Consider the following 284,927-nt stretch of genomic DNA (forward strand, 5'->3'; position numbering starts at 1 on the left):
AGTTGCATCCAAAGAACACCATACGTACTGTGAAGCATGGGGGTGGAAACATCATGCTTTGGGGCTGTTTTTCTGCAAAGGGACCAGGAAGACTGATCCATGTAAAGGAAAGAATGAATGGGGCCATGTATCGTGAGATTTTGAGTGAAAACCTCCTTCCATCAGCAAGGGCATTGAAGATGAAACGTGGCTGGGTCTTTCAGCATGACAATGATCCCAAACACACCGCCCGGGCAACGAAGGAGTGGCTTCGTAAGAAGCATTTCAAGGTCCTGGAGTGGCCTAGCCAGTCTCCAGATCTCAACCCCATAGAAAATCTTTGGAGGGAGTTGAAAGTCTGTGTTGCCCAGCGACAGCCCCAAAACATCACTGCTCTAGAGGAGATCTGCATGGAGGAATGGGCCAAAATTCCAGCAACAGTGTGTGAAAACCTTGTGAAGACTTACAGAAACCGTTTGACCTGTGTCATTGCCAACAAAGGGTATATAACAAAGTATTGAGAAACTTTTGTTATTGACCAAATATTTATTTTCCACCATAATTTGCAAATAAATTCATAAAAAATCCTACAATGTGATTTTCTGGAGAAAAAAATCTCATTTTGTCTGTCATAGTTGACGTGTACCTATGATGAAAATTACAGGCTTCTCTCATCTTTTTAAGTGGGAGAACTTGCACAATTGGTGGCTGACTAAATACTTTTTTTCCCCACTGTATGTTATGAAATACAATTCGTATTATATGTTACGAATTAGTAAAACATACAATATGTTACAAATTTGTTAAACTAATTATATGTTACGAATTCTGTCTAGGTGCCTAACGGCGCATGTGGCAAATAAGATTTGATTTGATTTGATATCATTCTAAATGGTGTGTCTCGGGTTTACGTACAGAATAACACGAAATGCTCTGAGACCAGGTTGGCTGAAAGGCCAACATACAAAGCCTTCGACAGAGACATCAGAGAAAGTTCTACACAGAGTTCAACAACTCAAAGTGAGATTTAGAATTGTAATGGGTACCATACTATTTCCATCACTCTCCCAGCCAATATAATCTGGCCATTTCTTATTGAAATTGTAGTTATAGTTACACCATCAGGTTGTCTGCCTGCCAAAGGAAGAACTCTCTTCAACGGTTTCATATCCAGTGGGCCATCACAGCAGTAGAATCCAATTAGCAAATATCCTGGGGAAAAGAAACCGCGCTCTGTGTTTTCAGACACAGAGACGGGGAGATTCAGACGCAGAGCCAAAGAGCTGGGAGTGGGAATGCTCCCTCCATCCGCTTTGCTCTCTTCAAGCCCGTACTTGGTTTGCCCAAGAGACCCAGATGTAGACATTGTTGTGTGAGTGTGAGCACATAATGTGATGGAGTGCAGAGTGCTCTAGCTAGCTAATAACTTCATTCTCACTTGGATTCAGTCCTTGGCATTGTGTTGTGAGGCGATTTTAGCCCCTCCACTCCTCTCCTCCTCTCTCCACTCCAGCCACCTTGTCTCTGCTCATTTTCTTTCCAACAGTTACAGCAAGCAGAACGTTTGTGTTGTAGTAAACTTTAGTTTGGAGGCTGTTTGCTTGCCTCACTCTTTGACTATAATTATACTTTTTTTTTCATTAGGCCTGTAAAGGTCAAATTGGCATTATCTTTTAATATCTCTTGAAATAGAGTTTAAATGTTTCTCTCTATATTTCTTCAACATTTCTCTGTATTATGTATGTGTGTATGTGTGTGCTTGTGTTATTCTGTCTGGGCTGGGGAGGTATCTCTTCTAACACTTGCTGGCCACGACTGTTCTATTCTATGAGATTAACAGACAGGCCATGAATTCAGGTCGGACGGGACTGTGATGTATTTCACTGAGACACAGGAGCTGAATTTAAATAAAGGCCACCACCTGCATGCTAAGTCACACCAGCAGTCTGACAGGAGACGTTTCCAAGCCTTGGTGTTGTTTACAGCATTACTGTAATTGTTTTTTAAATATGCTCCTTACAATCAGATTGAGGCTCCGGATGCATCACAGGATGACATGTTGTGCTGCGATGCTGTCCTGGCAATTTGCAAGATGTCATCACAGGAATATGTTTTTGTAATGGACCATCCAACAAAAAATTGGCCGGTGACTCTTTAATCTTCAGAAACTAGATTATTGCTTGTATAGTGTAACTGGGAAAAATGTGTGTTTATCAATGCATTTACATGCAAAGGTTAAACTCAAAACCTATGAATACAAATTGTTTACAACAAGATAGTTTGACTAGAAAAGTAAGTAAACTGCAATCACCTAAACTGCCAGTCTACTTACAGTAAATGTACAACAAAAAAACTGTGCTGTTAGCCTCACCTACTGGAGCAACTCTTCTCAGTACAATATAGTGTAGTAATCTATCTCTATCTGTATTCTCCTCAGAATATGCCAGGACTTCATAATGAGCTCCAACAGCACAGACCCTGGCCTCTACCTGACCGTCAGCTCCCCAGGAATGGGCATCGACTACCCAGACACCAACGTTCTCCACATGGACAGCTGGCCAGAGCTAACCAGCCCAGATGACAATGACTCCTTCCTCAGTGGCCTCTTCAACTTTACAGGCTCGCTCAATGAGACGAGGACCTCTCTGACCTATGACCCTCTTGGGGGTCACACAGTGTGGCAGGTGGTCCTTATCGTCTTTTTCACCGGCCTCCTGTCCCTGGTCACCATCATTGGCAACATCCTGGTGGTTGTATCCTTCAAGGTCAACCGCCAGCTCAAGACTGTCAACAACTACTTCCTGCTCAGCCTAGCCGTGGCTGACCTCATCATCGGGGTCATCTCCATGAACCTCTACACCACCTACATCATCATGGGCCAGTGGGCCCTAGGCAACTGGGCCTGTGATCTGTGGCTGGCTATTGACTATGTGGCCAGTAACGCATCCGTCATGAACCTGTTGGTCATCAGCTTTGACCGCTACTTCTCCATCACCCGGCCCCTCACCTACCGTGCCAAGCGGACCACACAGCGGGCTGGCCTGATGATCGGCCTGGCCTGGTTCGTGTCCCTGGTCCTGTGGGCCCCAGCCATCCTGTTCTGGCAGTACTTTGTGGGGGAGCGCACAGTGCCCCCTGATAAGTGCTACATCCAGTTCCTCTCAGAGCCCATCATTACATTCTGCACGGCTATTGCTGCCTTTTACCTGCCTGTCACTATTATGAGTGTGCTCTACTGGCGTATCTACAGGGAGACGCAGATCCGTGCACGGGAGCTGGCGGGCCTGCAGGGCTCAGGGAGCCGAGGCAGGGGAGGGGAAAGGGCTCACTTCGTCCACCACCAGGCTGGGAGCGCCAGGAGCTGTAACAGCTATGAGCTGAGCCTGTCCTCCCAGAAGAAGAGCCCCAGCCAGGCGCTGGCCGCACGCTTCCACTGCTGGCCCATGATGCGCTCCTGGAGGCCTGGCAACGCCCGGCCCGTAGAGGGGGATGCCGACCACAGCAGCAGCGACAGCTGGAACAACAACAACGCCAGGCTGTCAGTGGACCACTCGGGCTCCTCTGAGGATGAGGAGGGAAACGGTAGAGGGATGATGCCCCAGGGCCACGCCATCTTCTCCATAGTGCTCAACCTGCCGGGGATGAAGGCAGCCGTCAACTCCCACCTCACCTCCTGCGAGGACCTGGACATAGCCTCAGAAGAGGACCTCCTGAGGGGGGAGGAGGACAGCCGGGACAGCCTCTCTACCATCACCACCACCACCACCACCACCACTACTACCACCCCTGATGGGGCCAACACAGACACCAACAGCCACCACCAACGCTTCCCCTCCCGGATCTCCAGAGTCCAGTCCATGCCTGCCATCCAGGCCACCAGAGTGGGGCCGATCTCTGGCTCCCCTGCCACCACCACCAAATCACCCTCGATGCCGATCTCCTTCAGAGAGGCAGCTCTAGCCAAGAGATTTGCCTCCAGGGCACGGACGCAGATCACCAAGCGCAAGCGCATGTCTCTGGTAAAGGAGAAGAAGGCGGCACAGACCCTCAGCGCCATTCTGTTTGCCTTCATCATCACATGGACACCCTACAACATCATGGTGCTGGTCAACACCTTCTGTAATGGCTGCATCCCTGAGGCTCTGTGGGCACTGGGCTACTGGCTATGCTACGTCAACAGCACCGTCAACCCCATGTGCTACGCCTTGTGCAACAAGACCTTCCGCACCACCTTCAAGATGATACTGCTCTGCCACTGGGACCAGCGCAAGCGGCGGCGGAAGCAGCAGTTCCAGGCACGGCAGTCAGTTGTGTTCCACAGGAGAATTCCTAAAGACTGAACGTAGCGAGATACAGACCCAGTGAGAATCTGGTGGTGATGATGATGAGTCTAGAATCTGAGAATTCACAGGGAGTTGTTGCTGTGATGTCTGATGTTTTCTGTGGAGCCACAACCTCCCCAGTGACATATTCCTCGGTTACTTCAGGAGAGCTCCTGTGGGGAAAGGTTCCTCTAGATCATTGCAAAGAAGTGCAGCTGAAAAGACTGAAAGTAAAAACCAATAGAGCAAGGGCTTTAAATGCATTGGGGGGCCAATTCAAAGTGCAATTGATACCAAGGGAGATTATATGATATAACATTTGTTATGGATTTGGGTTTTCCATTTCTTACCATTTCTTTCATGGTCGTCAGATCTGTAACGTACAGAGCAGTTTGGGTTTTCAAAGTAAACTGTGCATCTGTACTGTAATATAGTATATAAAGCAAAGGCCAAAACATGTTGTGTCAATAGACTGCATTGTATTGATTTTGAGCTCCCTTTTGGCTAACTGAACTTGATTTCTTTGTTATTTTTTAATTTTTTTACTCTGACTTCTTTACATTGCCTTCCACTTTGATATAGCTTTCTTGTGTCTTATAAAATGAGAGATTTAAAACAAAACAGTGTCCTGTTTGTGACGACCAGTGTTTCAAAGTTTTTTAGACTTTCCTCTATAGATTCTGAGCCAGTCTGAAAATAAATAATGAATTTTGACTATTCTACGGCACCTCAAAGAGCTGCTCTTGTGTTCAGTGTGAGTTGTTGTTTACATGGTCGAGACTTATTCAATTGTTGTTTATATTGAGAGTAATGGTATATTGCTATTTCTAACTACCTAATGATTGACTGTACTCTAAAGAGATCAGTCACTATGAATTGTAATGTTTTGATTATTAGATTATATTTGAAAAGGTTTCTCAATTTCTTCTCACTGGCTGCCCAAATGTAATTCCCTAACTAAGATATTGGTCTGTGGTCCCTAGATGAACCCTCTCTCTCTCTCCTAGAGGATTTAGCAGTGCCACAGCAGCATCTGCTGGATGAATAGAATTCTACACTCTAGTAACTTCCAGTTTACTTCCATCAGGGAAAAGCTGTTGTGGGGCCATAAGTAAGTGGGAGATTCTCAATTGGGTCAAAGTCTGTACTCTCCTTGACTCCTCCATGCTCGTCTCCTCCGTGACCTGGAAACCGAAAAGTGGTAGCCATATGTTGGAGAGTTTCAATTTGTTAATAGGCAAACGGAGGAGTTTGTTCTTCTCCTCTGGCCAGAAATCCAATTTGAGATTCTCCCATAAAATCCCATGGCTGATAGCTGAGAATAGATACAAAACTTAAAAGAGACTGGTTAGACTAGCTTAGACCTGCTACATATGACATATGGAGCTGAAAAGTGGTGCTTTTCATTTCAGTGATTTCCAAAATTTAACATTTCTATCAATTGTACATCAAGTTATTTGGCTGTGCAAACAGTGCAATTTAAGGTGATTTCTCTACATGTTTTAATAACACCCATTGCTAAAATAATGTAATAGCTAAATTTTAAAATGTACTTTTATTATGTGATGCACAATGCTTCAGGCCTGAATGTGATGAATACTGTTCGATATTTTAAAAAAATAACAACATGGTTTTGCTGTTTATTGTATGTATTACACTTCAGTTTGTAAAGACATAGTGAAAGCAAATACCATACATTTACAGTACGACAGGCATGTTGAGTATGTGATATCGAGAAGAATGGCAGAATGCTACCATGTGGTGTAACACTTTATAATACCGTTCAGACAGGAACGTTATTATAAAGTGTTACCCAATGGGGTATGTAAGCCAGATAAAGATGAAAGAACAGAGAAATTATTCAGTGTTTGAATTGCCAATGGATATTTCTGCTGCTTTCAACAGCATGTGCCACAGTGTTATTATACTCCTGATCAAGTACAGTTTTTATGTTTGAGATGTGAACTACCTGAAGTCAGATCAAATTAATAGCAAAATATAACTTTTATTGTTTTTTGTTACATTTCAAGTATGCTAATCGTATCCATGTTTTAAGTCAATAAACAAAAATATTTGTATTGACAGAAGATGTTCTGTATCATATTTACTGCCCAACAAAACATTTTAATTTGAATGTTTATAAAATTGTATTCCTCCAGTGTCTGAGTCATATTTGCAATCACAGAATAATGAGGAAGATGACAGTGCAGTACAGTCCTGTAGGTCTACAGTACACTTTGTACAGATGATGATCGAATTGTTCGGGAACAAGAATCTCTAATGTCTTAGCAGATTTCAGTTACCACTCCTTCCCCGTGGGCCTAAAAGCAAAGAAAGTATCAAAAGTCTAAATAAATATATATAATTAGTTTTGTATGTGCAATGCGCACGGCCTTCAGGAGAGGCTTATGGGAGGACATCACGACGGAACTCGCATGTCGGGACAACGAGATGGACCTTGATACCCTCTATCCTCATCGCCACGTCCAATCATCTTGACGACATGTTGAGAGACCGACGGCATTCCCAACACCACCCGGAGCATCGACGCTCACCCCATCTGAGCTATTGAAGCCATCCTGCCTCTGAGTCCTCACCCATGGAGGTGGGCAGCATCCCCTACACCACCATGGACCACAGATCTCCTGGCGGTTCCCTATCTAGGCGGTATAACTCCCGTCGCCGCTCCGTGAGTGTTCTGTCATCACCTGTCACCAAACCATTGATTTTAGTTCCACTAACGGTGAATGGTTCTTCCTTCTCTTCGCTTTCCACGGCAATGATAGATTCCGGATCAGCGGGGAACCTTATCGATAGGGAGCTGGTCTCTGAATGGGGGTTGCCCACCGTGCCACTGCCTTCTCCGCTACACGTCACCTTGCTGGACAATAAACCACTTGGATCAGGCACCATTACGCACGTCACTCTCCCCATCATCATCACCATTCCCACACTACCGGACCACCACGAGGAGATGTCCTTCCACATCGTCACGTTACCCCTTCACCGAATCGTCTTGGGATTGCCCTGGCTCAGACTATACAACCCCAATCCGGGAAGGAGTCTGGGAAGGAGACGAGTGTAAGACGGCATTCAGCACTACCTCAGGCAACTATGAATACTGCGTCATGCCCTACAGCCTCGCCAACTCACCTTCCTTGTTCCAGTCCTTCGTCAATGACGTGTTCCGAGACATGCTGAGTAGACAGGTGGTGTACATCGATGATATCCTGATCTACTCAGCTACATTCGAGTAGCCCGTCAGGGATGTCCGAGCGGTCCTACTCCGCCTCCGGGAACACAGCCTGTTGGTGAAGGGGGAGAAATTAGAATTCCACCAACAACAATCTCCTTCCTGGGATACAGGATCAGTCCTCACGGGGTGTTCTTGGAAAGAGCGAAGACGGACGCCGTCAGGTCATGGCCAGTCCCCACCACCATCAAGGGCCTACAGTGCTTCCTGGGATTCGCACATTTCTACCGGCGTTTCATCAGGTCCTTCAGCTCCATAGCCGCACTGCTCACCTCTCTTCTTAAGGGTGGGCCTCAGAAGCTGGCCTGGAAGCCTGAGGCTGACGCTGCCTTCAAGAGGCTGAAGGAGAGGTTCACCACAGATCCCCTCCTAAAGCTCGTCCTTTCATCAAATGTAACACTTTCCGTAGGGCATACACTCAACAAACATTTAGTTGTAGTATAAAAAGTATGCCTAATGCGTTTTGCTTCTAAACATCCTTGCATTGCATTTTGTTATGCAGAAATTCTTCATTCGTCTTAATGGGAACCATGTACGCTCATCCGTAAGGACCCCCATACCGGGCAATTTTCCTGTGAACACTTTCTGTCACAGCACACTCAACCACCGTAAGCGTCTGCAGGACATAAGCATCTGCAGGAGGCTGAGAAGACCATCAAGGGGGATGAATACTTTTGCAAGGCACTGTATCTAGCTGTAGCCACAGAAAAACGATATGACAACATCCTGCTAACTAATGTTAGACCAAGTGCTTAGCACCTCTCCGTTTTGGACTGTTTCGTTATGGAACCTATTTGGCAATATCCGGTACCTCTCTGTGGCATGAAAAATAATTCTCTATTTTTGCAATGTAAAAATTATAATAAAAGCGATCAAAGTTCATTGAGTTGCATCTTCGTTAATTGTCCTAAGAGTTGATTCGGGTTGGGTCAGCCCGGGCTTATGGTTTGCGTAACTTTGAAACCTATGTTTAAGATCAATGCATGGCCACGGCTGTGTGAGTAGCTCGCCTGTATCTCAAAGTACACCTCTGGAGAAGACCAAGCAGAGGCTTCAGGGAGAGGTGGAGGACCTCATTATTGACGTGGAGAGGGACAACGACTTGCCCGCAAACCTCGACAAGAAACAGAGGAACCTTTTTATTTTATAGTATTATTTGTCTTTTCATTTTTTTTTTTTTTTTTTTTAGGGGGTAGTTCAGCTTTAATATTGCAGATAGATTGAACTTCCATCAATGTAATTGTCTGCATCACTTTCAATCCCCCATATGTTTTTTTTTTTGCAAATATATACACTGCTCAAAAAAATTAAGGGAACACTAAAATAACACATCCTAGATCTGAATGAATGAAATAATCTTATTAAATACTTTTTTCTTTACATAGTTGAATGTGCTGACAACAAAATCACACAAAAATTATCAATGGAAATCAAATTTATCAACCCATGGAGGTCTGGATTTGGAGTCACCCTCAAAATTAAAGTGGAAAACCACACTACAGGCTGATCCAACTTTGATGTAATGTCCTTAAAACAAGTCAAAATGAGGCTCAGTAGTGTGTGTGGCCTCCACGTGCCTGTATGACCTCCCTACAACGCCTGGGCATGCTCCTGATGAGGTGGCGGATGGTCTCCTGAGGGATCTCCTCCCAGACCTGGACTAAAGCATCCGCCAACTCCTGGACAGTCTGTGGTGCAACGTGGCGTTGGTGGATGGAGCGAGACATGATGTCCCAGATGTGCTCAATTGGATTCAGGTCTGGGGAACGGGCGGGCCAGTCCATAGCATCAATGCCTTCCTCTTGCAGGAACTGCGGACACACTCCAGCCACATGAGCTCTAGCATTGTCTTGTATTAGGAGGAACCCAGGGCCAACCGCACCAGCATATGGTCTCACAAGGGGTCTGAGGATCTCATCTCGGTACCTAATGGCAGTCAGGCTACCTCTGGCGAGCACATGGAGGGCTGTGCGGCCCCCCAAAGAAATGCCACCCCACACCATGACTGACCCACCGCCAAACCGGTCATGCTGGAGGATGTTGCAGGCAGCAGAACGTTCTCCACGGCGTCTCGAGACTCTGTCACGTCTGTCACATGTGCTCAGTGTGAACCTGCTTTCATCTGTGAAGAGCACAGGGCGCCAGTGGCGAATTTGCCAATCTTGGTGTTTTCTGGCAAATGCCAAACGTCCTGCACGGTGTTGGGCTGTAAGCACAACCCCCACCTGTGGAGGTTGGGCCCTCATACCACCCTCATGGAGTCTGTTTCTGACCGTTTGAGCAGACACATGCATATTTGTGGCCTGCTGGAGGTCATTTTCCAGGGCTCTGGCAGTGCTCCTCCTGCTCCTCCTTGCACAAAGGCAGAGGTAGCAGTCCTGCCGCTGGGTTGTTGCCCTCCTACGGCCTCCTCCACGTCTCCTGATGTACTGGCCTGTCTCCTGGTAGCTCCTCCATGCTCTGGACACTACGCTGACAGACACAGCAAACTATCTATGCTAAAATATGGAATTGTTTATGATGGTCATACCAAGGATTATTTTACTTAACATAAGGAATTTTGTTTTAAGGAATTTTAAATGATTTATACTTTTACTTTTGATTCTTAAGTATATTTTAGCAATTACATTTACTTTTGATACTTAAGTATATTTAAAACCAAATACTTTTAGACTTTTACTCAAGTAGTATTTTACTGGGTGACTTTCATTTTTACTTGAGTCATTTTCTATTAAGAAATCTTTACTTATTTCTTTCCTACTCCAATCACTACATAATTATTTCTTAATGACTACTGTGTAACTACTGAGCGTTTGGGTACTACTACTTAAAATCTACACATTCCTACACAATTCCTACATGTTCACTATTGAATTACTACACATTGCCTACACATTACAGCTGCATGCCTACTCAATCCCTATTGAATTACTACTGCCATCTGTGTAGTAAACCAGTACTGATTTATGTAGAAATGTAAAGTGGAACTGACAGTGTTGTAGCGATATGAAATCTTATTCAAATCTGTTCATATACACCCCCAGGAAGAATATGGCATCTTTGTTTTACACCTTTGTCTGACAAGCGAGCACTTAGATATGGTCATTTTTACATATTCATACATTCATAGAATATAGAGTGGGAAAGCTGCCATGCTTTTGAACAATTAATAGATATTGCAGTAAATAAAACCTAATAACCTTTTATTGGAAAAAGATTCTAGCAACAAATTCAACTACTTACATGGGCCTGCCTTAGTTAACTTTGTACTGGACTGTGTGTTTACAGGCAGTAGCAACATCGCGACTTAATATCATTAGAAAGCATTGGCCAAAAGCCACAAAATATACCTGAATGGATTTCTGCAAATATGTAAATACCACGGGAGTCTTACATTTGGGAACTTTACAGTCCTATTGATCAAACAACCATGAAAACATAGGCTATCTCTGCATCAGTTGCCTTTGCACATCAACAACAACAAGATCAACTGCTAATGTTAGCCAGAGTGAGATTAACTAAAATCTAATGAGGGAACTGTACAGAAACCCTCTCAAACTTTTTCAGCTTCTGGTTGGCCATCAAAATTGCATTGATAAACGATCAGGAATAGTAGCCTGCTCACCATTCTGCAGCTTGCCTGCCAATGCATGCTTGACCCAACCCACGTTTCGACAACTGAATGGGAACTTGCCTGCCTGCCCACCCATTTGATCGATGCCAAATACATTTGATTGACAACTAGGAGATATGTTAACTGTGGATAACTGTCGTTCAAGTTCAGCATAGCTTGCTAGCAAAGTGATTGACATTTCTTGCTAGCTAACCAATTGACACCTGCATACTGTGGCTTGCGAAACTATTCACCCCCTTGGCATCCTATTTTGTTGCCTTACAACCTGGAATTAAAATAGATTTTTTGGGGGTTTGTATCATTTGATTTACACAACATGCCTACCACTTTGAAGATGCAATTTTTTTTTTCTTGTGAAACAAACAAGAAATAAGACAAAAAAACAGAAAACTTGAGCGTGCATAACTATTCACCCCATCCAAAGTCAATACTTTGTAGAGCCACCTTTTGCAGTAATTACAGCTGCAAGTCTCTTGGGGTATGTCTCTATAAGCTTGGCACATCTAGCCACTGGTATTTTTGCCCATTCTTCAAGGCAAAACTGCTCCAGCTCCTTCAAGATGGATGGGTTCTGCTGGTGTACAGCAATCTTTAAGTTATACCACAGATTCTCAATTGGATTGAGGTCTGGGCTTTGACTAGGCCATTCCAAGACATTTAAATGTTTCCCCTTAAACCACTCGAGTGTTGCTTTAGCAGTATGCTTAGGGTCATTGTCCTGCTGGAAGGTGAACCTCCGTCCCAGTCTCAAATCTCTGGAAGACTGAAACAGGTTTCCCTCAAGAATTTCCCTGTATTTAGTGCCATCCATCATTCCTTCAATTTTGACCAGTTTCCCAGTCCTTGCCGATGAAAAACATCCCCACAGCATGATACTGCCACCACCATGCTTCACTGTGGGGATGGTGTTCTCGGGTGATGAGAGGTGTTGGGTTTGCGCCAGACATAGCATTTTCCTTGATGGCCAAAAAGCTCAATTTTAGTCTTATCTGACCAGAGTACCTTCTTCCATATATCTGGGGAGTCTCCCACATTCCTTTTGGCGAACACCAAACGTGTTTGCTTATTTTTTGAGATCGCCAGGGCATCGGAGCACAGAGGCCGCTTGAGGGTGACCGCTAGAATGATGGCGGCTGAAGCGGGCATGGGTGCTTCTGCGACTGTGCTTCACGCGGATTCAGGGGGGCGGACTGAAGGGGTGACATCAACGCTGCGTGACGAGGAGGCTGGGGCTCAGGACGTAAACAAACACAGTGGCGCCCAGTTCCTGATTGCATCTGTATCTGTTAAGACCCCGAAGTACTCTGGTAAGGCAGATTGGGAAGCTTTTCATGCTCAGTTTGAACTGTTAGCTCATTCTGTGGGGTGGTCGAATGAAGATAGGGCACTGCAGTTGGCTTTGTGCCTCACGGATGATGCTCTGTCCTGTTTGATATTGATTAGCACTGAGGAGGCGCTTTGGACAGTGTGTACAGCCCGGGTTGCTGCGCTCCGAACTAAGTAATAGACGCAGGCAGCCTGGAGAGACGGAAAAGCCTGCAAGGGTGGCTGAAATGACTGAAGTCATTAGTGGTGTGTCGCTACAGGTCGCACGCAACACACGCCCTGGTCCCATGGTCTGCTGGGGGTGTGGCCAGCCAGGCCTTCTGCGCCGGAATTGCCCCATGTCCCCAAGAGATCTGGGAAACGGCTCGGGGTCCACATAGACGGGGCAGTGCGGACCCCTGGCTCTCTTTCCCAACCACCACCATCGCCAGGAGGAGCAAGGCTCCTCGTCCCCCAGAAGCAGACCAGTGCAAGCAAATGGAGCCTGTTGTTGTGGTGGGGACTTTTGTCATGTTCCTGTCACCGCGGAGGGGGTGCTCTGCCCTGGTGGACACTGGGTCCACAGTAACCCTGGTGAGGCCGGATATTGTGCCAGATTGGACTCAGTTTGAGCCCACAACTGTGCAGCTCCGCACAGTCACAGGTGAGCTGGCACCCAGGGAATAATGACTCTGACAGTAGGGGGCAGAACTGTGCGTCATCCTGTGTGGGTGGCGGCTGTGCAGAACACTTGTATCCTGGGGTTGGACTTTCTTAGGAGCACAGGCTGCCAGTTAGACCTAAATGGGGGCACACTAAGCTTCCAGGGAGGGCCAGCAGTCACCATGGCCCTAATATCACATTCACACAACCCAACAACCCCCTTACTCCAACAGTTAAAGCAGCAGAGACTCATGGCTACCCCCCTCCCCCACGTCTGTGTGTGACATTCCCCCAGCTACCTCCACGACACATCCCATCCCAGCTACCCCTGATGGGAGAGGAGAGGACACTGTCTGCAGTGAGGGAGATATGGGAGACCAACTGTGTTGGTCTTGACCCCGAGATGCAGGAACGATTGTGGCAGTTGCTGTTTGAATTCAGAGACAGCTTTGCGCTGAGTGAGGAATAGGTGGGTCAGACTCATCTGGTGCAGCATGAGATCGACACAGGTGATGCTTGGCCCATCAAGATGCGTCCCCGCCGTATCCCACTGGCACGCCAGGAGGCAGTAGACAAGGCTATGTTGGAGATGCATCGAGCCCTAAGACAGCCCCTGGGTGGCACCAGTCATCATGGTTCCTAAGAAGGGGTGAAAGCTGAGGTTCTGTGCGGACTACAGGCGGCTGAAGGAGGTAACCAGGAAGGACTCATACCCCATATCACGCATCGATGAGTCACTGGACCTGGTTAGTGGGTCCTCCTGGTTCTCCTCACTAGACCTCTGCAGTGGATACCGGCAGGTGCTCCTCTAACCAGAGGCCAGATTCCAAAACTGTGTTTTCCACTAACAGAGGACACTGGCAGTTCAAGGTACTGTGCTTCGGCCTGTGCAACGCTCCAGCTACTTTTGAGCGTTTGATGGACAGGGTGCTGGATGGCATCCTCCGACAGGAGTGTCTGGTATACCTCGACGACATCCTGGGACATGGCAGCTCCTTCCAGTCAGCCCTGGGGGCGCTACGGCGTGTGCTGGAGAGGGTGGCTGCCGCAGGCCTGAAGCTCCACCCCGAGAAGTGCCACTTCATGAGGAGACAGGTGTCCTTCTTGTGCCACCAAGTGGGGGAGGAGGGTATCAGCAACATGGAGGACAAAGTGGGGGCTGTCCGAGACTGGCCCACACCCACCGACCAGCATCAGCTGAAGAGCTTCCTGGGCCTGGCCTCGTACTACAGGAGGTTTGCTGCTTAGGACTTCACTTGGACAGTGGAGTGCGAGGAGGCCTTCAACACCCTCAAACGTGCACTGATCGAGGTCCCCGTGCTCACCCCCCCTGACCTCACCTTGCCCTTTATCCTGGACACAGACGCGAGCAATGTGGGCATGGGTGGGGTGCTGGCCCAGGTGGGGCCAGAGGGGGAGAGAGTGATGGCGTACTTCAGCAAAACATTCAACAGACATGAGCGCCGCTACTGTGTCACCCGGTGGGAGCTCTTCGCTGTTGTGGCTTCCATCAAACACTTCAAGTACTACCTGGGTGGCCTACCCTTTACTGTAAGGACTGACCACTCTGCTCTCCATTGGCTCATGTCTTTTAAAGAGCCAGAGGGGCAGGTTGCACGCTGGTTGGAAGAGCTTCAGCCGTACGACTTCACAGTGGTGCACAGGGCAGGGGCACGCCACTCCAACGCCGATGCCATGTCCCGTCGGCCCTGTACTGCCGCCATTGTGAGCGGAGAGAGGGCCGTGAGATAGAGCTGTGTGTGGTGCAGGGGGTCTCTGCCACAGTGTGTTGGGCGAGCAGGCCTGTCTGCTGTGAGCTGCAGACTGTCGACGTGGCTTAATGGGCGCAGCAGCAGGGACGGGATACAGACCTACAGCCAGTGCTCCAGTGGGTAGAGGCGCAGCTGAGGCCACCGTGGGAAGAGGTGGCAGCGCTCTCACCCGCGACCAAAGGGTTGTGGTTAAAGTTTGAGAGACTGCGAATGGCTGATGGCATGCTACAGTGGGCAAGGAAGGAGCCAGCTACGTGAGAGGAGAGTGGGCACTGTGGGAGACTGTGCTCCAGAGTACTCATGGGGGGGTGGGGACTGGACACTTTGGGGTCACAAAAACCCTCCGCCGCCTCCGCCAGGGCTTTTACTGGGGGCAGCACAAGAGGGACGTGGAGGACTTTTGCCACCGCTGTGACAACTGCACAGCGAGAAAGGGCCCTCCAGGCCGTTCTCATGCTCAGCACCAACAGTTCTCAGTTAGGGCTCCCATGGAGAGGGTGGGAGTGGATGTAGTTGGATGTAGTTGGGCCGTTCCCCACCACAGACAGTGGAAACTGTTGGGTGCTCACGGCCATGGACTATTTCTCAAAATGGCCTGAGACCTTTGCTCTGCCTGACCAGGAGGCAGAGACCATTGTCGACGTCCTGACAGAGGGGATGTTCAGCAAGTTTGGAGCTGCGGAGTCCATCCACAGCGACCAAGGCAGAAACTTTGAGTCCCGTGTTTTTGCCACCATGTATGAGAGGCTGGGTATGCACAAGACCTCCACTACTCCTCTCCATCCTCAAAATGGCATGCTGCTCCGCTGTCGAAGGCTCCACCTCCTGCACGCCTGCCCTCCTCATGCTGGTGAGAGAGATCCGCACACCTGCAGAGATGGCGTTTGGTCGGCCCCTGGATAGCCCTCCTGTTCTCCCAGGGCCAGAGTATGCCCGGAGTCTCCAGGACCGCCTGGAGACAGCCCACACCTTCTCCAGAGAGCAGCTGGTGAATGAAGGTGTGAGGCAGAAGAGGGACTATGACATGCACACCCGGGGAAGGCACTTTGTGGCTGGGGAGCTGGTCTGGGTCTACAGCCTCCTGAGAAAGAAAGGCACATGCCCAAGTTGGACAGCCACTGGGTGGGGCCCTGCAGCATCCTGAGAGGGTAGGGGAGGTTGTGTACTGGGTGCAGCTTTCTCCCAGGGGGAGAAAGGTGGCACTGCACCGGGACAGGTTAGTCACATACAGAGGGGCCTCTTCTCCCAAACCCCAGGGACCCCCACAATTCCCCTCTCTGGCAATGACATTCCCCAAACACCCACCCCCAGGCGCCGCAGACAAGGCTCCAGACAGCCCACTCACCCACTCCCTCCCTGTGTCACTGTGTGGTTCCCCTGAGCCACGGACTGTATTCCCCGCTTCCTCATCCTTGTCCCCCATGTCCCTGCCTTCATCCCCTGGGCCCCATAGGGGCAGCCCCCTGCCACGGACTGAGCCCCCTGTTCCACGTCTGGAAACTCTGCGACCATCACGGCCACGCAGGCAAAGGAGACCTCCGGGTTGCTTCAGAGACTTTGTTTGTTCCCTCGGGGACAAGGGACTTTGTGGTGGGGGGGGCTGTGTAGCAACCCGCACAGACAGTGGTGTGTTATTTACATTTACATTTACATAATTTAGCAGACGCTCTTATCCAGAGCGACTTACAAATTGGGCTTCAATTTATGATAGCAAGTGAATGCACCAATGATTATTTTTTATGGGGGGTGGGGGAAGAAGGATTACTATTATACTATTCCAGGTATTCCTTAAAGAGGTAGGGTTTCAAGTGTCTCCGGAAGGTGGTCAGTGACTCCGCTGTCCTGGCGTCGTGGGGGAGCTTGTTCCACCAATGGGGTGCCAGAGCAGCGAATAGCTTTGACTGGGCTGAGCGGCAACTGTGCTTCCGTAGAGGTAGGGGAGCTAGCAGGCCAGAGGTGGATGAACGTAGTGCCCTCGTTTGGGTGTAGGGTGGGAATTGTCTTGATCAGTAGTAAAGAATTACTTACTTGACCTAAATCCTTTTGATCTGCGAGGAGCATAAGTCCACATCCACAAATTATCTCCAATGCACTCTGTTTTGGGCCAGTTGCACTCCCAGGTAATAAGAGTCAAATGACATTCCCAGTTCCTATCATGTGACTTGTACATTATTGTCCCCCACAATGAAATTGGGGATGGAACTGTGGATCGGTCTCCATCCGTTTGTTCAACCGTTTGTCAGTTCGTTAGTCACTCGCGATATCTCAGACAGCACTGGCCCAATTTTGATGAAACTTGGGTGAATGATGGATCTTGCAATAGAAATCCGGCATTTACAAAATTAAACTGAATGGCCCAAGGTGGGAGCTATAGTAATTACCTGAATTTTGTGAGTCACACCAGAGAGGAAGAGGCGAAGCAAGAGGGATAACTGGGCTTAAAATCTGTCTTCTCCAGCAGGTTGCTTTTTTATTTTATTTTCTGCTCACCAAGCGAGGAGTTTTTGAATGGCGGTCAATGGGAGAGTGTCGAATTTGGTTAACAAAACATTTAATGGCTTATTGGCAGACTAGTTACGTCTGGACAAATAAGCGGGTCGGGAGCTTCAAGTTCCTCGGTGTCCAAATCATTAAGGACTTAAAATGGTCCACACATACTCGCACAGTTGTGAAAAAAGCACAACAGCGGCTCTTCCCCCTCAGGAGAAAAGGTTTGGCATGGGCCCTCAAATCCTCATAAAGTTATACAGCTGTGCCTTTGAGAGGATCTTGACTGGCTGCATCACTGCTTGGTATGGCAATAGCACCACTCTCGATCACATGGCGCTACGCAGGGTGGTGCGGACAGCCCAATACATCACTGGGGCCGAGCTCCCTACTATACAGGACCTCTATATCAGGCGGTGTGAAAGAAAGGCCCGGAAAATCATTGAAGACTCCAGCCACCCAAGCCATAGACTGTTCTCTCTCCTTCCACGGTGCATAAAGTCTGACACCAACAGGCTCCTGAACAGCTTCTATCCCCAAGCCGTAAGACTGCTAAATAGCTAACTAAATAGTTGAGTTGACCCTTGTTTTTTGTTCTATATATTTTTTGGCACTGTCTCTATGCTCACAGGGCCCTACATACATCTGTCTCACGCACACTGACACTTCAACACACACACACAAACACTCACTTCATCATTTTCCCACACACACATAATATGCACATACATTTATACTGACTCTACACACGCACAGCCACTCACATACTGTACAGTCATCATATACACTGCTGCTACTCTGTTTATCACATATCCTGATGCCTATTCACCTTACCCCTATACATACAGTGTCTACCTCTATCACTCCAGTATCCCTTCACATTGTAAATATGGTACTGGAACTGACTGACCCTGTACATAGTATGCTTAATTATTTTCTTGTGTTCTTCTTATTTCTTATTTTTTGTTCTACCTTATGTTATTTTTAGTATCACGTTGTTATTGATTACTGCATTGTTGGGTTTAGAGCTTGCAAGAAAGGCATTTCACTGTACTTGTGCACATGACATAAAAACTTGAAACTTGAAATAATGTGGCTTGTAGAGTAGACTACAAAACCCAGGCAAACATCTGAAAGGACTCCCTTCTTGAGAATGTCATAGAGAGAGATTTGTTCACCATGTATGATCCTAGTCAAATACACAATACAACTTAATTGTCCAATTTGCATCAGAAATTATATTTTTGTATTCCCCAACCTCCAGGATAATCTTCTGAACTGTGTGCTACCTACTGTTCCAGGCGGCCATGATGGCTGAGGAACTGAAGAATGAGCTGGAGAGGCTGAAGAACCTGGAGCTCACAGTCAAGGACCTGCAGCACCGTCTGGATGAGGCTGAGAGCCTGACCATGAAGGGTGGCAAGCATTAGCTCCAGAAACCGGAGGGTGAGTTAGCAGTGACATTGGCATTCTGAGTTTTATGGTGAATTGTAGCACATTATAAGGAAGAATATAGAACCTCATCAGTAGGCTAACACTTGATGGTTCAGTGTACTCAGGGGTCAATATTGACCTAATGGCCTTTTAGGAGCACAAAAAAAGTAGAGACATGTACTAAGTCTTAGCAGGTATTGATAGAGTTTCTAATGTTAAAGAATATAAGATTGATGAATTGATACTCTAAATTGAAATGAAAGCTGAGCACAGTGCCATACAAAAGAGTACCCTATCACATCAATTGTATTTGTTCAAGTGTTCATGTGTTTTGAGTGAAATGATGATGTTGATCCCATCTTTTCTCTTCCTTCTCACGGGCTAAAGCAGCTGAAGCTAAATAAACAAGACTATCATTTGTGCCGAACATTTTCTATCTCCATGTTTATTTGTTTCATAAAATATGATTTTTTAATGGGGAAATTGATGACCTTTAGCAGCAATTACAGCTGTGAGTCTTTCTGGGTAAATCTCTAAGAGCTTTGCATACCTGGATTGTGCAATATTTGCTCATTATTCTTAAAACCATCCTTCAAGCTCTGTCAAGTTGGTTGTTGATCATTGCTGGACAGCCATAGATTTTCAAGCCAATATAAGTCAAAACTGTAACTAGGCCACTCAGGAACATTCAATGTTGTCTTGGTAAGCAACTCCAGTGTATATTTAGCCTTATGTTTTAGCTTATTGCCCTGCTGAAAGGATAACTTTTCTCCCAGTGTCTGCTGATAAGCAGACTGAACCAGGTTTTCCTCTAGAATTTTGCCTGTGCTTAGCTCTGTTACGTTTCTTTTTATCCCCCCAAAACTTCCTTGCCAATGACAAGCATACCCATAACATAATGCAGCCACCACCATGCTTGAAATATGGTACTCAGTGATGTGTTGTGTTGGATTTGCCCAAAACATAACACTTTGTATTCAAGAAAAAAAAGTGAATTGCTTTGCAAAATTTTTTGCAGTTTTACTTTAATGCCATATTGCAAACAGGAATATTTGTATTCTGAACAGGCTTTGAACATCTTTTCACTCTGTCATTTAGGTTAGTATTGTGGCGTAACTACAATGTTGTTGATCCATCCTCAGTTTTCTCCTATCACAGCCATTAAACTCGGTAAATGTTTTAAAGTCACCATTGGCCTCATGGTGAAATCCCTGAGCGGTTTCCTTCCTCTCTGGCAACTGAATTAGGAAGGATGCCTGTATCTTTGTAGTGACTGGATATATTGATACACCATCCAAAGTGTAATTGATAACTTCAGCATGCTCAAAGGGATATTCAATGTCTGCTTTCTTTTTTTTTTTACTACCAATAGGTGCCCTTCTTTGTGAGGCATTTGAAAACCTCCTTGGTCTTTGTGGTTGAATCTGTGTTTGATATTCACTGCTCGATTGAGGTACCTTCCAGATAATTGTATGTGTGGTGTACAGAAATTAGGTAGTCATTTAAAAATCATGTTAAACACTATTATTGAGTCCATGCAACTTATTATGTGAATGGTTAAGCAAATTTTTACTCCTGAACTTATTTAGGCTTGCCATAATAAAGGGGTTGAATATATATATTGACTCAAGACATTTCATTTTTTATTAAATTGTAAACATTTAGAAAAACATATTTCCACTTTGACAATATGGGGTATTGTGAGTAGGCCAGTGACACAAAAATCTACATTAAATTCAGGCTTTAACACAACAAACTGTGGTAAATGTCAAGGGTGTGAATACTTTCTGGAGGCACTGTATGTTGCCCTAAATGTTGTGCAAGGTTGGTAGAATCTTAATCAAAATTATTCACAGCTGTAATGGCTGCCAATGGTGCTTCCATCAAGTATTAACTCTGAGTTGGGAAGACATACGGAATCAATACATTCTCATTTAGTATTTTTTTGTAATTTGGAACATTTTTAGAATTTTCTTTCACTTTGAATCAGAATCAGAACATGTGATGATGAACACCACTTCTTCATGTGTAGTCCCCTGTAGCTCAGTTGGTAGAGCATGGCGCTTGCAACGCCAGGGTTGTGGGTTCGTTTCCCACGGGGGGCCAGTATGAAAATGTATGCACTCACTAACTGTAAGTCGCTCTGGATAAGAGCGTCTGCTAAATGACTTAAATGAAAATGAAGGAAGAGGAGCAGCCCAGTGGAGATCACAAACACTTGATTGTGTTCCACTCAATACTGGAGAGAACAGCTCAGGCAAGGACTGACTTTCTCTTCTCTATTCATGTAAACTGTGTTGTAGATTTTCCTTTTGGCCCATTGTGAAAATGTATAACAGATAAACAGTAGCCTACTACAGACGGTTGCTTGGCGATAAATTGCCATAACCATTTACTGGGCAAGTATGTAATTGGTTGGACTATTGTCACGATCGTTGAGAGACGGGTCAGACCAAGGTGCAGCGTGGTATGCGAACATGTTTATTAAACTGGATACACACTGACAAAACAACAAAAGGCAACGAAACGTGACGTCGGAAGGCTATACACAAACAAGCCAAACTCACCGAAACACAAACAAGATCCCACAACCCAGTATGATCCACAATCAGAGACAACGAGCGACAGCTGCCTCTGATTGGGAACCACACCCGGCCAAACTTAGAAATACAAAACCTAGACTTTCACACCCTGACCAACCTACCTAGAGAATAACAGTCTCTCCAGGTCAGGGCGTGACAACTATACTGGATGAACAGTATACAGTAGACCTAATGTAGTTGTTTTGTTTTATTACTATGCAGAGAACAATTAAAATTAATTATCAGGAAAGTGAAACTTCAAGTAGTGAAGTTACATTTAATTAATTTCATAATCATGTCACTGTGGTATGTGTTAGTTTAGGATCAAAGTAATATCAAGCTCACTGGGTTTGTACTAGAGCACAGACAGGCAGGCCGGACTAAACACCACAGCTATTAATCGATATGTAGGCTGTAGAAATTGGAACGAATTACCTGAATCATATTCCCACTCGGATGACGCAAACAACTGCTGACATCTTTGTAACAGTACAGGGAATACCCAGGAGAATAAAACATGAGAATTAACAAGGCAGGGTTAAATACCGAGTTAATAACCACAATGGATATTTGAAATGTTTATAATGCTGTTGTAGCACAAACCAGAGTCTTTTTTCTAGACGATGGATTAATGATAATGGCAATAGCAGACACTTTGAAAGCATACATTATGGTCCGACTATATTATGTGACAAAAAGTGATAGGGAGTTTGAATAGGAATTTTGCCTAGAGATTTTTTTTTTCTTCTGTCTTACCTATAGGCTCCATTGAAAACAAAGTGCATTTCATCTGATTGTAAAGATTATGTTTAAATATAAACTGAATGAATGGCTACTGAATACTTCCACTCTCTCTGTTGTTAATTTAGACTGTCCAGCTTGTACCCTCCTGCAGTCAGGATGCAGACCATACAGACCATAGAGACCCAGGTACCTTTCCTGAAGGAGATCTTCTTCACCACAACCTTTAAAGACAGGAGGAAGAGTAGTGTGACCAACCTGTTCCGCAGACAGCAGCAACAGCAACATCATCCTCACCAGACGCTTCCGCCTTCTCTGGACGGGGATGAGCCTCGCATTAAACATGCTTGGCTGGGTCGCTCATCCAGCAGCCCATTCTGCAACAAGCAGATAGGAGGAGGGAGGGGAAGGGAGAGAGTGAGCCTGTCAGCCTTTTCTCAGCAGCAGAATCTCACAGCTGCTCGCAACACCGGCGAGCAGGCAGGGATTAGTGCTGAGCTCCCAGAGAGCCAGTTCAACAACCCAGGAGCAGCAGCCCCAGCCCCAGTAGCATGGCCTGATTGCCAAGGGGGTCTGCCTGTTTAGGAAGATGGGGAACCAGGAGGCCAAGCAGAGGAAGGTAGCAGGGGAAGATGCCCCCTGTGATGGGGGAGTCGAGGATAGGGAACCTGAGAGCTCCAAGAAAGTCAAGTCCAAAGGGGGAGATGGTGACAAGAAGAAATCTCAATCGGAATCCAAAAGCTCTGTGTTTTCCAGCATGCAGATCAGGAAGAGTCTGTCTAAGGCAAAGGGGCTGTCCAAGGAGGTTATCCTGGACGGCAAGAGGTCCCAGCTGGAGGAGGCTGATGGGGTCAACAGCAGCCTCTCTGCAGACGAGCTGGGAATGATGTCGGATGGTGACCCAGAGCATGGCCGCTTGACAACGTCGGAGGCAGAGGACGAGGGCCGGAGGACCAGTTCAGGATCAGACGGGGACCTCTACAGCTTCCACTCTGCTATGGCTGAGCATGAGGATCTGCTCTCTGACATCCAGCAGGCTATCAGGGAGAATCATGGGAACATTGATGTGGTCCTGGATAGAGTCTCTGTCCTTTTGGCTGAGGGGATCACCTCCTCCACCTCAGATGGTGATTTTAAACCCTTAGCCCCTGACCCCTCTGACCCACAAGAGGTAGGCTCCACTCTGGGGCCAGACCTGGACAAGGGACAGGTTGATGAGACACCTGTTGGTACTGATACTGCAGGACCAGACCAAAGTGCTGAGCGTAGACAATCAGAGGCAGAGGGAGGTGTTGCATCTGGCGCATCTGGGGGGGAGTCAGATTTAGGTTCACCAAGCGACAGTGGCCCCTCGGCGGACCAGGACACAGAGAGGAGCAGCGGCAGCCCCCTGCCCAAAACCACCAGCACCTACAGCTTCCCAGACACCAACTCCACTACCATGTCCTATGAGAGCGCTTAGGAGACTCAGGACGACCTGGAGAGCCCGGTGCTGACCTCCCAGCTGACTCAGAGCCAGAGCTTTGATGGGGAGGGTAGCACCATCGAGGTGGTCAGGTGCATCAGGTTGGGACCGGACTCAGGTTCATCCAGAAGTGTGAGTAACATGGAACTGACTGTGGAGAGGGAGGAGGAGGGGGACAGGGGGAGAGACTTCCGGTCCCTGAGCAGGAGAAAGAGTAGCTATTCTGTCTCTCTGCTGACGAGTTACAGTTCCAAAAGATCTCTTTCCAGAAGGATGTCCTCCACTACCTCCACTGTCAAGCCCTGTCCTCCCATCCACCCTTCCTACATGAAGACCACCACCAGGCAGCTGACCTCACCCATAGGCTCTCCAAGCCAGAGCCCCCATATCCCCCGTAGGATGGAGCCAGGCTCTGGGGCAGGGTATGGGGGCCACAAGGCCCAGAGATGGAGAACCACCAGGCAGAGGTCCTGCAGTATCGCCGGGCCTTTCAGTCATTCAGCAGACTGGACCAAGGTTCTGGAAGGCCTCAGATTGAGGCATGAGTCCGCCACTGACCTCCAGGAACATGGGGGGTCAGAAAGAGGCTTTCCAGGGGCGAGTCTGACCCTAGGCACCAGACGAGGTGTCCAGACCACCACCACAGAGCCCTATCAAGATGTCTTTTCTGGTAAGTGACTGAGCATAGAGGTGCTTCATGACTTATAGAGTAACATTGGTAGAAAGGAGGTAAATAATGTGGTTAGATGCCTTTTTTCCCAACAGGGATTTGACCTGTCAAGCTTGATGATGAGTTCATCACTCCATCCGGTCAGCCAGACCATCTTGTTATCCAGTCTGGCCCTGGTTTAGCTATTTGAGTAATCAGTCATGTGACATGGATCTGTTTCAGAGAACATCAACAGCAGAGTTTAAATTGGGACAGAGGTCACTAGCATGTAAACTGTTTCGCTGGTGCTGCTGTTGTTGTTTGTTCATGTGTGTGACTTTAAAGGCAAAAAAAATCACTTTCCTTTGGATAAGGTTGTTCATCATAATACTGTATGTGTATCTAAAGAGTGTTGGTTATTGCATGAAATAGGAGCAACATCGCATTTTAGCAATGTTCTTTTAATCACACTGCTAGATAGCTAAAATAGCTTTGAATTATTATTACCTGTCCAAAAACCATCCATTGTGTCACGACTTCCTCCGAAGCTGTCACCTCTCCTTGTTTGGGCAGGCTTCGGCGTTCGTCGCCACTGCCGCTACGCATCTCATCATTCCATTTGTTTTGTCTTGTTTATTACACACACCTGGTTCATCTCCCCTCATCAGTACCTGTATAAATATTCCCTCTGCCCCCTTGTCTTTGTGTGTGATTGTTTATTTTGGAGGATAGTGAAGCTCGGTGGAGCTCTGTGTATTTTGTATCACCGGGATATTTCCCTGTGTGCCGTGTATTTCCAGTGCGCCTGTTATGCGCACTAGAGTGTTTTGACGCATTTCTGCGTAACTCTATAATTGCGGAATAAAGCCTGTTATTCTGTGATTTACCCTCCTGCGCCTGACTCCTTCGACATCACCTCATCACAGAATCACACACCAGACATGGAGTCAGCAGGAGAGGAGCACATGCCTGGAGTCGTGGCACGGGTCAGGAAGCATTCAACAATTCTAGCCAGCTTAGGAGAAGCGATGGATCGGGAACAGCTGAGGGACCGGATCCAGCCACCCACACCCCAGCACCCAGAGGGATCCATATATCCCGACCACGGGATTTCAACGGGACAGCTACCCTCTGCCAGGGATTCCTCCTACAACTGGAGTTATACTATTCGAACATCAGCCCGGCTCTATCGGAGCGGGAGAAGGTGTCCACCCTCATCTCCTGCCTCTCGGGGAAAGCTCTGGAGTGAAGGAGGAGCCGCTTTGGACAACTACGGGGAGTTCACTCGCCTCTTTCGGGCAGTCTTCGATCACCTGCCCGAAGGTAGAGAGGCGGGCGAGTGGCTGGCCCATCTGAGGCAGGGGACGAGGACCGCGCAGGACTTCGCTCTGGAATTTCAGACTCTAGAGGATGGGTCCTCTGCTGCGCACTGTACCCTACACATCCACATTCCTGATTACACAGTGTAAGGCGCTGGTCAAATCATGCGCAGCTGGGAACTTTATGGACAGGTCATTTGCACATAGTCTAGGCATTACATTGGTTCCCCTATCCATTCCACTCCCCATCAGAGCACTTGACAGTCGACCATTAGGGTCCGGGTTTGTTAGGGACAATACGTTATAGTTATCCTCTATCCCTTATTCCATCTGTGATCGAGTCAATGCATGGGGCGCGCTTCTTCACAAAATTAGATCTCCGGAGTGCGTACAACCTGGTGCGTGTCCGAGAGGGGGACGAGTGGAAGACAGCATTCAGCACAACAACGGGGCATTACGAATATCTGGTGATGCCCTACGGTTTGATGAATGCTTCCAGTCCTTTATGAACGAGGTGTTTCAGGACATGCTTGGTCGCGGTGTAGTGGTATACATCAATGACATTCTGGCGTATTACGCTACGCGCGCCGAGCACGTGTCCCTGGTTAGCAAAGTGCTGCCCCGACTGTTGGAACATGACCTTTATGCCAAGGCAGAAAAGTGTCTGTTTTTCCAACAGTCCATCTTCTTCCTCGGATACCGCATTACCACCTCAGGTGTGGAGATGGAGGGAGATCGCATTTCAGCCGTGCATAATTGGCCAACTCCAACCACGGTCAAGGAGGTGCAGCGCTTTATTGGCTTTGCCAACTACTATCGGAGGTTTATCCGGAGCTTTGGCAAGGTCGCAGCTCCCATCACATCTCTGTTGAAGGATGGGCCTTCCCGGCTTTGCTGGTCTGCTGAGGCTGACAGGGCCTTCAGAAACCTGAGGGTTCTGTTCACCTCAGCCCCAGTACTGGCCCATCCCGATCCATTACTACCGTTTGTAGTGGAGGTGGATGCATCCGAGGTAGGGATAGGCGCTGTCCTATCTAAACGCTCGGGCACGCCACCCAAGCTCCGCCCCTGTGCCCTCTTCTCCAAGAAGCTCAGCCCGGTGGAGCAGATCTACGACGTTGGTGATCGGGAGCTGTTGGCTGTTGTCCGAGCCCTGACCGTGTAGAGGCACTGGCTCGAGGGTGCGAAACACCCTTTCCTCGTCTGGACAGACCACCGTAACCTGGAGTACATCCGGGCAGCGAGGAGGCTGAAACCTCGCCAGGCCTGGTGGGCCCTATTCTTCACCCGGTTAGATTTGACTCTGTCTTACATCCCAGGTACGAAGAGCGTGAAGGTAGATGCACTCTCACGGCTGTACGACACAGAGCAGAGGCCCATAGACAACACCCCCATACTCCCGGCCTCCTGCATTGTGGCGCTGGTAGTGTGGGCGATGGACGTGGACATAGAGCGGGCGCCAACTCCACCTCAGTGTCCAGCTGGGCTGCAGTACGTGCCGTCTATTGTCCGTGGCCGTCTGATCTATTGGGCACACAATTCCCCCTCCTCTGGTCACCCAAGTATCGGTCGTACAGTGCACTGCCTGACCGGAAAGTACTGGTGGCCTACCTTGGCTAAGGACGTGAGGGTGTATGTCTCCTCCTGCTCGGTGTGCGCCCAGAGTAAGGCACCTAGGCACCTCCCAGTGGGTAAGTTACAGCCCTTACCAGTTCCACAACGGCCATGGTCCCACTTGTGTATTGACTTCCTTACTGATCTTCCCCTCTCTCAAGGTAACACCACAATCCTGGTCGTTATGGACCGCTTTTCCAAAGCCTGCCGCATCCTTCCTCTTCCCGGTCTCCCCACGTCCCTGCAGACTGCAGAGGCCCTGTTTACACACATCTTCCGGCACTACGGGGTACCAGAGGACATAGTGTCTGACCGGGGTCCCCAGTTCACAGCCAGGGTCAGGAAGGCGTTCATGGAACATCTGAGGATCTCGGTCAACCTGACCTCTAGTTTCCACCCTGAGTCTAATGGGCAGGTGGAATGAGTGAATCAGGATGTGGGTAGGTTCCTGCGTTCCTACTGCCACGACCGGCCGGGGGAGTGGTCGGTGTTCTTGCCATGGGCCGAATATGCCCAGAACTCTCTCCGACAATCCTCCATTAACCTAACGCCATTTCTTCCACCGAGGCTCCTGCGGTGGATGACTTGTTTCGGCATGCAGAGGAGATGTGGAACGCTGCTCACGTCCAGCTCCAACGCGCCGTGCATCGCCAGAAGGCCAACGCTGACTGCCACCGCAGTGAGGCCCCGTCTTTGTACCGGGTGATCGGGTCTGGCTCTCAACCCAGAATCTGCCCCTCCGCCTGCCCTGCCGGAAGCTGAGCCCGCGGTTTGTGGGGCAATTCAAAGTCCTGAGGAGAATAAACAAGGTTACTTACAGGTTACTACTCCCTCCTGATTACCGCATTAACCCCTCGTTCCATGTGTCTCTCCTCAGGCCGGTGGTGGCTTGTCCGCTCCAGGAGTCTGAAGTGCGGGAGTTCCCTCCGCCCCCTCTGGACATCGAGGGGGCCGTGGCGTACTCTGTCTGTTCCATCCTGGATTCGAGGCGTCAGGTGGAGGGCCTTCAGTACCTCGTGGAGTGGGAGGGGTACAGTCCGGAGGAGCGGTGCTGGGTCCCGGAGAGGGATATCCTCGATCCCTCCCTGTTGCGGGATTTCCACCGTCGCCATCCGGCTCGCCCTGCTCCGCGTCCTCCTGGCCGTCCCCGAGGCCGGTGTCGGCGCGCTGCTGGAGCTGCGCATCAAGGGGGTGAATTACCCTCCTGCGCCTGATTCCTTCGACATCACCTCATCACACGTTGCAAGGACGAGAATACATTTTATATTGCTAAATGTATTTTTGCTACCTGGCGAACAAGAGCCAATCGTAATCACAACGTGGTAAAAACTACTTTGCAGCGTCACGAGGGATTACATTTTTTTTCCCTTCTGGATTTTTATTCCTTCGTTGTTAATGGTATGTAATTGACATTTGCCTCTATTTGCATTAGGAAATGTGACATTTAAACAAACTTTTTTTCTGTGGCTCACGTTTTCTAATTGAAGTTATAACATGTTTATAATAGCATTATAGATTATTTATAGTATGACTGTTTTAATTGAATCACCGGCCAGTAGAACATGGATCAGTAGGGGAGTACTTCGCCTCACCAAAAGCTCCTCTGGTCACAATGCCATGATTGTGAGCTCTCTGGATTAGAACATCAGGCCTTCCCTGTCTCTGTCTAGGCCTGTTCACAGATTTTCAGAATATCACAGTGATTTCTATAATAATTCCACCATCTATGACTCTATAATAATCCCATAATCTACGACTTCTCCATCACTTTCATACCACAAAAAGCTGAGCAATGTGGTATGATTATTCCTCCCCTCCTCCTAAGACTGATTGACCAGGATGGTCCTGATAAATACTGTTATTTTGATGGTTTATACAGTACTGTTTAAATGCCAGCTGTTAATGTGAAGGTTAAACCGTGGCATTTGCAGAAATACATTTTCATCATGTGATTTCTAAGTAGGTGCCCTCTTTTGTCCTCCTCAGGACCAATAGATGTTGTACAGAGCAGCTGAAAACACTGTATTTATAAAATAATAGTACTAACACAATACTGTTTTACAGTACCATATTTAAGTGATAATACCAGAGAAGCCGGTGTTTGGAGGATATATTGGCACGGGTGTTGTTAGGCCCGAGATGAAATAACACACAGTGATACATTAACTATTTGGCCCTGTGTTGCTCAGTTTGTAGAGCATGGCGTTTGCAATGGCAAGATTAGGGGTTCGATTCCCACGGGGGGCCAGTATGAAAATGTATGCACTAACTGTAAGTCGCTCTGGATAAGAGCGTCTGCTAAAATGACTAAAATGTGGGAGCTAAAACTATCCATACAAACTGTTTCTAGTTTTGTTTCAGCGTTTTGTAGGCTAATTAGCACGTCTTCCTCTCTCCCCATGTAATGATGTACTGTAGATCAAAAGCTCAAGGCTGAATCTGAATCTGCATCGGTTATCTAACATCTCACCCTAGATAAAGCCTCTGCTCTCATCAATATTCATGTCTTTATCTGCAGTATCTATATCTTCATAACAGTGCGTGTCATCCCTAGATATCTGTTGTCTGAATCTCTCTCTATCTCTTTCTCTTTCTCTCTCTCTCTCTCTCTCTCCCTCTCTCTCTCTCTCTCTCTCTCTCTCTCGCTCTCTCTCTCTCTCTCTCTCTCTCTCTCTCTCTCTCTCTCTCTCTCTCTCTCTCTCTCTCTCTCTCTCTCTCTCTCTCTCTCTCTCTCTCTCTCTCTCTCTCTCTCTCTCTCTCTCTCTCTCTCCCCCAGGTCACGCCTTGTTGGAGCGTCTATGTCTGCAGGAGGGGGAGGGAGCAATGGATGAGGCTGAGAGGTTGTGTTGTTGTATGATGGGCATGGGGCTGCTGCAGCCCCTCAGTGATTGTTTCAGAGAGCAGCATGAAGACATTGTCACTCCAGTCACAGCCACATTTAATGTGAGAACCAACTCTTTACTTACTAACATTGTTTCACTGCTGCCATTTCAACAAATATTACACTGATCATAGGCTGATAGCCTGAACTGGCTAGTATTGCTCACTGGATGAGAGTATAATTAATGTTAACAAATGTATTCTGGGTTATGTATCAACTACAGTATCTACCTACCTATCTACTCTATCTCCATATCTGGATGTTTGAATCTTTAAGCATTTAATTATGTTGAGAACCGTTCCTATGGTCAGCCTTACCATATGAAAGCTGATTTCATAAATGTTTAAATAATTTTCCCAGTAACGCTTCACAGATGTAATCTCATGTGTGTGATTATAATATTTCCAGCATAGTTCATCAGGAACGCACGCTGTCAGTGCCATTTTTATCACATGTCCCTTGCAGCTGAATCCACTCAGCTGTAACGTTCTTAGGCTGAGGATTCAAATATAGATTTTGCGGGTTAGTATTTTTTCATAACTAGAAATAGATGTCTTATATTTTCTGTTAGCATGTGTGTGTGTGTATGCATGCGTGTATAAGTGTGTACGGGTGTGTGTGTGCTTCCTGTTGCAGTATCTTCATAGGGACTGAACATTGTGTCGTGAGGCAATGGGTTGTCATGTTTCCTTTCTTGGTGTGCCATGTGATCAAAGTATGCTTTTCTTTTACTCAGTCACCAAAGCAGAATTTGTGTCTGAACAGATGAGCATTCGTCTCTGGCTGCACTGTGCACCTTCCCCCTTAGATACACTCACATACATAAACACATTGTCACAAACACTCAGTCATAACATGCACACAAACTCACATAGAAAAACAGAACATCCCTGGGCACACACAAATATAGTACCGTACAAACAGGCACACACAAATTCACACATGCTTTCAGTCAGTACACACACACACACACATGCATGCCTTACAGACAGTCATTCTGTGACACACACACACACACTGCTTGCGTAGAACATCTGCTGACCGCGTTGCATAAGAGCCCCACGTGCCCAGGGCTCAGGCTGCTCTTACCCAGCAGAAGGCTAACCGTGCCTGGGTTGGTTAGAGCATTTTGTCCCCTCTCACTGTCTCTAACTGTTCCTGGGATTGGACCCGCAGCTGCATTATTCAGCTTGAAAAGAATCAACCTCTCCCTGTGTCTTTTGACAATGCTGCTCTCTCTCACCGGTTGTTCTCCCTTCTCTCTCATTTTCTCTCTCTCTCGCTCTCTCTCGCTCTCTCTCTCTCCCTCTCTCTCTCCCTCTCACTCCCTCTCTCGCTCTCTCTCTCTCCCTTTCTGTCTCTCCCTATCTTTCTCTGTCCTCACTGTCCTCACCCCTGTAAAAATAGTCAGCCTTGTTTGACTCCCTGAGATATAATCCCTCCCTAGTGAATCTGCATTGTCTCTAGAGGGAAAATATTGATACATTTTATTAAGGTTGATGTGATAGAGTAGGAGGCTATGACAGGTTTTGATCATGTTTTACTCTCTGTCTGTACTGTAGTTGTGATTCTGGCTTCAGCAAAAGCCGTGGTTCTGGTTAATGTTTTGTTCTGGCATTGACTGCACAGAGAAAGCAATACCTAAGGTCAGCTCTCAGACTGGAACAAATTGCATATTTGCTCCCTAAAGTGTAGACACACACTCATACATACTCAAACACACACTCTTGACATGCACAGTGTTGGAATGGCTTGAGATTCTTACATAAATGGATAGTCATTATGTAATGGTCTCTGAATTATCAGATTGATTTACAATATGTTCAGATTCATACTAAATTGGGCCCTTAGAATTGCCCAATTGTATGTGGTTATGTAGTCAATTGCAAGGGTTGGTGTGAGGTGTGACCCAGGTGCGGTGCAGGATTGACAGTAGGCAGTAGGCAGAGATGGTGAAACAATGATCTTTACTGGTGGTCCCAATACCAGGATACAAAATAATGGACTTGTCACAATAAAATAAAGGAGGAGCAAATTGGTCTCCAAAAACAGGCTGACAGCAAAAATACAAAATACTAACTACGACTGAAACAACAATGAAACAGGGAGAACACTTCTCAAGTACCTGTACATACGTCTCGCGATCAGACACTGATTCGTACTGCTTGGCATCGAGAAACTAGCAGACAAAACTGAGCAAGGGAATACAGGGAGGTGAGGGAATAAATACACAGGTGAACAGGTAGACACAGGTGACACCAATAGGATACAGATTAGTCCAGACTGTGAGTGAGGAGGTGCCTAAGGTTGTTGGAGGAGGACACCGAGTGGGTCGTTCCGGAACTGCGACCCCCTCCTATAACAGTCAATATCATATTACTGTGCCGTGCTGAAACTGCTTGCTGCACTGGAACCATTTCCCAGGAAAATAATTTGTTCAGTTGTTAAGGAATACGCTCTCATGCACTAAGCGGAACTAATAAAATATACACATTAACAAGAATACTTTTCATACCTCAGATTAATGAGATTGGCTTTGAAGGCAGTGTTTACTTTTAGCCTCTTGCAATTTGCCACAGGTTCCATTCTACAATAGGTAGTATTGTGCTTAGCAAGCACAGTACCTTACCTCACTTTTGAAAAGTAGACATTTGAATTGGTTCAAATCGTAAAGTGAAAGCCCTCTCTATTTGGCATTGTTGGTGGATGTCATCTGAACTGGAATCAACAGACATAGGTTGTCTGGGTTGCTTTATTGATGTATTCCTTGAAGATAAGTAAAAAGTGATTAAATATGAATGGATTTCCTGTTTGTCTGTCAGGTAATGACTGTACGTTAAATAGATATCTGCCCTTTTGTCTGTGCGCTGTGCTGTTCTCGCCTATTTTTCTTTATTTGTGTGAATAATTAAACCAAATCAATTTAAATGATGTACACTACCAGTCAAAAGTTTGGTCACACCTACTCATTTGAGGGTTTTTCTTTATTTTTACTATTTTCTACATTGTAGAATAATAGTGAAGACATCATAACTATGAAATACCACATATTGAATAATGTAGTAAACAAAAAAGTGTTAAACAAATCAAAATATATTTTAGATTCTTCAAATAGCCACCCTTTGCCTTGATAACATCTATGCACACTCTTGGTATTCTCTCAACCAGCTTCATGAGGTAGTCAACTGGAATGCATTTCAATTAACAGGTGTGCCTTCTTAAAAGTTAATTTGTGGAATTCCTTTCCTTCTTTATGTGTTTGAGCCAATCAGTTGTGTTGTGACAAGATAGTGGGGGTATACAGAAGATAGCCCTATTTGGTAAAAGACAAAGTCCATATTATGGCAAGAACAGCTCAAATAAGCAAAGAGAAACGACAGTCCATCATTACTTTAAGACATAAAGGTCAGTCAATACGGAACATTTCAAGAACTTTGAAAGTTTCTTCAAGTGCAGTCGCAAAACCCGTCAAGCGCTATGATGAAACTGGCTCTCATGAGGACCGCCACAGGAACGGAATTTTGTTGTGTCCATACTTTTGACTGGTTCTGTAAGTAAAATGATATATGTAAAATGTTCCAGTTATGATCGCTTGTAGTATTCACCTGGTTATTATATGGTGTTACTATATGGTACTGTGTTACTGTGAATAAAATGTAGATCTAAAAGTACATACTGAAAAATGCATGTTCATTGCCTTCTCTCCCCCAGGACGACCAGCTGTATACCTGGGCTACCTTCGGCCTGCCCTCCCACATCTGGGAGTCCCATGAAGGGCATACCCCAGGCCACATCCAGGTCCTGTGGCCCCCTCCACAGCCAGCTCGGGTATGTTATCAACTCTGTTTATGTAGTGTACCACCACAAGCAGAGCTACAGAGAAGAACATTTGTTCAAACAGTGTGACATTGAAAATGTTGCGCCACTTTCAACCGAATGGAAAATTACTGTGAGTGCCTCAGGAGGATAACAGATCTTTGTGGTCTTTTATTTGCTCTTACAACTGTAACTGTACAGGCCTCCTGTAGCTCAGTTGGTAGAGCATGGCGCTTGCAACGCCAGGGTTGTGGGTTCGATTCCCACGGGGGGCCAGTATGAAAAATGTATGCACTCACTAACTGTAAGTCGCTCTGAATAAGAGCGTCTGCTAAATGACTAAAATGTAAAAATGTAAGTGAATGAATACCCAGGCCCAGACAGGTTTTGATACAATACTGTCCTCTTGTGGTTATATTTTGTATATTGACAGAGCATGTAGATGTTACTACCGTTCTTCCAACAGAGGTCAGGCTTATCCTATAGTAACTATACAGGTATCAAACATATTCACCCCCCTTGGATTTTTTCACATTTTTGTTGAATTACAAAATGGGATTGATATGGATTTAATTATTGTTGTTTTTTGTTATTGTTCTACACAAAATACTCCATAATGTCAAAGTAAAAAGAAAATTCTACAAATGTTTACAAATTAATACAAATTAAATTACTAAAATATTGTTGTTGCATAAGTATTCACCCCCTTTTTTTAGGCAAGCCTAAATTAGTACAGGAGTAAAATGTATCTTAACAAATCACATAATAAGTTACATGGACTCACTCTGTGTGAAATAATAGAAATTGACATGATTTTTCAATGACAACCCCTTCCTCTGTCCCACATATGTACAACATCTGTAAGGTCCCTCAGTCAAGTATTGAATTTCAAGCACAGATTCAACTACAAAGTACAGGGAGATTTTTGAAAGCCTCATAAAGAAGGGCAGTGATTGGTAGATGGGTAATAATAACAAATCAGACATTGAATATCTCTTTAAAATACAGGGCCTTCGGAAAGTATTCAGACCCCTTGACTTTTTTCCACATTTTGTTAAGTTATAGCCTTATTCTAAAATATATTAAATAAAAAAGATTCCTCATCAATCTACACACAATACTCCATAATTATAAAACAAAAACAGGCTTTTATACATTTTTGCAAATTTATTTAAAAAAAAACAGGAAATACCATATTTACATTGCTATGAGACTCGAAATTGAGATCAGGTGCATCCTTTTTCCATCGATCATCCTTGAGATGTTTCTACAACTTCATTGGAGTCCACCTGTGGTAAATTCAATTGATTGGACATGATTTGGAAAGGCACACACCTGTCTATATAAGGTCCCACAGTTGACAGTGCATGTCAGAGCAACAACCAAGCCATGAGGTCGAAGGAATTGTCCGTAGAGCTCCGAGACAGGATTGTGTCGAGGCACAGATCTGGGGAAGGGTACAAAAAAATGTCTGCAGCATTGAAGGTCCCCAAGAACACATTGGCCTCCATCATTCTTAAATGGAAGAAGTATGGAATCACCAAGACTCTTCCTTGAGCTGGCCTCCCGGCCAAACTGAGCAATCAGGGGAGAAGGGCCTTGGTCAGGGAGGTGACCAAGAACCCGATGGTCACACTGATAGCACTCCATAGTTCCTCTGTGGAGATGGGAGAACCTTCCAGAAGTACAACCGTCTCTGCCACCAATCAGCACGCCACCAATCAGTCCTTTATGGTAGAGTGAGCAGACGGAAGCCACTCCTCAGTAAAAGGCACATGACAGCTCGCTTGGACTTTGCCAAAAGGCACCTAAAGACTCTCAGACCATGAGAAACAAGATTCTCTGGTCTGATGAAACAAAGATTGAACTCTTTGGCCTGAATGCCAAGCGCCACGTCTGTAGAAAACCTGGCACCATCCCTACTGTGAAGCATGGTGGTGGCAGCATCATGCTATGGGGATGTTCTTCAGCGGCAGGGTCTGGGAGACTAGTCAGGACTGAGAGAAAGATGAACAGAGCAAAGTACAGAGAGATTCTTGATGAAAACCTGCTCCAGAGCGCTCAGGACCTCAGACTGGGGTGAAGGTTCACCTTCCAACAGGTCAACGACCCTAAGCACACAGCCAAGACAACGCAGGAGTGGCTTCAGGACAAGTCTCTGAATGTCCTTGAGTGGCCCAGCCAGAGCCCGGACTTGAACCCAATCTAACATCTCTGGAGAGACCTGAAAATAGCTGTGCAGCAACGCTCCCCATCCAACCTGACAGAGCTTGACAGGATCTGCAGAGAAGAATGGGAGAAACTCCCCAAATACAGGTGTGCCAAGCTTGTAGCGTTATACCCAAGAAGACTTGAGGCTGTAATCGCTGCCAAAGGTGCTTCAACAAAGTACTGAGTAAATCATCTGAAAACGTATGTAAATGTGATATTTCCATTTTTTATTCATAATAAATTTGATACCATTTCTAAAAACCAGTTTTTGCTTTGTTATGATGGGGTGTTGTGTGTGGATTGATGAGGGGAAAAAACAATGTTATCCATTTTAGAATAAGGCTGTAACGTAACAAAATGTGGAAGATGTCAAGGGGTCTGAATACGTTCCGAATGCACTGTACACGGTCAAGTTAGAAATTATGCTATGGATGATATATTAAACCACCCAGACACAACAAAGATACAGTCGTCCTTGTGAACTGAGCTGCAGGACAGGAAGGAAACTGATCAGGGATGTCACCATGAGGCCATTGTGACAGAGTTCAATGGCTGTGATGGGAGAAAACTGAGAATGGATCAACAACATTTTAGTTACTCCACAATAATGACCGAAATGACAGAGTGAAAAGAATAATACAAATATACAAAATAAAAATAGGCACTAAAGTTATACTGCAAGAAAACACTGCAAAAGAATACAGTTTATGTCCTAAATGCAAAGCCTTATGTTTGGGGCAATCCAACACAACACATCACCTCCTTATTTCCAAGCATGGTGGTGGCTGCATCTTGTTATAGGTATGCTTGACATTGGCAAAGACTGAGGAGTTTTTCAGGATAAAAAGAAATGGGATGGAGTTAAGCACAGGCAAAATCCTAGAGGAAAACCTGCTTCAGTCTGCTTTACACCAGACACTGGGAGAGGAATTCACCTTTCAGCAGGACAATAACCTACAACACAAGGACAAATCTACACTGGAGTTGCTTACAAAGAAGACAGTGAATGTTCCTTAGTGGCCAAGTTACCATTTTGACTTCAATCTGCTTGAAAATCTATTGCCAGACTTGAAAATTGCTGTCTAGCCATGAACCCCAACACATTGACAGAGCTTAAAGAATTTGGAAAGAATACGACTATCTAATCAACCGATATTAGTGTTCCATTTTTTAGATTTGTTTTCACTTTGACATTACATAGTATATTGTGTAGACCTTTGACAAAAAAAAGACAAATAAATCCATTTTAATCCCACTTAGTAACACAATAAAATGTGAAGAAATCCAAGGGGGTACTTATGATACCCACTGTAGGTCATTGTCAGAAGAAGGTAAATTCTTCATATCCTGCTGAGCTTTTTAGCTTGTAATGGTCTCCTGAACTTCACTTAAAAATACTTGAACTGTAAACTCAACACAAACTGTAGAGTAACTATAGACATGGCTGGAATATGTTAATCTAACTCTGGGTTCTGCGCTCTTCACATTGCCTCTTTGAAGCTCATTGAGACTTTGATCGTCTCGTGGGTTAAATCTTCGAAGAGTCTCCCCATCTCTGTTCTATCTACCCATGAACTACAAGCCTGGAGTCTAGACATGTGGCCTTCCCTGACCCTGACCTTACTCTCAACTTACCATGGTCCATAACCCTGCAACCAAACGCGCCCAGTTGTGTGTGTTTATCCTTTTCACTCAGGGTGTGGCATGTCACATCCACTAGGTTTTAACTCTGAGAAATTATTCAAAATATAGATTTTTTTGTAAGCATGTGGTATACTAGGACTAGAAAGCACATTCCTTGAAAAGTGTTAATGTAATCCTGCTTGACTGTTTACATCCTTCAAGAAGGGCTTCGAAACATCACTTTATGTTATATTAATATGTACAATGTTTTGTATTTTTTATTGCTGCTGCTTGAAGAGTGGGTCTGAAATTCTTTTTTCCTGACAGAATTCGTCAAAGTCAGGGAATCTGTGACAAAAGGATAATGGCAGTGATATTCCAGGGCTGGAGCAGACCATCAATGACTTGAGGATAAAGATTGCAGCACTGGAAATCCAGCATGCATCTCTGGAGATGGCATTCCACTCTAAGGAGAGTGGGGATAGGGACAATACTGTGGCCTTGGGGGGTGTCAACCACACATGGAAGAAGAGGATGGAGATTTCCGTACAGACATCACCTGTGAAGGAGGGCTTTAGATTTGAAGTGCCTTTCAAGGGAGGGTCAATCCCCTCCTCAGCCTCTGTCCCACCAATCTCCTCCTCCTCCCTCCCCAACCCTGGCTTTGTCTGTACCTGCCAACAGCAGCAGCAGAGTGGTACCCAGCCCCCACCTCCTCCCACCCCAGGTGTATCCCCTCCTCCAGCTCATCCTCCTCCTCCTCCTCCTCCTCCTCTACCTCAGCTCTCTGGAGGGGCCCCACCACCTCCACCCCCACCCCCTCTCCCTGGTGGGGCTGGTCCTCCTACTCCTCCACCCCCTCCTCCTCCTTTACCAGGTATGGGTGGACCTTGTCCCCCACCTCCACCCCCTCCCCTGCCAAGCTTTGGACCTCCACCCCCACCCCCTCCACCAGGTATGGGCCCCCCTCCTCCGCCCCCACCCCCCGGCAGTGGACCTCCTTCTACCCCAGGCTTTGGCCCTCCTCCCCCTCCCGGTGGTTTCATGGCCTCCATGGCCCAGGTTGCTGGCCCCCAGAAGGCACCCACCGAGCCCCCCAAGCCCATGAAGCCTCTCTACTGGACCAGGATCCAGCTGCATGCTAAAAAGTAATTAGCAGTCCACTTTAGTCCAATTACTGTACATATACAAACATTACATTTGCCTTCAGAATAGTCTCAATTATTCGGGGAATGGCATTCCACAGGGATGCTTGCTCATGTTGACTCCAATGCTTCCCACAGTTGTGTCTAGTGGATTGGATGTCCTTTGGGTGGTGGGCCATTCTTGATACACACGGGAAACTGTTGAGCGTCAAAAACCCAGCAACTTTACAGTTCTTGACACAAACCAGTGCGCCTGGCACCTACTACCATAGCCCGTTCAAAGGCACTTAAATCATTTGTCTTTCCCTTTCACCCTCTGAATGGCACAGATACACAATCCATGTCTCAATTGTCTCAAGGCTTAAAAATCCTTCTTTAACCTTCTCCTCCCCTTCATCTACACTGATTGAAGTGGATTTAACAAGTGACATCAATAAGGGATAATAGCTTTCACCTAGATTCACCTGGTCATGGAAAGAGAAGGTGTTCTTAATGTTTGTACACCCAGTGTACAGTATATGTTTATCCATAGCTTCCTATTTAGCTATATGATATAACCATTAACATAACGCATGAATGAGAACGTATGCAAAAGATAGAGATGGATCATTGATATTTATGGAGGCTTTCCTAACCAAACTCTAGAATGGGTTTTCTACTGAAGATAAAGATCAGCCATATTATAGAGATGGGAACCCAGTGTAAAATTTGAGAAAGATGTGGGAAAGGAGTGCGTTGAGATGTTGTTTGAGTTGAAACAGGTGTTGTGATGTGCTTTGGTACTGATGTACTTGGTCCGACTCCACACATAAAGAAGTCATGCTATAATACTGCAGTACTGTGACATGTCAGAAAATAAGTCCACCTTATAATAACCAGTGGACACAGTGGTGGGTTATATAAAGTTATTAGAAATGTAATGTACTGTACAGTAGTTGTCTGAAGAGGTACTGTAGTAATTCTCTCTGCATTCTGGGGCTCGGTAAAGCACAACATGCCAGACACTTTGAATTGTAAGTTTGAGGTACACTCTTAGAAAAAAGGGTTCCAAAATGATTATTCAGCTGTCCCCATTGGAGAACCCATTTTGGTTCCAGGTAGAACCCTCTGTGGAAAGGGTTTTATATGGAACCCAAAAGGGTTCAACCTGGAACCAAAAGTGTTCTACCTGGAACCAAACAGGGTTCTTCAAAGGGTTGTCCTATGGGGACAGCCGAAGAAACCTTTTAGGTTCTAGATAGCAAATTTTTTCTAAGAATGTATTACATCAACAGGATAAAGATCCAATGATAGAGATGTAATACAGATCTTTCTGTCTTCTACTTGAGGGATGTGAGTGGTTCTCTGGTTTGGGAGAAGATCGAGGAGCCATCAGTGGATTTTTATGAGTTTGTCGAGTTGTTCTCCAAAAGTGCTGTGAAGGAGAAGAAGAAGCCAATATCAGACACCATCACCAAGCCCAAGGCCAAACAGGTACTGTACATTGTGTATGCGTGCGTGCGTTTGTCTGTCTGTCTGCCCTTGCCTGTCTTTGGTCCCATCCCTGTCTCTGTCTCTTGCTGTCTTCTCTCCGTCACTCTAATCACTTGCCTGGGAATGACATGAGGAAGTGATGTACTGTAGCCAGACAGTGATTATGTGATGTGAGGTCTGGCTCCCCCTGGCTCCCCCTGGCTTCCAGGCCCAGTGAGGCGCAGAGCCAGTGAGTGGCGTGTCGTGAATAAACCCACACCGATGACTGGGAGACACTGTGGCAGACCAGACTGCTGCTCTGTGGCTCTGACCCAATAGTCTTACATAGCTTCCCTTCCTAAGTTTCTACTGTCCTTTTCTGTCAGCCACTGATCTAAAAGGATTTGATAGATTGAAATACCATGGTAGAGCACTAGCCAGGCACTTCAGCTCTAAGTGGTCACAGGGGAAGGGAAGATATAAAATAGGGTTTAGTAGAGTATTGGGACAGAGCCTTGTGTGTGCTCTTCCCGCTAGTGTGAGAGGGACTACCTCTGTGTATTCAGTACAGACAAATTTGATGATTGATGAAGAGCAGAACCCCAGGCTGATTCACTTTTCATACTCTCTCTCAGTCAGAGCTGCAGTGAAGAACATACACTATATATACAATAGTATGTGGACACCCCTTCAAATTAGTAGATTTGGCTATTTCAGCCACACCCGTTCCTGACAGGTGTATAAAATTGAACACACAGCCATGCAATCTCCATAGACAAACATTGGCAGTAGAATGGCTTTACTGAAGAGGTCAGTGACTTTCAACGTGGCACCGTCATAGGATGCCACCTTTCCAACAAGTCAGTTCTAATTTTTTTTTGCCCTGCTAGAGCTGCCCCGGTCAACTGTAAGTGGTGTTATTGTGAAGTGGAATGTCTAGGAGCAACAATGCGAAGTAGTAAGCCACACAAGCTCACAGAACGGGACCGCCGAGTGCTGAAGTGCGTAGCGCGTTACAATCTTCTGTCCTCTGTTGCAACACTCACTATTGAGTTCCAAACTGCCTCTGGAAGCAACGTCAGCATAAGAACTGTTCATCTGGAGCTTCATGAAATGGGTTTCCATGGCCGAACGGCCGCACACAAGCCTAAGATGACCATGCGCAATGCCAAACGTCGGCTGGAGTGGTGTAAAGCTCACCGTCATAGTACTCTGGAGCAGTGGAAACGCGTTCTCTGGAGTGATGAATCACGCTTCACCATCTGGCTGTCCGATGGACGAATCTGAGTTTGGCGGAAGCCAGGATAGCGCTACCTGCCCGAATGCATAGTGCCAACTGTAATGTTTGGTGGAGGAGGAATAATGGTCTGGGGCTGTTTTTCATGGTTCGGGCTAGGCCCCTTAGTTCCAGTGAATGGAAATCTTAACACTACAGCATACAATGACATTCTAGACGATTCTGTGCTTCCATCTTTGTGCCAACAGTTTGGGGAAGGCCCTTTCCTGTTTCAGCATGACAATGCCCCCTTGCACAAAGCGAAGTCCATACAGAAATGGTTTGTCGAGATCGTTGTGGAAGAACTTGACTGGCCTGCACAGAGCCCTGACCTTAACCCCATCGAACACCTTTGGAATTAATTGGAACACTGACTGCAAGCCAGACCTAATCGCCAAACATCAGCGCCCGACCTCACTAATGCTCTCATGGCTGAATGGAAGCAAGCAATGTTCTAACATCTAGTTATAGCAGCAAAGAGGGGACCAACTCCATATTAATGCCCATGATTTTGGAATGAGATGTTCGACGAGCAGGTGTCCACATACTTTTGGTCATGTAGTGTATGTCTGGATTCAATCAACCAACCGACCAAACAACATTTGTCACTTGGATATGAACAATAACTTTTATGGTAATAATGTAATAACATTTGTAAAGCAATTTGTATGCATTACATCGAAAGTGCTAGACATGTCTCTTACAGTATATCTTCTCATGTAATTTATTCTCTTTTATGGTCTAATGGAGACCAAATTTGCCCTCTGGTATGTGATGCAGAGGTTTGTGGGTTTCTAGAAATCCGTGTTGGCCAACGTTGAAAACACCGTATTATTGGAATGATTGACTCATGACATAGGAAAGAAACAAATAAAATATAAAGGGATGGTTGACGTAAATTAAAGATCTTTTAAAATCGGAGATTCAAATTCTGCATGTGGTATGTATGAAAACGGAAATTATTTATATTTTTTTTAATGGATCATTTACTGTCAATTAATAAAACAGTTTATGATAGAATTGTTATGATATACTGCAGGAGAAGAGTTCTTCTGTATATCCTGTAAAAATGATATACAATGTGCTATAATGATCTTCACTATGAACAGACAATATTATACTGCTGTGTAGTACCACCATTATGCACCCATAATAGCTGTGTGTCTTTTAGCATTGAAATTAAATTATATTATGTCTACAGTGTGTTTGGAAACCATTTAGCTAGATATGTAGACGTGATAGACTGTCTCTGTTTTGGCTATGGCAGGAGGCAGAGGCAGCAGTTCAGTGATGTAACTGACTCCACGTTCTATTATTATAATTTTTTATCTCCACCTTAATACCCAGCAGCCACTCTGCATACTCAGCCTGACTGTGGTCACAGAGAGAGTCTACTGTAAACCATACAGGTGTACTATCTTAATTTAATCACTCTGTTGTCGCAGACAATTGTCCTGCATAGCAGGAAATGCTAACTTGTAGTGTATTCTAGGTTATAAAGGCTTCAAAAGTTTGTAATTTCCACTTTAAAATGTAAGACTTGATTTGCCCTAACTAAAAATGTATCAACCCTACAGAAATGTCAATTAATTATAATCCACATATTAAATCAGATGCACATGTTGTCACGCCCTGGCTCTAGGGACTCTTTTAAGTTGAGCCAGGGTGTGTAGAGTTTATGTTTTGTGCTCGTTGTGTCTAGTCTAGTTTTGTATATCTATGTTGGCCGGAGTGGTTCTCAATCAGAGGCAACGAGTATCAGCTGTTGCTGGTTGTCTCTGATTGGGAACCATATTTAGTCAGGTGGTTTTCCCACAGTGTTTGTGGGATCTTGTTCCGTGTTGGTTTGTGGTTTGCACCTGTGGACGTCACGTATCGATTTGTTGTTTTGTTCGTGTATCATTTAATAAATAAGTATGTTCACCTTCCACGCTGCGCCTTGGTCCTCTATATCCGACGATCGTGACACATGTCCTGTTGCTGCAGGATTATTTTCATGTTGTAATAAACTGGTCAAATGATGATAGAACATATGTACATGATACTGTCCATGGCTGTTGGTTTATCAATATATATTACAATATATATTTAAACTTCATCAGCAGTTGTAAATGTATGTATGATTTACTTGGCACAATATAAAAGAGATTGGTGATGGATAATTATTGTACAAGATAAACAATATTTTTTGACTCCACAATCTTAAGCAGTTAACTAAATATATTTGTGATCTGCCAATCTATTCTCACATTGTTGTTGTGACATTTGACTTTTAAATAGTGGCGTCTTGCCATTGATACACAGCCTTTAATGCCTTTTGTGGTTTGTGTAATGCCTTTTGTGGTTTGATAAACATATAATCACAGAGAAAAGAGCACAATGAACGTATACTACGGTATATTTAGTGGGCCATATTTGAAAATGCTTTCCTACTTATCTCCATATGAACTGCATTATCAGCGTGACAGGTTCAAGTGATAAATAAGTCGAGATGTCTCTAAGATCTACAAATTCTAGATCCCCTCATCGAAAATATGATGTATGTGGAGAACTGATCTAGAAGGGAAAACTGTAGTTTATAAATTTGCATAATGTTTGTGGGAGAAGTGGCAACAGTTCATTTCCCATAAAAGGAAAAGATAAAGGGAGATTGAGGTTCAGTTTCGACCTGTTTTGGACTTGATCCTCTTTCCCTTCACTGTTCTCTCTCTCTCTCTATCTTTCTTTCTCTCTCTCTCGCTCTCTTCCCATCTCTCGCTCTCTTACCATCTCTCGCTCTCTTCCCCTCTCTCGATCTCTTCCCATCTCTCTCTCTCTCTCTCTCTCTCTCGCTCTCTCTCTCTTGCGCTCTCTCTCGCACTCGCTCTCTCTCAGCTGGTGAAGCTGTTGAACACCAAGCGATCTCAGAACGTGGGGATCCTCATGTCTAGCATCCACTTGGACATGAAGGACATCCAGAATGGTGAGTGGTGATGCTCCACCTCAACCCACCTCACTCAACATAGCATAATGACGTCATTGCAACCAGTTTTGCCCAGGTCGTTTCCTCAATTCATGTTCCTCGGACAAAGCATTGAACTCTCTAGACTTTTGATTCATACAGTGCATTCGGAAAGTATTCAGACTCCTTGACTTTTTCCACATTTTGTTACGTTACACCCTTACTCTAACATGGATTAAATACACATTTTCTTCATCAATCTACACACAATACCTCATAATGACAAAGCGAACACAGCTTTTTAGAAATGTTAGCAAAAGTATTCAGACCCTTTGCTATGAGACTCGAAACTGAGCTCAGGTGCATCCTGTTTCCAATGGTATTGATGAGTATACCACCTCAGTCACCGGGTTCATCAATAAGTGCAAACTATTACAGACTACAAAGGGAAACCCAGCTGCGAGCTGTCCAGTGACGCGATAAATGCCTTTTATGCTCACTTCGAGGCAAGCAACACTTAAGCATGCATGAGAGCACCAGCTGTTCTGGACGACTGTGTGATCACGCTCTCCATAATCAATGTGAGCAAGACCTTTAAACAGGTCAACATTCACAAGGACGCGGGGCCAGACATATTACCAAGACGTGTACTCAGAGCAAGCGCGGACCAACTGGCAAGTGTCTACATTTACATTTTCTACCTCTCCCTGACCGAGTCTGTAATACTAACATGTTTCAAGCAGACCACCATAGTTCCTGTGGCCAAGAAAGCGAAGGTAACCTGCCTAAATGACTACTGCCCCGTAGCACTCAAGTCAGTAGCCATGAAGTGCTTTGAAAGGCTGGTAATGGCACACATTTTACATTACATTTTAGTCATTTAGCAGACGCTCTTATCCAGAGCGACTTACAGTTAGTGAATACATATTTTTTTATACTGGCCCCCCATGGGAATCACACCCACAACCCTGGCGTTGCAAACGCCATGCTCTATCAACTGAGCTACATCCCTGCCGGCCATTCCCTCCCCTACCCTGGACGACGCTGGGCCAATTGTGCGCCGCCCATGAGTCTCCCGGTCGCGGCCGGCTGCGACAGAGCCTGGATTCAAACCAGGATCTCTAGTGGCACAGTTAGCACTGCGATGCAGTGCCTTAGACCACTGCGCCACTCAGGAGTACACATCAACACCATCATCACAGAAACCCTAGACCAACTCCAATTTGCATACCGCCCCAACAGATCCACAGATGACGCAATCTCAATCGCACTCCACACTGCCCTTTCCCACCTGGACAAAAGGAACACCAATGTGAGAATGCTGTTCATTGACTACAGCTCAGCGTTCAACACCGTAGTGCCCACAAAGCTCATCACTAAGCTAAGGACCCTAGGACTAAACACCTCCCTCTGCAACTGAATCCTGGACTTCCTGACGGGCCGCACCCAGTTGGTAAGGGTATGCAACAACACATCTGCCACGCTGATCCTCAACACGGGGGCCCCTCAGGGGTGCGTGCTCAGTCCCCTCCTGTACTCCCTGTTCACCTACGACTGCGTGGCCAAGCACGACTCCAACACCATCATTAAGTTTGCTGACGACACAACGGTGGTAGGCCTGATCACCAACAACGATGATACAGCCTATAGGGAGGAGGTCAGAGACCTGGCATTTTGTGGTGCCAGGACAACAACCTCTCCCTCAACGTGAGCAGGAAAAGGAGATGATTATGGAATACAGGAAAAGGAGGGCAGAACACGCCCCCATTCACATCGGCGGAGCTGTAGTGGAACGGGTAGAGAGTTTCAAGTTCCTTGGTGTCCACATCACCAACAAACTCTCATGGGCCAAACACACCAAGAAAGTAATGAAGAGGGCACGACAACGCTTTTTCCCCCTCAGGAGACTGAAAAGATTTGGCATGGGTCCCCAGATCCTCAAAAAGTTATACAGCTGCACCATCGAGAGCATCCTGACCTGTTGCACCACCGCCATGTATGGCAACTGATCGGCATCCGACCGTAAGGCGCTACAGAGGGTAGTGAGTACAGCCCATCCAGGACCTACAGTGCCTTCGGAAAGTATTCAGACCCCTTGACTTTTTCCACATTTTGTTACGTTACAGCCTAATTCTAAAATTGATTAAATATTTGTTTTATTCTCTACACACAATACCCCATAATGACAAAGTGAAAATTGGTTTTTAGAAATTTTAGCAAAAAAAACTAAAACTAAAATACCTTATTTACATAAGTATTCAGACACTTTGCTATGAGACTCGAAATTGAGCTCAGGTGCATCCTGTTTCCATTGATCATCCTTGAGATGTTTCTACAACTTGATTGGAGTCCACCTGTGGTAAATTCAATTGATTGGACATGATTTGGAATGGCACACACCTGTCTATATAAGGTCCCACAGTTGACAGTTCAAATCAGAGCAAAAATCAAGCCATGAGGTCGAAGGAATTGTCTGTAGAGTTCCGAGATAGGATTGTGTCGAGGCACAGATCTGGGGAAGGGTACCAAAACATTTCTGCAGCATTGAAGGTCCCCAAGAACACAGTGGACTCCATCATTCTTAAATGGAAGAAGTTTGGAACCAGCAAGGTTCTTCCTAGAGCTGGCCACCCAGCCAAACAGAGCAATCGGGGGAGAAGGATCTTGGTCAGGGAGGTGACCAAGAACCCGATGGTCACAATGAGAGAGCTCCAGAGTTCCTATGTGGAGGTGGGAGAACCTTCCAGAAGGACAACTGTCTCTGCAGCATGCCACCAATCAGTCCTTTATGGTAGAGTGAGCAGACGGAAGCCACTCCTCAGTAAAAGGCACATGACAGCCCGCTTGGACTTTGCCAAAAGGCACCTAAAGACTCTCAGACCATGAGAAACAAGATTCTCTGGTCTGATGAAACCAAGATTGAACTCTTTGGCCTGAATGCCAAACGTCACGTCTGGAGGAAACCTGGCACTATCCCTACGGTGAAGCATGGTGGTGGCAGCATCATGCTGTGGGGATGTTTTTCAGCGGCAGGGACTGGGAGACTAATCAGGATCCAGGGAAAGGTGAATGGAGCAAAGTACGGAGAGATCCTTGATGAAAACCTTCTCCCGAGCGCTCAGGACCTAAGAATGGGGCGAAGGTTCACCTTCCAACAGGACAACAACCCTAAGCACACAGCCAAGACAACGCAGGAGTGGCTTTGGGACAAGCCTCTGAATGTCCTTGAGTGGCCCAGCCAGAGCCCGGACTTGAACCCGATCAAACATCTCTGGAGAGACCTGAAAGTAGCTGTGCAGCGACGCTCCCCATCCAACCTGACAGAGCTTGAGAGGATCTGCAGAGAAGAATGGGAGAAACTCCCCAAATACAGGTGTGCCAAGCTTGTAGCGTTATACCCAAGAAGACTTGAGGCTGTTATCACTGCCAAAGGTGCTTCAACAAAGTACTGAGTAAAGGGTCTGAATACTTATGTAGGTGTGATATTTCTGTTTTACATTTTTTATAATTTAGCAAACATTTATTAAAACCTGTTTCTGCATTGTCATTATGGGGTATTGTGTGTAGATTGATGAGGAAATAAAACAATTTATAATCATTTTTAGAACAAGGCTGTAACGTAACAAAATGTGGAAAAAATCAAGGGGTCTGAATACTTTCCGAATGCACTGTATGTGTTAAAAGGTTATTATAGTAAACTTAAAAACCAGAGTGGCGCAGTGGTCTAAGGCACTGCATCGCAGAGCTAGCTGTGCCACTAGAGATCCTGGTTCGTGTCCAGGCTCTGTTGCAGCCGGCCGCAACTGGGAGACCCATGGGCGGCGCACAATTGGTCCAGCATCGTCCAAGGTAGGGGAGGGTTTGGCCGGCAGGGATGTGGGTTTGTTTCCCACAGGGGGCCAGTATGAAAAAAACATGTATGCATTCACTAACTGTAAGTCGCTCTGGATAAGAGCATCTGCTATATGACGTAAATGTAAAATGAAATTAAAACTAATCATGACATTTTTTTTGATTAAACTGAAATTAAATAATTAACATGAAAAAATACAAGTATACTGAAACTAATGTACAATAAAAACCATCATGAATTATGGTCTTTTTATTTTGTTATTTTTTGCCTTACAACCTGGAATTAAAATGGATTTTTGGGGGGTTTGTATAATTTGATTTACACAGCATGCCTACCACTTTGAGGATGCAAAATATTTTTTTATTGTGAAACAAACAAGAAATAAGACAAAAAAACAGAAAAATTGAGCGTGCATAACTATCCCCCAATTATAGCTGGAAGTCTCTTGGGGTATGTCTCCATAAGCTTGACACATCTAGCCACTGGGATTTTTGCCCATTCTTCAAGGCAAAACTGCACCAGCTCCTTCAAGTTGGATGGGTTCCGCTGGTGTACAGCAATCTTTAAGTCAAACCACAGATTCTCAATTGGATTGAGGTCTGGGCTTTGACTAGGCCATTCCAAGACATTTAAATGTTTCCCCTTATACCACTCGAGTGTTGCTTTAGCAGTATGCTCAGGGTCATTGTCCTGCTGGAAGGTGAACCTCCGTCCAAGTCTCAAATCTCTGGAAGACTGAAACAGGTTTCCCTCAAGAATGTCCCTGTATTTAGCGCCATCCATTATTCCTTCAATTCTGACCAGTTTCCCAGTCCCTGCCAATGAAAAACATCCCCACAGCCTGATGCTGCCACCACCATGCTTTACTGTGGGGATGGTGTTCTCTGGGTGATGAGAGGAGTTGGGTTTGCGCCAGACATAGTGTTTTCCTTGATGGCCAAAAAGCTCAATTTTAGTCTCATCTGACCAGAGTACCTTCTTCCATATGTTTGGGGAGTTTCCACATTCCTTTTGGCGAACACCAAACGTGTTTGCTAATTTTTTTCTTTAAGCAATGGCTTTTTTCTGTCCACTCTTCCGTAAAGCCCAGCTCTGTGGAGTGTACGGCTTAAAGTGGTCCTATGGACAGATACTCCAATCTCTGCTGTGGAGCTTTGCAGCTCCTTCAGAGTTATCTTTGGTCTCTTTGTTGCCTCTCTGATTAATGCCCTCCTTGCCTGGTCCATGAGTTTTGGTGGGCAGCCCTCTGTTGGCAGGTTTGTTGTGGTGCCATATTCTTTCAATTATTTAAAAATGGATTTAATGGTGCTCTGTGGGATGTTCAAAGTTTCTGATATTTTTTTATAACCCAACCCTGATCTATACTTCTCCACAACTTTGTCCCTGGCCAATATTTATCCCCATAATGCAACACACTTTGAAAGGTGGTGACCAATAATGGTCACCGACTTCACAAAAGTGATCAGCTCGAAACCGCCCATTGACTTTCTATATTTTATAGACTCACAAGATTACATTGCCACAAGCAGTACAGGATATATTGGGCACATTTGATCAGAAACATTTTTAACTTTACAAAAACCATGTGATCAAAGGTCATGCAGTTTTTGATTAAGTTGCCTTCAAGTCACTGCAGTTGCTTCTCACCAACTGCACCATACAGCCAATGCCTGGCTAGTGGGAGGCACTATTTGTCAACAAATCATTAGGGACTTTTTGGTGGGGACAGGTATCCCCTGTAGCTCAGTTGGTAGAGCATGGCGCTTGCAATGTCAGGGTTGTGGGTTCGTTTCCCACGGGGGGCCAGTATGAAAATGTATGCACTCACTAACTGTAAAATGTAAAAATGTGTACCAATACGAACGTGACCAAAGACGTGACTAAAACAGGAACCAATTCTAAAGCTACAGGCAGAACAAAATGAAAGTGAAAAAAACCCCATTAAATCCCCACTTATCTCAAGCAGACAGATTTTGGGCGAGGTAAAACCTCTCGCTTTGCCTCTTCCTCTCTGACTTTGCTTTCACACAGTCACACAGAATATCTGCGCATGTGCACCGGTGCATTTCACGCTGCTACAACGTGGTAGCTACAGACCAAAACAGCTGAGAAGTTTAGCCTCGCAGTTCAAAGCTCCTGGTTGTTGCGTAAATTGACCCACTACTACTGTTTATTTTGTGCATCTGGGTAACAAATAAGTACATTACTGTGATTGTTTTCAATTAAAATTGTCAAAAAGGAACAAAAATAGCTTCTTAGCAAAGTGCAATTTCTGAAGCAAGAATTTCGCTAAGACTCTCGGGGAGTGGTTTGAGTGGGGAAGGGAAAACTGAAAACGATCTGTTATTGGCAGGTTTGGAACTCTCTTTTTACTATTGGTCTATTAACTCATTTACTGCCTGGTGATGACTCCAGACAGTCTAATACTCCATCCCACCAAAACAGGTTGAAATTCCAGCTCTTACATTAAAAGGGCATTATCATAATTTTTCATAATTTCACAGTATTTTAGTGTGGAAATATATATAAATCACGTTTTTGACTGCTATCGGCCTTTAAACCTAACCTAACCTATGACCTGATCCATCACCTTATGCATTGTGGCAAGAAGGGACATCACAAAAAATACACAACACATAAATGGCTCCTAGCCTCCCACTCACAGGCTACATTCTGTCCCTAAAACTGAAATTAAATAGAAACCTAAAATAAAATATATATTTTTTTATAAAACTTAAATTTAAAAAACAAATAGTAAATCAGATCTGAAAACTAACTGAAACTAAACTGAATAAAAACGAATAATAATCTTAAAACGTATAAAAATAAAAAATAATATTAAAGCACAAAATTGATTAACTTTGATGTGTTACCCTCAAATGAGAGGCCTCATTACCGGGTTATCACTAGACTTTGAAGTATAAAGGATGTATGATTCTCTTTCTCTCTGTGTGTATCCATCTTTCATTTAGTTTACCATATTCACTTTTATCCTGCTCTTTCTCTTTCTCTTTCTCTCTCTCGTTCTCTAATCTATTGTCACTGCTCCTTAGTCTAAACGGCTTTGTTAAAACAGAACTACTCCAGAATGGATTCTCCTCCTGTTATAGTCCTCTGATTGCCTTGCCATTCATCCCTCATCCATGTGTCTAAACATTGCTTACAAGATCGACGCTGGGGACGGTCTGTCTATCCTATAAGTCCTCTCTATAGGCTTATCTCAACAGGAGGAGGTACTGAAATACATTTTGGGGATGTAGAAACGCTTTCAGTGTAAACTTAAATGACTAAAATCAAATAGAAACTATTTAGAAAATATAATGGACCTATATATTTTTTAATAATAGCCTATAAACTTTGAGAACAAACAGTGCCTATAGGAAGTCTACATCACCTTGAACTTTTTTCAAATTTGTTGGGTTACAAAGTGGGGTTTAAATAGATTTAAATGTAATTTTTTGTCATTGATCTACCAAAAATACTCCATAATGTCAAAGTGAAAAGAAATTCAACACATTTTTACAAATGAATAAAAATATTTTTTATGTGTTTAAAGTCGTTGAATAGGGGGTGAATTAGTTGTTAGTTCAGAAGTAAAATTTGGCTTAACAAATCACATAAGTTATATGGACTCACTCTGTTTGAAATAATAGGGGTTTGCATGATTTTTGAATGACAACCCCTTCCTCTGTCCCCCATACATACAACATCTGTAAGGTACCTCAGTCAAGTATTGAATTTCAAGCACAGAATCAACTACAAAGACCAGGGAGCTTTTCGAAAGCCTCATAAAGAACGTCAGTGATTGGTAGATGGGTAACAATACAAAATCTGACATTGAGTATATTTGTAAGCATTGTCAAGTTAATAATTATGCTGTGGATGATGTACTAAACAACCCAGAAGCATTAAACGTGCAGTCGTCCTTCTCAACTGAGCTGCAGGACAGGAAGGAAACTGCTTAGGGATGTCACCAAGGGCGCAAAACAGCTACAGAGTTCAATGGCTGTGATGGGAGAAAACTGAGGATGGATCAACAACGTTGTAGCGACTCTACAATAATGATCTAAATGACAGAGTGAAAAGAAGAATAAAAATACACAGAATAATGATTTTCCAAAACATGCAACAGGGCACTAAACTAATACTGCAAAAAATTAAGAAACTTTTTGGCCTAAATGCAAAGCCTTATATTTGGGGAAAATCCAACACAACACATCACTGAGTAACTGCCTCCTTATTTTCAAGCGTGGTGGTGGCTGCATCATGGTATGGGTATGCTTGACATCGGCAAAGACTAGGGAGTTTTTCAGGATGAAAAGAAACGGGATTGAGCTAAGCACAGGTAGAATCCTAGATGAAAACCTGCTTCAGTCTGCTTTACACCAGACACTGGGAGAGGAATTCACCTTTCAGCAAGACAATAACCTACAACACAAAGCCAAATCTACACAGGAGTTGATTACCAAGAAGACAGTGAATGTTATTGAGTGGCCAAGTTACAGTTTTGACTTGAATCTGCTTGGAAATCTATAGCAAGACCAGAAAATTAAAATGTGAAGAAATCCAAGTGGTGTGTAGACAATAGGCACTGTACAATAACCAAAATAAAAGACAATCAGGCCACATTGATTTTGTTATAATGTTTGAGCATAAGAACACAGCATTAGTCAGGTCTAGAATTGTAGGAAACTAGTTTTAAAATGGCAATATTTTCTCTCAGCTCCATGGCTAAATGTATAGAATTGCAGGATATTGGCTTTAAAGGTCCCACACAGTCAAAACCATGTTTTTAATCAAATTTTATGATATTTGGATGAAACCAGATCAAAATAGGATGACCAAAGTGTGAAAAATTACTGTTGCTGGTACATTGATAAAGTTTTATCATAAAGTTACTGGCCCCCTCCCCTGTGTCAAAAAACTTGAATTCAAGAGGCGGGATAGATGTCAGTTAGACATCATTGATAGTCATGATTTATGAAAATGGTCTGGCAGTCAATATATACAGTACCTTCGGAAAGTATTCAGACCCCTTGACCTTTTCCACATTTTGTTACGTTACAGCCTTCTCAAAAATTGATTAAATTGTTTTGTGTTTCTCATTAATTTACACAAAATTCCACATAATGATGAAGCAAAAACTGGTTTTTAGAGATTTCTGCTCATTTATAAAAAAACAAAAACGGAAATATTACATTTACATAAGTATTCAGACCTTTTACTCAGAGATGTTAGATCGGGTTCAAGTCCAGGCTCTGGCTGTGCCACTCAAGGACATTCAGAGACTTGTCCCGAAGCCACTCCTGCATTGTCTTGGCTGTGTGCTTAGGGTTGTTGTCCTGTTGGAAGGTGAACCTTCGCCCCAGTCTGAGATCCTGAGCGCTCTGGAGCAGGTTTTCATTAAGAATCTCTCCAGTGGTGGTTATTTAGTCTTCTATTTGGCTGAAACTTTCATAAAACACTTCTGTGCGATGTAGCCTTCCTGTAATACTTTAGAGTGCTAGTGATCGTGCTTGGCGCAAGAGTTGGCGCCTGGCTCAGTGTGGTATGGAGGATGCTGGCAGATGGTGCTGGGTTTGGTCATGAATGGGACGTCTGATAGAGATGATATGGGCCTTTTCTACTCAACCCTGTTTGAGTCAGTAACTAGAACCAAATTAGTGAGAGTGAGAGAGCAGGCAGAGAGAAATAGAGAGCATGCGCAGAGAGGCTGGCCCTGTGGTGACTATGGAGGGAGTAAGAGTGTGAAGGGGTTGAGGGTGAAGCAATAAGCAGAGCGAGAGAAACTGGCAGACACAGTGTAGGGTGTGAGAGACAGATACAGTTGAAGTCGGAAGTTTACATACACTTAGGTTGGAGTCATTAAAACTTGTTTTTCAACCACTCCACAAATGTCGTGTTAACAAACTATAGTTTTGGCAAGTCGGTTAGGACATCTACTTTGTGCATGACACAAGTAATTTTTCCAACAATTGTTTACAGACAGATTATTTCACTTATAATTCACTGTATCACAATTCCAGTGGGTCAGAAGTTTACATACACTAAGTTGACTGTGCCTTTAAACAGCTTGGACAATTCCAGAAAATGATGTCATGCTTTAGAAGTTTCTGATAGGCTAATTCCATTTACATTTTAGTCATTTAGCAGACGCTATCCAGAGCGAATTACAGCATACATTTTTCATACTGGCCCCCTGTGGGAATTGAACCCACAACCCTGGCGTTGCAAGCGCCATGCTCTACCAATTGAGCTACAGGAGACATCATTCGAGTCAATTGGAGGTGTACCTGTGGATGTATTTCAAGGCCTACCTTCAAACTCAGTGCCTCTTTGCTTGACATCATGGGAAAATCAAAAGAAATCAGCCAAGACCTCAGACATTTTTTTATAGACCTCCACAAGTCTGGTTCATCATTGGGAGCAATTTCCAAACGCCTGAAGGTACCACGTTCATCTGTACAAACAATAGTACGCAAGTATAAACACCATGGGACCACGCAGACGTCATACCGCTCAGGAAGGAGATGTCTCCTAGAGATGAACGTACTTTGGTGCGAAAAGTGCAAATCAATCCCAGAACAACAGCAAAGGACCTTGTGAAGATGCTGGAGGAAACAGGTACAAAAGTATCTACATCCACAGTAAAACGAGTCCTATATCAACATAACCTGAAAGGCCGCTCAGCAAGGAAGAAGCCACTGTTTGGCCATAATGACCATCGTTATGTTTGGAGGATAAAGGGGGATGCTTGCAAGCCGAAGAACACCATCCCAACCGTGAAGCACGGGGGTGGCAGCATCATGCTTTGCTGCAGGAGGGACTGATGCACTTCACAAAATAGATGGCATCATGAGGAAGGGAAATTATGTGGATATATTAAAGCAACATCTCAAGACATCAGTCAGGAAGTTAAAGCTTGGTCGCAAATGGGTCTTCCAAATGGACAGTGACCCCAAGCATACTTCCAAAGTTGTGGCAAAATGGCTTAAGGACAACAAAGTCATAGTCCCATGTAGCTCAGTTGGTAGCCAGGGTTGTGGGTTCGTTTCCCACAGGGGACCAGTATGAAGAAAATAAAATGTATGCACTCACTAACTGTAAGTCGCTCTGGATAAGAGCGTATGCTAAATTACTAAAAATATTTAAAAAACTAGTGGCCATTACGAAGCCCTGACCTCAATCCTATAGAAAATGTGTGGGCAGAACTTAAAAAGCATGTGCGAGCAAGGAGGCCTACAAACCTGACTCAGTTACACCAGCAATGTCTGGAGGAATGGGCCAAAATTCTCCCAACTAATTTTTTTATTTAACCAGGTAAGCCAGTTGAGAACAAGTTCTCATTTACAACTGCGACCTGGCCAAGATAAAGCAAAGCAGTGCGATAAAAACAACAACACAGAGTTACATATGGGGTAAAACAAAACAAAGTCAAAAATACAACAGAAAAATATATACAGTGTGTGTAAATGTAGCAAGTTATGGAGGTAAGGCAATAAATAGGCTATAGTGCAAAATAATTACAATTAGTATTAACACTGGAATGATAGATGTGCAAGAGATGATGTGCAAATAGAGATACTGGGGTACAAATGAGCAAAATAAATAACAATATAGGGATGAGGTAGTTGGGCGGGCTAATTTCAGATGGGCTGTGTACAGGTGCAGTGAACGGTAAGGTGCTCTGACAACTGATGCTTAAAGTTAGTGAGGGAGATAAGTGTCTCCAGCTTCAGAGATTTTTGCAATTTGTTCCAGTCATTGGCAGCAGAGAACTGGAAGGAATGGCGGCCAAAGGAGGTGTTGGCTTTGGGGATGACCAGTGAGATATACCTGCTGGAGCGCAGACTACGGGTGGGTGTTGCTATGGTGACCAATGAGCTAAAATAAGGCGGGATTTGCCTAGCAGTGATTTATAGATGGCCTGGAGCCAGTGGGTTTGGCGACGAATATGTAGTGAGGACCAGCCAACAAGAGCGTACAGGTCACAGTGGTGGGTAGTATATGGGGCTTTGGTGACAAAACGGATGGCACTGTGATAGACTACATCCAATTTGCTGAGTAGAGTGTTGGAGGCTATTTTGTAAATGACATCGCCGAAGTCAAGGATCGGTAGGATAGTCAGTTTTACGAGGGCATGTTTGGCAGCATGAGTGAAGGAGGCTTTGTTGCGAAATAGGAAACCGATTCTAGATTTAACTTTGGATTGGAGATTTTTTATGTGAGTCTGGAAGGAGAGTTTACAGTCTAACCAGACACCTAGGTATTTGTAGTTGTCCACATACTCTAGGTCAGACCCGTCGAGAGTAGTGATTCTAGTCGGGTGGGCGGGTGCAAGCAGCGTTCGGTTGAAGAGCATGCATTTAGTTTTACTAGTGTTTAAGAGCAGTTGGAGGCTACTGAAGGAGTGTTGTATGGCATTGAAGCTCGTTTGGAGGTTTGTTAACACAGTGTCCAATGAAGGGCCAGATGTATACAAAATGGTGTCGTCTGCGTAGAGGTGGATCTGAGAGTCACCAGCAGCAAGAGCGACATCATTGATATACACAGAGAAAAGAGTCGGCCCAAGAATTGAACCCTGTGGCACCCCCATAGAGACTGCCATAGGTCCAGACAACAGGCCCTCCGATTTGACACATTGAACTCTATCTGAGAAGTAGTTGGTGAACCAGGCGAGGCAGTCATTTGAGAAACCAAGGCTATTTAGTCTGCCAATAAGAATGCGGTGGTTGACAGAGTCGAAAGCCTTGGCCAGGTCAATGAAAACGGCTGCACAGTACTGTCTATTATCGATCGCGGTTATAATATCGTTTAGGACCTTGAGCGTGGCTGAAGTGCACCCATGACCAGCTCGGAAACCGGATTGCATAGCGGAGAAGGTACGGTGGGATTCGAAAAGGTTGGTGATCTGTTTGTTAACTTGGCTTTCAAAAACTTTTGAAAGGCAGGGCAGGATGGATATGGGTCTGTAACAGTTTGGATCTAGAGTGTCACCCCCTTTGAAGAGGGGGATGACCGCGGCAGCTTTCCAATCTCTGGGGATCTCAGACGTTACGAAAGAGAGGTTGAACAGGCTAGTAATAGGGGATGCGACAATTTCGGCGGCTAGTTTTAGAAAGAAAGGGTCCAGATTGTCTAGCCCAGATGATTTGTAGGGGTCCAGATTTTGCAGCTCTTTCAGAACATCAGCTGTCTGGATTTGTGTGAAGGAGAAGCGGGGGGGGCATGGGCAAGTTGCAGCGGAGTGTGCAGAGCCGGTGGCCGGGGTAATGGTAGCCAGGTGGAAAGCATGGCCAGCCGTAGCAAAATGCTTGTTGAAATTCTCCATTATTGTAGATTTATCGGTGGTGATAGTGTTTCCTAGCCTCAGTGCAGTGGGCAGCTGGGAGGAAGTGCTCTTATTCTCCATGGACTTTACAGTGTCCCAAAACTTTTTGGAGTTTGTGCTACAGGATGCAAATTTCTGTTTGAAAAAGTTAGCCTTTGCTTTCCTAATTGGTTCCTAACTTCCCTGAAAAGTTGCATATCGCGGGGGCTATTTGATGCTAATGCAGTACGCCACAGGATGTTTTTGTGCTGGTCAAGGGCAGTCAAGTCTGAGGAGAACCAGGGGCTATATCTGTTCTTAGTTCTGTATTTTTTGAATGGGGCATGTTTATTTAAGATTGAGAGGAAATTACTTTTAAAGAACAACCAGGCATCCTCTACTGACGGAATGAGATCTATATCCATCCAGGATACCTGGGCCAGGTCAATTAGGAAAGCCTGCTCGCTGAAGTGTTTTTGGGAGCGTTTGACAGTGATGAGGGGTGGTCGTTTGACCGCGGACCCGTTACGGACGCAGGCAATAAGGCAGTGATCGCTGAGATCCTGGTTGAAGACAGCGGAGGTGTATTTAGAGGGTAAGTTAGTCAGGATGACATCTATGAGGGTACCCATGTTTACGGATTTAGGGTTGTACCTGGTAGGTTCGTTGATAATTTGTGTGAGATTGAGGGCATCTAGTTTAGATTGTAGGATGGCCGGGGTGTTAAGCATATCCCAATTTAGGTCACCAAGCAGTACGAACTCTGAGGATAGATGGGGGGCAATCAATTCACATATGGTGTCCAGGGCACAGCTGGGGCTGAGGGGGTCTGTAGCAAGCGGCAACAGTGAGAGATTTATTTCTGGAAAGGTGGATTTTTAGAAGTAGAAGCTCAAACTGTTTGGGCACAGACCTGGATAGTATGATAGAGCTCTGCAGGCTATCTCTACAGTAGATTGCAACTCCACCCCCCTTTGGCAGTTCTATCTAGACGGAAAATGTTATAGTTGGGGATGGAAATTTCAGAATTTTTGGTGGCCTTCCTAAGCCAGGATTCAGACACTGCTAGAACATCAGGGTTGGCGGAGTGTGCTAACGCAGTGAATAACTCAAACTTAGGAAGGAGGCTTCTGATATTTACGTGCAGAAAACCAAGGCTTTTACGGTTACAGAAGTCAACAAATGATAGCTCCTGGGGAGTAGGAGTGATACTGGGGGCTGGAACAGAGGAGGACTAGAATAAGGATACGACTAAAGGCTTTAAGAACTGGTCTTCTAGTGCGTTGGGTACATAGAATAAAGGGGGCAGTTCTCCGGGCGTTGTAGAAAAGATTCAGGGCATTATGTACAGAAAAGGATATGGAAGGATATGAGTACAGTTGAGGTAAACCTAAGCGTTGGGTAACAATGAAAGAGATAGCATCACTGGAGGCACCGATTGAGCCGGTCTCGGCGTGTATGGGGGGTGGAACAAAGGAACTATTTGAGGCAGTTTGAGAGGGACTAGGGGTTCTACAGTGAAATTGTATAATAATAACTAACCCAAACAGCAATAGGCAAGGCATATTGAGAAGGGAGAGAGGCATAAAGCAATCACAGGTGTTATTAGAGAGAGCTAAGACAACAACTGGTAATAGCGATAAAGTTTGGGCTGAGGCTAAACAGAATAAACAGGACAGGGTACCGTGTAAAGGAACAGTCCAGCAGGCATCAGCTGTGCAGCTGAGTGATCATAAGGTCCAGTGAACAGCAATATGTGAGTCCGAGAGCAGTTCGAATTGGTGCTTCAGCACAGCTAGCAGGGAGCACAGTTGTAGTTTGCGTGTGCTAGCGGGCCGGGGCTAGCAGATGGATCTTCGTGGTCGTCGCAACGGGAAGCCTGTTGAAACCACATCAGACGATTTCGTCGGCAAACCAGTCGTGTTGGATCGGCGGGGCTCAGTGTCAACACTAGGAGGTCCCGTCCGGTTGACAGAGAGGTAGATAGCCGGGAGATGGGCCTGAGGCTAGCTCAAGGCTAACTGGTGCTTGCTATGGGGCAATGGTAATTAGCCAACAACAGGTTGCAGCTAGCTAGCTGGTTGCGATGATCCGGCGCTAGGGTCCAGTGATTCCGGCAGAAAGTCCGATAAGCTCTGGGTCGATTGCACGCTGTGCAGACTGGCCGACGAATTGTCCAGGCTAGAGCTAGAGCTGGCTGGTGGATAGTGTAGGCCACGGACAATGGTGAAGACGCTAACAGTGACTAATAGCAAGTAGCCATTCAGTTGCAGCTACACTAGTTTCAGCTTAAGGCTCTTGATGAAAGTTATGAAGAAATAATAGAATCCTTTCCACGTTGGGTGAGGCGGGTTGCAGGAAAGTATATTTAGTTAAAGAATGAAAAGTAAAATTGAGAAATATATACAAAATAGACAACAAAAAAAAAAGAAACGGGATATTTACACTAGGACAATGAATAAAACCACGACCGCACTGCTACGCCATCTTTTTATTTTATTTTTTTCATATTGTGGGAAGCTTGTGGAACGCTACCTGAAACGTTTGACCCAAGTTAAACAATTTAAAGGCAATGCTACCAAATACTAATTGAGTGTACATGTATGTACACTTCTGACCCACTGGGAATGTATGAAAGAAATAAAAGCTGAAATAAATCATTCTCTCTACAATTATTCTGACATTTCACATTCTTAAAATAAAGTGGTGATCCTAACTGACCTAAGACAGGGAATTTTACTAGGATAAAATGTCAGGGATTGTGAAAAACTGAGTTTAAATGTATTTGGCTATGGTGTATGTTAACTTCCGACTTCAACTGTATAAATGGAGTATGTGATGGAGTCACAGGGGGACTGTGAAGAAGAGAAAGGTGGGTGAAAATTATAGAAGAAGACAGCTTTCTTGAGGATTGTTAATCTTCTCTCACAGCAATATTCTGTTGACAGACAGACATGGGAAAGCAGATTGAAATAAATAACTGACAGTTTTACTTTTTTCGCCAGGCTGACCACGGTATAGAAATAACTAAAGGCCTTTACATTTACATTTTAGTCATTTAGCAGACGCTCTTATCCAGAGCGACTTACAGGAGCAATTAGGGTTAAGTGCCTTGCTTAAGGGCACATCGACAGATTTTTCACCTAGTCGGCTCGGGGATTAGAACCAGCGACCTTTCGGTTACTGGCACAACGCTCTTACCCACTAAGCTACCTGCCGACCCCTTTACACAGCAGAAATCCTACATGATTTCCTGCAGATTAAGGCCAGCCATATGAAGCTTGGAAGATGATCACAGGGTTGATGCTGACTGAGTTCGTCGAACGTATCTGTTCTTCACACAAAGATGTACGCATTGGGTAAGGGGTAAGGTAGTGAACAGTAGCTGAAAATAATTTCACAGAACACTCATTCAACTGATTTATCTACAGGTATATTCCAGAGATGGTTAGTTTGTTTCTATTTCATAGGCGGTTGTGTGCAAAAGTTTCAGTTAGGCATGCATGTGGCGCAGTGGTCTAAGGCACTGCATCGCAGTGCTAGCTGTGCCACTAGAGATCCTGGTTCATATCCAGGCTCTGCTGTAGCCGGCCGCAACCGGGAGAACAATGGGGCGGCGCACAATTGGCCCAGCGTCGTCCAGGGTAGGGGAGGGAATGGCCGGCAGGGAGGTAGCTCAGTTGGTAGAGCATGGCATTTGCAACGCCAGGGTTGTGGGTTCGATTCCCACGGGGGGCCAGTATGAAAATAAAAAAGAATAATGTATGCACTAACTGTAAGTCGCTCTGGATAAGAGCGTCTGCTAAATAATGTAAATGTAATGTGTCATGCAAGTTCATTGGCCCTTCACAATCAGAAGTACTGCAGGAGAATATGAATATGTCATGTTTATTATATCCTGTACCTTTGAGATGAGCTTTGTTACCGTACTTCAACATAGGTCAGAACAGTGTGAAAAGCAGGTATACGTACATGGTCTCACTGTGCACAATTCCTGTGCATAACTCAACACCTCAGATTAAACAAGGTAGACTCACAGGGTCTGTTCGTCTTTAAAAGTGTATTTTCAAAGTATTACACTTACGGGCACCATGTCCTTGCGTCGACAAAAAGATGACATCAGGAATTCAAACACTGAAATTCAAACACAGCGCTTTGTACCTTGACAGAACCCATATTTATGTTTTAGTTTATGACTTCCAGTGTTAAAGGGGAGTGCTGAAAACTTGGAGACTCAGAGCCAATAGTACCTGTGGTGTGAGAAAGTTGTCTGTATTGCAGTGTGTGAGACAGTGACGTGCGGTAGGCACTGGCTATTATCAAAGCCAGATTTACTCACAAGTAAACCTTGATGAAGCCAAAGTGCACCATACAACGGATAGCTCCAAAACCAGAGTGACATAGGCTATTAACCGATATGACAAACAATTTTGACCTAAACAACAATGTAGCCAAGATACACAAACGATAGCCTCCGATGGCCACATATTCATATCATCCGACAAAATTATGTAGCATCCACAGTTACAACCAATAGGTGGCAATAGAAGACCAATATATGTACACATTTCATCCGAATAGTTTGCAATGCAAACTCCATAGCCTTTCACAATGGATTTACAATTCTTCCAATTCACCGCACAAACAGATACATACACACAAACACGCACACAATAATATTATTATGTGAAATATTATTACACATACATACAGTGGGGAAAAAAAGTATTTAGTCAGCCACCAATTGTGCAAGTTCTCCCACTTAAAAAGATGAGAGAGGCCTGTAATTTTCATCATAGGTACACGTCAACTATGACAGACAAAATGAGATTTTTTTTCTCCAGAAAATCACATTGTAGGATTTTTTATGAATTTATTTGCAAATTATGGTGGAAAATAAGTATTTGGTCAATAACAAAAGTTTCTCAATACTTTGTTATATACCCTTTGTTGGCAATGACACAGGTCAAACGTTTTCTGTAAGTCTTCACAAGGTTTTCACACACTGTTGCTGGTATTTTGGCCCATTCCTCCATGCAGATCTCCTCTAGAGCAGTGATGTTTTGGGGCTGTCGCTGGGCAACACAGACTTTCAACTCCCTCCAAATATTTTCTATGGGGTTGAGATCTGGAGACTGGCTAGGCCACTCCAGGACCTTGAAATGCTTCTTACGAAGCCACTCCTTCGTTGCCCGGGCGGTGTGTTTGGGATCATTGTCATGCTGAAAGACCCAGCCACGTTTCATCTTCAATGCCCTGGCTGATTGAAGGAGGTTTTCACTCAAAATCTCACGATACATGGCCCCATTCATTCTTTCCTTTACACGGATCAGTCGTCCTGGTCCCTTTGCAGAAAAATAGCCCCAAAGCATGATGTTTCCACCCCCATGCTTCACAGTAGGTATGGTGTTCTTTGGATGCAACTCAGCATTCTTTGTCCTCCAAACACGACGAGTTGAGTTTTTACCAAAAAGTTATATTTTGGTTTCATCTGACCATATGACATTCTCCCAATCCTCTTCTGGATCATCCAAATGCACTCTAGCAAACTTCAAACGGGCCTGGACATGTACTGGCTTAAGCAGGGGGACACATCTGGCACTGCAGGATTTGAGTCCCTGGCGGCGTAGTGTGTTACTGATGGTAGGCTTTGTTACTTTGGTCCCAGCTCTCTGCAGGTCATTAACTAGATTCCCCCGTGTGGTTCTGGGATTTTTGCTCACCGTTCTTGTGATCATTTTGACCCCACGGGGTGAGATCTTGCGTGGAGCCCCAGATCGAGGGAGATTATCAGTGGTCTTGTATGTCTTCCATTTCCTAATAATTGCTCCCACAGTTGATTTATTCAAACCAAGCTGCTTACCTATTGCAGATTCAGTCTTCCCAGCCTCGTGCAGGTCTACAATTTTGTTTCTGGTGTCCTTTGACAGCTCTTTGGTCTTGGCCATAGTGGAGTTTGGAGTGTGACTGTTTGAGGTTGTGGACAGGTGTCTTTTATACTGATAACAAGTTCAAACAGGTGCCATTAATACAGGTAACGAGTGGAGGACTGTACAGGTCTGTGAGAGCCAAAAATCTTGCTTGTTTGTAGGTGACCAAATACTTATTTTCCACCATAATTTGCAAATAAATTCATTAAAAATCCTACAATGTGATTTTCAGGATTTATTTTCTCTCAATTTGTCTGTCATAGTTGACGTGTACCTATGATGAAAATTACAGGCCTCTCTCATCTTTTTAAGTGGGAGAACTTGCACAATTGGTGACTGACTAAATACTTTTTTTCCCCACTGTATATAATAAATAAGGTTCTAACGAAATGTCCATATCAACAATCAAAATGACTGAAAATGCAGTTCAAAACGTCAAAAAAGTATCTCATCAAAACTAAATTCTAGCTTGATAAATCAAACGCATCAAAGGGATGTTGTCTATTCTCATGTTCATTGAATAGTAGCCTTACCTGCAAATTGCAAAGTAAAATGCATTTAGGCCTACCTATGTCATCCACAACTTTCATTGGGTCACTGATACTGTATGTGCACAGCAGAACCCCATGTCCATTATTTTTATTCTGCATAACACGAAAGTGCAAATGTGCAGAGCTTACCCCAGACTTACCCACACAACATGTTTAGGCAATATGCATGCGCAAAATATGAAATTGGCTCAACGCAACGAATGAAGCTAGGCAAAGCAGTGAGGCCTGTGCTGACCCTGTCCATCAACAGTGACTGGAGTCAGTAACACACGTGTCAATGATTTTAATGGATGGGAAGGAAGGTGCCTGTCCTGAGGTTTTGAATGCAGTTTTAGTAAATATATTTGGAGAATAAAAACCACCAGAATCATTGAGAAAAAACATTAGATAACAAAAAAGAATGACCATTCTACTGTACTGTAGATATGAGTATTTGTTTTTGTACTGTAGATTATTAATGTGTTGAAGTCACTGTCTTACCAGCAACAGGCCAGAATCTGTTTCTTATATTTGGAATGGAGAAAATCCAGGATCAATTTCTCCACTTATTTTAATATCAGTATTTAGTAGGGAAATGGGACTGTAATCAGTCCAGATATCTTGGCATGAGTTATCTTTCAGTCCAGCATGAATGATAACTCAGGGGGCTAAAGGTATGAGTGTATGGCAGATCTGCCAAGGTTGAAATACATTTAGTTGTTTTACTTGTCATGTCTGGTTAAGAGTTTTTCGTGAGATGGGACCAAAATAATTCATCCAATAGGAACTTGGTATAGATTATCATTAAACACTATATATTCTTTCCCTTCCTTTACAGCCATTCTGAACATGGACAACACTGTGGTGGACCTTGAGACCTTGCAATCCCTGTATGACAATGTAAGTTGTTTGGAATGTATTCATGATTATATACTATGCTTTTTTGTTGTAAATGTTTAATGACAAGAACTTTCACTGAGTGAAAATAGTTTTGGGCAGTGTTTAGGGCATGTGGAATATTACCACAAGTCTGGTAAGATACACCAATTCCATGTATGCACAACAATATCAACTTGATCAAACAATCATTGTTTAAATGTTTGCTCATGATTCATGATTTTAAGTTTCATACCATATACAGTGGGGTCTGAAATTATTTTTTGTAAATAAGAATATAATATGTTTCTAAACACTTTTACATTAATGTGGATGCTACCATGATTACAGGTAGTACTGAATGAATAGTGAATAATGATGAGTGAGAAGATTACAGACACACAAATATCCCCCCCAAACAAATGCTAACCTCCCCTGTTATTGTAATGGTGAGAGGTTAGCATGTCTTGGGGGTTTGATATGTGTGCGTCTGTAATTATGTCACTCATCATTATTCACGATTCATTCAGGACTATTACTGAGTACCACTCTCCATATTTTCAAGCAAAGTGGTGGCTGCATCATGTTATGGGTATACTTGTAATCATTAAAGAATGGGGAGTTTTTCAAGATAAAATATAAACCTAATGGAGCTAAGCACAGGCAAAATCCTAGAGGAAAACCTGGTTCAGTCTGCTTTCCACCAGACATTGGGAAATGAATTCACCTTTCAGCAGGACAATAACCTAAAACACAAGGCTAAATCTACACTGGAGTTGCTTACCAAGAAGACATTGAATGTTCCTGAATGGCCGAGTTACAGTTTTGACTTAAATCTGCTTGAAATTCTATGGCAAGACCTGAAAATTATTGTTTAGCTCAACAACCAATTTGACAGAGCTTGAAGAATTTTGAAAATAATAATGGTCAAATGTTGCACAATCCAGGTGTGGAAAGCTCTTAGAGACTTACCAAGAAAGACTCACAACTGTAATCGCTGCCAAAGGTGATTCTAACATGTATTGATTCAGGGGGTTGAATACTTATCTAATTAAGATATATTAGTGTTTTATTTTTCATATATTTTTTTTTAATGTTAGAATTTTTCTTCCACTTTGACATTACAGAGTATTTTGTGTAGATCGTGTAGAAAGTCAAGGGGTATGAATACTTTCTGAAGGCACTGTACTGTATGTATCTGTCTTTCGACGCCATACTCACCACTGGTGTGTATGGCCAAAGAGCTATATGTTCATGTCATCTGGCCATAGCAGCGGTTCCAATCCAAGTGCCAATTAGCAAACTCCAGACGTTTACATTTGTTGGTTGCTCTCAATAAAGGCTTTTTTTCTGGCAACCCTTCCCGTAGAGCCTATTGGCATGGTGGTGGCGTCTAATTGTAGATTTGTAGATTTGGTGACCCGAAGATGCCACCAGGTTATGTAATTCTCCAACTTTGGCCCTTCTCCTCACTGTGTGTTGGGACAATATACGCATGTGACCAGTACCAGGCAAGTTTACCACTGTTCCAGTGGTTTTAATCTTCTTAGTTGTTGCCATAATATATTTCATTTCTTTGATTTTTTTTCCCTCAATTTCCTGATTTATGAAGTTCAACAACCATTTGTCCCTTTTCGTTTGTGAGTGCTTTGCCTTTTCCCATGGTGATGGATGACATAGGTATTTGACATGCGTGTCACCTCATGAAACAGGAATCCATGGAAGGCCACAATGCAATTCCTTAAGATTGCCAACGTGAGTAAGACATTTAAGCGTGTTAACCCTCACAGGGCTGCCAGACCAGACGGCATCCCAAGCCGCATCCTCAGAGCATGTGCAGACCAGCTGGCTGGAGTGTTAATTGACATATTCAATCTCTCCCTATCCCAGTCTGTTGTCCCCACTTGCTTCAAGATGTCCACCATTGTTCCTGTACCCAAGAAAGCTAAGGTAACTGAACTAAATGACCATCACCCTGTAGCATTCACTTCTGTCATCATGAAGTGCTTTGAGAGGCTAGTTAAGGATCACATCACCTCCACCTTACCCAACACCCTAGACCCACTACAATTTGCATACTGCCCCAACAGATCCACGGATGACGCAATCGCAATTGCACTGCACACTGCCCTATCCCATCTGGACTTCGAGGGCATTATCACTTTTATACAACGGGTTACCAACATATTCAAATAACGATTGACATATTTTCATTAAAAACATTATTTTAATGAATTTATTCATACTTTTTCATCCTTCCACAAGACATAGTCCCGACACAAATCTAGGGTTGCTACCCAAGCCGGCTGGTCGTTCGTTCTATCGGTTCGGTTGCCAGAGACGCGACTCAGTCGTTCAGTCTTTTTGTTCTGCATCTATGGACGCGACCCAGTTGTTCTAAATGTTCCATTCCCACACTGGCTGGCAATGTTCTTATCTCTTGCTTTCTAGCTAGCCAACTACGGCTAACTTACAGTCATGTCAAACAGTGCAGCCAGAATAACAACAAAGTAGCTGCATTTGCATTTGTTTAAGCTGTTTTCTAGTGACATTTATTTGAATACATCCATAACAATGAGCTAATGATGCACGATTTCACCAGGCATAGAAAATGTGCTCTCTTGTCAGGACACTGTTGTTCGAGAGCTAGCCAACAACACCGCTAACACAATCACTTTCAAACTGAAGCTGGAAAGACTGCACTCTAGCTGCACTTCATTTCATTTGACCTGTTTTCTATTGATAGTTCTTTGTATTTATCCATAGAAATGATGATGATTCATGATTTCGAATGGCTGAGAAAAGCTGCGTACCTGTCAGTCTCATCCTGACTCCCTACACGTTCATTACTATGGGACAGCTGGAGATCGAATTTGAATATTGAAACAATGTTGCAAATGTCGTAGAGACAGACAGCAAGGTTTATACAAATCTCCGCTGTTCAAAACGGAATGTTAGTCTAAAGGAAATGTGAGATAATGTCTAGATGCTTTTTATAGTGAAGAACAAGTTTATAAATTGCCTGGCTGGGCTGATGAGACAGCGGGTTGTGCAGTCAGATGGAACACACCTTTTCTATTCGTATTGTCTATACACTTGTCTATATACTGTCTATACACACCATTGTATACATATATATATATTTTTTATTATTTGTATTCTGGACACTGACATTGCTCGATCTGATATTTCTTCATTTCTTTCTTTGTATTTTTGGGAGTTGTGTGTATTGTTTTGTATTGTTCGGTATTACTGCACTGTTGGAGCTAGAAACATAAGCATTTCACTGCACCTGCGATAACATCTGCAAAATATTTGTACACGACCAGTCAAATTTTATTTAATGTAATTTGATTAATTAAAAAAAGTAGAATGCTAATGCGGATTTTATTTTGTTTGTTTTTATTTATAAGAATCTTTAAGGGTGCCAATCACTTTGACACATATCTTTAAAAATGTATATAAATTACTTATTATATCTCTTTCTCTGAGCAATTGAATTAGTATAATAGAATATAATTTTCAAAAAAAATTGGGAGCATACAATATAGCTCAGTATTTTTATTATTTATTTTATACAGTTTTTTTCTGCTCATCTTTATCAAGGGTGCCTGGACCTGACTGTAGTTACAGAAAGCTATTATTTGATTATATAATGAAATAATGAAATATATAATAGTCAAGCCACAGTATTAGCAACTAGTTAAAAATTAATTCATTTTCTTTTATTTGGACTACAAAAACAAAAGAAAAAATCCCATCAATTAAGTGCTCCTTCCTTGGAACATGTGGGAAGGTGGCCTTTTCATAAACAGTCTTTTAATATTTAGTTATTAACAGTTTCATGATTTTGTTGTGGATTTCAGTTCCACAGCGTCTGCTCTGAACATTACTCTGTATCTGGAGTTCATGTTCCATCTGGTCCACTTGAAAGGCAAACTAAAGGAAATGTGCATTAAATACCAAAACAAACATGGAAACCACAAGCCCTACTGGTATGCGTGGTGTTTGGCCACAGAGTCAACCCCAGTGAACAGTATGTCTGCTGGAAGGGGATATACTTTTTCTCTAGTAAACATCTATTCTTGTTTAAAGACATGCATCATCATACAAGGTGAGTAGAGACATATCATCTATATCGGATTTTAATGTACCCCTCTCCACTGTATAATGGGCACTTTTATTAAAGTACAATGGGATGTCATAAAGTTTGTTATTATTTAATTGCTTTAGAATAAGACTCCCTAGTACACCCTGCTGGTTGTGAAGGTTCCAATAGTTACAGCCAAGCATTGTCATCATTAGCCCTGCATGACGTTAAACCTGTCTCTTTCAGCAGAACATTCAGAGCCCCATGCATTGTTATGTCAATAAAGAGAGGAGCATGAAAAGGGACATGTTTTTTCAATTTCAACCGTGATACAGTTTTAAGATGCTATGACATTCCTGAGAAGCTTTTGGCTGGACAACACAAGAGGCCCGTCCTTTGACTGCTAGAGCCACATTAATAATATTGATCATGTTAAAATGACTGTGACTTGAGACATGGTGTATTTCTTACGAAATGTGTCATAACGGAGGATCAAATGAGTATTTTTGCTGCTTAACCCACCCTCATCTCTCGCACCCCGCTCCCCACACCCTTCTCTCCCTTGCCTGAGGCTGTGTTATTGAGTTGTGTAGCCAAATTGTTTCTCTTTTGTATTGCGAGACTCCATCCTGTCTCCCGGTCTCTAACCCCTAACCACAGTTGGCAGTGTAGCCACCCTGACTTAGGAATGAAGGGTTCTAATGGTTACACCCTCACAGTTCTAGAACACACACACAAACACAGAGCCATTGAGAAGTTCACTCCTCACTTCACAGTAAGAAATGGAGTCACCCTGTCTGTGGGCTTTTAAAATAAAACCACTACTGCTCTCACAACACAAACCCACAGGCAGGAAGGGATCACTGTGAGGTACCCCTCCCCGCAAATATCAGGAGTCGGAACCTCATGACACAACTCTTAGAAGTTCAGGGAACCCTTCCCAACACCACATTACTTTGCACATGATAAACAAACCACAACACTTACACTCATGAAATATACTCATAGGCTGTGACTGCAGAGGTTGAGGGACATTATAACAACACTGTCACTTTGTATGGATAAACACAGAATTGTGACAGTGACATAGGTCAGTGGTACAATAATAGCACCTCAGGCTGCGTTTTCATTAAACTCAGTCATCAGAAAACAACATTGACTTGAAGTTTAGTGCCATACATGGGAAGTTTCGTAAATACTGAGTTGACCAGAAATGTGGGGGTTGCAGTGACATTTGGTCCAAGTCATTTTCCAAAAGTGCACCTTTCTCTGTATTCGAAATGCCACATACAACTTTCTTTCATACTGTCACAGCCAAAAAGAAAGGCACCAACTCATAGATCTCACCATCATATCTTCTTGTCCCCAAATTACTCCTCACGTTGGTATACCCACATGTTGAAAAAGGATATGTTTTGTGTTAAATGTATTGAAACATGTCGTAAACCAGAACCAGAGCTTGCCCTCGCGGACCCAAGGCTGAGTGTGTTGAATACTAATTTGCTGTGTTTGATGCCCATATTTGATGTGCTGCTGCTGAGTTATGCCTGGGCCAGGCCCCGGAGTCAACGTCGGCTCCCCTAGCCTGAGAGACATACAGAGTTTACATTTCTCTTTGTCGGACGCTTTATGGTTTTGCCAGCCTGAGTCAGGCCTGTCAACCTCTATTGTCTTTGTCTTTGTGAAATGAGAGGGCATCTCTGGCCTGGTTACATTTTTTCGACCCACTTGTATAAAACTGTGGTTTTGTGTCTGGGAAAGTGGAAAATATGTTGGAAATCGAAACAATACTATAGTGTTTCACCTTATAGTGTTTATAAAGTATCTACAATGGCTGTATTTGCCAACATTCAGTTCCCCTGAAAGTGAAAGAACAGGGTTTGTGTGCATGTACGGTATATCTCAAGTACAAGGTATATTTTGTGTGCCACTTACTGTTTACCCAATATCACACTCCTTACTTATTTCAGGGAGCCCAGCAAGATGAGATGGAGAAGATTGAGAAGCACATCAAGTCATCCAAAGGCAAGGATGACGCAAAGCCATTGGACAAGCCTGAACAGTAAGAGCAAATGTATCCTCTGTGCCAAGTCTGTCCTGTTTCTGTTTCTCTCTCAATTGTTGGTGATAGGAAAGGTCAGGAAAATGGCAATTTCAAAATAGGCCCTGTTTAAGTATTTTAACACTTTCGTTTTGTTCTTGTTCTTTCCTAAGGTTTCTCTTCCAGTTGTCCCAAATCCCCAATTTCTCAGGAAGGGTGTTTTGCATCCTCTTTCAATCAACCTTTGTTGAATGTATCTCCTCCATCCTCCGGAAAGTAGAAATCCTTCAGAGAATGTGTACGGTAAGTCTCCTCTCATCTACAGCTTTCTGAGAACAGCACGTAGTGGACAATGTAATGTACAGCCATGCATCCAGAGTGTTGAGTACATAAGGAATGAGAGCCATTATCTCTGCACAGGGCAAATATACAGTATGCCTCATTTATACCAGAGGCACTGAACTGAACTCTCTCTCTCTTCTTCTTCTGTTTGTCTGTTTACCCCTCTGTCTCTTTCCTCTTTCCTCTTTTATTCTCTTTGCTCCCTCTTCTCTATCCCTCTCTTACCGTATTTTCCGCACTATAAGGCGCACTTAAAAGCCTTTAATTTTCTCAAAAAACGACAGTGCGCCTTATAATCCGGAGCGCCTTATATATGGATCAATTGGTTAATTGGTTGATCCATACTGGTTGTACACGGCGCTCAAGGTGCTCTGTCAAAATGTTTCAGTATGAAAAACCAATAAAAACAATTTAATAATAATGAAATGTTTCAGTACGACTGGTAAACTACAAAGCCGCACCACTTGCAGCATTACGGTAGCCAGTACACACCGGTATTGTGCTTACTCACAGTCCCACACCACTTGTGTGTGTATAAAGACCCCAAAATGGCACCTTTCAAGAGACACGCTTACGACGCAGAGTTCAAGCTCAAGGCTGTCGGTCATGCAGTAGAATATGGGAATAGAGCAGCAGCGAGAGTATTCAACATTAATGAATCAATGGTACGGAAGTGGAGGAAGCAAGAAGATGACCTGCGCCAAGTAAAGAAGACTAAACAGAGTTTCCGCGGGAACAAAGCGAGATGGCCACAGTTAGAGGACAAACTCGAACAGTGGGTTGTTGAACAGAGAGCAGCAAGTAGAAGCGTCTCTACAGTCACTATTCGAATGAAGGCAACAGCGCTAGCACGGGACATGACAATCGATGAATTTCGAGGCGGTCCTTCTTGGTGCTTTCGTTTTATGAAAAGACGTAATCTCTCCATCCGCACACAAACTACCGTCTCGCAGCAACTGCCAAAAGATTACCAAGAAAAGCTGGTCACTTTCCGCGCATACTGCAAAAAGAAGATCACTGAAAAGAAGATCCGGCCAGAGCACATCACCAACATGGACGAGGTTCCACTCACCTTTGATATTCCCGTGAACCGCACTGTGGAGAAAACGGGGACCAGTACGGTGTCTGTACGTACCACAGGGAATGAGAAGTCATCCTTCACTGTAGTTCTCGCCTGCCAGGCTAATGGCCAGAAACTTCCACCCATGATTATTTTCAAGAGGAAGACCTTGCCAAAGAGAACTTTCCAGCCGGCGTCGTCATCAAAGCTAGCCCGAAGGGATGGATGGATGAGGGAAAAAATGAGTGAGTGGCTGAGAGAAATTTACGTCAAGAGACCGGGTGGCTTTTTCCACACAGCTCCGTCCCTATTGATCTACGACTCAATGCGCGCCCATATCACCGATGCTGTCAAAAAATAAGTGAAGCAAACTAATTCGGAGCTTGCCGTCATTCCGGGTGGATTAACTAAAGAACTCCAGCCGCTAGATATTGGTGTCAACAGGGCGTTCAAAGCTAGACTGCGAGCTGCGTGGGAGCAGTGGATGACAGAAGGCGAACACACGTTCACCAAGACGGGGAGACAGCGCCGGGCGACTTACGCCACTATCTGCCAATGGATCGTGGATGCCTGGGCTGATATATCGGTCTCAACTGTGGTCAAAGCTTTCACGAAGGCAGGAATAATCTCTGAACTGCCAGGCAACAGCAGCGACACTGACTCTGATAATGACGAGAGGGAGCCGGGCAGGTTGGATGCCGTAGTCGCCCAACTGTTCAATTCGGACACTGAAGAAGAAGAATTCGAGGGGTTCGTGGATGGGGAATGAACTGAAAAAGTGAGCTTTACGTGTTATATGTAACTGAACAATGTTGAGTTATGCACTAACGTTTGATTTAGTGGTATCAGACTGTTTCTTTTACTACGTGTTTACTGAATCAGGGAAAGGTTCCCCTCCACGTTTGGGAGAAGAGTGAGCAAGGCTGGGAGATATTGTTAATATGCACATTAACGTTTGAACAACATTACCATGGGAGTGAACGGAGTTGTCAGAACGCTTAATAAAGTTTGACTTTATCTGACTGTTTTGTTGACATTCCTTTTAGCACAGCTCCATCTAGTGGATGCATAACGCAACCCCAGTCAATTCGTTTGACTACAGTATCTTCTATTCTATGCGCCTTATAATCCGGTGCGCCCTATATATGAAAACAGTTCTAAAATAGGCCATTCATTGAAGGTGCGCCTTATAATCCGGTGCGCCTTATAGTGCGGAAAATACGGTATATATTCTGTCCCTCATTTATCTGTATCTTTCTCCTTTCCTTTCTTCTTCTCTTCCCTCTCTCCCTCCACTTCTTTCCCCATGCTGTGTATCAGACTCTGCAGAGTGGTCAGTTTGTGATGCAAACCTACGTCTTAGCTTTTGGGAACTTCATGAACGGAGGGAACCGATCGCGTGGGCAGGCTGACAGCTTCACTCTGGACATCCTGCCCAAACTCAAGGACGTCAAGAGCAGTGTGAGTGTGTGTTGAGCTCTGACCATAACTGCCCTATTATGGTGCTTAAGCAATTATTTGTCCCCAAATGAGTGACTGACTGATTGTTTGTTAGATTTTTGTGTACCACCTGTGCTGTCATGTAAGAACATAGTGCAGTGTTTTCAATATTGGAATCCTAGAGAGGTGTCCATAAAGAATATAAGACAAGTTACTAGCTCTAAGTAATGACAGTCTCCCCAGCAGAGATTTCACTTGTGTTTGATCCATTGCTTTGAGGTGCTGAACTTCTAAATCCTCTTTAGATGTGTTCTCCATACCAATCGAAACATTCTGCTCTAAAATGATTAGATTAATGACAAAAATGATGTATTTATTTTTATCTTTTTCCCCCTCTCTCTTTCAGGATAACTCTCAGAGTCTTTTGTCATACATCGTTGCTTACTATCTAAAGAACTTTGATAAGGTATGTTTTGGTTCCTGTTTATTTGAATCCCTTTCTGATTTACTTAGATATCTATCCAGCCACCTTTTCATCTTCTCTCTCGCCCGAGGATAGCATGGCTTTTCTTATCAAATTATTTATTTTCCTTTCCCTCATTTACAAAAGAAGCTAATGTCTCCCTCTCAGTTCGCCTGGATCTGTACAACGTTAGCTTCCACAGGATCCAAAGGAAGCCTATTGTAAATAATTAGGTTAGCCAGATGAGATGAATTCAGCCAAATGTATGTTGCCAAAATCAACATACACAACATGGTTCTGGGCTCCTAATGGCTCCCTAGTAATACTGATGGACATGACGAACGTATACTTTGATTACAATGGCTCCACTCTAGCTGATGGCCATTACCACCATGCAACCTTATCTTATTGGGAATGTTTGGACTACTGATAAGAATGGCAGAGACATCCATCCCAATCTTACCTGAGATGTATGCTGGAGAGGGCTGCTCTGGTCTTTGATGATGATTGCCTTTGACTGTGTGTGTGTGTGTGTGTGTGTGTGTGCGTGTGTGTGTGTGTGTGTGTGTGTGTGTGTGTGTGTGTGTGTGTGTGTGTGTGTGTGTGTGTGTGTGTGTGTGTGTGTGTGTGTGTGTGTGTGTGTGTGTGTGTGTGTGTGTGTGTGTGTGTGTGTGTGCTCAGGACGCCGTTAGAGAGACCTGTGTCTACCCTCTCCCTGAACCCCAGGACCTCTTCCAGGCCTCTCAGATTAAGTTTGAGGACTTTCAGAGAGACCTACGCAAGCTAAGAAAAGACCTTAACGGTGAGACTGGCTCCCACAAATGTATTTTGGTCCATTTGTAGCTCCATTTATAAACCTTGGACTATATATTTTTCACACTAGGTAGTAAACCTGAATCAACGTTGATTATGACAGGTGTTACATAATGTTTGTGATACCATTGTGTAGGATTTATGAGTGTCATGTGAAATGGATTCCTGTATCTTTATAATAGAAAATTCTTCAAAGTTTGCCCACGAAACAGGGTCAATAGATAGCATCTGATTGTCGTACAAAGCCCCAAACTAGAACCAGATGGAGAGTCAGGAGCAGACTCCTCTAGAATCCGCTAGGCACCCTTTTACTGTCCTCACAACACAGAGCTCCAAAAAAATCCAGGTTCAGGGGGCTTTTCCTACCTGTGCTCCAGCTCATGTCCCTCAGAGTGAGTCAAAGGCCTGGAGAGGCCGCCTTATTTATGCAGCACCCGCACATTACAAACCATAAGATCTGAAGATCCCATATTAAAAACCATCAGTGTACTGTATGGGTAGCAATAATGTTTGACTGCCATCTAGTTGAACAAGAACAGAATATTGCAAACCAAATACTAGGTCACGAGTCCAGGTAGCACTTATAAACATGTTAGAGGTTTACAGGGAATTACCTCGATCAGACTAGGGTTAAGCTGAAAGTCTTACGTTTTTTCCCAGGTTAACATGAGTCAAATAGTAGGAATTAGGGAACAACAAAAATCCCTGATGAAGTGTGGAAATCAGATTAAACATTTAAAGCCAAGCTCATGGTTAAACAAAATCCCTGTGCAACCGATTGAAAGACTGAATGGGGAAATACTTACATTAATTACTCAGTCTTAACTCATTTAACACTTTCAACATGTTATAGGGGTCAGGTGGGGAAATATTAATACTAACAGAGTACAACTTTTTTGTATGTGTCGATCAAGAATAATCACCCAAATCTCCTGTTCTCTATCATGTACAGCGCCTTCGGAAAGTATTCAGAACCCTTTACTTTTTCCACATTTTGTTACGTTACAGCCTTACTCTAAAATGGATAAAATAAAATAAAATCATCAGCAATCTACACACAATACCCTATAATGACAAAGCAAAAACTGGTTTTTAGAAATGTCTGCAAATGTATTAAAAATAAAACATACCTTATTTACATAAGTATTCGAAATTGAGCTCAGGTGCATCCTGTTTCCATTAATCATCCTTGAGATGTTTCTACAACTTGATTGGAGTCCACCTGTGGAAAATTCAATTGATTAGACAGGCACACACCTGTCTATATAAGATCCCACATTTGACAGTGCATGTCAAAGCAAAAACCAAGCCATGAGGTTGAAGGAATTGTCCATAGAGCTCAGAGACAGGATTGTGTCGAGGCACAGATCTGGGGAAGGGTACCAAAAAATGTCTGCAGCATTGAAGTTCCCCAAGAACACAGTGGCCTCCATCATTCTTAAATGGAAGAAGTTTGGAACCACCAAGACTCTTCCTAGAGCTGGCCCCCCGGCCAAACTGAGCAGTCGGGGGAGAAGGGCCTTGGTCAGGGAGGTTACCAAGAACCTGATGGTCACTCTGGCAGAGCTCAAGAGTTCCTCTGTGGAGATGGGAGAACCTTCCAGAAGGACAACCATCTCTGCAGCACGCCACCAATCAGGCCTTTATGGTAGAGTGGAAGCCACTCCTCATTAAAAGGCACATGACAGCCCGCTTGGAGTTTGGCAAAAGGCCCCTAAAGTCTCTCAGACCATGAGAAACAAGATTCTCTGGTCTGATGAAACCAAGATTGAACTCTTTGGCCTGAATGCCAAGCGTCACGTCTGGAGGAAACCTGGCACCATCCCTACTGTGAAGCATGGTGGTGGCAGCATCATGCTGTGGGGATGTTTTTCAGCAGCAGGGACTGGGAGACTAGTCAGGATCGAGGCAAAGATGAACAGAGCAAAGTACAGAGAGATCCTTGATGAAAATCTGCTCCAGAGCGCTCAGGACCTCAGACAGGACAACGACCCTAAGCACACAGCCAAGACAATGCAGGAGTGGCTTTGGGACAAGTCTCTGAATGTCCTTGAGTGGCCCAGCCAGAGCCCGGACTTGAACCAGATCGAACATCTCTGAAGAGACCTGAAAATAGCTGTTCAGCAACGCTCCCCATCCAACCTGACAGAGCTTGAGAGGATCTGCAGAGAAGAAACTCCCCAAATACAGGGGTGCCAAGCTTGTACCAAAGAAGACTCAAGGCTGTAATCGCTGCCAAAGGTGGTTCAACAAAGTACTGAGTAAAGGGTCTGAATACTTAGGTAATTGTGATATTTCAGTTTCTAAAAACCTGTTTTTTTTCCCTTTGTCATTATGGGTTATTGTGTGTAGATTGATGAGGGGAAAAAACTATTTAATACATTATAGAATAAGGCTGTAACCTACCAACATGTGGAAAACGTCTTGGGATCAAAATACTTTCCGAAGGCACTCTATCTTACTGTTAAACCAATCAAGGCTTGTATTATTTTGCCAATTATTGTTTTTTACTGAGCTGCAATCAATCTTGTGAAGCTTCTTATTATTTGGAGTGCGTGAAGATCGAGTTGACCAGGTCCATTGGGATACTGACTTGCTTACTCATTCCCAATAGCAGAGGCTGGTTGACATTTATTGTCATGAATCTTGTCCTGGAGGCAGAACTGAGCAATTTCTCCTTAGATAGGCAAGCTGCAAAGTCAAAATGGGCAGTATTGTAAAAACTAATGAAAACAAAAAATAGCTTTTTGGTCTTAATTTAAAGGTTAGGCATTAGAGTTGGCAGTGTGGTTAAGGTTACGTTTCAAATCGAATTTGATGACTTTGTGCTGTGCCAGCTAGTGACCACTCTACAGAGCTGCCTCCAGAACAAGATTCATGACGAAAAACACTAACCTGCATGGCAGAGTACCATGATGGCGTACATAAATGCTTCATCAGATACTGTAGGGTTCTCTTCACAGGGACCAGCTGAGTGCTGTAACAGATGTGGGCTTGGTTGAGTAGGCGTCCCATAGCAATGGGCTTGGATGGCTCTCAGGACAACAGCTAGCTAGCTACCTCCACAGAGTGGGCCATGTGGTCAAACAATTAGCTTCCGAGAACTCTGGCATGCACTTTTTGGATTCATCATGGGCGCTGATGGACCATGACTCTGGGGTGCTCCAAGGGATGCTTAAGGGGTCTGCAGGTTCCAAGGGCATCACTCATTGTTTGGAGAAAAGCAGTAGGGTGAATGGGAATGCAACATTACTGGTTAGCGTAGCCCAATCCATTATGTATGGTAATTAGCCCTAATTACATAAACAGGTAGAGTGTAATACTGCAATGTCAAAAATGGTCTTATGATTTACAAGCTCATTCTTCTTTGGACAGAAAAACTAATTAAAACATGTTTTTCTTCTTTCTTCCTCTTCCACTCCAGCATGCTTGGCCGAGACAGAGATGGTCAACCAGGTCTCTTCTGAAGAGCACTTGCAACCCTTTAAGGAGAAGATGGAGGGGTTTCTGAGCCAAGGTGAGTTTGCGAACACAGAGTACATGTCAGTTGTTCCGATGTGGATGTGGTGAAGGAGTCAGGCGCAGGACACAGAGGATACGTCCAAAAGACTTTAATAGTCCAAAGAGCAACAACCAAAACACGACCTCGAAAACAGACGGAGGCGAGGCAATTACGCAAACAAGCGTAAACAATAATCCCAAACATAGACAGAGTGCAGACACGCAGCTCTGCACGACAGGCAGAAAATAACAACACACAATCAGACTAATGCAAAACAAGGAACTTATAAGCCAAGTAATCAACACACAAATGGACACAGGTGTAAAAGACAGACAAAAGCAATCACACTACGAAACATAGAGCGGTGGCAGCTAGTACTCCGGGGACGGCAAACGCCGAAGCCTGCCCGAACCAGGAGGAGGAGCAGTCTCGGCAGAATCCGTGACAGTACAGACAGGCAAGAGGTGAAGGTGTCCCAGTTGTGGTTACTTGACAAATGACTCAATCACGGAGACCATTTTGGGTTGTGGGTGAGGCAAATGGACCATTGATCAATGACAAGGGAAGCCATTTTGGTTTGTCAACTGAGAGTCAAGCTTCAAGACGGGTCAGTGATCCCCCTTATCCTTGGTTCAACTAAACTATAGCTGCCCCAAAGACGACGGCCAATGACTAATGCCTCATATCACCCTAGATAATGTTCAGTGTCAGAATACCTGACATGAGGAAGGCATCTTGGCTCTGTATATAGAATAGAACGTAGAGATGGGCCGTTGATCATCATGCTAACCCTTGGTTAGACTGCACTGCATCTGTCCTGCCAAGACTGATGTCTCAGTTGCTCTCCTGGTTAATGTACAGTGTTTGGAAGGAAGATGTGTACAGACCATCATTCAACGCAGTTTCCATGGGGACCTCTGCTTATCCCAGACTGTATTGAATAAGTCAAGGCTATTGTTTCAACATTTTCCATCTGTTATGATGGGTTGCAGCAGCACTTGGTAGTTGAGCCTTTGATCTCTGTCTGAATGATATTTAAAGAGCAGACGTACATGTTAGTCATTTATCAGACACTCTTATCCAGAGCAACTTACATTAGTGCATTCATCGTTAGACAACAACGTATCACAATCGTAGCAAGTACATTTTCCCAGCCAACAGAGAATTGCATAGTCTAGACGGGAGATGACAAGTGCCTGGATTAGTACCTGCAGCGCTTCCTGTGTGGGGAAAGGTCGTACTCTACATATGTCACTGCTTTGATGTTTGCAGAGAATGACGGTGTTGTCCAGGGTCACGCCAAGTTTCTTTGCACTCTGGGAGGGGGACACCATGGAGTTGTCAGCCATGATGGAGAAGTCTTGGAGCAGGCAGGCCTTCCCCAGGAGGAAGAGCAGCTACGTCTTGTCGAGGTTGAGCTTGAGGTGGAGGGCCGACATCCAAGATGAGATGTCTGCCAGGCACGCAGAGATGTGTGTCGCCACCTTGGTGTCAGAAGGGGGGAGGAGAAAAGTAGTTGAGTGTCATCCGCATAGCAATGATAGGAGAGACAATGTGAGGATATGGTGGAGCTGAGTGACTTGGTGTAAAGAACTGAGCCCTGAAGGACACCAGTAGTTAGAAGCACTTGGTGCAGACACAGATCCTCTCCACGCCACCTGGTAGGAGCAACCTGCCAGGTAGGACGCAATGCAGAAGTGTGCTGAGCCGGAGATGCCCAGCCCTGAGAGGGTGGAGAGGAGGATCTAATGGTTCACAATGTCAAAGGCAGCGGATAGATCTTGGAGGATGACAACAGAGGAGAGAGAGTCAGCTTTGGCAGAGTGGAGAGCCTCCGTGTCACAGGGGAGAGCGGTCTGTTGAGTGAGCCACCTTGAAGCCTGACTGGTTAGAGTCAAGAAGATCATTCTGAGAGCGATAATGAGAGAGTTGGTCATAGACAGCATACTCAAGTGTTTTGGAACTAAAAGACAGAAGGGATACCGGTCTGTAGTTTGACTTCAGAGGGGTCAAGTGTTGGTTTCTTGAGGATGGGGGCGACTCTGGCCATCTTGAAGTCAGAGATGATGCAACAAGTGGTCAGGGATGAGTTGAGGGAAGTGAGGAATGGCAGGTCTTCAGAGATGGTCTAGAGAAGGGAGGAGGGGATGGGGTTAAGTCGGCCGGTTGTCGGGCGGCCGGACATCACTAGTCGCAGGATTTTATCTGGAGAGAGGGGAGAAAGAGGTCAAGGTGTAGGGTAGTTCTGTGTGAGTGGGACCAGTGGACTCAGTAGGCTAAGTGAACGAGGAGCAGATGTCGTCAACCTTTTTTTCAAATTGGTTGACGAAGTCATCCGCAGAGAGGGAGGAGGAAGGGGGAGGATGTAGTAGGTGAACAGCTTCTAGTAAAGATTTGGTCAAACGTATTGCCTGCCTTGTGAGTGGGAGGGGACTGGGAAAGGAAGGGTGAGGTCAAAAGAGGAAATCTGAGGAAAGAAATAGGTGGAAAGAAATGAAGTAGTTTATCAAGGTGTCAAGCTCATTGAGGAACTCTCCAAGGGCACCTGTTGGGCGATAGATGACAATGTTAAGCTTGAGTGGACAAGTAACAGCATGGAATTCAAATGAGGAGATCGACAGGTGAGAGAGGGGGGAAAGAAACAATCTCCACTTAGGAGAAATAAGTAGCCCTGTGCCACCACCGCGACGACCAGATGCTCTCGGACTATGAGAGAACACATAGTCAGATGGTCAGAGAGCAGCAGTGTTCTCTAGGGTAATCCATGTCTCCGTCTGGGCCAAAAGGTGTAGTGACTGAAGGGCAACATAGGCTGAGATGAATTCCACATGGACTGTGTGCGCAGGGAACACTAAATTAGAATGGTTGCAGCCAAAGGGTGGGGAGCGTCTGTAAAACCTACAGGGAGAGAAGCGAACAGGGATAGGAAACACACACATACTTGACAAAACTACAAAAGAGCAAAATTAGATCATCAGAAGATAACTGCTAAGATACTCAAGTGAGAGAGTGGTGTGGAGCCCTCCTCTCTTTCCTTCCTCGAACAACTCGGCAGAAAGTCTTTGTTTCAGTGACAAGACTGCCAGCTGCCTCTGAAAAAACAGGGGAGACTGAAGCACTAACACTAATCCCTTATTGCCTAGCAGAGGTGAAGAAAACACCCCCTACAACACAACAAACCTACGAATTAGCAAGACGATTACTCAAATAGGCCTGAAACTAAGTCCACAGCAACAGTCACAAGTACTGAGGAATCAGACAGTTCAAACAGCAATGATTAAGTAGGCTACTAGGTAGAGACAGCACTTAAATTAAATTGCCCTAGCAAGACAATACCAACAGCTACTTATTGAATCAAAAACCGATACTTGCTACTCTTGTAGGAGCTGATGTCCTTCCGAACTATAGATGAGGCATTAAGACTTGGGTCAAGTGAGGCTCCTTAAATAGTCAGGGAAGACAGGTAAGTACACTCCGCCTTCAAACACCCAACTGTTACCAATACTATGACACAAATAGGCCTGAAAATAATCTACTTATTGAATCAAAAACAGATACTTTCTTCTCTTGTAGGAGCTGATATCCTTCCAAACTATAGATGAGGTACATCCAGGCCAAATATGGACACATAATGAGGGCTATAGGCAGAATTGGACCCTGACAAGGTAGATAGCGTAACCATAATGGCAACCTGGTTTGTCTTTGTTTTCCTCCTCCTGTTCGTTCTTCACCTCTTTCCCCCCTCTGCTTTAACTATTCCCTGTCCGGTCCTTGACCTCTAAACCAGTTTCACCTCTTCTTTATCCTCCTTCCTCACCACTATCCATCTCTCTCTATCTACCATCTGAAGAAGCCCCTTTTCCCCTGCCCCCACCCTTGCTTTACTGTATTGCCTTTGGGAGAGCCTCCTCTCTCACGTCACTCTCTCTTTCTCTCCATTCCTCCCTCCGTCATATCAGGAAATCAAATAAACATTTGGAGGGAGCTGTTTACCCTGGGAGCAGTTAAAACAGGGATGATGAATTAGCAGTGGAACAAGGGTTGATGATGAATCCACCTAGCGCCTTCCCTCTGCGATCGGCCATGTTTGTTTTAATTTGACCACAATGTGTTTGTTATCACCTTCAAACCAAGACCCTTTCAACAACCAAATAATGGAACTATGATCATCATAACAGACAAAGTATTATGTATAGCCAAGATTAAAATGTTTATTGATGAATGTTTCACAACTCTTAAGTGTAAGGTTTGGTTGTCATGTCTATTAAAACATGTGGAATGTCTTTCTAGGCAGTTTTATATAGGCTTTGCGGCAGGCTATTTCTGGCTAACTGTTCCCATTCTTGTTGTAAGACTGAGCTCACTGGCCCCTTCTCAAGTGCTTTTGTATTCAAATGAGAGTTGGTAATCTGTAACACATGTTCTTCCGCTATGTCGCTCTCTGTCCTTGAGTCCGAGTTTAAAGGAAGCCTGGATGAAAGTGTCTCTTCGAAAGAAATATTGGGTTTTCCCTTGACGCAAATGACGAGGTTGTCCTCAGAGAGAAGACTATTCGATGTAACACTGACATGTGATTTGGAAGGCTCCAGACGAAATTCACTGGGTGCCTCCACTGCAAAAATAAATAAAAAGCAACAACAGCAATGTCTTATTTGTGTTATTTCTATAATTTCAGACCCCGGGGTTAAACAGTTTCTGGCTCCACAGTTTCGGCCACTCTTGTTTATTTTCTGACCATGAAACTAACCACAGAATAACAGTCGAAGCGGATTTGTAGGAACGGCACTGTTTGGTCTAGCTCGATTTTCCCCACTCGTTTCACAGATTCTCATGCGTGCGATGCCTTTGATGGAGCCTCTATGCCTCCGAACAGAACATTGGCCATGTGATAATCTGTTTCTGATGTAAATAACGATTAGTTATACTGGCTGCATGCTCTTTTCAGGGGACTGACTACTGCCTTGGCTAGTAGAGATGTCTCCAGGAGTAGGCCTAATCTACACGTGACATCATGTCAGATAAGATCTATTCATTGTTGTCCAAAATGTATTTTGAAACCTCTAGACTATTATTGTAAAACTAAAATGGGTCACTATATCAGGCTGGTATTGATTCACTACAAACAGTACATGTTGTATGAAATTCTGTATTCATCATGGATTCCATACTCTTTTGCTGACTGTTGTGCTGTTGCATTGATCTGATGACATCCCTGTCCTGATTTCTGATTGGTTATTGATGAGCAATAGAAAGCAGATGTAAAAGTGAGGATCAGTTATAGGATGATTTAGTATGGGGAGCCATGGACAAAAGTAATCGTCCCATTGGACATGTCAGGGTTCCTTAGATGTGGCTCTGGCTTCAATTACACACAGCGATTTGATATTCCCTGAATAAAGGCAGACCAGAGATCCATGCCAGGAAAGATTCCTGACCGTCTGCTTTAGTGGATGTCTTGGAAAGCTATGAAGAGGTTATGGTGTAATTTCAGACCAATAAACGCTTTTAGGCTGCTATGGATTTGGAACATGCTCTTGAAAGCTACTAAGACATTTCTTAGAATTGTGTGTGAAAGCAAAAACAATATAACTGGTGAGACACACAGATGCGATAGGCTGGGTTTGAACCTGGGTAGTCTGCACACCACAATACTGTGTTGTTAGCCCAAGCGCCGTTGTGGTTCACTGAACCAACTCTCTTACACTTCACATTTGCTTAAACATTTTCCTCTGCTCATCTGCACACTACAAGACTGTGTTAGCCCACTAAACTAAAACCTTGGTCTATAGGCATTATCTCGGGGAGGTAATGCAAGTCAGGTCTCAGACAAAAATTGGTTCACCGGACCACCTTGGTTACAGTAACACAAACTTCCTCGATATCTCTGTGAAGTTAGCTGGAAGGAGAGAGAATTATGAAAAAATTCCTCCGAAGGCTAAGGATATCCTCTGGAATTCCTGTGCCTGTTTGAGGCTTTGCATTTTTTTTTTGCTGTATTTGTGGACATTTCACAATAATTTACTGAACTCAATAGTACTAAATGTACACAAAAAACTGTTGCCCAGAAAACCATGGTGTTCAAATCAAATCAAATTTTATTGGTCACATACACATGTTTAGCAGATGTTATTGCGGGTGTAGCGAAATGCTTGTATTTCTAGCTCTAACAGTGCAGTAATATCAATAATTCACAACAATACACACAATCTAAAAGTAAAATAATGGAATTAAGAAATATGTAAATATTAGGACGAGCGATGTCGGAGATGCATAGACTAAAATACAGTAGAATAGAATACAGTGTATACATATGAGATGAGTAAAGCAAAAATATGTAAACATTATTAAAGTGACTAGTGTTCCATTATTAAAGTGGCCAGTGATTTCAAGTCTATGTATATAGGGCAGCAGCCTCTAAGGTGCAGGGTTAAGTAACCGGGTGGAAGCCGCCTAGTGATGGCTATTTAACAGTCTGATGGCCTTGAGATAGAAGCAGTTTTTCAGTCTCTCGGTCCCAGTTTTGATGCACCTGTACTGACCTCGCCTTCTGGATGATAGCGGGGTGAACAGGCAGTGGCTCGGGTGGTTGTTGTCCTTGATGATCTTTTTGGCCTTCCTGTGACATCGGGTGCTGTAGGTGTCCTGGAGGGCAGGTAGTTTGCCCCCGGTGATGCGTTGGATAGACTGCACCACCCTCTGGAGAGCCCTGCGGTTGCGGGCGGTGCAGTTGCCGTACCAGGCGGTGATACAGCCTGACAGGACGCTCTCAATTGTGCAGCTGTAAAAGTTTGTGAGGGTTTTAGGTGCCAAGCCAAATTTCTTCAGCCTCCTGAGGTTGAAGAGGCGCTGTTGCGCCTTCTTCACCACACTGTCTGTGTGGGTGGACCATTTCAGATTGTCAGTGACGTGTACCGAGGAACTTGAAGCTTGCCACCTTCTCCGCTGCGGTCCAGCCGATGTGAATAGGGGCGTTCTCCCTCTGCTGTTTCCTGAAGTACACGATCAGCTCCTTTGTTTTGTTGACGTTGAATGAGAGATTATTTTCCTGGCACCACACTCCCAGGGCCCTCACCTCCTCCCTGTAGGCTGTCTTGTCATTGTTGGTAATTAGGCCTACTACTGTTGTGTCGTCTGCAAACTTGATGATTGAGTTGGAGGTGTGCGTGGCCACTCAGTCATGGGTGAACAGGGAGTACAGGAGGGGGCTGAGCACGCACCCTTGTGGGGCCCCTGTGTTGAGGATTAGTGAAGTGGAGGTGTTGTTTCCTACCTTCACCACCTGGGGGCGGCCTGTCAGCCAGCTGGTCTGCGCATGCTCTGAGGACGCAGCTAGGGATGCCATCTGTGCAAGCAGCCTTGCGAGGGTTAATTTATCAGTGGTGCGACCTCAATCAGTTCAACACTCAATTACATGAACTAACCCTGAAAATGACAGCAAGTGTTATTAATGTTGATGTGTGAAATCCTGTGTAAACTGTCTGTACAGGCAAAACCGAATTATTCTGCCTTCATTAGAAATTGTTTAATCTATTCAGTACTGATAATAAAACCTTGCTCTATGGCTTATGTGTAACCACATTGTTATCATCACCGCAATGTAGCTTTATGTTTCCCATAATGACTTAACTAGTAAGTTCCACATGTTTCTATAATGATCCATTACTACTGAACTTGTCTTTACATAGCCTGCAACTTAACTTTCTGATGTTGTCCTGTTGAGTGGCTTGTTATATGTACAGTATGCATATATTCTGACTATGTTTTCTCTTACAGCAAAAACTGATCTGGAGGCACAAGAAACACAACTAGAGAACACTCATAAGATGTAAGAATAAACCTGATATGAATTTTTAAAAAGATGTTAGAGCTACAGTATGATAACATTGGGTAAAATGATAATGTTGTGTCAGAACAGGTTTCAATACAGTGAGCTGAGTTCACTCACTTTTACTCTCTACTACTGCATGCCAGTACGTACCGGTCCTGTGTCAATGTTTAGATCCCGAGGCTACATGGAACATCTACCTCTACCTCTAGATGGCCTTTACTGCGGGTCCTATGATAGACTGAAGGCCTCCAGTGTCTGTATTGTTTATCTAAGCAAAGCCAGAGCAGACAGCGTTGGCTCCAGGCTTCTGTTAACACTAGGCAGGAATGTGTTCCCTCCAAACTCCAAACAAAGGGTCCCCAACCTGTCCAGAGTATTGATCAAGCACAAAATCAGGGCATTTGTCACTTTCACGTGTGCTCTCTCTTCCTCTATTTATCTTTCTCTCCTTTCTGTCTCTCTCTCTCCCTTTCTTTATGTGTTTGTCCCTCTTGAGACTTGAGCATAGCGAGATTCATTTCCTTTAAAGGGTTTATAACCTGTTCGCATAGAATTGTATCTGTGGAGGGAAAATATTTATGTTATCGATTTAGGAAAGAATGCAATTGTGGCAGCTAATACATTCTAATATTTTTTTGTGTTTTATTACGAAATGGCCAGTCACGTTTGCTTAGTATACTTCCATATCAAGTTTAATGTATGAAATGGTTTTAAGACTAACTTTCACATCTATCTATCTATCTATCTATCTATCTATCTATCTATCTATCTATCTATCTATCTATCTATCTATCTATCTATCTATCTATCTATCTATCTATCTATCTATCTATCTATCTATCTATCTATCTATCTATCTATCTATCTATCTATCTATCTATCTATCTATCTATCTATCTATCTATCTATCTATCTATCTAGGAGTTGAGCGTGTTCTTTTCAGTCAAGGCCAAGGCGGGTGAGAAGGAAGTGTCTCCCAACACGCTGTTCTCGGTGTGGCATGAGTTCTCAACTGATTTCAAAGACCTTTGGAAGAAGGAAAACAAACTGATGTTACAGGAACGGTAAGGATTGATGTAAAATGTGTTTTGCAGTCCTTTCATGTGTGTTGAGTCTATCCTATTCAATGAAAGCCACTCTTTCTTTGGGGATAGTTGTACAATGTATGTTCTGACCTTCTACAGACCTACCACAGACCTACCACAGAACAACTGTACTGTACATGTCAAAATTACATGTCTACTGCACTACTATATCTCCCTGCGCTTGAACACAATGAACATACTGTTTCACATTCACCTTCAAGCACATTACCTTGACAAGCCAAGTGAAGTCATCTGTCAGCTTAATGTGTAGAATAAAGCACCTTGACTGAGGTCAAATGTAGTACACCTTGAGCTCTTCGACTCCCCTTGAAACAATAGAGAAGGCTGTGTGTTGTAACGACCAAGGATGCTGTAGCAACCAAACACCATTAATCCCAGTATGCAGTAGATGTTTTATGTAATCATTTCGTAGCAGGGAGATGGATAAGACAAACTAACATTTTGCTTCCTATAGAAGTTAAAGATGGAATCTGCAGTAGGGGAAACAGCACCACTGTCCGCCCCACCGCCATTGTTATTGTTTTTATGTTGTTGACGAAGTGGAGGTGTACTGCAACAAAAAATTGCAGTACATATTCTGCTGTTCTATCGCGTGTGCAAAGATGTCCGAGGGAAGAAAACAGTGTTCGTTGTTTGCAGTAACCTCTTTGTTGTAATATCGCAAACGGATGTGGCAGTTTCACCATTAATGATTCCAGCTTTAAGATATATTCATATTTATGAAAAGTGAAACCCACCCTGTTAGGTCAATATCAAGCAGAAAGTCAGGAGTTGTCATAGATGAGTGTTGAATCTTCAGTGTTGGAATGATCCCCAAACATGAGTTTCCAATAGCATGCATCACATGTTCACTATTAAATCCTATCAGTCATTCAAATTCATAGACAAGATGAGAGAGAGAGAAGGGTTGAAATGACCCAGATCGGTTTCTTAACCCCACTAATACAAATAACACAAGTGATTCCGTTAGCTTCCAGTGGTTTGATGGGTTTAGAGATAGCATTTGAAAAGTCAACAAATGCTAATTGTTTTGTTCTGCTGGATGAAGATTAGATTGCGATATGTATTTGCTCATTTGCTGGATAAGTAATGAAAACATTTTTGTAATGATTAACTATTTGGCCTACCACCATCTATAAAATTGAGAGCCCCCCCCTGCGACTTACTACAAAGGCATACCAAATTTGGACGAACACGCACACACATTTGAATTTACTGGTCTAGAACTGGGATGGGCAACTGGCGGCCCGCGGACCCCCTTTTATAGGCCCGTGGATACATTTCGAAGACAAAAAAATATATAAGTATATTGAGAGATAGAATAGCGGAATACACAAGATGCAATTTCGAAACAACATCAGCAGTTGTTCTCTTGTTATGTCAGTCACTAACAATCACTTAATTAGCACGTCAGTGATTTTCTTTTGGATTGGTATGTTAGTCTGGCGGCCAGCTATCTAAACTTGGAATTACCGACAGGGGGGGCCCCCATTGATTTTGTTAGTCACTCTCAGTCAGATATCATATTAAAAACGCAAAACCGTTCTCTCCACCCTATGGCAAAATGTGTAGAATTGCAGAAAATTTGCTGTAAAACGGTTTGTTTTTTATCTCTGCCCCATGGCAAAATGTGTAGAATGGATTGGGGAGCGGGAAAACAGAATTTCGCTTAGGGCTCCCAAAAGGCTAGGGCCGGCACTAACTGTATGTGTGGGTTTGGATGTGGGTACACAGACCTGCGAGCCACTGCGGCCCCCCATGATGAGTTCAGATTTTGTATGGCCCCCACCCCCATCAAAGTTGCCCATCCCTGGTCTAGAATGTATATTTTACCTTGTGTGGTGTTGAAAGTCGTGCCATGGAATGGTTTAGAGCTTGCACTATTGGTACAGTAGATCAGAAAGGGGCTCTTTCTTGTGTGTAAACAGCACAGACCCAAACCTTGCCTGGAGAACCTCACTGCTGAATTGCCTGACCTTTTACTACTGCAAACATACCCTATCTCCATTTCTAGGAGAAGGTACATTTTAAATGGCTGAATCTATTGGTGTCTTTTCAGACTGAAAATGGCAGAGGAGGTCTTCAAACAAGCCAGAGAGAAGGCCTCATACACCATCAAACCCAAACAGTCCTATGGAATAGTGAGTTCTCTTTTTGTCTCTTTTCCCTTTGTCCTAACCCCTGTCTGTCTTTCTTTCGTCTTCTTATTCCTCGTATATTTCCCACCTTCTCACTCGTTTTGAAAATCTCTGTTTAAATTTCCCCCCACCCGTGCACCATTGTAATGTCGGTAACTCACTTTCATCTGTTTTGTGTTCCACAGAAAGCCAAACTGGGTCAGAAGATCTGAGCCAATGGACTGGTTAAGTCTTACCCAGGAGAGGTATGCACAAGTGAGATAAACACAATCTGAAATTGCTTTTTAGCTATTGTATTGTATTTAAATATATATTTATTATGTTATTTTCTTTTGTTTCTTTCGGTCAGCCAACTGGGTATAAGTATGCCCGACAGGTTGTTACCTTGTTGGAAAGTGTGATATAAACACAGTACCATGCTTTGGCTTAATCTGTCAATGAGACATTTCCCCCAGGTCCAAATAGCGTATTCTGCTGTCCAAAGTAAGTATTGTAGATTGAATTAAACTGCTAATAATGTCTGGCCATTGTAAAGAGAAATACATTGTTTTACAGTGAGACACATGTATTGTGGTATCAGCCTATCTCCTGTAGCTATAGATAGAAGACACCAGTTCAGACAATCATGTTTTACAGAGAAAATAAGCTGTTTATATCAATCTCTGCACTGCCTTCCAGTATAAAGAGGAGCACAAGAGTGGGCTTGTATATATTTGCCTACCAGACAGCAAGTGCCTTATAGCACACTGAGCTACAGTAGTTAAGGACAAATGAGCCAATGAAATTCAACTAGATTACTCTGACTTTACAACCTGTATGGAAACCAGTCCTGCTTAGTGAAAACCTGTATTGCGACAATCATCAGTTTATCATACAGCGTAGTTCCATAGAAGAATGATACGTGATGTACAGTTGTAGTTTATGCAATAAATCATGAAATGAACCATGACTTGAGCTTAGTGGCTAAGGTATTTAGTATGTCATCAGGACTTCTCATCATCCTTTATTTTTTTTATTAGCTACAGTGCCTTCTGAAAGTATTTACACCCCTTGACTTTTTCTACATTTTGTTGTGTTACAGAGTGGCATTAAAATGGATTTAACTGCCATTTTTTGTCAATGATCTACACAAAATACTCTAATGTCAAAGTAGATTTTTTGTTGTTGACATTTGTAAAAGATGAATGAAAAATAAAACACTAATATATCTTGATTAGATTAGTATTCACCCCCATGAGTCAATACATGTTAGAAACACCTTTGGCAGCGATTACAGCTGTGAGTCTTTCTGGGTAAGTTCCTAAGAGCTTTTCAAACCTGGATTGTGCAACATTTGCCCATTATTCTTTTTTAATTATTCAAGCTCTGTCAAATTGGTTGTTGATCATTGCTAGACAACCATTTTCAGGTCTTGCCATAGATTTTCAAGCAGATTTAAGTCAAAACTGTAACTCGGCCACTCAGGAACATTCACGTCCTCCTGGTAAGCAACTCCAGTGTAGATTTGGCCTTGTGTTTTAGGTTATTGTCCTGCTGAAAGGTGAATTAGTCTCCCAGTGTCTGGTGGAAAGCAGACTGAACCAGGTTGCATGTTCTCTTCACTCTGTCAATTAGGTTAGTATTGTGTAGTAACTACAATGTTGTTGATCCATCCTCAGTTTTCTCCTATCACAGCCATTAAACTGTAACTGTTTTAAAGTCACCATTGGCCTCAAGGTGAAATCCCTGAGCGTTTTTCTTCCTCTACGGGAACTAAGTTAGGAAGGACGCCTGTATCTTTGTAGTGACTGGGTGTATTGATACACCATCCAAAGTGTAATTAATAACTTCACCATGCTCAAAGGGATATTCAATGTCTTTTTTTTCTTTTTTTTAACCTGTCTAACACATAAGATTGGTGGCTTAATTGGGGAGAACAGGCTCGTGGTAATGACTGGAGTGGAATCAGTGGAATGGTATCAAATACATCAATCACATGGTTTCCAGGTGTTCGATGCCATTCCATTTGCTCCCTTCCGGCCATTATTATGAGCCATTCCCCCCTCAGCAGCCTCCACTGCGGCGTCTACCAATAAGTGCCCTTCTTTGCGAGGCATTAGAAAATCTCCATGGTCTTTCTGGTTGAATCTGTGGTTGAAATTCACTTCTCGACTGAGGGACCTTACAGATAATTGTATGCGTGGGGTACAGAGATGAGCTAGTCATTCAAAAATCATGTTTAACACTGTTATTGCACACAGAGTGAGTCCATGCAACTTAGTATGTGACTTGTTAAGCACATTTTTACTTCTGAACTTATTTAGGCTTGCCATGACAAAGGGGTTGATTACTTATTGACTCAATACATTTAAGCTTTTCATTTTTAATTATTTAGTAAAAACATAATTCCACTTTGACATTATGCGGTATTGTGTAGGCCAGTGACAAAAAATCTCAATGCAATCAATTTTAAATTAAGGCTGTAACACAACAAAATGTGGAAAAAGTCAAGGGTTGTAAATACTTTCTGAAGGCACTATACATATTGAAATAATATTATACAGTGAGTAATACTGATGTAAAATAATTTTGCAATTTTTTGTATCTACGTTACATGTAAAATGATATGCAATCTGTATGTGACATATCCTGTTTGATTTGTATGTTTGAATTGCTCTCCTGATCTATGTTTTGTTGGAGCCTTGTAGAGCTGTCGGTGACTGTCCCCATGTCCAATAACTCCTTTGTTCCTGATAAAACACTATTTATTTAATATAAATCAGTTTGAAAGTCTTTATCTGAATAGTTCTTGAGCCTGTTCTTATCAACCATCGTTAGTCAACCATTTCCTTCAACGCCACAACATTGTTTGCATTCAGATCACACAGATGTTTCACATGAAATAGATTTTATGTATATTTATAGTGTCTTATCTTTTGACATATACTTATATATATATATATAGTACCACAGTTATACATAATAATATAATTTATTTAATGGCTAGCTTGATGTTTGTGTGAATTATTTTACAGACGGCTCTTGAATCCAAAGGCAGATACTTAGACAGGCTAGGGGGCTTTCTCTCAGTCTGTACCCTTGTTGGCTGGATAGTTCCCCCAGGTAAACACAGTACAACATGACAGCTTAAGAGCTCCACTTTCAGTCTAGAACTTGGTGCTGTGTTTATGGTTTTATATGTATGTCCCTTCTAGAGCCAACGGCCAGCTGAAAGGGGCCATCAGTCCATGGCCCTAGGTAAGGTAATATCACAACCTGTATGACCTTCTAGAGAGTCGAAGGACCCAGTTGTTTTATATGATTGACTGTGTTGAACTGAAACGTCCGTGCTTCAGTTGGTGTTGTGCTACGCATCCATTTATGTCTGCACATTGTAGTTTCACCATAGCTGTCCATATAATCAAAGGTCTTATAGCTGGGCCACTCTGTACTATCAGTACCTGTATGGTTCATTTTGTGTGACCAATCAAAGTGATGATGCAGAATAATCCAATATAAGGGAGAAGTATTAGCTTGTCCCCTGTCATGTCTACGCTATTCATGTTCATGTTAACTTTCATTGTCACATTAGTGTCCATGGTGACTGTCATGGTATGGTTCCAAAGAACTCCTCACAGTTTCCCGTTACCACTCACGTCCACCGACATACAGCGACACTGTTTGACACGCTGTACTTTGCGATGGCGGAAGGTGGGTTGCAGACCCGGACAGTCCAGCTGAACAGTGAGCTGGGTAACGCGGTGCGGCCTGCAGAAGGAACAGGACTGGAAGGGCTCCTGGGCCTTATTGTGGTTTTTCCGGCCGGACCCTGGGCCTCGATTTGAGCTAGGGCCCATGAGGCGGGGGATGTAGAAGGAGTTACACTGGCCGTAGCAGAAGCGGTTGACCACCGTACGACTTTGGCAGCCATCTTCGCTCACCGTCTGGCGGAGGGGTTGCGTCTTGCACCAGTCACGTCGGAGGTACCGGCGCTCTGTGACCACCAGGGCCTCCCGACTTGACGAAAGGACTTCGGGTTTCCGCGGCAACAGGCGCTGACGATCTGACAGGTTTCCTTTGGTCTTGAAAGGTGAGGGGATGGAGCCTTGGGGGCGGGGCTTCCTTGTTTCTGTGGCTACGCAGAGCACCCCAGCCAGTAGGACCGGGAGAGTGATTCTCCAAAACATTCTGGGAAAGAGAAGACAGAAAGGTTAGTAACAATGCTACTAAACCAGGATTGAGCCTTGTACCTTTACAGTATAAGCAGTGAATGTACCGTGAGTAGTATCTATTGGTTTAAGAATGTAGCGAGGTTAGGTCTACCAGGTATCTATCAATCCATAAACTATTCCTGTATAATAGCACTCCGTCAGTGTGTGTATGCTTTGGTGTTTAGCCTATGTATGTGTGTGAACGTGCCCTTTTCAGTCTGGCCTTTCAGGCATCATTGAGGAAATCAATCTATCATTTACATCTGCAACTCCATTTGTCAATGGCTCTGTCATTACTTCTATTTGCTTTCTTCTCAGCTACAGAACTCCAAAAATAAACACAGGGTAAAATAATTAGGCTTTATTAATAAACTAATTAGGTGTTGCTTACTCTAGTCATGAACTATGCCGCAGATATGTAAACATGCATTAGCAGGCCCATCTTAATGTTATTAGGGGAGGAGAACAGTACCCTGTGGGTCCCCATCCCCACTCTGTGACCAAGCCCTATAGAGCACAATGAACTGAGTGACCTAGCAAGCCTCTGTCTCTCTCCACAATGCCAACTGACAGATGTGAGACTGAGATGAAACCCTCCGTAAACACACGCACACACACACACAATTCACAATGTCATCCGAAAAGTTCTTTAGAATTTGTCGTTCTGATTTGTGCTGAGAAAAGTATGCTTTAAGTTGAATACCTTTGTTGGGACTCAGAGGATTACTGGTATGTTTGTATCTGTACATAATTGTGAATGTTAATGCAAGTACAATTTGTCAATCACTCAAGAATCTTTGCAACAGATGTTGTTCTTGAATTGCGTATAAAGTAAGAATTCTGAATGTGGACCAAAACGCCCCAAGGTCATTGGCCCCTTCTATTCCCTATAAGACTTTTACATCCCTTCTCCATTTCCTGGACTTGAACACGTTTTGACGGGGGACAATGACTTTATCATAATCCACTTTGGGTTTCTGTCTCTGTTTAGTTTCTGCACTTGACCCTGGGTCATGGCGCTCTGCCCTGTTAATCTCTCTCAGTCTCAATGTCCTAATGTTCACAGTAATCTATTGAGCAGATGTGTCTACTGGGTCTCTGACCAGAGAGTAATTAAGTATGGAACAGTATAGCCAGTAACCATGAGGCTGGTGGAGGGCTAGGTACAGTATCAGGAAATGCATACCATAACATACCAAATGCCTCTGAAGCGAACAAATTTTGAGCATAGGCCTATTTATTTCTGCAACAACACTCTCACTCATCATCACAAATTGTAAGCAAGCTAGTTACAGTGCCTCCTAAATCAATTATTCACATCGGGAAAAGAGGGTGGGCTATCAGCTAAGCAATGATGTTGATGATTGATGTAAATCTGTTAGATAGCTAGCTCGATTTATTTTACTGATTTGTGATTTGTAATCAGACCGAATATTGATGATGATGTAGTGTCACGTCCACTCCCGCTCCGGCGTTCGACATCACCAGTCTACTAACCACCGGTCCTGGCAACCCATCTTTACGCATAAAGATGCTTAAACTTCCAGATCCTACGCTACCCTTCGTGGTGGAGGTGGATGCTTCAGAAGTAGGTGTGGGGGCTGTCCTGTCCTAACATCAAGGTAATCCACAGAAATTGTATCCATGTGCATATTACTAAACAAAGCTGTCTCCTGCAGAGAGGAACTATGATGTTGGCGATCGGGAGCTCCTGGCGGTGAAGTTGGCATTAGAGGAGTGGAGACACTGGCTGGAGGGCGCCCAGGACCCATTTCTGACCATCGGAACCTGGACTACATTCGGACAGCGAGGCGACTGAACCCGCGCCAAGCCAGGTGGGAACTTTTCTTCACCAGATTCAATTTCACGCTGACATATCGCCCAGGTAAAAAAAAACATCAAAGCCAATGCCCTGTCCCGTCTCTACGATTCGGGAGAGGTTCCTGTCTTGAGTGCACCCACAAATACCGCCCTCTCGAGTCATAGCCCCTGTGCTCTTGGACATAGATGTGGACATTCGCCAGGCCCTGGAGAGGGAACCCGCACCTGCGACCTGTCCTCCTGAGCACACCTACGTTCCCACGGGGATAAGGGATCGGCTATTGAACTGGGCGCGCACAGCTGTCATCACTGGACATCCAGGTATCACCAGCACCATTCAGTCCATCTGTGGAAAGTATTGGTTTCCTACCTTGGTGCAGAACGTCACTTGTTATGTCAACTCCTGTTTCGTGTGTGCCCAATCCAAATCCCCCCAGAACGCTCCAACAGGGAAACTCCTTCCCCTTCCCGTGCCTCAGCATCCCTGGTCTCATCTGTCCATTGACTTTGTCACTGATCTCCCCTCTTCTGATGGTTTTACCACATTTTGGTGAAAGTGGACAGATTCTTTAAATCATGCCGTTTCATCCTTCTCTCTGGTCTCCCTAGCGCTATCCAGGTCACTGAGGCACTGTTCCAGCAAGTCTTCCAGCACTATGGCTTTTCGGAGGATATCGTCTCCGATCGTGGGACCCAATTCACATCATGTTTATGGAAGGCTTTCATGGAGAAGCTGGGGGTCACGGTCAGTCTCACTTCCGGGTACCAGCCTCAGTCTAACGGGCAGGTGGAGAGGATGAACCAGGAGCTGAGGAGGTTCCTGAGGAGCCACTGCCAGGACCGGCAGGGGGAGTGGGCCCGATTCCTTCCTTGGGCTGAATACGCCTAGAATTCATTGTGACACTCCTCCACCATGCTGACTCCGGTGTGTTCTGGGTTATCAGCCAGCCATTGTTCCGTGGACTCCGAGCCAGACTGAAGCTCCTGCGGTGGACGAGTGGTTCAGGCGCGCAGAAGAGGTATGGAACGATGCCCACGTGAGACTCCAGCACGCCGTCCGCCGCCAGAAAGAGCAGGCTCCCGTGTTCCATCCTGGTGATCGCGTCTGGCTCTCCACCAGGAACCTCCCGCTCCATCTGCCCTGTAAGAAGCTGAGTCCCCGGTTTATGGGGCCGTTCAAGGTCCTCCGGAGGGTCAACGAGGTAATTTACAGATTACAACTCCCCACCAACTATCGGATCTCACCATCTTTTCATGTTTCCCTCCTCAGGCCGGTGGTTGCTGGTCCCCTGGCTGATGCCGTCCCCCACGACACCCCTCCACCTCCCTTGGACATCAAGGTGAGCCCCGCCTGTACAGTCAGATCACTCCTGGACTCCCGACGTCGTGGGGGTTGGCTCCAGTACCTGGTGGACTGGGAGGGGTACGGTCCAGAGGAGCGGTGTTTGGTTCCGGTGGACTACATTCTAGAACCCAACATCATCCGAGATTTCCACCTTCGTTGTCCTCACTCCCGGGGCCATTCTACTGGCCGTTGTCGTCCTGCGGCTGGAGTGAGCACGTCGGGGGGTGTACTGTCATGTCCTCCCCCGCTCCGGTGCTCGACGTCACCGGTCTACTAACCACCGGTCCTGGCAACCATCATTACGCACACATGGGTCTCATCATCAGTCACACCTGGACTTCATTACTCCCTTGATTACATACCCTTTATATAGCACTCTTTTGTTATCAGTCATCAGGTAGAATTGTTTTTTTCTATGTCAGATACTTCTCTAGTTTTGTATCGTCCCATGTTCGTTGTTATTAAACTCACTAACTGCACCTGCTTCCTGACTCCCTGCATCTACGTTACATGTAGGCTAAATCAAGTGTTAATAAATTGTTATGCTGCTGTCCCACATGACAAAATACTACAGTTTACTGTAGTATACTACAGTACTTACTATAGAAAACTGTAATATACTATACTACACACTGTAGTATCCCCTGATCATGTGTAGTACTTACTATAAAATGTTGTAGAATACTATAGTAAATAAAAAGCAATGTAGTAAAGACTACACTAATGTTCGCAAAAAGACTACACTTTTCTAACTATAATAAATACTACAGTATAATTTGCATATACCCTGCCCATTCCCCTCCCCCATATCACAATTTGTGCCACCCATAAGTGAGAAACCTACATGCCAAGTATAGACCATATATTGTGTTCCATACAGATTGTAGAAAAGAGCAGAAGCACCAGACAGAAGTTCAGACCTACCTACAGGTTATGGAAAATGTGCATGTTTAGTATTTCTCCAGTAGGTTTCCTGGAGGACAAAGGCTCCACTTCTATGTGAAAGATAATCAAACAAAAACACTATAATAAATTCTACAGTGATGTCCGCAAAAACACCACAGTATACTACAGTCCGCAAAAACACTACAGTAATTACTACAGTATACTACAATCTGCAAAAACCCTACATTAAATACTATAGTATATACTACAGTTTTCTTTTACTGCAGTATGTATACTATAGTTAACTGTAAAGTCAGCAAAAAACACTACAGTGAATACTATAGTATTTATACCATACTATAAACTGGGTGGTTCAAGCCCTGAATGCTGATTGGCTGGAAGCCATATACCACGGGTATGACAACTTTTATTTGTACTGTTCTAATTACGTTTGTAACCAGTTTATAATAGCAGTAAGGCACCTCTGGGTTTGTGGTATATGGCCAATATACCACGGCTAAGGGCTGTATCCAGGCACTCTGCATTGCGTCGTGCCATATACCACACCCCCTTGTGCCTTATTGCTTAAGTATACTGAAGTATTTATTCATGTGGGGTGGCAGTACTGTGTTGATATTTATTCTAGGTAGCTTGCTACACACACTCGACCGGTGACCGCATCTCTCAAGCTATGCATGTTAGGATACTTCATGACGATTTGCTGGCAGTGGGTTCCGAACAACAATGACAAAAACAATTATACAAAACAATTATTTGGGGAAATTATACCACCAACAAAAAGGGCACTTTGGACACTGGCAGGGCAAAGGGGCATGTGCTCTGCACAGTTACAGTATACCCAGGAACCATGAGGCTGGTGGAGGGCTAGGTACAGCATACCCAGGAACCAGGATGGTAGTGGCGGGTTTAGAGAAGACTGAATGAAAGGTGTACTGTGGATGACGGTGGTCATGAAAAGGACAAGGGAAGTCGAACCTCACCTCTTCAGTGTCATCCAGAGAAGAACGCTTTTTTAAACGTAATTTGTGCATTGATGTCATAAGAGATTTCTGGCTCAACTCTAGCATGAAAACAAACCTCCTACATACACACTCGACCACACAGTGTCAAACCTAATCATGATGTTTCCTTCTGTCCCCACTGCATCTCATTGTCATGACCCCCATCCATCATTCAATCATTTATTTACCAGTTAAACAAATGCAATTTGTCCCTAAAAATATCCGGTGAATACTGATCATATAATGTATGAACTCAGTCCAACACAGTGTTGTCTCTCTATATCCCCTTCATTAATTAAGACTATCCCAGGTCTGGTGAGTTACAAGGCCCTGGGGGTTGGAGGGATATCCTGACTGTGTACACAGCAGATGACATATGTTATACAGTCACTGCTTCAGTCCCTCTCCCACTTCCAAACTTTGGCTATGTATGATACAGCCGACCCTGCCAGCTATCGTCTTCATTCTCCCAGCAAGACAAATTGTGGTTTGGAAGTTGGGGTGGAAGTAGGGGGGTTAATGATAGTGTACAGAGAGACTGTTGGAAAACAAAACACACTATTTAGCCCTGACTTTAGTACTTGCAACCTCCCTCATCAACCCCCCTGACTCTCTCTCTCTCTCTCTCTCTCACTAATCATCATGGAGACTGAGCCGGAGGGAGACTGTTGCTTTTGTATTATCAGTGAGACAGAGCTGAACTGGACCACGCTATCTGTCCACAAACAGGGCCACTGCATCTTATATCACAATTACAAATACCAGGGTCTATACGCTTGAATGAACCGTCTCAGTCCACGGGTCTACAAATACTGGACTCCAAAAACAAAACTGGGATAGCCATCTCCCAGAGTAAGAATTGCCAATGGCAACTTGAGCTTTATTGACTCCAGTGGGCAGCTACACTTGGATGGACATTCCGTCTGCACCACAGTACCCAGTTCCTTTATTGGAGCAGATCAACCATGTCAGGTCAAGGGTCCTTCAATAATCCAATCCGCTAACTATTCTGTCAATAAATTCAAAGCAGTACCTTACACATGGGCCCTGAACTAAACTGCTACCAATGACAAGAACAGGCCTAAAAAGACAGGCCAAAACAAAGCCTGTGCCAGACAATAATTATAGCTAGGTGCACCAGGAAGTTTCATAGACAGATAACTGTATTGTATTCAATTCAACAGGCCAAAGCTCACACACAGAAAACAATTACATTAGGGGCAAGCATGTCATAATCTTCATTTGTGCCTTGTATTTCCACAAACTGGCCTCTTCCGGTTCATTAACAGTGAAAACGTCCATTTTGAGGAACTTGTGGTGAATGTGTCGAATGCCAACATGCCACAAGGGGGCCCTGAGCTGTTTGGACAGCCATTTGTCACCACAATCCGTCTTCATAATTTCTACCAGCTGAGAGATGCTCTACTGGTCTACTACAGTTAGGAGAGGCACTTTGGTCTCCACCCCCCTCAGTATTGGTGGAAATATTTACCCTGCACTGTACAGTACACTCACACAAACACACAGAATGAGAGCAACATATTGTAGTGAATGGCGGGGCAGAGAAGTGAACCCGGGGCGCTGGCGTGAAAAAAAAAAACACCCAACGCGTCACACCAATAGGTTTTAACCCACTTTGTGGGAATTGTAATGTAGCTCATATAGCGAGGATCGCTACAATATCATTGACAGGGTGTTCCCCACCTAGAGGGAGTTAATCACGGCATAACATAACCAACCCTAAACTGGAGCTGAACACATAACGACAGGCCTGTACAGTCCCTACCAGTGTCTGTTTGGATAACTTAAATCTGTCAAGGGAGCACAGGAGGTTGGTGGCACCTTAATTGGGGAGGATGGGCTCATGGTAATGGCTGGAGTGGAATCTGTGGAATGGTATCAAATACATCTCAAACACGTTTTGATGCCATTCCATTTGCTCCGTTCCAGACATTATTATGAGCCGTCCTCCCTTAAGCAGCCTCCACTGCATGTGAGAAAAACATATACTGATTACTAGTCTACAGAGGGTGGTATTTGAATAAATTAAACTTGGGAGATTCAGTGAGAATCATTTGCTCTACTCCAGGAAGGCAATGCATTGTTTAAATATTACAAACACACAGTTTGGAAATTAATATTTAATATGCATTTTACATTTTAGTCATTTAGCAGACGCTCTTATCCAGAGCGACTTACAGTTAGTGAATACATTTTTATTTTTTTCATACTGGCCCCCCGTGGGAATCGAACCCACAACCCTGGCGTTGCAAACACCATGCTCTACCAACTGAGCTACATCCCTGCCGGCCATTCCCTCCCCTACCCTGGACGACGCTGGGCCAATTGTGCGCCGCCCCATGGATCTCCCGGTCGCGGCCGGCTACGACAGAGCCTGGATTCAAACCAGGATCTCTAGTGGCACAGCTAGCACTGCGATGCAGTGCCTTAGACCACTGCGCCACTCGGGCAGTGGATCCTGGAAACTGATTGGACAAGCAGCGTTCCAAACCATGCTGTATTGGCCGTCACAGGCACACTATGGCTGCTAACAGTTCCATCTGAAAAGTATCACTGCTCCTTCATAAGAATATCATGTTCACGTTGCCATCCGAATCATTTCTTGAATGTATCTCAACTCGCACATTATTTCACCTTGCCTGCATCGTAGCATTTAGTTTGGTACAGCGGGGTTAATACAATACTTGCTGTCTGCCTGTCCAACCTCGGAAACAATATTTCTCTATTGAATTTCGATCTCTGTAACTACAATACATAGAGTGAACAGTGCCCAGACTAGACGAGACAACTTCTTCTGAGCCAGGTGAAATCACGCATCAATGTCATTATCATGGACATATCCAAGTAAATGTCAATAGAAAAAATGCTCAAACAAACAAAATGAAGCTAACATTAGTGTACTATCACTCCAGGTTCAATGTTTGACGTGACTGAGTTAGGTGAAGTTGGCTCGCTGCTAACACGTGACAAGAACGTTTCCAGCCTGCATAGCAACCATTTTGTTTAGAACTGATGACCGGCCCTTTTGCATAGCAACTATGCAAAAATCATTTGTAGCAACATGACCAAAATAACTAACAACAAGATACAACTATATCTTCTGGTGGAAGAATGAAATTGTATGGATTTACTTATCCAAATAATGTTTTAATGAAAATATGTAATTCATTGTTATTTTTATATACGTAAACATGTATGCGCACATGACTGTAAATCGCTTTGGATAAAAGCGTCTGCTAAATGGCATATTATTATATTATTATATGTTGGTAACAGTTGTATAAAAGCAATAAGGCACGCCAGGCAGTGCTGTATCATGAATGAATTAAGCAATAAGGCACAATAGGCAGTGCTGTATCATGAATATCGCGTCAGGCAGAACAACGCCATTTACCTGTGACTGCATTCATGTTACAGCACTGCCTCTTGTGCATTATTGCTTAATTAACAAAGAGCTTGTTGGATTAAATTGAAAATAATAAGAGCGTGGGGAAGAGTTTATATCAGGACAAAGATGTGTGTCCTGTCTAAAAATCGTCTTTGGAATTTATATTTTAGTCATTTAGCAGACTTACAGTAATTCGTACATACATTTTCATACTTTGTGGTACTGGTCCCCCGTGGGAATCAAACCCACTACCCTGGCATTTCAAGCGCCATGCTCTACCAAGCGTGCCACACAGGAATCCGAGCCATCAGTGCAAGGTGGAGCAGTCAGTGAGTCAGATCAGAAGCCATGCTCGCTGCTCACACAACGTTCACCACCTCACACATGTAATTAATATGTCTCTCATATATTCACAGTCTCTCTAATAAGCACATGCACACTGATGGATTTACACTCTGACACAAAGTTACATTCTCATCTTAATGCTCCCACACCTCTCACACCTACCCACATCAAATCATTGCTCACTAATAGTCTTTCATTTGTTAGCCAAATCAGCAATCACCCTCACTCCCATTAACTCTCAGGAAAATGCTTCCTGTGATTGAATCTCACCCTCTATACTTGTCTCTTTCCAGCCTGAATAACTGATTAGCCACCGAGAACCACTGCATGACCTGAAGGAGGAAGACAGTGACAGTACCTCTTGCCAGAGTGTCCCGGGACAGTGGGGTAATCCTGTCTCTGTTAGGGGTAGCTGTCCACCCTTACCGGTCCTGGAGAGTGAATCCTGGTGTTGGTTTCCATGGGAACAACCGTGGTTGCTGAGGTGGACTGTCAGTTGAGTGTCCCAAGGTCTGTGGTCCTGTTTCTCTCCACTGAGTCTGTATTTTTGAGTTTATTAATAATCCATGTCCATTTCATATCTATCTCAAATATATATTATCTAATAATATATGTAATAATATATTTTTCCTTTCTCTGTAATCTTTCTTTCGATGCCAATGGGTTTCTGTGTCTGTGTATCCTAGTTCTGTGTCTGTGCGTCTGTGTGTCTCCCGCTGGGTTTGGACTCTCACTTCTGCTTCCTCCTAGACATAGACGGGGGCTTTCTATTGGCTCTGATCACAACATGAATCAAACCAAGCCTCACCTCTCTCCCTTCCCTTCCTCTTTTTCTCAATACTTATCCTCCCTCCTCTTTCCACAAACGTACTCACTCTCCAGTCTTGGAATCCCCTGTCAGTCTTTTGCTCTCTCCCTCCCACTTCCTTTCTTTACTCTATTACTCCCTCTCTTAGTGTGATACCCCAAATCCCTCTTGCTCTCCCACTATCGCCCCCTTCACGCAATTTCCTCCCTGGCTTATCCTTTGTCTCCACGTCACTTTCATACTTATCTCTCTCTCTCTCTTTCAATCTATCGACCTTTCTTCTCACCTGAACATGAGGTGGGTTCAATGATTAGGGGTGTTCCAGTGCCACTTTGAGACGCATGACCACAACACATTGGTCCTTTTTCCAAAATATGGGTGTGTGAAATCACATCAATCATTCTTACTCCTGCCTACTCATATGTCGACAGGACCCTTTGAAATTGCCATTCCCATTCCTTTGGTTTAGACATACAGAAGTAAGACAATTATGCTTTTGTGTGTGGTTCTGATTTCTGACCACTGGAACTGAGACAAAAAACACTGTCTGTCATTCACCATCAAAGATCTGAACCGTCAACAAAGAAACTAACAAATTCAGACTTTCCAAACAATAACTATTTCATCATACCAGTAGAGAATGGCATGACACTACAGCAGCGGAATTCAGGCCTCAGTCTTTGTCCATACTTTGACTAATGTCTTTAGTCATGGTTTCTCATGGCTTAAATATACTGAGTGGCCTAAAGGTAATGGTTTGTGAAACTCTGATAGTGGTATTAGAATTAAGCCTTACCTTTTGTGGTACTTTTTGTACAGCATAAGACATTTCTAAATTGGTGACAAATAACACATTTGAACAAATTAACAAGCAAAGCATTATTTGTTGTAAACATGAAACGTATTCCCTTAAGTTATGGTAAAAGAATAGAAAACGAGCTACTGCTCTGTTAAATCTACCACCATCTAGCTGCAACAACTAAAACTGCAGATGACAGTCTGTCCCCTCAGCAGACAGAGCAGAGTGAGAATAATCATGATCTATTACAATGACCCCAGATCAGTATGTCCATCTACTCCTTGCTGGCCAGTACAAAATGTATTGATTCATTTCCAGGACAGTAAAAACAGATAAAGGGACAACTTTAATACATTTTTAAGTGTCTTTAAATATGGTATAAAAATAAATGCAGGAGAGAGTAACAAATAATTAAGTTTTACATAAGACAGAAAACACCTTTTCTTACAGCTCGAATATGACTTTACAAGTGTAATGAAAACTGTGCTAATTATTGTAGTGCAATAAATCAATGCAAAATGAACATAATAATTTATATGTATGCATACCCCACAACACTTCCCTTAGAGTGACCAAAGTATCTGTGATTACAGATCGAGTACTGTATAATGATGATATTTTGAATAGATTGTACAGTTAAGCAAATGTTTTATTTCGGACATTATTAGCTCAGCTAGAGAGGGACATGCTTGTCCATCAGATATGGTGGAAGTAACTGGACACTGACTTTCTGTAAAGGCATTATCCGGCCTCAATATCTGTAAAAGTCCCCATATGCCTCTCCTTTCCAATAGTAGACATAGATCAGGTAAAAGAAATAACAAGTATTCTCCTTGGACATGCAACATCTGATGTATTGTCCAGCTCATCGTCTGAGTGGAAAGCAGACGGCGATGACGTAGAAATTATATGGTCCTCCTCTATATCCGAGAGTGGCTATGTTTTAGCATGATGGCACAAGACTGGTCAGCCTCTTTGATGTAAGGGATTTCCCCTGTCAGTAGAAGAGGAGAATAGGGATGTAGAAAGATAAAGAGAATGAGAGAGAATAAGATACATTGTCTACTGTAATCTTATATCCATCCTAACACCATCCTGTAATCTAGCGTGTGGAAAAGTCATACTGTATGTAAGCAGAGGGTGTGAGAATTCTACCAGTATGGAATATGGAAGTGTGTGTGAGGTAATGTCTGGGTTATACTGACATCCTATGGGCGTCAAGTGTACAACTTGATATTGCATCATACTGTGTTATTGTGTGATATGTCAGACATGCTGTATGTTCCTGAATCTGAGTAAAGTTAATTCAATTAATACAGTTTACATCAAGAGCTATCAAGAGCTTTCTTAATGCACTAATGTGAGGGAAAACACAGGATGACAGTCAGTGAGGTGAGCAACCACATGCAATTTACTGTAACACTCAGCACTGAGCTTTGGCATTATTACCTGGAAGCAAAATCCTTCAAAACAAGTTCTTACTTTTCTGTGGGGACAAGGAGAGAACACAGAATGAGGGAGGACATTTTGGCAGGTTGGTTTCAGTGGCCAAAATGTGAGACATGCAGGAGAGGTCACATGGCTCTGTCCTGTAACAGCTCAGCTGACTTATCTAACTCTCAGAGGAGTTAACTCATCAAATGCAGCATTCTGTAGCAAACTACACTAAAACATGATTTCACAAAAATTGACGGGTTGGTTGTTTAGCAACAAAACTGACATGTGTGCAACTATGGGACAAAACAGACGGGGTTGGTTTAGACTGTTGACAACATGTAAACTATGTTTAATCTCCAAATGTTTATTGAAAACAAATACATTTGCACAATGAGCACTTGTTGTCTCTCAAATACATTGTTACAGTTGTTGGTTAGTTAGCTAGCGCATTTTTGCCATATTAGCATAGACTGTCACGGTTTCGGCCGAGGCTGCTCCTTCTCCTTGTTCGGGCAGGCTCTCCGGAGTACTAGCTGCCACCGTTCTATGTTTCGATGTTTGTTTGGTTTTGTCTGTTTTGTTACACCTGTTCCTGGTTAGTGTTAATTATGCGTCCTATAAGTTCTCTTGGGTTTTTGTCATGTGTTGTGTGTAATTGTTCGTTGTCACTGTGGGATGCTAGTTCGTTTTTTCTCTCTGTTCTGTGTAGTAGAGAGTTCCGCACTTTGTGTGCCTTTTGTATGTACATTACCGGTGTGCGTAAAGTTCGCTTGCCTGCCAGGTTGTATTTAGCCGTGTTTGGCTTGTTCTTTTTGTCTTCACTAAAGACGTCAGTACGAAGCCTCTGTGTGTCCTGCGCTTGATTCCACACCACATCTACACTCAACCGTGACAGAATTACACACCATTCACTATGGAATCAGCAGGAGCAGCCGCACCTACCGAGATTATTGAGGAGCGCCTTCGTGGACAGGAGGACAGGATCAACCAGATCGGGCACGCTCTGGATAGGGTGATGAACACCCTCCATCGATGGGAGACCAGCGGGGTACCCACGCCCCCACCTACCACACCATCACCATCGGTCAGTCCACCTGTCCAACTTCCGGAACCCAGTGGGATTCGGCTCTCGCTCCCGAGGGCGTACGACGGCACCGCTGCCGGGTGTCAGGGTTTCCTGTTGCAAGTCGAACTCTACCTCGCCACCGTACACCCGGCGCCCTCGGGACACGAGAGCGTTTCCGCCCTCATCTCCTGTCTCACCGGCAAGGCGTTGGAGTGGGCCAACGCCGAATGGAGGAGGATAGACGCCGCAACGATCACCTATGCGGAGTTCTCCCGCCGCTTCCGGGCAGTGTTCGACCATCCACCTGAGGGGAAGGCGGCGGGGGAGCGTCTATTCTACCTCCGGCAGGGGATGAGGAGCGCTCAAGAGTTTGCACTGGAGTTCCGGACTCTAGCGGCAGATGCAGGGTGGAATGAGCGGGCCCTCATAGATCACTTCCGCTGCAGCCTCCGGGAGGACGTCCGTAGAGAGTTGGCGTGCAGGGACACCACTCTTACGTTTGACCAATTGGTTGACATGGCCATTCGGCTAGACACCCTGCTCACCACCCGCGGACGTCCTGGGTGGGGGTCGCCCATTCCACCCTCCAGCACCTCCGAGCCGAGTCCTATGGAGCTCGGGGGTGCTGGCGCTAGAGAACGGAGGAGAAGGAGCCCGAGGGGGGCCGTCCCCTGCACCAACTGTGGCCGTGGAGGGCACACCGCGGCTAGATGCTGGGGAGGGTCTCCTGGAGGACGAGACGGCAGGCCACACATTGGGGAGTCCTCCCAGGTGAGTAGGCGCCCCACTTACCCAGAGCTTTCTGTCGTGCACATAACCATACCTGTTTGTTTTCCACAGGTTGCACCTCGTTCCCAGCATAAGGCGCTAGTAGATTCAGGCACAGCTGGGAATTTTGTAGATCGTAAATTTTGTATAGAGTTAGGGATCCCTCTCCTTCCGGTTAATAATCCCTTCCCTGTACATGCCCTAGATAGCCGTCCGTTAGGATCCGGGTTGATTAGGGAGGTCACAGTGCCACTTAGGATGGAGACGCAGGGGGGTCATGAGGAGACGATTCAGCTATACCTGATCGACTCTCCTGCGTATCCGGTGGTGCTGGGGCTTCCCTGGTTGATTACTCATGATCCTACCATTTCGTGGCGAGAGAAGGCTCTTAAGGGGTGGTCTGCCCAGTGTGTGGGGCTATGTCTGGGTGTTTCCGTAGGGGCGACCTCGGTGGAGAGTCCAAACCAAATGCCCGCAATGCATGTTCCCCCCGAGTATGAGGATTTAGCACTCGTGTTTAGCAAGGCGAGGGTGGCGCGATTGCCACCTCATAGACAGGGGGATTGTGCGATAGACCTCCAGGCAGGAGCTGTGCTCCCGCGGAGCCATGTGTATCCTTTGTCACAAGAGGAGAAGAGGGCGATGGAGACATACATTGCCGAGTCTCTGAGACAGGGATACATACGGCCCTCCACTTCCCCTGCGTCCTCGAGCTTCTTTTTTGTGAAGAAAAAGGATGGAGGTTTGGCCCGTGTATTGATTACCGCGGCTCAATCAGATTACGGTGAAATATAGTTATCCACTCCCTCTGATTGCGACTATGACGGAGTCATTACACGGGGCACGGTTGGAGCCGCGCGTCAAGGGGGGGGTACTGTCATGGTTTCGGCCGAGTCTGCTCCTTCTCCTTGTTCGGGCAGGCTTCGGCGGTCGTCGTCTCCGGAGTACTAGCTGCCACCGTTCTATGTTTCGATGTTTGTTTGGTTTTGTCTGTTTTGTTACACCTGTTCCTGGTTAGTGTTAATTATGCGTCCTATAAGTTCTCTTGGGTTTTTGTCATGTGTTGTGTGTATTGTTCGTTGTCACTGTGGGATGCTAGTTCGTTTTTTCTCTCTGTTCTGTGTAGTAGAGAGTTCCGCACTTTGTGTGCCTTTTGTATGTACATTACCGGTGTGCGTAAAGTTCGCTTGCCTGCCAGGTTGTATTTAGCCGTGTTTGGCTTGTTCTTTTTGTCTTCACTAAAGACGTCAGTACGAAGCCTCTGTGTGTCCTGCGCTTGATTCCACACCACATCTACACTCAACCGTGACATAGACATTGCTCATCCATATATTTATTTATATATTCTTAATCCCATTGCTTTACTTAGATTTGTGTGTATTGGGTATATGTTGTGAAATTGTTAGATATTACTTGTTAGATATTACTGCACTGTCGGAGCTAAAAACACAAACAATTCGCTACACCCGCAATAACATCTGCTAAACACGTGTATGTGACCAATAAAATTTGATTTGATTTGATTTTGATTTGACATGACATCAGTCAAAATACCTCAAAACAAGACATGGTATCAATAACAAGATACGAGCTGAAACGAGCCACCTATGATACCCCACATGGCAGCTTCTTGTAATTCTTGCTAGGTATCTGACCGTTCAGAATCAAATCAAAGCACGCCTTCCGGCCACATCGATGTGCGCGCATCATTTTTGTGACGTTGTCAGCCAACCCATAATGTCCAGATATACAGTGAGGGAAAAAAGTATTTGATCCCCTGCTGATTTTGTACGTTTGCCCACTGAAAAAGAAATGATCAGTCTATCATTTTAATGGTAGGTTTATTTGAATAGTGAGAGACAGAATAACAACAAAAAAATCCAGAAAAACGCATGTCAAAAATGTTATAAATTGATTTGCATTTTAATGAGGAAAACAAGTATTTGACCCCTCTGCAAAACATGACTTAGTACTTGGTGGCAAAACCCTTGTTGGCAATCACAGAGGTCAGACATTTCTTGTAGTTGGCCACCAGGTTTGCACAAATCTCAGGAGGGATTTTGTTCCACTCCTCTTTGCATATCTTCTCCAAGTCATTAAGGTTTCGAGGCTGACGTTTGGCAACTCGAACCTTCAGCTCCATCCACAGATGTTCTATGGGATTAAGGTCTGGAGACTGGTTAGGCCACTCCAGGACCTTAATGTGCTTCTTCTTGAGCCACTCCTTTGTTGCCTTGGCCGTGTGTTTTGGGTCATTGTCATGCTGGAATACCCATCCACGATTCATTTTCAATGCCCTGGCTGAGGGAAGGAGGTTCTCACCCAATATTTGACGGTACATGGCCCCGTCCATCGTCCCTTTGATGCGGTGAATTTGTCCTGTCCCCTTAGCAGAAAAACACCCCCAAAGTATAATGTTTCCACCTCCATGTTTGACGGTGGGGATGGTGTTCTTGGGGTCATAGGCAGCATTCCTCCTCCTTCAAACACGGCGAGTTGAGTTGATGCCAAAGAGCTCCATTTTGGTCTCATCTGACCACAACACTTTCACCCAGTTCTCCTCTGAATCATTCAGATGTTCATTTGCAAACTTCAGATGGGCCTGTATACAGTGGGGGAAAAAAGTATTTAGTCAGCCACCAATTGTGCAAGTTCTCCCACTTAAAAAGATGAGAGAGGCCTGTAATTTTCATCATAGGTACACGTCAACTATGACAGACAAATAGAGAATTTTTTTTCCAGAAAATCACATTGTAGGATTTTTAATGAATTTATTTGCTAATTATGGTGGAAAATAAGTATTTGGTCACCTACAAACAAGCAAGATTTCTGGCTCTCACAGACCTGTAACTTCTTCTTTAAGAGGCTCCTCCGTCCTCCACTCGTTACCTGTATTAATGGCACCTGTTTGAACTTGTTATCAGTATAAAAGACACCTGTCCACAACCTCAAACAGTCACACTCCAAACTCCACAATGGCCAAGACCAAAGAGCTGTCAAAGGACACCAGAAACAAAATTGTAGACCTGCACCAGGCTGGGAAGACTGAATCTGCAATAGGTAAGCAGCTTGGTTTGAAGAAATCAACTGTGGGAGCAATTATTAGGAAATGGAAGACATACAAGACCACTGATAATCTCCCTCGATCAGGGGCTCCACGCAAGATCTCACCCCATGGGGTCAAAATGATCACAAAAACGGTGAGCAAAAATCCCAGAACCACACGGGGGGACCTAGTGAATGACCTGCAGAGAGCTGGGACCAAAGTAACAAAGCCTACCATCAGTAACACACTACGCCGCCAGGGACTCAAATCCTGCAGTGCCAGACGTGTCCCCCTGCTTAAGCCAGTACATGTCCAGGCCCGTCTGAAGTTTGCTAGAGTGCATTTGGATGATCCAGAAGAGGATTGGGAGAATGTCATATGGTCAGATGAAACCAAAATAGAACTTTTTGGAAAAAACTCAACTCGTCGTGTTTGGAGGACAAAGAATGCTGAGTTGCATCCAAAGAACACCATACCTACTGTGAAGCATGGGGGTGGAAACATCATGCTTTGGGGCTGTTTTTCTGCAAAGGGACCAGGACGACTGATCCGTGTAAAGGAAAGAATGAATGGGGCCATGTATCGTGCGATTTTGAGTGAAAACCTCCTTCCATCAGCAAGGGCATTGAAGATGAAACGTGGCTGGGTCGTTCAGCATGACAATGATCCCAAACACACCGCCCGGGCAACGAAGGAGTGGCTTCGTAAGAAGCATTTCAAGGTCCTGGAGTGGCTTAGCCAGTCTCCAGATCTCAACCCCATAGAAAATCTTTGGAGGGAGTTGAAAGTCCGTGTTGCCCAGCGACAGCCCCAAAACATCACTGCTCTAGAGGAGATCTGCATGGAGGAATGGGCCAAAATACCAGCAACAGTGTGTGAAAACCTTGTGAAGACTTACAGAAAACGTTTGACCTGTGTCATTGCCAACAAAGGGTATATAACAAAGTATTGAGAAACTTTTGTTATTGACCAAATACTTATTTTCCACCATAATTAGCAAATAAATTCATTAAAAATCCTACAATGTGATTTTCTGGAAAAAAAATTCTCTATTTGTCTGTCATAGTTGACGTGTACCTATGATGAAAATTACAGGCCTCTCTCATCTTTTTAAGTGGGAGAACTTGCACAATTGGTGGCTGACTAAATACTTTTTTTCCCCACTGTATGTGCTTTCTTGAGCAGGGGGGCCTTGCGGGCGCTGCAGGATTTCAGTCCTTCACGGCGTAGTGTGTTACCAATTGTTTTCTTTGTGACTATGGTCCCAGCTGCCTTGAGATCATTGACAAGATCCTCCCATGTAGTTCTGGGCTGATTCCTCACCGTTCTCATGATCATTGCAACTCCACGAGGTGAGATCTTGCATGGAGCCCCAGGCCGAGGGAGATTGACAGTTCTTTTGTGTTTCTTCCATTTGCGAATAATCGCACCAACTGTTGTCACCTTCTCACCAAGCTGCTTGGCGATGGTCTTGTAGCCCATTCCAGCCTTGTGTAGGTCTACAATCTTGTCCCTGACATCCTCGGAGAGCTCTTTGGTCTTGGCCATGGTGGAGAGTTTGTAATCTGATTGATTGATTGCTTCTGTGGACAGGTGTCTTTTATACAGGTAACAAGCTGAGATTAGGAGCCCTCCCTTTAAGAGTGTGCTCCTAATCTCAGCTCGTTACCTGTATAAAAGACACCTGGGAGCCAGAAATCTTTCTGATTGAGAGGGGGTCAAATACTTATTTCCCTCATTAAAATGCAAATCAATTTATAACACTTTTGACATGCATTTTTCTGGATTTTTTTGTTGTTATTATGTCTCTCACTGTTCCAATAAACCTACCATTCAAATTATAGACTGAGCATGTCTTTGTCAGTGGGCAAACGTACAAAATCAGCAGGGGATCAAATACTTTTTCCCCTCACTGTACTTGTGCTCCAATTGCATCTAGCTCTTGAAATGTAATGGTGAATGTCTAATTACCATTGTTGCAAAAATATTGTTTTCATTTCTAAATATCTGATTAATCAGTTAATCATGAAATATATAGGCACATTTCTCAAATGAAACACAATACTCTTAGGGCCCGATTCAATCAGATCCGCTTTAGCCGACATCCACATAGCTGATGTTTTGATGGTGTCGGCAGGTAGCTTAGTGGTTAAGAGCGTTGTGTCTGTAACCAAAAGGTCGCTGGTTCTAATCCCTGAGCTGACTAGGTGAAAAATCTGTCGATGTGCCCTTGAGCAAGGCACTTAACTCTAATTGCTCCTGTAAGACGCTCTGGATATGATGACGTAAATGTAATGTCGGAGATGGAACTGCTTTAGAGCTCACTAGCAGCTCCCGGCATTATACCTAAAGCGGACGTTGCCATTGGGCAGCCTTGGTTACAAGTTCAAACAATGGAATGTGAAATGTAATTTACACCTTGATTAGGCTGATAGAAATCCTCATTATTTAGTTTAATGATTTTCAATTTGAGCATCATTATTTCTAAATAGCCTACACTTTCTTGTTGACCTGATTGAATCTAGGCCTTAGAAAAGCATACTTGCCGATATAATTTCAACATGAAAGTACAAAGGGAAGGAAATTAGAGGTTCATATTGACAAGGTCCTGAAAAAGATGTCCATGAAACGTCATTATGTCCATGTCCATGAAAGGGCCCATAGGTGAAGTAGGGAAGGAGGGAGTGATAAAGCAGTGGACAAGCTTTATCTGAACAGCCCCGTTGGTTGACCAGAAAAAGCCATGTCCTCTTACCACATTTTGAGTGAATTTCTCAAATGAAGTTCTGCGGTCCTGAATGCCTCCCTAATTAACCAAAAAATTATGTGAAAAGAAACCAAAAGAAAAGGAAAGCCAGAAAAGATAGACAGAGCTGAAACTGAAAAGTGAAGGAATGGGAAACAAACTAATCTGTGAGGAGAGGCCCTTTGAAAAATAATAGCGAATATAAGGATATGCTAATGTATTTACGATGAGAATTATACAAAGAGACTTAACATAACACAAACCATAAGCCCAGCCTGGTCTCAGAGCAAAACGTATAATATTTTACTAAAATCCGTGTCACTCCATTTTAGTATGATATGTTACGTTACGTTAGGTAACATTACATTGACCTACCTTAATCCGGGATACTCAAATTAGTATGATCTGTTACTTTTGGGTTGACAGTAGGTTACTTAAAGCAAAAACGAAAGGAGGGTGGTTGGTCAGGGTGGATGGGTAGGCTTATATGTGACTCGTTTCAGGAAACTAGGCATATGTCGAGGGTCACTACTTCACAGGAGAGCCATTTGAACGTAAACTTTGTTTTTAATCAAAATGCGTTTTTTGGCAGAAATGCCTTCTGGAACATGTGAACTTTCATGTGCCTTAATAACAAACTTGTATGCCATCTGTAAATACAAATAAAAAAAATAATTACGAGCCTAGTTGGTTAAAACACAGAAAAAGACAGCAACCTTCCCACTAGCCATGATTGGCTGAGATAATGAGTGGGCTGGACATGCCGAGAGAGGAGTTAGGATTGGTCTGCCATATAGCACGCTTCTGTCTATTTGAGCTGGTCAGTATGTGTAAGTAATCCTGTCTAACACGGCTTTTTAAATAATGTATCATGTAGTGGAGCTGCATGAGTGTTGCTCTCCACTTTCTGGTGTATGATCTTATTATTCGTATCTCAGAGCCAGTTGCTTGGCTAGTTAGAGCCTAATGTGAGCTAGCTAACATTGAACCTGGTTGGTTAGCTACCTGCAGATTCATGCAGGGTAGTAAAGTCATGAGTTGGGATTATGGTTCATTGTTTAACTAGCTAGCTAACGTTAGCTGGCAGGCTCGCTAGCTAACATTACATGTATGATCTTATTATTCATATCTCAGAGCCAGTTGCTTGGCTAGTTAGAGCCTAATGTTTACCTAGCTAGCTAGCTACATGTCTTAACAAAAGACTCCACTATGCAAGTAACCATTTCGGGTGCGTTCGTAAATTCAGTCTGAGTATGCCAGAGCGCAGAATAACTGATGAATTTACGGACGTACAACACCCGTTGAATATACATTTACATTTACATTTACGTCATTTAGCAGACGCTCTTATCCAGAGCGACTTACAAATTGGTGCATTCACCCTATAGCCAGTGGGATAACCACTTTACAAATATTTTTTTATATATATATATTTTTTTTATATTTTATTTTATTTATTTATTTATTATTTTTTTTGGGGGGGGTAGAAGGATTACTTTATCCAATATGGCCGGGGTCAGTAAACGTCGGCAAAAAAGCATAATTAAATTGTTGCCAGCAGCACAGTTACAGTCACCAACGCACTGGATAACATGAAAACAGCCTAACCAGCTCTGCTAGGGCAAGTAAAATGGTCATTGGGGTGTTATCTCACTTGAGTAAAATGGTCAGTGGGGTGTTCTCTCATTTGAATAAATGGTCAGTGGGGTGTTCTCTCATTTGAGAGATCACCCCACTGACTATTTTACTCAGCCTAGCAGAGCTGGTTAGGCTGTTTTCATGTTATCCAGAGGTAAACAATGAACCATAATCCCAATTTTGTGTCTGGAAGTAGCTAGCAAGCTAGCCAATGTTAGCCAGTTAGCTTGGGTGCTTGACTGCAGTTGTGAGTTCAGAACGCTCTGATCAACCCTACTCATCGGCCAGAGCGTCAAGTGTGCGCTCTGAACGCTCCAAGAGCGAAACGAGATGGGTTGAGCTAAAGTGGGTGTGAACGATGCTGAATGAGTGTAGACAAAGAAGAGCAGTAGGTACCAAAACATTCAAAGGCCATTTTCTCAAAAGTGAGATTACAAGTTTATCAACTTTCAAAGCAGAATTACTTTCCCATTGTTCCCTTAAATGCAGTGTATTATATACTGTACCATTTTGTAGCTCTGTGTCTCTACTTTTATCCAATGTAAAAAACACAATTTCAAATTTTGCTACATAAGACCGAATGAAGGCGGTCGGTCACATATATGCAAACGACTAGCAACTTAAAGGTTGTGTGTTTGAATCACATCATGGACAACTTTAGCATTTTAGCACTTTGCAACTACTTAGTACTTTTTAGCTATTTAAAACTACTTAGCATGTTAGCTAACCCTTCCACTAACCCTAACCTTAACCCTTTAACCTAACTCTTAATCCTAAACTTAACCCTAACCTTAACCCCTAACCTAACGTAGCAGATCATACTAAAGCGGTCAAATGTAATATATCATACTAAAGCAGTCGAATGTAATATATCATACTAAAGAAGTCGATAGTAATATATCATACTAAGGCAGTCGAACGTAATATATCATACTAAAGAAGTCTAAAGTAATATATCATACTAAAGCAGTCAAACGTAATACATCATACTAAACGGGTCAAGACATAGAATACTATACATCCTACAATTCGTATTATATTGTATGACCTCTATTCCATTGGTAGGCCAATGTAATGTAACCTAAAGTAAAGTAACATATCATACTAAATGGAGTGGCAAAGATTATTTTAAAATATAATACGCTTTGCTCTGAGACCAGGTTGATAAGCCACATTTAGCAATCATAGAATATCATGAAGGAACTATAATTTGAATTTCCCCATCATCACAACCATCCTTACAGGTCAGACACCTTATGAGGCATTTTCTTGGCATGTGAAAATGCTGCTAGTTATTCCTTCACTGCTGGGGGCACCAATATCATTGTTCCAGGCCCCAGGCAGAAAAGAGCAGGGCAGACAGCCTGGGAGGTTAAGGCTTTGAAGACCTTACCTTCTTCTTGGCCTGTAGCAGCTCCTGATAGGCACTGGAACGGATGAAGCGGCTGTAGGAGTCACTCTTCATCAGCTTGAAGATGTGATCCTGTCAACCATAAGGAAATGGTTCAACCACAGTGATGGTCACGTTGTAAGAACCCTTGATACGATTCAACGTTCCAGAATTTGTCTGTACAGATGAATGTACTGAACTGTACAGTAGCTTATCCAGCTGATGCATAAGCCAGTAACATGCCTATGTTTACCCTAAAGTTCACTAACATTTTATTACAGTGTTACCTGTGCGTCCTCAAAGGCATAGCGTCCAGGGTCCTTGACATTCTGGGTGGTCTTGTCGTAGCTCTTAGAGTCAACGTTGATGGCACTGGGAGCTCCAGAGGCCAGGAACTCCTGCCAGATCTCCTGAACCCGGGTCGGGACCTCCCGGATGGGCCTCTTCTTCACCTCCTGGACAGCTAGCCAGAACCTGCAGGACACAACACAGGGGGTGAGTGTGTACAAAGAAAATATACAGTACCAGTCAAAAGTTTGGACACACCTATTCATTCCAGGGTTTTTCTTTATTTTTACTATTTTCTACATTGTAGAATAATAGTGACAACATAAAAACTATGAAATAACGCATATGGAATCATGTAGTAACCAAAAAAGTGTTAAACAAATCAAAATATATTTTAGATTTTAGATTCTTCAAAGTAGCCACCCTTTGCCTTGATGACAGCTATGCACACTCCTGGAATGCTTTTCCATTAGTCTTGAAGGAGTTCCCACATATGCTGAGCACTTGTTGTCTGCTTTTCCTTCACTCTGCGGTCCAACTCATCCCAAACCATCTCAATTAGGTTGAGGTCGGGTGATTGTGGAGGCCAGGTCATCTGATGCAGCACGCCATCACTCTCCTTCTTGGTCAAATAGCCCTTACACAGCCTGGAGGTGTGTTGGGTCATTGTCCTGTTGAAAAACAAATGATAGTCCCACTAAGCACAAACCAGATGGGATGGCGTATCGCTGCAGAATGCTGTGTTAGCCATGCTGGTTAAGTGTGCCTTGAATTCTAAATAAATCACTGACAGTGTCACCAGCAAAGCACACTCACACCATCACACCTCCTCCTCCATGCTTCATGGTGGGAACCTCACATGCAGAGATCATCCGTTCACCTACTCTGCGTCTCACAAAGACACGGAGGTTGGAACCAAAAATCTCAAATTTGGACTCATCAGACCAAAGGACAGATTTCCACCTGTCTAATGTCCATTGCTCGTGTTTCTTGGCCCAAGCTAGTCTCTTCTTCTTATTGGTGTCCTTTAGTAGTGATTTATTTGCAGCAATTCGACCATGAAGGCCTGATTCACGCAGTCTCCTCTGAACAGTTGATGTTGAGATGTGTCTGTTACTTGAACTCTGTGAAGCATTTATTTGGGCTGCAATTTCTGAGGCTGATAACTCTAATGAACTTATCCTCTGCAGCAGAGGTAACTCTGGATCTTCCATTCCTGTGGCGGTCCTCATGAGAGCCAGTTTCATCATAGCGCTTGATGGTTTTTGCCAATGCACTTGAAGAAAATTTCAAAGTTCTTGAAATATTCCGTATTGACTGACCTTCATGTCTTAAAGTAATGATGGACTGTTGTTTCTCTTTGCTTATTTGAGCTGTTCTTGCCATAATATGGACTTGGTCTTTTACCAAATAGGGCTATCTTCTGTATACCACCCCTAACTTGTCACAACACAACTGATTGGCTCAAATGCATTAAGAAGGAAAGAAATTCCACAAATTAACTTTTAACAAGGCACACCTGTTCATTGAAATGAATTCCAGGTGACTACCTCATGAAGCTGGTTGAGAGAATGCCAAGAGTGTGCAAAGCTGTCATCAAGGCAAAGGTTGTCACCTCTGACTCTCACTCAGTTATATAATAACGACTCTCACTTAGTTACATTACCAGATTGACCTAAATATTACCTCTGGGCAAAACAGTTCAGAGAAGTACCAGCAGAGGGAGTACAGGAAACGTAAATGATTATGCAAATATACGTTATGATAGTGTGAGAGAAAGGAAGTGAGTGTATGCATGTGGGGGTGTACGTGGGTGCATGTGTGTTATGTGTGTGTGTATGCACTGTATCCCCTACCTAAGGTTTTCTGAGCTAAACTCAGACTCCAGGAACTTGAGGAACTGCTCCCTCCCCACCTGATCCTTGAGAACCTCATTGATGCCGAACGCCCACCTCTTCACCCTCTGCTGACCTGGCTCCTTACTGAGGAGAGACACACGCAGTCAGACAACACAGTGTATAAAGGGAAACCTCTGTGAACATTTAACAGTACACAGTACAGTAAACAGTACACACTATACAGTTACAAATCATTGTATTATTACCTGACATCCCTCAGGAGATGGTTTGCAGCAGAGCAACTTACAAAGCATTTACTGGTACCACACATAATACTTGTACCCGTGTAAAACAACACAGAATAACCACAGAGATAAAAAAAAAGTCAAAAAGACAGTCCAAGAAGACACACCTGGCCTCCAGCTCCCACACTGTGGTGTCGTCTGAGATCCAGGGGTTGGAGGGGTCGGTTGGTGTGATGAAGGGGTCGTATTCCACATACTGCTCTGTATAGGCCAACAAACTGGGAGAAAGAAAACAAACTATTCAGTTCAGTCAGGTACAGTGGACAGAAAAGGTGACAATGTATCATGCCGCCTGGGGAACTCAGGATATGACTAAGAGCAGTGCTATACAGTATTTGACCTTCGAAGATAGCAGGAAGTGAAGTAATCTAGTGTCTTTGCTTTAACACAATAGTGAGTAACCCAGGCAACTAAGGATGGGAATCTACACTCTGTTCAGTGTTACGGCACAGGAAATGACAAATAGCCTTAGTGCTGATGATACACAGCCGGTATTGTTTGGACTAAACATTTTTCAAGGTTGTCTAAGCTCTTAATTACTGGCTACAATAAGCATTAAAGAGTTCAACAACGGATCAGTGGGGGGAGAATGAAGAGACAGAGAACTTAGCTCACCTCTCGGCCACTTTGGACATTTTCAGTCGATGTCTGTCTAATTGCCCTCCCCAATAAGTGATCTGGAACAACAAGGGGAAACAATATTTTGTGAATTTCTGGAAACCATAAGTGTACATTTGGAAAAAACTTTTCGTTCCAAACATACAATACCGTTCAAAAGTTTGGGGTCGCTTAGAAATGTCCTTGTTTTCGAAAGAAAAGCAATTTTCTTGTCCATTAAAATAACATCAAATTGATCAGAAATACAGGGAAGACATTGTTAATGTTGTAAACGTATTCACCCCCCTTGGCATTTTTCCTATTTTGTTGCCTTACAATCTGGAATTAAAATTGATTTTTTGGGGGGTTTGTATCATTTGATTTACACAACATGCCTACCACTTTGAAGATGCAAATTTTTTTGTTGTTGTGTGAAACAAGCAAGAAATAAGACAAAAAAAACTTGAGCGTGCAGAACTATTCACCCCCTCCAAAGTCAATACTTTGTAGAGCCACATTTTGCAGCAATTACAGCTGCAAGTCTCTTGGGGTATGTCTCTATAAGCTTGGCACATCTATCCACTGGGATTTCTGCCTATTCTTCAAGGCAAAACTGCTCCAGCTCCTTCAAGTTGGATGGGTTCCGCTGGTGTACAGCAATCTTTAAGTCATACCACAGATTCTCAATTGGATTAAGGTCTGGGCTTTGACTAGGCCATTCCAAGACATGTAAATGTTTCCCCTTAAACCACTTGAGTGTTGCTTTAGCAGTATGCTTAGGGTCATTGTCCTGCTGGAAGGTGAACCTCCGTCCCAGTCTCAAATCTCTGGAAGACTGAAACAAGTTTCCCTCAAGTATTTCCCTATATTTAGCGCCATCCATCATTCATTCAATTCTGACCAGTTTCCCAGTCCCTGCCGATAAAAAACATGGTGATGGTGTTCTCGGGGTGATGAGAGGTGTTGGGTTTGCGCAAGACATAGCGTTTTCCTTGATGGCCAAAAAGCTAAATTTTAGTCTCATCTGACATGAGTACCTTCTTCAATATGTTTGGGGAGTCTCCCACATGCCTTTTGGCGATCACCAAACATTTGCTTATTTTTTTTCTTCAAGCAATGGCTTTTTTCTGGCCACTCTTCCGTAAAGCCCAGCTCTGTGGAGTGTATGGCTTAAAGTGGTCCTATGGACAGATACTCCAATCTTCGCTGTGGAGCTTTGCAGCTCCTTCAGGGTTATCTTTGGTCTCTGATTAATGCCCTCCTTGCCTGGTCCGTGAGTTTTGGTGGGCAGCCCTCTCTTGGCAGGTTTGTTGTGGTGCCATGTTCTTTCCATTTTTTTATAATGGATTAAAATGGTGCTCCGTGGCATGTTCAAAGTTTCTGATATTTTTTTATAACCCAACCCTGATCTGTACTTCGCCACAACTTTGTCCCTGACCTGTTTGGAGAGCTCCTTGGTCTTCATGGTGCCGCTTGCTTGGTGGTGCCCCTTGCTTAGTGGTGTTGCAGACTCTGGGGCCTTTCAGAACAGGTGTATATATACTGAGATCATGTGACACTTGCACACAGGTGGACTTTATTTAACTTTATTTAACTAATTATGTGACTTCTGAAGGTAATTGGTTGCACCAGATCTTATTTAGGGGCTTCATAGCAAAGGGGGTGAATACATATGGACGCACCACTTTTCCGTTATTTATTTTTTGAATTTCACTTCACCAATTTGGACTATTTTGTCTATGTCCTTTACATGAAATCCAAATAAAAATCTATTTAAATTACAGGTTGTAATGCAACAAAATAGGAAAAATGCCAAGGGGGATGAATACATTTGCAAGGCGTACAGAGGCCCATTATCAGCAACCATCAGTCCTGTGTTAATCCAAGTTTATCATTTTAAAAGGCTAATTGATCATTAGAAAACCCTTTTGCAATTATGTTAGCACAGCTGAAAACTGTTGTGCTGATTAAAGAAGCAATAAAACTGGCCTTCTTAAGACTAGTTGAGTATCTGGAGCATCAGCAATTGTGGGTTCGATTACAGGCTCAAAATGGCCAGAAACAAATAACTTTCTTCTGAAACTCGTCAGTCTATTCTTGTTCTGAGAAATGAAGGCTATTCAATGCAAGAAATTGCCAAGAAACTGAAGATCTCGTACAAGGCTGTGTCCTACTCCCTTCACAGAACAGCATAAACTGGCTCTAACCAGAATAGAAAGAGGAGTAGGAGGCCCTGGTGCACAACTGAGCAAGAGGACAAATACATTAGAGTGTTTAGTTTGAGAAACAGATGCCTCACAGGTCCTCAACTGGCAGCTTCATTAAATAGTACCATTAAAACACCAGTCTCAACGTCAACACTGAAGAGGCGACTCCGGGTTGCTGACCTTCTAAGCAGAGTTGCAAAGAAAAATCCATATCTCAGACTAGCCAATAAAAATAAAAGATTAAGATGGGCAGTCTGAGATATGGCTTTTTCTTTGCAATTCTGCCGAGAAGGTCAGCATCCCGGAGTCGCCTCTTCACTTTTGATGTTGAGACTGGTGATACTCAACTAGTCTCAAGAAGGCCAGTTGTATTGCTTCTTTAATCAGCACAACAGTTTTCAGCTGTGCTAACATAATTGCAAAAGGGTTTTCTAATGATCAATTAGCCTTTTAAAATGATCAACTTGGATTAGCAAACACAACGTGCCATTGGAACACAGGACTGATGGTTGCTGATAATGGGCCTCTGTACGCCTATGTAGATATTCCATTAAAAATCAGCCGTTTCCAGCTACAATAGCCATTTACAACATTAACAATGTCTACACTGTATTTCTGTAGTTATTTTAATGAACAAAAAAATTGCTTTTCTTTCGAAAACAAGGACATTTCTAAGTGACCCCAAACTTTTGAACGGTAGTGTACATTCTTGCAATGCAAGAGAAAACCACCCAGGCAGTGCAGCACCCTCTACATTACCTGGTCCTGTAGCTCCTCCTCTGTGGCCGGCTTGGCCTCTGGGGCAGGGGTGTGGGTGGGGCTGTGGTTGCGCACATCATTCTGAGGCCCATATACAGACTGAGGCAGAGATACAATCAAACAGAACCCACCAAAGTCAAACTCAAACAACAGTGTTTTCAGCTGACCTGTTATTCAGAAGTAATGGATTTATAGGACGCTCTAACCTTTCTTGTCTTGTGGGGGTTTTTCATTCTGGAGGACTTCTTTATGTCAACTTCTGTTGTGTTTACACATCCGGGCTGGAGAGCAACAGAAATGAACAGTATGAATGAATAAAATAAAGACCTTCAGAGAGCATTCTCTGCTTCTTCTTATTGATTCACTAGCAGCTCAGGTAGGACTGTTTAGTGAACCCAGCAAACCATAGCCAGCTTCTTCTATTGCACCTTTCTACATGCGCAGTCAAACATGGTCTAGTGAAATATTAATGTAAAAATTCTAACAACATTTTTAAAGAATCAATGTATCACTGAGAAATAAAACATATTGTCTGTACGTCCTGTATGATTAAACAAGGGGTACAATCAAGGCATCCTCCAGGACCACAGTGGTTAAGTGGTTTGACAAGGCTGCTGTGAAATCAGAAAGGAACCTGATTATAATGCTCAGAGAATGCATAAATTGATCCTGTTATTTTCCAATTAAGTTCATGGCCAGAGAAGCAGATCCATTCCCTAGTGGAAGCTAATGCTAAGAAGGAAGTGTGTCTGAATGGATGATGAGGTCATACAGACCACTGGAGAGCTGCAGCTGAATTTTTTTTGGGAGGAATTGACGGTACAGTAATAACATTTAGATATTACGGCAGACAAAGAAGAAAGAAAAAGCTCTGCCTTTACCAAGCTCTGAAAATGTGACTATTATCCAAACCCATCACATTATTTGCATTGAACGGTGAAGGAAATTGCTTTGTAGACTGAAAAAAGCACAGGTTACGTTCATTGTCATTTTACAAAAATCATCTAATAATAAAATCCATGCCAAGTAATACAATTTCTAAGATAAGAACAACTTAGGTTTTTGACAATGGATATTTCTAAGCATGTATGCATGACAATACACAACAATATTGCACAAATGAATACTAAGTTTACTCGATTCAATCCCTATCGTGGAAGTTCAGCGCTATAGCGCAATTACATTTTAAGGCTAGTACGCGGAGTCTGCATTCACGGTAAACGCTGCATATGTCGGCTCAATAGGAAATTCACTTTACATTTTAATCGTGCTACAGCGCTGAACTTCAGCGATACAGATTGAATTTGAGCACTTAGCCTCCAGTTAGCTGTATGCTGCAGTGGAAAATTTGCCCAAATACTGTAGCTAGATGTTATGTTATGGAAATAGTGTGACTCTTGTAGCATGAGATTTTTAAATAACAATAAACTCACCACAGGTCTGTGCACATCCCAAAATGCTCTTTCTTGACTATCGAGAATTTTCCTCTCAATCTTATCTCTTTTCTTGTCAACTCTGAGGAGATACACAGTACAGGCAATTACTTTTTTGGTCTTTTACGAAAAACATATTTTGTGTAATTATTTATGTTTTTTCTTTGCCACTTCCCCTGGCCTAAAATGTGGTGTTATTAGGAAACTGATGAGAAGTGGTAGTTAGAGATGAGGGCATATCCGTTATAATGAGGATTGTGGTGATCAACTTAACATTCATCAACCCATACAGTACTACATTAGTTTCATTTGGAAATGTACTTTGCTTGTGCTTCTGCTTGCATAAATATGAACTCCCATTTTCTGGCAAATGCTCTCTGTAGCCGCGCTAAGCTCTCCTGAAACAACAATAAGCATACAAAATCCAGACAGTTATCCCATGACATAATATAATAACACAATAATACCAACAGAACAAAAGGCTTTCACTGTGAGGACACAAATCAGGCTGATATCAACGTTAATTACTCTAGTGCTAACATAATAAAGAGAGAATGACGATATGAACAGAGAAGACATCTTACCGCCTCATAGTCTGCCAGCTCCAGACGAGCTTTGTTTTGCATTGTTCTTTTGCACAGGTAAACAGCTGAGAGACAGAACAAATAGGAAGAACAAACTTATCAGAAAACAGAGAAAACTACTGTTGACCAGATGCTGGCTGTTGATCAAGTTTTACTTTGCCAAACCCCTTCTGCAACAGCTGCAGACTAGGCCACAACATTGAGATGCCTGTGGAAAAGTCATTCCCTATGACCAGAGTACAATGTGGCTTGTTAATGCGCCTTAACAACATCCTTAACTGGTCCTAACCTGTTTACCAAAACCACTCAACGGCCAATCTAAACTAGCCTGTAAGTCACACAGGTCAATAACCATAGCACGTCTGTGAAAATGAACAGGGACTTGGATGGAAACACCTTCCCTCCCATTCCATCACTCCATTACTACAACCCTCTATCCCTCTCTACACTGAACATCTGGAGAGATTCCAGTATTCCATTACCCCTGTACGTGTATTCATGCTATGGCATGACATCCCGTATCACAATTCCAGTGGGTCAGAAGTTTACATACACTCAGTTGACTGTGCCTTTATGACAAAATTATGTCATGGCTTTAGAAGCTTCTGTTAAGCTAATTGACATCATTTGAGTCAATTGGAGGTGTACCTGAGGATGTATTTCAAGGCCTACCTTCAAACTCAGTGCCTCTTTCCTTGACATCATGGGAAATCAAAAGAAATCAGCCAAGACCTCAGAAAAAAGATTGTAGACCTCCACAAGTCTGGTTCATCCTTGGGAGCAATTTCCAAACGCCTGAAGGTACCACGTTCATCTGTACAAACAATAGTATGCAAGTATAAACACCATGGGACCATGCAGACGTCATACCGCTCAGGAAGGAGATGCGTTCTGTCTCCTAGAGATTAACGTACTTTGGTGCGAAAAGTGCAAATCAATCCCAGAACAGCAAAGGACCTTGTGAAGATGCTGGAGGAAACAGGTACAAAAGTATCTATAGCCACAGTAAAATGAGTCATATAGCGACATAACCTGAAAGGCCGCTCAGCAAGGAAGAAGCCACTGCTCCAAAACCGCCATAAAAAAACCAGACTACGGTTTGCAACTGCACATGGGGACAAAGACCGTACTTTTTGGAGAAATGTCCTCTGGTCTGATGAAAGAAAAATAGAACTGTTTGGCCATAATGACCATCGTTATGTTTGGAGGAAAAAGGGGGAATTTGCAAGCCCAAGAACACCATCCCAACCGTGAAGCACGGGGTGGCAGCATCATGCTGTGGGGGTGCTTTGCTGCAGGAGGGACTGGTGCACTTCACAAAATAGATGGCATCATGAGGAAGGAAAATTATGTGGATTACATCTCAAGACATCAGTCAGGAAGTTAAAGCTTGGTCGCAAATTGATCTTCCAAATGGACAATGACCCCAAGCATACTTCCAAATTTGGGGCAAAATGGCTTAAGGATAACAAAGTCAAGGTATTGGAGTGGCCATCACAAAGCCCTGACCTCAATCCTATAGAAAATGTGTGGGCAGAACTGAAAAAGCGTGTGCGAGCAAGGAGGCCTACAAAGCTGACTCAGTTACACCAGCTCTGTCAGGAGGAATGGGCCAAATTTCACCCAACTTATTGTGGGAAGCTTGTGGAAGGCTACCTGAAACGTTTGACCCAAGTTAAACAATTTAAAAGCAATGCTACCAAATACTAATTTAGTGTATGTAAACTTCTGACCCACTGGGAATGTGATGAAAGAACTAAAAGCTGAAATAAATCATTCTCTCTACTATTATTCTGACATTTCACATTCTTAAAATAAAGTGCTAATTCTAACTGACCTAGGATTAAATGTCAGGAATTGTGAAAAACTGAGTTTAAATGTATTTGGCTAAGGTGTATGTAAACTTCTGACTTCAACTGTAATCAGCACTTCAACAAAAACAATAGGGATGAATCAAAGAGCTGCTTTGGGGATGCAAACGGCTATCTATATGGCTGGTGCGATTCTTGCAACTCACATACAAAATAAGACTCAAATTAACATAACCTTATCTTTTCCATTAAACCCAATTCATGGTTCTGTTTTCTTCTACTAAGCCAGAGAATTTGGGCTACAATGTACAGCATGTCAGATGCTATACAAATTTGTGCCTACATTCATCCGAAGCGTTGAAGATCCATGATATAGCGCAATTGAAATTTAAAGGCAATGTTCCCGCGTTCGCGGGGACTGCATTCATGGTAAACGCTGCATTGTAATTATTTTGCACTATGGCCTATTTATTGCCTTACCTCCATAACTTACTACATTTGCACACACTGTATATAGATTTTCTATTGTGTTATTGACTGTATGTTTTTGTTTATCCCATGTGTAACACACTGTGTTGTTGTTGTTTTTATCGCACTGCTTTGCTTTATCTTGGCCAGGTCGCAGTTGTAAATGAGAACTTGTTCTCAACTGGCCTACCTGGTTAAATAAAGGTGAAATAAAATAAAAATATGAAGGCGCAATCGAAAATTACATTTAAATTCCAATCACGCTTTAAGGCGGATCTTCCGTGCTACAGATCTTCCGTGCTACGGATTGAAAGTAGCCCAAAATCTATGTTGATATTATCATGCTGATGGTTACATTCAATGCACCGTACAACCTTCCATTGTGTAATACTATTCACTTCTGCTAAGGCTCTTACCATAGTCTGTATTTTCTGGCTCCCAGCAGTTTGATGGCCAGAAGTAGGGGGTCTGAGAAGAGCGATTGTGAGAAGAAAAGAGTGAGGGACAAGGCAGCTAAAGAACTGAGACACCTTTATCTAAGAACTGATCTAAGAACTGAGATGCTTGGCTAAAATTCCTGTTAGGCCCTTGAGCGAGGCACTTTAGTTGCCTCGGTAAAACATCCAGCCATATAAATGGATTAAGGGTAAAATATATAGTAATGTAAGTCCCAAAGGATAAGCACTCAACAAAGACATATGGATTGAGTCCTCCCTGTGTGGTCTGATATGGATTGGATGAGGTAAAGTAGACAGTAGGAGTACATTATAGTACACAAAAGAGCCATACAGCCTATAGATTCACTGTACCTGAAACCTGTAAAAAGTGCCGTCATCTTTGAGTGTGAGTACATGGTCTGAGATAGGGAAGAAGTAGCCATGGGCAGCCATCAGGGTCCCTAGGTGAAGGGCCTCCACTGGACAACACAAACAACATCATATCATTTTCCACCACAGCACCCCTAATATTCCCATTGTCCCCTTTGACACATCCCACTTCCCCCCTACACCGGGGTATGGCATATGAGGTCAGCATAGTACCGTTAGGGACGGCCTCAAAGGTAATTCTGACCTCATATGCCATATCCCTGTCACCCCTCCTAATGTAAAAAGAAACACATTATATTTCTATCAATATTTCCACTTTGTCTCTCTGTATCTAGAATGTGTGTAAGACTCAGCTATGCATTAAGAAATGATCACTCATTAATGTTTAAAGATACACTATAGATACAAAATGGACACCCCATCAAATTACTGGATTCTGCTATTTCAGCCACACCCATTGCTGACAGGTTTATAAAATCGAGCACACAGCCATGCAATCTCCATAGACAGACATTGGCAGTAGAATGGCCTTACTGAAGAGCTCAGTGACTTTCAACGTGGCACCGTCATAGGATGCCACCTTTCGTCAAATGTCTGCCCTGCTAGAGCAGCCCCGGTCAACTGTAAGTTCTGTTATTGTGAAGTGGAAACGTCTAGAAGCAGCAACGGCTCAGTCACGAAGTGGTAGGCCACACAAGCTCACAGAACGGGACCGCAGAGCGCTGAAGCGCGTAAAAATAGTCTGTCCTCGGTTGCAACACTGACTACAGAGTTCCAAACTGCCTCTGGAAGCAATGTCAGCACAATACAGTGAGGGAAAAAAGTATTTGATCCCCTGCTGATTTTTTACGTTTGCCCACTGACAAAGACATGATAGGTCTATGATTTTAATGGTAGGTTTATTTGACAGAATAACAACAAAAACATCCAGAAAAACGTATGTCAAAAATGTTATATATTGATTTGCATTTTAATGAGGGAAATAAGTATTTGACCCCCTCTCAATCAGAAAGATTTCTGGCTCCCAGGTGTCTTTTATACAGGTAACGAGCTGAGATTAGGAGCACACTCTTAAAGGGAGTGCTCCTAATCTCAGCTTGTTACCTGTATAAAAGACACCTGTCCACAGAAGCAATCAATCAATCAGATTCCAAACTCTTCACCATGGCCAAGACCAAAGAGCTCTCTGTCAGGGACAAGATTGTAGACCTACACAAGGCTGGAACAGTTGGTGCGATTATTCGCAAATGGAAGAAACACAAAAGAACTGTCAATCTCCCTCGGCCTGGGGCTCCATGCAAGATCTCACCTCGTGGAGTTGCAATGATCATGAGAACGGTGAGGAATCAGCCCAGAACTACACGGGAGGATCTTGTCAATGATCTCAAGGCAGCTGGGAGCATAGTCACCAAGAAAACAATTGGTAACACACTACGCCGTGAAGGACTGAAATCCTGCAGTGCCCGCAAGGTCCCTCTGCTCAAGAAAGCACATATACAGGCCCGTCTGAAGTTTGCCAATGAACATCTGAATGATTCAGAGGAGAACTGGGTGAAAGTGTTGTGGTCAGATGAGACCAAAATCGAGCTCTTTACCATCAACTCAACTCGCCGTGTTTGGAGGAGGAGGAATGCTGCCTATGACCCCAAGAACACCATCCCCACCGTCAAACATGGAGGTGGAAACATTATACTTTGGGGGTGTTTTTCTGCTAAGGGGACAGGACAAATTTACCGCATCAAAGGGACGATGGACGGGGCCATGTACCATCAAATCTTGGGTGAGAACCTCCTTCCCTCAGCCAAGGCATTGAAAATGGGTCGTGGATGGGTATTCCAGCATGACAATGGCCCAAAACACACGGCCAAGGCAACAAAGGAGTGGCTCAAGAAGAAGCACATTAAGGTCCTGGAGTGGCCTAGCCAGTCTCCATAGAAAATCTGTGGAGGGAGCTGAAGGTCCGAGTTGCCAAACGTCAGGCTCGAAACCTTAATGACTTGGAGAATATCTGCAAAGAGGAGTGGGACAAAATCCCTCCTGAGATGTGTGCAAACCTGATGGCCAACTACAAGAAAAGTCTGACCTCTGTGATTGCCAACAAGGGTTTTGCCACCAAGTACTAAGTCATGTTTTGCAGAGGGGTCAAATACTTATTTCCCTCATTAAAATGCAAAACAATTTATAACATTTTTGAAATGCATTTTTCTGGATTTTGTTGTTGTTATTCTGTATCTCACTGTTCAAATAAACCTACCATTAAAATTATAGACTGATCATGTCTTTGTCAGTGGGCAAACTTACAAAATCAGCAGGGGATCAAATACTTTTTTCCCTCACTGTAACTGTTCGTCAGGAGCTTCATGAAATGGGTTTCAATGGCCGAGGAGCCGCACACAAGCCTTAAATCACCATGCGCAATGCCAAGCATCGGCTGGAGTGGTGTAAAGCTCGCCGTCATTGGACACTGGAGCAGTGGAAACGCGTTCTCTGGAGTGATGAATCACGCTTCACCATCTGGCAGTCCGACGGACGAATCTGGGTTTGGCAGATGCCAGGAGAACGCTACTTGCCCCAATACATAGTGGCAACTGTAAAGTGTGGTGGAGGAGGAATAATGGCCTGGGGCTGTTTTTCATGGTTCGGGCTAGGCCCCTTAGTTCCAGTGAAGGGAAATAACGCTACAGCATACAATGACATTATAGACGATTCTGTGCTTCCAACTTTGTGGCAACAGTTTGGGGAAGGCCCTTTCCTGTTTCAGCATGACAGTGCCCCCTGCACAAAGCGAGGTCCATACAGAAATGGTTTGTCGAGATCCGTATGAAAGAACTTGACTGGCCTGCACAGAGCACTGACCTCAACCCCATCGAACACCTTTGGGATGAATTGGAATGCCGACTGCGATCCAGGCCTAATCACCCAACATCAGAGCCCGGCCTCACTAATGCTCTTGTGGCTGAATGGAAGCAAGTCCACACAGCAATGTTCCAACATATAGTGGAAAGCCTTCCCAGAAGAGTACTGGCTGTTATAGCAGCAAAGGGGGGACCAACTCCATTCTAATACCCATGATTTTGGAATGAGATGTTCGACGAGCAAGTATCCACATACTTTTGGTCATGTAGTGTATGTTTAGCTTACTCATAAATGTGAGTGCCCTTTCAGTGTATTTGTGTGTTTGCGTGTGGATGTGTGTGATATGTGTTATGCATTGTCTACTTGTGTGAGATTGTTAGGTCTGCAATTTGGATACAGTGTTTTGAATCAAAACAGCAAAATCGTTATAGATAAAGCAATTACAGAAAGAGACAGATAGTCTCTTCTGTAGGGAAGCTACACAGATTGCATACTGTATATTCATGCATTCTGAGAGTGTATTTGCACATTAATCTATATTACTGTCTGGTTAGAGCTTCAGACACGGTGGATATCAAACTAGCTTAAAGACGAATCCACTCACCCCCAAAAATAACTTTTAACAACTTTATGGATTGTTAGCACATAGCCCTAAGTACTAAAGCATTACTGGGTGATCTGAAAAGTCATAGTCAATCGATCAATAATATAATAATACTTTTAGCAAAAATGTTTATTTTCAATTTACAATCTGTAGAAACAATGAGAATAGAAATGTTCAGAACTTTTGTAATATATCACAGTACAGTTGAAAAATATATGGCAAATAGAAATCCAATATGGATGGTGTTAAGAGATAGATGGGTGGTGTTGAATGGAGTTGAAGGATGGGACTAATAACAACTAACAACAACTAATAACAACAAGATAACTAATAATGTAAGCATACTGTGTCCATAATAAGCATATAGGTTATAGGTTGAGAGCTTTTGTGAAAGAGCACAGTTGGAAAGATATGGCATATAGAAGCAAACCGGATGGACATCATGAAAATGATCGGAGAGGTTGAGGGTAGAGGAAGTTCAGGAGTAAAAACAAACAAAATATAATTATTGTAAAATTGACTGTGTCCATAAAGTATGTATATAGTAAGTATACGCTGGAAGTAGAGGCCTAAGCATTGTTGTTCACTAGTTTACTCCAATTAGGGAAGGGGTGGTGGGGTTGGAAAGTAATAAAGGGAAATATATATATTTTTTAAGGATATTTATATTTATATGTATGTATGTATGTATGTATGTATGTATGTATGTATGTATGTATGTATGTATGTATGTATGTATGTATGTATATGTATGTGTATGTATGTATATATATATATATATATATATATATATATATATATATATATATATATATATATATATATATATATATATATATATTTGCGAGAGAAAAAAACATATGGGGGATTGGAAGTGATGCAGACAATTACATTGATGGAAGTTAATCTATCTGCAATATTAAAGCTGATCTACCCCCCCAAAAAAAAAAAAAAAAATTAATAATAATAATAATAATAATAATAATAAGTCCTAAACCATGCATTTATATACACCAACTGTGGTTGAAAGTGTCTAGAACTAAGAGGTATACAGCAGCTTTGTAGGCTAATCGGATTCATATCCTAAACTCCAGAGGAAAAAGAAGGATGGAACAGGAGAATAAAAAACATTATTTCTTAAACTGGAATAGAAATGAGTGTCTGGCTTGGGAAGTGTCCTCAAGTTGTTATTCACTAGCTAAAGTAAAGCTGTCTGACTTTTTGACCCACTCATATGCCCTGTAATCGTCTTTACAATGGCTCAGCCATTAAAATGTACTGTACTGTCCTTGTGAATACCCTGGTCTGCATATTATAATTAATTTGAGGTCATTTCTGTACTAGAATGTTGCAATGGGGGTATTGGGACTGTGTTCTATAACATTTCTAATCAAATGTAAACTTTCCTTACAGGACCATTGGGGACTCAAACAAGATTTTCTCAAGCTTAAATGTGTTTCTGTGTAATTTCCTGCTCTTAGTGCAATGAGATTCCTAAATCATTCCTCTTGAAGTAAAGGTAACTGATGCAAGAATCAGATTTTAAAAAACAGGTAAAAATACACCTTATGGAACAACGGGGACTGTGAAGAGACACACACAAGGGTATAGACACATGCATACACACACATTGTGATATTGCTGTATGGTGGTATTAAACATTTTGTATTGTAGATAGGTAGTGGTGTAATAATGTCATATGATGTACTGTTTTATATTTTGTTTTATATGTAATGTAAGTGCTTTAATATGTTTGGACCCCAGGAAGAATAGATGCTGCCTTGGCAGCAGCTAATGGGGATCCCTAATAAATACAAATACAAATACAAAGCAATCAGAGGTTTCACTCAGAGCTCTACTCTTTTCAGTCTGAACCTGTTTTCTGCTGAGGCATAGGCGCAGGTATTTCAGCCTGGCTGCAGTGCTTTTGAGAGTTCTCCAGTGCTCCACAGTCCATGTGCGCTTTGTGGAGTACTGTTGAGTCAGCTTTGTTTTAGAAAGTGAAAAAAAAATCACTAATGCGGGTGAATCGACCCTTCCATACCAACGCACGCACCAGAATGTACACACATATAGGAAAACACACACACAGCAAGGGCTCTTTGTTCTTGTCTTATTGAACAGGCCTTGTGTGAAGCTGTTAACTGAGTGCTTTGAAAACAGGTAGGTAGACGAGGCAGTACAATAGAGTCTCAACAGACCTCTGCCGGTATGGAGCCTGAGGGAGAGAAGACAGGCCGATTCTTTTTCTGTCCAGCACTCAAAGGCTTCCCCTCTCCTCTCACTCCATGGCAAAGTGATAATGACCAACCTTTTGAAACATGCTTTTCCCTTCAAGTGACGTGATCTAACATGATGGCATCTACTAGGTTATATAATCAAATCAATTGCTTTAGAAAAGCACTGCTACTGTATGCATAGAGAAACAAAGTCTGACTTTAGGCTACTTTTCAAGTAATGTTACAATGATTCTAATTAGCCATTGACATGTTAAACATGGAAGGAACTTCTCAAGAATAAAGGCGGTGTATGTAACATAACTGTAAATGATTCACTCTTTCACATGTCTAGTGTCACATAAGTAAAGACATAATAGGACACTAATAAGCATACATTACCTTGATCTTCAATGTTCAGGTTTTTGATCATCCACTGTACAATGTCAGAACCTGGAATGGAAAACGACATACATAAATACACCCAAAGCATACTGTACAGCACCTTTTAGCATAATGATGTAAATGATAGACTGGAGTCGGCCCTCTTCATTAAATGCAAATTCCTCTCACGTAGAACCCATGTGAGTGGGTAATTGGCAGTCTAAAAAAATATGCTTTTATTACAGCCATTTGAGAGCTTGGGACTATAAGGTTTAATCTGCATTTTTGTCCAAATTTAGTTATTGACGTAGCCTTGTTCTGTTCAATGTTCTCTACCTACAGTTGAAGTTGGAAGTTTACATACACTTAGGTTGGCGTCATTAAAACTCGTTTTTCAACCACTCCACAAATTTCTTGTTAACAAACTATAGTTTTGGCAAGTCGTTTAGGACATCTGCTTTGTGCATGACACAAGTAATTTTTCCAACAATTATTTACAGACAGATTATTTCACTTATAATTCACTGTATCACAATTCCAGTGGGTCACTAAGTTTACTGTGCCTTTAAACAGCTTGGAAAATTCCAGAAAATGATGTCAAGGCTTTAGAAGCTTCTGATAGGCTAATTGACATAATTTGACTCAATTGGAGGTGTATCTGTGGATGTATTTCAAGGCCTACCTTCAAACTCAGTGCCTCTTTGCTTGACATCATGGGAAAATCAAAAGAAATCAGCCAAGACTTCAGAAAAATAATTGTAGACCACAAGTCTGGTTCATCCTTGGGAGCAATTTCCAAATGCCTGAAGGTACCACATTCATCTGTACAAACAATAGTATGCAAGTATAAACACCATGGGACCACGCAGACGTCATACCACTCAGGAAGGAGACGCATTCTGTCTCCTAGAGATGAACGTACTTTGGTGCGAAAAGTGCAAATCAATCCCAGAACAACAGCAAAGGACCTTGTGAAGATGCTGGAGAAAGTATCTATATCCACAGTAAAACGAGTCCTATATCGACATAACCTGAAAGGCCTCTCAGCAAGGAAGAATCCACTGCTCCAAAACCACCATAAAAAAGCCAGACTATGGTTTGCAACTGCACATGGGGACAAAGATCGTACTTTTTGAAGAAATGTCCTCTGGTCTGATGAAACAAAAATTTTGGCCATAATGACCATCGTTATGTTTGGAGGAAAAAGGGGGCACTTGCAAGCCGAAGAACACCATCCCTACCGTGAAGCACGGGGTGGCAGCATCATGCTGTGGGGGTGCTTTGCTGCAGGAGGGACTGGTGCACTTCACAAAATAGATGGCATCATGAGGAAGGAAAAGTATGTGGATATATTGAAGCAACATCTCAAGACATCAGTCAGGAAGTTAAAGCTTGGTTGCAAATGGGTCTTCCAAATGGACAATGACCCCAAGCATACTTCCAAAGTTGGGGCAAAATGGCTTAAGGACAACAAAGTCAAGGTATTGGAGTGGCCATCACAAAGCCCTGACCTCAATCCTATAGAAAATTTGTGGGCAGAACTGAAAAAGCATGTGCGAGCAAGGAGGCCTACAAACCTAACTCGGTTACACCAGCTCTGTCAGGAGGAATGGGCCAAATTTCACCCAACTTATTGTGGGAAGCTTGTGGAAGGCTACCCGAAACGTTTGACCCAAGTTAAACAATTTAAAAGCAATGCTACCAAATACTAATTGAGTGTATGTAAACTTCTGACCCACTGGGAATGTGATGAAAGAAATAAAAGCTGAAATAAATCATTCTCTCTACTATTAATCTGACATTTCACATTCTTAAAATAAAGTGGTGATCCTAACTGACCTAAGACAGGGAATTTTTACTAGGATTAAATGTCAGGAATTGTGAAAGACTGAGTTTAAATGTATTTGGCTAAGGTGTTGTCACGGTTTTGGCCGAGGCTGCTCCTCCTCCTTGTTCGGGCAGGCTTCGGCGGTCGTCGTCTCCGGAGTACTAGCTGCCACCGTTCTATGTTTCATGTTCGTTTGGTTTTGTCTCTTTGTAACACCTGTCCCTTGTTTGTGTTTGATTGTGTTCCCTATTTAGTTTCGTTTGTTTGGGTCAGGTGTTATGCGTGATTGTATTTGTCAGCTTGCCTCCGAGGAGTTTGTCTCTCTGTTTGTTGTATTTTTCGAGAGTTCGCACTGCGTGGCGCTTTTTCTTGTTTTTCCGCACTGTGTGTTGTGCGTAATTGTTCGCGCCGCCCGGTTGGGTTGGCGACTCATTTTCCTGTATTGGATTTACTAAAGTCTGTTGAAGTCATCCTTGTTCCTGCGCTTGATTCCCTACACTCATCCACACACAGCACTCTGACAGGTGTTTGTAAACTTCCAAACTTAAACTGTATTATCTCAGAATCATCTTTTTGCAGATAGCACCTTAAGAGTCCCAAGCTCTCACATTAGAAACCACCTACCTCTGAAACCATTAATACAAATTATACCCCTGATAGATTGGCTGGAACAGTCATGGCATAGCCTGTCTAACTAACGCTAAGGAAGACACCTTAATACATATACACTGATTATACCAAACATTAGGTACCCTCAGAACAGCCTCATTTCGTCAGGGCATGGACTCTACAAGGTGTCGAAAGCGTTCCACAGGGATGCTGGCCCATGTTGACTCCAATGCTTCCCACAGTTGTGTCAAGTTGGCTGGATGTCCTTTGGGTGGTGGACCATTCTTGATACACACGGGAAACTGTTGAGCTCGAAAAACCCAGCAGCGTTGCAGTTCTTGACACAAACCAGTGTGCCTGGCACCTACTACCATACCCCGTTCAAAGGCACTTTATTATTTTGTGTTGCCCATTCACCCTCTGAATGGCACACATACACAATACATGTCTCAATTGTCTCAAGCCTTAAAAATCATTCTTTAACCTGTCTCCTCCCCTTCATCTACACTGATTGAAGTGGATTTAACAAGTGACATCAATAAGGGATCATAGCTTTCCCCTGGATTCACCTGGTCAGTCTATGTCATGGAAAGAGCAGGTATTCTTAATGTTTTGTATACTCAGTGTATAGTGTAATGCTGAAGAGTCGCCTACATTCAATGAGGCATATTACCTGCAGTACATCAGCGTTACCGAACAACAGGGCAATATATGTAAGTTAAGATAAGCTAAGACAACTGGACAGAATAGAATATAATAGAATAAAATATCCTTGGAAAGTGGAGATGTAAAAGAACGTCAAAAAGTAAACATTGCTGGAGACACCTTGCCATTTTGGTGGCTAATTAACAGTAAATATGTGAATTATTTGACCTCACAGTTATCCAAGATGCCAGATAAAATTGTTTACAGTTAGTTAGAAATCGCTCCTACACTATTTTCACCCTGACCACTTTAGCCAGAAGTAGGATATGTTACTTACATTTGTGTACCTCCATTTAGAATATGTTACGTTACGAATGGAATAATGGTCTGGTTACTTAAAGCTGCAATATGTAACTTTTTGGGTGACCCGACCAAATTCACATAGACATGTGGGTTATACAGTGGGGAAAAAAAGTATTTAGTCAGCCACCAATTGTGCAAGTTCTCCCACTTAAAAAGATGAGAGAGGCCTGTAATTTTCATCATAGGTACACGTCAACTATGACAGACAAAATGAGGAAAAAAAATCCAGAAAATCACATTGTAGGATTTTTAATGAATTTATTGGCATATGATGGTGGAAAATAAGTATTTGGTCAATAACAAAAGTTTCTCAATACTTTGTTATATACCCTTTGTTGGCAATGACACAGGTCAAACGTTTTCTGTAAGTCTTCAAAAGGTTTTCACACACTGTTGCTGGTATTTTGGCCCATTCCTCCATGCAGATCTCCTCTAGAGCAGTGATGTTTTGGGGCTGTCGCTGGGCAACACAGACTTTCAACTCCCTCCAAAGATTTTCTATGGGGTTGAGATCTGGAGACTGGGTAGGCCACTCCAGGACCTTGAAATGCTTCTACGAAGCCACTCCTTCGTTGCCCGGGCGGTGTGTTTGGGATCATTGTCATGCTGAAAGACCCAGCCACGTTTCATCTTCAATGCCCTTGCTGATGGAAGGAGGGTTTCACTCAAAATCTCACGATACATGGCCCCATTCATTCTTTCCTTTACACGGATCAGTCGTCCTGGTCCCTTTGCAGAAAAACAGCCCCAAAGCATGATGTTTCCAACCCCATGCTTCACAGTAGGTATGGTGTTCTTTGGATGCAACTCAGCATTCTTTGTCCTCCAAACATGACGAGTTGAGTTTTTACCAAAAAGTTATATTTTGGTTTCATCTGACCATATGACATTCTCCCAATCCTCTTCTGGATCATCCAAATGCACTTCAGACGGGCCTGGACATGTACTGGCTTAAGCAGGGGGACACGTCTCGCACTGCAGGATTTGAGTCCCTGGCAGCGTAGTGTGTTACTGATGGTAGGCTTTGTTACTTTGGTCCCAGCTCTCTGCAGGTCATTCACTAGGTCCCCCCGTGTGGTTCTGGGATTTTTGCTCACCGTTCTTGTGATCATTTTGACCCCACGGGGTGAGATCTTGCGTGGAGCCCCAGATCGAGGGAGATTATCAGTGGTCTTGTATGTCTTCCATTTCCTAATAATTGCTCCCACAGTTGATTTCTTCAAACCAAGCTGCTTACCTATTGCAGATTCAGTCTTCCCAGCCTGGTGCAGGTCTACAATTTTGTTTTTGGTGTCCTTTGACAGCTCTTTGGTCTTGGCCATTGTGGAGTTTGGAGTGTGACTGTTTGAGGTTGTGGACAGGTGTCTTTTATACTGATAACAAGTTCAAACAGGTGCCATTAATACAGGTAACGAGTGGAGGACAGAGGAGCCTCTTAAAGAAGAAGTTACAGGTCTGTGAGAGCCAGAAATCTTGCTTGTTTGTAGGTGACCAAATACTTATTTTCCACCATAATTTGCAAATAAATTCATTAAAAATCCTACAATGGGATTTTCTGGAATTTTTTTTCTCAATTTGTCTGTCATAGTTGACGTGTACCTATGATGAAAATTACAGGCCTCTCTCATCTTTTTAAGTGGGAGAACTTGCACAATTGGTGGCTGACTAAATACTTTTTTTCCCCACTGTAGATATGTCATTCTCATTGAAAGCCTAAGTCTAAGAAGCGGTAGATCTGTTCTATGTGCGCTATTTCCATGCTTCCTGATCTTAAGTTTTGTTTTTGCCTCTTTTACTTTTGGTTTTGTACACCAGCTTCAAACAGCTGAAAATACAATTTTTGGTTATGTTAAAGATATTTCACAGCGGTTTAGATGGTACAATGATACGCTACACTATACTTGCTTGTTTTGTCACATACACTGAAATTAGGCTAACTATTATCATTTTTGCAATGAGGAAATGGCGGAGCTATTTCTGCATAGCGCATCTTTAAGACAGAAACGAAAGTAGGGGGGTTGGTCAAGGAGTATGGGTGGGCGTATAACACGACCCTCAGGGACAACTGTAGCATTTTAGATAACGCTTCCCCTAACCCGATACGTTAATTCTCCAAAACGTTACAGATGTAGGATCTTAATTTGATCCAGTCCATTACAAAAATGAATTTGTTGCTGCAAACTTCCCACAAGTTTGTGGCAAATTTGCTGCAAACTAAATCGTGTGCCACAAAATGTTGCCAGAATTTTGCAAACGTTTGCCACTAGTGGTGAATCTGCGGCAAACCTTTGGTAACAGTTCACCAGAGGTTTTTTTCTGGCAGACAATTCTCAAAATATTCTATTTGCATTTATTTGTATTTGTTTTTATTATGGATCCCCATTAGCTGCTGCCAAGGCAGCAGCTACTCTTCCTGGGGTCCGGCAAAATTAAGGCAGTTATACAATTTTTAAAACATTACAATACATTCATAACAGATTTCATGTGTGTGTATGCATGTGTCTGTGCCTATGTTTGTGTTGCTTAACAGTCCCTGCTGTTCCATAAGGTGTATTTTTTATCCGTTTTTTAAAATCTGATTCTACTGCTTGCATCAGTTACCTGATGTGGAATAGAGCTGTCACGATCGTTACATGGAGTAGACCAAGGCGCAGCGTGATGAACGAACATATTTATTTATATAATGAATGCACGAACAAAACAACAAAACGAAAATGTGACGTCCTACGGTAAACACAACCCAAACGGAACAAGATCCCACAAACACGAATGGAAAACAGACTGTTTAAATATGGTTCCCAATCAGAGACAACCAGCCACAGCTGACACTTGTTGCCTCTGATTGAGAACCACACTGGCCAACATAGAAATAGAACACATAGACCTACAACACAGAACTAGAATACATAGAATCTACACACCCTGGCTCAACATATAGAGTCCCCAGAGCCAGGGTGTGACAGTACCCCACCCCAAAGGCGCGGACTGCGACCGCGCCTCAACATAGACAAACCAGGGGAGGGCTGGGTGGGCATTCCTCCTCGGAGGCGGTTCCGGCTCCGGGCTTGACCACCACCCTTCAATACTCCCCCCGTAGCGCCCCTGGTCCGGTCTGGCCCCGCTGGCTGGAGCTGGACTGGACATCGTAGGAGCGGATTGCTTCAGCTCCGGTGTGGAGCAGCTGACCGGTACCTGACCAGGCACCGGTGACCCAGGCACGGGTTGTGCCGGACTGACGACGCACACCCCTGGCTTGGTGCGTGGAGCAGGAACGGGCCGGACCGGACTGACGACACACACCCCTGGCTTGGTGCGTGGAGCAGGAACGGACCGGACGGACTGGACGATGCGCACCCTTGGCTTGGTGCGTTGAGCAGGAACGGGCGGACCGGCTGACGATGCGCACCCCTGGTTTGGTGCGTGGAGCAGCAACGGGCCTTACCGGGCTGACGACTCGCACCCCTGGCTTGGTGCGAGTGGCAGGAACAGGCCGGGCCGGGCTGACGACTCGCACCCTGGCTTGGTGCGAGTGGCAGGAACAGGCCGGGCCGGGCTGGCGACGCGCACCGTAGGCTTGCGTGCAGTGGCAGGAACAGGCCGGACCGGGCTGGCGACGCGCACCGTAGGCTTGGTGCGAGTGGCAGGAACAGGCCGGGCCGGGCTGGCGACGCGCACCGTAGGCTTGGTGCGAGTGGCAGGAACAGGCCGGGCCGGGCTGGCGACGCGCACCGTAGGCTTGGTGCGAGTGGCAGGAACAGGCCGGGCCGGGCTGGCGACGCGCACCGTAGGCTTGGTGCGGGGAGCAGGAACAGGCCGGGCCGGGCTGGCGACGGCGCACCGTAGGCTTGGTGCGAGTAGCAGGAACAGGCCGGGCCGGGCTGGTGACGCGCACCGTAGGCTTTGTGCGAGTGGCAGGAACAGGCCGGGCCGGGCTGGCGACGCGCACCGTAGGCTTGGTGCGTGGAGCAGGAACAGGCCGGGCCGGGCTGGCGACACGCACCGTAGGCTTGGTTCGAGGGGCAGGAACAGGCCGGGCCGGGCTGTGGAGACGGATAGGAGGCCTGGAGTGAAGAGCGGCCACAACCCGTCCTGGCTGAATGCCTACCTTCACACACTCTGTGTGAGGCATCCGCACAGGACGTACAGGGCTGTGTACCCGTACTGGCATAACAGCACGTGACACTGGCGCAGGATATCCGGGATTGAGGAGAGGCACTGGAGACCACGAGCGCTGAGCCGGCACACTCCGTCCTGGCTGCATGCCCACCTTCGCACGACACGTGCGGGGTGCTCGCACAGGACGTACCGGACTATGCCGGACCACTCGTGGCACAGTACGCAGCTCCGCATACCGCGGAACCTGCCCAGTCCCATGCTGCCATGCCTGAGTACGGGGAGTTGGCTCTGCTCTCCATCCAGGCTCCGCCAACCTGCCTTCTGGCCCCCCAAACCCGGTGGCCTCCTCTCCAAATCTCCCAAATCGCCCTGTGGCAGCTTCCTGCTGCCCAGTCGCCCATGCCGTGTGCCCCCCCCTAAAAATTGTTTGGGGTTGCCTCTCGTCCGACCGACGACGACACTGTTTACGCCGTTGCTCCTCTCTACGTCGCGCCTCTACCGTCTCCCTCCATGGACGGCGATCCATCCCGGCCTGGATTTCCTCCCAGGTCCAGGACCCCTGCCCGTCCAAGATCTGCTCCCACGTCCAGGCTGCCTGCTCCTGGACACGCTGCTTGGTCCTGGTATGGTGGGATCTTCTGTCACGATCGTTATATGGAGTAGACCAAGGCGCAGCGTGATGAACGAACATATTTATTTATATAATGAATGCACGAACAAAACAACAAAACGAAAACGTGACGTCCTACGGTAAACACAACCCAAACGGAACAAGATCCCACAAACACGAATGGAAAACAGACTGTTTAAATATGGTTCCCAATCAGAGACAACCAGCCACAGCTGACACTCGTTGCCTCTGATTGAGAACCACACTGGCCAACATAGAAATAGAACACATAGACCTACAACACAGAACTAGAATACATAGAATCTACACACCCTGGCTCAACATATAGAGTCCCCAGAGCCAGGGTGTGACAAGAGCTTCATGTAGTCATGTCTCTATGTAGTACGGTGCGCCCCCATAGTCTGTTCTGGACTTGGGGACTGTGAAGAGACCTCTGGTGGCATGTCTTGCTAGTCGTTTAAACAGACAGCTCGGTGCTTTCAACATGTAAATACCTCTCACAAATACAAGTAGTGATGAAGTCAATCTCTCCTCCACTTTGAGCCAGGAGAGATTGACATTCATATTATTAACGTTTGCTCTCTGTGTGCATCCAAGGGCCAGCCGTGCTGCACTGTTCAATTGCAATTTTCCTAAGTCCCTCTTTGTGGCACCTGACCACACGACTCAACAGTAGTCCAGGTGTGACAAAACTATAGCCTGTAGGACCTGCCTTGTTGATAGTGCTGTTAAGAAGGTAGACAGTGCTTTTTTATGGACAGACTTCTCCCCATCTTAGCTACTGTTGTATCAATATGTTTTGACCATGACAGTTTACAATCCAGGGTTACTCCAAGCAGTTTAGTCACCTCAACTTGCTCAATTTCCACATTATTTATTACAAGATTTAGTTGAGGTTGAGGGTTTAGTGAATGATTTGTCCCAAATACAATGCTTTTAGTTTTTGAAATATTTAGGACTAACTTATTCCTTGCCACCCATTCTGAAACTAACTGCAGCTCTTTGTTAAGTGCTGCAGTCATTTCAGTCGCTGTAGTAGCTGACGTGTATAGTGTTGAGTCATCCGCATACATACATACATTTACTCAAAGCCAGTGGCATGTCATTAGTAATGATTGAAAAAAGTAAGAGGCCTAGACAGCTGCCCTGGGGAATTCCTGATTCTACCTGAATTATGTTGGAGAGGCTTCCATTAAAGAACGCCCTCTGTGTTCTTTTACATTTTACATTTTTACATTTTTAGTCATTTAGCAGACGCTCTTATCCAGAGCGACTTACAGTTAGAGAGTGCATACATGATTATTATTATTATTTTTTTAAACTGGCCCCCCGTGGGAATCGAACCCACAACCCTGGCGTTGCAAACGCCATGCTCTACCAACTGAGCTACATCCCTGCCGGCCATTCCCTCCCATACCCTGGACGACGCTCGGCCAATTGTGCGCCGCCCCATGGGTTTTAGACAGGTAACTCTTTATCCACAATATAGCTGTCACGCCCTGGCTCTGGGGACTCTTAAATGTTGAGCCAGGGTGTGGATTTTTCTATGTTTAGTTTTCTATGTTTTTTGTTCTAGATCGTTTAGATCTGTTGGCCAGGGTGGTTCCCAATCAGAGGCAGCTGTAGCTCGTTGTCTCTGATTGGGGACCATACTTAGGCAGCCTGTTGGCACCAGTTAGTTTGTGGGATCTTGTTCCGTAAAGGTTTGTGTTGTTGTAACCTCAGGACTTCACGTATCGTTCGTTTTGTTGTTTTGTTCGTGTGTTGTGTACTAAATAAAATGTACGCTTATCACGCTGCGCCTTGGTTCCACGAGTCATCAGTCAACGTTCGTGACAATAGCAGGGGATGTAAAGCCATAACATATATTTGAATCTGTGGCAAACCAAGCTATCTAGCTAGCTACAGTACCTAACAGTGTCTAACTTATTAATTAAACTTCCTAATAAACTTTAACATTTAATGTTTTATGGGATAGAGAGAAACACATTTAGTTGATACCAGTTTCAATCTGTCAGCGCCACTGACTGACTGGCTAGCGCTTAGCTAGCTAACGTTAGCTATTATATTTTTGCACAATTCATGTGATAGGTAGCTAGCTAACTAATGATTTGTCTAAACACTTATATTTTTAGGTGAATATGTTGCTGTCTTTTAATACCAATATGCAAGTCAATATGCTGGTGTCACAGTTCAGTAGCATGTTAGCTAGCACAACAGCTAAAGTAGCTAGCTAGCTAGCAACAATATGAGTTGATTTGAAATCAAAGCAAAATTTAACTTTTGCAGATGGATACCCTTCCCCTATCCTTGATGTTGGAAGAGGCTGTATTGGGAGGAGGATGCATCAACACCCTGGAAATATTGTTGTGGTGCACTCACTCATAAAAAAAAGATAAATGAGTGTATCATCTTCAAGGTTGATAAGGTAAGTAAATGTGTGTACTATTCTCATAATGTAGACCATACAATCATTCTTGGTAACAATTCGATCTTTCATTGCTAGTAGCTAGCTCATCTTGATCATGTGTTGCTCCTTCTCTCTTTATAGAAGCAATCAGTTACAAGGCAAAAATTCAGATTGAGGCCTTCAATCAAATTAAGGACAGAGAAATATGTGCGCACCAGACAGGTCAAGTCTTCTCTCATGCATGGCTTTGAGATGTAAATTACACTCTATAAATGCTGTGTTGTTTGGATCACCCAATTGCTGGGTTGCAGACATTGGGTCAATAGTTGGGTTGTTTTCTGTAAATACAGCAAGGTTGGGTTATTGGTGCTGGGTTATTAAGGTTGGGCTATGGATATAGTTCTCCCGCCACCAGCGCGTGAAGTCCACCAGAATACTTGCAAGTATTCTAGTTATAATGCGACTGAGTGACTGATGAGTGGAAAAAGGCTAATGTTATTTTGACAGACTAAGGGTGAGTGAAAACTGTGAAAATGTTAAGTAACAAATGTTACGAATTAGGTTAAATAGGTTGTCTTATCATAATTAGGTAGCTAGCTAACTTTAGCTTGAGCATTAGGTAGGTAGCTAGCTAAAGTTAGCTTGAGTGTTAGCTAGCTAGCTAAAGCCATTTTCTGTGCTAATATTTCTGGCTGTGGTAACGTTAGCTAGCTAGCTAACGTTAGCCTCGCGACCATGTTCACGATACTAGCTTACTGAAGTGTTGTCGGGGAATATAACTAAACGTACATTTTTTGCCAATGTCTGTTTGTCGTGGAATATAACTATATATAAAATTGATGTTGGCATTTGGCTAGCTAGATAACTATGTCATTGTCTGTTACGTCGGTAGCTAGCTAAAGTTAGCTAGCTAGCTAACTTAGCTAGCTTAGTCTGACACTTCTTCTGCACTGTTTCACTCATTAGCTAACGTTAGCTAAATTAGCTGTCTAGCTAAGTTACCATAGCTAGATTTTATTTTTTATCAATTTTTAAAACAAATCTAAAAACCTGTTTTCGCTTTGTCGTTATGGGGTATTGTGTGTAGATTGCTGAGGATTTTTTATTTATTTAATCCATTTCAGATTAAGGCTGTAACGTAACAAAATATGGAAAAAGACAAGGGGTCTGAATACTTTCCGAAGGCACTGTATGTATTGAAATGTAGGCTATGTGTGCCATTTTAAATTATATATAGTAATGGATGAGCTGTTCTTGTCTATTAATGTTCTGTGTTATGTAATGTTTAATGTTTTGTGTGGACCCCAGGAAGAGTAGCTTCTGCTTTTGCAAAAGCTAATGGGGATCCTAATAAATTACCAAAAAATACACACACTCACACACACACACTTTCACACTCACCATATACAGTACGCTGCTGCTAAAGCTCAGTCATGTATCCTGTTGCCTAGTCACTTTACCCCTACCTAAACAGTTTAAGTTTGGAAGTTTACATACACCTTAGCCAAATACATTTAAACTTTTTTTTTTACGACGTTTTTCACAATCCCTGACATTTCATCCTAGTAAAAATTCCCTGTTTTAGGTCAGTTAGGATCACCACTTTATTTTAAGAATGTGAAATGTCAGAATAATAGTAGAGAGAATTATTTATTTCAGCTTTTATTTCTTTCATCACATTCCCAGTGGGTCAGAAGTTTCCATACACTCAATTAGTATTTGGTAGCATTGCCTTTAAATTGTTTAACTTGGGTCAAACGTTTCGGGTAGCCTTCCACAGCTTCCCACAATAAGTTGGCTGAATTTTGGCCATTCCTCCTGACAGAGCTGGTGTAACTGAGTCAGGTTTGTAGGCCTCCTTGCTCGCACACACTTTTTCAGTTCTGCCCACAAATGTTCTATAGGATTGAGGTCAGGGCTTTGTGATGGCCACTCCAATACCTTGACTTTGTTGTCCTTAAGCCATTTTGCCACAACTTTGGAAGTATGCTTGGGGTCATTGCCCATTTGGAAGACCCATTTGCGACCAAGCTTTAACTTCCTGACTGATGTCTTGAGATGTTGCTTCAATATATCCACATAATTTTCCTTCCTCATGATGCCATCTATTTTGTGAAGTGCACCAGTCCCTCCTGCAGCAAAGCACCCCCACAACATGATGCTGCAACCCCTGTGCTTCACGGTTGGGATGGTGTTCTTCGGCTTGCAAGCAACCCCCTTTTTCCTCCAAACATAAAGATGGCAAAACAGTTCTATTTTTGTTTCATCAGACCAGAGGACATTTCTCCAAAAAGTACGATCTTTGTCCCTATGTGCAGTTGCAAACCGTAGACTGGCTTTTTTATGGCGGTTTTGGAGCAGTGGCTTCTTCCTTGCTGAGCGGCCTTTCAGGTTATGTCGATATAGGACTTGTTTTACTGTGGATATAGATACTTCTGTACCTGTTTCTTCCAGCATCTTCACAAGGTCCTTTGCTGTTGTTTTGGGATTGATTTGCACTTTTCGCACCAAAGTACGTTCATCTCTAGGAGACAGAACGCGTCTCCTTCCCGAGCGGTATGACGGCTAAGTGGTCCTGTGGTGTTTATACTTGCATACTATTGTTTGTACAGATGAAAGTGGTACCTTCAGGTGTTTGGAAATTGCTCCCAAGGATGAACCAGACTTGTGGAGGTCTACAAAAATATTTAGGAAGGTGTAATGTTTTTAATGTAAACTCAGTGTATTAGCACAAACGTTTTTGTTAAATCAAAACTTTTACCTGAAAAAACACTTGGAATCTTGGATAAAAAACTTTTAACAGTGCGGATAGGAATTCCATTCTTCTCATCCTGCATGCGGGCTATAACGTCCTCCATCTGGAAGAAAAGAGAGAAGACATTACAGTGGCTTGCGAAAGTATTCACCCCCCTTGGCATTTTTCCTATTTTGTTGCCTTACAACCTGGAATTAAAATGGATTTTTGGGGGGTTTGTATCATTTGATTTACACAACATGCCTACCACTTAGAAGATGCAAAATATTTTTTGGGGTGAAACAAACAAGAAATAACACAAAAAAACAGAAAACTTGAGTGTGCATAACTACTCACTCCCCAAAGTCAATACTTTGTAGAGACACCTTTTGCAGCAATTACAGCTACAAGTCTCTTGGGGTATGTCTCTATAAGCTTGGCACATCTAGCCACTGGGATTTTTGCCCATTCTTCAAGGCAAAACTGCTCCAGCTCCTTCATGTTGGATAGGTTCCGCTGGTGTACAGCAATCTTTATGTCAGACCACAGATTCTCAATTGTATTGAGGTCTGGGCTTTGACTAGGCCATTCCAAGACATTTAAATGTTTCCCCTTAAACCACTCTAGTGTTGCTTTAGCAGTATGCTTAGGGTCGTTGTCCTGCTCGAAGGTGAACCTCCGTCCCAGTCTCAAATCTCTGGAAGACTGAAACAGGTTTCCCTCAAGAATTTTCCTGTATTTAGCGCCATCCATCATTCCTTCAATTCTGACCAGTTTCCCAGTCCCTGCCGATGAGAAATATCCCCACAGCATGATGCTGCCACCACCATGCTTCACTGTGGGGATGCTGTTCTCGGGGTGATGAGAGGTGTTGGGTTTGCGCAAGACATAGCATTTTCCTTGATGGCCAAAAAGCTCAATTTTAGTCTCATCTGACCAGAGTACCTTCTTCCATATGTTTGGGGAGTCTCCCACATGCCTTTTGGCGAACACCAAACGTGTTTGCTTATTTTTTTCTTTAAGCAATAGCTTTTTTCTGGCCACTCTTCCGTAAAGCCCAGCTCTGTGGAGTATACAGCTTAAAGTGGTCCTATGGACAGATACTCCAATCTCCGCTGTGGAGCTTTGCAGCTCCTTCAGGGTTATCTTTGGTCTCTTTGTTGCCTCTTTAATTAATGGCCTCCTTGCCTGGTCTGTGAGTTTTGGTGGGCGGCCCTCTCTTGGCAGGTTTGTTGTGGTGCCATATTCTTTCTATTTTTTAATAATGGATTTAATGTTGCTCCGTGGGATGTTCAAAGTTTCTGATATTTTTTTATAACCCAATCCTGATCTGTACTTCTCCACAACTTTGTCCCTGACCTGTTTGGAGAGCTCCTTGGTCTTCATGGTGCCACTTGCTTGGTGGTGCCCCTTGCTTAGTGGTGTTGCAGAATCTGGTGCCTTTCAGAACAGGTGTATATATACAGAGATCATGTGACAGATTATGTGACACTTAGATTGCACACAGGTGGACTTTATTTAACTAATTATGTGACTTCTGAAGGTAATTGGTTGCACCAGATCTTATTTAGGGGCTTCATAGCAAAGGGGGTGAATACATATGCACGCACCACTTTTCTTTTATTTATTTTCTATAATTTTTTGAAACAAGTTATTTAGTTATACACCAACTTTGACTATGTCCATTACATGAAATCACAGGTTGTAATGCAACAAAATAGGAAAAACGCCAAGGGGGATGAATACTTTTGCAAGGCACTGTATGTAAGAAAATATGGGTTTATTATTGTCTGGAGGAGAGACTGAGGAAAGAGTCTGAAATGAGGGAGTGCTGTCTTACTGAGTTCTGAATGGCCTCTGTGACACAGATCTGGGTTGGATATTTGCAGCAGAGACACTTCTCATATCAATGTCAGTTTATGTTATTGGATTAGTGATAATTGAGTTTATCAACTCTTACAGCAAAGTTTCTGCCTAATGTGTCCCCATCCTACGTGTCTTAAAACAAACAAGACAGAACAAAATGTCACAAAAAAATACATCGCAGATCAATTTAAAAGGACACTGTGATGACTAAATCACACCTTCGAGCTAAAACCTAAAAGAAATGTGACATGACAACCTGGCTCAAAACAGACATGCCACAGAAAGACAGATCTGCATTACAACTCTCCAGGACTGGAGCACTGCTCTGCGCCATGGCTCAGCTGCCCTGGCAGATGGCCTTATTTCCAGGAACAGACAGGACGGAGTGGAGCGGAGCGTGGCCCAAATTGTCAGCCTTCACGGATGGATGCCAAGAGATATCCCAAACCAGCCCTCTGGCATGAATAAATACAGGGTAACAATGTGGCACACACACACACACAACGCAAGCCCTGCTGCTCTATTTCTGCTCCATAGACTAAAATGCACTGCCCATATACTGTATCATTTGGATAGTAATTGGGAACCATTTTCTATCCTCGTAGAATGCATTTTGTTCATTTGACTGGCTTCCCTGTGCCTCATCAACTTTCCCCCTAAGTCTGTACAGTATCTTGACAACTACACTCACACTTGTGTAGGCAACATAACCATAAAACTGCTTTCTGCGATAATTTGCAAAACTGCTGTGGCTGTACTCAGCCTGAGTACCTGAAGTTGCCATGTAAGTCTCAGTTACCATTACCTAAGCACTGGATATTTGTACCATAGAGTCTAAAATAGAGGTACTTACCGCGAAATGTTGTTCAATCATCAGATATGTCGTATATCATTTAAGATCTTAAGTGAAGGTCAGGATTTTATTTTTAGTCCTAATGGACTATTTTGATGTCCTAAGTATTTGCTGACGATAACACAGAATTGCAAATGTTGGATACAGTACTATATCAACTTAGGATGTACCAATGTATCAACTGAAATAGATTGAATATGGAACAATGGAGAGCAGACTCCACTGTAATCAATAATAATAAATTATAGATATGTAAACACACAAGGCCTTAAAATCAATTTACTATTTTGAGAAAATGGGACCAGCATCTTACAAAAAGAGCATGCCTTATTTCAAGTACCCTGAAGCCAAAACGTATTGAATAATTGGCTTGTAATGGACTGATTGAACACAGGCATAGAACATAAAGAGCTGTAGGCAGAGTATGGAGTTACAGAGATGCCTATTGTTATGATGTCTTTTCATAGTGTTGTGGGAACCAGGTTAAATGTAGTAGATAAGTGATTCTGGGTGCCGCACAGTCTGAATACCAAGGATTCCATTATGTCGAGGGAGCTTACTGAGGTTTATCTTAGAATGATTGATGGACATGATATACTGACTTGGGGTACAAGGTAATAACATTAAAGAAGGGAGTGCCCACTGAGGGTTAACAGATGTTGAAGAAGAATAGGCTATAGGGTGAATGCACCAATTTGTAAGTCACTCTGGATAAGAGCGTCTGCTAAATGACGTAAATGTAAATGTAAGAAATGTGTAACATTTGGTATATAATCTGAGATATTTTCTTTGTTCAGTAGTTCGGATAACAAGAGGCAGAGCATGTGCCCTTTGTTAGACAAACCCAGTACCGTGTCTATTAAATATTTGTATTAACTTTCCACATAGTTGTCTAAATATATTCTTGCATCCTTAATTACTTGATACCCGAGAAACTCATCATAACACCTATCTAACGTGAGATCAGATTTATAAATATGTATGTCCTACCCACTTAACGGGTGAAATTGCTGACAGACAGAGGATCGAGAGCCATGCTGGACAACTCTCATCAGATCATTTTGAGCAGTCTCTAACAAAGCACTGTCACTATGACATACAGATATCCTTAGGTCAAAGACAGCCCCTACCAGTATTCACATTGCCAATAGATCAGCCATATCTAAATGACAGCTGGCAGATTAAGACATCACACTGCCTGACACTTTTTAAAATTTAGTTACGTGATTCACTGAGCTAACCAGCAGGATTGCAGAGTGATGATCGATACTTCACACTGTCTCTCCCTCCCACTCAGTGTAAAATGCCATCAGCCTGAATATTTTGGATATTCATGCCTTGTGTACATGTCATGAAGAAGAAGAGTGTTTCTCTCTTATACTGACTGACTAGACCTAGATCCTGCTGCCTTTCTACAGCCACAGGTCTGTTTTCTGAACAGTGATTCATTAAATATGACTAAACACAAGTCTGCAAATATGGCATGACTAAAAAAAACTCCAAATATAACAAAGGCTACCACAGTGCTATTCCAACTACTTTGTAATGTGTCTCAAAATGTTCAGGGAGCACCAATGAGCATTTGAGACACAATAACAAACATTCACTTTTTAATGGACCACTAGACTTCTTATTCTGCTTCAGTCATCTAAGTGCTTCATACATCAATCTACTCACTTGAACTGCTCGCTACCAGGAAAAGAGACGGAGAAAGGAAAGCATAATCAATTCTAAGAAATATTGATCCAATTCCATTGTGAATATCTAATAAGCAGTTCAAATCTGTTTGTGGTCTACACAGAGAGAATAAAGCCATAGCAGCAGGCCCACTGTAATGAAATGAAAAGCTCCTCCATTATTCTCCTCCTCTGTGATAGATGATTGTCCCACTGCGATGCTGAAACAAAGGTGGGTGAATGGAATTATCCAGCTGCTGTTATCTGAGGACACAAGCGTATAGAATTTCACACAGCTAGAGACACCCTACACACCCTCCACACAGCGACAGACACCCTACACACTCCACACAAAGTGTTATAGAAAAGCAACACTTTGGAGTACCACACATACATACAGCACACCACACATTATGGAGCATACAGGCAGATTTTATGCAGATTTGAGTGAGAGTTGGTCATGTAGACTTCCCCTTCCCGTAACATTTTTTAATAATCCACTGCATTCAGAAACAGAGGATTGTTCACAGTACTTGGGCCTAATTTGTGATGTTATGATTTAGAACACAGTTACAGTATGTTGACAAGCAAATAGTAAAACACAATGTTGAACAGTGTGATGCATTTGCGTATTGCCTCATTCCAAAAACACAATGTTCTCACCATACCTTAGGGCAGGGATCATCATCTAGTTTCAGCCGTGGGCTGATTTTTTCTTGAGCGGATGGTCAGGGGGCCGTAAACATTATTACAAGTAGTAGCCAAAACAGATATAATATTTGACTAAAACATAATCATTTCAAACCTTGCTGACGTTTGTATACAGTCACATATATCTCTCTATTATGCGTGGGAATACTTTGGAACATATTTTCAAAATTAAAATCACATGGAGCTGATTTGCTGGTGTTTTTACAGTCTGTTATGTCAAAAAAAAAAAAAAAAAAAGTCATTTTGTTGCTCAGAAAAGTTGGGGGGCCCACGGACCGCCAGTTGGGGAAACCTGCCTTAGGGGATATGAGAAAGTCACATCTTCACAGGCAAAACAGAACATAGGCTTGTTTGAGATCCTCATTCAAATGTACATGCCATATGAACAGATCAAAATAATATACAGTGGGGAAAAAAAGTATTTAGTCAGCCACCAATTGTGCAAGTTCTCCCACTTAAAAAGATGAGAGAGGCCTGTAATTTTCATCATAGGTACACGTCAACTATGACAGACAAATTGAAAAAAATAATCCAGAAAATCACATTGTAGGATTTTTAATGAATTTATTAGCAAATTATGGTGGAAAATAAGTATTTGGTCACCTACAAACAAGCAAGATTTCTGGCTCTCACAGACCTGTAACTTCTTCTTTAAGAGGCTCCTCTGTCCTCCACTCGTTACCTGTATTAATGGCACCTGTTTGAACTTGTTATCAGTATAAAAGACACCTGTCCACAACCTCAAACAGTCACACTCCAAACTCCACTATGGCCAAGACCAAAGAGCTGTCAAAGGACACCAGAAACAAAATTGTAGACCTGCACCAGGCTGGGAAGACTGAATCTGCAATAGGTAAGCAGCTTGGTTTGAAGAAATCAACTGTGGGAGCAATTATTAGGAAATGGAAGACATACAAGACCACTGATAATCTCCCTCGATCTGGGGCTCCACGCAAGATCTCACCCCGTGGGGTCAAAATGATCACAAGAACGGTGAGCAAAAATCCCAGAACCACACGGGGGGACCTAGTGAATGACCTGCAGAGAGCTGGGACCAAAGTAACAAAGCCTACCATCAGTAACACACTACGCCGCCAGGGACTCAAATACTGCAGTGCCAGACGTGTCCCCCTGCTTAAGCCAGTACATGTCCAGGCCCGTCTGAAGTTTGCTAGAGTGCATTTGGGTGATCCAGAAGAGGATTGGGAGAATGTCATATGGTCAGATGAAACCAAAATAGAACTTTTTGGTAAAAACTCAACTCGTCGTGTTTGGAGGACAAAGAATGCTGAGTTGCATCCAAAGAACACCATACCTACTGTGAAGCATGGGAGTGGAAACATCATGCTTTGGGGCTGTTTTTCTGCAAAGGGACCAGGACGACTGATCCGTGTAAAGGAAAGAATGAATGGGGCCAAGTATCGTGAGATTTTGAGTGAAAACCTCCTTCCATCAGCAAGGGCATTGAAGATGAAACATGGCTGGGTCTTTCAGCATGACAATGATCCCAAACACACCGCCCGGGCAACGAAGGAGTGGCTTAGTAAGAAGCATTTCAAGGTCCTGGAATGGCCTAGCCAGTCTCCAGATCTCAACCCCATAGAAAATCTTTGGAGGGAGTTGAAAGTCTGTGTTGCCCAGTGACAGCCCCAAAACATCACTGCTCTAGAGGAGATCTGCATGGAGGAATGTGCCAAAATACCAGCAACAGTGTGTGAAAACCTTGTGAAGACTTACAGAAAACGTTTGACCTGTGTCATTGCCAACAAAGGGTATATAACAAAGTATTGAGACACTTTTGTTATTGACCAAATACTTATTTTCCACCATAATTTGCAAATAAATTCATTAAAAATCCCTACAATGTGATTTTCTGGATTTCTTTTTCTCATTTTGTCTGTCATAGTTGACGTGTACTTATGATGAAAATTACAGGCCTCTCTCATCTTTTTAAGTGGGAGAACTTGCACAATTGGTGGCTGACTAAATAGTTTTTTTCCCCACTGTAGCTAAATATGAATAGATCAAATATCTGATTGGTGGCTGTATCAGCTAAATCCATCCAAGACTGTGCCCTTTAAAATAAACATTCAAGCTCATATAGTGTAAATGATATGGAGAAATAAATTATTAATTTACAAGCCAGTGTTATAGAGGTGTGTTTGCATAAAGTATTAAAACGGTCTTCATGATAAGCATGCAATATTAGCCTGTTTGGTTTTCATAAAATACCATTCCATTCATCATAGTTTAAGTGAATCTGTTCCCCCACATTTTAACCAAGTAACCATTTTCTCCTAATTTTAACAGGATAATTTACTTTCAAACATATCAGGCTTGAAGCTGTCCTTCTCTCAGAGAACAGTCAGACAGTGGTATGAGCTCACTGTTTAGGGGAGACAGATCATATCAAACCCCAAATTATGAAATATGAAAAAAAAAAAATTAACTACTTTGATAATAATATTGTATACCTTCATTAACTGAACATATACACTATATATACAAAGGTATGTGGGCACCCCTTCAAATTAGGTGTATAAAATTGAGCACACAGCAACGCAATCTCCATAGACAAACATTGGCAGTAGAATGGCCTTACTGAAGAGCTCAGTGACTTTTAACACGGCACCGTCATAGGATGCCACCTTTCTAACAAGTCAGTTCGTCAAATTTCTGACCTGCTAGAGCTGCCCAGGTCAAATGAAGTGGAAATGTCTAGGCGCAACAACGGCTCAGTCGCTAAGTGGTAGGCCACAAAAGCTCACAGGACCGCCGAGTGCTGATGTGCGTAGTGCGTAAAAATCGTCTGTCCTCAGTTGCAACACTCACTACCGAGTTGCAAACTGCATCTGGAAGCAACGTCAGCACAATAACTGTTCGTTGGGAGCTTCATGAAATGGGTTTCCATGGCCGAGCAGCCACACACAAGCCTAAGATCACCATGAGCAATGCCAAGCGTCGGCTGGAGTGGTAGAAAGCTCCCACGCCATTGGACTCAGGAGCATTGAAAACGCGTTCTCTGGAGTGATGAATCACACTTCACCATCTGGCAGTCCGACGGACGAATCTGGGTTCGGCGGATGCCAGGAGAACGCTACCAGCCCTAATGCATGTCAACTGTAAAGTTTGGTGGAGGAGGATTAATGGTCTTGGGCTGTTTTATTTATTTTTATTTTATTTTATTTTAAGAGGGGGGTAGATTAGCTTTAATATTGCAGTTAGATTGTAACTTCCATCAATGTAATTGTCTGCATAACTTCCAATGTTGTTTTTTTCTCGCAAATATACAGTGAGGGACAAAGGTATTTGATCCCCTGCTGATTTTGTACATTTGCCCACTGACAAAGACATGATCAGTCTATAATTTTAATGGTAGGTTTATTTGAACAGTGAGAGCCAGAATAACAAAATAAAATCCAGAAAAATGAATGTCAAAAATGTTATTAATTGATTGGCATTTTAATGAGGGAAATAAGTATTTGACCCCTCTGCAAAACATTACTTAGTACTTGGTGGCAAAACCCTTGTTGGCAATCACAGAGGTCAGACGTTTCTTGTAGTTGGCCACCAGGTTTGCACACATCTCAGGAGTCTCCAAGTCATTAAGGTTTCGAGGCTGACGATTGGCAACTCGAACCTTCAGCTCCCTCCACAGATTTTCTATGGGATTAAGGTCTGGAGACTGGCTAGGCCACTCCAGGACCTTAATGTGCCTCTTCTTGAGCCACTCCTTTGTTGCCTTGGCCGTGTGTTTTGGATCATTGTCATGCTGGAATACCCATCCACGACCCATTTTAAATGCCCTGGCTAAGGGAAGGAGGTTCTCACCCAAGATTTGACGGTACATGGCCCCGTCTATCGTCCCTTTGATGCGGTGAAGTTGTCCTGTCCCCTTAGCAGAAAAACACCCCAAAAGCATAATGTTTCCACCTCCATGTTTGACGGTGGGGATGGTGTTCTTGGGGTCATAGGCAGTATTCCTCCTCCTCCAAACACGGCGAGTTGAGTTGATGGCAAAGAGCTCAATTTTGGTCTCATCTGACCACAACACTTTCACCCAATTCTCCTCTGAATCATTCAGTATGTGCTTTCTTGAGCAGGGGACCTTGCGGGCGCTGCAGGATTTCAGTCCTTCACGGCGTAGTGTGTTACCAATTGTTTTCTTGGTGACTATGGTCCCAGCTGCCTTGAGATCATTGACAAGATCCTCCCGTGTAGTTCTGGGCTGATTCCTCACCGTTCTCATGATCATTGCAACTCCACGAGGTGAGATCTTGCATGGAGCCCCAGGCCGAGGGAGATTGACAGTTATTTTGTGTTTCTTCCATTTGCGAATAATCGCACCAACTGTTGTCACCTTCTCACCAAGCTGCTTGGCGATGGTCTTGTAGCCCATTCCAGCCTTGTGTAGGTCTACAATCTTGTCCCTGACATCCTTGGAGAGCTCTTTGGTCTTGGCCGTGGAGAGTTTGGAATCTGATTGATTGATTGCTTCTGTGGACAGGTGTCTTTTATACAGGTAACAAACTGAGATTAGGAGCACTCCCTTTAAGACTGTGCTCCTAATCTCAGCTCGTTACCTGTATAAAAGACACCTGGGAGCCAAAAATCTTTCTGATTGAGAGGGGGTCAAATACTTATTTCCCTCATTAAAATGCAAATCATTTTATAACATTTTTGACATGCGTTTTTCTGGATTTTGTTGTTGTTATTCTGTCTCTCACTGTTCAAATAAACCTACCATTAAAATTATAGACTGATCATGTCTTTGTCAGTGGGCAAACGTAAAAAATCAGCAGGGGATCAAATACTTTTTTCCCTCACTGTATATATATATACAGTGGGGAGAACAAGTATTTGATACACTGCCGATTTTGCAGGTTTTCCTACTTACAAAGCATGTAGAGGTCTGTAATTTTTATCATAGGTACACTTCAACTGTGAGATACGGAATCTAAAACAAAAATCCAGAAAATCACATTGTATGATTTTTAAGTAATTAATTTGCATTTTATTGCATGACATAAGTATTTGATACATCAGAAAAGCAGAACTTAATATTTGGTACAGAAACCTTTGTTTGCAATTACATAGATCATACGTTTCCTGTAGGTCTTGACCAGGTTTGCACACACTGCAGCAGGGATTTTGGCCCACTCCTCCGTACAGATCTTCTCCAGATCCTTCAGGTTTCGGGGCTGTCGCTGGGCAATACGGACTTTCAGCTCCCTCCAAAGATTTTCTATTGGGTTCAGGTCTGGAGACTGGCTAGGCCACTCCAGGAACTTGAGATGCTTCTTACGGAGCCACTCCTTAGTTGCCCTGGCTGTGTGTTTCGAGTCGTTGTCATGCTTGAAGACCCAGCCACGACCCATCTTCAATGCTCTTACTGAGGGAAGGAGGTTAATGGCCAAGATCTCGCGATACATGGCCCCATCCATCCTCCCCTCAATACGGTGCAGTCGTCCTGTCCTCTTTGCAGAAAAGCATCCCCAAAGAATGATGTTTCCACCCCAATGCTTCACGGTTGGGATGGTGTTCTTGGGGTTGTACTCATCCTTCTTCTTCCTCCAAACACGGCGAGTGGAGTTTTGACCAAAAAACTCTATTTTTGTCTGATCAGACCACATGACCTTCTCCCATTCCTCCTCTGGATCATCCAGATGGTCATTGGCAAACTTCAGACGGGCCTGGACATGCGCTGGCTTGAGCAGGGGGACCTTGCGTGCGCTGCAGGATTTTAATCCATGACGGCGTAGTGTGTTACTAATGGTTGTCTGTGGTCCCAGCTCTCTTCAGGTCATTGACCAGGTCCTGCCGTGTAGTTCTGGGCTGATCCCTCACCTTCCTCATGATCATTGATGCCCCACAAGGTGAGATCTTGCATGGAGCCCCAGACCGAGGGTGATTGACCGTCATCTTGAACTTCTTCCATTTTCTAATAATTGCGCCAACAGTTGTTGCCTTCTCACCAAGCTGCTTGCCTATTGTCCTGTAGCCCATCCCAGCCTTGTGCAGGTCTACAATTGTATCCCTGATGTCCTTACACAGCTCTCTGGTCTTGGCCATTGTGGAGAGGTTGGAGTCTGTTTGATTGAGTGTGTGGACAGGTGTCTTTTATACAGGTAACGAGTTCAAACAGGTGCAGTTAATAGAGGTAATGAGTGGAGAACAGGAGGGCTTGTTAAAGAAAAACTAACAGGTCGGTGAGAGTCGGAATTCTTACTGGTTGGTAGGTGATCAAATACTTATGTCATGCAATAAAATGCAAATTAATTACTTAAAAATCATACAATGTGATTTTCTGGATTTTTGTTTTAGATTCCATCTCTCACAGTTGAAGTGTACCTATGATAAAAATTACAGACCTCTACATGCTTTGTAAGTAGGAAAACCTGCAAAATCGGCAGTGTATCAAATACTTGTTCTCCCCACTGTGTATATATATATATATATATATATATATATATATATATATATATATATATATATATATATATATATATAAATACAGTGGCTTGCGAAAATATTCACCCCCCTGGCATTTTTCCTATTTTGTTGGCTTACAACCTGGAATTAAAATGGATTTTGGGGGGGGGTTGTATCATTTGATTTACACAACAAACCACTTTGAAGATGCAAAATATTTTTTCTTGTGAAACAAACAAGAAATAAGACAAAAAAACAGAAAACTTGAGCGTGCATAACTATACTTTGTAGAGCCCCCTTTTGCAGCAATTACAGCTGCAAGTCTCTTGGGGTATGTCTCTATAAGCTTGGCACAAATAGCCACTGGGTTATTTGCCTATTCGTCAAGGCAAAACCGATCCAGCTCCTTCAAGTTGGATGGGTTCCGCTGGTGTACAGCAATCTTTAAGTCATACCACAGATTCTCAATTGGATTGAGGTCTGGGCTTTGACTAGGCCATTCCAAGACATATAAATGTTTCCCCTTAAACCACTCGAGTGTTGCTTTAGAAGTATGCTTAGGGTCATTGTCCTGCTGGAAGGTGAACCTCCGTCCCAGTCTCAAATCTCTGGAAGACTGAAACAAGTTTCCCTCAAGAATTTCCCTGTATTTAGCGCCATCCATCATTCATTCAATTCTGACCAGTTTCCCAGTCCCTGCCGATGAAAAACATCCCCACAGCATGATGCTGCCACCACCATGCTTCACTGTTGGGATGGTGTTCTCAGGGTGATGAGAGGTGTTGGGTTTGCGCCAGACATAGCGTTTTCCTTGATGGCCAAAAAGCTCCATACAGCTCTACCCTTTAGCTCAGTGCTGGCTTCTGGTATGTACGTACGGTGAATGTGGGGATGACGTCATCGATGCACTTATTGATGAAGCCAGTGACTGATGTGGTGTACTCCTCAATGCTATCTGAAGAATCCCGGAACATGTTCCAGTCTGTGCTAGCAAAACAGTCCTGTAGCTTAGCATCTGCGTCATCTGACCACTTTTTTATTAACCGAGTCACTGGTGCTTCCTGCTTTAGTTTTTGCTTATAAGCAGGAATCAGGAGGATAGAGTTATGGTCAGATTTGCCAAATGGAGGGCGAGGGAGAGCTTTGTATGCGTCTCTGTGTGTGGAGTAAAGGTGGTCTAGAGTTTTTTTTCCTCTGGTTGCACATTTAACATGCTGGTAGAAATTAGGTAGAACGGATTTAAGTTTCCCTGCATTAAAGTCCCCGGCCACTAGGAGCGCTGCCTCTGGATGAGCGTTTTCCTGTTTAGTTATGGCCTTATACAGCTCATTGAGTGCAATCTTAATGCCAGCATTGGTTTGTGGTGGTAAATAGACAGCTATGAAAAATATAGATGAAAACTCTCTTGGTAAATAGTGTGGTCTACAGCTTATCATAAGATACTCTCCCTCGGGCGAGCAAAACCTCGAGACTTCCTTAGTATTTGATTTTGTGCACCAGCTGTTGTTTACAAATATACACAGACCGCCACCCGTTGTCTTACCGGAGTCAGCCGTTCTATCCTGCCGATGTAGCGTATATCCCGTCAGCTGTATGTTGTCCATGTCGTCGTTCAGCCACGACTCGGTGAAACATAAGATATTACAGTTTTAAAGGATAACCGTAATATTAGGTCATCTAATTTATTTTCAAACGATTGAACATTGGCTAATAGGATTGATGGAAGAGGCAGTTTACTCGCTCGCCGTCGGATCCTTACAAGGCACCCCGACCTACGTCCACGATATCTCCGTCTCTTTCTCCTGCGAATGACGGGGATTTGGGACTTGTCGGGTGTCTGTAGGATATCCTTCGCGTCCGACTCGTTGAAGAAAAAATCTTCATCCAATTCGAGGTGAATAATCGCTGTCCTGATATCCAGAAGCTCTTTTTGGTTATAAGAGACGATGGCAGAAACATTATGTACAGAATAATTTACAAATAATGCAAAAAAAACACACATAATAGTATAATTGGTTAGAGGGCTGTAAAACGGCAGCCATCTTCTCCAGCGCCAACTTTTTTTGTCTCTTTTTGTAATTCTCCCTCATTGGACACAACATTCCCCTCTGGCCGCTAAATAATGCAATTTTAATTGACAACATGAACTCACACAAAACCCTGAAAACTTGACCGAAAATTTGCGACAGGGAGAGAGAGCTAGAAACATTTCGCTGCACCTGCTATAACACTTGCAAATCTGTGTACAATAAACAATAAACTTTGATTCGATTTTGATTTGAGCGACATGTCTGAAAGTTCTACCCCAGTTCACAGTTAATATCACTGTTGTGATTTCTACGAGGGTTTTGACAGATGGCATTCTCACTTTCTGTATTCCATTTAGATTGTGCTCCAGATGGTTGCCGACAAACTGACACCAACGTTCCTATTTGGCTTTGAAGCATTCCCTGAAGTATCACTGATGCTCTGTTGGCAGCTTTAACTGATCTAATCAAACACAGTGTATTAGCCATGCTAATGTAAGTTGAGATGAGAGAATACTATGAAAGTAATGCTGGGTTCTTTTTAATGTGAGGAGAGGTATAGATAGATAGATGTAAGTTGTTAGAGATTGTTCACCCTCCACCTCAGCCAATCAAATCAAATCAAACTTGATTTGTCACATGCGCCGAATACAACAGATGTAGACCTTCCCATGAAATGCTTACTTACAAGCCCTTAACCAACAATGCAGTTCTAGAAAGAGTTAAGAAAATATTGACCAAATAAACTACATTAAAAAATAATAAAAAGTAACACAATAAAATTATGAGGCTTTATACATTGGGTACCGGTCTTTGAATTGTCAAACCAGTGAATATTAATCAAAGGCAAGCGTTTGGAACATGTTTCCCCGATTTCCACATCTCTCCTACATATGAGCTGAGAGAGAGAGAGAGAGAGAGAGAGAGAGAGAGAGAGAGAGAGAGAGAGAGAGAGAGAGAGAGAGAGCTTCCTGGGGCTACTAACAAAGCTCACAAGATGTGGTTGATCTAACCCGGAGTCCAGAGGGAATAAGCCAAATGTCTGCATACATACAGGGAAATGTTGAATTCTCTCTCACCCCTCCCCAGGGAGAATTCTGACATTCCCTATCCCTGTATTGGAAGCTAAGCTGTGAATCATGGATGAGATGTAAGCCTGCTGCCTGGAAAAACGGCAGCATTTATCCTCATTTGACATTTTTTTTTGGTTAACACAGTTCACAGGCGAAATACAATGCCTTCAGAAAGTATTCATACCCCTTGACTTATTCCACATTTTGTTGTGTTACAGCCTGAATGTATTAAATAGCATTTTTTCTCACTTATCTACACACAATACCCCATAATGACAAAGTGAAAACATGTTTTTACATTTTGGGGCAAATTTATTGAAAATGAAATACAGAATATCTAATTTACATAAGTTTTCACACCCCTGAGTTAAAACATGTTAGAATCCCCTTTGGCAGCGATTACAGCTGTGAGTCTTTCTGGGTAAGTATTTAAGGGCTTTGCACAACTGGATTGTACAATATTTGCCCATTATTCTTATCAAAATTCTTTAAACTTTATCAAATTGGTTATAGATCATTGCTAGACAACCATAGATTTTCAAGCAGATTTAAGTCAAAGCTGTAATTCGGCAACTCAGGAACATTCACTGTCTTCTTGGTAAGCAACTCCAGTGTAGATTTGGCCTTGTGTTTTAGGTAATTGTCCTGCTGAAAGGTGAATTCATCTCCCAGTGTCTGGTGGAAAGCAGACTGAACCAGGTTTTCCTCTAGGATTTTGCCTGTGCTTAGCTCCATTCCATTTATTTTTTATCCTGAAAGACTCCCCAGTCCTTAACGATTACAAGCATACCCATAACATGATGCAGCCACCACTATACTTCAAAATATGGAGAGTGGTACTAAGCAATGTGTTGTATTGGATTTGCCCCAAACATAACAATTTGTATTCAGGACAAAAAGTGAAATGCTTTGCCACATTATTTGCAGTATTACTTTAGCGCCTTATTGCAAACAGGATGGATGATTTGGAATATTGTTCTCCTCTATAGGTTTCCTTCTTTTCACTCTGTCAATTAGGTTAGTATTGTGGAGTAACTACAATGTTGTTGATCCATTCTCAATTTTCTCCTATCACAGCCATTAAACTCTGTAACTGTTTTAAAGTCAACATTGGCCTCATGGTGAAATCCCTGAGTGGTTTCCTTCCTGTCTGGGAACTGGGTGTATTGATACACCATCCAAAGTTCAATTAATAACTTCACCATGCCAAAAGGGATATTCAATGTCTGCTTTTTACATTTTTACATTTTTACCAATCTACCAATATGTGCCCTTCTTTGCGAGGAATTGGAAAACCTCCCTGGTCTTTGTGGTTGAATCTGTGTTTGAAATTCACTGCTTGACTGAGGGACCTTACAGATAATTGTATGTGTGGGGTACAGAGATGAGGTAGTCATTCAAAAATCACGTTAAACACTATTATTGCACACAGAGTTAGTCCATGCAACGTATTATGTGACTTGATAAGCACATTTGTACTCCTAAACTTATTTAGGCTTGCCATAACAAAGGGGTTGAATAATTATTGACTCAAGACATTTCAGCTTTTCTTTTTAAATTAGATACAATTTCTGTCTCTCCCTTTCACTCTCTTTCTATTGACCCCTCCTTCCCCTAACCAAGCAGTCATGCTATTGTTAGTCCAGTCCAATTTCAAAAAACATTATTCCACTTTGACATTATAGGGTATTACGTGTAGGCCAGTGACGAAAAATATCAATTTAATCCATTTTAAATTCAGGCTGTAACACAACAAAATGTGGAAAAAGTCAAGGGGTGTGAATACTTTCTGAAGGCACTGTATGCCTGGCAGGAGTTTTATGCCAGGCCGCTTTCTCATCTCTTTGCTGGTTTCTTTCCACCTACCATTCTCATACACCTCCCTAGATGGAGGAAAACTCACATTGCAGTCATATCGTTGCTGTTGGATAAAAACATATTATCTCCAAAACATAAATTTTTCAGTAAATGCCATATTTTTTACCAAAACAAAACAGAAATTGGCAGACTACAATATGCTGCAGTCTCTCATGCTATCGTTGATATCTCTCTGCAGTTACCACAGACTTGGCAGTGGTATATTATGGCTCTGCGGTTTCTCTTGCTGACACTACTATTTCAGTTACTGTCCCAATACTCAATTTAGCTGATTCTAATGCTGGTTTTGTAATCATTGTAACTGCTTCTATAGCCAAGTCTGCCTTTACAACCACTGTTTATATCTCCAATGCTGTCTCTATTGTTTTCTCTATTTTCTCTGTTGTTCTTTATATGCTGTCGATTGCTTTGCTCTCTCTATGGTGTCTATTGATGGATGTATGGTTTCTATTATTGCGCCTATTATTCTATTATTGGTTCTGTGTCGTTGTTTTCTATTGTTTGGCTTGCTGTCTGTATGCATCTTGCTGGGTCTCTGCTCTCTGTTGTTGTTTCTCCTGTTTGGACGGCTGTCTCCCTGGTTGATGGTGGGATAGAGATCCTGGGGCAAGGCCTCTCTCTCTCGCTGTGTCTCTTAGTGGGCAGATGGTGGGCGAAATGACTAAGCCAAGGTTGGTCGTGTGCTGGAACATTCTACTGAGAGCGTATAACGCTGCCCACCTACTGTGGTTTCATCATTCAAACAGCCTGCTGAAAATTAATAAATAAAGTAAAAATAAAAGCTGCATATTTTTGGGATCCAAGCCACATTTTCTGCAGTGTCTAACTAAGCTGGCTGATCTGCACTGTTGAAGAATCAGCCACAGGAGATATTTAAGATTAGGAAATCAGAGAAAAGGAAAATACGTACCATGACCATGTTTATAAAGGTATTTACAAAACAAATAGATACATCTAACCCTGGCCTGGCCTGGCCTGTCCTGTAAATGTATTTTCTATTATTGCTGCTACTGTACGCGTTCATCTATAATGTATTCTATGAGCGCACAATCCATTCATCAAAAGCAGTTTCATAATGGTGTAGCAGCATGGGGCATTAGCTATGTATATATGCACCAACCACAGTGAATCCTGGGGGTAAGCATCTGCTGATGAGCTATGACTAGGGAGGATATATTACTGGTAACTTTCTAAGTTTACCTGTAAACTATGAGAATTTTGTTAACTTTCAAGGATTTCATGGAATTTTATCACATGATATACAGTTGAAGTCGGAAGTTTACATACACCTTAGCCAAATACATTTAAACTCAGTTTGTCACAATTCCTGACATTTAATCCCAGTACAAATTCCCTGTTTTAGGTCAGTTAGGATCACCACTTTATTTTAAGAACGTGAAATGTCAGAATAATACTAGAGAGAATTTTAAATTTTTTAAATTTTTAGTCATTTAGCAGACGCTCTTATCCAGAGCGACTTACAGTTAGTGAGTGCATACATTTTTCATACTGGACCCCCGTGGGAATCGAACCCACAACCCTGGCGTTGCAAGCGCCATGCTCTACCAACTGAGCTATTCATTTCAGATTTTATTTATTTCATCATATTCCCAGTGGGACATACACTCAATTAGTATTTGGTAGCATTGCCTTTAAATTGTTTAACTTGGGTCAAACGTTTCGGGTAGCCTTCCACAAGCTTCCCACAATAAGTTGGGTGAATTTTGGCCCATTCCTCCTGACAGAGCTGGTGTAACTTAGTCAGATTTGTAGGCCTCCTTGCTCGCACACGCTTTTTCAGTTCTACCCACAAATATTCTATAGGATGATGTCAATTAGCCTATCAGAAGCTTCTAAAGCCATGACATCATTTTCTGGAATTTTCCAAGCTGTTTAAAGGCACAGTCAACTTAGTGTATGTAAACTTCTGACCCACTGGAATTGTGATACAGTGAATTATAAGTGAAATAATCTGTCTGTAAACAATTGTTGGAAAAATTACTTGTGTAATGCACAAAGTAGATGTCCTAACCGAAATTTGTGGAGTGGTTGAAAAACGAGTTTTAATGACTCCAACCTTAGTGTATGTAAACTTCCCACTTCAACTGTATAGTGTCCTTTTTGGGTACTTCAGATTATCTCAGGAGTCTGTAATTATCTCTGACACTCTGTGTGGCGTTATCACATGTTATTTATATAAAATAATCAAATTTTATGATTTGTTTATAAAAAAAAAAAAGAATGACAAAGCTGTAAAACATTATACTAAATATAAAACATCAACTTAGTGAATACCATTGGTGTTTAATATGAGGGTTTCAGCATGGATTATCCTTTGTATATTTGTTTACATACTTGTATTTATTTTCTTATGTCAATATGTCTTTGTTGTAAATGTTTTGGCACCAAACTGGTGGCAGCAATGAAAAAAGGTCAATAGTTCGAAGAGTTGAAGGGTTAATTTAAAAGAATGGCATTGTTGATTAGATGCCTTTTTCATTAATAAGACTATTTTCTTTGAACCATATGGTCTATCCACTAGAAACTCATGGACAATATGGACACAAATTAAAACTATATATTGTCATGACTCTCTCCTTGGTCAAAGGTGCCAGATCAGCGTGGCAAATGGCTGACAGATAGCCAGACCCCCCCCCTCTCTCCCACAGGCCGGTTTTATGACTTTATAGCCGGTCATGAATAGTTTGCAGAAAAGGACTCCTTTTGGTATCTAGTATGGGAAAAAATGAATCTCTTTGTTACAGAGAGACTCTTGCCGCCTAAAAACTCTAACGTCAAAAGATTGGACATTGGAACATTATTCCTGACCTCCAAGTGTTTGTAATGGTCAGTGGGGATCTAAAGAATAATCATGTCATATTGTTTATTATTTTGTGATGTCATTAAGGATGATATCAAGAAATAACTGTAACTCGGAAAGTGTACATATTCTATCTATCAAGTTTACATCTAAATGTTGTATAAAATATATGATTAAGTATGAGAGTATTTTGGTGACGATAGGAATGCGATTTTAGTCTTCTAATGAGATAATAGTTTTTCATATAAACTATGCACAGTGACTAGCCATGCCCCGAGTTAAATCAGAGATCGTGTCATCACGATGCAACACCCCTTTTACCCAGAGGGCATAAAAAGCCTTGAAAAACAAATCAACCTTTAGACCAGTAAGAGTGGAGCGGTGGCTACACGACTTAAAATGGTTAGACCAGAAAGACCAGAAAACGTGAGAGTGGCGACTGCACATTTGAAATGGTGAGAAACTCTGAAACTCTCAATCTCTACACGAGAAGAAGACCACGCACTAGAACTTATTATTTCAGTCTGCAGCTGTACATGTAAAGTGTCTAGAACTTTCACTAAAGACACGAGTTGGGAAGAACAATCCCTCTCAGACAACCGTTGGTACGTCTGAAGTACCTATTCTAACGAACACTCCATTCGAAGACAAGCCGAGTCTCACCGAAGTGGGATAGAACACTCAAACCCTTTTTGAGAAGGTGGTTCAACAGAGAGACAACGATCAAGGACAGCTACGTGTAAATATGCATTGCATTTCTTATCCGAATGAGCGGTGGTTTCCAAATGTAACAACGATAAGTTGAATCTCTGTTTCTCCCTTTCACTCTTTCTATTGATGTTTCCTTCCCATGCTATTGTTAGTCCAGTCCACTAGGGACCTGTTAGTCCAGTCCACTAGGGACCTGTTGGTGCCCAGTGTGAGGAATCTAAGACAGAATTAGGCCTTACTGTTGAATTCAGTCTATATGAATTGTGCAGCACATTACATTATACACCCAGATTATATTATACACCGTGTCACGGAGGCTCTCCGCACTGCTAATGCTAACTCTCTCTCCTCTGCTCTTATCCTTCTAGACCTATCCGCTGCCTTTGATACTGTGAACCATCAGATCCTCCTCTCCACCCTCTCCGAGTTGGGCATGTCTGGCGCTGCTCACTCTTGGATTGCGTCCTACCTGACAGGTCGCTCCTACCAGGTGGCGTGGCGAGAATCTGTCTCCGCACCACGTGCTCTCACCACTGGTTTCCCCCAGGGCTCAGTTCTAGGCCCTCTCCTATTCTCTCTATACACCAAGTCACTTGGCTCTGTCATATCCTCACATGGTCTCTCCTATCATTGCTACGCAGACGACACACAATTAATTTTCTCCTTTCCCCCTTCTGATCACCAGGTGGCGAATCGCATCTCTGCATGTCTGGCAGACATATCAGTGTGGATGTCGGATCACCACCTCAAGCTGAATCTCGGCAAGACGGAGCTGCTCTTCCTCCCGGGGAAGGACTGCCCACTCCATGATCTCGCCATCACGGTTGACAACTCCATTGTGTCCTCCTCCCAGAGTGCAAAGAACCTTGGCGTGACCCTGGACAACACCCTGTCGTTCTCCGCTAACATCAAAGCGGTGACCCGATCCTGCAGGTTCATGCTCTACAACATTCGCAGAGTACGACCCTACCTTACACAGAAAGCGGCACAGGTCCTAATCCAGGCACTTGTTATCTCCCGTCTGGATTACTGCAACTCACTGTTGGCTGGGCTCCCTGCCTGTGAAATTAAACCCTTACAACTTATCCAGAACGCTGCAGCCCGTCTGGTGTTCGACCTTCCCAAGTTCTCTCATGTCACCCCGCTCCTCCGCACACTCCACTGGCTTCCAGTTGAGGCTCGCATCTACTACAAGACCATGGTGCTTGCCTACGGAGCTGTGAGGGGAACGGCACCTCCTTACCTTCAGGCTCTGATCCTACACCCAAACGAGGGCACTGCGTTCATCCACCTCTGGCCTGCTAGCTCACCTACCTCTATGGAAGCACAGTTCCCGCTCAGCCCAGTCAAAGCTATTTGCTGCTCTGGCACCCCAATGGTGGAACAAGCTCCCCCACGACGCCAGGACAGCGGAGTCACTGACCACCTTCCGGAGACACTTGAAACCCTACCTCTTTAAGGAATACCTGGAATAGTATAAAGTAATCCTTCTACCCCCCCCATTAAAAATAAAAAATAGAAATAAATAAGCGGTTGTCCCACTGGCTATCATAAGTTGAATGCACCAATTTGTAAGTCTGCTAAATGATGTAAATGTAAAATGTAAATTAGAGCCGTAGGCAGGATTTGTTGTTAAGGTGTGTGTGTTTCCATTTGAACAAGATACTAGAGGTATCTTGTTTCAACCAATGAGACATTTTAAATTTTCCACATTAACCTAGATACAGCGATGCTTTCAGGTTAATTAGTTTAATTCCTAGATAGCCTATACAGGTATGATTAATCATTAACATTGATTAATCAATTACATTTGCTTTTGCAAATTCATTCATGTCCAACTCCCACATTACTGATCCAGTATTGATGGTCCATTAACATCTATAAATAGATTAAAATTGTTTTTGCAGCTTCCAACGACTCAAAACCCAAACATTGAAAAAAATAAAAATAAAATGTAAATAATGTGCAAGCTATCAGAGGGCGTGATCCCCATTCCCCCGCTAATTAGTGAACCCTCACCCATAAAAGGATTGATCGCTGACCTCAGTAGCGATATAAACCCTAACTATGCCATTAGCGGAAAAACAGCAGAAATTGCGACACACGCCCTAAGTAAACCATCGGGCGCAGGCCTTGTAAATGTTCACTCCAGTTTAGCCCTGATGTATCGCCATCAGTGATTGGCATCTCTCCAGTACTGCGGTGCACAGCAGAAGCACAAGCAAGAAATGGTTGATATGAAGGAACAGGTGGAGAGAACCGGGAAAAGAATGACAAAAGCAGACAAGGAAAACATTCTGCTAGCCGAGGAACTGCGTTTGAAAACAGAACAATTAAAAGTAATTGCAAAAGCTTATGACGACGAACGAGCACAAACTCTTCTACAAAATCGTCTTCTACAGGAACAACTCGATTTAGCCAAAACTAAATACGACGAAGTCCACACCAAACTAGATAAATCTGACAAGTTATCTATAAACAGGAGCGCACAATTTGATAACATACATGCAGTTTTGATGAACGTTACTCAAAGCAATAATATTCTAGTTCAAATGCTGCACACTAAAGATGATCAGTTAATGAACACAATGACCAAGTTGGATGAAAAATCAGCGGAACTCATTGAAGTCGCTGACCAAATGAATGATGAGAGAACCCAGGAGATGAAGAGGGACAAATTGATTTCTAAGAAAGCGGAGGAAATCTCATCACTGAATCTCTCGCTCCGTACTCAAGACCTCTACCTGCAAACCATGACAGATAAGTAAGAGGCCGAACGGAGCAAGTGCGACACTCACGTGTCTAAAATGAGTACTCTAAACGCTCAAGTGGACTCTGCTATGCAGCAGAATACCACCCTTAGGTACCATCTGGAGGAATTCCAGAACAGTCACATGCTACAGCGTGACTACCCAGTCAAGCAACCAAGCTTGCAACCGGAGCTCGGTACACAAAGGAGTGAAGACGACAGATAGTTTCAGACGTTGCCTCTCTCAGGTGTCCCTCAGTCTTCTCCTCTTGGCCATTCGGCAGAGAGTAATATGGCGCCTCCTCGCCAACAAAGCCAAAGCTTGGTTTCTCCTCTTGGCCTTTCGGCCCACAATTCCCCACATGATGAAGCCAACCCTTTCCACGCACTTGGCATGGAACGCCTTGACATATTAGTCAAAAACCTCTGCACCAAACGACATTGAGACATTCCTAGCAGACATAGTGTCACACCCTGGCTCTGGGGACTCTATATGTTGAGCCAGGGTGTGTATATTCTATGGATTGTATTTCTGTGTTGGCCAGAGTGGTTCCCAATCAGAGGCAACGAGTGTCAGCTGTTGCTGGTTGTCTCTGATTGGGAGCCATATTTATAGAGGCTGTTTTCCCACAATAGTTGTGGGATCTTGTTTCCAGTTGGTTTGTTCCTAGTTAGGTTTGTCCTTTGGATGTCACGTATCGTTTGTTGTTTTGTTTCACTGTTCGTGTTAGTTCGATTAATAAAGTATGTTTGCTTTCAACGCTGCGCATTGGTCTACTCCGTCTAACGATCATGACAGAAGATCCCACCATACCAGGACCAAGCAGCGTGTCCAGGAGCAGGCGGCCTGGACATGGGAGGAAGCGCCGGGAAAGGAGCTGGAAAGGTTGGCGATGGCCCAGGTGGGCAAATCGTGGTCCTGGGAGGACATGCTCGGGGGCAAGGGGCCATGGGCTAAGATTAAGGCCCTGGCGAGAGAGGAGCAACGGCGTCAACAGTGTGGTCGTCGGACGGACGAGAGGCAACCCCAGAAATTTTTTAGGGGGGGGCACACGGCATGGGCGACTGGGCAGCAGGAGGCTGCCACAGGGAGAAATGGGAGACGAGGAGAGAAGGCCACCGGGTTACGGGAGCCCATTGGTGAGAGGAGGGAAGGAAGTTGTAGAGGCACGGCGAGAGGTACTGAGGTGTATTGCCAGTCCGGTCCGGCCCGTTCCTGATCCCCCTTTAAGGCCAGTGGTGTGTGTTCCCAGTACGGTCCGGCCTGTTCCTGTTCCTCGCACCAAGCCTACGGTGTGTGTCGCCAGCCCGGCCCGGCCTGTTCCTGCCACTCGCACCAAGCCTACGGTGTGCGTCGCCAGCCCGGCCCGGCCTGTTCCTGCCCTTCGCACCAAGCCTACGGTGTGCGTCGCCAGCCCGGCCCGGCCTGTTCCTGCTCCTCGCACCAAGCCTACGGTGCGCGTCACCAGCCCGGCCCGGCCTGTTCCTGCTCCTCGCACCAAGCCTACGGTGCGCGTCGCCAGCCCGGCCCGGCCTGTTCCTGCTCCACGCACCAAGCCTACGGTGCGCGTCGCCAGCCCGGCCCGGCCTGTTCCTGCTCCTCGCACCAAGCCTACGGTGCGCGTCGCCAGCCCGGCCTGGCCTGTTCCTGCTCCTCGCACCAAGCCTACGTTGCGCGTCGCCAGCCCGGCCCGGCCTGTTCCTGCTCCACGCACCAAGCCTACAGTGCGCGTCGCCAGCCCGGCCCGGCCTGTTCCTGCTCCTCGCACCAAGCCTACGGTGCGCGTCGCCAGCCCGGCCCGGCCTGTTCCTGCTCCTCGCACCAAGCCTACGGTGCACGTCCCCAGCCCGGCCCGGCCTGTTCCTGCTCCTCGCACCAAGCCTACGGTGCGCGTCGCCAGCCCGGCCCGGCCTGTTCCTGCTCCACGCACCAAGCCTACGGTGCGCGTCGCCAGCCCGGCCCGGCCTGTTCCTGCTCCTCGCACCAAGCCTACGGTGCACGTCGCCAGCCCGGCCCGGCCTGTTCCTGCCACTCGCACCAAGCCAGGGGTGCGAGTCGTCAGCCCGGTAAGGCCCGTTCCTGCTCCACGCACCAAGCCAGGGGTGCGAGTCGTCAGCCCGGTCCGGCCCGTTCCTGCTCCACGCACCAAGCCAGGGGTGCGAGTCGTCAGCCCGGTCCGGCCCGTTCCTGCTCCACGCACCAAGCCAGGGGTCCGCGTCGTCAGTCCGGCACAACCCGTGCCTGGGTCACCGGTGCCTGGTCAGGTACCGGTCAGCTGCTCCACACCGGAGCTTAAGCAATCCGCTCCTACGATGTCCAGTCCAGCTCCAGCCAGCGGGGCCAGACCGGATCAGGGGCGCTACGGGGGGATTATTGGAGGGTGGTGGGCAAGCCCGGAGCCGGAACCGCCTCCGAGGAGGAATGCCCACCCAGCCCTCCCCTGGTTTGTTTATGTTTAGGCGCGGTCGCAGTCCGCGCCTTTAGGGGGGGGGGTACTGTCACACCCTGGCTCTGGGGACTCTATATGTTGAGCCAGGGTGTGTATATTCTATGGATTGTATTTCTGTGTTGGCCAGAGTGGTTCCCAATCAGAGGCAACGAGTGTCAGCTGTTGCTGGTTGTCTCTGATTGGGAGCCATATTTATAGAGGCTGTTTTCCCACAATAGTTGTGGGATCTTGTTTCAAGTTGGTTTGTTCCTAGTTAGGTTTGTCCTTTGGATGTCACGTATCGTTTGTTGTTTTGTTTCACTGTTCGTGTTAGTTCGATTAATAAAGTATGTTTGCTTTCAACGCTGCGCATTGGTCTACTCCGTCTAACGATCGTGACACATAGAGGACGCCTTGGATGGCTACCCGAACGCTACGGATTCTGACAGGCTTTATCTGTTGAAGCAAACGTCGAATAGACACGTGACAAGGTTCATTCATCTACAACAGCAACACAAGCAAAACGACTATGCTAAACTTGCCACAGCTTTGAAAATAGAATTCAGTGGTTCTGTGACTCGCATTCACGACAGCTCGCTGGCTAACACTGTCAAACAAGCTCGGAATGAACACCCACAAGCTTACTATCATAGGCTTCATTCAGCATACTTTGGCCTACTCACTGAAACAGGAATGAAGAGCTATTACCATTCAAACAAATGTTTCTGTTGAACATGTATCCCAACTTCATTACCTACTTGAGTCCTACAGCCCACGTTGGTTTGCCAATCTCAGAACTCATAGAGCTTGCGAGCACAGCTTTTGAGGCATCAAAAGTGTGCAATGCTAAGAGCCCTGTAATCTCAGATTGAAGATTGAACAGGAGCACTCACTCCTGTTAGAGGGTGTGTTATCAGGTATTGAAGCGTTGAGTGATGGAGCACAACAACGGTTTCTACCACGAGACCACGATACCAATACCCACCGCGGTCGAAATAACTGTAAAGTAGGTCGCCAGAGAAAACGACTACCGCTACAATCAACCTGATCGTTATGTTCCTGCACCCAACCCACACAACGTGTCAGAGCACAAGGGTAACAAGGGTAACAAAGGGTTCAATGACGATCAAAACTTAAACAGATTCTCTCTAGAATTTCTGCTAAGAGAAATACTGAAGTGCAAACATTTTGAGAAAGGGGAAAAAGATAAGTCACTATGACTAGACGTGGATTTGCCGGACAAACAAAATTAACACCATTTGCGAGGATGTAAAAGATCAACTTACTCCCGCTCTCACTCGACGCCCTAATAGCACTTTGTGACATCTTCTGATGTAAAAAGGGGTTTATAAATAAAATATGATTGATTGATTGATTGATATCCAGGACCCGCTCCATTTAGAAACAAGCACACAGGCTTTGCCTATAGACTTTGATACAAATGTTGCGAAGCAAAAGGTAAAAAACATCGCAATAGCCAATTCCACTCAAAACCCGATAAGTCGATCTGTTTTCACCATGAACACTAATGACACATCACATCATTGCGAACAACCACTCCACTTTGTGGTGAATATGACCACAAAACGCAACTCAAACAGCCCATACCTGGAAACAGTCCTGGAAGACTGCTTAACCTGTCATGCGCTAATTGATTCGGGCTCGACAATATCGCTCATCTCTCAAACATTGTTCAATGATCTCAAAAGGGCTTTGAACCCAGCTAAACATTGGTTAAAAATGGAACGATGCGATACTAAACTTCGAGGTTTCCCTACCTCGCGTCTCACATTGAGACTCATGCTTAAACTACACTTCCAAGACGTATCGCTTGTTCACCCTGTGTATGTTACCAGCCTCGAAAGTGAACCCCTGCTACTCGGAGCAGACTTGATGGATCGTTTGATCCCACTGATGGATTGGAAAACCAACCAAGTATGGTCACAGGTAACCGTCCCGTCTCCACTGACCACACTGTCTTCTCCGAACGCTAGCTGCAACACAGTAATCCACGAGGGGTATCTATCGAAAGAACCCCTTGGGAAAAATACGTTTCGACACCTCTTGGTGCAGAATCTGACCCAAGGAGATATTACGATATCTCGTCACTTTCAATCAGCAAACCTGATTGACCATTCTTTTCATGATTTCGAGCCAGCAGTCTCTGTGAGTGAGAAACTTCCCTCCTCCATGGAGTCATGCGATACTGTAGCTGAGATTAACTTATCTTGTCCTTCTGACACTTCCGCAAGCACTGCAGCCGTCTGAGGAATAAAAGCATCGATGTGCAGAGTGTACTCTGCTTCCGATGATACATTTTCCGCTTTGAAGGGGACTGAAACCCCTCACAATGAAACTAGCGGTGTCACTCCCGCAACTGACCTGATGATTCCCACTGGTGAAACGCTGTGCCATATCGCAGAAAGATATCCTCTTCTCAGTTCGCAGGTACTGGAACGGTCGCCACACGCGGACGCTGTGGTGACTGACAGGCCACGACAGCCACTGAGCGTTTTCAAGCACAAACACCAGCAGATTTGGTTGAATGGTTACAGCCAATCTACTAACAACGCGGCTGCTGACACCTCGTACAATGGGTCCGACATTTTCGTTTGTGCCTCGGACACCAACACCCACCGCAGGTGGGGGGGTCCCAAGACACAAAGGGGGGGAATACTAGCTCAGACCCATGTTGAGCCTTGGCGAGGCCGGTGGGGGGGTCGGGACTACGTGCAACACTGTACGAGACCGCCAGAGCAGGAAACAAATCTAGTTGTAAACTTCCCCATGAGAACAAAGAGGAGCGGACAGGCCCCTCAATGGGGATAACCTTAGAACACATCTGAGATATCACTGAGGTGTACCACACTGGTCGTAAAATAAGTCCAGTGGACTTTCCACCTCCAAAACAAATGGCAACAATAATCATTCCTTGAAATGTGTTGTTTCAACTACAATGCAACTAGTAAAATGCTCTAATAATGTGTTCCGGTAGGATAACATTTCAGAATACATCGGTAGGATAGCTGGTCCCCTTGGGTACCAGTACCAAGGCCAGCAACAGTCAGTTCAGCCACACTCAGTAAGAAGGTTAGAGACCTACTAACAAGTCGAATTGCCCTAGATAACAGCGACAGAGGAGTTAGTAGTCACTCAGATTGCAACATGTGGAACGGAATCTCCCAAAACACTCTTCTGATGTTTAACACACATGCCACTAATAAATAGAACCCTCCATTCAGGAGGAAAGTCATTAGAAGTCATGAACCATGATTCAGTGGTTCAGTGCTTATAGAATACTTCCGTCGTGAGGTTAGCTCCTCCGTGGATAACATAGCTATGAAATAGACTCCTTCATACCTATCGCCGCTACAGTGGTGTAAGACACATTGACGTGTAGTAAAACCACTACAGGTCCCCTTGGCATATAGCTTGAGGTCGGCACCGATCCTTACTGACCTCCAGTCATTGACATGGAAATGATCTGATGACGTCAGACTCATTCTGAACAGGTTGCAGCCTACCACGATACCTGGTTTTCTTTCCCTTGGCATGTGCGCTTGTGTAAGCATAAACGCACATATACAACGGAACATTTAATGAGGATTTATGCTAGGATTACTTAAGGGTCCAAGCAAAATACCAGCCTTGGTAAAGTTGAACATTTACCCTGAGGCCTTTGACTCTACAGCTACAGTACTCACCAGTGTTTCCCCAGAGGTCCATGGGTCATCCCTGTAGACATTTACATTTACATTTTCGTCATTTAGCAGACGCTCTTATCCAGAGTGACTTACAAATTGGTGCATTCACCTTATGACTGTCCGAAGATAGTGATTAGATGCCTTTTTCATTAATAAGCCTATTTTCTTTGAACCATATGGTCTATCCACTAGAAACTCATGGACAATATGGACACAGATATAACAAATTAAAACTATATATTGTCATGACTCTCTCCTTGATCAAAGGTGCCAGATCAGCGTGGCAAATGGCTGACAGATAGCCAGACCCCCCCTCTCTCCCACAGGAGAGAAGGGGGAGTTGGGACGGTTTTATGACTTAACAGCCGGTCATAAATAGTTTGCAGAAAATAACTCCTTTTGGTCTCTAGTATGGGAAGAAAGAAATCTCTTTGTTACAGAGAGACTCTTGCCGCCTAAACACTCTAACGTCAAAAGATTGGACATTGGAACATTATTCCTGACCTCCAAGTGTTTGGAATGGTCAGGTGGGATCTAAAGAATAATCATGTCATATTGTTTATTATTTTGTGATGTCATTAAGGATGGTATCAAGTAATAACTGTAACTCGGAAAGTGTACATATTCTATCTATTAAGTTTACATCTAAATGTTGTATAAAAATATATGATTAAGTATGAGAGTATTTTGGTGACGATAGGAATGTGATTTTAGTCTTCTAATGAGATAATAGTTTTTTATATAAACTATGCAAAGTGACTAGCCACCCCTCCGAGTGACATCAGAGATCATGTCATCATGATGGAACACCCCTTTTACCCAGAGGGCATAAAAAGCCTTGAAAAACAAAAATCAACCTTTAGACAAGTAAGTGTGGAGCAGTGGCTACACGGCTTAAAATGGTTAGACCAGAAAGACCAGAAAACGTGAGAGTGACGACTGCACATTTGAAATGGTGAGAAACTCTGAAACTCTCAATCTCTACACGAGAAGAAGACCACGCACTATACCTTATCATTTTAGTCTGCAGCTGTACATGTAAAGTGTCTAGAACTTTCACTAAAGACACGAGTTGGGAAGAACAATCCCTCTCAGACAACCGTTGGTACGTCTGAAGTATCTATTCTAACGAACACTCCATTCGAAGACAAGCCAAGTCTCACCGAAGTGGGATAGGACACTCAAACCTTTTTTGAGAAGGTGGTTCAACAGAGAGACAACGATCAAGGACAGCTACGTGTAAATATGCATTGCATTTCTTATCCGAATGAGCGGTGGTTTCCAAATGTAACAACGATAAGTTGAATCTCTGTCTCTCCCTTTCACTCTCTTTCTATTGAACCCCCCTTCCCCTAACCAAGCAGTTGTTGTTAGTCCAGTCCACTAGGGACATGTTTTCATTGTATTATGTTAGCAATCAGTAACCTATACCGTGTGTGTGTGTTTGTATTCTGTGTTATTATTTAGTCAGTTAGTAAATAAATAAATAAGCCAATTTGTGTTTTGCTGATTCATCAATAAGGTTAGGGTTCTTGCAGGTTCAAGGATTATGCGACGTTCAGAATGAGACTGATGAGGTAATGATTTAATAAGTGACTGTTATCGATATATAACATATATATATATATATATATATATATATATATATATATATATATATATATCTTCTAAGAGTTTAATTCGGGATATGGTAACTCGTTAAACAACTTCTTCCGTGGTGCCCCAAATTCCTAATGAGTTAATTGTTACATGATTAATTTAATCGAGTAACAATTAAACATGGTTAGTTGAGTCGATAAATAACAGTCATCACATTAATGTAAGTCACGTCATGACAATATGAATACTTTTTTTAAAGATATTAAAGTATGAATTGCCAAAGTTACCATAGATTTCCCTAGATTTTACGGTAACATTTACATTACATTTTAGTCATTTAGCAGACGCTCTTATCCAGAGCGACTTACAGTTAGTGAATACATATATTATTTTTTTATACTGGCCCCCCGTGGGAATCGAACCCACAACCCTGGCGTTGCAAACGCCATGCTCTATCAACTGAGCTACATCCCTGCCGGCCATTCCCTCCCCTACCCTGGACGACGCTGGGCCAATTGTGCGCCGCCCATGAGTCTCCCGGTCGCGGCCGGCTGCGACAGAGCCTGGATTCGAACCAGGATCTCTAGTGGCACAGCTAGCGCTGCGATGCGGCGCCTTAGACCACTGCGCCACTCAGGAGAGTGGTAGTTTGGGGGGGTCATCAAACCCAGTTTAAATATTCAGATATGGATGCATTTTAATAGTGGCTGATCATTTGAAACAAGGAAATGTAACACAGCAGTGAGTTTGAATGAATATGGCTTCACCCAAATTGGGGCAAGTGCATAACAACAGTCTAAATAGTCTGGGTATAGATGTGAAGAGTCTTATCTGTGAACACCAGCCATGTTTACTGAGACCAAACAGACAAGGAAGGAGAAGGAGAAGGAGGGAGGTAGTGGAGGAAAACAGAGATGCATTGGGATTGGGCGAGAGAGAGAGAGAGAGAGAGAGAGAGAGAGAGAGAGAGAGAGAGAGAGAGAGAGAGAGAGAGAGAGAGAGAGCGCAGAGAGAGAGAGAGAGAGAGAGCAAGAGAGAGAGAGAGAGAGAGAGAGCGCAAGAGAGAGAGAGAGAGAGAGAGAGAGAGAGAGAGAGAGAGAGAGAGAGAGAGAGAGAGAGAGAGAGAGCTCTAGCCCAGCCAATCACCCCCTTGACACATGCAACAGACGCTCGGGCATGCTCTGTCTCCCGAATACCAATAACAAGCAGCTGGATCCTGATTGGCATTCCAGGCCACATCCCTATCTCTGGAGCGGAGACGGGACTGAGAGCCAATAAAAAGAAAAGATTAAGATGGGCAGTCTGAGATATGGCTTTTTCTTTGCAACTCTGCCTAGAAGGTCAGCATCCCGGAGTCGCCTCTTCACTGTTGACGTTGAGACTGGTGTTTTGCGGGTACTATTTAATGAAGCTGCCAGTTGAGGACCTGTGAGGCGTCTATTTCTCAAACTACACACTCTAATGTATTTGTCCTCTTACTCAGTTGTGCACCGGGGCTTCCCACTCCTCTTTCTATTCTGGTTAGAGCCAGTTTGCGCTGTTCTGTGAAGGGAGTAGTACACAGCATTGTACGACATCTTCAGTTTCTTGGCAATTTCTCACATGGAATAGACTTTATTTCTCAGAACAAGAATAGACTGACGAGTTTCAGAAGAAAGTTATTTGTTTCTGGCCATTTTGAGCCTGTAATCGAACCCACAATTACTGATTCTCCAGATACTCAACTAGTCTCAAGAAGGCCAGTTTTATTGCTTCTTTATTCAGCACAACAGTTTTCAGCTGTGCTAACATATTGCAAAAGGTTTTTTTAATGATCAATTAGCCTTTTAAATGATACATTTGGATTAGCAAACACAACGTGCCATTGGAACACAGGACTGATGGTTGCTGATAATGGGCCTCTGTACGCCTATGTACAGTTGAAGTCGTGAGTTTACATACACCTTAGCCAAATACGTTTAAACTCTGTTTTTCACAATTCCTGACATTTAATCCTAGTAAAAAGTCCCTGTCTTGGGTCAGTTAGGATCACCACTTTATTTTAAGAATGGGAAATGTCAGAATAATAGTAGAGAGAACAATTTATTTCAGCCTTTATTTATTTCCTCACATTCTCAGTGGGTCAGAAGTTTACATACACTCAATTAGTATTTGGTAGCATTGCCTTTAAATTGTTTAACTTGGGTCAAACGTTTCGGGTAGCCTTCCACAAGCTTCCCACAATAAATTGGGCAAATGTTGGCCCATTCTTCTTGACAGAGCTGGTGTAACTGAGTCAGGTTTGTAGGCCTCCTTGCTTGCTCGCACACGCTTTTTCAGTTCTGCCCACAACTTTTCTATAGGATTGAGGTCAGGGCTTTGTGATGGCCACTTCAATACCTTGACTTTGTTGTCCTTAAGCCATTTTGCCACAACTTTGGAAGTATGCTTGGGGTCATTGTCCATTTGGAAGACCCATTTGCGACCAAGCTTTAACTTCCTGACTGATGTCTTGAGATGTTGCTTCAATATATTTTCCTTCCTCATGATGCCATCTATTTTGTGAAGTGCACCAGTCCCTCCTGCAGCAAAGCACCCCCACAGCATGATGCTGCCACCCCCGTGCTTCACGGTTGGGGTGGTGTTCTTGTGCTTGCAAGCTACCCACTTTTTCCTCCAAACATAACGATGGTCATTATGGCCTAACAGTTCTATTTTTGTTTCATCAGACCAGAGGACATTTCTCCAGAAAGTACAATCTTAGTCCCCATGTGCAGTTGCAAACCGTAGTCTGGCTTTTTTATGGCGGTTTTGGAGCAGTGGCTTCTTCCTTGCTGAGCAGCCTTTCAGGTTATGTCGATATAGGACTCGTTTTACTGTGGATATAGATACTTTTGTACCTGTTTCCTCCAGCATCTTCACAAGGTCCTTTGCTGTTGTTCTGGGATTGAGTTGCACTTTTCGCACCAAAATACGTTCATCTCTAGGAGACAGAACGCGTCTCCTTCCTGAGCGGTATGACGGCTGCGTGGTCCCATGGTGTTTATACTTGTGTACTATTGTTTGTACAGATGAACATGGTACCTTCAGGCGTTTGGAAATTGCACCCAAGGATGAACCAGACTTGTGGAGGTCTACCATTTCTTATCGGAGGTCTTGGCTGATTTATTTTGATTTTCCCATGATGTCAAGCAAAGAGGCACTGAGTTTGAAAGTAGGCCTTGAAATACATCCACAGGTACACCTCCAATTACATTTGACTCAAATGATGTCAATTAGCCTATCAGAAGCTTCTAAAGCCATGACATCATTGTCTGGAATTTTCCAAGCTGTTTAAAGGCACAGTCAACTTAGTGTATGTAAACTTCTGACCCACTGGAATTGTGATACAGTGAATTATAAGTGAAATAAACTGTCTGTAAACAATTGTTGGAAAAAATTACTTGTGTCATGCACAAAGTAGATGTCCTAACCGACTTGCCAAAACTATAGCTTGTTAACAAGAAATTTGTGGAGTGGTTGAAAAACTAGTTTTAATGACCCAACCTAAGTGTATGTAAACATCCGACTTCAACTGTGTATATATATATATAGCCTCCCTATATATGAACATTCAATTCTCTTGCAACAGCTCTGGTGTACATTCCTGTAGTCAGCATGCCAACTGCATGCCAATTGCATGTGTGGCATTGTGTTGTGTGACAAAACTGCACATTTTAGAGTGGCCTTTTATTGTCCCCAGCACAAGGTGCACCTGTGTAATGATAGTGCTGTTTAATCAGCTTCTTGATATGCCACACCTGTCAGGTGGATGGATTATCTTGGCAAAGAAGAAATGCCCACTAACAGGGATGTAAATAAATGTATGCACCAAATTTGAGAGAAATATGCTTTTTGGAAAGTTCTGGGATCTTTTATTTTGGCTCATGAAACATGGGACCAACACTTTACATGTTGCGTTTATATTTTTCTTCAGTCTAATATAATTGTCATAGGCATGATGCAATACAGTATTTATTAGAATTTGATTGTTAGTTATTCCAAACCTCATTTGGTTGGAGGACTGACTTGTTAAAAAAATACATCATAGAACAGAATTAAGACCCTTGAATAACAGTTTTGATGAAACTGCAACAGAACAGGTTGTTTAGTGTTCCTACCAAAAAAGCTGTTACTCATGAGCGAATCAACATTTCATATGGGAGGAAAAGTAATTGTGCCAGGCAACACCTAAATACAATCGCTCTCTTTCTCTGGAATCCACAATGGGGTGAGAGAGAGAGAGAGAGAGAGAGAGAGAGAGAGAGAGAGAGAGAGAGAGAGAGAGAGAGAGAGAGAGAGAGAGAGAGAGAGAGAGAGAGAGAGAGAGAGAGAGAGAGAGAGAGAGAGAGAGAGAGAGAGAGAGAGAGAGAGAGAGAGAGAGAGAAGAGGTGCCAGAAAGAGGAGCATGAGTGAAAGTGAAAGAAATAAAAGGCGAGAGATGTAGAGAAAGAAAATCAAGTCATGGTTCAAGTCATGGTACCGATATTAGCATTTTCCATGCATCATGTTCAAATCACATCTATAAGTGACTTTGTTATTCACAAATCAATTTTAGATACTTTCGGATGATTTGGACTTATATTGGTACCATGACACGGATGGGATTTGTGTCACAAATGCTAAAAAAACATTTAAAAACAGTGCCAGTCATACGTTGTCCATGTAATTTCAATAAACTATCCCTTTAAGCCAATCCATCAGCTTTTCTCCCTCTGTGCAGTTGTTAAGAGCTGACCATCTAAAAAACTAATTAAAGATGGAATCCGCAGTAGGGGAAGCAGTGCCACTGTCCGCCCCACGGCAATGTTATTGTTTTGTTGACAAAGCGGAGGCAGAGCGGAGGTGAGGATCATTGTAAAAAAAATCTGTACATATTCTGCTGTTCTATCTCGCTTGCAATGATGTCTGAGGTAAAAAAAAAAAAAACAGTGTTTCTTGTTTGCAGTAACTTCTTTGTTGTAGTAATATTGCAAACGGACATGGCAGTTTCACCATTAAAAAGGAGCTGCACCTGCTGATTTGGCCTTGTTTTTTTGGGCTTGCTCCTCGAGAAATGCTGGTGGCCATGACAGAAACCAAACATGAGTTGGCTTGGGGGTATTGGTTTCATGTGTGTGTTTCTTGGGTGTGTCCTTGCCTCCACCAACATACACCCATCTGTCAGAACCTTGCCCGCAGCTGTTTCCTCCCACTCAATCACAACAAACAAACCTCCTGCAGGTTGAGTTCATTAACTACTGGCAGATGTACGGTGAGATGCCGGAGGAAGCTTTGAATAGGTTAGTAGCCTACAGAGTAATATACGAAGAATTCAATTACTGAATTTATGTATTCTAAACAAAGTGTTTTGATCACTTTCAAATGTAGTAACAAGTCCATATAGAATAAACAACCCTTTACATTATACCGTAGAAGCAGTCTTCTGCTAATATAACAATGTGCACCTTTCACCTTTCATTATCATTCCCAGCCGATACAGATACTGTGCCTATCTACATTTTGTCTAATGCTAATAGGGCTACCTAGTAGTCATACCTACAGAGTGGTCATACCTTCTGGTGTAGTGTCCCATTAAATACTTATATTCTCGCTTCGAGGCTAGCAACACTGAACCATGCATGAGAGCACCAGCTGTTCCGGACAACTGTGTGATCATGCTCTCCATAACTGATGTGGGTAAGAACTTTAACATTCACAAGGCCGCAGGCCCAGACGGATTACCAGGATGCGTACTCAGCTGGCAAGTGTCTTCACTGACCCAGTCTGTAATACCAAAAATGTTCAAACAGACCAGCATAGTCACTGTACCCAAGAATGCCAAGGTAACCTATCTAAATGACTATCGCCCCGTAGCACTCACATCTGTAGCCATGAAATGCTTTGAAAGGCTGGTCATGGCCCACATTAACACCATCATCCCAGACACCCTGGACCCACTTCAATTCACATACCGCCAGAACAGATTCACAGATGACACAATCTCTATTGCACTCAACACTGCCGTTTCCCACCTGGACAAAAGGAACACCTACGTGAGAATGCTGTTCATTGACTACAGCTCAGCGTTCAACACCATAGTGCCCTCCAAGCTCATCACTAAGCTATGGACCCTGGGATTAAACACCTCCCTCTGCAACTGGATCCTGGACTTCCTGATGGGCCGCCCCCAGGTGGTGAGGGTAGGCAACAACACATCTGCCACGCTGACCCTCAACACGGGGCCCCTCAGGGGTGCGTGCTTAGTCGCATCCTGTACTCCCTGTTCACCCATGACTCTAACACCATCATTAAGTTTGCCCACGACAAGACGGTGGTAGGCCTGATCACTGACGACGATGAGACAGCCTACAGGGAGGAGGTCAGAGACCTGGCAGTGTGGTCCCAGGAGAACAACCTCTCCCTCAACATCAGCAAAACAAAGGAGCTGATCGTGGACTACAGGAAACGGGCCGAGCACGTCCCCACCCACATCGACGGGGCTGTAGTGGAGCAGGTCGAGAGTGTCCACATCACTACGGAATTATCATTTTCCACACACACCAACACAGTCGTGAAGAGGGCACAACAACACCTCTTCCCCCTCAGGAGACTTCGGCATGGGCCCTCAGATCCTCAAAAAGTTCTACATCACTGGCGCCGTGCTCCCTGCCATCCAGGACCTCTATACCAGGCGGTGTCAGAGGAAGGCCCTAAAAATGTTCAAAGACTCCAGCCACCCAAGTCATACACTGTTCTCTCTGCTACCGCATGGCAAGCGGTACCGATGCACCAAGTCTGGAACCAACAGGACCCTGAACAGATTCTACCCCCAAGCCATAAGACTGCTAAATAGTTAGTCCGGGTACCTATTGGTTAACTATTTAACTATCTGCATTGACCCTTTTTGCAACACTCTTTTGACTCATCACATACGCTGTTGTTACTGTTACTATTATTTTGCCTATTCACTTTATCCCTATCTATATGTACATACAGTTCATTCGGAAAGTATTCAGACCCCTTGACTTATTCCACATTTTGTTACATTACAGCCTTATTCTAAAATGGAATATATTATTTTATTTATTCATCAATCTACACACAATACACCATAACCACAAAGCAAAAACAGGTTTTTTGACATTTTTGCACATTTATAAAAAATAAACAACTGCAATACCTTATTTACATAAGTATTCAGACCCTTTGCTATTAGACTCAAAATGTAGCTCAGGTGCATTCTGTTTCCATTGATCATCCTTGAGATGTTTCTACAACTTGATTGGAGTCCACCTGTGGTAAATTCAATGGATTTAACATGATTTGGAAAGCACACACCTGTCTATATAAGGTCCCACAGTTGACAGTGCATGTCAGAGCCAAAACCAAGCCATGAGGTCGAAGGAATTATCTGTAGAGCTCAGAGACAGGATTGTGTCGAGGCACAGATTTGGGGAAGGGTACCAAAACATTTCTGCAGCATTGAAGGTCCCCAAGAACACAGTGGCCTCCATCATTCTTAAATGGAAGAAGTTTGGAACCACCAAGACGCACGGCCAAACTGAGCAATCGCGGGAGAATAGCCTTGGTCAGGGAGGTGACCAAGAACCCGATGGTCACTCTGACAGAGCTCCAGAGTTCCTCTGTGGAGATGGGAGAACCTTCCAGAAGATCAACCATCTCTGCAGATCCCACCAAAATTAGGCCTTTATGGTAGAGTGGCCAGACGGAAGCCACTCCTCAGTAAAAGGCACATGACAGCCCGCTTGGAGTTTGCCAAAAGGCACCTAAAGACTCACAGACCATGAGAAACAAGATTCTCTGGTCTGATGAAACCAAGCGTCACGTCTGGAGGAAACATGGCACCATCCCTACGGTGAAGCATGTTCGTGACAGCATCATGCTATGGGGATGTTTTTCAGCGGCAAGGACTGGGAGACTAGTCAGGATCGAGGGAAAGTAGCAAAGTACAGAGAGATCCTTGATGAAAACCTGCTCCAGAGTGCTCAGGACCTCAGACTGGGGCGAAGGTTCACCTTCCAACAGGACAACGACCCTAAGCACACAGCCAAGACAATGCTGGAGTGGCTTCGGGACAAGTCTCTGAATGTCCTTGAGTGGGCCAGCCAGTGGGCCAGCCAGAGCCCGGACTTGAACCCGATCTCTGGAGAGACCTGAAAATAGCTGTGCAGCGACGCTCCCCATCCAACCTGACAGAGCTTGAGAGGATCTGCAGAGAAGAATGGGAGAAACTCCCCAAATACAAGTGTGCCAAATTTGTAGCGTCATACCCAAGAAGACTCAAGTCTGTAATCGCTGCCAAAGGTGTTTAAACAAAGTACTGAGTTAAGGGTCTGAATACTTATGTAAATGTGATCTTTCAGTTTATTTTATTTTATACATTTGCTAAAATTTCTAAAAAACTGTTTTTGCTTTGTCATTATGGGTTATTGTGTGTAGATTGATGAGGGGGAAAAAAACATTTAATCCATTTTAGAATAAAAATGTAATGTAACAAAATGTGGAAAAAGTCAAGGGGTCTCAATACTTTCCGAATGCATTGTATCTACCTCAATTACCTCATACCCCTGCAGATCGACTCTGTACTGGTATCGCCAAGTTATCGTTACTCATTGTGTATTTATTCTATTATAATTTGTCTATTTTTCTGTTATTTCTATTTTCTTCTCTCTGCATTGTTGGGAAGGGCCTGTAAGTAAGCATTTCATTGTTATTCTACACCTGTTGTTTACAAAGCATGTGACAAATACAATTTGATTTCATTTGTATACAACAGGAGTTCCCTGATCCTGGTGTAGAATACACAGGGTTTCTCCATCCCCATATTGATTGATACCATTCAATTCAATAATTAAAAAAAGACAATACAAGTCAAAGTTGTGTCTGCAAAAATTTTAATGTCGAGTGACAGGTCTCTCTCCATTTAGAGACATCAGTATCAAGCCCATCTATCAGTCTGGACTTCATCACATCATCTTGCAAGTCTCTATGTGCTGGTTCCATACATGTTTCTGTGAACACATACACACTTAGTCACTGTTCTATTACCAATGGCAGTTAGTATAGGTAATATCTGACACACAAACAGGTACTATGTTGATGTTTGAACAGGTCAGACTACACCTACCTAATTCTGGTCTCCCCATCGACGACCGTTGGTGAGCAGGCAAGAGGTGAGGCTGGTGGTAAGGTCTTTGCCATCACCCCATTGATGGGCATGGCAGCGTTGATCAGCTTCTGTGCCCTCATCAAAGATACTGGTCGGTCACACACAAACACACACACAGAGCACTGATTACATTATCTATGGTGGTTATGATTAGCATGGTGGAACCAACCTGATCGCTGCATTCACTTTTCTATTTCACTTCAGATATCACGATATCTGAAGTGAAATAGAATGGTAAGCGCAGCGATCAAGCTGGTTCCACCAGGCTAGGTTATGAAGGTGAATTGGGACAAAACTCGAAACTGTTTTGACCTTTGACCAGGTCAAGTGTCACCAACCTGATTAAAGTGTTCTTCCTGTTCTATTTATAGGAATGCTCACAGCGAGGGCATGTCTAAGTGATGCTGAAGGTTCCCTTGCTGGTCTTCTTTATGTTCCACGTTCGGCTGTAAACTGGAAATCTCTTGAACAACTGAAGCAGGCAATCCTCATAAACAATGTACAGTTGAAGTCGGAAGTTTACATACACCTTAGCCAAATACATTTAAACTCAGTTTTCACAATTCCTGACATTAAATCCTAGTAAAAATTCCCTGTCTTAGGTCAGTTAGGATCACCACTTTATTTTAAGAAAGTCAAATGTCAGAATAATAGTAGAGAGAATGATTTATTTCAGCTTTTATTTATTTCATCACATTCCCAGTGGGTCAGAAGTTTACATACACTCAATTAGTATTTGGTAGCATAGCCTTTAAATTGTTTAACTTGGGTCAAATGTTTCGGGCAGCCTTCCACAAATGTTTCGGGTACCTTCAGGCGTTTGGAAATTGCTCCCAATGATGAACCAGACTTGTGGAGGTCTACAAAAAAAATTTTGAGGTCTTGGCGGATTTCTTTTCATTTTCCCATGATGTCAAGCAAAGAGGCACTGAGTTTGAATGTAGGCCTTGAAATACATCCACAGGTACACCTCCAATTGACTCAAATGATGTCAATTAGCCTATCAGAAGCTTCTAAAGCCATGACATCATTTTCTGGAATTTTCCAAGCTGTTTAAAGGCACAGGCAACTTAGTGTGTGTAAACTTCTGACCAACTGGAATTGTGATACAGTGGATTATAAGTGAAATAATCTATCTTTAAACAATTGTTGGAAAAATTACTTGTGTCATGCACAAAGTAGATGTCTAAACCGACTTGCCAAAACTATAGTTTGTTAACAAGAAATGTGTGGAGTGGTTGAAAAACGAGTTTTAATGACTCCAACCTAAGTGGATGTAAACTTCCGACTTCAACTGTAACTTGCAGTGATGGAATTTGTAGTCCCAAGCTATAGGCCATGTGCAAATGACAGTATAGCAACAAACCTACCAAGTTGAATGTTTTAATGATATGGCCAGACTTTTCAGGGTATTATTTTACCATTTGTATTGTGTTAAATATTAGCCACTATCGGTAGCCACCGTCAGCTATACGCACAGGTGGCTTAGTGGTTAAGAGCGTTGTGCCAGTAACCGAAAGGTCGCTGGTTCTAATCTCCGAGCCGACTAGGTGAAAAATCTGTTGATGTGCCCTTGAGCAAGGTACTTAACCCTAATTGCTCCTGTAAGTCGCTCTGGATAAGAGCGTCTGCTAAATGACTTTAATGTATAACTGTCACTTTAGTTTCCGTTTCCTTAAATGTTGCATCATTCCATTACATCGTTAGTTTACCTTTCTTTCCTCTGTCACTTTTGTGTGGTTGTTCCTGAGGGTTGCTAGCGATAGTAGATCATATTAGGCTAACGTATTACAAGTTGTGCAATAATTTGGGACATTTTAATCATTATAGAACGCAGACCATATGTAGATGTTTAAACCTGGAGCCTGGCGCATGGTTCACTATGAATGGGCCTTTGTCATCACAGTTCTATGATGACAACGGTCCCCCCCTTTTGTACTCAGAATAGCCTTAAGTCATCGGGCATGGACTCAACAAGGTGTCGAAAGCGTTCCACAGGGATGCTGGCACATGTTGACTCCAATGCTTTCCACAGTTGGCTGGATGTGCTTTGGGTGGTGGACAATTCTTGATAAACACAGGAAACTGTTGAGCGTGAAAAACAAAGCAGCGTTGCAGTTCTTGACACAAACCGGTGTCCCTGGCACCTACTTCTATACCCCGTACAAAGTCACTTAAATCTTTTGTCTTGCCCATTCACCCATTCACCCTCTGGCACACATACACAATCCATGTCTCAATTGTCTCAAGGCTTCAAAATCCTTCTTTAACCTGTCTCCTCCCCTTCATCTACACTGATTGAAGTGGATTTAACAAGTGACATCAATAAGGGATCATAGCTTTCACCTGGATGCACCTGGTCAGTGTATGTCATGGAAAGAGCAGGTGTTTTTAATGTTTTGTATACTCAGTGTATTTCGTGTGTAAAGGCTCTCCAAATCTGTTTTTTATTATTATTCATAAATACTTTCCTAACCCTAAATAATATACAAGATCAGAGTTTTTTTTCATCTACCAATTGGTGCTGAAAAGGAGATGAATATGTGTGTATTTAGATGGCTTTCTTTCATTGATACCTAATATTCTGAACCCGTTCTCTCCATATATTCTAGTGATCTGTCGAGAAACTTCTAATTAAAGGTACACCATATTTAAAGGTATGGCTTTAGATAAATGTACTAAAAACCCTATAGAATGAAAACTCCACAAGAAAATCTGTTGGTCAGCAAGTGGGAGGGTTTTCAGCGGTTTAATTACATTTATTCAGCGCGTGCAAGGGAACCACGCCAGTAAAGCCCGTTACGCACCTGCATCTCGTAAGTCTGAATTACTACTGAGTGGTGTGTAGGAAAGGCATGTGTAGGAAAGGCTTACATTTCCTAGGTCTGAATCGGCCCAATATAGAATTTACAAAGTCATCAAAAGCTATTGTTTCAATTCAACCCAGGGATCTCTAGGGATTCAAGCTCTGGTTGATTTAAAATGTTATGATATTTTGTTATGTTGAATTGTGTTTGGTTGTCAATGCAACCAAATATCAACATTTAAAGGAGATTTATCGTCTGCTTGGATAGTTCCATCTGAGCCACTGACTTAGTCTGGCTTTAATTCCAGTTTGTCTCAAATTAATAATTGATATGCTGTTCACGTCGCCATCAACCAAAAATCTAAATTAAAGAATAGCACTAAATCAAATATTATTTAAAGTACATTAAAGTTTTATTTGAATTGATTTAGTCCTATTCAACATATCAATTATTAATTTGTAGACAAACTGGAATTGTAGCCAGACTAATAATAAATAGCCTATTAACTTGTCAACAAGTTAACAAATCATATGTTGGATTAACGTCTCCAACTCAACCAAAAACACAAGTTAAAGAATGGGATTTAGCCAGTGGCTCAGATGAAACTATCCAAGCAGTACATACCTCTTTTAAATGTTAATATTTGGTTGCGTTGTCAACCAAACACAATTCAATATTAATTTTGTAATACAGTAAATAGCCTAAAGTTAAGGCTATCTTACAAACTAATGTAACATTCAAACTTAAAATGAGTAACACATCCATGGCCACATTTTGAGGTTACTGTGACTATAAATGTCTTCTTATGTAATCATATAAATTGTGCATGTTTAAGATAGAATGCATAGGTTGTTGCAGGTCTGTGGAGATCTTCACAATTGCTTAATAATCTGTGCAGAATGTTTAACAGCATTGATCACTTGCACCATGTACTTTTAATGTAATCTCAACTGCAATCCAGGTCATTTGGTTCTGCTATTAGATTAAGCACAGTGATAACACATTAATCTGTTGTATAAATAAACTAAATATCTGACATTATATTCACATTTTACCTTTGCTGTGCTTTTAAATGGTTCAAAGCACAGGGATAGACATTTGAGTGACAACTAAACCAAAAATGAGACATTGTTTTTCCATTGGAATTTGGTTGTGCATTTAGATGTTTGAAAGCATAGTGATAACACATTGGAAATTTAACTAATTTTTGGCTGTCTTTTTGAGTGGGTGAATATAGGTTGTAATCTCATTGATCAACGTCTCAACCAAATATTACCAAATTATCCACGTTGAAATGACGTGGTGTGCCCAGTTGGTAGTCATTTCCGCTGGCCTACATAACACACAAAGGGCTTCACACAAAGATTCCTCTGATCTTCCAATTAATGAGCCTCTCACTGATTGCTGCTTGGGGAGCTTGGCACTTCACAGCTCCACTCGGTTTCATATGATGTACAACTGCAAGGGCCTAAATAGACCTGATAACCAGCTGATGATTCACTGTAGTATCTGTAGACAGGATTCATTTTACACAGCTGTATTACCGTGACGAAGACAAACCTAGGCTTGTTCCTACATAATGACCTGCATCCACACTATGCCCTCATCAATCAATAAATCAATAACATACTGTACAATTAATTAACACATGGGTCTTTCTATAAATAATGGGACAATACAAAGCATCTATAACTGTATGTCATGCTTTATAAAGGGTGCATAAATGTGGCATAACTGTGATAATCACCAATGTAAAATGTGACATAACCCACTATGTTATATTTTATATATTTTAGTCATTTAGCAGACGCTCTTATCCAGAGCGACTTACAGGAGCAATTAGGGTTAAGTGCCTTGCTCAAGGGCACATCAACAGATTGTTCACCTAGTCAGCACGGGGATTAGAACCAGCGACCTTTCGGTTACTGGCACAACGCTCTTAACCACTAAGCTACCTGCCGCCCGTTGAATATGATATAAACATGTGCTTTATAAAGGGTGACATGTTGTGCTGAAGGATGGCACACACTCTAAAGTGAAGTCATGTTAGTCACATTACACCTAATTTAGTTCCCAGACACTTCCGCCCAAATGTGGGTCTGGTGGACCAACGCATCAAACTTGGCCTTCATTAGTTAGGGTTAGGTTTAAAATAAAAATGTCAGACGAGAAATTGTGGAAATGGGCAGGGTTTAGCCATAATTATGACTTTGTGGCTGTGCTTACTAGTGATGACCAGGGGGAATGTTTTTGCTAACAAAGGACATAACCTGATGATAAATACTTTACTTAGTAAGGTCACTTCCATAGAATTCTATGGTCACTCCCACTAAGGCCAACTTTGAATGGTTGATATCCCAGGCTTTTATGTGCTGTGTGAGCAATAGCCTGGGGACGACGTTACACCAAGAAACACTTACCTTGATGAAAGTCCCCAACATAAGTAAATTGAATGTGGCTTTCTTGTGGAAGCAAGTTACATGTTCCTCAATACACAAATACGCAAACAACAATATATCAACCTATACTGTGCGGTGCTGGGCCCAGTCAGGTCTTTGACACATTTAACCACTCCCACGCTGAAAGATCAGCCGCAAAATGTTGGTACCATTGTAACAAGTTGTAATCAAGCCCTGGTCTTCAGCATGGGAACAGAAGAGGAATACTTGGTGCGGTAATCTCATGTTGGACTACTCCAAATCATCTTGGCTCTGACCCAAACACACACACAAATGCAAGATTTGCAGGTCCATCAATCATTTAAATACCTCTCACACCCTACCGTAACCTGTGGATCATGAGAGAACCTTCATAAATCAGCAGAAGGTTAATTACCTATTTATTGACACTTCATGTAGTGTCCTGTAATACTTTGTTTCAAGTGAGAGACCTTCAGTCATTCATAACACATCCATAAAGACTCTATACCGCATTACTCTGTACTTACTTTAAAGTCAGACCCCTTTGGTCATTTACAGTTGAAGTCGTAAGTTTACATACACTTAGGTTGGAGTCATTAAAACTCGTTTTTCAACCACTCCACAAATTTCTTGTTAACAAACTATAGTTTTGGCAAGTCGGTTAGGACATCTACTTTGTGCATGACACAAGTAATTTTTCCAACAATAGTTTACAGACAGATTATTTCACTTATAATTCACTGTATCACAATTCCAGTGGGTCAGAAGTTTACATACACTAAGTTGACTGTGCCTTTAAACAGCTTGGAAAATTCCAGAAAATGATGTCATGGCTTTAGAAGCTTCTGATAGGCTAATTGACATCATTTGAGTCAATTGGAGGTGTACCTGTGGATGTATTTCAAGGCCTACCTTCAAACTCAGTGCCTCTTTGCTTTACATCATGGGAAAATCAAAAGAAATCAGCCAAGACCTCCGAAAAGAAATGGTAGACCTCCACAAGTCTGGTTCATCCTTGGGAGCAATTTCCAAATGCCTGAAGGTGCCAGGTTCATCTGTACAAACAATAGTATGCAAGTATAAACACCATGGGACCACGCAGCCGCCATACCGCTCAGGAACGAGACGCGTTCTGTCTCCTAGAGATGAACATACTTTGGTGTGAAAAGTGCAAATCAATCCCAGAACAACAGCAAAGGACCTTGTGAAGATGCTGGAGGAAACAGGTACAAAATAATCTATATCCACAGTAAAACGAGTCCTATTTCGACATAACCTGAAAGGCCGCTCAGCAAGGAAGAAGCCACTGCTCCAAAACCGCCATAAAAAAGCCAGACTATTGTTTGCAACTGCACATGGGGACAAAGATCTTACTTTTTGGAGACATGTCCTCTGGTCTGTTGAAACAAAAATAGAACTGTTTGGCCATAACGACCATCGTTATGTTTGGAGGAAAAAGGGGATGCTTGCAAGCCAAAGAACACCATTCAAACCGTGAAGCACGGGGGTGGCACCATCATGATGTGGGGGTGCTTTGCTGCAGGAGGGACGGGGGCACTTCACAAAATAGATGGCATCATGAGGAAGGAAAATTATGTGGATATATTGAAGCAACATCTCAAGACATCAGTCAGGAAGTTAAAGCTTGGTCGCAAATGGGTCTTCCAAATGGACAATGACCCCAAGCATACTTCCAAAGTTGTGGCAAAATGGCTTAAGGACAACAAAGTCAAGGTATTGGAGTGGCCATTACAAAGCCCTGACATCAATCCTATAGAAATGTGTGGGCAGAACTGAAAAAGCGTGTGTGAGCAAGGAGGCCTACAAACCTGACTCAGTTACACCAGCTCTGTCTGGAGGAATGGGCCAAAATTCACCCAATTTATTGTGGGAAGCTTGTGGAAGGCTACCCGAAGCGTTTGACCCAAGTTAAACAATTTAAAGGCAATGCTACCACTGGGAATGTGATGAAAGAAATAAAAAGCTTAAATAAATCATTCTCTCTACTATTATTCTGACATTTCACATTCTTAAAATAAAGTGGTGATCCTAACTGACCTAAAACAGGACATTTTTTGTAGGATTACATGTCAGAAATTGTGAAAAACGGAGTTTAAATGTATTTGGCTAAGGTGTATGTAAACTTCCAACTTTAACTGTACATAAATTACTTGTATCATATGACGCTGTACTTACTATACAGTCAGACACCTTTGGTAATTCATAACACATTCATAAAAGCTTAATGACGTAATCATACACGTATTAACACTTAGGGAATTATCACTAACAGCTAAAACAAATAAACATTAAAGACGTTTAAACCATACATTTCCTTTTATTTTCACATTTTTAAAACAATACAAATACATTAAGTTAAAAAAAGTCCAGCAATGTAATTACACTGAACATTACACAGGGCTGTGAATAGTGTAGCTTGTGCCTCTCTGCCTGCTGGAGGTACTGTAACAACAAAGAAAGTTAGCAGGTCTGTTAGGTAATGCCTTTGTCACACCATCTGGATAAGGGCATTTCTGTGCTAAAACAGAAATACTCTAAATTATGAGATGGGAAACTCCATTCGATTAATATTATTACATTCCTCTTTCATTTACAAATCTCATGACGTGGCTGTATCTAGATTTTCATTTTATTTAGCTGAACCTGCTGGCTAGCTAATTTTGTTAGCTAGCTAGCTAGCAATAGTTGTGAAGTCACCGAAATTATTTGAAATAATGATTAAGGTAGCGATCTAATGTAATTCAACACTTAACTACTACAAATGTATATAAATTACAATAAATAAAGGTTAACTTACTCGTTTTTCGCTGTCCAGTGGTACCACAAGTGAGCATTTGATTTGCGAACTCATCACGTGTGCTTACTGCGCTAAAGAAACACAGCTAACCAAACAACAGTGCAGGGCATGTGCACTGAATTAAAGGGTAACTACACTACAAAATCTAATTTTCTTAGATTTTTTCCAGAACTCAAAAGTCATCTCCTGATGTGGTTTAAGCACAGAAAAATATATATGATGTAAAAACCAAAAAACTGAATTTTAAAAGGCCCTACCTATGTTTTTGGGGGAAAGTTGAGGTCAGGTCCGATATTGGCTATGCACCCAAGAGGGAAAGAGGTTGGGTCATCCTATAAATGTTTTAGAGTAATATAATATATACCATTTAGCAGACGTGTTTATCCAAAGCGACTTACAGTCATGCGTGCTTACATTTGTATGTATGGGTGGTCCCGGCAATCGAATACACTATCCTGGCATTGCAATGCTCTACCAAGATGCATGGCAAGGTTAGAAATGCTTTGTGAAGCCTCAATTTAATATGATTATAAATCCTTTATTAAGTCGTGCTTATGCCACCCTTTATAAAGCACAGGTTTATATCATATTTGACATAGTCAGTTATGTCACATTTGACATTGGTGATTATGTAACACAGTTATGCCACATTTATGAACCATTTATAGAGCATGACATACAGTTAGAAATGATTTTGACATATGTATTTTGTGTTTATGAGGCTTTATGAAGGCTTTATGAAGGCTTTATAAGCTGCACATCATTTAAAGCGGGACCATAATTTTCAAGGACATCAGTGTTATACAATGTTATAATTGTGACCCGTTTCAAGAAGCTAGGCGTATGTCGCACGTCACTACTTCACAGGAGAGGCATTTGAACGTAAACATTTGTTATTTTTATCAAAATGCTTTTTTGGGCAGAAATGCCTTCTGGAACATGTGAACTTTCATGTGCCTTAATAACAAACGTATATGCCATCTGTAAATACGAAATACATTGTTAAATTACGAGCCTAGTTGGTTTAGCCACGGAAAAATACAAGAACTTTCTCGCTAGCCATGATTGGCTGAGATAATGGACGGGATGGAGATGCCGAGAGATGAGTTCAGATTGGTCTGCCATGTAGCATGCTTCTGTCTATAACATGAGCTGCTCAGTATGTGTGGATAATTCTTTCTACCGCAACTTTTTTTGAAAGATATCCTGAAGAACTGAAAAAGTTTTGCCTGACTACTTTCTGGAGTATGATCGTGCCATGCTGACACTCTCTGATTCTGAAAATGAATCAGACAATGAGGAAATCCCTGATTTAGGTAAAAACATATTCACTGAACCACACATTGTTGAGTCTTCTGATGACCGTAGTGGGGAAGAAATGGTGTCGTTGTCACGGATAAAGTTGACAGAGTTTTGAAATCAGTGGAATTCCCGGTGGAAGCAGAGAGATGATTGCCAAATACGGAGAGAGTTCAAAAGAGAACACAGAAGGCTGTTGTATAAAACACCTGTCTCCGGATTACATCTTCAAACTAAGGGCAACCATGGCATCCATGACATAGAGGGAGAAAGGTTCATACATGTATTCAGGTAAGAGTCTAGCTACATTTTCTGTTATTATACGTTTCTAATTTTGTCAGAAAGTAGTTTTCATTGCAAGTTAAAGTGTACTGTTAGCTCGCTAGCTGGTGTTACGTGAATGATCTGTGTAGTAATATTATTAGTATCTCAGAAAGCCATTTGTATTTCTAGTAAAAGCCTAATGTTAGCTAGCTAGCTAACATTGAACCTAGTTGGTTAGCTTTAGCTACCTGCAGATATTGCCGCGTTCAAAACAACTGGGACGTCGGAAAAATACGAGGTCAAATCATGACGTCAGTGATCTTCACGTCGGAAAGTCGGAGCTCTAGAAAGAGGCCAGAGTTCCTGAGTTGGAATTCAAGTTGGATGACTGTTCAAATCGATTTTTCCCAGTCTGAGCTAATTTTATTCAGAGTTCCCAGTTGTTTTGAACACAGCATTAGAGTTGGGATTATGGTTCATTGTTTAGCTAGCTAGCTAGCTACATGTCTAAACAAAAGACACTATGCAAGTAACACCTTCTGTGTCCTGTGCATGTGACAAATAAACTTTGATTGTATTTGATGTAGTGTGTGTTTACCAGAGATGGTAATATGAAGAACAACATGACCTGCACCAAAGTCAGACTAGATCAAATGTATTTTTACTACTTTTTGCTTCTACTTTCACCACTTTTAGTCTTGAAATCTTTGGTTGTTTACTACACTGTGAATCCTTAAAGAGATGGGTGGGCTAAGGCTTAAGAGGGTGTGAACGATGCTGAATGGGTGTACACAAAGAACAGCTCCCCAGTAGGTGTACCAAAACATTCACAGACCATTTTCTCAAAAGTGGGGTTACAAGTTTATCAACTTTCAAATCAGAATTACTTTCCCATTGTTCCTCAACTACAGTGTATAATATACCATTTTCTAGCTCTCTACTTTTATCCGATGTAAAAAACACAATTTCCAATGTTGCTACATAGGACCGAATGCAGGAGGTGCATCACAATTTATATAATTATACATATAGGGTCTAATATAGAACCCCACACACCCTAAAAAGCATGCAAAAAGTGTTAAAAGTCGGCCATTACCACTAAGAATTAAAAACAAAAATGCCTTTGCCAATGCATTGATATGCCAAGTATTATTACATTCTAAAATATGTGAGAATAATGTGGACATTGCCTGACTAAATAGATAGCATGCATGCATGGCGATTTCTCTGTACCTATGTGGCCGACGCAGGCACACTTAATAAATCCATGAATAGTGGTAGCATTAATCTCACCATTTGAATCTCAGCAAGAGAACTTATAAATTGGCTACAATAATTAAAATGACTTTTCAAGCACCAAATTGAGGAAATGTCAGATTTTCAAGGTAGACCTATTTGAGTACTTGAATTTCTGAGCTCCAAATTCAAATTCAAGTAGGCTACTTCAAGCCCCTTGTATTGTTTAAAATTGCAGGTGTAACATGGAAAACAAAATGTATTTGTCATGTTATTTCATTACCAGGTCATATTGTGAATAAGCCCACTAGGCTATGTAATTTGTTGTCATTATATCCAGAATAATTCATAGGAATACCGTTGGGTGTTGCGCAATAGTCTATCCTACATACAGTGGGGGAAAAAAGTATTTAGTCAGCCACCAATTGTGCAAGTTCTCCCACTTAAAAAGATGAGAGAGGCCTGTAATTTTCATCATAGGTACACGTCAACTATGACAGACAAATTGAGAAAAAAATATCCAGAAAATCACATTGTAGGATTTTTAATGAATATATTTGCAAATTATGGTGGAAAATAAGTATTTGGTCACCTACAAACAAGCAAGATATCTGGCTCTCACAGACCTGTAACTTCTTCTTTAAGAGGCTCCTCTGTCCTCCACTCGTTACCTGTATTAATGGCACCTCTTTGAACTTGTTATCAGTATAAAAGACACCTGTCCACAACCTCAAACAGTCACACTCCAAACTCCACTATGGTCAAGACCAAAGAGCTGTCAAAGGACACCAGAAACAAAATTGTAGACCTGCACCAGGCTGGGAAGACTGAATCTGCAATAGGTAAGCAGCTTGGTTTGAAGAAATCAACTGTGGGAGCAATTATTAGGAAATGGAAGACATACAAGACCACTGATAATCTCCCTCGATCTGGGGCTCCATGCAAGATCTCACCCCGTGGGGTCAAAATGATCACAAAAATCCCAGAACCACACGGGGGGACCTAGTGAATGACCTGCAAAGAGCTGGGACCAAAGTAACAAAGCCTACCATCAGTAACACACTACGCCGCCAGGGCTCAAATCCTGCAGTGTGCCAGACGTGTCCCCCTGCTTAAGCCAGTACATGTCCAGGCCCGTCTGAAGTTTGCTAGAGTGCATTTGGATGATCCAGAAGAGGATTGGGAGAATGTCATATGGTCAGATGAAACCAAAATAGAACTTTTTGGTAAAAACTCAACTCGTCGTGTTTGGAGGACAAATAATGCTGAGTTGCATCCAAAGAACACCATACCTACTGTGAAGCATGGGGGTGGAAACATCATGCTTTGGGGCTGTTTTTCTGCAAAGGGACCAGGACGACTGATCCGTGTAAAGGAAAGAATGAATGGGGCCATGTATCGTGAGATTTTGAGTGAAAACCTCCTTCCATCAGCAAGGGCATTGAAGATGAAACGTGGCTGGGTCTTTCAGCATGACAATGATCCCAAACACACCGCCCGGGCAACGAAGGAGTGGCTTCGTAAGAAGCATTTCAAGGTCCTGGAGTGGCCTAGCCAGTCTCCAGATCTCAACCCCATAGAAAATCTTTGGAGGGAGTTGAAAGTCTGTGTTGCCCAGCGACAGCCCCAAAACATCACTGCTCTAGAGGAGATCTGCATGGAGGAATGGGCCAAAATACCAGCAACAGTGTGTGAAAACCTTGTGAAGACTTACAGAAAACGTTTGACCTGTGTCATTGCCAACAAAGGGTATATAACAAAGTATTGAGAAACTTTTGTTATTGACCAAATACTTATTTTCCACCATAATTTGCAAATAAATTCATTAAAAATCCTACAATGTGATTTTCTGGATTTTTTTTCTCAATTTGTCTGTCATAGTTGACGTGTACCTATGATGAAAATTACAGGCCTCTCTCATCTTTTTAAGTGGGAGAACTTGCACAATTGGTGGCTGACTAAATACTTTTTTCCCCCACTGTAATTGTGCACAGTAGCCTCTGTTTCCAATCCAAAGCACAAAAACATTTGAAAACTTGAACACATTACCTTGATGCTTTCTCTGTTAAATTTAATGAGACCCTGCTGTAAATCAAGCAGACAACAGCAGATGATCAACATCAATTCGCTAGGGATATTAGATCCAATGTGGATCCAGGCACAACTGTCTTCACCGGCGTAATGAATGAGACACCAAAATATTCTGGACATTCCTCACAAACACCTTTTTTCCAGCACTTGGGCTGTTATTGCATCACATGCGTTATCACAACAGCTGTTCGTCACTTGACTGTCATTTTAGAAAATTCCTTCCTGGATCAGTTGATGATGTGTGAAAATATCACAGCGTAACTAATCAGCTGAACACCAAATGCACATCCAACAAGTATTATGCATAATTATTGAAGACCCGCGTTAATGACAGTATCGATTTAGGTTTTAAGTATCAAGGTAAGGTCACTCTTTTGGTTAGAAGCATTCGATTTTGCAAATAATTTATTATTTTGGATTTGTGTGCCCATGAGACACACACGCATGCACCCATACATGCACACACGTGTGCGTGCGCCACACACACACACAGTAATACACAGTCATACACACACACAGATATGGTTGTAGCCTGGCTCTGCCTACTGGAGGAGGATGTTGTTCTCTCCTCTATGTGACTATGTACTGAGCGCCTCGCCAGGGCTGTTTTTGGCCCACATGAAAAATGCAATACTCTCTCGTTGCATCATTCGGCCTAGATACAGAACACAGCAGCTAATTATTCATCATAACACATGTGACCAAGCTTAGAGAACCACACTCACATCCGTGATATATGATATGTTTTATATATGATTGGGAAGAATACATCAGAGGGAGTAGGCAATGATTGGGTTGTGACTGGAAACACCACGAATTGAAGAACCGATGTAAGATCTTAATTTGAGCCAGTTTGTTACAGCAGGAAAATAATCCTGCAGCAACAGGAAATGTAAATTATTATGTGGATTATAATGAATGGACATTTTTGTAGGGGTTCATACACTTTAAGGGAAAATCAATTCTGACATTTCTAAGTAGAAATTACAAACATCAGTAGCCTTTGTAAACCTCAAAGTTCTCCTGCAACAGGGTGATCGAATTAAGATCCAACATCTGTGTGTATGTGCATCTGCCCAGCATCATAAAGGAGATGTTGTATAGGCTACTGTAGATTTCTCCTTGAGGAAACCTACTGGACAAAATACTCAAAGAGCAAATGTTCCATAACCTGTAGGTAGGAAGGACTGATGTTTGAACAGATAGTTCAGTGCTTCTGCTCTTTTCTATAACCTGCAGGGTTATATATATATATGGTCTAATTCATACAAAAAACTGTTTTAAGTGAAATATTAGCTTTTGTCTGAAGCCGAAAAAGACAGGAAATTCCAAAGCTAACTTGACCTATGCACTTACAAGGCTTTTCAGCATAAGCAGCTTGACTACTGCTAGAGTACTGTAGCTTTATTGATCTACTGTACTTCAACAACAGATGTACTCACATTGGATGGGTTGATTAGGATTTAAACCTTCTCTCAAACAGCCTAATACATACTCTTAGAGTAGGTTTACCCCATTAATGTACTTGGTAATGTAAATGTGGTTTTTTTATGTAAGACATCATCCCATTCCACTCATTTAAACATTATGGGGAGGTTTTCACAGACACAGATTAAGACTAGCCTTGGACTAAAAAGCAAGATCAATGGAAAATCTCCAGCCAAAATTATGGGTATATATGTCACGACCGTCTGAAGAAGCGGACCAATACGCAGCGCGTGGAGTGAACATGATGACTTTATTTAATAAAGCAACCACGAAAAACAACAAATGACGATAGTGAAGTCCTCTGTAACCCTGACAGAAACATGGAACAAAAACCCACAATACCCACGAGAAAACACACAGTATAAATATGGCTCCCAATCAGAGATAACGAGCCGACAGCTGTCACTCGTTACCTCCGATTGGGAGTCACCTGAATAATCACGAACAATCACCACACATAGAAATGAAACAACCAGAATACCCAACATAGAAATACACCCAAACAAGGAAAATGAACAACCCTGGCTCAATAATAAAGTCCATGGAGCCAGAGTGTCACAGTACCCCCCCCTAAAGGTGCGAACTCCGGGCGCACCAGCATACAGTCTAGGGGAGGGTCTGGGTGGGCGTCTGTCCATGGTGGCGGCTCTGGCACTGGTCGTGGTCCCCACCCCACCATAGTCACTACCCGCTTACGTAGCCTCCTCCAAATGACCACCCTCCAATATAACCCCACTGGATTAAGGGGCAGCACCGGACTAAGAGGCAGCACCGGACTAAGGGGCAACACCGGACTAAGGGACAGCACCAGGAGAAGGGGCAGCACCAGGATAAGGGGCAGCACCAGACTAAGGGGCAGCACCGGACTAAGGGGCAGCACCGGGATAAGGGGCAGCACCGGGATAAGGGGCAGCACCGGGCTAAGGGGCAGCACCGGACTAAGGGGCAGCACCGGGCTAAGGGACAGTACCTGACTAAGGGGCAGCACCGGACTGAGGGGCAGCTCCGGACTGAATGGCGGATCCGGGCTGGACGGCTCTGACGGATCCTGGCTGGACGGCTCTGGCGGATCCTGGCTGGACGGCTCTGGCGGATCCTGGCTGGACGGCTCATGGCTGGCTGACGGATCTGGCTGCTCATGGCTGGCTGACGGATCTGGCTGCTCATGGCTGGCTGACGGATCTGGCTGCTCATGGCTGGCTGACGGATCTGGCTGCTCATGGCTGGCGGAAGGCTCTGGCTGATCCTGTCTGGCGGACGGCTCTGGCTGATCCTGTCTGGCGGAAGGCTCTGGCTGATCCTGTCTGGCGGAAGGCTCTGGCTGATCCTGTCTGGCGGAAGGCTCTGGCTGATCCTGTCTGGCGGAAAGCTCTGGCTGATCCTGTCTGGCGGAAGGCTCTGGCTGCTCCTGTCTGGCGAAAGGCTCTAGCGGCTCCGATCTGGCGGACGGCTCTGAAGGCTCATGGCAGACGGGCGGCTTTGCAGGCTCAGTACAGACGGGCGGCTTTAGCGCCCGTAGGGCAGACGGGTAGTTCAAGCGCCGTTGGGCAGACGGGCAGTTCAGGCACCGTTGGGCAGACGGGCAGTTCAGGCGCCGTTGGGCAGACGGGCAGTTCAGGCGCCGTTGGGCAGACGGGCAGTTCAGGCGCCGTTGGGCAGACGGGCAGTTCAGGCCCCGTTGGGCAGACGGCAGATTCTGGCCGTCTGAGGCGCACCGTAGGCCTGGTGCGTGGTGCCGGAACTGGAGGTACCGGGCTGAGGACACGCATCTCAGGGCTAGTGCGGGGAGAAGGAACAGGGCATGCTGGGCCCTGGGGACGCACCGTAGGCCTGATGCGTGGTGCCGGAACTGGTGGTCCCAGGCTGAGGACACGCATCTCAGGGCTTTTTATGGTGCGTGGAGCAGGAACAGGCCGGGCCGGGCTGGCGACGCGCACCGTATCCCCGGTGCGAGTGGCCGGAACAGGCCGGGCCGGGCTGGCGAAGCGCACCGTATCCCTGGTGCGTGGAGCAGGAACAGGCCGGGCTGGGCTGGCGACGCGCACCGTATCCCTGGTGCGAGTGCCCGGAACAGGCCGGGCCGGGCTGGCGAAGCGCACCATATCCCTGGTGCGTGGAGCAGGAACAGGCCGGGCAGGGCTGTCGACGCACACCGTATCCTTGGTGCGTGGAGCAGGAACAGGCCGGGCAGGGCTGTCGACGCACACCGTATCCTTGGTGCGTGGAGCAGGAACAGGCCGGGCAGGGCTGTCGACGCACACCGTATCCTTGGTGCGTGGAGCAGGAACAGGCCGGGCAGGGCTGTCGACGCACACCGTATCCTTGGTGCGTGGAGCAGGAACAGGCCGGGCAGGGCTGTCGACGCACACCGTATCCTTGGTGCGTGGAGCAGGAACAGGCCGGGCAGGGCTGTCGACGCACACCGTATCCTTAGTACGTGGGCCGAACCGGCCGGGCTGGACTGGCGACGCACACCGTGGGCTTGATGCGTGGAGTAGGAACAGGCCGGTCCGTACTGGGAACACACACCACTGGCTTTAACTGGGGATCAGGAACGGGCCGGACCGGACTGGTAACACACATCAGTCTCTCACGCCGTGCCGCAACAACTTCCCTTCCTCTACTCGCCAATGGCTCCCGTAATCCGATAGCCTTCTCTCCACATCTCCCTGTGGCAGCCTCCTGCTGCCCAACCGCCCTAAGCCATGTGCCCCCCCAAAAAACTTTTTGGGGTTGCCTCTCGTCCTTCCAACGATGACCCTGCTGACGCCGTTGCTCCTCTCTCGCCAGGGCCTTGATCTTCCCCCAAGGTCCCTTGCCCCCGAGCATGTCCTCCCAGGACCACGATTTGCCCACCTGGGCCATCGCCAGCCTCTCGATCTCCTTACCAGGCGCTTCCTCCCATGTCCAGCTGTCTTGCTCCTGGACACGCTGCTTGGTCCTTCTATGGTGGGTTTTTCTGTCACGACCGTCTGAAGAAGCGGACCAATACGCAGCGCGTGGAGTGAACATGATGACTTTATTAAATAAAGTATCCACTATCCAAAACAAAAGACGACTCAATGAAGTCCACGGTACACAGACCGAAACGGAAACAAAAACCCACAACCACAAAGTGAAACCCCACAGTATAAATATGGCTCCCAATCAGAGATAACGAGCCGACAGCTGTCACTCGTTACCTCCGATTGGGAGTCACCTGAATAATCACGAACAATCACCACACATAGAAATGAAACAACCAGAATACCCAACATAGAAATACACCCAAACAAGGAAAATGAACAACCCTGGCTCAATAATAAAGTCCATGGAGCCAGAGTGTCACAATATATCAAGATTAGGAACATTGAACAGATTCCAAGATTGCAAGTATATTAATGGCGTAAACCTACTCTAAGAGTAAGTATTAGTCATTTTGATAGAAGGTTTGAATCCTAATCAACCCATCCAATGTGAGTACATCTGTTGATGAAGTAGAGTAGATCAATAAAGCTACAGTACTCTAGCAGTAGTTGAACTGCTTATGTTTACATACACCTTAGCCAAATACATTAAAACTCAATTTTTCACAATTCCTGACATTTAATCCTAGTAAAAATTCCCTGTCTTAGGTCAGTTAGGATCACCACTTTATTTTAAGAATGTGAAATGTCAGAATAATAGTAGAGAGAATGATTTATTTCAGCTTATATTTCTTTCCTCACATTCCCAGTGGGTCAGAAGTTTACATACACTCAATTAGTATTTGGTAGCATTGCCTTTAAATTGTTTAACTTGGGTCAAATGTTTAGGGTAGCCTTCCACAAGCATCCCACAATACGTTGGGTGAATATTGGCCCATTCCTCCTAACAGAGCTGGTGTAACTGAGTCAGGTTTGAAGGCCTCTTCACTTTTTCAGTTCTGCCCGCAAATGTTCTATAGGATTGAGGTCAGGGCTTTGTGATGGCCACTCCAATACCTTGACTTTGTTGTCCTTAAGCCATTTTGCCACAACTTTGGAAGTATGCTTGGGGTCATTGTCCATTTGGAAGACCCATTTGCGACCAAGCTTTAACTTCCTGACTGATGTCTTGAGATGTTGCTTCAATATATCCACATAATTATCCTTCCTCATGATGCCATCTATTTTGTGAAGTGCACCAGTCCCTCCTGCAGCAAAGCACCCCCCCAGCACGATGCTTCCACCCCTGTGCTTCACGGTTTGGATGGTGTTCTTCGGCTTGCAAGCCTTCCCCTTTTTCCTCCAAACATAACGATGGTCATTATGGCCAAACAGTTCTATTTTTGTTTCATCAGACCAGAGGACATTTCTCCAAAAAGTACGATCTTTGTCCCCATGTGCAGTTGCAAACCGTAGTCTGACTTTTTTATGGCGGTTTTGGAGCAGTGGCTTCTTCCTTGCTGAGCGGCCTTTCAGGTTATGTCGATGTAGGACTCGTTTTTACTGAGGATATACAGTGAGGGAAAAAAGTATTTGATCCCCTGCTGATTTTGTACGTTTGCCCACTGACAAAGAAATTATCAGTCTATAATTTTAATGGTAGGTTTATTTGAACAGTGAGAGACAGAATAACAACAACAAAATCCAGAAAAACGCATGTTATAAATTGATTTGCATTTTAATGAGGGAAATAAGTATTTGACCCCCTCTCAATCAGAAAGATTTCTGGCTCCCAGGTGTCTTTTATACAGGTACTGAGCTGAGATTAGGAGCACACTCTTAAAGGGAGTGCTCCTAATCTCAGCTTGTTACCTGTATAAAAGACACCTGTCCACAGAAGCAATCAATCAATCAGATTCCAAACTCTCCACCATGGCCAAGACCAAAGAGCTCTCCAAGGATGTCAGGGACAAGATTGTAGACCTACACAAGGCTGGAATGGGCTACAAGACCATCGCCAAGCAGCTTGGTGAGAAGGTGACAACAGTTGGTGTGTTTATTCGCAAATGGAAGAAACACAAAATAACTGTCAATCTCCCTCGGCCTGGGGCTCCATGCAAGATCTCACCTCGTGGAGTTGCAATGATCATGAGAACGGTGAGGAATCAGCCCAGAACTACACGGGAGGATCTTGTCAATGATCTCAATGCAGCTTGGACCATAGTCACCAAGAAAACAATTGGTAACACACTATGCCGTGAAGGACTGAAATCCTGCAGCGCCCACAAGTTCCCCCTGCTCAAGAAAGCACATATACAGGCCCGTCTGAAGTTTGCCAATGAACATCTGAATGATTCAGAGGAGAACTGGGTGAAAGTGTTGTGGTCAGATGAGATCAAAATCGAGCTCTTTGGCATCAACTCAACTCGCCGTGTTTGGAGGAGGAGGAATGCTGCCTATGACCCCAAGAACACCATCCCCACCATTAAACATGGAGGTGGAAACATTATGCTTTGGGGGTGTTTTTCTGGTAAGGGGACAGGACAACTTCACCGCATCAAAGGGACGATGGACGGGGCCATGTACCGTCAAATCTTGGATGAGAACCTCCTTCCCTCAGCCAGGGCATTGAAAATGGGTAGTGGATGGGTATTCCAGCATGACAATGACCCAAAACACACGGCCAAGGCAACAAAGGAGTGGCTCAAGAAGAAGCACATTAAGGTCCTGGAGTGGCCTAGCCAGTCTCCAGACCTTAATCCCATAGAAAATCTGTGGAGGGAGCTGAAGGTTCGAGTTGCCAAATGTCAGGCTCGAAACCTTAATGACTTGGAGAAGATCTGCAAAGAGGAGTGGAACAAAATCCCTCCTGAGATGTGTGCAAACTTGGTGGACAACTACAAAAAACGTCAGACCTTTGTGATTGCCAACAAGGGTTTTGCCACCAAGTACTAAGTCATGTCTTGCAGAGGGGTCAAATACTTATTTCCCTCATTAAAATGCAAATCAATTTATAACATTTTTGACATGCGTTTCTCTGGATTTATTTCTTGTTATTCTGTCTCTCACTGTTCAAATAAACATACCATTAAAATTATAGACTGATCATGTCCTTGTCAGTGGGCAAACGTACAAAATCAGCAGGGGATCAAATACTTTTTTCCCTCACTGTTGTTCTGGGATTGATTTGCACTTTTCATGATTATTGATGCCCCACGAGGTGATATCTTGCATGGAGCCCCGGACCAATGATGATTGACCGTCATCTTGAACTTCTTCCATTTTCTAATAATTGCGCCAACAGTTGTTACCTTCTCACCAAGCTGCTTGCCTATTGTCCTGTCGCCCATCCCAGCCTTGTGCAGGTCTACAATTTTATCCCTGATGTCCTTACACAGCTCTCTGGTCTTGGCCATTGTGGAGAGGTAGGAGTCTGTTTGTTTGATTGAGTGTGTGGACAGGTGTCTTTTATACAGGTAACGAGTTCAAACAGGTGCAGTTAATACAGGTAATGAGTGGAGAACAGGAGGGCTTCTTAAAGAAAAACTAACAGGTCTGTGAGAGCCGGAATTCTTACTGGTTGGTAGGTGATCAAATACTTATGTCATGCAATAAAATGCTAATGAATTACTTAAAAATCATACAATGTGATTTTCTGGATTTTTGTTTTAGATTCCGTCTCTCACAGTTGAAGTGTACCTATGATAAAAATTACAGACCTCTACATGCTTTGTAAGTAGGAAAACCTGCAAAATCGGCAGTGTATCAAATACTTGTTCTCCCCACTGTATGCACACATGACTGTAAGTCGCTTTGGATAAAAGTGTCTGCTAAATTGCATATTATTATTATTATTATTATTAACAAACTATAGTTTTGGCAAGTCGATTGGGACATCTACTTTGTGCATGACACAAGTAATTTTTCCAACTATTGTTTACAGACAGATTATTTAATTTATAATTCACTGTATCACAATTCCAGTGGGTCATAAGTTTACATACTTTAAACAGCTTGGAAAATTCCAGAAAATAATGTAATGGCTTTAGACACTTCTGATAGGCTAATTGACATAATTTGAGTCAATTGGAGGTGTACCTGTGGATGTATTTCAAGGCCTACCTTCAAACTCAGTGCCTCTTTCCTTGATATCATGGGAAAATCAAAAGAAATCAGCCAAGACCTCAGAAAATAAATGGTAGACCTCCACAAGTCTGGTTCATCCTTGGGAGCAATTTCCAAATGCCTGAAGGTACCACGTTCATCTGTACAAACAATAGTACGCAAGTATAAACACCATGGGACCACGCAGCCGTCATACCGCTCAGGAAGGAGATGCGTTCTGTCTCCTAGAGATGAACGTACTTTGGTGTGAAAAGTGCATATCAATCCCAGAACAACAGCAAAGGACCTTGTGAAGATGCTGGAGGAAACAGGTACAAAAGTATCTAGAGTGAGGGAAAAAAGTATTTGATCCCCTGCTGATTTTGTACGTTTGCCCACTGACAAAGACATGATCAGTCTATCATTTTAATGGTAGGTTTATTTGAACAGTGAGAGACAGAATACAACAAAAAAATCCAGAAAAAGGCATGTCAAAAAAGTTTGCATTTTAATGAGGGAAATAAGTATTTGACCCCTCTGCAAAACATGACTCAGTACTTGGTGGCAAAACCCTTGTTGGCAATCATAGAGGTCAGACGTTTCTTGTAGTTGGCCACCAGGGTTGCACACATCTCAGGAGGGATTTTGTCCCACTCCTCTTTGCAGATCTTCTCCAAGTCATTAAGGTTTCGAGCCTGACGTTTGACAACTCAAACCTTCAGCTCCCTCCACAGATTTTCTATGGGATTAAGGTCTGGAGACTGGCTAGGCCACTCCAGGACCTTAATGTGCTTCTTCTTGAGCCACTCCTTTGTTGCCTTGGCCGTGTGTTTTGGGTCATTGTCATGCTGGAATACCCATCCACGACCCATTTTCAATGCCCTGGCTGAGGGAAGGAGGTTCTCACCCAAGATTTGATGGTACATGGCCCCGTCCATCGTCCCTTTGATGCGGTGAAGTTATCCTGTCCCCTTAGCAGAAAAACACCCCCAAAGCATAATGTTTCCACCTCCATGTTTGACGGTGGGGATGGTGTTCTTGGGGTCATAGGCAGCATTCCTCTTCCTCCAAACACGGCGAGTTGAGTTGATGCCAAAGAGCTCAATTTTGGTCTCATCTGACCACAACACTTTCACCCAGTTCTCCTCTGAATCATTCCGATGTTCATTGGCAAACTTCAGACGGGCCTGTATATGTGCTTTCTTGAGCAGGGGGAACTTGCGGGCGCTGCAGTATTTCAGTCCTTCACGGCGTAGTGTGTTACCAATTGTTTTCTTGGTGACTATGGTCCCAGCTGCATTGAGATCATTGACAAGATCCTCCCGTGTAGTTCTGGGCTGATTCCTCACCGTTCTCATGATCATTGCAACTCCACATGGTGAGATCTTGCATGGAGCCCCAGGCCGAGGGAGATTGACAGTAATTTTGTGTTTCTTCCATTTGCGAATAATCGCACCAACTGTTGTCACCTTCTCACCAAGCTGCTTGGCGATGGTCTTGTAGCCCATTCCAGCCTTGTGTAGTTCTACAATCTTGGCCCTGACATCCTTGGAGAGCTCTTTGGTCTTGGCCATGGTGGAGAGTTTGGAATCTGATTGATTGATTACTTCTGTGGACAGGTGTCTTTTATACAGGTAACAAACTGAGATTAGGAGCTCTCCCTTTAAGAGTGTGCTCCTAATCTCAGCTCGTTACCTGTATAAAAGACACCTGGGAGCCAGAAATCTTTCTGATTGAGAGGGGGTCAAATACTTATTTCCCTCATTAAAATGCAAATCAATTTATAACATTTTTGACATGCGTTTTTCTGGATGTTTTTGTTGTTATTCTGTCTCTCACTGTTCAAATAAACCTACCATTACAATTATAGACTGATCATTTCTTTGTCAGTGGGCAAACGTACAAAATCAGCAGGGGATCAAATACTTTTTTCCCTCACTGTATATCCACAGTAAAACGAGTCCTATATCGACATAACCTGAAAGGCCGCTCAGCAAGGAAGAAGCCACTGCTCCAAAACCGCCATAAAAAAGCCAGACTACGGTTTGCAACTGCACATGGGGACAAAGATCGTACTTTTTGGAGAAATGTCCTCTGGTCTGATGAAACAAAAATAGAACTGTTTGGCCATAATGACCATCGTTATGTTTGGAGGAAAAAGGGGAAGGCTTGCAAGCCGAAGAACACCATCCAAACCGTGAAGCACAGGGGTGGAAGCATCGTGCTGGGGGGGGTGCTTTGCTGCAGGAGGGACGGGGGCACTTCACAAAATAGATGGCATCATGAGGAAGGAAAATTATGTGGATATATTGAAGCAACATCTCAAGACATCAGTCAGGAAGTTAAAGCTTGGTCACAAATGGGTCTTCCAAATGGACAATGACCCCAAGCATACTTCCAAAGTTGTGGCAAAATGGCTTAAGGACAACAAAGTCAAGGTATTGGAGTGGCCATCACAAAGCTCAGACCTCAATCCTATAGAAAATGTGTGGGCCGAACTGAAAAAGTGTGTGCGAGCAAGGAGGCCTACAAACCTGACTCAGGAATGGGCCAAAATTCACCCAACTTATTGTGGGAAGCTTGTGGAAGGCTACCCAAAACGTTTGACCCATGTTAAACAATTTAAAGGCAATGCTACCAAATACTAATTGAGTGTATGTAAACTTCTGACCCACTGGGAATGTGATGAAAGAAATAAAAGCTGGAATAAATCATTCTCTCTACTAGTATTCTGACATTTCACATTCTTAAAATAAAGTGGTGTTCCTAACTGACCTAAGACAGTGAATTTTTATTAGGATTAAATGTCAGGAATTGTGAAAAACTGAGTTTAAATGTATTTGGCTAAGGTCTATGTAAACTTCCGACTTCAACTGTATGTCACGAATTCCTACTATGAACCAAAAATTCTGCCTGAAAAATCTGAAGATGAGCTGCTTGGTGTAGCTTCATTGTCAGAGACAAGTCGCAAGGGAGTGAGTGATTTCTTTCAGTGACTGACACAACAATATACGTAAACATGTTTTGGTTATTGGGGTTATTGGGTTCAGGCGGCCCTTTGATCGTTCTAGAAAATGCCAAGGGACGTCCAGCTGATGGCTGATCTTAACCACACTCTTAGCAAAAAGGGTTCCAAAAGGGTTCTTCGGCTGTCCCCATTGGAGAACCCTTTTTGGTTCCAGGTAGAACCCTTTTTGGTTCCAGATATAACCCTTTTGGGTTCTGTGTAGAACCCTCTGTGGAAAGGGTTCTATATGGAACTCAAAAGGGTTCTACCTGGAACCAAAAAGGGCTATTCAAAGGGCTCTCATATGGGGACAGCCGAATAACCTATTTAGGTTCTGGATAGCACCTTTTTTTCTAAGAGTGCAGGTTGGACATAGTCAGTGCTAACCAGAGCAAAGTGCCCGTGCCGGTTGGTGGTTGGTCTCAACCAGGTCCGCATTGCAGTTTCTTATGAAGGCGCGGTGATAATTCAGATAGAATGTGCCTGTGACGGCCAATGCAGCACGGCTTGGAACACTGCTCATCCAATCAGCAGCCAGGATCCAAACAACCCGAGATTCAAAGGTCAGATTAGGGGTTGGAAGGGATTTGGGGGATGGGGGAGGGTTTCTTAGAAGTTAGTAGGGCTCTATTTTTATGTTCCTAGTAGTACAGGATTAAGTAGGAGGTTTTAGTTTCTCTTAATGTTTTTTTCTTTATTCATTTAGTCTGTAAGCTTTGATTGACTACACACTCCAGTACAGTAGGTGGCGGCATGCACCTCTAATGTTTGTTTGCGGACCGCCATAATACCATAGAAGAAGACCATAGAAGAAGTTAACGTTGAAGCTAGCTAGATAACACTACTTAAGTTAGTGAACAGTGCCATTGTATCGCCGATATTAACCGACACTATCGTTAGCTAGCTAGTTAGCTAACGTTAACAAGCTAGCAAATTATCTAACTAGTTAATGTTAGGTCACAGACAACTAACTAGCCAAGTTATCTTGCTAATGTTACCTGGCTAGCTACAGACTTGCTACCTCCGGCAACGCAACACCTTTAACAACTAGCTACAGACTTGCTAGTTAGCGTTACATTCCTCCAGCTAGTAGCTTCTTCACTCCGGGAGACCTGTACACATTGGATACACCAATGTGTAACTTACAGGTCTCCCGGAGCAAAGAGGCTAACCTGTTAGCTGACGTTAACAATAATAGTTTTTCCTGTCAGCGAACACGTCTAGGTCCTAAAAGTTATGTAGTTAGCTACCTAGCCAGTTTATGAATATGCTAGAAATACTAATATCTGGCTATATATTGCTTTCACCTAGCTAGCTAGTTAACGTTATCAAACAGATAGACGTTCAAGTCTTAGCTATGATTCCTAGCTAGTTGTGTAACTCTAGCTGTAAACAGCCGCATTGACTTCCTATTATAAAAGGCCTTGATGAGTAGAATAATTAGCTAGCTAGCTAATTAACATTAGTATCTGAAACCATCTAGTCCTAAGATTAAATGTATATAATTTGTATATCAAGGATATCCACTAGGCTTGGGCGGTATACCGTATATATCGTATACCGGAGAATTTGGAAAAAGCCACAGGATGGTTTTTCAATACCGTTGAAACTATTTCTTATAAGTTTTTTAATACATTTGAATATTGGTAGCTACTTTTTAAGTAAATACCTGTAGTCAATTTGTGCAATACGTTAGGAGATAAAGAACATTGCGTTCTTCATTTCACCTGTCACATTATTGTGAAGCTTATGGTAGTCCCCAGTCACGTGGTGTTTGTTTGCAAGCACACACTGATGAGAGACAGGAGCCTTGTGAGTCACTCACTGTTGTGCAGCATGCGCCAGGTGATCCAATTACAGTATGGAATTCACAACTAAATGTTTATCAGCTAGATATCTTATAACTATTAAGTTAACTGTCTAAAAAGTGCTAAATGCTCTGCAGTTGTGCATTTGGTTTGTTAATTTAGTAGCTATTTAGCTATCTAGCTAAGTGGTTAACTTCTTCCAAAATCAAGCATTCGCTTGGTAACAGCAGAGAATCCCCTCCTGGATCAAGAGACTCGCTGGCAAATATTTGCTTTGTGCGTGCAGCAAACTGCGAGTAGCATTTTTTTGTTACTTGTATAGTTTAGGTCAGAAACTGTACAAAATGTTTGCTAGCATTTAGTTAGTGTTCTCTATGGGATTTTACATGTACTTCTTAGAATTGCTAACCTTCGGATTTCAGTGGGGTTTGAAAACAGCGGCCCTTGTGTTCAGTGCTGGTATTACCAAATATCCCGGTATGGCACAAGGTCAGTATGAAGGTATGGCAATCTGGATACCGCACAAGTCTAATATCTACCTAAAAATACAGTACAACACCAATCAAAGTCATATTGTAATAACATGTAATATTTTAACAACATGATGATCTACTGGAAACCTGCCTTTATCTATGTACGTGGGTGTGGGTAATAATGTACACATCTCCCTCCAATACGACACCCTCAGGTGCGAGCCCGCTTTGAAAAAGCTCTGGAGGAGGTGACCTGCTTCACCCCTCGCTACAAGGAGGAGATGGAGTCTTTGACCAGTCACAGGATGAGCAGAGGAAGAGGATCAGCAATGGATGTCACCAACAATGAGAGGAAGGCTATACCTGCAGTCAGACTGTTACTACAGTTGAAGTCAGAAGTTTACATACACCTTAGCCAAATACATTTAAACTCAGTTTTTCACAATTCCTGACATTTAGTCCTAGTAAAAATTCCCTGTCTTAGGTCAGTTAGGATCACCACTTTATGTCAGAATAATAGTAGAGAGAATGATTTACTTCAGCTTTTATTTCTTTCATCACATTCCCAGTGGGTCAGAAGTTTATATACACTCAATTAGTATTAGGTAGCATTGCCTTTAAATTGTTTAACTTGGGTCAAACGTTTTGGGTAGCATTCAACATGCTTCCCACAATAAGTTGGGTGAATTTTGGCCTATTCCTCCTGACAGAGCTGGTGTAACTGAGTCAGGTTTGTAGGCCTCCTTGCTCGCACACGCTTTTTCAGTTCTGCCCACAAATTTTCTATAGGACTGAGGTCAGGGCTTTGTGATGGCCACTCCAATACCTTGACTTTATTGTCCTTAAGCCATTTTGATACAACTTTGTAAGTATGCTTGGGGTCATTGTTCATTTGGAAGACCCATTTGCGACCAAGCTTTAACTTCCTGACTGATGTCTTGAGATGTTGCTTCAATATATCCACATAATTTTCCTTCCTCATGATGCCATCTATTTTGTGAAGTGCACCAGTCCCTCCTGCAGCAAAGCACCCCCCCAGCATGATGCTGCCACCCCCGTGTTTCACGGTTGGGATGGTGTTCTTCGGCTTGCAAGTCTTCCCCTTTTTCCTCCAAACATAACGATGGTCATTATGGCCAAACAGTTCTATTTTTGTTTCATCAGACCAGAGGACATTTCTCCAAAAAGTACGATCTTTGTCTCCATGTGCAGTTGCAAACCGTAGTCTGGCTTTTTTATGGTGGTTTTGGAGCAGTGGCTTCTTCCTTGCTGAGCTGCCTTTCAGGTTATGTCGATATAGGACTCGTTTTACTGTGGATATAGATACTTTTGTACCTGTTTCCTCCAGCATCTTCACAACGTCCTTTGCTGTTGTTCTGGGATTGATTTGCACTTTTCGCACCAAAGTACATTCATCTCTAGGAGACAGAACGCCTCTCCTTCCTGAGCGGTATGACGGCTGCGTGGTCCCATGGTGTTTATACTTGCGTACTATTGTTTGTACAGATGAACGTGGTACCTTCAGGCGTTTGGAAATTGCTCCCAAGGATGAACCAGACTACAATTTTTTTTCGGAGGTCTTTGCTGATTTATTTTCATTTTCCCATGATGTCAAGCAAAGAGGCACTGAGTTTTTTTAATTTAATTTTATTTAACCTTTATTTAACCAGGTAAGCCAGTTGAGAACAAGTTCTCATTTACAACTGTGACCTGGCCAAGATAAAGCAAAGCAGTGCGATAAAAACAACAACACAGAGTTACATATGGGGTAAAAAAACATAAAGTCAAAAAATACAACAGAAAATATATATACAGTGTGTGCAAATGTAGCAAGTTATGGACGTAAGGCAATAAATAGGCTATAGTGCAAAATAATTACAATTAGTATTAACACTGGAATGCTATATGTGCAAGAGATTATGTGCAAATAGAGATACTGGGGTGCAAATGAGCAAAATAAATAACAATATAGGGATGAGGTAGTTGGGTGGGCTAATTTCAGATGGGCTGTGTACAGGTGCAGTAATCGGTAAGGTGCTCTGACAACTGATGCTTAAAGTTAGTGAGGGAGATAAGAGTCTCCAGCTTCAGAGATTTTTGCAATTCGTTCCAGTCATTGGCAGCAGAGAACTGGAAGGAATGGCGGCCAAAGGAGGTGTTGGCTTTGGGGATGACCAGTGAGATATACCTGCTGGAGCGCAGACTACGGGTGGGTGCTGCTATGGTGACCAATGAGCTAAGATAAGGCGGGGATTTGCTTAGCAGTGATTTATAGATGGCCTGGAGCCAGTGGGTTTGACGACGAACATGTAGTGAGGACCAGCCAACAAGAGCGTACAGGTCACAGTGGTGGGTAGTGTATGGGGCTTTGAGACAAAACGGATGGCACTGTGATAGACTACATCCAATTTGCTGAGTAGAGTGTTGGAGGCTATTTTGTAAATGACATCGGCGAAGTCAAGGATCGGTAGGATAGTCAGTTTTACAAGGGCATGTTTGGCAGCATGAGTGAAGGAGGCTTTGTTGCGAAATAGGAAGCCGATTCTAGATATAACTTTGGATTGGAGATTCTTAATGTGAGTCTGGAAGGAGAGTTTACAGTCTAACCAGACACCTAGGTATTTGAAGTTGTCCACATACTCTAGGTCAGACCCGTCGAGAGTAGTGATTCTAGTCGGGTGGGCGGGTGCCAGCAGCGTTCGATTGAATTTGAAGGTAGGCCTTGAAATACATCCACAGGTACACCTCCAAAGGACTCAAATTATGTCAATTAGCCTATCAGAAGTTTCTAAAGCCATGACATAATTTTCTGGAATTTTCCAAGCTGTTTAAAGGCACAGTCAAATTAGTGTATGTAAACTTCTGACCCACTGGAATTGTGATACAGTGAATTATAAGTGAAATAATCTGTCTGTAAACAATTGTTGGAAAAATTACTTATGTCATGCACAAAGTATATGTCCTAACCGACTTGCCAAAACTATAGTTTGTTAACAAGAAATTTGTGGAGTGGTTGAAAAACTAGTTTTAATGACTCCATCTTAAGTGTATGTAAACTTCCGACTTCAACTCTCTCATGAAACTCTTTGCTGGAAATGAATTTGACGATGACCTACAATTAATTTTGAAAAAGGGAATTCAAACAACTGAGAAATGGCATGATTGGCAAACATTGTGCAAGGAATGGATTACGTAATGAATTATGAGAATAGTGACTAGTTGTGTTTTTTGAACATCGAGGATCTCTGACAACATTTTTGGGCCATTTATGAGTAAGCTTGGTAAGCTCTACCAAGTCATTGCACATGAAAGTAAGTGCATCTTAGCCACTTGAAAATATTCCTTCCTGTGAAAGCACTTGGGTCATCTTTTCACCCAAACACACTCCACAGTACTTTTCTCATTTGAGTTCGCTCTCTTAGAAATGTCTTCAGAAGTGTATGTGGGTCATCCAGTACTTTGTAGCTGTGCAGCGGCCACATGTGGTCAAGAAGTGACCGAATGGAAGAGTAGATGAGATCAGGGAAGATCACAGTCATAGAACAGAAATAGATCTGATAATACATCATGATATCTAAGCCATGTGAAAGGAGGTTGCTTAGACATTTATTTTACATACGCTACTCATTTATTACCATTACCATACCAATTTTCTACCCTGACGAAAATGAAGCTTCAATTTCATAGTCGTGAGGATGAGGTGTGTGGAAGCCTGTAGTGTGGGGCTAAATGTTGATATAGAAGGACAAAAAGGAGACCAGAGATTTGCATTTAAACAATTGGCCAGAACTGCACAGAATGAAATATTTTGTAGAATTGCATTTTTGCATTATTATATCCCATGACAATTCATTAAGAGATGAAAAAGGGTTTGAGATCAATAGCGGGAGGAAGGAAGAGACATCAGATGTGTAATTGAGTAGCCAAAAAGACCACAAATCAATAGGAATGCTCTTAGAAGATGCTATGGTTATCTGACTGGGAGTCGTTGATACTGTTTCTCCAAACTGCTTCCTTTCTTAAATCAAATAAGTAACAACATTTCCCTCCCACACTCCAGCTAAAACAAATGTAGAATAACAAATCCGTTCAAATATACCCACCCAACCCTCCTACCCTTAATGTTTTCACTACTTTTCAAACAGCCGTACTTTTCAAACAGCCGGGTTCAGTGAGGTGCACGGGGAATGGCGGACTGTGATTGGCTGATACAAGTGGGGTGACTTTTAAGTACCACTAATGAGTAAATAAGGGGTGTTGGCAAATACAACAACTACTAGAATAGGGGTGATGTAACTGCTAAATAAGAGCTGGCCTTTTTAAACACTTCCACCAAATCGCTCTACAAGGACAGTTAATATAGCACAACATCCCACAGCTATGAAAGACAGACAATACATGAAATAACTTCCCCACATTCTCCTTGCTTTGTAATAGAAAAGAGCTGTTCTGAAAATCCACTGTTGGGTTAAGGAGATTAAATGAAAAATAAACCCCAACAGAGAATAGACCACAAGGGTCTGTGATGGAAAAATGATAACTTAATTGACGAATTTGACAATGTGAGACAGAGCCATTACATGGTAACAAACAGCTGGTACATATGATTAAAGGAGCTACACCTAGAATTTCTCAATATTTCTCCCCTATGTGGAAGTTAGGTTAATTGCATTCAAAACAAATCTCCCCCTCCCCTGTTTCCCATTTCCCCGTAACATGGCGGAGACTCGCGCTTGAGCCTTTTACTTTCAGTTTTGGTCTAACAGCTGTAAGAATGATATTATTGAAAATTTATTTCACAGCAGTTTACATGGTACATTGATTCCCTACACTATTCAGTGCTTGTTTTCTCACATAAACTGAAAATGAGCCAACAGTGTAGAATTTTAGCAACCAGGAAATGACAGAGCAATTTCTACATTGGGCGCTTGACCCGATTTCCACTACATAACACAGCCACAAAGTCAAAACATTGTTCCCATTTTGACAACAGATGCCGCTCCAGCGGGAGAAATCAATAAGTGAATTTCACAGCAAATCACAACACTGGGGGGTAAGTAATACTGTGAAACACTATCATTCCACTATTACTGCAGATATATTATGGACATTTTCTGAAATTACAATGCAAAAATGTATGTGTATCACTTTAAATTCACAGACCCAGAAGGCTGTAACTGTTGGTCTCTAACGATCAACTTCATGTTGTCATGATACGTGTACCAGAGTTGATTGAAAAAGTAGGCAACCATGTTTTCTCCGAGTCCTCACACAAAATACAGTTGAAGTCGGAAGTTTACATACAGTGAGGGAAAAAAGTATTTGATCCCCTGCTGATTTTATACGTTTGCCCACTGACAAAGAAATGATCAGTCTATAATTTTAATGGTAGTTTATTTGAACAGTGAGAGACAGAATAGCAACAAAAAAATCCAGAAAAATGCATGTAAAAATTTTTATACATTGATTTGCATTTTAATTAGGGAAATAAGTATTTGACCCCCTCTCAATCAGAAAGATTTCTGGCTCCCAGGTGTCTTTTATACAGCTAACGAGCTGAGATTAGGAGCACACTCTTAAAGGGAGTGCTCCTAATCTCAGCTTGTTACCTGTATAAAAGACACCTCTCCACAGAAGCAATCAATCAATCAGATTCCAAACTCTCCACCATGGCCAAGACCAAAGAGCTCTCCAAGGATGTCAGGGACAAGATTGTAGACCTACACAAGGCTGGAATGGGCTACAAGACCATCGCCAAGCAGCTTGGTGAGAAGGTGACAACAGTTGGTGCGATTATTCGCAAATGGAAGAAACACAAAAGACCTGTCAATCTCCCTCGGCCTGGGGCTCCATGCAAGATCTCACCTCGTGGAGTTGCAATGATCATGAGAACGGTGAGGAATCAGCCCAGAACTACACGGGAGGATATTGTCAATGATCTCAAGGCAGCTGGGTCCATAGTCACCAAGAAAACAATTGGTAACACACTACGCCGTGAAGGACTGAAATCCTGCAGCGCCCGCAAGGTCCCCCTGCTCAAGAAAGCACATATACAGGCCCGTCTGAAGTATGCCAATGAACATCTGAATGATTCAGAGGAGAACTGGGTGAAAGTGTTGTGGTTAGATGAGACCAAAATGGAGCTCTTTGGCATCAACTCAACTCGCCGTGTTTGGAGGAGGAGGACTGCTGCCTATGACCCCAAGAACACCCTCCCCACCGTCAAACATGGAGGTGGAAACGTTATGCTTTGGGGGTGTTTTTCTGCTAAGGGGACAGGACAACTTCACCCCATCAAAGGGACAATGGACGGGGCCATGTACCGTCAAATCTTGGGTGAGAACCTCCTTCCCTCAGCCAGGGCATTGAAAATGGGTTGTGGATGGGTATTCCAGCATGACAATGACCCAAAACACACGGCCAAGGCAACAAAGGAGTGGCTCAAGAAGAAGCACATTAAGGTCCTGGAGTGGCCTAGCCAGTCTCCAGACCTTAATCCCATAGAAAATCTGTGGAGGGAGCTGAAGGTTCGAGTTGCCAAACGTCAGGCTCGAAACCTTAATGACTTGGAGAAGATCTGCAAAGAGGAGTGGGACAAAATCCCTCCTGAGATGTGTGCAAACCTGGTGGCCAACTACAAGAAACGTCTGACCTCTGTGATTGCCAACAAGGGTTTTGCCACCAAGTACTAAGTCATGTTTTGCACAGGGGTCAAATACTTATTTCCCTCATTAAAATGCAAATCAATTTATAAAATGTTTGACATGCATTTTTCTGGATTTGTTTGTTTTTATTCTGTCTCACACTGTTCAAATAAACCTACCATTAAAATTATAGACTGATAATTTCTTTGTCAGTGGGCAAACGTACAATATCAGCAGGGGATCAAATAATTTTTTCCCTCACTGTACATTTAGGTTGGAGTCATTAAAACTCGTTTTTCAACCACTCCACAAATTTCTTGTTAACAAACTATAGTTTTGGCAAGTCGGTTAGGACATATACTTTGTGCATGACACAAGTAATTTTTCCAACAATTGTTTAAAGACAGATTATTTCACTTATAATTCACTGTATCACAATTCCAGTGGGTCAGAAGTTTACATACACTAAGTTGACTGTGCCTTTAAACAGCTTGGAAAATTCCAGAAAATTATGTCATGGCTTCAGATGCTTCTGATAGGCTAATTGACATAATTTGAGTCAATTGGAGGTATACCTGTGGATGTATTTCAAGGCCTACCTTCAAACTCAGTGCCTCTTTGCTTGACATCATGGGAACATCAAAAGAAATCAACCAAGACCTCAGAAAAAAAAGTGTAGACCTCCACGAGTCTGGTTCATCCTTGGGAGCAATTTCCAAATGCCTGAAAGTACCACGTTCACCTGTACAAACAATAGTACGCAAGTATAAACACCATGGGACCACGCAGCCGTCATACCGCTCAGGAAGGAGACGTGTTCTGTGTCTTAGAGATGAACGTACCTTGGTGCAAAAAGTGCAAATCAATCCCAGAACAACAGCAAAGGACCTTGTGAAGATGCTGGAGGAAACAGGTATAAAAGTATCTATATCCACAGTAAAACGAGTCCTATATCGACATAACCTGAAAGGCCGCTCAGCAAGGAAGAAGCCACTGCTCCAAAACCGCCATAAAAAAGCCAGACTATGGTTTGCAACTGCACATTGGGACAAAGATCGTACTTTTTGGAGAAATGTCCTCTGGTCTGATGAAACAAAAATAGAACTGTTTGGCCATAATGACCATCGTTATGTTTGGAGGAAAAAGGGGAAGGCTTGCAAGCCGAAGAGCACCATCCCAACCGTGAAGCACGGGGTGGCAGCATCATGCTGTGGGGGTGCTTTGCTGCAGGAGGGACTGGTGCACTTCACAAAACAGATGGCATCATGAGGATGGAAAATTATGTGGATATATTGAAGCAACATCTCAAGACATCAGTCAGGAAGTTAAAGCTTGGTTGCAAATGGGTCTTCCAAATGGACAATGACCCCAAGCATACTTCCAAAGTTGTGGCAAAATGGCTTAAGGACAACAAAGTCAAGGTATTGGAGTGGCCATCACAAAGCCCTGACCTCAATCCTATAGAACATTTGTGGGCAGAACTGAAAAAGCATGTGCGAGCAAGGAGGCCTAAAAACCTGACTCAGTTACACCAGCTCTGTCAGGAGGAATGGGCCAAAATTCACCCAACTTATTGTGGGAAGCTTGTGGAAGGCTACCGAAACGTTTGACCCAAGTTAAACAATTTAAAGGCAATGCTACCTAATACTAATTGAGTGTATATAAACTTCTGACCCACTGGGAATGTGATGAAAGAATTAAAAGCTGAAATAAATCATTCTCTCTACTATTATTCTGACATTTCACATTCTTAAAATAAAGTGGTGATCCTAACTGACCTAAGACAGTGAATTTCTACTAGGATTAAATGTCAGGAATTGTGAAAAACTGAGTTTAAATGTATTTGGCTAAGGTGTATGTAAACTTCCGACTTCAACTGTATGTAATGTGTTTACCCACAGAATTTCCTAGAATTCAATTGAGCCCGTCTCAGTGATGTTTATATCATTTTGTTTACAACTGACTGCATACACACTCTGAAAGCATCTACCTGTGGAGAGTCTACCTGGTAGTAAAAGTCACAGGAGGCTGGTGAGGGGAGGACCGCTCATAATAAATGATGTAATGGAGTGAATGGAATGGTATCAAACACATGGAAACCATATGTTTGATGTGTTTGATACCATTCAATTCATTCCTTCCAGCCATTACTATGAGCCCGTCCTCCCCAATTAAAGTGCCACCAGCCACCTGTGGTAGAAGTAGACTTTTACAGTGTCCCAAAAACATTTTGTGGTTTCCATGGAAAAAGACCTACAATGGATTTAACCTCAGCAATGAATGTACAGCGCAATGGTAGCGAAGCAACCTGAACTCTCTGTTACAAGATGTGTCAGACAATAATATAGAAAAACAAAACCTCAGCTACTGCCTTTCCACCTATGTTTGGAAATTAACCTGGCAAATAGTATTAACAGAAAACAGTAAACACAAGTCATTTTTACTGTGCACTTTGGAGATTGGCTATTGGTCAATTGCAAATAAATTGTACAGATCATGCAATATACTTTTGATGGATTTTGAAGAAAGAAAATTGACCAAAACTCTAGCTCAAACAACATGGCATTTATAAGCCAATGAGCGTGCACGAATGGTTATTCCTGTCCAACAGCACCACCATGAGGCCAAACAGAACCATACCCTTCAGGTTAGCTAGACCAGAGATACTCTACATAATGATGAGATGGTCTTATCTCCTCCCCTAACAATAGGAGTCGTCTCAAAGGCGAAAAGGCAGGCTGGAGGAGCCGAAATTAGGTGGGAACATTCTAGCCAATAAGAGGGCAGATACGCGTGTGAACAACTGACACAACTCCGATATCAAATTGTTTTTCTCAAAGTTGCCGAGATGCCACGTGCATCCACTTATATCAGTACATTCGTAACAACCTAAAGACTGCGAAACTTATATTAGATCAAATATGCCTTACTTAGCATATTAGAATAAACATGTTTGTTGACCAAATCTGACACTCTCTCATTGAACTCCATACAAAAACCTCCACTTGGTCTGCTTATCGGTGTCTATTCCACAAGTTACCACCGGCTAAATCTATGATGTTAAAATGCCTATTTACTCTGTTCCATCTGACTGTGCAATCCACTGTCTCATCAGCCCAGCCAGGCAATTTATAAACTTGATCTCCACTTTAAAAAGCATCTAGACATTATCTTACATTTCTTTTAGACTAACATTTAGTTTTCAACAGCGGAGATTTGTATAGACCTTGCTACCTGTCTCTCCGACATTTGCAACATTATTTCAATATTCAAATTCGATCTCCAGCTGTCACATGAACGTGATGGGAGTCAGGAGTCGGATGAGACAGACAGGCTGGCAGCTTTTCTCAGCCAGTTGAAATCATGAATCAGCATCATTTTTATACATTCAAATAAATACGAAACGAAGTGCAGCTTCAGTTTGAAGTGATTGTGTTAGCTGTGTTGTTGGCTAGCTCCTCTGAACAACAGTGTCCTGACGTGAGAGCACATTTTCTACGCCAGGTGAAATCGCGCATCATTAGCTCATTGTTATGGATGTCTCCAAATAAATGTCCCTAGAAAACAAATGCAAATGCAGCTACTTTGTTGTTATTCTGGCTGCACTATTTGAAGTGACTGTAAATTAGCCATAGTTGGCTAGTTAGCAAGCAAGGGATAAGAACGTTGCCAGCCAGTATGGCAATAGAACATTTAGAACGAACGACTGGGTCACGTCCATAGATCGTGTCTCTGGCAACCAAACCGATAGAACGCTTGATTTGGGTCTGGACTATATCTTGTGGAAGGATTAAATAGAATTAATAAATTCATCAAAATAATGTTTTTAATTAAAATATGTAAATCATTATTTGAATATGTTAGTAACCCATTGTATAAAAGTAATAATGCCCTCGAAGACGGTTTGCTGGCCCTCGACAAACACCGGCTTCTCGCTTCATTCTCGCATGGACAAATTTTGACGGCAGATGCCATGTATCTACAGTAGTTTTGTGCAGATCGGTCATTCGGTGCCAGAGGAGTAGCATTTTAAATGTTTATAACAAAATCCAAAATAGCGGAAAATCCATAATGGCAGAGCTTATGTGTCCTTAAGGCAAATTTGTTCCATGTGAGGAGAGGGACCTATGTACCGAATTTCAGGACTCTAGCTCAAACGGGGCTGTAACGATCCCGGCAGTCTGAGTCGGGTCCTGTCTGTGGACTAGTTTTTATGTTCGTGATCTCCAGTTTCCCGAGGGTTCTGGAACGCTCCGGGGAGCTCTCTTGATTTCCGCACCTGCATCCCATCAGCAATCTGCACACCTGGTCCTGATCATCACCCTTCTTAGGCTCTGGCCTAACATCCATTCCCTGCCGGATCGTTAGCCATAAACAGTATGTTTTGCCAGCGTATCAGCCTCAGAGTACTAGCGTTAGTTTTGTTGTTTTTTGCATCTTGTTGACCTGCCTTGTACTTACCTCCGTTTGTTCTGTCTACAGTCATTCTCCCGGAACCTTCACCCAACCCCTGCCGTGCCATCAGTTCATCTGCTACTTCACCACCACCTACTCATCTCCGCCACCCGCTCCGTCTACTGGACTATTCTGCATCTTTTCCCTGTAAATAAACACTCTCATTCGTTCAACTCACCTTGTCCTGGTCTGCTTCTGGGTTCGGTCTTAGAGAACCGTGACAGAACGATCCGGCCATTAATGAACCCAGCGGACCTGGACTCTGTTCGCCATGCCATTACCCATCAGGAGAAGATGTTGGGCCATCATAGCACGGTACTACAGGAGATCGCGTTGTCAGTTCGGAACCTTTCTACCGGTCTGACGGAGGTCCAGAACCAACGCAAGTCTCCGGTGGAGGATCCACTACCGGTTTCACCCATCTCGCCTGCCGCTTCTGGAGCTGTGTCCTTCCGTGAGCCCAAGGTTCCGACGCCGGATAAATATGAGGGGGAGCTGGGAAGATGCCGTTCCTTCCTTATGCAGTGTGGATTAGTGTTCGATCTACAGCCCTACTCTTATGCCACAGACAAGGCTAGGATAGCCTTTGTGATTGAGTTGCTGCGTGGTCGAGCGCTGGAGTGGGCTTCAGCCGTTTGGGAACGACAGGATCCCTGCATGGCGTCATACCAGGGGTTCACGGCCGAGATGAGGAAGCTCTTCGACCATTCCGTCCGAGGGAGGGACGCAGCTAGGCGCCTGTTTTCGCTTCGCCAAGGAACTCGCAGCGTGGCCGACTTCGTGATCGAGTTCAAGACGTTGGCTGTGGAGAGTGGGTGGAATGAGGAGTCTCTGCAAGCGGCCTTTTACCAGGGTCTGTCGGAGCAGCTCAAGGATGAGTTGATCTCCTATCCGGAGCCTAGTGACCTGGACAGCTTGGTAGCCTTGTCTATTCGGGTGGATAATCGAGTCCGAGAGGCGAAGGAGGGAGAAGCAATGGGGTCCGTCCAATCGATCAGCTTCTCAGTTCCCAGTCGGGTCGGGTGGTGGACCAGAACACGTCGATCATTCTCCACCACAAAGGATTATTGGAGAGGTTCTCTCTCCCGATTCTGAACCCATGCAAGTGGGGCGGCACGGGTTAACCAAGGAGGAGCGTCAACATAGACGTAAGACCAACTGTTGCCTCTACTGTGGTAGCTCGGGACATTACATCTCCACTTGTTCCCGGCGGTCGTCAAACTGCCCGGCTCGCTAAAGTTGGGAGGACTTTTAGCGAGCCAGTTTCAACCTCTCAGTACCTCTGTCAGACCCCGTTTCCCGGCTACCCTTGTGAACAGGAATCAGAGCTTAGCGATTAACGCTTTTGTCGATTCAGGTGCCGATGGAAGCTTTCTTGATGCCGAGTTGGTGGAACAGCTGGGGCTTTCCAAGGAGCAATTGCCGGAAGCCATTGAAGCGACCACTCTGAACGGCAGTAGTCTGGCACGTATCACGATGAGGACTGAACCGGTTAAGATGCTGTTGTCGGGGAATCATTCGGAGATGATTTCATTCTTCATTCTGCCGTCTTCCCATGTTCCTCTAGTCCTTGGATACCCCTGGCTGAAGGAACACAATCCCACGTTCGATTGGGTGACGGGCAAGGTAACGAGTTGGAGCCTTGATTGTCATGCTAACTGTCTCAAGACTGCCTGTCCCCATTCGGTTCCCAGTCAGGTGATTGAGGCTAAACCCCCAGATTTGTCCCTGGTTCCCGAGACATATCACGATTTGGGGGAAGTGTTCAGTAAGCAGAAGGCTCTGTCACTCCCCTCCCCACCGACCATATGATTGTGCCATCAACCTGTTCCCTGGAGCTGTCTACCCCAAGGGAAGGTTATACAGTATCTCCCGCCCTGAACGTGAGGCTTTGGAGACCTACATCAAGGAGTCCCTAGCTGCTGGTCTCGTTCGTCCCTCGTCATCACCCCTGGGGGCAGGATTCTTCTTTGTGGGTAAGAAGGATGGCTCTCTTCGACCGTGTATTGATTATCGGGGGTTGAATGACATCACGGTCAAGAACAAGTATCCCCTGCCCTTGATGAGTTCTGCCTTCGACTCCTTACAGGGTGCTACGGTGTTCACCAAGCTAGACCTACGCAATGCGTATCACATGGTCCGGATCAGAGAGGGAGACGAGTGGTTGACGGGGTTTCAATACACCGATGGGTCACTTCGAGTATCAGGTGATGCCGTTTGGACTGACCAATGCTCCAGCGGTATTCCAGAGTATGGTGAACGACGTCCTGAGAGATATGATCGGTCTCTTTGTGTTTGTTTACCTGGATGACATTCTGATCTTCTCGAAGGAACCTTCCGACCACGTCCAGCATGTCCGGCAGGTTCTGCAGCGATTGTTGGAGAATCGCCTGTTCGTGAAGGCCGAGAAGTGCGAGTTTCCACGCCCACACGACATCCTTTCTCGGGTACATCATCTCCAGGGGAGAGATTAGGATGGACCAGGAGAAGGTTAGAGCGGTTCTGGAATGGGCCCAGCCCGGTACGAGATTGCAGCTCCAGAGATTTTTGGGGTTTGCGAATTTCTACCGCAGATTCATCCGGGATTACAGCCGTGTGGCCGCTCCGTTAACGGCCTTGACTTCCAGTATCAGGAGCTTCAAGTGGAATCCGGAGGCGGATCGAGCGTTTCTGGATTTGAAGAGGCGATTCACCAACGCACCGATTCTCTCTCAACCGGACACGGACCGTCAGTTCGTGCGTTGAAGTGGACGCGTCCGATGTGGGAGTTGGCGCCATCCTGTCGCAGCGATGCTCCACGGACAGTAAACTCCATCCCTGCGCCTACTACTCTCGTCGCCTTTCGCCTGCGGAGAGGAATTACGATGTGGGTAACCGGGAGCTTCTCGCGGTGAAACTTGCCTTGGAGGAGTGGCGCCACTGGTTGGAGGGGGCGGAGCAGCCGTTTATTGTCTGGACTGACCACAAGAATCTTGCTTACGTGCAATCGGCTAGACGTCTCAACTCCCGTCAGGCCAGGTGGTCGTTGTTTTTCGGACGATTCAATTTTTCCCTGACGTTCCGACCTGGATCTAAGAACGGCAAGGCGGACGCCTTGTCTCGGATGTTCTCCAAGACGGAGGAGAGTGGGTCCAAGACCGAGACAATTCTCCCCGGAACTGCGTCGTGGGAGCTGTTAGGTGGAAGATTGAGGAGGAGGTGATGGCGGCTCTTCGGACGCAGCCCGGTCCCGGTAACGGTCCACCCGGTCGGTTGTTTGTGCCTGAGTCGGTTCGTCCTGCGGTCCTCAAATGGTCCCACGCCAGCAAGATGGCTTGTCACCCTGGCGTGGCTCGGACGATGGCGTTTCTTCGCAGACGCGTTTTGGTGGCCTGCCATGGCCGAGGATACTCGGGGTTATGTTGCTGCCTGTCCAGTGTGTGCGCAGAATAAGAGTACCAATCGGCCCAGCTCTGGACTACTTCACCCCCTTCCTATTCCCCGGCGACCATGGTCGCATCTGGCCCTGGACTTTGTCACTGGGTTGCCCGCTTCTGAGGGGAACACGGTCGTTCTGACTATCGTGGACAGATTCAGCAAGTTCGCCCACTTTGTGCCAATTGCCAAGCTTCCCTCTGCCTCGGAGACGTCCGAGATCCTGGTTAGGAGGTTTTCAGGGTCCACGGGTTGCCCAGTGATATCGTTTCCGACCGTGGCCCTCAGTTTACCTCTGCTGTCTGGAAGTCCTTCTGTTTGGCCATTGGAGCTACAGTCAGTCTCACATCTGGTTTTCACCCCCAATCTAATGGTCAGGCGGAGAGAGCCAACCAGAAGATGGAATCCACGCTACGCTGCCTGGCCTCTTCCAACCCCACCTCCTGGGTCTCTCAGTTGCCTTGGGTTGAGTATGCCCACAATACTCTCCCTACATCTGCCACTGGGATGTCTCCCTTCCAGTGCCTGTATGGCTACCAACCTCCCTTGTTCCCTTCTCAGGAGAAGGAGCTCTCAGTGCCTTCTGTTCAGGTCCATATTCGTCGTTGCCACCGGACCTGGCATCGGGCCAGAAAAGCACTCCTTAGAGTTTCGGACCGGTATCAGCTCCAGGCGAATCGTCGCCGGATCCCCGCTCCCACCTACACCATCGGAGATAGGGTCTGGTTGGCCACACGGGATCTTCCTTTACGGACTGAGTCTAGGAAGTTGTTACCGAAGTTCATTGGTCCGTTTGTGGTGGAGAAGGTGATCAATCCGGTGGCAGTTCGACTCAAACTCCCGAGGACGCTCAGAGTCCATCCCACCTTTCATGTCTCCTGCCTCAAGCCTGTTTTCCTCAGTCCTCTGTTGCCTCCTCCGCCTCCTCCTCCTCCTCCTCGGATGATCGGAGGTGGTCCTGCCTACACGGTGCGTCGCATCATGGATTCCAGACGGCGGGGCCGGGGTTTCCAGTATCTCGTGGACTGGGAGGGGTATGGTCCTGAAGAGAGGAGTTGGATTCCGCGGCGACAGGTCCTAGATGCTGACCTCATCAGTGACTTCTACCGCCTCCATCCTGGCGCTCCGGGGAGTCCGCCCGGTGGCGTTCGTCGGAGGGGGGTACTGTAACGATCCCGGCAGTCTGAGTCGGGTCCTGTCTGTGGACTAGTTTTTATGTTCGTGATCTCCAGTTTCCCGAGGGTTCTGGAACGCTCCGGGGAGCTCTCTTGATTTCCGCACCTGCATCCCATCAGCAATCTGCACACCTGGTCCTGATCATCACCCTTCTTAGGCTCTGGCCTAACATCCATTCCCTGCCGGATCGTTAGCCATAAACAGTATGTTTTGCCAGCGTATCAGCCTCAGAGTACTAGCGTTAGTTTTGTTGTTTTTTGCATCTTGTTGACCTGCCTTGTACTTACCTCCGTTTGTTCTGTCTACAGTCATTCTCCCGGAACCTTCACCCAACCCCTGCCGTGCCATCAGTTCATCTGCTACTTCACCACCACCTACTCATCTCCGCCACCCGCTCCGTCTACTGGACTATTCTGCATCTTTTCCCTGTAAATAAACACTCTCATTCGTTCAACTCACCTTGTCCTGGTCTGCTTCTGGGTTCGGTCTTAGAGAACCGTGACAGGGGCGTGAGCTTTCAAAGTTTGCATTTTCAATCGCTTGTTATAAACTGGGTGGTTCGAGCCCTGAATGCTGATTGGCTGACAGCCGTGGTATATCAGACCGTATACCACAGGTATGACAAAACATTTATTTTTACTGCTCTAATTACGTTGGTAACCAGTTTATAATAGCAATAAGGCACCTACGGGGTTTGTGATATATGGCCAATATACAACGGCTAACAGCTGTATCCAGGCACTCCGCATTGCGTTGTACATAAGAACAGGCCTTAGCCGTGATATTTGACCATATACCACAACTCCTCCGGCCTTATTACTTAATTATAGCACCACCATGTGGCCAATTGGCATGGCATCGCATGAGAGGGTGTGACCTTGGCCCTTTCCCATCATGCAAGGTTGCAACCTCCTAGGCCTTACCATCTCACAGGAATTTGCATTCTTTCACCAAATTGGCAGAAGAAGGAAAATAATAATCAACGTCAACAAAAACAATATGGTTTCACCCAGCTTTGCTGCTTGAACTCCTAATAATGAGAAAAATCTAAATCCCCAGTATTCATATACTCTGCAGTTATGAATCATGCAAAATCACATGCACAATACATTTATTGAGCAAAATACACTGACAAAGTTAACCTTGATGAGAGCCTATAGAGAGGAGGTCAGAGACCTGGCAGTGTGGTGCCAGGACAACAACCTCTGCCTCAACGTCAGCAAGACAAAGGAGATGACCGTGGACTGGAGGGCCAAGCACACCCCCATTCATATCAACAGGGCTGCAGTAGAGCAGGTCGAGAGCTTGAAGTTCCTCGGTGTCTCTTGCTGCCCTCAGAGCGGACATATCATCTATACTCAAGTCGGAACTCAAGGAGGCGCTCAGTGAGGACTTTCATTTTATTAAGTCAGAGTTACAAGCAGTCAATGATGAACTCGCAAAGCATACAGCAATGGTTCATACTGAACTGGATACAGTTAAGAAAACTGTCTCCGACATGGAACAAGGCTTGTCAACACGCTCAGACGACACGACTATGCTACAAACCACAGTTAAGAAGCTCAAAACTGATGTTGCTAGCCTTAAGGAACAATGCATACATTTACAAGGTTATATGTGAAGATCCAATATCAGGATCATGTGGGTAGCTGAGGACCTGGGCTCAAGTTCTCCTTCATCGGTCTCAAATTGGATAAAGACGTCCTTGTCGACCGCTCAGATCGGGGCTCTCAAGCAAGAAAGCCTGGCAGAAAACCTTGCGTCAAGGTGGCTAAACTACACTACTATCAGGATTGTATTGATGTTCTTCAGCGTGCCAGAGAACTTGGCCTACTTCGATGCAACGGAGCACCCATCTCTATCTTCCCAGTCTATACCCCCAGCGTTGCTCGTGACCGTGCCGCTTTAAACGATGTCAAGAGTCTTCTCTGTGGACGGACCGACGTTCGGTATGACGTGGCTTTTCCTGCCAGGCTCCGTATAACATTCAACGGCACCGAGAAAGAGTTCCAAGACCCCCATAAGGCGATGGCCTTCGTAAAGGTCGGACGAAGCAAATGGCTGAATGTTTACCTATTTGACGATTAGGGTAATGGACGAATGTGTCTACCACTGCAGACTCAGTCTCTCTTTGGTAGATACTGTATAGTGTTGCCAGTGGTATCAGTTGATATTGTTATTATTAGGTAACGTTACTGCCTTAGTTCTGGTGAGTCAATTCTCCTTTTGTTTTAATGTTTTATTTTATTACCATGAAGCTACTCATTTCTATTTATCGATGGTACCCGTATCCAGGGTAGATAAAGCACAGTACTATTATTGCCAACACAATCTCTTCTACAGAGAACTGTTCTTCTAATTAAAATAAAAAAAACTTTGAAAAATTTAAATAAAAGTTCCTCGGTGTCCACATAACTAAGGATCTATCATTGTCCAAACAAGACAATGCCTCTTCCCCCTCAGGAGGCTGAAAAGATTTGTCATTGGCCCTCAGATCCTCAAAAAGTTATACAGCTGCACCATTGAGAGCATCTTGACTGGCTGCATCACCGCTTGGTATGGAAACTGTTTGGCAACTGCTCTGACCGTAAGGCGCTATAGAATTTAGTGCTTACGGCCCAGTACATCACTGGGGCCGAGCTCCCTGCCATCCAGGACCTCTATACCAGGCGGTGTCAGAGGAAGGCCCTAAAAATTGTAAAAGACTCCAGCCACCCAAGTAGGGCTGTCCCCGACCAAAACAAATCTTGGTCGACCGAAAGTCGTCTGTTCTTTCTACCAATCTATTGGTAAAAAAAAATGTAATGTGTATTTTTCCATATATAGATACACCCTATGTGTTTTAATAAAATCAACTATATGCATTGAGCTTGTCTGATGCTTTAAGCTTATGATTTGATGAAATAAGACAAATGCCTCAAGAGGGCGAAGAGATCTAGATAACCAGAAGAAGAGAAAACTTAACCTGACCCAACTATTCGCCTCCCGATCCTGCTGGCTTTCGCAGATTCTGCCATTACTCTCCTGAAGTTGCCGTTAATAGGCTACACGAGGAGTCGGCAACCTTTCTAATATGGAATGCCAATGTTTCTTACCATTTCTACCAATCTGCGTGCCAGTTAAGGTTTTCATATGCACATTTTCGTGAATCAGTTTCATTTAATTTATAATAACGTCTTCATATCTCAAAATCATTGTCATGTGGTTAATCAAAATTCTAGCCAAATCTAAATGAAAATGATACAAACCTAAAAAGTAACTTCTATTGCCATTGCCAACTATGTAAAAATAGCCTACATAAAGCAAACAAATAAAAACATTGCAGCCTGCAAGTAGAAAATATCCTGATAAAAATAAATATCCTATAAATCACATTGGCTACACATGGCCTGTCTGCAACAAACTTGAAACATTGTATCAACTATTAACTTGGGTCGGGCCCGAAGCTTGCGCTAGCGAACTTGCAACATTCTGGGCCCTCAGAGTTTCCTGAGCCAGTGAGCTCAGGACAGACAATCAAACGCAAACAATTCACACAATAAAGTTATGAAACAATGAATGTGCACAAATTGGCGGGAGAGAGCGCATTCTGGAGAGAAGTGCATTGTGCATCTGGGCACATGGTCAATCCGATGTCTGCATTGGCCATGCAGCATTTACGATGATATGGCCTCAGCTGAAATCAGGGCATTCATAATTATTGGGCTTTGTTGAGCAGTGCAGAGCTGTTGTCAAGGAAGTGAGTTTGTGTTTTCTCCAAGATGTACCGCCCCCACCTACCGTCAACAATTCATGTCAATGCGGAGCTATGCAGAGCCCTCCACATTGTTAAGATGGCGATGTGGTATGGAGCTCGATTTGACCCCCTTTTTATTTGCACGGACTCTTTGCACCGACACTATGCACACTCACTGGACTCTACCCAAACACTCACACATACTACACTGACACTCCCACACACTACATATGCTCACACACACAAAACACACACACAAATGCATATTGACGCCACACACACACACTCACACATATACACACTTTCACACTCTTCACATATGCTGCTGCTACTCTGTTTATATCTATCCTGATTGCCTAGTCACTTTTGCCCCTACCTACATGTACATATTACCTCAACTACCTTGTACCCCTGAACATTGACTCCTGCACTACAGGTACTTGTATATAGTCTCGTTATTGTTATTTTATTGTGTTACTATTTCCTTTAGTATTTTTTGCTATTTTTTCTTACTCTTTAACTCTGCATTGTTGGATAAGGGCTCATTACTTTTCATTATGTTTTTCAAGCTATTTTGAAGCTTGAGGTAAGGATATATTACAGTATGAAGATATCTCCACAGAACATCAATACATTTTTCTTTGCATTTTTCAGTTGCACTGATAGACTAGATTCCACAGCTGAATCTCAAGAAATACTGCATTGACAACATACTAGACATTCTAATGCCTTTTCCTTTCTTTTGCTCCAAAATATGTAACTCAATTGGTTCAAAATGGCTGAATGTCATACATACAGAACCAGAGCAACTGGAACAAACCAGAGTATGTGACCTGAGTGTGTTGGCATGCAAGCACAAGTGTCTGTATATGCATGTTTGCATTTACAGTTGAAGTCGGAAGTTTACATACACCTTAGCCAAATACATTTAAACTCAGTTTTCACAATTCCTGACATTTAATCCTAGTAGAAATTCCCTGTCTTAGGTCAGTTAGGATCACCACTTTATTTTAAGAATGTGAAATGTCAGAATAATAGTTGAGAGAATGATTTATTTCAGCTTTTATTTATTTCATCACATTCCCAGTGGGCCATAAGTTTATATACACTCAATTAGTATTAGGTAGCATTGCCTTTAAATTGTTTAACTTGGGTCAAACGTTTCGGTAGCCTTCCACAAGCTTCCCACAATAAGTTGGGTGAATTTTGGCCCATTCCTCCTGACAGAGCTGGTGTAACTGAGTCAGGTTTGTAGGCCTCCTTGCTCGCACACGCTTTTTCAGTTCTGCCCACAAATGTTCTATAGGATTGAGGTCAGGGCTTTGTGATGGCCACTCCAATACCTTGACTTTATTGTCCTTAAGCCATTTTGCCACAACTTTGGAAGTATGCTTGGGGTCATTGTCCATTTGGAAGACCCATTTACATTTGACATTTTAGTCATTTAGCAGACGCTCTTATCCAGAGTGACTTACAGTTAGTGAGTGCATACATTTTTCATACTGGCCCCCCGTGGGAATCGAACCCACAATCCTGGCTTTGCAAGCGCCATGCTCTACCAACTGAGCTACAGGAGGCATTTGCAACCAAGTTTTAACTTCCTGATGTCTTGAGATATTGCTTCAATAGATCCACATAATTTTCCTTCCTCATGATGCCATCTATTTTGTGAAGTGCACCAGTCCCTCCTGCAGCAAAGCACCCCCACAGCATGATGCTGCCACCCCCGTGCTTCACGTTTGGGATGGTGTTCTTCGGCTTGCAAGCGTTCCCCTTTTTCCTCCAAACATAACGATGGTCATTATGGCCAAACAGTTCTATTTTTTATTCATCAGACCAGAGGACATTTCTCCAAAAATGTACGATCTTTGTCCCCATGTGCAGTTGCAAACCGTAGTCTGGCTTTTCTATGGCTGTTTTGGAGCAGTGGCTTCTTCCTTGCTGAGCGGCCTTTCAGGATATGTCGATATAGGACTCGTTTTACTGTGGATATAGATACTTTTGTACCTGTTTCCTCCAGCATCTTCACAACGTCCTTTGCTGTTGTTCTGGGATTGATTTGCAAATGATGTCAATTAGCCTATCAGAAGTTTCTAAAGCCATGACATCATTTTCTGGAATTTCCCAAGCTGTTTAAAGGCACAGTCAACTTAGTGTATGTAAACTTCTGACCCACTGGAATTGTGATACAGTGAATTATAAGTGAAATAATCTGTCTGTAAACAATTGTTGGAAAAATACTTATGTCATGCACAAAGTAGATGTCCTAACCGACTTGCCAAAACTATAGTTTGTTAACAAGATATTTGTGGAGTCGTTGAAAAACTAGTTTTAATGACTCCAACCTAAGTGTATGTAAACTTCCGACTTCATCTGTATGTACAGTCATTTGCATCAGTGTATCCGGTGACACCCCTGTCACACGCTCATTCAAAGCACACATAGCTAGCTCATGCTACAACACCAAATCAAGGACATGAATTCTAGTACAGCCAAAGCCTTTTAGTTCTACATGTGGAGCCTTTAGCATTGAATTTGTATCAGCCTATAAGTTGTCACTACTAAAGACCTTGAATGGGTTTTCACCCAATTTAACCCTTTACACTTGTACCTGTATACAGGTTGAAAATTGTAGATTTGGGCACTGATAAACGCCTAAATTGGAATGCAGTGTCTGTACAGTAACAAGCTATACATGACGTCAGAGCTCTGGCTCTGCGCTTCACAGAGCTGTATGGGTTTTGACTGAAAGCCGTTCTGAACTTGAGCACCTTGTGCGACAAGAAATTGCCCCCATCCTTCCCACTAATTGGGTAACTTTTGCAAATGTTTTGTTGTCTGAGTAAGGGAAACACTGTAAATTAAGAGGACTCTAAGTATTTTCGAAGATGAGACGTTGAGGATTATAATAAATACCGCTGTGATGTCATACCAGCAAGACAAACACCTGAGTCCAAATGTGCACTTCACATTTCCATAGCATAAAACTCATGTCATATAGTGTCAACGTTTATGATCACTGTTTGATATACAGTTACAAGATGACATGGCGTCATACCCTGGGTTGTTCTAAACAGAATGAGCCTTTGTTTGTCTATTGTGAAGAAAATGTGCCGTGGGTCATGCACCTGAATGCACTCACGACTCCTTTCTATGTGCATAGAAATTACGATCTGTTTCCCTGAATTGCATTGTGAAAGCCTAACACTGTAATATCGTATTTTATAACTTAGCTAGTCATGTTCGCAATAGAACAAGCTTTCAAATGATGCCCACCTGACCCACATTACGATTTATAATGGACCGTTTTTGGATTTCATAAACAACAACAGTAATTGTGTGATGGTGAAAAGCACCTTATAGTTGAAGACTCTTCTTTGAGTCATAAAGGTGCATTGAAATGACTTAGGACCTGTGCACACTTTGGAGAGGTGTGTGGCCACTTGGAGACACCAGTTAGTCCTCTCACTCAAAGCGTTGTAATTTTTTTTCTCTTATGTTGCACCTACCCCACATTTTCCAGGAATATTCTTATCATGTTACTGAATGTATCCATAATATTTTCAGATTTCGTTATCAACAAATGCAGCGAAAAGTACATTAAATGTAAACTGCACATAAAATTAACAGTGCAATGTTTGGATTCAGTCTTGTGTCAGGTGAACTTTTGTGTCCTCACCTTCGGTCTAATAATTTTTCGATAATCTACAAACTGTTCCCTTTCAATTGCTACCATGGTTATGCATTTCATATTTCTTCTGTAAGAAACATTTCAATTTAGCCCTATCCATATAGGCCAATTCCCACGAGTGTAAAGGGTTAAGCACTGTTCTGCACATCTTACCTTTCTGTATACAATCATGTTCGGTGATTCATCGGCTACTCCATTGCTCCCCTGCCCCACGCTGTTGGTCTGTGCCATGATCCAGAAGGGTGAACAGTGTCAGCAATGATCAGGTGCTGAAGCAGAGAGATAGGACAGTGGAGAACATTATAACATGGAGACATTATAGAAGAACCCACAAAGAACAAAATGCACAATGCAACTCTCTCCTTTGCATGGCTATGCACATTTAAATGACCTATCAGTTGTGGGTCTGTTTTTAATCATAGGCTAACATGGTAGAAATGTTAATGATGATCAACTAATTGATGAATTAACTAGATGTTATGGCTGATTCATTTTAGTACAAATAGTAGTAATTACAGTGATGTGATCATCATCATTATTATTTTGTCTTCTATCATTATTAATTCCTTCAGTACTCCACCTTTTAAACAAATGCATAATGTCTAGCTTAAATGAAAGCTGATACAAATACCTTATTGATTTCTGTATTCATTAAGATGACTGCTATGGGATAGTGCTTATTGACATTGGAGAATTCAATAGCCTGGGATCCGAGAAGGCAGCACGGTGGCAAGATAACGTGCACCCAAGCTCTAAATCGAAAATAGGCCCGGGTTGTTACTCAAACATTTCATTCATTTTAGTGTCATTGTAATATAAACGTAAATACAAGGGATACAAAAGACCGTTTAATTACAGACGGTGAGAAATGTTCGAGGGCATTATGTGTGAATCCGAGGTTCAACATCTTTATCGTCGACCCCAAAGACACCCGCGGCATCCTTTCAAGGATTCTTCCAATAAAGACAAAGCTCTCATCATCACATAGCTAATAGTCAATGAAATGTCTCCTTCAAGACAAGACCCCTATGATATAAGGAACGTGGACAGATACTGCAAAAATTCCACGCTCCCTTTAGCAATCGTTAGTCTATGGCGAATAAAAGGAATATATGTAAATAAGAATAATCGTTCTTTGATGATTTACCTGAAAAAACGCACAGCCTGCGAATATCCTGATTCTTTGCAGAACTGGTGTGCCGTGCGTGCAGTATGTCAACTGGAAGACATAGGAATGCGAGGACAATTCATTGGCAATGGGAAGAGGCAGGCTTTCGATGCACACTTGGTTGTTACTTGTTATCGCTTCCCTCCTCTCCAAAATGATGCTGAAAGCATGGGCGCGCATAATAACGTGAACGTGCATCGATCCATGACCAATCATGTGCAAGAAATCCAAATCCCCCCTATCTGGCAAACTTACAGAGGACCATCAGCTTGAAGTAGGCTAGTGCTATGTTGTTGTTATAAAACAGTAATGGTGGTGATGATGATGATGATGATGATTGGGAATACACATTTAGTAAATTGCATTTAATAGTGTAATTAGCACCGACCAAAACCTAGAAATAAATGTATCCCTGTAGGCTTTATGTATTGATTATATTTCTGTACACACTGTTACATTTTGCATATTCAATAGTCATTTTAATTTGTATTTTCTAAGCATACCTTGCTAGAATGTTAATCATATTTACGTAGCCTAGAGATATGTGATTAGCATTTAGGTCATTCATTCTCATTGGTTGCCTACAATACAGTTGAAGTCGGAAGTTTACATACACTTAGGTAGGAGTCATTAAAACCCGTTTTTCAACAAACTATAGTTTTGGCAAGTCGGTTAGGACATCTACTTTGTGCATACTTTTTCCAACAATTGTTTACAGACAGATTATTTCACTTATAATTCACTGTATCACAATTCCAGTGGGTCAGAAGTTTACATACACTAAGTTGAATGTGCCTTTAAACAGCTTGGAAAATTCCAGAAAATGATGTCATGGCTTTAGAAACTTCTGATAGACTAATTGACATCATTTGAGTCAATTGGAGGTGTACCTGTGGATGTATTTCAAGGCCTACCTTCAAACTCAGTGCCTCTTTGCTTGACATCATGGGAAAATCAAAAGAAATCAGCCAAAAAAATTGTAGACCTCCACAAGTCTGGATCATCCTTGGGAGCAATTTCCAAACGCCTGAAGGTACCACGTTCATCTGTACAAACAATATTACGCAAGTATAAATGTAACAGTGTTGCTTCCGTCCCTCTCCTCGCCCCTACCTGGGTTCGAACCAGGGACCCTCTGCACACATCGACAACAGTCACCCTCGAAGCACCGTTACCCGTCGCTCCACAAAAGCCGCGGCCCTTGCAGAGCAAGGGAAACAACTACTTCAACATCTCAGAGCGAGTGACGTCACCGACTGAAACGTTAATAGTGCGCAACGCTAACTAGCTAGCCATTTCACACCGGTTACACTCACCCCCCTTTTGACCTCCTCCTTTTCCGCAGCAACCAGTGATCCGGGTCAACAGCATCAATGTAACAGTGTTGTTTCCGTCCCTCTCCTCGCCCCTACCTGGGCTTGAACCAGGGACCCTCTGCACACATCGACAACAGTCACCCTCGAAGCACCGTTACCCGTCGCTCCACAAAAGCCACGGCCCTTGCAGAGCAAGGGAAAAAACTACTTCAAGGTCTCAGAGCGAGTGACGTCACCGATTGAAATGCTACTAGTGCGCACCGCTAACTAGCTAGCCATTTCACACCGGTTACATAAACACCATGGGACCACACAGCCGTCATACCGCTCAGGAAGGAGACGCATTCTGTCTCCTAGAGATGAACGTACTTTGGTGCGAAAAGTGCAAGTCAATCCCAGAACAACAGCAAAGGACCTTCTGAAGATGCTGGAGGAAACAGGTACAAAAGTATCTATATCCACAGTAAAACTAGTCCTATATCGACATAACCTGAAAGGCCGCTCAGCAAGGAAGAAACCACTGCTCCAAAACCGCCATAGAAAAGCCAGACTACGGTTTGCAATTGCACATGGGGACAAAGATCTTATTTTTTGGAGAAATGTCCTCTGGTCTGATGAAACAAAAATATAACTGTTTGGCCATAACGACCATCGTTATGTTTGGAGGAAAAAGGGGGTAGCTTGCAAGCCGAAGAACACCATCCCAAACGTGAAGCACGGGGGTGGCAGCATCATGCTGTGGGGGTGCTTTGCTGCAGGAGGGACTGGTGCACTTCACAAAATAGATGGCATCATGAGGAAGGAAAATTATGTGGATATATTGAAGCAACATCTCAAGACATCAGTCAGGAAGTTAAAGCTTGGTTGCAAATGGGTCTTCCAAATGGACAATGACCCCAAGCATACTTCCAAAGTTGTGGCAAAATGGCTTAAGGACAACAAAGTCAAGGTATTGGAGTGGCCATCACAAAGCCCTGACCTCAATCCTATAGAAAATGTGTGGGCAGAACTGAAAAAGCATGTGCGAGCAAGGAGGCCTACAAACCTGACTCAGTTACACCAGCTCTGTCAGGAGGAATGGGCCAAAATTCACCCAACTTATTGTGGGAAGCTTGTGGAAGGCTACCCAAAACGTTTGACCCAAGTTAAACAATTTAAATGCAATGCTAACAAATACTAATTGAGTGTATGTAAACTTCTGACCCACTGGGAATGTAATGAAAGAAAGAAAAGCTGAAATAAATCATTCTTTCTACTATTATTGTGACATTTCACATTCTTAAAATAAAGTGGTGATCCTAACTGACCTAAGACAGGGAATTTTTACTAGGATGAAATGTCGGGAATTGTGAAACACTGAGTTTAAATGTATTTGGCTAAGGTGTATGTAAACTTCCGACTTCAACTGTACATCTCCATTTACTTCATTATGCATGCACAGTATGTATAGCTTTTGGGTTTAGGTGACACTGTGTCCTAACTTTTTTTTTTGTCTTCAGTCCTGTTTGCTGCTGTGGGAAAATAAATGCATTGTACTCAGTCCTGAATATCCAGAAATAATGACCAACCTCTTTCACTGCAGCATCTTTGGCTGGGAGGCACACCACTGTCAGAGCACAAAGGATTTGCACAGAAATGAGCTTCAAGACTCATGTGTCTCATCCCAACCCACACCCTGTTCCTCCATCTCACTTTCATATTTCCCCTCAACTTCATATAATGAAAAAAGGCTCAGAATTATCCAATAAGATGGTCCCTGAAGACTGTCAGTGCACTTGGCAGAGTATCATACATTTGTTGGCATGTATAAATTCTCTGCTACTTTTTATTTCCATATAAATTATGTTTATGGTAGATGTCCTCTCAGGATGGCAAACAACTATAAATGTTAATCTTAATACATGCAGTTAACCCAGGATGCCTTGAACTGGCAATCTACCACCAACAGCGTGTCTACAATCATATCTAGGGGCCTCACTTCATCAAGCAGAACAGTCTTTTAAAACCCTTTCTCCCTCTCCCATCATTCCATATCTATTTGAGGTGCTGAACTCAGTTCCGGTGAGCTCCTACCCAAGTCAAGCACTGCCTCTATGCAGTATTGACTGCATGACACTGGGGATCTCCCTATATTGAACACCTCTGTATAATTAACTACAGAGTCATGCCTGGTCAACTGGGCCACCTGGGTACCTTATGAGAACTGGAGCCCATCCTGTGAGAGAACCCCGTGGGTTTAACATATGTCACCTTCCCTGCTTCCTTCTTACCCACTTGCCAAGACTGATCTATCCACAAAAGTCAGCTACAACCGAGTGCAGTAGTCCTGGGGGTAGATGCTATCACTGTTCGCTGCAAATATATGCAAGTATATATCATATGACTCAGATGAAATCAAGGTCTTTGCTCATTATAAACAAGCCCTGTTTTCGCTTAATTTTGTATCCCTTTTTCAATATGAAAACAAATGCAATACATTTTTCCTCTATATTTGAGTGGAGGATGTACTTTAAGCTTATGTTCTTTTATTTAAGATGTCAATGTTTTTTTCACAGGATCATACACAGTTCAGGGAATTCACACAGTAAAGAACATTAGTGCCATCTGGTGGTTCAAGACAGAACACTTCCCAAACTAGTGCAATGATAGAATAGGGATTACTGCTAGCCAACAACAAGACATACAGTGGGGGAAAAAAGTATTTAGTCAGCCACCAATTGTGCAAGTTCTCCCACTTAAAAAGATGAGAGAGGCCTGTAATTTTCATCATAGGTACACGTCAACTATGACAGACAAAATGAGGAAAAAAATTCCAGAAAATCACATTGTAGGATTTTTAATGAATTTATTTGCAAATTATGGTGGAAAATAAGTATTTGGTCAATAACAAAAGTTTCTCAATTCTTTGTTATATACCCTTTGTTGGCAATGACACAGGTCAAACGTTTTCTGTAAGTCTTCACAAGGTTTTCACACACTGTTGCTGGTATTTTGGCCCATTCCTCCATGCAGATCTCCTCTAGAGCAGTGATGTTTTGGGGCTGTCGCTGGGCAACACAGACTTTCAACTCCCTCCAAAGATTTTCTATGGGGTTGAGATCTGGAGACTGGCTAGGCCACTCCAGGACCTTGCAATGCTTCTTAAGAAGCCACTCCTTCGTTGCCCGGGCGTTGTGTTTGGGATCATTGTCATGCTGAAAGACCCAGCCACGTTTAATCTTCAATGCCCTTGCTGTTGGAAGGAGGTTTACACTCAAAATCTCACGATACATGGCCCCATTCATTCTTTCCTTTACACGGATCAGTCGTCCTGGTCCCTTTGCAGAAAAACAGCCCCAAAGCATGATGTTTCCACCCCCATGCTTCACAGTAGGTATGGTGTTCTTTGGATGCAACTCAGCATTCTTTGTCCTCCAAACACGACGAGTTGAGTTTTTACCAAAAAGTTCTATTTTGGTTTCATCTGACCATATGACATTCTCCCAATCCTCTTCTGGATCATCCAAATGCACTCTAGCAAACTTCAGACGGGCCTGGACATGTACTGGCTTAAACAGGGGGACACGTCTGGCACTGCAGGATTTGAGTCCCTGGTGGCGTAGTGTGTTACTGATGGTAGGCTTTGTTACTTTGGTCCCAGCTCTCTGCAGGTCATTCACTAGGTCCCCCATGTGGTTCTGGGATTTTTGCTCACCGTTCTTGTGATCATTTTGACCCCACGGGGTGAGATCTTGCGTGGAGCCCCAGATCGAGGGAGATTATCAGTGGTCTTGTATGTCTTCCATTTCCTAATAATTGCTCCCACAGTTGATTTCTTCAAACGAAGCTGCTTACCTATTGCAGATTCAGTCTTCCCAGCCTGGTGTAGGTCTACAATTTTGTTTCTGGTGTTCTTTGACAGCTCTTTGGTCTTGGCCATAGTGGAGTTTGGAGTGTGACTGTTTGAGGTTGTGGACAGGTGTCTTTTATACTGATAACAAGTTCAAACAGGTGCCATTAATACAGGCAACGAGTGGAGGACAGAGGAGCCTCTTAAAGAAGAAGTTACAGGTCTGTGAGAGCCAGAAATCTTGCTTGTTTGTAGGTGACCAAATACATATTTTCCACCATAATTTGCAAATAAATTCATTAAAAATCCTACAATGTGATTTTCTGGATATTTTTTCCTCAATTTGTCTGTCATAGTTGACGTTTACCTATGATGAAAATTACAGGCCTCTCTCATCCTTTTAAGTGGGAGAACTTGCACAATTGGTGGCTGACTAAATACTTTTTTTCCCCACTGTAGTTTTAGAATATGCCAGATGTGCCTTATTTGACTTATCTTTACACATTTAGATCTATGTAGTAGGTCCGCTCAGTCAGGAAAGATCAATGAGAGAAACATTTTTCTAACTGTGTAGAAAAGCATGATCTGCCCAGTTGGTTGATGATGCACATGACTGGCTATTTGGTTGACCATCAAGTACAGACAAAGATTGTAGATTTGCATCGTATTTGCAGTGTACTATTCTCGGACACCCAGAATTAAAATCTCACGTAATTGCGTCAGATGCTCAATTAAGCATCACATTCTCCTGCTCAGATGTTGCATGCATCAACCAATGGTTGTGTGACACGTCATCGATTGACAGATTGCTATAACATATCAAGTTTCAAGTTTTATTAGTCGTATGTACAGGATACACATGGTATACACTATCCAACTAAATGTTTACTTGCAGATTCCTTCTCGACAATGCAATAACAATAAGATATAATAAAATATATGAATATGAACATAAAGTAAATGGCTCAGGAGAATAGAATAGATATTTTAGCACTAGTAAAATACAGGAATGCATCATTTATAGTACAATATTTACACATGCATCAGGGAAGGGGGTAATGGGGGGCAAGTGTTTAAATTGTGCTGTGTTAGCAATAGTAATCAAGACTTTGGTAGCAGCAGTTGTGATGTGTGTGTGTTTGTGTTGCATGCGTGCGTGCGTGTTTGTGTGTTTGTGGATGTGTGGATGTCTGTCTGGGTGTGTGCCTGAGTGAGTGCATGTGTGCTAAGGTGCAGTCAGTGCAAGTGGTCAGTCCAGTTTGTGTTCAGCAGTCTGATGGCATCTAGATAGAAACTCTCTGAGCCTGTTGGTATCGGACCTCTTGACACCGTCTGCCTGAAAGGGAGTGAACAGCTCGTGGCTGGGGTGTGTGGGATCCTTGATGATGCCGTGGGACTTCCTCAGGCACCGTTTCAAGTAGATGTCCTGGATGGGTGGGAACATGGCCCCAGTGATGTACTGGGCCGTCTTCACCACCCACTAAAGGCCTTGCGGTCGTGGACGGAGCAATTATCGTACCAGGCTATGATGCAACTGGTCAGAGCGCTTTCGATGGTGCAGCGGTAGTATTTGGAGAGGACCTGTGGTGGTAGGCCACATTTCTTTAGCTGCCTTAGGAAGTAGAGGCGCCTTCTTGACAACACGTTGGTCCATGTCAAGTAATCGGTGATGTGGACGCTGAGGAACTTAAAACTGCTGTGGATCGGGGCGTGTTCCCTCCTCTGCTTTCTGAAGTCAACGATCAACTCCTTTGTTTTGCTGACATTGAAGGAGAGGTTGTTGTTCTGGCACCACAATGCCAGTTCACTTACTGTACCTCCTCCTTATCAGCTGACTTGTCGTTGTTGGCTAATTGGCCTACAACCGTGGTGTTATCAGCAACCTTAATGATGCAGTTGGTGTCGTGCAAATCCACACAGTCGTGGGTTAACAGAGAGTACAGCGGAGGGCTGAGGACACAACCCTGGGGGGGCCTGTGTTAAGAGTCAGCGTGGAAGAGGTGTTGTTGCCAATCCTCACAGCCTGTGGTCTGCCCATCAGGAAGTCCAGAATCCAGACCTAGGGCTCTGAACTTGGTGATGAGCTTGGAGGGAACAATAGTGTTGAATGCTGTACTGTAGTCAATGAACAGCATTCTCACATAGGTGTTCCTTTTGTCCAGATGTGTTAGGGCTGTGTGAATAGCGATGGAAATGTAATCTTCCGTGGATCTGTTGCAGCAGTAGGCTGCTGGCCTTGATGTGGGCCATGACCAGCCTCTTGATGCACTTCATGATGACACGGGTGAGTGCGACGGGACGATAGTCATTTGGGCATGTCACCTTGGTTTTCTTGGGCACTGGGACAATGGTGGTCTCCTTGAAGCAAGTGGGGACTACAGCCTGGACAGGGACAGGTTGAAGATGTCTGAGAAGACGCCCGCCAGAAGACAAGGCCAGGGATGCCATCTGGGCCAGAAGCTTTGTGAATATTCACTCTTTTGAGAGCTTTCCTGGATGGCTCTGTATTGTCTGTCTCGAAGAGAGCGTAGAATGTGTTAAGCTCGTCTGGGAGGGAGGCTTAGGTGGGCACCACACAGCTGGATTTGCCTTTGTAGTCTGTGATCTTGCCACATGCGTTGTGAGACTGAGTTGTCGAACATCGATTCAAGTTTGAGTTTGTATTGACTTTTTGCGTCCTTAATGGATTTGCGGAGCTAGTACCTGTTTGCCTTGTACGCGTCTCGCGCCACCGAATTGTCAGGATTTGTTCTGCTGACATTGAATGCTGGAGTACAGGCTCTCAGCATGGTATGGATTTCTTCTTTCTACTGGTTTTTGGTTGGGGTATGTCCGGATTGTGGATACATCATCAACACATTTCCTAATGAAACCTGTGACTGATGTATATTCCTAATGGAAGAGTCTTTGGTGGATAAATCTTTGAACATATTCCAATCAGTATTCTCAAAACAGTCCTGCAGCATTAAGTCTGCCTCCTCTGTCCAGCCCCTCACTATTATCTGTGTTGGTGGCTCCCTCTTCAGTTGCTGCTTGTAGGTGATGTGGTATGATGTGGTTAGCTGATAAGTTAAGTACCTATCCAGGCGTTGTAAGAACGTGTAGGCATCAGCAACGCCTGAGTAGAGGAACACGCCCAATGGTCGCATTCCCCTGCTCAGACGTTGCATGCATCAACCGATGGTTGCGTGCCACGTCATCAACTGTGTCATCGACTGTTGCCACGTTCACGTGCTAGTCGGAACTAGGAAACTCTGAAATTTCCGACTTGCTAACTGGTTGTAGTTGTACAAGTGCTGCATTCAACCAGTTAGCAAGTTGGAAATTTCAGAGTTGCCGTGTGAACGCGGCAAAAGTCATTGACCGTGTCATCGACTGTGTCATCGATTGTGGGACTGTGTCATCGACTGACAGATTACTATTACGTATGATGTGGTTTGCTGATACTTAAAATACCTATCCAGGCGTTGCAATATCTGGCATACGTCAGCAACACTTGGGCAGGGGAACGCGCCCAATATGTTACTTGCAGTTGTCCAAAGTGTACTGTCACTTTAACAGGCGGATGTTATATGTAAGAACTCCAATCCCCAGAATGCACAGCGGTTTGCGTCCTCGAACAAAAAGCGGAAACAAAAGAAATCATACATTTCTTGAAACTAATTTTGGTGAGCTGAACCGAGAAACAGTCATACAACTGACAGCGTCCAGTGTTACACCATTCATCTAAAGCAGGAGGGCTGACATGGCTTTGAAAAGAATACAGAAGGTGAGTGTGTCCATAAATGTTTTTACGTCGTCATGCTATTAAGCGGTTGGTCGGTGTCCTGACACAAAAGTCCACGATAGCATAACGTTAGCTGCGTATTTAGTTAGTTAGCTAGTTACTTTGGTAACAACGGTTTAACTTTTCAATTACTCGTCACTGAAGAAATACTACATTTTCATCGCGGCAAACATGATAATAGAACTAACTGTTAATTTTTTAACTTGTCAGGCTGGCAAATTAAAGATAGCTATCGGTCTGTTTAGCTAGTAGCTATCGGTCTGTATGTTCTGTGCTACAACTAGCTAGCCTAGTTAACGTTAGCTACCAGCATAAGCATCAGTCAATCAGTAACTAATTAATTATCAATCAGTAACTGGCTAAATTAACTAGCTGTCGGTGTAACTTTAGTTAGCTAGATACATTGGCTAACTGGCCAGCTATCAAGCTAGCTATCGGTAGTTATGTCGCTGTTCTGGTTATTCCTGTCTATGATGAGCAATGGATGCGGGCCTGAATAAAAACGCTTCTGGAACCGCGATCATCACGAGTGGCCTATTGTATATCAGCTTGGTTTACTTTAAGTGTATATTTCAACATAACATATCGGTAATTCGCCTTAAATAATATGGGATTCATGAAATTTAGCAGTAAGTTATTGATATGTGGATCAATTCCAATCTACAGAAATAAGCTAGCTATAGCTAGGCCTCCTTGAATCTGTATAAAGTCATAGACCACAAGACTGGCTTGTCAAAGTAACATTGTTAAGTAGACAATGCACATGTATGGAATTTTCCCCCTATACAGAATTCATTGTGCTACCATGTTCTTTTTTGTTGTTGTCAGGAGTTACATGACTTGCAAAGGGACCCTCCTGCTCAATGCTCAGCTGGACCAGTTGGAGAGGACTGTAAGTTCCACTAAAGGCCACCTCAAATAAACTCCAATTAATGCAGAAATAAAATTGGATGAATATGGACTTGTATGTGATTCAATTGATAGGACATGAAAGGGGAGTTTACCTCTCTTATTTGCATTTTATTATTGTCAATAATTATATGATTTGTTCTAATGTCTCTTTATTTTACAGTGTTTCATTGGCAAGCCACCATCATGGGACCTGTAAGCCCTTTTCTAAATTATCATAATTTTTCTAAATCTTTAGTATACAGTTGTGTCAATATTATGTTGATTGCTGATAGAAGCTCTTTATTCTGCATTGATCCCATTGTTATAAGCTCACCTTTTTGCACCACCAAAGGAACAAGCGTTAATGTTCTCCTTGTCTTACTGTATCGCCTTCTGAGTTACTTACATGATATGCTTGGATGTGTATTGTCTCCAGTAAACCCCAACACATTCTTATTGCTGTAAACAATGACATGTAAAGGGAGGTTGACTGTGGGCTTTAACATTATATGGAGTATTGGATGTTATTTTATGGTTCCCAGCACTGGTTTAACAATTCACCTTTCATCCCTCTTTTAGACTGACAGCCCATATCAGGGAGGAGTGTTCTTCCTCACCATCCACTTCCCCACAGACTATCCCTTCAAACCACCAAAGGTTAGAAACACCTCACAGCTCCTTTTATTACACAATATTTCCCTGGGTGTAGAGTACCCTCTACCACATGTGTAGATCTGACTTTGTTTTTTTCTCTGCATGCATTTTCTTTCCATAGGTAGCCTTCACAACGAAAATCTATCACCCAAACATAAACAGTAATGGTAGCATCTGTCTGGACATTCTGAGGTCACAGTGGTCCCCAGCACTTACAGTTTCGAAAGGTAAGACAAACTGGCTTACATTCAGTTTGTAAACCAACTTATTTTTGTCTCTTTTGTACCCTAGTTGCACAATATAAAACAATAAAAGCAAAATGCATCTCAAATACTTTCCTAATTTGTTCTTCAACTGTTGCGCTTGACAATATTGTGATGGTGTAATTGCAAAATAAACTCATCCTGGTTATCTTCACCTTTGTTCTTCCAGTTTTATTGTCCATATGTTCTTTGCTATGTGACCCAAACCCAGATGACCCCCTAGTCCCAGACATAGCACACATCTACAAGCAGGACAAAGAAAAGTAGGTTAACTCTCTCACACACATCCCTCTTTTAGCATGAAAATATGTGTATATACATGACATTTCTTGTTTACAGCTTCTAGTCAATTATAAAATAACATATTCTGAAAGTAGACACTCCTACCAGGATATCTACTATATAATGAAGGCTGCTGAAACCAGACTGGCTAAATGTACGTTTTGGCTGTAGATTGTGCAAGAAATCTTTGTTAAACCTGGTTTTCATTGTCTTTTGTTTTTACAGGTACAACAGATTAGCAAGAGATTGGACTCAAAAGTATGCAATGTAAAGGACTGAAGTTTGAGACGACAAAAGGCTTAAGCAAATTCATTTCCTGGACACCTCTGAAAACAAAGTACTGTTGCCACCACCCCTCATCCACACTGGTTCAAGAAAGTGTTTTATACGGGAAGCACTTTCTATGCCCAAATTAACTGTTTTTATGCTTTGAACTCATTATTTTTTTCTTGTTTGACATTCCCAATGTTATATAAATTATTATTCCGTTTTTGCTGATGTGGCCCATAAAGACAAATGAAATATGAATCCAGCCCCCCCATCATATAGGTAATTGTTTCTTTCTTTTAGATTTTTATTGTATAGTATCAAGATATACTGAATCTATTTTTATTATTTTGCATTAAAAAGTTAAACCAATATGGATCTTGTCTTTATTGTGATACTAGAGATGAGTTGTATTGTGAATTTCCCATTGTGCATCAACCTTTTACTAACTGAAGTGATTGAAAAGGAAGCTGCACAATGGCAACAACAAAAAGCATCATCTTAGCATATCAGAGGGGAATTAGGGCTCCTAGCACATTGCTTATTATACCTATCCATTTCTTTCAGATCTAGTGCTTTTTCTGGTCAGGTCAGCAGAATTCAGAAATTGGCCCGATGCCATTTCTTTACTTCACCACTAGATGACAGCATTTACCTGTGCTCACCTACTACACATAGGAGCACTGCTCAGTTTAATGGCAAATTACACCGATCGATTGCAGTTACTTAGTTTTTCCACATCACTACCTCCACAGTTAATGGCATGGTATGTTTGCTTACTTCAGCTACTGTCTGGTTTAATTATTTGACAGGGCATTCTAACATTTCAGAGGCTCTCTAGGCCTAGGTGAGGATAAAAGTTGACCTTATGAACTTCAACATTGAATGATAAAAGATACATGTTTGTTTAGTCCCCTTGGTGTAGCCTATGCACTACCTGAATTGCTGTGGAATAGGCCTATAAATAGCATAAATGTTTCAATTTCACAGAGGCAATTCAACTATCTTTACTTGTATCAACAATGTTCTCTCACTGTATCAACTTGTACAGAAGCAGTTCTTGTAAGGTGGTGGGAAAGGTTCTCGTTCCTGTATTGCCGGGTTCCTGGTGATTATATTTGGCCCCCAAAGTTGTCTGAGCAAAAAATATATAATTTTAGTTGTTGGCCAAAGACTGTAAAATCACCAGGAAATCAGCTCAAGGTGATTTTAATTTAGTTAGGAAATCTGTTCCAAAGTATTCCCATGGATAAATAGATGCATATGTGCTCATATCCCAATGTAATCAAGGTTTGAAATTATTGTTTTTGTCAAGTACTATATCTGTTTGGGCTTCTTGCGGTCAATCTGCAGTGTACATATGATTTATTATGTACTGGACCCCCAACCTGTGGCTGAATGTATTTGGGGACGACTGCCTCAGGATGTGAATTGCTTCCTAAATGTTTCATGAATAGAAGTCTGCATTGGTGGGACACTTTTAGGTAGATCGCTATGTAGATGATCAAAATCATTCTACCTCAAATCAAGTGATGTTTCGTTCAATTAAGGTAATATCTACATTTTTATGATGAAACAGATTATTATTCAGTGGATGCTACAACCCCGGGGCATTATGAATACCTGGTGATGCCCTACGGTTTGATGAATGCTCCATCCGTATTCCAGTCCTTTGTGAACGAGGTGTTTCGGGACATGCTTGGTCGAGGTGTGGTGGTCTACATCGATGACATCCTGGTGTATTCTGCTACGCGCGCCGAGCATGTGTTCCTGGTTCGCAAAGTGTTGGAAAATGACCTTAATGCCAAGGCAGAGAAGTGTATGTTTTTCCAGCAGTCCGTCTCCCTCCTCGGATATCGCATTACTACCTCAGGTGTGGAGATGGAGGGAGATCGCATTTCAGCCGTGCGTAATTGGCCGACTCCAACCACGGTTAAGGGGGTGCAGCGCTTCCTTGGATTCGCCAATTACTATCGGAGGTTTATCCGGGGCTTTGGCAAGGTCGCAGCTCCCATTACATCCCTGTTGAAGGGTGGGCCGTCCCGGCTCCACTGGTCTGCTGAGGCTGACCTGGCCTTCAGCAAACTGCGGGGTCTGTTCACCTCAGCCCCGGTACTGGCCCACCCCGATCCATCACTACGGTTCGAAGTGGAGGTGGATGCGTCCGAGGTAGGGATAGGCAATGTCCTGTCTGAGGGCGGCAGGTAGCTTAGTGGTTAAGAGCGTTGTGCCAGTAACCGAAAAGTCGCTGGTTCTAATCCCCGAGCCGATTAGTTGAAAAATCTGTGGATGTGCCCTTGAGCAAGGCACTTAACCCTAATTGCTCATGTAAGTCGCTCTGGATAAGAGCGTCTGCTAAATGACAAAAAAAAAAAAAAATACAACCTACAACATCATACCCCTACTTTTGCTGAAGCGTGTCTTTCAGTGTTAATGGCACAGTTAAGTAGATGAAGCCGACACTTTTCTCGTTAGAAATACATTTGTGTCCCACTCTACCTGGCACTTGTGAAATCATCAATAAAACGTTGAAGCTTATCGATAACATTGTCTTTAGATAGTAGATAACACCTTTCACTAGACCCTCTCCATGTCTTGTAAAATGTATTTGGGGACATTCCAAGCTCATGGAGAAAATATAAAGGAGTCTGCACAGCTTTTACTTGATACTGAAACACCTCTATTACCCCCCAAATGATGTCCCCTTTCATAAATGTAGCCTCTTTTCTAGCCTCCCTTCCTTACATGTAATTGGGAAAATCTCAATTGCATAAGCCTACTCCTTGCGTCCTCTCTTCTTGCCTCCTTCTCAAAACCCATTGGATCAGAAAGCCAGAGGTCCCGCCCCTCTGAGGTTCTTCTCCAATGGTTTTGAGAAGGAGGTGAGGAGAGAGGATGCAAGGAGCATGCAATTGAGATTCTCCCATTGTCCTTCCTTTCTTTCCTTTCCTACTCTTATTTCTCTCTAATTCCTTCCAACTTCATCCTATGCTGTTTATGTACTTCAGAAAGTATTCATAACCCATGACTTATTCCACATTTTGTTGTGTTACAGCCTGTATTCAAAATTGATTAAATATTTATTTTTTCACCCATCTACCCACAATACCCCATAATGACAAAGTAAAAACATGTTTTTATAAATGTTTGCTAATTTATTGAAAATGAAATACAGAAATATCTAATTTACATCTCAATGTAATCAATTCACACCCCTGAGTCAATACTTTGTAGAATAACCTTTGGCGGAGATTACAGCTGTGAGTCTTTTTGGGTAAGTCTGTAAGAGCTTTGCACACCTGGATTGTACAATATTTGCCCGTTATTCTTTTTACAATTCTTCAAGCTCTGTCAAGTTGATTGTTGATCATTGCTAGACAGCCATTTTCTAGTCTTGCCAAGTCAAAACTGTAACTAGACCACTCAGGAACATTCAATGTCATATTGGTAAGCAACTCCAGTGTATATTTGGCCTTGTGTTTAAGGTTATTGTCCTGCTGAAAGGTGAATTTGTCTCCCAGTGTCTGTTGGAAAGCAGACTGAAGCAGGTTTTCCTCTAGGATTTTGCCTGTGTTTACATTTACGTCATTTAGCAGACGCTCTTATCCAGAGCGACTTACAAATTGGTGCATTCACCTTATAGCCAGTGGGATAACCACTTTACAATATGTTTTTTTTTTTGTGGGGGGGGGGGTAGAAGGATTACTTTATCCTATCCCAGGTATTCCTTAAAGAGGTGGGGTTTCAAGTGTCTCCGGAAGGTGGTGAGTGACTCTGCCGTCCTGGCGTCGTGATGGAGCTTGTTCCACCATTGGGGTGCCAGAGCAGCGAACAGTTTTGACTGGGCTGAGCGGGAACTGTGCTTCCGCAGAGGTAGGGGGGCCAGCAGGCCAGAGGTGGATGAACGCAATGCCCTCGTTTGGGTGTAGGGACTGATCAGAGCTTGAAGGTACGGAGGTGCCGTTCCCCTCATAGCTCCGTAGGCAAGCACCATGGTCTTGTAGCAGATGCGAGCTTCAACTGGAAGCCAGTGGAGTGTGCGGAGGAGCGGGGTGACGTGAGAGAACTTGGGAAGGTTGAACACCAGACGGGCTGCGGCATTCTGGATGAGTTGTAGGGGTTTAATGGCACAGGCAGGGAGCCCAACCAACAGCGAGTTGCAGTAATCCAGACGGGAGATGACAAGTGCCTGGATTAGGACCTGTGCCGCTTCCTGTGTAAGGCAGGGTCGTACTCTCTGAATGTTGTAGAGCATGAACCTACAGGATCGGGTCACCGCCTTGATGTTAGCGGAGAATGACAGGGTGTTGTCCAGGGTCACGCCAAGGCTTTTTGCACTCTGGGAGGAGGACACAACGGAGTTGTCTACCGTGATGGCGAGATCATGGAACGGGCAGTCCTTCCCCGGGAGGAAGAGCAGCTCCGTCTTGCCGAGGTTCAGCTTGAGGTGGTGATCCGTCATCCACACTGATATGTCTGCCAGACATGCAGAAATGCGATTCGCCACCTGGTTATCAGAAGGGGGAAAGGAGAAGATTAGTTGTGTGTCGACTGCGTAGCAATGATAGGAGAGGCCATGTGAGGATATGACAGAGCTAAGTGACTTGGTGTATAGCGAGAATAGGAGAGGGCCTAGAACTGAGCCCTGGGGGACACCAGTGGTGAGAGCTCGTGGTGCGGAGACAGATTCTCGCCACGCCACTTGGTAGGAGCGACCGGTCAGGTAGGACGCAATCCAAGAGTGAGCCGCGCCGGAGATGCCCAGCTCGGAGAGGGTGGAGAGGAGGATCTGATGGTTCACAGTATCAAAGGCAGCAGACCGGTCTAGAAGGACAAGAGCAGAGGAGAGAGAGTTAGCTTTAGCAGTGCGGAGAGCCTCCGTGACACAGAGAAGAGCAGTCTCAGTTGAATGACCAGTCTTGAAACCTGACTGGTTTGGATCAAGAAGGTAATTCTGAGAGAGATAGCAAGAGAGTTGGCTAAAGACGGCACGCTCAAGAGTTTTGGAGAGAAAAGAAAGAAGGGATACTGGTCTGTAGTTGTTGACATCAGAGGGATCGAGTGTTGGTTTTTTGAGAAGGGGTGCAACTCTCGCTCTCTTGAAGACGGAAGGGACATAGCCAGCGGTCAAGGATGAGTTGATGAGCGAGGTGAGGTAAGGGAGAAGGTCACTGGAGATGGTCTGGAGAAGAGAGGAGGGGATAGGGTCAAGCGGGCAGGTTGTTGGGCGGCCGGCTGTCACAAGTCGCAAGATTTTATCTGGAGACAGAGGGGAGAAAGAAGTCAAAGTATAGGGTAGGGCAGTGTGAGCAGGACCAGCAGTGTCATTTGACTTAACAAACGAGGATCGGATGTCGTCAACCTTCTTTTCAAAATGGTTGACGAAGTCATCCACAGAGAGGGAGGAGGGGGGGGATTCAGCAGGGAGGAGAACGTGGCAAAGAGCTTCCTAGGGTTAGAGGCAGATGCTTGGAATTTAGAGTGGTAGAAAGTGGCTTTAGCAGCAGAAACAAATGAAGAAAATTTAGAGAGGAGGGAGTGAAAAGATGCCAGGTCCGCAGGGAGTCTAGTTTTCCTCCATTTCCGCTTGGCTGCCCGGAGCCCTGTTCTGTGAGCTCGCAATGAGTCATCAAGCTACGGAGCAGGAGGGGAGGACCGAGCCGGCCGGGAGGATAGGGGACATAGAGAGTCAAAGGATGCAGAAAGGGAGGAGAGGAGGGTTGAGGAGGCAGAATCAGGAGATTGGAGGGAGAAGGATTGAGCAGAGGGAAGAGATGATAGGATGGAAGAGGAGAGAGAGAGAGAGAGCGAAGGTTGCGACGGTGCATTACCATCTGAGTAGGGGCAGAGTGAGTAGTGTTGGAGGAGAGCGAGAGAGAAAAGGATACAAAGTAGTGGTCGGAGACATGGAGGAGAGTTGCAGTGAGATTAATAGAAGAACAGCATCTAGTAAAGATGAGGTCAAGCATATGACGGTGAGAGGGTGAGGTCAAAAGAGGAGAGGAGTGGAAAGAAGGAGGCAGAGAGAAATGCGTCAATGGTAGACGTAGGGAGGTTAAAGTCACCCAGAACTGTGAGGGGTGAGCCATCCTCAGGAATGGAACTTATCAAGGTGTCAAGCTCATTGATAAACTCTCCAAGGGAACCTGGAGGGCGATAAATGACAAGGATGTTAAGCTTGAATGGGCTAGTGACTGTGACAGCATGGAATTCAAATGAGGAGATAGACAGATGGGTCAGGGGAAAAAGAGAGAATGTCCACTTGGGAGAGATGAGGATTCCTGTGCCACCACCCCGCTGACCAGATGCTCTCGGGGTATGCGAGAACACATGGTCAGACGAGGAGAGAGCAGTAGGAGTAGCAGTGTTTTCAGTGGTAATCCATGTTTCCGTCAGCGCCAAGAAGTCGAGGGACTGGAGGGTAGCATAGGCTGAGATGAACTCTGCCTTGTTGGCAACAGAACAGCTGTTCCAGAGGCTGCGTGAGACCTGGAACTCCACGTGGGTGATGCATGCAGGGACCACCAGGTTAGAGAGGCAGCAGCCACGCGGTGTGAGGCGTTTGTATAGCCTGTGCGGAGAGGAGAGAACAGGGATAGACAGAGGCATAGTTGACAGGCTACAGAAAATGGCTACAATAATGCAAAGGAGATCGGAATGAAATGAACTAAACATCTGGGAAAGGAGAGAGCGGGGCCTCCCTCACTTATGTTTCACTGAAACACCCAAATATAAAACTCTTCCAACTTCCACCTCAGAAACTATACTTGTTGTAAACTACAGCGGTTCAATGTTTTCTAGGAATAGACTAACTTAGTTTATTCAGCTAGCTAACTTGGTACAGTATTCTTCCGTGAAAATCGTCCAGGGCACCTAGTCATATGACGCCACACCCAACTAGCATGCCGGACTCCAACAACACGGTTTAGCACCAATACTCGGCCACAACAAACCACCAGTGTGTCAACACGCGAAGCAGATCATTCGTGTCCATGTCTAACGTTGTGGGTTAGTTCCGACAGCTTGAGCGAGTCCGTCCTCAACTTATTCAGCCAGTTAGTTACCTAGAATAGTTAGCATACTAGCTAGCCATTGCTTTCAGACAACGAAGCAACCCCTCCTCCCACGGCACGAACACACAGAGAGAGCCAAGCTAACGTTAACTAGTCACACATGTCCCGAATTCCCTTGAACGACTCTGGCTACCAGTATGTAAAAACAAAACACAAATGTAGGTTATAACTTACCCCTAGCAGTTACTGTTAGCTAGCCAAGTGCAAAGCTAGCCACTGAATTGACTCAGCCATTTTGCGTCTGTTCGCTAGGTTGTTCCAGCCATTGTTTAGTAGCTATCCAGGTAGCAACAAGCTAGCTACATTTCAAGCACAGTAGCCACTTACTACCTAACGTTAACGCTTCAGACAATGAGGTTAGAAAAACAGCTGAATGGTAGGCATTATTGGCAATATTGTATGTAATTATTGTAGGCAGCTAGCTGGCGTAATTACAGGCACTCTCAGGCGTGAAACAACTATCCACAGTTGCTAATAGTTACCAGTAGCCACCCGCTAGCTAGTCCAGGTAGTGGGTTAGCTAGCTAGCTTCGTGCTTCACCGGGCTCAGCCGAATACAATACTAACCTACAATAATGACATACAACAACCCACGATAACTACCTACAATACCTAACTACAATCTAAATACATAGTTTGAGCTTTACTCGACAAAGCCCAAACTATGTATATAAACCATATGAGCCAAGCTTACCTCCCGCCAGAGAGAGACACAACCTCACCCAACGACCTCACACAGCGTGGCTGCAATTTACAGCTGTATTCTATTTCTTTTCATCCTAAAAAACTTCACAGTCCTTGCCGATGACAAGCATACCCACACCATGATGTAGCCACCACTATGCTTGAAAATTATGGGATTATAATGATGACAGAATTAGGTGAGTTCGTATTTTGAATTTCGTGGTCGCAAATTGAGATTCGTGGTTGCAAGTACGATTCGCAAATGTGTAATTTAATTTTGCAAGCTTGTATCATGATGTGTGAAAGATTTAACAACGGTGGCAAACTTGTAATTTTACATTTGAATACATTCAATAAGATTTGCAAGTATAATTTATTTTCAGAATTATTACAAGTACATTTACGAGTATGAATATTCTGCTGTGAATCAAAAATACACTTGCAGATTTTGAATCTGCTCGCGCTCTGAGTTCTGTCACTGTTGTCACATTACCAAGAGATTCGTAAGCTTGTAAAATGTTTGTATGTTTGTAGAAAGATATTTGCAAGTGAAAATGTGATTTGCGCTCTGGGGGCAGGACCTTTTACTCCTGACCAATCAGTTCCCTCTGCCAAAACTACAACTGCCTAACCATTGGCTGGATTGTTCCATCAATCAAATCTCAGGAAGTAGCTCCCCACATGAGCAATAGAGGATGAGGTAAATGAAACGAAAACGATCTACTTGAAAGTAATCTTCACTTTTATGTGTGTTCATCGATTTTTTTGTGTGTGAAAAGGCATGACAGTAGTTTGCTTATCATGTGAAATATAATGGTACATTTCAGACGAACTCCAGACCAGCCATTGCATTGACAGACGCTATTGTGTTAGCTAGCTCGCCTCTGACATTCTAACTAGCTTTACTATCAACTGGTTAGCTTTATTAGGCAGCTTTAGATGCGAGGGGAAAACAAATATATTTGCTAGTTAGTTAACCTCCTGATTGTTGAAGTTGATTATAAATGCCATTATCTAGCTAGATAGCTCAATTGAAACTCCTGGGGGAATGCTAGCTAGCTAGCTAGCTAACTCCCGCCATCATCACAGCAGTGTAGCAGTTAGCTAGATTTCTAGAAAAAAAATATATACAGTACCAGTCAAAAGTGTTTTATTTGTACTACATTGTAGAATAATAGTGAAGACATCAAAACTATGAAATAACACATATGGAATCATGTAGTAACCAAAAAAGTGTTAAACAAATCAAAATCTATTTTATATTTGAGATTCTTCTAAGTAGCAACCCTTTGCCTTGATGACAGCTTTGCACACTCTTGGAATTCTCTCAACCAGGTTCATGAGGTAGTCACCTGGAATGCATTTCAATTAACAGGTGTGCCTGGTTAAAAGTAAATTTGTGGAATTTCTTTCCTTCTTAATGCATTTGAGCCAATCAGTTGTGTTGTGACTAGGTAGGGGTGGTATACAGAAGATAGCCCTATTTGGTAAAAGACCAAGTCCATATTATGGCAAGAACAGCTCAAATAAGTAAAGAGAAAGGACAGTCCATCATTACTTTAAGACATGAAGGTCAGTCAATACGGAACATTTCAAGAACTTTGAAAGTTTCTTCAAGTGCAGTCACAAAAACCATCAAGCGCTATGATGAAACTGGCTCTCATGAGGACCGCCACATGAAAGGAAGACCCAGAGTTACCTATGCTGCAGAAGATAAGTTCATTAGAGTTAACTGCACCTCAGGTTTTTTATTTTATTTTATTTATTTAACCTTTATTTAACCAGGTAAGCCAGTTGAGAACAAGTTCTCATTTACAACTGCGACCTGGCCAAGATAAAGCAAAGCAGTGCGATAAAAACAACAACACAGAGTTACATATGGAATAAACAAAACGTACAGTAAATAACACAATAGAAAATCTATATACTGTCAGTGGGTGCTGTAGGTGGGTGTGGTGCAGGAATCAGATGCAGGACGCAGAAAAATAAGTCCAATAGACTTTAGTGAACAGCACACTCAAATTCACGAGTCAAACGCCCGGAGGCGAGAAAGTCCGCACACAGGCGAAAACCAAACGGCGCACAAAACAGTGCGTAAATAACCTCCGAACACAGAGGAGGAAAATATGAAATGCACAAGGCAAACAGTAGCGCACAAAACACGACAGCGAAACAATAACACACAAACACAGACACACACAACGAGAACTAAATAGAACACTAACGAGGACTAACTAGACACAGGTGTACAACATCAAGACCAAACCAAACGAACATGAAACATAGATCGGTGGCAGCTAGTACTCCGGAGACGACGACCGCCGAAGCCTGCCCGAACCAGGAGGAGGCGCAGCCTCGGCCGAAACCGTGACAGTACCCCCCCCCTTGATGCGCGGCTCCAGCCGTGCGCCGACCCCCGGCCTCGGGGACGACCAGGAGGACGCGGAGCAGGGCGCGCGGGATGGTCCCGGTGGAACTCCGACAGGAGAGATGGGTCTAGGATGTCCCTCCGCGGCACCCAGCACCGCTCCTCCGGGCCGTACCCCTCCCACTCCACGAGATACTGGAGACCCCCCATCCGGCGTCTGGAGTCCAAGATGGACCGAACGGTGTACGCCGGAGCCCCCTCGATGTCCAATGGGGGCGGAGGAGTCTCTCCTATCTCATTGTCCTGGAGTGGACCAGCTACCACCGGCCTGAGAAGAGACACATGGAACGAGGGGTTAATATTCTTATATTCAACAGGTAGATGTAACCTATAACACACCTCGTTCAATCTTCTCAGGACTTTAAAGGGCCCCACAAACCGCCGGCCCAGCTTCCGGCAGGGCAGGCGGAGGGGTAGGTTTCTGGTAGAGAGCCAGACTCGATCTCCGGGTGCGTACACCGGCCCCTCACTGCGGTGGAGATCGGCGCTCGCCTTGTGACGAAGGACGGCCCGCTGCAGGTGGACGTGGGCAGCGTTCCACGTCTCTTCCGAGCGCCTCATCCAATCATCCACCGCAGGGGCCTTGATCTGGCTCTGCTGCCACGGTGCCAGAACCGGCTGGTAACCTAATACACATTGAAAAGGGGTTAGGTTAGTAGAGGAGTGGCGGAGAGAGTTCTGGGCCATCTCGGCCCAGGGAATGTAACGCGCCCACTCCTCAGGCCGGTCCTGGCAATACGACCTCAGAAACCTACCCACATCCTGGTTGACACGTTCCACCTGCCCGTTACTCTCCGGGTGGTACCCCGAGGTAAGGCTAACCGAGACCCCCAAACGCTCCATAAACGCTCTCCACACACAGGAGGTAAACTGGGGGCCTCGATCAGACACTATATCCTCGGGGACCCCGTAATGCCGGAAGACGTGGGTAAATAGGGCCTCAGCGGTCTGTAGGGCAGTAGGAAGACCCGACATAGGGAGAAGACGACAGGCCTTAGAGAACCGGTCCACAACGACCAGGATGGTGGTATTCCCCTGAGAGAGGGGAAGGTCTGTTACAAAATCCACCGAGAGGTGGGACCATGGTCGTTGTGGAACGGGTAGGGGCTGTAACTTACCCCTGGGCAGATGTCGGGCGCCTTACACTGGGCGCACACCGAGCAGGAGGAGACGTAAACCCTCACATCCCTAGCCAAAGTAGGCCACCAGTATTTAGTGCTAAGGCAATGCACTGTCCGGCCAATACCCGGATGTCCAGAGGAGGGTGACGTGTGAGCCCAGTAGATGAGTCGATCCCGAATCTCGAGCGGAACGTACTTCCGACCCTCAGGACATTGTGGAGGGCTGGGGTCGGTACGCAACGCTCGCTCGATCTCGGCATCGACCTCCCACACCACCGGTGCCACAAGGCAAGACTCCAGTAGTATGAGAGTAGGCTCAACGGACCTCTCCTCCGTGTCATACCGCCGGGACAGTGCATCTGCCTTGCCATTCTGGGAACCAGGGATGTACGTGATTTTAAATACGAACCTGGTGAGAAACATACTCCATCGAGCCTGGCGAGGGTTCAGTCTCCTCGCTGCCCTGATGTACTCCAGGTTCCGATGGTCAGTCAAAATGAGGAAAGGGTGTTGAGCCCCCTCAAGCCAATGCCTCCACACCTTAAGGGCCTGAACTACAGCTAACAGCTCCCTGTCCCCAACGTCATAGTTACGCTCCGCCGGGCTGAGCTTTTTGGAGTAAAAAGCACAGGGGCGGAGTTTAGGTGGCGAGCCGGACCGTTGAGAGAGCACGGCCCCTATACCAGCCTCAGACGCGTCCACCTCAACCTGAAAGGGAATCGTGGGATCCAGATGCGCCAGCACCGGAGCCGACGTAAACAGGTCCTTCAGTCTCCCAAAGGCCCTGTCCGCATCAGCTGACCACTGCAGGCGCACCGGACCCCCCTTCAGAAGGGACGTGATGGGAGCTGCCACCTGTCCAAAACCCCGGATAAACCTCCGGTAGTAATTCGCAAAGCCCAAGAACTGCTGCACCTCTTTTACAGTGGTTGGAGTTTGCCAATTACGCACAGCGGACACACGATCCACCTCCATACTCACCCCTGACGCGGACAACCGATAACCCAAAAAGGAGACCGACTCCTGGAAAAACAGACATTTCTCTGCTTTGACATATAGGTCGTGCTCCAACAGCCTCCTCAATACACGTCGCACCAGGGTTACATGCTCGGCTCGGGTAGACGAGTATACCAGAATATCATCAATGTACACGACCACCCCTTGTCCCTGCATATCCCGGAAAATGTCATCTACGAAGGATTGAAAGACTGATGGAGCATTCATCAACCCATATGGCATGACAAGATATTCGAAATGACCTGATGTGGTACTAAACGCTGTTTTCCATTCATCGCCCTCCCTAATGCGCACCAAGTTATACGCGCTCCTGAGATCCAATTTTGTGAAAAACCGCGCCCCATGCAATGACTCTGTCATGGTCGCAATCAGAGGGAGTGGATAACTGTATTTCACAGTAATCTGATTGAGACCACGGTAATCAATGCATGGGCGCAACCCTCCATCTTTCTTTTTCACAAAAAAGAAACTCGAAGAGGCGGGGGAAGTGGAAGGCCGAATGTATCCCTGTCTCAAAGATTCGGCTATGTAAGTCTCCATAGCTTTTCTCTCCTCTTGAGACAAAGGATACACATGGCTCCGTGGGAGCGCTGCTCCTGCCTGGAGATCAATCGCACAATCCCCCTGTCTATGGGGAGGCAACTGCGTCGCCCTAGTTTTGCTAAACACAAGAGCTAAATCCCCATATTCAGGCGGAATGTGCAGTGCGGGCACTTGGTTTGGACTTTCCACTGAAGTCGCCCCCACGGAAACACCCAGACATCGCCCTTCACACTGAACAGACCACCCATCGAGAGCCCTCTGTTGCCACGAAATAGCAGGGTTATGGGTGCTTAACCAGGGAATCCCCAGCACCACTGGGTACGCAGGAGAGTCGATCAGATACAGCTGTATAGTCTCTTCATGACCCCCCTGCGCACACATCCTAAGTGGCGCTGTGACTTCCCTGATCAACCCCGACCCCAACGGACGGCTATCTAAGGCATGAACGGGAAAAGGTTTGTCAACGGGTAGGAGAGGGATCCCTAACTCTAAACAAAACTTTCGATCAACAAAATTCCCAGCTGCGCCTGAATCTACTAGCGCCTTATGCTGGGAATGAGGTGCAACCTGTGGAAAACCAACAGGTATACAAAAGTGCGCAACAGAAAGCTCTGGGTAGGTGGGGCGTCTACTCACCTGGGAGGCCCCCCCAGTGCGTGGCCTGTTGTCTTCTCCCCCGGAGAACCCTCCCCAGCACCTGGCCGCAGTGTGCCCTCCACGACCGCACTTGGTGCAGGAGACAGGCCCTCTCGGGTTCCTCCTACTCCGTTCTCTAGCGCCGGCACCCCCGAGCTCCATAGGGCTCGGCTCGGAGGTGCCGGAGGGCGGAATGGACGGACCCCCTCGGGGACGTCCACGGGTGGCCAGCAGGGTGTCTAAACGGATGGACATATCAACCAACTGGTCGAAAGTCAGATGGGTATCCCTGCAGGCCAACTCTCGTTGAACGTCCTCCCGGAGGCTACACCGAAAATGGTCAATGAGAGCCCGTTCATTCCACCCTGCATCCGCCGCTAGAGTCCGGTACTCCAAAGCAAACGCCTGTGCGCTCCTCCTCCCCTGTCTCAAGTGGACTAGCCGCTCCCCCGCCGCTTTGCCCTCAGGTGGATGGTCAAACACGGCCTTGAAGCGGCGGGAGAACTCGGCGTTGTCGCGAACAGAAGAGGACCCAAGAGCGCAAGTTCAAATTCAGAGTTCTTTATTCAAGGTTACAGGCGGGAAGAGGAGTCCCAGGGGTGTCAGGGGTCTTTCAGGGTCCTCCTGTGGGTACCTGTGCTCCGGGGGTCACCAAATGTCCGGGGGTGTCCAGTCCAAGTGCTTAGTGTGTGTGTTCCCCAGTGATGGAGCGGCGTATCGGGCTGAGGGTGGTGAAACGTCTGGGCACGCTCATCTGGTGGTCGGAGACCTGGGGGAACACACACACACAACAGCAATATGAATGGCAGGCAGAAGTACAGATCAGGGCTGGGCAAATATCGTGGTGAGAGACAGAAGGCAGAAACGAGTTACCGGAGGGGCTGAAGATCGGAGAGTAGTCGAGGTCCAGAAGGCAGGTTGGGATAGACGGGGCAGTAGAACAAGGAGGCAGTCAAGAAAGGATCGGTATCACAAACAGGAGTCAGAGCGCAGACAGGCAGGTTACTGGTCCGGGTTTGAAGACGATCTGACAGGGCTTGGCTGAAAACCAGGGCTTGATATACTGGGAGTGGTAGTGGGGAAATGCAGTTCAGCTGGCAGAGTAATTAGAACAGAGTGAGGCAAGGTGAGGATGGTGAGTGGGAAATGCAGTGCAGCTGGCCAGGTAACAAGAGCAGAGCAGGGCAGGTGGAGCTAGTTAGGCTGAGTAGAGAGAGGGAGGTGAGCAGAGTGGAAGATAATTGAATGCAATTAATGTTGCTACCAGGGAGAGAGAGTGCTCATGACAGGCGTAGGAGATGGTGTTGGCGTCCATCTTCCTCCACTCAGCGTTAGCCCACTCCAACGCCTTTCCCGAGAGACAGGAGATGAGGGCGGAAACGCTCTCGTGTCCCGAGGGCACCGGGTGTACAGTGGCCAGGTAGAGCTCCACCTGCAGGAGGAACCCCTGACACCCGGCAGCTGTTCCGTCATACGCCCTCGGGAGCGAGAGCCGAATCCTCCTGGGTTCCGGACCTGGGGCTGGTGGACCGGCTGATGGGGTGGACAGGGTAGGTGGAGGTGTGGGTACCCTGCTGGCTTCCCATCGGTGCAGGGTGTTGATCACGTCCTGTAGAGCGGTCTCCAGTTGTCTTATCTGGCCCTCCTGCCAATGGATATGCTCCTCGAGTGACACAGGTGTCACAGCCGATCCTGCTGATTCCATAATGGTGTGTTATTCTGTCAGTGGGTGCTGTAGGTGGGTGTGGTGCAGGAATCAGATGCAGGACGCAGAAAAATAAGTCCAATAGACTTTAGTGAACAGCACACTCAAATTCACGAGTCAAACGCCCGGAGGCGAGAAAGTCCGCACACAGGCGAAAACCAAACGGCGCACAAAACAGTGCGTAAATAACCTCCGAACACAGAGGAGGAAAATATGAAATGCACAAGGCAAACAGTAGCGCACAAAACACGACAGCGAAACAATAACACACAAACACAGACACACACAACGAGAACTAAATAGAACACTAACGAGGACTAACTAGACACAGGTGTACAACATCAAGACCAAACCAAACGAACATGAAACATAGATCGGTGGCAGCTAGTACTCCGGAGACGACGACCGCCGAAGCCTGCCCGAACCAGGAGGAGGCGCAGCCTCGGCCGAAACCGTGACATATACAGTGTGTGCAAAAGTAGTAAGTTATGGAGGTAAGGCAATAAATAGGCCATAGTGCAAAATAATTACAATTATAATTTAGTATTAACACTGGAGTGATAGATGTGCAGAAGATGATGTGAAAATATAGATACTGGGGTGCAAATGAGCAAAAGAAATAACAATGTAAATAACAATATAGGGATGAGGTAGTTGGGTGGGCTAATTACAGATGGGCTGTGTACAGGTGCAGTTATCGGTAAGCTGCTCTGACAACTGATGCTTAAAGATAGTGAGGGAGATTAGTGTCTCCAGCTTCAGAGATTTTTGCAGTTCGTTCCAGTCATTTGCAGCAGAGAACTGGAAGGAATGGCGACCAAAGGAGGTGTTGGCTTTGGGGATGACCAGTGAGATATACCTGCTGGAACGCATACTACGGGTGGGTGTTGCTATGGTGACCAATGAGCTAAGATAAGGCGGGGATTTGCCTAGAAGTGATTTATAGATGACCTGGAGCCAGTGGGTTTGGCGACGAATATGTAGTGAGGGCCAGCCAACGAGAGCGTACAGGTCACAATGGTGGGTAGTATATGGGGCTTTGGTGACAAAACGGATGGCACTGTGATAGACTACATCCAATTTGCTGAGTAGAGTGTTGGAAGCTATTTTGTAAATGACATCGCCGAAGTCAAGGATCGGTAGGATAGTCCGTTTTACGAGGGCATGTTTAGCAGCATGAGTGAAGGAGGCTTTGTTGCGAAATAGGAAGCCGATTCTAGATTTAATTTAGGATTGAAGATGCTTAATGTGAGTCTGGAAGGAGAGTTTACGGTCTTACCAGACACCTAGGTATTTGTAGTTGTCCACATATTCTAAGTCAGACCCGCCGAGAGTAGTGATTCTAGTCGGGCAGGCGGGTGCAAGCTGCGTTCGATTGAAGAGCATGCATTTAGTTTTACTAGCGTTTAAGAGCAGTTGGAGGCCACGGAAGCAGTGTTGTATGGCATTGAAGCTCGTTTGGAGGTTTGTTAACACAGTGTCCAATGAAGGGCCAGATGTATACAAAATGGTGTCATCTGCGTAGAGGTGGATCTGAGAGTCACCAGCAGCAAGAGTGACATCATTGATATACACAGAGAATAGAGTCGGCCTGAGAATTGAACCCTGTGGCACCCCCATAGAGACTGCCAGAGGTCCAGACAACAGGCCCTCCGATTTGACACATTGAACCCTATCTGAGAAGTAGTTGGTGAACCAGGCGAGGCAGTCATTTGAGAAACCAAGGCTATTTAGTCTGCCAATAAGAATGTGGTGATTGACAGAGTCAAATGCCTTGGCCAGGTCAATGAAGACGGCTGCACAGCACTGTCTTTTATCGATCGTGGTTATTATATCGTTTAGGACCTTGAGGGTGGCTGAGGTACACCCATGACCAGCTCGGAAACCAGATTGCATAGCGGAGAAGGTACAGTGGGATTCGATCTGTTTGTTAACTTGGCTTTCAAATACTTTCGAAAGGCAGGGCAGGATGGATATAGGTCTGTAACAGTTTGGATCTAGAGTGTTACCCCCTTTGAAGAGGGGGATGACCGCGGCAGCTTTCCAATCTCTGGGGATCTCAGACGATACGAAAGAGAGGTTGATCAGGCTGGTAATAGGGGTTGCGACAATTTCGGCGGCTAATTATAGGTCCAGATTGTTTAACCCAGCTGATTTGTAGGGGTCCAGATTTTGCAGCTCTTTCAGAACATCAGCTATCTGAATTTGGGTGAAGGAGAAGCGGGGGGGGCATGAGTAAGTTGCAGCGGAGGGTGCAGAGCTGGTGGCCGTGGTAGGGGTAGCCACGTGGAAAGCATGGCCAGCCGTAGCAAAATGCTTGTTGAAATGTTCGATTATCGTAGATTTATCGGTAGTGACAGTGTTTTCTAGCCTCAGTGCAGTGGGCAGCTGGGAGGAGGTGCTCTTATTCTCCATGGACTTTACAGTGTCCCAAAACTTTTTGGAGTTTGTGCTACAGGATGCAAATTTCTGTTTGAAAAAGTTAGCCTTTGCTTTCCTAACTGATTGTGTATATTGGTTCCTAACTTCCCTGAAAAGTTGCATATCGCGGAGGCTGTTCGATGCTAATGCAGTACGCCACAGGATGTTTTTGTGCTGGTCAAGGACAGTCAAGTCTGGGGTGAACCAGGGGCTATATCTGTTCTTAGTTCTGAATTTTTTGAATGGGGCATGCTTATTTAAGATGGAGAGGAAAGCACTTTTAAAGAACAACCAGGCATCCTCTACTGACGGAATGAGGTCAATATCCATCCAGGATACCCGGGCCAGGTCAATTAGAAAGGCCTGCTCGCTGAAGTAATTTAGGGAGCGTTTGACAGTGATGAGGGGTGGTCGTTTGACCGCGGACCCATTACGGACACAGGCAATGAGGCAGTGATTGCTGAGATCCTGGTTGAAGACAGCGGAGGTGTATTTAGAGGGTAAATTAGTCAGGATGATATCTATGAGGGTGCCCATGTTAACGGATTTAGGGTTGTACCTGGTAGGTTCCTTGATAATTTGTGTGAGATTGAGGGCATCTAGTTTAGATTATTATTATTATTTTTTATTTTTTTCACCTTTATTTAACCAGGTAAGCCAGTTGAGAACAAGTTCTCATTTACAACTGCGACCTGGCCAAGATAAAGCAAAGCAGTGCGATAAAAACAACAACACAGAGTTACATATGGGGTAAAACAAAACAAAGTAAAAAATACAACAGAAATAAATATATATACAGTGTGTGCAAATGTAGCAAGTTATGGAGGTAAGGCAATAAATAGGCTATAGTGCAAAATAATTACAATTAGTATTAACACTGGAATGATAGATGTGCAAGAGATGATGTGCAAATAGAGATACTGGGGTACAAATGAGCAAAATAAATAACAATATAGGGATGAGGTAGTTGGGCGGGCTAATTTCAGATGGGCTGTGTACAGGTGCAGTGATCGGTAAGGTGCTCTGACAACTGATGCTTAAAGTTAGTGAGGGAGATAAGTGTCTCCAGCTTCAGAGATTTTTGCAATTTGTTCCAGTCATTTGCAGCAGAGAACTGGAAGGAATGGCGGCCAAAGGAGGTGTTGGCTTTGGGGATGACCAGTGAGATATACCTGCTGGAGCGCATACTACGGGTGGGTGTTGCTATGGTGACCAATGAGCTAAGGTAAGGCGGGGATTTGCCTAGCAGTGATTTATAGATGGCCTGGAGCCAGTGGGACGGCCAGGGTGTTAAGCATATCCCAGTTTAGGTCACCAAGCAATACAAACTCTGAGGATAGATGGGTGGCAATCAATTCACATATGGTGTTCAGGGCACAGCTGGGGACTGAGGGGGGTCTGTAGCAAGCGAGAGTGAGAGACTTATTTCTGGAAAGGTGGATTTTTAGAAGTAGAAGCTCAAACTGTTTGGGCACAGACCTGGATAGTATGATAGAGCTATGCAGGCTATCTCTACAGTAGATTGCAACTCCGCCCCCTATGGCAGTTCTATCTAGACGGAAAATGTTGTAGTTGGGAATGGACATTTCAGAATCTTTGGTGGCCTTCCTAAGCCAGGATTCAGACACTGCTAGAACATCAGGGTTGGCGGAGTGTGCTAACGCAGTGAATAACTCAAACTTAGGGAGGAGGCTTCTGATGTTAACATGCAAGAAACCAAGGCTTCTGCGGTTACAGAAGTCAACAAATGATAGCGCCTTGGGAGCAGGAGTGATACTGGGGGCTACAGGGCCTGGGTTAACCTCTACATCACCAGAGGAATAGAGGAGGAGTTGAATAAGGATACGGCTAAAGGCTTTAAGAACTGGTCTTCTAGTGCGTTGGGTACAGAGAAAAAAGGGGCAGATTTCCGGGTGTTGTAGAATAGATTCAGGGCATTATGTACAGACAAGGATATGGAAGGATATGAGTACAGTGGAGGTAAACCTAAGCGTTGGGTAAAGATGAAAGAGATAGCATCACTGGAGGCACCGATTGAGCCGGTCTCCACGTGTGTGGGGGGTGGGACAAAGGAGCTATCTGAGACAGGTTGAGCAGGACTGGGGGCTCTACATTGAAAAAGTACAGTTAGAACTAACAGAAACAGCAAAAGGCAAGGCATATTGACATGGGAGTGAGGCATAAAGCAGTCACAGGTGTCATTCGAGAGAGCTAAGACAACAGCTGGTAATGGCGACGAAAGTTTGAGCTGAGGCTAAACAGATAAACAGGATGGGGTATCGTATAAAGGAACAGTCCAGCAGGCATCAGCTGTGTAGCTGAGTGATCATAAAGTCCGGGAGCAGTTCAGTGGCTGCTACGCTACAGGCGAGGTGGAGGCATGGCTGTTGATTGTCAACATGTCAATACCTCTCATAAATACAAGTAGTGATGAAGTCAATCTCTCCTTCACTTTGAGCCAGGATAGATTAATATTAGCTCTCTGTGTACTTCCAAGGGCCAGCCGTGCTGCCCTGTTCTGAGCCAATTGCTGAACAGTAGTCCGGGTGTGACAAAACTAGGGCCTGTAGAACCTGCCTTGTTGATAGTGCTTTTAAGAAGGTAGAGTAGCGCTTTATCATGGACATACTTCTCCCCATCTTAGCTACTGTTGTAGCAATATGTTTTGACCATGACAGTTTACAATCCAGGGTTACTCCAACAGTTTAGTCACCTCAACTTGCTCTATTTACACATTATTTATTACACGATTTAGTTGAGGTTTAGGGTTTAGTGAATGATTTGTCCCAAATACAATGCTTTTAGTTTTAGAAATATTTAGGACTAACTTATTCCTTGCCACCCACTCTGAAACTAACTGCAACTCTTTGTTAAGTGTTGCAGTCATTTCAGTCGCTGGAGTAGCTGACATGTATAGAGTTGAGTCATTAGTAAAGATTGAAAAAAGTAATGGGCCTAGACAGCTGCCCTGGGGAATTCCTGATTCTACCTGGATTATGTTGGAGAGGCTTCCATTAGAACACCCTCTCTGTTCTGTTAGACAGGTAACTCTTTATCCACAATATAGCAGGGGGTTTAAAGCCATAACACATACGTTTTTCCAGCAGCAGACTGTGATCAATAATGTCAAAAGCCGCACTGAAGTATAATAAAACAGCCCCCACAATCTTTTTATCATCAATTTCTCTAAGCCAATCATCAGTCATTTGTGTAAGTGCTGTGCTTGTTGAATGTCCTTCCCTATAAGCATGCTGAAAGTTTATTGTCAATTTGTTTACTGTAAAATAGCATTATATCTGGTCAAACACCATTTTCCCCAAAAGTTTACTAAGGGTTGGTAACATGCTGATTGGTCGGCTAGTTTAGCCAGTAAATGGGGCTTTACTATTCTTAATGTAGTGGAATGACTTTTGCTTCCCTCCAAGCCTGGGGGCACACACATTCTAGTAGGCTAAAATATGGCAAATAGGATTAGCAATATCGTCCACTATTATCCTCAGTAATTTTCCATCCAAGTTGTCAGACCCCGGTGGCTTGTCATTGTTGATAGACAACAATACTTTTTTCACCTCTTCCACACTCACTTTACGGAATTCCAAATTACAATTACATTTACATTTACGTCATTTAGCAGACGCTCTTATCCAGAGCGACTTACAAATTGGTGCATTCACCTTATAGCCAGTGGGATAACCACTTTACAATATGTTTTTTTTTTGGGGGGCGGTAAGGGGGGGGTAGAAGGATTACTTTATCCTATCCCAGGTATTCCTTAAAGAGGTGGGGTTTCAAGTGTCTCCGGAAGGTGGTGAGTGACTCTGCCGTCCTGGCGTCGTGAGGGAGCTTGTTCCACCATTGGGGTGCCAGAGCAGCGAACAGTTTTGACTGGGCTGAGCGGGAACTGTGCTTCCGCAGAGGTAGGGGGGCCAGCAGGCCAGAGGTGGATGAACGCAATGCCTTCGTTTGGGTGTAGGGACTGATCAGAGCCTGAAGGTACGGAGGTGCCGTTCCCCTCACAGCTCCGTAGGCAAGCACCATGGTCTTGTAGCAGATGCAAGCTTCAACTGGAAGCCAGTGGAGTGTGCGGAGGAGCGGGGTGACGTGAGAGAACTTGGGAAGGTTGAACACCAGACGGGCTGCGGCATTCTGGATGAGTTGTAGGGGTTTAATGGCACAGGCAGGGAGCCCAGCCAACAGCGAGTTGCAGTAATCCAGACGGGAGATGACAAGTGCCTGGATTAGGACCTGTGCCGCTTCCTGTGTAAGGCAGGGTCGTACTCTCCGAATGTTGTAGAGCATGAACCTGCAGGATCGGGTCACCGCCTTGATGTTAGCGGAGAATGACAGGGTGTTGTCCAGGGTCACGCCAAGGCTTTTTGCACTCTGGGAGGAGGACACAACGGAGTTGTCAACCGTGATGGCGAGATCATGGAACGGGCAGTCCTTCCCCGGGAGGAAGAGCAGCTCCATCTTGCCGAGGTTCAGCTTGAGGTGGTGATCCGTCATCCACACTGATATGTCTGCCAGACATGCAGAGATGCGATTCGCCACCTGGTTATCAGAAGGGGGAAAGGAGAAGATTAGTTGTGTGTCATCTGCGTAGCAATGATAGGAGAGGCCATGTGAGGATATGACAGAGCCAAGTGACTTGGTGTATAGCGAGAATAGGAGAGGGCCTAGAACTGGTTTGGATCAAGAAGGTCATTCTGAGAGAGATAGCAAGAGAGTTGGCTAAAGACGTCATGCTCAAGAGTTTTGGAGAGAAAAGAAAGAAGGGATACTGGTATGTAGTTGTTGACATCGGAGGGATCGAGTGTAGGTTTTTTGAGAAGGGGTGCAACTCTCGCTCTCTTGAAGACGGAAGGGACATAGCCAGCGGTCAAGGATGAGTTGATGAGCGAGGTGAGGTAAGAAAGAAGGTCTCCGGAAATGGTCTGGAGAAGAGAGGAGGGGATAGGGTCAAGCGGGCAGGTTGTTGGGCGGCCGGCCGTCACAAGTCGCAAGATTTCATCTGGAGAGAGAGGGGAGAAAGAAGTCAAAGCATAGGGTAGGGCAGTGTGAGCAGGATCAGCAGTGTCATTTGACTTTGACTTGACGAAGTCATCCACAGAGAGGGGGGGGGGGGAATTCAGCAGGGAGGAGAAGGTGGCAAAGAGCTTCCTAGGGTTAGAGGCAGATGCTTGGAATTTAGAGTGGTAGAAAGTGGCTTTAGCAGCAGAAACAGAGGAAGAAAATGTAGAGAGGAGGGAGTGAAAGATGCCAGGTCCGCAGGGAGTCTAGTTTTCCTCCGTTTCCGCTCGGCTGCCCGGAGCCCTGTTCTGTGAGCTCGCAATGAGTCGTCAAGCCACGGAGCAGGAGGGGAGGACCGAGCCGGCAGGGAGGAGAGGGGACATAGAGAGTCAAAGGATGCAGAAAGGGAGGAGAGGAGGGTTGAGGAGGCAGAATCAGGAGATTGGAGGGAGAAGGATTGAGCAGAGGGAAGAGATGATAGGATGGAAGAGGAGAGAGTAGGGGGAGAGAGAGCGAAGGTTGCGACGGCGCATTACCATCTGAGTAGGGGCAGAGTGAGTAGTGTTGGAGGAGAGTGAGAGAGAAAAGGATACAAAGTAGTGGTCGGAGACATGGAGGGAGTTGCAGTGAGATTAGTAGAAGAACAGCATCTAGTAAAGATGAGGTCAAGCGTATGCTGCTGTGGTAGGGGGACGGTGAGAGGGTGAGGTCAAAAGAGGAGAGGAGTGGAAAGAAGGAGGCAGAGAGAAATGCGTCAAAGGTAGACGTAGGGAGGTTAATGTCACCCAGAACTGTGAGGGGTGATCCATCCTCAGGAAAGGAACTTATCAAGGCGTCAAGCTCATTGATGAACTCTTCAAGGGAACCTGAAGGGCGATAAATGATAAGGATGTTAAGTTTGAATGGGCTAGTGACTGTGACAGCATGGAATTCAAATGAGGAGATAGACAGATGGGTCAGGGGAAAAAGAGAGAATGTCCACTTGGGAGAGATGAGGATTCCTGTGCCACCACCCCGCTGACCAGATGCTCTCGGGGTATGCGAGAACACATGGTCAGACGAGGAGAGAGCAGTAGGAGTAGCAGTGTTTTCAGTGGTAATCCATGTTTCCGTCAGCGCCAAGGAGTCGAGGGAATGTCTTTCATAATTTGGTCAGATATACTTGGATGTGTAGTGTCAGTGTTTGTTGCTGGCATGTTATGCCTACATTTGCTAATCTTGCCAATGAAAAAATCATTAAAGTAGTTGGCAATATCAGTTGGTTTTGTGATGAATGAGCCATCTGATTCAATTAATGATGGCTCTGAGTTTGTCTTTTTTTCCCAAAATTGCATTTAAGGTGCTCCAAAGCTTTTTACTATCTTTATGTCATTTATCTTTGTTTCATAGTGTAGTTTCTTCTTCTTTGTATTCAGTTTAGTCACATTTATTCAGTTTAGTCACATTCTCAATTTGTAATACGTTTGCCAATCGGTTGAGCAGCCAGATTTATTTGCTATTCCTTTTGCCTCATCCCTCTCAACCATACCATTTTTCAATTACTCATCAATCCACGGGGATTTAACAGTTTTTACAGTCATTTTCTTAATGGGTGCATGCTTATTAGTAACTGGAATAAGCAATTTCATAAATGTGTCAAGTGCAGTGTCTGTTTGCTCCTCATTACACACCACGGACCAACAACTATCAACAACATAGGAATCACTACAAAACTTATTGTATGACCTCTTATACACAATATTAGGCCCAGCCTTTGGAACTTTGGTTTTCCTAGATATGGCTACTATATTGTGATCACTACATCTGATGGATTTGGATACTGCTTTCAAACAAATCTCTGCAGCATTAGTAAAGATTTGATCAATACATGTTGATGATTTAATTCCTGTACTGTTTGTAACTACCCTGGTAGGTTGACTGATAACCTGAACCAGGTTGCAGGCACTAGTTACAGTTTGAAGCTTTCTCTTGAGTGGGCAGCCTGATGAAAGCCAGTCAATACAGCCATAGGTTCTTTACACAGGAGTGTACAGGTTTTTGTTCCTGCACTTCACTAACACCTCATTCAACTAATTGTGGTTTAAATTGAACAAAAACGTGCACACAGTTCAGTCCCCTGGGACAGAAATCACCCACTTCTGTATTATTGAATGAGCTTCCCAAGTTACAAGTTTAGCGACAATTCTGCATGATATAGAATAACATGTGGATCTATTTCTATCTAACCTTGTGAATAAACTCCAAGAACAAGATGATTTTCCTGGTGGCTGAGAAGTTCCCAAGTTCTTTAGGTCTGTCTGGGTGTTAGGGATGTGCTTCAACCTGAGGAAAAGAGCAGAGAGGGGGAAGAAATGAACCTCACTGCTCAAATGTCAGTGCTGGTTCAAGTTGCTGAGAACCCCAACTACCTTTAATGTGCCATAATTTTGTAAACAGTTTTACATATTCATAAGTTGTCACCAGTTTACTATTAGCTAGCTAATCTTTTTGCAGTGAAATTGAGAGGGGCATTATTCTTGCCAACTTTTTCAGTCACCAATGAATCAATAAACAGGCAGTGGAATGTAGTTTGACAAGTGTTCAAAAGTCAGTAACAAGATGTGTGTCACCATCCAGGCCCAAAGGGAAGGTACCACTGAAGGCCCCAGTATGCAGGCAGCTTGAAGCAGATGTTTCACCATCCAGGCCCTTGTCACAGCATGCAGTGGCAATAAATACAGGATGTACGTTGCACCACCAAAGCTGTGTTAGCATTTACTGCACGTTGCTGAACAATACAACCATGTTGTTAGTGTCATTGATATAAATGGGCAATTCAAATACAATATCCAGTTCATAAGCATTGACTGTAATACTTCTAGGGTCCTTTGGTGGTCTGGCAGCATGCTGCTTTCTAGTGATCTTACTCCCTCTCCACCTGAAATGAAATAACAACAAAAACATGAATAACAATAATCCTAGTCTGTAAGTAACTTGGCTGAGTAGGCTAATTAAACACTAATGGAAATGTGCACATTAGCCAAATGATACCCAACCAGCCTAATAGTCTATTTGAAGTGAAATTGGGAGGCATTTTTCTTAACAACTTTTTCAGTCACGAATTAATCAATAAACAGGCAGTGGAATGAAGTAGTTTGATAAGTGTTCAAAGTCAGTAACAAGTCTTTAAAATATAGCTTCAAATATGTATTTTTTATTTTCTAGAAAACCTAGCTAACATTAGCTACACTGCAGTGATAATGGCGGGAGTTAGCTAGCTAGCCAGCTAGCTTTCCCCCAGCAGTTTAAATTTAGCTATCTAGCTTGCTAATGGCATTTATAATCAACTTCATCAATCAGATGGTTAACTAACTAGCAAATATATTTGTTTGCCCTCGCATCTAAAGCTTCCTGTGGAGTTATTGATCCATCCTCAGTTTTCTTATATCTCAACCATTAAACCATGTAACTGTTTTAAAATCACCTTTGGCCTCGTGTCACATCTGCTCCTGCAACGCCCTCTACTGCTCATCCTGTGTCTCCTTGACCTGCCGCCACTCCCCCAGTACTCTCTCCCTCTCCCTCTCTCTCTCTCTGTATGTGTGTGTGATTGTGTGGGCGGAGACAGGTGTGCTGGAGTCAGAGCAGATCCCCACCAGCTGCAACCTGTTCCATAATCAAGACCTCTACAAATACTCAGTCCTGCCACTTCCACACTGCCAGATCGTAATCTCTGCTCAGTCAGTCTACGGTTCTAGCCGTTTGTTACTATTCAGATCCTGTTGTGCCTGTTTTCCGCTATATTTCTGCCCGCTCTGACTCTGGTCCCTGTCTCCAGTCCCACGTCTCGTCATCCTGCTACTCTGTCCTGGATTCCCCACTCTACTACTCCCTTGGATTCCCCTCCAGACCTGCTCACCCTGTCTCAACCCCCCTTGCTCCAGCCACACCTAGTTTCCAGCAGTTTCCCCTGACCTGCAGTCCATCTTCCTCCTGTGTCTCAATAGATACCCTGGTTACTTCATCCCAGTCTCCTCGTCTGAGTCTGCTCTTGGGTTCCCATGTTCCACTCCGCGTAATATCATGGTGAAATCCCTGAGCAGTTTCCTTCCTCTCTGGCAACTGAGTTAGGAAGGACGCCTGTATCTTTGAGTGACAAAGTGTAATTCATAAATTCACCATGCTCAAAGGGATATTCAGCGTCTGCTTTTTTAATTTTTAAAACATCTACCAATCGGTGCCCTTCTTTGCGAGGCATTGAAAACCCTCCTTGGTCTTTGTGGTTGAATCTGTACTTGAAATGTACTACTCGATTGAGGGACCTTACAGATAATTGTATGTGTGGGGTACAGAGATGGGGTAGTCATTCAAAAATCATGTTAACCACTATTATTGAAAATGGAACGAGTCCATGCAACTTATTATGTGATTTGTTAAGCACATTTTTACTCTCAAACTTATTTAGGCTTGCCATAACAAAGGGGTTGAATACTTTTTGACTCAAGACATTTCAGCTTTTATTAATTTCTAAAATTAAAATCTAAATTTAATCAATTTCAAATTCCAGCTGTAATACAACAAAATGTGGAAAAGGTAAAGGGGTGTGAATACTTTCTGTCGGCACTGTAGCATCTATAATCGATTTAGAGATGTTATGAACAACTAAAACAACATATGTCAATGTATTTTAGAATATTTCATAAAATAAATTACATTTAAATTTATGAAAATGTCTCTGTCCCACTATTCAAACACCATTCAGGGGAAGTGGAACAGAACTATAAATCAGATTTTCATCAAATATAATAACTATTTACATGAATGGTTATTATATTTCAAAACACTACAAATAACTATTAATTTTAACATAAAAAGCTAGATTATTGAATTATAATTGATATAATGACAGCTTTATCATTAATGTGCAAGGTTATGGAGTGATTTCAGTGCCAACAGAAATTGTATTTAAATTCCATAATTTAAATTTGTATTAGGATACTGAATTTGAATTAATATTGTTTTATTTGTGTATTGCACAAATTGAATCTTTGAATTCATTTATTGAACTTTTATTTCATGATTTTAAACTGAGTTGAATGAATACTGCATTCAGTTTTCAAATTCAATTTCAATTAAATAGAATATGCTAATGTTAATTTATATATTCCATTTCATTATGGTAGATATTGCATACATTTTCCGTGTATCATGTTTAACAACTATAATTTCATCAAAGTTTCATATATTCATCTTAGATGTATTCAGATTCCTTTTTCAAATTCAGTTCTTGAAATTCAGATTCAAAACCAGAGACTGCATCCTGGTACTTTGTCAGGAAAGGTAGAGGAGAAGAGATAGAATCAAACATTCTCTGCGGTAAACAGAAGCTTCTGGCTGTTTCTGAAGCCAATGTGGCATGTTTAATTTATTTTCTTTCTATTAATTTGGCTCTAGCGTTTGGACTGTTTTGGCTATAAGGTATTTTGACCCCATTCCTGAAAGATAAGACTCTCTGGAACATGGACGTGATGATCACAGGCCAGGCAGGACACGATACAAGGGAATGTCACAGAAAACGTAATTTGGCCTCCATAAAAATATATTTGAATATCCCTGTCATAGCCATCCTAAGGATAGCCTTTCCACTCCCTATTTAATCTTGCTCTTGTGACTAACTGGGTACGAACCAGGTCTCCTGCATGTCACAAGACTGTTAGCCCTCTACCAAAAGATTTGTCACAAAAACTGTTGTGTTAAATAGCAAATTGTGCCTACTCTGGTCTTGGCACGTGCGCTCTAGCCAACAGCTTGCAGACACAGTGCGGGTAGGCTGTGCGGGTAGGCTAGTCTACATGATGAGATTATTATGGATAAGAGCGAGAATATTTGTATTTGTCAAATGGCAGTCAAGCATTGATCATCCTGGCACCAGAATAAACCCGTCGATATTTATTTGAAAGGAGCATCAAGATCACTGTACACTTTCACAAGCCTGTGAAGTTCATCATAATGTATTTAATCTATAGCCTAATAAACTGCATGGTTTCCCGAATCATAGTGGGAGGACCACAAACCACCATATCATCGTGTGACTCCAAATGTACTTTGAAATGATGGTTGTTATATAAATATATGTGAATAAAGGTGTTTCCACCGCCATTTCTCACATAGTTAACTTTACCGACACAAAAAGATCTCACCATGTCGAATGAACAAATGATCTGTCTGCATTTATAAAATTGTACCAAAACTGTTTCCATCACAGCTGTCATTATTGTTTTTATACGGTATGATTTTCCTCACATAAAAACTGTGGATGGCAACGTGTTTTCAGTATGAAAATGTATGCACTCACTACTGTAAGTCACTCTGGATAAGAGCGTCTGCTAAATTACTGAAATGTAAATGAAAATGTGTTTACTGTCGAATAAAAATGAAGTAGTTTAAATGTTTACCCATTTAGGCAAATTGCGAAATAATAAATTGTCTACAGCCTGTATGCCCTCCCACCTATCTGTTTCATGTCTCAGGTTGCCCGCAAAAGACAGCATGGATAGATGTGTTTCTAGCATAAAGCATCGCAGACCAAAGCACTGTTATATATCACTTTATATAATCGGATCCGTTTTATTTTATTCAAAATCTTAAGCTAACAAGGGGTAGGCCTCTGCTTTTGCCATTTTCTTTAATAAAAGGTAGGCCTATGGCATACCCTCTCTTACCCCATCAATTCGAGTCTTGGTTTTAACTTAACAGCCCTTCACTGACACGGAGGTAGGCTATTTAAAGAGTGCATAGTGGGTAGATGAATTGACTGACACATCTATGGTAATAGCAGCCTATAACCTAATTTCATCTGTCAAAACGGCCTACCTCTTATTTCTTAAATAGGAAGAAATAGACTCCAACACAAAGTCTAATTAAAATGAAGATGGTTTAAAATGAATTATTTCTACTCGAATTAGCCTACTTTCACCACCATGAGCTGTCAATTTCCGATTGATAGTGCCGCAGCTGCTGCTGCTTCAAGTTTCAGCATCAAAATGTAAGTTACTCGAATCTGTCTTATTGTGAGGTCAATAACTCTGATAAATACATAATGGGCAAGAAACATATAGATTTTAATCAAATCAATTATAGTAGTAACAAGCTATCAAAGTTGACATCCGGTCCTCCTCATCTTCAAGCTGTCCTTCTCAAACTGAACAGAACATAGGCTATAGGCTAGTCCGTGCACAAGATAGTGATTTTTTTTTGGACTAGCCCTAATCAAAAATAATAATCTGAAGAAGCCTTTGTGTAACGATCCCGGCAGTCTGAGTCGGGTCCTGTCTGTGGACTAGTTTTTCGGCTCGTGATCTCCAGTTTCCCGAGGGTTCTGGAACGCTCCGGGGAGCTCTCTTGATTTCCGCACCTGCATCCCATCAGCAATCTGCACACCTGGTCCTGATCATCACCCTTCTTAGGCTCTGGCCTAACATCCATTCCCTGCCGGATCGTTAGCCATAAACATCATTCTCCCGGAACCTTCATCCAACCTCTGCCTGGTGGTCGGCGGCTGCCGAGCCAGGATTGGATCAACCACTGCACCCCCAACAACTAATCAACGCCGCCCGCTCTGTTCCCTGGATTATTCAGCATCACTCTTGAATTTGTAATAAACACTCACCTTCGTTTCAACTTACCTTGTCCTGGTCTGCTTCTGGGTTCTGGCTTAGTAAACCGTGACAGAACGATCCGGCCAGTAATGAACCCAGCGGACCTGGACTCTGTTCGCCATGCCATTACCCATCAGGAGAAGATGTTGGGCCATCATAGCACGGAGCTATGGGAGATCGCGTTGGCAGTTCGGAACCTTTCTACCGGTCTGACGGAGGTCCAGAACCAGCGCAAGTTTCCGGTGGAGGATCCACTACCGGTTTCACCCATCTCGCCTGCCGCGTCTGGAGCTGTGTCCTTCCGTGAGCCCAAGGTTCCGGCCGCGGATAAATATGAGGGGGAGCTGGGAAGATGCCGTTCTTTCCTTATGCAGTGTGGGTTAGTGTTCGATCTACAGCCCTACTCTTATGCCACAGACAAGGCTAGGATAGCCTTTGTGATTGAGTTGCTGCGTGGTCGAGCGCTGGAGTGGGCTTCAGCCGTTTGGGAACGACAAGACCCCTGCATGGCTTCATACCAGGGGTTCACGGCCGAGATGAGGAAGCTCTTCGACCATTCCGTCCGAGGGAGGGACGCAGCTAGGCGCCTGTTTTCGCTTCACCAAGGAACTGCAGCGTGGCCGACTTCATGATCGAGTTCAAGACGTTGGCTGTGGAGAGTGGGTGGAATGAGGAGTCTCTGCAAGCGGCCTTTTACCAGGGTCTGTCGGAGCAGCTCAAGGATGAGTTGATCTCCTATCCGAGCCTAGTGACCTGGACAGCTTGGTAGCCTTGTCTATTCGGGTGGATAATCGAGTCCGAGAGCGAAGGAGGAGAAGCAATGGGGTCCGTCCAATCGATCAGCTTCTCAGGTTCCAGTCGGGTCGGGGATTGGACTAGAATACGTCGATCATCGTCCACCACACAGGATTAGGGGAGAGGTCCTGTCTCCCGATTCTGAACCAATGCAAGTAGGGCGGCACGGGTTAACCAAGGAGGAACGCCAACTCAGACGTAGGACTAACTGCTGCCTCTACTGTGGTGGTTCGGGACATTACCTCGCCACCTGTTCCCGGCGGTCGTCAAACTGCGCGGCTCGCTAAAGTGGGGAGGACTTTTAGCGAGCCAGTTTCGACCTCTCAATACCTCTGTCAGACCCCGTTTCCCGGCTACCCTTGTGAACAGGAATCAGAGCTTAGCGATTAACGCTTTTATCGATTCAGGTGCCGATGGAAGCTTTCTTGATGCCGAGTTGGTGGAACAGCTGGGGCTTTCCAAGGAGCAATTGCCGGAAGCCATTGAAGCGACCACTCTGAACGGCAGTAGTCTGGCACGTATCACGATGAGGACTGAACCGGTTAAGATGCTGTTGTCGGGGAATCATTCGGGAGATGATTTCATTCTTCATTCTGCCGTCTTCCCATGTTCCTCTGGTCCTTGGATACCCCTGGCTGAAGGAACACAATCCCACGTTCGATTGGGTGACGGGCAAGGTAACGAGTTGGAGCCTTGATTGTCATGCTAACTGTCTCAAGACTGCCTGTCCCCATTCGGTTCCCAGTCAGGTGATTGAGGCTAAACCCCCAGATTTGTCCCTGGTTCCCGAGACATATCACGATTTGGGGGAAGTGTTCAGTAAGCAGAAGGCTCTGTCACTCCCTCCCCACCGACCATATGATTGTGCCATCAACCTGTTCCCTGGAGCTGTCTACCCCAAGGGAAGGTTATACAGTATCTCCGCCCTGAACGTGAGGCTTTGGAGACCTACATCAAGGAGTCCCTAGCTGCTGGTCTCGTTCGTCCCTCGTCATCACCCCTGGGGGCAGGATTCTTCTTTGTGGGTAAGAAGGATGGCTCTCTTCGACCGTGTATTGATTATCGGGGGGTTGAATGACATCACGGTCAAGAACAAGTATCCCCTGCCCTTGATGAGTTCTGCTTTCGACTCCTTACAGGGTGCTACGGTGTTCACCAAGCTAGACCTACGCAATGCGTATCACATGGTCCGGATCAGAGAGGGAGACGAGTGGTTGACGGGTTTCAATACACCGATGGGTCACTTCGAGTATCAGGTGATGCCGTTTGGACTGACCAATGCTCCAGCGGTATTCCAGAGTATGGTGAACGACGTCCTGAGAGATATGATCGGTCTCTTTGTGTTTGTTTACCTGGATGACATTCTGATCTTCTCGAAGGAACCTTCCGACCACGTCCAGCATGTCCGGCAGGTTCTGCAGCGATTGTTGGAGAATCGCCTGTTCGTGAAGGCCGAGAAGTGCGAGTTTCACGCCCACACGACATCCTTTCTCGGGTACATCATCTCCAGGGAGAGATTAGGATGGACCAGGAGAAGGTTAGAGCGGTTCTGGAATGGGCCCAGCCCGGTACGAGATTGCAGCTCCAGAGATTTTTGGGGTTTGCGAATTTCTACCGCAGATTCATCCGGGATTACAGCCGTGTGGCCGCTCCGTTAACTGCCTTGACTTCCAGTATCAGGAGCTTCAAGTGGAATCCGGAGGCGGATCGAAGCGTTTCTGGATTTGAAGAGGCGATTCACCAACGCACCGATTCTCTCTCAACCGGACACGGCCCGTCAGTTCGCCGTTGAAGTGGACGCGTCTGATGTGGGAGTTGGCGCCATCCTGTCGCAGCGATGCTCCACGGACAGTAAACTCCATCCCTGCGCCTACTACTCTCGTCGCCTTTCGCCTGCGGAGAGGAATTACGATGTGGGTAACCGGGAGCTTCTCGCGGTGAAACTTGCCTTGGAGGAGTGGCGCCACTGGTTGGAGGGGGCGGAGCAACCGTTTATTGTCTGGACTGACCACAAGAATCTTGCTTACGTGCAATCGGCTAGACGTCTCAACTCCCGTCAGGCCAGGTGGTCGTTGTTTTTCGGACGATTCAATTTTTTCCCTGACGTTCCGACCTGGATCTAAGAACGGCAAGGCGGACGCCTTGTCTCGGATGTTCTCCAAGACGGAGGAGAGTGGGTCCAAGACCGAGACAATTCTCCCCCGGAACTGCGTCGTGGGAGCTGTTAGGTGGAAGATTGAGGAGGAGGTGATGGCGGCCCTTCGGACGCAGCCCGGTCCCGGTAACGGTCCACCCGGTCGGTTGTTTGTGCCTGAGTCGGTTCGTCCTGCGGTCCTTAAATGGTCCCACGCCAGCAAGATGGCTTGTCACCCTGGCGTGGCTCGGACGATGGCGTTTCTTCGCAGACGTTTTGGTGGCCTGCCATGGCCGAGGATACTCGGGGTTATGTTGCTGCCTGTCCAGTGTGTGCGCAGAATAAGAGTACCAATCGGCCCAGCTCTGGACTACTTCACCCCCTTCCTATTCCCCCGGCGACCATGGTCGCATCTGGCCCTGGACTTTGTCACTGGGTTGCCCGCTTCTGAGGGGAACACGGTCGTTCTGACTATCGTGGACAGATTCAGCAAGTTCGCCCACTTTGTGCCAATTGCCAAGCTTCCCTCTGCCTCGGAGACGTCCGAGATCCTGGTTAGGGAGGTTTTCAGGGTCCACGGTTTGCCCAGTGATATCGTTTCCGACCGTGGCCCTCCGTTTACCTCTGCTGTCTGGAAGTCCTTCTGTTTGGCCATTGGAGCTACAGTCAGTCTCACATCTGGTTTTCACCCCCCAATCTAATGGTCAGGCGGAGAGAGCCAACCAGAAGATGGAATCCACGCTACGCTGCCTGGCCTCTTCCAACCCCACCTCCTGGGTCTCTCAGTTGCCTTGGGTTGAGTATGCCCACAATACTCTCCCTACATCTGCCACTGGGATGTCTCCCTTCCAGTGCCTGTATGGCTACCAACCTCCCTTGTTCCCTTCTCAGGAGAAGGAGCTCTCAGTGCCTTCTGTTCAGGCCCATATTCGTCGTTGCCACCGGACCTGGCATCGGGCCAGAAAGGCACTCCTTAGAGTTTCGGACCGGTATCAGCTCCAGGCGAATCGTCGCCGGATCCCCGCTCCCACCTACACCATCGGAGATAGGGTCTGGTTGGCCACACGGGATCTTCCTTTACGGACTGAGTCTAGGAAGTTGTTACCGAAGTTCATTGGTCCGTTTGTGGTGGAGAAGGTGATCAATCCGGTGGCAGTTCGACTCAAACTCCCGAGACGCTCAGAGTCCATCCCACCTTTCATGTCTCCTGCCTCAAGCCTGTTTTCCTCAGTCCTCTGTTGCCTCCTCCGCCTCCTCCTCCTCCTCCTCGGATGATCGGAGGTGGTCCTGCCTACACGGTGCGACGCATCATGGATTCCAGACGGCGGGGCCGGGGTTTCCCAGTATCTCGTGGACTGGGAGGGGTATGGTCCTGAAGAGAGGAGTTGGATTCCGCGGCGACAGATCCTAGATGCTGACCTCATTCGTGACTTCTACCGCCTCCATCCTGGCGCTCCGGGAGTCCGCCCGGTGGCGTTCGTCGGAGGGGGTACTGTAACGATCCCGGCAGTCTGAGTCGGGTCCTGTCTGTGGACTAGTTTTTCGGCTCGTGATCTCCAGTTTCCCGAGGGTTCTGGAACGCTCCGGGGAGCTCTCTTGATTTCCGCACCTGCATCCCATCAGCAATCTGCACACCTGGTCCTGATCATCACCCTTCTTAGGCTCTGGCCTAACATCCATTCCCTGCCGGATCGTTAGCCATAAACATCATTCTCCCGGAACCTTCATCCAACCTCTGCCTGGTGGTCGGCGGCTGCCGAGCCAGGATTGGATCAACCACTGCACCCCCAACAACTAATCAACGCCGCCCGCTCTGTTCCCTGGATTATTCAGCATCACTCTTGAATTTGTAATAAACACTCACCTTCGTTTCAACTTACCTTGTCCTGGTCTGCTTCTGGGTTCTGGCTTAGTAAACCGTGACACTTTGACTCTCCTCCTGAACTGCCTACACAGTTCAGCCATTGGTTAGGCAGCACACAAAAACGTTTTTGATCAGGAAGAGCAGAGCAGGGTTTAGGGTTGGAATATCCATTGCAGTGTGTAATGCAGCCTAGTTGTATTTACACCATCCCAGCAGCTATTATAGAAATATAATTTTGCTCTGTGCTCTGAGCATACACTTCGTGGCCTATAGCATATAGGCAATGAATCATTTGATAGAGAACACACGAAATAGCCTATAGACACACTTGATATTGTATGCTCAGCTGAGAATCAGAGATGAGGGGCGGCATCAGGCACACATCAATTTATAGCCTAATAAGCAACTGATTACAAATTACAAATTACACGACCCTCCCCTGAACTAGATTGAAAAAAATACTAAATCCTCCCCTTCATTGAAATTGCAAAAGCATGACCCTCCCCCATTTTCCTACAGGGAACCATTCTGTACATTTCGATTCATCCCTTAGCATTAAATGTGGAGTGGAGCTTTATAGTTAGGGTAGGCTACTTGTTGACATCATGTGACCCGCATACCTTCAAAAATATTCCGCAATCCTCATTTATTCAAAAACACCGTTTCCATCATCATTTGTCGCAATAAAAAAAAGTTCGACCCAAAAAAAATCCACCCATGTCGAACGAATAAAAATGTCGATCTATAGAACAT

The 284,927-nt window shown here is 44.0% G+C and overlaps 5 protein-coding genes and 1 long non-coding RNA gene across 8 annotated transcripts; 4 read left to right on the plus strand and 2 right to left on the minus strand.

Moving 5' to 3' along the window:
* The first annotated feature begins 2,423 nt into the window (after nucleotides 1-2,423).
* Nucleotides 2,424-6,348, plus strand: LOC121583238 (muscarinic acetylcholine receptor M3-like). Its single transcript, XM_041899429.1, has one exon. It carries the CDS (start codon nucleotides 2,436-2,438, stop codon nucleotides 4,317-4,319), a length of 1,884 nt encoding a protein of 627 aa, XP_041755363.1. The 5' UTR covers nucleotides 2,424-2,435; the 3' UTR covers nucleotides 4,320-6,348.
* Nucleotides 6,349-22,761: 16,413 nt separating this feature from the next.
* Nucleotides 22,762-90,941, plus strand: fmn2a (formin 2a). The gene is given in 17 exon segments (XM_045211734.1): nucleotides 22,762-23,397; nucleotides 23,635-24,307; nucleotides 29,996-30,162; nucleotides 33,812-33,928; nucleotides 38,534-38,898; nucleotides 40,224-40,368; nucleotides 44,498-44,585; nucleotides 65,026-65,087; nucleotides 71,124-71,215; nucleotides 71,368-71,497; nucleotides 73,917-74,057; nucleotides 74,443-74,502; nucleotides 75,181-75,301; nucleotides 86,588-86,641; nucleotides 87,559-87,706; nucleotides 89,808-89,889; nucleotides 90,072-90,941. Coding segments are annotated over 17 exon segments (3,108 nt in total). The 3' UTR covers nucleotides 90,099-90,941.
* LOC121571433 lies at nucleotides 33,619-38,494 on the plus strand. Its single transcript, XR_006001716.1, has 3 exons — nucleotides 33,619-33,650; nucleotides 33,812-33,928; nucleotides 38,078-38,494. It is a non-coding gene; the product is annotated as an uncharacterized LOC121571433 (long non-coding RNA).
* A 1,412-nt stretch (nucleotides 90,942-92,353) lies between the features above and the next one.
* LOC121571448 (gremlin-2) lies at nucleotides 92,354-116,688 on the minus strand. 2 transcript variants are annotated; one of them, XM_041882919.1, is made up of 2 exons: nucleotides 116,605-116,688; nucleotides 92,354-94,053 (listed from the first exon to the last, which is right to left on the minus strand). In XM_041882919.1, the coding sequence occupies exon 2, from the start codon at nucleotides 94,050-94,052 to the stop codon at nucleotides 93,498-93,500; it is 555 nt and encodes a 184-aa protein (XP_041738853.1). In that variant the 5' UTR covers nucleotide 94,053; nucleotides 116,605-116,688; the 3' UTR covers nucleotides 92,354-93,497. The 2 variants fall into 2 exon arrangements, with proteins under 2 accessions (XP_041738853.1, XP_041738844.1); XM_041882910.1 differs by lacking the exon at nucleotides 116,605-116,688 and adding an exon at nucleotides 103,262-104,747.
* Nucleotides 104,882-238,031, minus strand: LOC121571436 (regulator of G-protein signaling 7). 2 transcript variants are annotated; one of them, XM_041882899.2, is made up of 18 exons: nucleotides 237,797-238,031; nucleotides 236,803-236,918; nucleotides 147,142-147,238; nucleotides 133,797-133,847; nucleotides 127,701-127,807; nucleotides 127,308-127,359; nucleotides 124,613-124,677; nucleotides 124,350-124,426; nucleotides 124,029-124,110; nucleotides 122,802-122,876; nucleotides 122,596-122,694; nucleotides 119,648-119,709; nucleotides 119,140-119,250; nucleotides 118,746-118,871; nucleotides 116,889-117,075; nucleotides 116,605-116,694; nucleotides 105,960-105,996; nucleotides 104,882-105,508 (listed from the first exon to the last, which is right to left on the minus strand). In XM_041882899.2, the coding sequence occupies exons 2-17, from the start codon at nucleotides 236,878-236,880 to the stop codon at nucleotides 105,976-105,978; spliced, it is 1,380 nt and encodes a 459-aa protein (XP_041738833.1). In that variant the 5' UTR covers nucleotides 236,881-236,918; nucleotides 237,797-238,031; the 3' UTR covers nucleotides 104,882-105,508; nucleotides 105,960-105,975. The 2 variants fall into 2 exon arrangements, with proteins under 2 accessions (XP_041738833.1, XP_041738824.1); XM_041882890.1 differs by having other exon boundaries at nucleotides 104,883-105,504; nucleotides 237,797-238,029.
* Nucleotides 238,032-246,567: 8,536 nt separating this feature from the next.
* On the plus strand, nucleotides 246,568-249,373 carry LOC121583248 (ubiquitin-conjugating enzyme E2 D4-like). The gene is made up of 7 exons (XM_041899438.1): nucleotides 246,568-246,731; nucleotides 247,578-247,641; nucleotides 247,822-247,853; nucleotides 248,220-248,297; nucleotides 248,416-248,521; nucleotides 248,727-248,820; nucleotides 249,065-249,373. The coding sequence occupies exons 1-7, from the start codon at nucleotides 246,708-246,710 to the stop codon at nucleotides 249,108-249,110; spliced, it is 444 nt and encodes a 147-aa protein (XP_041755372.1). The 5' UTR covers nucleotides 246,568-246,707; the 3' UTR covers nucleotides 249,111-249,373.
* Nucleotides 249,374-284,927: the final 35,554 nt, after the last annotated feature.

The sequence above is a fragment of the Coregonus clupeaformis genome, chromosome 1, assembly GCF_020615455.1.
Source record: "Coregonus clupeaformis isolate EN_2021a chromosome 1, ASM2061545v1, whole genome shotgun sequence".
NCBI lineage: Eukaryota > Metazoa > Chordata > Actinopteri > Salmoniformes > Salmonidae > Coregonus > Coregonus clupeaformis.

Coding starts and splice junctions, on each gene's coding strand:
- LOC121583248 (XM_041899438.1), top strand. CDS start 246,708: ATGGCTTTGAAAAGAATACAGAAG. Junction 247,642..247,821: donor TGGACCAGTTGGAGAGGACT/GTAAGTTCCACT, acceptor TTTATTTTACAG/TGTTTCATTGGCAAGCCACC. Junction 248,522..248,726: donor AGCACTTACAGTTTCGAAAG/GTAAGACAAACT, acceptor TTGTTCTTCCAG/TTTTATTGTCCATATGTTCT.
- LOC121571448 (XM_041882919.1), bottom strand. CDS start 94,052: ATGTTTTGGAGAATCACTCTCCCGGTCCTACTGGCTGGGGTGCTCTGC.
- LOC121583238 (XM_041899429.1), top strand. CDS start 2,436: ATGAGCTCCAACAGCACAGACCCTGGCCTCTACCTGACCGTCAGCTCC.
- LOC121571436 (XM_041882899.2), bottom strand. CDS start 236,880: ATGGCACAGACCAACAGCGTGGGGCAGGGGAGCAATGGAGTAGCCGAT. Junction 124,427..124,612: donor AGCTGGCAGACTATGAGGCG/GTAAGATGTCTT, acceptor TTGTTGTTTCAG/GAGAGCTTAGCGCGGCTACA. Junction 118,872..119,139: donor GTGTGGGAGCTGGAGGCCAG/GTGTGTCTTCTT, acceptor GTCTCTCCTCAG/TAAGGAGCCAGGTCAGCAGA.